Below are 221,068 nucleotides of genomic sequence, written 5' to 3' on the forward strand. Positions count from 1 at the left end.
GCTGGCTGTTGCCCCAGCCTCTCCACAGGGGTCGGAAAACTCCGCTGCGGGCCCGGCGGGTGCCTGCGGGCCCCCCCGGAGCCCCCCCCGGAGCCCTCCCGGGTTGCACGGGCGTCGCTGGCCGTGCTAGTCATCCCAGTGAAACACCGAGTTCCGTAGCTCGGAAAAGGTGAAAACCGGAAGGAGGGCAGAATGGCTGGAAAAGAGGTTGTCGCCCACTCGGCAGCCCTGCGCGGCTCCCCCGGTGGAATCTCCAGAGCTCTGTCACTTGCAGCCAGACAAAAGCTGGAGGTGAAGCGGCTTCTGTTGGTGGCGAGACGTGCCCGGTCAGCGCCGGGCCCCGCGCTGCAGGTGGCACCATCCCCTCGCGCTCCGGGGCTCCCCCAGCTCCGCGCGGCCTAACTTCTCCCTTCGGCTGTTGCGCTCTCTGTTGAGGAGCAGCGAGGGTAGGTCACAGGTCTGATAGACAAGAAGGACCCGCTCCCCTGTCGTACAGATTCATACCTGGGGGGCTAATGATCCAAGTTAAATGGGGAGGACCCTGCTGCCACGTTTCGTTTGATGCAGCTGTCTTCTCTGACCGATTCCAGTCTCGAGTAGCTGCCTTGCAGGAACTTAATTGCCCAGGCTGGCAACGTTAGCATGGCATGCCTACCTAGCCTTAGTAATTAATAAGTTCAGCACCCCCCGAGTCTGTCTCCTGGTGCTGTCACTATTGTAGAGGAACTCGATTGCATTTCTGGTCATACCTTGTCTTTTCAGTGCTCCGTGTCATTGATGGCTCCAGGGACTTGAATGCTTGGCACATCTTTCCTAGCTATTGCTGGTTATTGAAGGCATTTTCCCCCATGTGACAGCAGTTTGTTGCCTCGAGAGATGAACTTGCCAACTATCTGTTCAACTTGTCTGTCAACTTTAATTTCTTCTACTTGCAATGAGATCTCTGTTTTAACCTAAGAAATGTCTTGTTCCTGACTGTATGTTTTCTGATTAAAAATCTCAGATGCTATTTACACAGCAGCTGTAAAGAGTGGCATAATCTGCATCACCCAAAGTGAAAACATTGGCCAGAAGCTTTACTGGTATTGGCAAGGGTGTGTCTCAATATAAAGCTATTGCATGGCTTAACAGGTGTGCAGGTAGGGTGCCTCCCTTCCTCTGTCTAGACCTTGTGATAACAAGAACCTGATTCTCCAGTTGTACCCTGATCCCAAACCTTATGGATCTTGAATTAGACCCAAGGGACTACTAGATATAACAGTGCCTCATCAACACTTCTGTGGGATGCTGCAGTTGTGAGATTCATTGGCTGCTTTGATTTCAAAAAGGTGTTGCTGTCAAAGGGAGATTGTATTTGCAGTGATTCTCAGGCAAAGGACAGGGCCTGAATGTCCACTGAAGGTCACTGCAGTGAAAGGAATTCCTTGCAGCAGGACACAGCTTGGGCCTGAGGGATCTGGATCAGTTCTGTTATGTTGCTAACAGTTTTGTTGCCAGAGATCTGTACCAGAGACTATCACTGACACACTGGCAGGTCACTTATGGAAATAAACAATCTAGGGGTGTTTTCCTGTGAGCTACAAGTCTCATAGGAAATAGGTGCAAGTGAGAAGAAAGAGAACTGTAACATTGGAGATACATTAAATAAAAAGGTGGTGGTACAAGACTTAAGGGACAGGTAGAGAAGAAGAAACAGTTGTTTACCATCTCTTTGATTCTTTAATACAAAAGGCTTCTGATATCTAGTTTGGCACGCATTGCAGGGAAACAAGAGCTAGCAAAGTTCACACAGGCTGGAAGCCAGTCACAAATTCTCAGCCTTAGGGCTGCCCACGTAAAATCTTCTTTTGCACAAGTGTGTGTACACACACACACACACATATATATTTACGGGGGCTACAAAAGCTGGAAAAAATATGGACGGATTTGTGTAGATATTTGAGAGATTTGTATGAGAGAAATACTGTTTCTGCAGAGTAACTTGGGAAATGTCTGTGTTCACAGAATCACAGAATCACAGAATCGTAGGGGTTGGAAGGGACCTCAAAAGATCATCTAGTCCAACCCCCCCGCCAGAGCAGGGTTCAGTCTGCTCATTTCTCACATGCTATATGAACAAGTAAATGTACCCACCTTGCAGGTGTGGTTTGTTTTTTCTCCTGTGATTAATGGTGTTCTGTGAGTGCAGAATAAAGCAAAGAGGTTTGATGGTTAGGAGAGAAGGTGACAAGCTATACTTTGTTTCTGCCAAAGCAGTTGAAATAGAATGTCCTTTGTGCCGTTTCTAAATAAAGGGAAAATCTTTCCATCATTAAGATAAGCATTTTTTAAATAAAATTACTTTTACATTTTATAAAATGCAGTTGGATATCACAGCCAACCCTGCTTCTGTTTAGTCTCTCAGTATGAGGCATCAAGTACACTAACTTAGTTACTCTATTAAAAACAGCATGTGACTTCTCTGGGACACCCCAGAAAAGATTTACCATCAGCTTTAGCACACAGGTAATGTTTTACTTCAACTACATTTGTTATCACTGCATCCTGCATGATGTTACAATCATTATTTAAATGTCTTTGTTACTCCTATATCTGATTTAGCAGAGCCTACGTGGAGAGATAATTGGGAAAGCATCAGACTTCATTGTATGATTTCATAGTGTAAGTAATTTTATAGTGAAAAATTAATTTCTTATAAAAGATAATAAGAGCAAAGAATCAAAGGTAGCGTGGTGTTAATTTGATACTACAAATCCTGTTGAAGATAACATTGTTGCCTAGAATCAAATGAATGTATCATACATTCATTCACTAGGGAAGAAAACTCTGGGTTTGGATCATCTCCATTTAGCTGAGCTTTTGCTTAAGTTCGTATTGTGGTAATGATTCACAGTTCCGAAAATGCTTTTTTCTTCCTTTATAAGACTTTTTTCTGACAACACCAACAAGCATTACAGTGGTAGCATTTGTGTATGCTTGTTGATTGAAGTGTTCCAAGGGTAACAGTGTTTTAATAGGAACAATGTCATTGTTAAAGAAGCAAATTAAAAAGTTAATTGAGTCTGATTCTATTTACATGTATATCTCCTTACAAACTAGAGACTCACTTTTGAAGGTGCTTTGAAGAACAACTTCAAAGAAGTTGGTCTGTACTTTGTATTGAGATATGCATGCAAATAAAATCAGATTCTTCTTTCTGAAAACACTATTCAGTTAACATGAGATGGCAGGTTGGTTCTAAAGGCTTCCAAGACAGTGATGAAAAGCAGCTTGTTCTTTAGCTTCTATAATTAAGCTCAGATGTCTTTCACAGGGTGGCACCTTGTACTCATGGAAGCATGACATTGCTGTAGCATCACCTCCCGAAGTAGAGTGTACTATAAGAGATACCTGTCCATATGAAGTGAAGTTCTTATTTCTGGTTTATGGCTAGCAGCAAAACAAGGTGTGTGGATTTATCATCCAGCTAAATGTGCAGAACAATGCAGTGAAGTTGCAATGATACATAAAGAAAATAAATTAACACTGGATTAATACAGATGTAGAATCATGTAGGTTAGGCACATGTGAGTTCTGCTTCACAGAATGATGACAGATTTGCCCTCAAGAAATGTCACTGAAAACGTGTCAACATGTACACTTGCATTGTGTGTATATACACACACACACACTGGGACTTGGCTATCTAAGTGAATAAATATATGCATATATAAATATTTAGACTTCCATACTATTACTAATCAGTTTCTGCATCTGTAACACGAACAGTCCATTCAGGTCAGCAGTATTACACATGAGAGCAAGTGGTTTAAAGCCTCCACAGTATTATATGTGTATCCAGTGTAAACTTACTGCAAAAAAATAAATTCTTAGTTAGCTACCAAAACATTAAATACACTACCTGCTTAAAAACTAAACAAATCTTTTGCCAGAATGCAGATGTTGAATAAGCCACCTCCTCAGGCCAGGAGTATGATGATCTGGGCACCCACAACATGGTAATGAGAGAAGGAAGGAGGGAGAACTGAAGGGACTTGCTGAATCACTTGGAAAGCAAAATCTTTTTGGTTCCACACAAACCTGCCTCTGAAGAAGAATGGCTGCTCAAAGCTTTTCCCTTCAGTTTGCCTCTGTTTTCTACCATGTGCCAACCTCTCTAGCTCCTTGCTACTGTTCTCCTGGGACTTTCTTGGTCAGATTTGTTCCAGCCTTCCTCACTTCTGGAAGTGTCTACACTTGTCCTGCCCCAGTTCCTTCTCTTTGTCTATTTTTATTTTCAGTTCTCTCCATCCCTTCCTTGGCCCCTTGCTCTTGCAGTCCCCCAAAGACTGAGATGATCTTCCCAGATCTAGGAGATCCCTAAGAATGAAAGCTGATGCCTCCTATCATGGGAGCTTGATGAATTCCAGCCACTACAAAGACAGCTCTACCGGTCAGAGAAAAGGCCTGCATAGCCCAGTGTCCTAACTCTGAAGCAGTCAATTGCAAATGCCTGCAGAAGAGCGGTAGGGAGCTGGCAAATGTGTGTTGTTGCCTCTGAGCATTTTCAGCCTGCAACAGGTTTGTGGTTCAGATGCAGTTTCCATGCACACAGCAATGTTATGAGGCAGTCACCCCAAGAGCTAAGCCTCTAGGGCCTGGACGGCCCCAACCAGTCCCACCTGGGACCTTCTACCCCACTGTCCGTAGGCCCAGGAGCCCCGTTTCAGCTAAATCCAGGGTCTTCAATCCCTACCTGAGCTAGACTGAAGGAGTCTCCGTCTCTCTCTCCTGCTTCTGGATGGACCCCTGGAGCCCACACTGTGGTCTTGTCTCCAGGAAAAAAAACACAGACTGGTTTCTTTATATGCCTGTAAAGTTAGGTTGAAGGAATATTATTAACATGTCTACTAATTAGTCTGGATTTCATATTCACAGAATCATGGAAACAGTAGTGGTTTGAAGCACCTCTTGAGGTCATACCATTGTAGAATATACTTCAGGTTGGAAGGGACATCATGAGGTCTCCAAGTCCAAGCAGGGTAAACTGTGTGCTCAGACCAGGTGTACAGGGCTTTATCCAGTCTGTCTTGAAAACCTTCAAGGATGAAGACTGCACAAATGTCCTGTCGTACAATCTCCTACTCAGAGCAGGGCTCTTGGCACATCAGGTCATCTGTGGCTTTGTCTGGCCAGGCTATGAAACCTTCAAGAATGGAGATTCTACTACCCCTGCAGATAACTTGTTCAAGTACTGCATTACAGTCATAGTGAAGGAATTGTTCCTTTAACAATTTTTAGTTATATAGAAACACGCTACTATTCTGTATGTGTTCAATAGATATAGAAGTTATTGCACAGTTACACTTGCCTTTCCCTAAATAGCTGGTTTAAATATTTGTAACATGCATTAAGATCCTTCAAGGAAGAAGCGCTTTGCAGCTGTACATTAGTTGTTTTAAATAGTCGGATACTCCAGCTGGAAAACACACTAGTCTATCATTGGCTCTGCCAGCACACCCAGGTTTTCAGGCACAGTCCCAAACCTAATACAATTTTTCAGACTCTGTCAGGGATGTAAAAAAAATGTAAAAATGCATTGATGGTTCAAAATTATTTCCATGGGTTTAGGTGCTAGGATGTTGTAAAAAGAGAAGGGTTTTCTGAAGGATAAGGCTGCAAGTCACTTATCGGGCATGTTGTGGAGGGAAAAGACTTTTTGCACAGGATGACTGCTAATCTCCATCTCTCACCATTGTCTTGCTTGGATAGTGCTTGTTCACATGTTAAAATATATGATAATCAAATTATTCCATCTGCCAAATGGTTTCACTAATGTTATCATAAGTAACCTTTCTTCCAGGACTCAAGTGACCCATTGAAAGACTAGAGAAAAGGCTTGGATAATAAAGCACCTCTCCTTCAAATGATTGCAATCATGGTCAGTAGTAGACAGGGATGAATTTCTTACGTGCTTTAAAAACAAAAATCAAAGTAAAACTTGGGCAAATCCTTCATCCTTGGGCAGCCTGCTGAATTATTTTTGCAGGTACTCACTAAGCTACACACTGCAAATATAATGATGTTGACAATCACTCTGAGATCAGCAACACAATATTTAGAGAATCCCATCAATTTCAGCAAAACTGAACCCTGTGAATCAAAGTGGGAAGTAAATTCTAGAAACAAGACCAGATCAGAAAACACATGACAAAAGGCTTTTCTTCCGCACAACTGGGGACATACTAGTGCAGAGTATGATTTCTGATGTATATTATGGAAATAACACATGGATAGGATTGTTGCATTTTATTTAACCTTCAATTGGTAACACCTGTTCTTGGCAGGCACCTGCTCTTTTCCTCTTTTAAATATTTAAATATTGAATCATGTTTATGATTAATTTAGTACAAGGTAGAACATGCAGCTCCTATCACAAAGAATCAAGGTGCATCTTTTGCTTTCTGTAGCCTGCTTTTTAAACTGTTCAGTCATTTATCACAAGAGGACCATACTGGAATAAGACCTTGCAGAAAAACAAAACCTCAACAGTCTTAAGGTAGCAATTGAAAGAAAATACTTCCTCAGTTCTTTTAATTGTTTGGCTAAGTGCCTACAAAAATTGTTTTATTTTCTTTGCCAGTGTTGACACTGGATGTCAGTCAGTAAAAAACCCTACTATTCACATTGACAGAGTAACCCAGGCACGCCAGGGAATGTCCAGTAAACAAGTTTTAACTTTTCAAAGCCATTTCAGCCTCACCTCTAGTGTGCACAAACACGGACTTGTGGACATAATCACCAGCACATACCTATGAATCTTCAGTCACAGTCAAGAACCCACTGGTGTGAAACTCTGTACAAACTCAGGGAGCAAATAAAGGCAATTTTTACCACAAAGATCATACAAGAGGTGGACACAAGACAAAAGAAGAAAAAGGAAACAATTAGACAATCTGGATCCACATGATCAACCAAGGTTTAAGCACAGCACCAACTTAATTTTTCTCAAAGGTTCTGTTGGCATCATGAGCAAGGATGAATTTTTATCTTACAGGAAAGGATTTGTAGATTAATTTTGTAAATGGATCCTTTGGCTTAAAAAAAAAACAGGCAAGCTTGTAAGTTTCTTCTTGAGCCACACAATACAAAACATACTTGAATATAATAATTTTAATGGTAAACTCCATATGAAAAATTGTAGACCTTATTTGGAAAATTGGATTTGACCCAAGAAAATCCAGTAGTTTTTCTAGGTGAGAAGATTTGTGAAGATAATGTCTGCAAAGAGCTGTGAAGGCAAGGAGGTAGACTTCCTTTACCGAGTGTGCTGAGAGCATGAAATAGCTCTCATAGTTACAGTTATAGAAAAAGAGTTTTATTATAGAAATATATTACAGAAATACCTATATTCTAGAAACATAACTCAAATTATTATCTCAATATTGAAACAAGCTGGTAACTTATTTGCAGTCTGCAGTATCTCTTGGTCAGATTTGTAGTTGGCTTCAAGTCACTTGGCATTGCTTGGGAAATTTAAACCCCTTCCCCCTCTATAGCTTGGTGGCTCAGCATAAATACAACCACACTATTTTTTTTCCAGTCTAGGAGATACATTGCTGAGCAGTTCCACTGACTACCTGAAGTCTTCTCCCAGATAGACAAAGGAAAGCATGTTTGTAATTTCAGACTCTTGTTTTGTTACACATACACAAATGCAGAATTAAAACCAAACAAAAAATCCATTCCCTAAAGAAAATAAATGTATACAGAAATATTTATACAGAAAACTGTTTCTAAGCAATGCGTACACTAAACAGTGTACTAGGGTATTCTTTTGAATATGATTTTGCTTCAGTAACTCCAATTAGCTAAGGAGAAGTTGAACATTCGAAGCATTTTCTTATGCACTGGAAATACTCAAAAGAATTAGCAGCGAGAAGACTCAGGTGCAAGCAGGACACGTGTGACTGTGTAATCCTGTATAATAAAGATCTCTGTGGCAAAACATTTAAGGCTTAAACACATGATGGAATATGGTGGGCATGCGAGTAACACCGCTTTGCTGAGGGCAACTGTATGTAGCTTAATAGTTAATGACAGTATGGAACAGTAGACATTCATGAGAAGACTTCTATTTTAAGTTTTTCTTGAATTAATCTCAATAGGATAAGAGGTTTAAATGAGCCCTCCTTATCAAAGTATATTAAAAAAAATACAGGGAAAGCATAGTCAAAAATTCTAGACTTCAGTGGAAAATAACTGACTACACGCATTTACAAGTCTTGGCTGCGGATCACAATATTAGTATTCAAGACTGCAGTTAGAACTGTAATTAAATATAAAGCTTAGAAAAATCAACACGTTAAAGAACCAAAGTGGCATCATTGTGAAAGTGAGGGAATTTTGTTTGTTTGTTTGTTTTAGTATGTCCCATCAGGTATTAAATTTGCAGACTTTTCTGAAAGAGACTGTGAGGGAGGATCCAGGAAGGAGGCTCAAATGCAGTCATATTTTTTTTTCTTCTAAAAAAGCTACTCCTTGGGCTGAAATTCTTTACACTTTCTTTCACCCCACTTTTAAGGCAAAATAAACAATTTTTTAAGCTGTATTTCACTTTTTAAAAAGTTGATTCCTATGCTATTAGGCAAAGCGTTTACATGTTTTTTCTCTTTAACTAACTAAAAAATGATTTTGTTACAAATGCTTAAAACTCAGCATATTCATAGTTCTCCGAGGAGCACATCCTCTGCCAAGTCTGAAAACACTTGGAACAGAAAGAAGGTCTGAGTAAATCTTGCATACTGTGCTACATTTTTTAAAACTGATTTATGAACAACACACTGAAGCTTAGATTGTACAGTTTGGTCTATGCAATGAAATAAACACAGCTGCATTTATTACAGTGACTACATCATCACATACTCACTACCCACAAACTTTTGGGAATATTCAGGGAGCAATAGGTGCTAAAAAACCTTGTTTCCTTTACTTTCTCTACTAATACTCTCAATTTAATTTAAATCTAATACAAGGTTTTATTTGTACAAGTTAGAAATTTTATTTGCAACTGTGCTGCAACACTAGTAATTCAGATCATTATTGTAAAGCAATGGCACTACCACTGCCCAGGCTGTAGAACATACAAATGTTCCAGCCACCACGGGTATCACTGAGCTTGCTTTACTGGGAGGTGTATAAATCCTCAACTGTTACTGCAATTAGTGTACACTTTGTTAATCAGTGTAAACTCACACAGGCATCAAATAGCTTTTACCTTACTGTCAGTCTTCAAATTTATTATTTTTTTTAATTTTAAAATACTTTATTACAATTCATTTATCAGCAATGTGCCAGTCTCTGAGACTGATTGGATATTTAAACAGAAACACTGAGCTTTGCAACATAAACATATTGAATTTCATCACAACCAATTACCAGGTAGATGAAATAATGCAGAGAAACAAGGCAGCCAGAGACCTTTAATGATCTACCAGAGTGATAAGATTCTTCCCAAATGAGTATTTTAAAATGTCAGCTTAAAGACAAAATACCTTTTTCTGGTATCCTGAATATATCCAAAAACATGGATAGTATGGTAAATATATATGTATAATTTAAAATTTTCAAGAGGTTTCCAAAAACCTTTAAAAAATGGAGAGGTGAGTTTAGACAGTGGTGGAAGGTGTTGCAGGTCACTGCACACAGCCCCTCTATAATTTCACCAGCAACTGGTTCATCCACGGGGTGGATCACAGTGACACGCCCGTCCTCACTCGCAAGGAGGAGAATGGGGAAATCTGCCTTGGTTGATAGATGGTTTATCACACCCTGCATTTTTTTCAGTGACCAAAACCTGTGTTTTCCTTACAAGGCAGGAGCTGCTGCAGTATATCAAAATTCATTGGTGACTGACTGGCATACCGTCCATCTGTGTTCATCACATGAAACAAAACAGGGTGGTGTATTTTTTCAAAAGTGTTACATATGTAGCTTAAGCAAGTACTTCCCTGTAGCTGTAGTGCCTAATGGTGGGAAGCTAATTCCTGAGGAGAAGCTGAGTTCTGCTCTAGTGACCAGCACAGTCTGCATGTTCAGGGAGCAATTTAAGAGGCTCCTGTCTGTTGGATGCATTGTTCGCCCTGAGTCCTGAGGCATTCATTTGAGAAGATAATCAGCCTTGTTAAAAGAACACAATTTCAAGTTCTGTTTGACTGAATTGTTTTTCTGACCATTTTAAGTTTTTTTTACAATATTTAGTTAATGAATCAAAATATAAACTGTGTAATTACTTCAAAGGAGAGCCCATATAACACAATTAGAGAAGACACAAATGTGGTCATAGTCTTAGATAAATAAAAATTTCATATGGAGTTTAGCAAAGCTTTCAACGCACACTGTTCTTATTAAAGCTGAGGACAGCAACATAAGACTTTGCTCAGCATTATGAAACTTCCATATGTTGAGTCTGATGTTTCAGCTGATAGTTCCTCCAGCCTTTGTTTTTCCAGATGAAATTTTTCTTTCACAAATAATTACACCCATATTCCTGTCCAATCACTTGCTGTAAGTGTACCTGCAGCTATGTAACTCAGTAATAATTAATAATTATATATGATTTCACAAAATCACAGAATTTTTTTAGTTGGAAGGGACCTTAAAGACCATCAAGTTCCAACTCCCCTGCATGTGCAGGGACACCTCCCACTAGAACAGGCTGTTCAGAGCCCCATCCAACCTGCCCTTGAACACCTCCAGGGATGGAGCCCCCACATCCCTGGGCAGCCTGTTCCAATGTCTCACCACCCTTACACTGAAGAATTTATGCCTGATCTCTGACCTAAATCTCTCTCCTTTCAGCTTAAAACCATTAACCCTTGTCCTCTCACTGCAAGCCCCTGTAAAAAGACCCTCCCCAGCTTTCCTGTAGCCCCTTCAGGTACTGGAAGGCCAATATGAGGTCCCCCCAGAGCCTTCTAATTTAGATTTAGATTAGATTTAAATTAGACTTGGATTAGATATAAGGAAGAAATTATTTACAATGAAGGTGGTGAGACACTGGTACAGGTTTTCCAGGGAAGCTGTGGTTGCCCCATCCCTGGAAGTGTTCAAGGCCAGGGTGGATGGGGCTTGGAGCACCCTGGCCTAGTGACAGATGTCCCTGCCCATGGCAGGGGCATTGGGCTACATGATGATTAAAGGTGCCCTTCCAACCCAAATCTTTCTGTTAAATTATGATTCTATGATTCCATGCTATTTAGATGACTGAAGTCCTTGTGAAGCAGAAACCTAAACACTTCATCAATTAAAAAAAACCAAACATGATTGGATTTTTTTTCTGCCAGAGAGGAAATGGAAGCTGTATTAAAAGACAGAGAAATGCCATAGTGGCTGGCAGTCTTCTCTCTGATCTGTAGTCCAGTGAACACAAGGACCAGAAGCCTCAGATGAGCACAATGTGCTTTGAGATCTGAGGGGGCTGCAATGCTATAGTCATAGCATTGCATATAGGCTCTTGCATGTTTTTCTATTCTCAACCTAGATTTCCCCTCACCGTTCTGCTCCCCTGAGAACAGAACAACAAAATGCTGTGTGTTGAGGTGCAGTTAATGAGAGTACATTTTCCTGCAATTTCTTCACAGAACCACAGCTGCCTCATTTTATACAGCAGAGCTGTAGTTGTTCTACACTGAGGTCTTCAGATGCTTGCAGAGCAAGATACAGACCATGCATCCGGGAGCAGGAATGGAAGGAAGGAAGCAGGGGTGGAAGAGCTCCTCCTTTAGGGGCAAAGGGCTGTTATGCCTGGTTGGTGTGTTGAATCATATCCTAAGGCCATCACAACTACCGCTTCCTCCACGGTGTCATTCCTACTGCAGTTGGCTTTGATGGCTTTTATCAAAAGGTAACTGTGTAAAGATAGAAAAATGAGAAAGGGTTTGAGACATTTTAAGATGGCACACCATACTTCTCATCAGAGAAGTTCTGCTATTAGTTTTAAAAGAATATCCACAGGATTCCATTTCTGGACAAGGCAGGAATCTTTTGAGCCATGCTGGGTCCTAATTCCAGTACACAAAAATTCCAGTTCCTGGCATTAATAAGATGGAAAAAAAGTGATGAGTGGAAGTTCTGCTGCATCATCAGGCAAAGGGGATCTTCAGACTAACACAGTCATGTGCAAATTTAAAAAAACCCAGCAAAGCAGCTATCATTTATTTCTGTGGTAATGAATTTGATAACTTGTTAATTCTTATATAAAGCACAAAAAGCATGCAATCATGAGGGACAGGCCACAAAAGAAATGGGTAAAATTCTGATACCATTTAACTTTGTCAGGAATCAGATCTGCCCCCATTCTCTGCCTATATTATTTATTTGAAAAAGGTTTTCTATTGGAAGCAGAAATGAAATATATGATTATTAAAAGAGCTGAGTACCCCAACAAGAATGGGAGCATCCACATACTTTTGGTTAATCAAGAAAGAATAAACTGTCAGAAAACATCCTTCTCTTGCTGAATTGCCTCTATTTTAAGCCTCCACTAAACATCTACAGCTCAACAGCTGAAGTAATTAAAAAATACAGAAGCTGACTATGTGCCCAGAACACTGAGCTGAGCTTTCTAAATTAACCAAGAAATGTCCTCCTCCACCCCTCAAGGTGTACTGTTATTTAATCCTATAAATCAAGTTGGATGGGTTTTCCTAGCCTAGACAGGTGTGTAGCTTGAATCTGTGGGCTAAGCTACAATGGATGAGCCTGGTGATCCCAGCTGACCACATCTAAACTATCCTATGTGCCAAGGCACATAACTACAATCTCAGGAAGAGCTGTCTGGTGTTTCACAGTTGGCCATGTGGCTCTTGTACTAGTGCTTGCTTGTTGCTTCTGAGAGCCCAACTGGATTGCGGAAACAAGCTGGGGGAAAAGCATCATTCATTCCTCAACAGGTGATGAGTAACTCCCACAATACTTGCCTTCTGGTTCTTGAAATAGAACTTGAAAGTTATTAGGTCCTTTATTTGGTAATCTAACTTGAGGCTTAAAATGCTGAGGGAAGCAAGCTACAATTCAGTTGTAATGAACTTCCCAGTCAACTTTGAACTTTCATTAAAAATGAAATCAATATTGACTTGAAATATTTCGTAAAGTCTCCATTGTCCTTTTGTCTCCCTTCCTCCTTTGCATCTTGTTTTTCTAGGCTCTGTAATTCTTCTCAGAGGATCTCCCACCCCTGACTGAAGGTATTTGCAGGTGTAAGACCCAGGACTCCAATTCACAGCTCTGACAGGCTTAGCTGCAACTGTGGCCCACTGAGCTCACAGACCTCCTAGAACAGAGCTCGATGGAAAGCAGCCCCGTAATCCCACCACTCCCACACCCAGATTGCCACAAACTGGGTTGATGTGAAGAGGCAAAGCTGTGAGCTGCAGGGATGGTTCGCCCAAGGGCAGCGGCCGGACAGAGAGCAAGGAGCAGCAGCGGGACAGCCCCTGCCCTGCCAGGCACTGCCCCCCGGCCCACAGTGCCCGCCTGAGCATAAACACCGGGCAGGAGCAACTTCGCAGTGCTGCCAGAAAAGGAAACATTTCCCAGCCAGAACATATGCACGGGTAGCTGGGGAGGGGGGAGTGTCCCTGAGAAAGTCTGTATTTCTGTTGAACTTAGAAATTTGAAATACTTCCTTTCCAGCATGAAGAATACCTTACATCTCCAACTATCTAAGTATTTAAGCTCCATTTCCCTTCTTATGTCACTTCCTTTTCCATGGGAATAAACAAGCTGTGAGACCATCCTTTACTGGTTTCAGTTAACCAATGCTCAAATTTCAGTCACTAAATGTTTACTTTTTTCCACACCTGTCTTTTTCTGAGTATTCCATATGGGAACATCCCATCCCAGAAAAACAGATGCAAGCAAATTAATGAGAAAAGTGTTGTTCTGGATTAAACATGCAGACTTTGAATTTTTCAAGAACATCAGTGCATTTAAAAGTCAGATTTATTTCTCAGCTTGGTTTAACTGACAGTCCTATGAAGACCTCCTTTTTTATGAGACATTATTCCCTCCAGAAATATTCAGGCTGTCACAGGAGTTCATTTTACAGTCTGCAAACACAGGAGGCAGTGAAATAAGTAAAGTAGGTTTAACTGGCAGTGAAATTCTGCTCATTCACAGCAGCTGAGGGTCTTCACTGCATTTAGGTGTTGCCTAAAGTTTTGATTTTGTTATTAATCTCCCTGTGCTTAAATCTGTTTTAAATAATTTTCCTTCTTACAAAGAAGAACATGCAAAAATACTTGCAATATCACGATTTGATCTGAATTTTCAAAAAGGACATTAGACTGGTCAATGTACCTTTCTTAAACTACCCACTACTAAAACTTCAAAATAAAAATGAGTAATTTCCAATCTGATAACTGCCCTGGCAGATATGTTGCTGTGGGTTCTTTTCAGCTGACACCAGAATTGTTCACTCTGCTTGTTTTCTTCCTATTGTGTTTTATATTTAAGTCCCCCTCATACTTGGTTTCCCCATGATGGTCCTATAGTTTAAACAAAGCTCCTCTCAATTCAAACATGCCAGTGTACAAGCCATAGTTTTTATCAAGTGACTATCACAAACAAACATGTCTAAGAACTAATGAAGACATTATGTCCCAAAATAAAACCAGAAGCATTCAGTATGAGAGAATGACTGCTTTCCATCCTCTGTTAATCGGTCCTGACAGTTTCCCCATCACAAGACTATTGCTTGGGATTCCTTATGTGCTTAAACAACATTTAGCCTGTTTGCACCATGCTCTTCTCATCAGTTTCTACAAATACTGCACATATGCCCTCAGTAGTACTGTCTGTAACATAAAATCAGTGGAAGCATTTCAAGTTGCAAAACTATCCATTATTAGTAACCTGTTTGGACTGAGGTCTCAAGAAAGTTGGGTTTTTTAGTTTTTTTTCTTTTTCTTTTTCTCTTTTTTTTTTTTATTAACACTAGATTGCACTGATTTCTTTTTTTTTTTTTTTTCCTAAGGAAAACTTGAAGATGAAAGCCTTTTCTAGCTTAATGTATGTGAGGAGTTAGTGACTTGAAATTTTTCTGTATGAGTAACACCCTTAAATGCGTTTCCTGTAGATATTAACTCGTGTGTGTGCCATTGAATCTTTGGTTTGTATCCACTGTCTGTGGCCTTGTCCCCAGACTCCTCCATGCACCAAGGAGTTTCTGAAGTGATACTAGTAGAATCGTTTTCTTCAGATTTCTCTTAAGTTACCAAGGCTAAAATTATACGTGAGAATTACTCGGAGGCAGAATATTTTGTTATAGATTATGTGTTCCAAAGATGCTAATGGAAGGGCATGGTGGATCTGTCCCTGGATCCTGCCTTCTCCAGCTGGCTCTCTTTCTTTCATCGCATAGATCCATCAGCTGCAGCGGGAGCTGGAGCAGGCTGTGGGGCAGGAAGGGACCACAGAAACACTTTTCCCTAGGGCCCTTTTTCCACAAGAAGAGCAGGATTAGGTTCCTCTCTTTATCATATAGCAGAATCCCAAAGCCAGTAGGCCATTTCCCAATTAAAATTAAACACCAGCTGTTGACAGTTGCTGGTAGACTAAATTGGTTCTGTGGGGAATAGCCCATTAGAGCAGTCATCTTGGTGAACAACTGATTGTGTCTTACATGGGCAAAATGTGGGGGCTTCTGAGGCTTGAACCTGCCTTCAGTCTGTACCAGGTCTGTGCTGGGACAATGCTTGGTGCTACGACACTTGATGTCATTCTGCCTGGTTCAGACTTCGCTTTTTCTACCTTAGTGTCAACCTTACTAAAAATTACCCGCGAACAACAGTTACAGCTCTGCTCCCTCCACAGCTTGTGTTTCCCAGGCAGGCTGCTCTTCTTCCCCTGCCTTCGAGCAGCAGCTCCGGCCTGACCTGCGGCGAGGCAGGGGAAGAGGCCAAGGCAAGGCGCTGGTGCTGACCTGCCCCAGGAGGCAGTGGCAGCGGGGCCGGAGAGGCGGGTGTCCCCGGGGAGCCCAGCTGGCCCGGGCCCGCAGCCTCCACCTCGGCAGTAGCTGGCAGGGAAGGGTGAGGCTCTGGCAGAGGCTCCAGTTCGGGGAGCCACAGGTAGGCGGCGGCCTCCTTTTCTTTTCCCAGGTTTGTGGAGCCTTCCCCCCCCCCCCGCCGCTCTCCTCCTCTCTTTCCAGCTCTCGCTTTCCGGGTTGGGAGTTTGGTGCGTGCAGAAAAGTGCCTGCAACAGCGCGGGGTTCCCCAGGTGGGGCTGCTCCGGGCTTTTCTTCTCCCTTACTCCGCTTCCTTTCCCCTTCTCTCTCCCTCTGGCTGCCTCTCCTTCTTTGTGGCCGCATCCAGGGCGCTTCAGCTCCGTTTCCGCGCTTCCTTCCCCCCAGTCTCTACTTCGGGGACAGAAAGCCGGGCTCTTTCCTGTCTCCCTGCCGCGGGGCACGGCCGCGGGCTCTCCCCGTTCCCGCCGTGCGGCGGTGGCCACCCCGCTCCCCTTCCAACCTTCTCTCCCCTCCCTCCTCCCGGGGCCGCTCCCGCCCCCGGGGGCTGCTCCCGCACATGGGCGCCGAGCGGGGCTTCCCACCCGCCGAGGCAGCAGCGGTTCCCCCCCGGAGCCCGTAGCTCGCCCGCCCCCATTCATTTGTTGTTGTTCTCCCTCCCTCTCTCCCTCCCTCTCTCCCTCTCTCTCTCCTTCCTGAACTTTTGTCACCGCGGCCGCTGCGCGGATGAAGACTTTCCGCGGCGGGGACGCTTAGCTTCTCCCCCCACACCGTCCCCCCATCCCGCCCCCGTGCCCTGCGCTGCCCTCCTGCCCCCGGCCGCGATGCCGTTCCCCCTGCGGACCCTGGAGCCGCTGAAGCTGTGCAGGTTGGAGGAGGCCGGCGGGGACGGCGCGGAGCGGGGCGGCTCGGCGCCGGGGGAACATGCCGAGCCGGCCGAGGGGGGCGGCGGGCGGCGGCGCGGCGCGGTGCCGCTCTTCGGGACCCTGGAGCAGGTCAGCTCGTACGCGCTGGTGTCCCTGCTGATGCAGCTCTCCGACCTCTCCCGCTGCGCCGGCGACATCTTCGGCGGGATCCTCAGCGAGGCGGACTCCCTCTGCCACCGCAACGCCCGGCTCCAGCGCCGCCTCGGCGCCCTGGAAGCGCTGCTCGCCCGCCTCGACCACCGCAAAGTCAAGATCCGTGAGTGCCACCCCTTTCCTCCGCTGCGAGATCGGGGCGGGCGGCTCGGCTTGGTGAGGGGGTCCCCCCCTTTCCCGCGACCCCGCTGGCGGGGCGGTTTGCGTGGCAGGGTGTGCTTTATTTATTTGTTTGTTTGTTGAAACGAGAAAAGAAAGAGGGAAAGTTAAGCATCCTCTCCCCCACCTCGCCCTTCCCGCCTTCAGGTGGCGGCGGCGGCGGCTGCCCCCGGCTCCTCCCGGCCCCGGCTCCTCCCGGGGCCCCGCCAGTGCCCCCCGGCTCCGGCGCTGCTCCCCTCCCTCCCGCTGACCCTCGTCCCGGCGGCTCCGGCTCTGGCTGCCGCCCGGGCGGGGAGATGTCGGCGTGCAGGGCCGGTGGCTGCCGGTGCTTTCCCTGTGCCTCCCCAGTGTCTCTGTCTGGCAGAGGCTGTCCGCCGGGCGGGCGGTGGGGAGCCCTGTCTGTCAGCGCTTCCAGCGCGGGGAGGTTTTAGCTTGGAAGATAGTGCGGTGATCCCGAGGGAGGGCTGGGTGGGCTTGTTTGTGTGTGTATGCCGAGTTTGCTCTAGACTTAGGATCAGCCGGGCTTCTGACAGGTCAGCCCACATGCCTGATTAATTCTTTTGTGTGTGCTTGGGAAGACCTCAGTAAATAGAAACCTGGGTATACTTTGCAGCTGGGTTTGTATCTCTCTGTTCTCCTGAGCTTCTGTTCTGTGTGCAGAACTGATCCCAAGATTGTATTTTCGACTTGATTCAGAGCACAAGCAGCAGGATGCAGGTTCAGCCTCAGATTCCCAAGTAGTGGCAGTATGGGGCGGTTCTTGGTAAGTTTTTGAGTTGTAAAGTGGCCCTCAGAAGCAACTCATTGTACAGCTGCACAGAGCTATAGGAGAAGTTTTTTCTGACCTTGGTCCAGCTCCGGAGAAACAATTTTTACACGATCCTCTCTGCTCTGTGGAGTTTCATTTGTGTGTGTCCTAGCTCCCCACAGAGTTAGTGAAAGATGGCTTGCAACATCAGCTTAACTTTCTGAATGTGTTTGGAACGTTCAGGAATCCCAAGAACTGTGTTGCAACTTCTGTGGCAGCTGTTTAAGGTGTAAGCCTAACCTAAATAGGATTGCTGCTCCGAGACTGCCAGTAGTTTTCTTTTAAATGGAAGCAGAAAGCTTGCTTTGCATATGGCACACTTAGGAAACAAAATTGAGAAGGAAGACCCTTCACAACAGATTGGATTCCAGGAGTATGAACCCCGGATGGGTAACTTCCCTATTTCATTGTAGAATGAAAAGCTGTATTTCAGTATGTGGCTCCTACAAAGGAGGACACAGTCACCACTGTCACCAAAGACTATTTCTGTGGTTTGTAAGGGTAAGGTTCTGTGATAGCAGCCTTGCCTCTTTGTGCTTCGTAGCTGCTTGACAAACTCAGGAAGCTTTTCTTCCTTGCCAGGAGAAGTGTATCCTTTTCTGCCAATATAGTAATGTTAGTTTGGCATGGCATGGTACAGTCAGACTAGAAACGAGAATACCTGCAGTATGGTAGTATGTTATCTTGAAGCTCTGATGGGAAGCATTATTTATTTATCTCTGTTTTAAATAGGAAGCTGATGATGATGATACACTGATGCAGCGCACATAAAAGGAAGGTGAATTAAGGCTAGTGCTGCACTGTGCAAACCCTGAAATTTTACGTGTGTCAGACATTTAGTTATTGTGTTCTCTCTTGGTCATTGTTTTGCACAAGTTATGTATTTACTACTCTTTTAAATTACAACTCAGTTCTTTGAGCTAAGCCTGTTATTGCTTTTAATTTGATGATCTTTGCTCTTGTCATTGCAATTCCAAAAGCTGGACATGGTTCTTATGTCTTATTTTCTCCATTTGTTTTTAAATTATTTCATAAGTGGCATCTCTGCTGTCAAATTTAATTTTGCTACGTAACAGCTGTATTGCTGCTGCTAATATTTACTTTTCAAAGCTATTATTCATTAAAGTAAATTATAATTACTGATTTATTTATTTATTTATGTCTGAATTATAGCCTTTTTTAAAGGAAGATTATTTGCCTATCAGTTGCAAGGAACTGATGTGTAGGAAAGCATATTTAACATGAAGTTTCACATACATTCATGTAAATTATCATCTTATATGCTTTCTGGATACTGTAATTTGGCTGAGGAGATTGATTGGGGTGATCAGCTGTAGTTAGCATGGTGAACATTTCTATAGGCTTGTCTGCAAGTTTAACCCTGTCTCTGGCATTAATGGGAGATACCAGCAAATTAAAGAGAATGGTTTAATAATGGAGGGTTTGTTTGTGAAAAATGACAAGGGGAATTTTTTCCTTCCCATTTTTGAAGATACAGAAGCTCAATGGAGAAAGCTGTTTGATGGTGTGGGACTGTAAGAACAACAAGGATTGTAAACAAATTGTAATTGCTTTCCCATTGACTAGATTGTTATTGCTCATAAACCTTTTCTTGTAAGCTCCTGTATCTCGTGGTGCACAGGCATCATGTTGTATGAGATGACTTAAGTATTTTGCTCTAGCTTTCAGGCTGAGGACACAGGACATTGTACACCTACTTTTCAAATAATGGATAATTTCTACTTGAATAAATGGCTTTTTTTTTTTTTCTTCTTTGTGGGGCCCAAACAGTAATTTCCTCTTGGAACCAAAGGTCCTAGGATGACTTCTGTGATCCTGGCATGATATTACGTGGGAAGGACCAGAAGAGGACTAGCAAACTTCAAATCTGGGTTACAGCCACTCTTGGGAAGTAGCTGCAGACTGGCAGCTGCTGTAAACTGTGTTACGTATGTCCCCTGGTCCTTGGGAAAGTATATACTTTGAAATTTTGAGGGATTATTATTTGTGTATTTTTATAATTGTGTTTCAAAATGAAATTTCCACGTAGTATCCTTCAGATAGCAAGGGTTGGTTACTGTGTGTTCCTTGCTGAGCATGCGTGGGGGTGTGAGGGAGGGAGAGCAGGCAGAACAAAGCTCTCTGTCTTCAGTTGGTCACTCTTTATAGTTATGGACTATGCTTGCTCGTCCAGCTGCACGTACATCCTTCAGTGTGTGCCTGTAGGATCCACATGCTCCTAGATATCCATATTGGAGTGTCGATAGGTAAATGTCTCTGGAATGACCTTTGCTGTTTCTCTCTGGTGTCCTGTAGTGAATGCATCAGTTACAGCACATCCATTCACTGCACCACAGATGGAAGAACTTTCGGATGTGGCAAACTGGTTACTGATGTGCTGTGTTGCAGTCAGTGCTACATCTTTGCAACTCCTACTTCGAAAAAATTTCCTAATCTGTCAAGAGTGTCTGGATTTCTGCCTCATCCTTCAACTGGAAGACCCGCTTTCTCAGGGTTGTGTATCTGTGTGCCGCATGTAGTCAGAGTTTAATTTCATGTCTGCTTCAGGATATTGAAGGCAGCGATGCCATCTGGGGTGGGGTTCACTGGTTTAGCTTGGCTGTCCTAAACTTCCCAGTTAAGGTGGTAGAGCAGCTTCTCTTTATACCCCCAACTGATAAACTTGTGTCTAACTGTTTTAATACAAGGATATTTTTAAGGCCGTTTAGTAAAATCCTTTCCTGACCTGTATTTGAGCTTTGCATAATGAGCAGGGTGTTGTGCCACAAAAAGGGGCATCAAAGTGTATGATGAGACATGTCCCCATGGGGCTGATGACTTGTTTATAACTCATGGTGGTGGGGAGGTACTAATGGCTCTAGGTGGTTTATAAAAATCAAGTGTAGTATGCAGCACTCATGACCTCAGTTTAACTGCACTAGCCACTTCTAGAGAATTAATTAAATTCAGTACTTTTTCTAAGTCTTTCATCAGGTTTTCATTAAGCTTACGTGTGTTGCTGTTTTGCGTGGTGTTTTGTTATATGTTTCCAGCATCCATCTGCTGTAATATGTTTCATACCATGGAACTTACCCAGCAGCTTTTCATCTTCTAGCAGTGTGCTATGACCTAGCATTAGGTGATGTAGTTTTCATCACTTCCAGTTCTTAAACGTCAGGGTGGATGAGGACAAGTGCTTCTTTGAAGTGATCAGAGCTTATCAAAAGGGTTATGGTGGTAGCAGAAATCTTGTGTGGATTAAAAGGCCAGCTCTTGGGAAACACTGAGGCCTTAAATGGTCATTGTTTTTATAGAGCGTGAAGAAGGACTTTTTTTTCCATTAATATTGTCTTCTACCATCTGCAGATCCTTAACAAAAAATTGATATTGTTATTCTTTGCTGTGAATCCTAATGGTTCGACACACTGGAAGGCTGTCCCTTCAATCTTCTGTGCTCTTTATTTTTAGTCTTTCTGAAAGGATGATTTAACAAAAATATCGGGAGGTTAACCTAATGACAACTTCTGGTTTGGTTTCTCCAGTAGTAGGATGGGGTGGGCCAGTTGTACCTCCTATTTGAACAAGAAGAAACTGATCCTGTGGGAGGGAGGAAATGCTACCTCCTAATTAGCGTTGTTGTTTAAAATCCTTCAGTGTTTGGTTTTAAAGGCGCAGCATAATCATTTGATGTTCGTGCAGATCATGTATACAAATGTATGTATTATTTTTTTCAAGTTTAAGCAGATCAATGCAAAAGAGCTGGGGGATGTGGAGTATTACTTTCCATTTGCGCGATGGAAGGACAATCCAGTTTACACTTCATCTCCTGCTATTTTGTTTAGTAAGTATTTTCCACTCTGTGTGGAAGGCAGCACTGGAGCACATTTCCTGCTTTAGCCGAACAGGAAGCTTTATTCAGCTTATTCCTAGGGAAACCCCTCCTCCAACCCTAGCCACCAAAAGTGAGCATTATTTGAGAGAGTATCAGCAGAAGGCAGGGGATTAATGGGCTGGCTGACTTTCTGGGCTTCTTGTTGCTTGTGGTGTAAGGAAAGAGTGTACAAGATATCTCACATCTTGTTATATCAGAAGAAACCTTTAGAAAAATAGTTCAGGAAAGAAAAAAAACAAAGCACTCCCTCCCTGCCCCACTCTGTGACAAAACAAAACCCACCACCAAAACCATGGTGTGGTATTAAGGAAGCTTTGGTAAGAAAGGACTGACTTTCAGGGTAAAAATTTGGTTCTATCAGTGTTTGGTAGCTACAGCTCCGCTATGAGATTCTACAGGTGCTTCAGGTGTCTCTGCGCAGTGGTACTTTTTTCCTCTCTGTTACTGTGTAATATGAAGATTCAGCATCAAAGTTCAAACCATGTTAATTAGTTAGTTGCTAAGTTCCCCTAGGAAAAAAAAATAAATTAAAAAATTCTCTTTTACCCTTTTGTAATTATTCAGACTGCAGCTCAGGAGCAGTATAACTCTTGTTTTATTTAGCTAGTGCAAGACTAATTATCTGTGGAAATTCAACCTGATCCAAAGGAGATTTCATTTGAAATAAGCAGGAAGAAAGTCTGAGTTAGAAAAAAAATTCCCATGGGGACTGTGGGCCAAGTCGTTGTCCTGCTGAGTGGCAAGGCTCCAGCTGAATTCAGTTTGATGAGGGTTTGGCTTGCTGTTTTGAAAACAGTTGACACTCTTTGGCTGAAATTTAGAGCTGCTTTGTACATTGGTCAGGACCCATTATACGCCACCTATGAATGTTTATTTCTGTAGATCTTATGATTGGCTTGATCATTCAGGAAAATGGTGTTTAGGAGAGGTAGTTAATGAATTAAACATACTTGTATTTAGTTGTTTTTAATTAGCTTCTATTTTGAAGTTCCTGGATATTTTAGGATACAATAAAATGTCCTCAGTAGTTTCTCTTCCTATTAGTATTGGCACAGTCTCAGCTTGGTTGAGTGTGAGCTAGTAATCTTGGTCTTGTGGGCTTCTCCTAAGCTGCTAATACGAAGTTCCTGCAAAAGAGGCATTTTTTTGGGTGAACCTATTAACAGACATAAAACAACACAGTGGAAAGCCACTGAAATTCCTCAGAACCTCTGTCCTGGATTTTAAACCAGCCTGTAACCGATGGAGAATCAGATGAGGCTTTCAAGGGGGATTGTGAGCAGATTATCCCACATGTGTTTAGTGATTCCTGCACCTTCCTCTGCAGTGTTTGTTGCTGGCTGCCATCAGCTGTTGGATACTGTGCTTAGTATTGTCAAAGCCAGATTCACTACGGTGATTCCTGGCCTTTTTCCATATTTCTGAGTGAAGGAGGGAGAATTTCCCTTTCCTCCTCATGTTTTTTTTTTTGTTTGGTGTAGTTTTTGTTTTGTTTTTGTTCTGTTTTGTTTTTTTTCCCCCTCATGCCTGTTCAAGTAAATGATGCTATAAATGAGGATGTGTGCTTTGGTTCCTGTTATCAGTGCAGCACAAACAGAAAGGCAGATTGAGAAACATAAGGCATTAAAAAAATACACATTGAAGGCTTGGCAGTTATGCCAAGTCCCAGTTTCTTTTGTAGTCCTAAACTAGGTATCAGCAGGCAAGATCAAAGCTGTCCATCTTAAATGTTAACAAGATCAATTAAACATGGTAATTAAATGTTGTTCCCAGCTGTAGGTTGGATAGGAAACCTGCTGGTTGGATGGCAGTCTCCAGAGAGCCTGGATGATATGCCACTTAAGAGGCTAGAAAAAATATCTTTCTGCCTGTGGGTTAAGCACAGATCACTGTGGGTGGACTCTGCAAATTGTTTGTATCTATATTACAAGGTGTTTTAGTTGGGCAGGGCTTCTTCTGGCTTCAGGCTGTTGTGTTTGTTGTTTTTTTATTTTTTTATTTTGTCATTTGTGAGTGATTGTGGTTTAAGTTAGGTTTTATTTATTTATTTATTGTCCTCTTGTCCTTTAATCAGTTCTGTACAAATGAGATTTCATTGCCCTTTGAGAATTATGAGTAGCTAAAATATGAATATTTCAGGTCCTGCTCATTTTGGTTGAGCTTACGTCAGGGTGCAGTCTGGAGACAGGGCAGTAACGCCTGCGGAGTAATTGCTTTGCCATAACTCCTCTGGGTAATTTCCCCATTGGAGCCCCTGGTCTGCATGCTTTTTATGTTAAGGCATAAAGGCTTCTCTTCCTCCTTTTCTTTAGTAGTTTGGGCTCCTCACCCTAGGTATGCTCTGAGCTGCCTCTCCATCTGCAGTCCTGCCTCCTCTGAGGGGTGACAGTTTCCGTGTCTGCTCTGCACCTCACCACTCGTGTTGTGCCTGACGGAACTGGCCTTGGGCATCTCCCCTTGTGCAAACACAAAGCTCTACATGCCTGATAGTTGGTAGGATTTGGGAGAAAGGAGGTGAGGGGATAGGAGGCAGAGACAGGAAAGGGTGAAATTTGATGGAGCTTCTGGCTTTTTCATGACAGCCCCTTCTCACTCCTTCATTTCAAGGCCTTTGGTGTTAATGCCAGCATAAGGCCTTTCCAGCTGCAGTTGTGGCACAGTGGATAGCACCACAGTAATAATAGTCTTAATCCTCCCTGGTATGTCCCATTGTTAATCTTTAATGTTTCCCTTCCAAACACAGAGTTGTCTATCGCTCTGCTGTAGGAGTATGAATGAAGAGCAAAACCATTTACGCCATTAGAGTGGTGGAAGCGAGAGCATCCAGGCATTACTTGAAATGAATAAGCTTCACAGGAATTCACTGTAATGTAGATTTGTGGCTGAGATCTTATAACTTTTGAATTTAAAGAACACCTTAGTGTTTCAGTAGGTTTAACTTCCCTGATCTACATGTGAGCAGCAGCTCTGTTTTAATCTGAAACTGAACATCTTGACAAGTAAATCTGTTTACTTGATTAGATATTACTTTTACTGTATTCAGGCTGTAGTCTAGCTAAGCAAATTTTAATTAATCTAAGATTGCTGGTTTTTGTAGCTCTACTTCTCAGAGATTAGGACTGTAACAGATGCCCTCCGAAGTAAATTTGAACTATGGATGCTACCTGAAGAACTGAACCACTTAAATTTTCTACTGGTAATAGATATTAATGGAAATAAAAATGGAAAAAAAGTAATATTAAGCATATTATTTTATCTTTCATTATTTATTTATTTATTTATTCTGGTTGAATGGCCAAGTGGGAAATGAAAATGAGATACTTTCTCAGAATATTGGTAATGTGTTTTACTTGAACACTCTTCTATCTTCTTGCTTCTCCCAGATTTTTTTCCTGTTAGTATCAAAATGCTGGCTACTGAAGATCTCTCATCAGTTTGAAGTGGTGGGATAAATATTGCTGCTCACTTATCTTACATACAGTCTCCTGTGTCTAGTTGTTGCATTGGTAAACCTTCTCAACAGCGTGGGTTTGAGTAAAGAGAGCAAGCTTAGCCTTTCTCCTGACAAACAGACATCTGTCTTCTGTTTTCTACATTGGGGTGTTTTGGCTTTTGGCAACAGATGGAGTTTACTTATGAGAAGCTCAGCAGGACCTGAGAGGGGAGCTTTGTGGGTTATCTCTAGTAGCACCTTTTGTTCTTGCTGCATGGGCGGAAAGAGCTCCCAAGTGAGCGGGGTTGGCTTTCCCTTCCTATTCAGTATCTAGCTGATGCTAAACAACTGAACCTGCTTGAGTGGCTGGAAAAACCAAGGGATGTTTGGCTAACGCAGTATCTTGAACACTTAAAAGAAACCCTCAAAATGTTGTTAGCCGCACTGTCCACCCAGCCACACTGGGTGCTTAAAATATTTTTAATTAGAAAAAACAAGCCAAATACCAGAAAATAGGAACAAGCTCTTATAAAACTTATCTAAAATGTTCCCCTTTTTGTTAGCCGAAGTACTGAATTTTCAATTTAGAGGAAGGCATGAACAAAGTTTGATTGATTACACAGCAAGATCCATCCACCCCACTTATTATGGATGTGATGCCAGTAAAATCCTTTTTCCTAAATTTTGAATGATGCAAGAAATTCTGGAGACAATCACTCTGTAAGATTGAGATATATGGTAATGTATATATGAACAATCATTCAATTAGTATAAAGGAAACTAACTATATACTTATTTTCATTTGTGTTAGAAAGACAGACGTCCTGTATTGTGAACTGTAACATTTTTTAAATAACAGAGAGAACTTAATAAGTGTGTTCTACGTGTGTTATGAAGGAGAGAGAGAATGAAAAGAGTGTAATGTTAATAATATGCCTTGGTGTGTTAGTTTAGGTGCAGTTTTCTAAAACTTGTTCATCTGACTGTTCTATGGGAGGTAATTACTATGTGGTTTCTCCTGCTAGGTTTATTTATTTATTCAATAGCAAGTGTATGTGATAGATCATCAAGAGTACTATAAAATAGAAGCATATTTGTCACAGAAAGTCACTTTTTACAGTGGAATGCATGCTGTTGGGGATGGGTAAGGTGGGAAAGAGAAGGGCAGTGATGGGGAAATTGCAGTGTTTTTTACCAGTTGTGTTCAGGAGCTCGATGGAAGCCCAGATACAGGAAACTGGTATAGCAACTGATCTTGGCAAGGCCAACACCCTTCCCCGTATCTCTGGCGGCTACCCTGGCAGTAGGGAGCATGTGCCATCCTGTTGGGCAGGCTGGGACAGCCCGAACCCTGCGGGGAGCAGTCCTGCAGAGGCTGGGGGGGCCTGACCCCACTGGTCTGCACCTGGGCTTGGCCCTGGTTGTGCAACATGTGCCAAAGTGGCTCTGCCTCTGTGTGTCCCAAAACCCTGGGTAGCACCATGTAGGGTTTACCTCATCCCAGGGAGGCAAGCATAATCTTAACAAGGGTGGTTTAAATGTAAATAGGTTATTATAGTTGATTTTGAAATTACAGTTGCAGATATAATCACATAATAACTCTATTATAAAATAGACAGAATTGTAATCTATAATTGTGATCTTTGCGTTCAGGAAGGCTGGTGAAAACAAGGTGAAGGTGAACCAGTCCTCTTGCCCTGCCTTGTCTTGGTCAGTGGTGGGACTGGGCTGCCCTTCAGCAAGGAATCTCCTGAACAGAGAAGAGGAAGACTGCTTGCTTGTCCTGGAGGAAGGTGAAACTGCAGCGTTGGCCTACTTGCAATCACAAATTTCCTTGAAACATTAAAAAGCACTTACTTAGCACAGCCACAATACAGATTTAACTGTGAGCACCAGGCTTTTTGCCCCAAGAGAGTCTAGTCTTGACACATGCAAGTCAAGTTAGAAGATGGCAATTTAGTTAACTGTGGTTTGAAAAGGTCTGTGTTGAGGAACCCAAAGTTTCACAATAGTTATGAGCCTTCTTGAGGTCTAGAGAAAAAGTAGGTAATTAGAAATCCACAGAGTGTTTGCCCAAGGCAAAGAATACCACAAAAACATAGAGCTCTTGGTGTTTTTTAGTTTGTCATGTTATAAAAGCCTCTGTTTGTTCTATATCTTTTACAGAGACATTGTGTCTGCTTGATGGTCACAAAGACCAAAACCATCTGCAGTATTTATTATCTTGCCTGCTCCCACTCATTGCTGAGTTTGGCTTCAGTTCTGTAATTGATGTCCCCTCTGCGAAGTGTGGTATGTGCCATGGGAGGGAGTACCCTTGGAGGCCTGTTGGCCTTGACTCTGTTGCTCTAACAGAGCATGTTTTCATCTCCCACCCCTTTTCCCAACACACAAAATACAGTAGCTTTTCTCTCACAAACCACTTTGTTACTGTTACTAACTTTGCTGACAAATGGTGAAACTGGCTGTTCTCTGGAAATAGCTACAGCTTGTAAACATTACAGGTAACTTGGCATTGTACATACGGATAATTTGTTGCAGGTTAACACATCAAATATTAAAATTATTTAAATGCATTGTGTAGTACAACTGGTAGGAAAATGAATTGGGTCATGACAGACAAAAGCTTGTCTTCATTTGAGCTTCTGTCAGCTTGGCATGTTTGTGCTCCGTTGGTTTTATCACTGGTGATGTCTATACACACATGGCATACCTAATTTAGATTATTGTTAGTGCCTTTCAAAAGTAAATTATGGATAAACCAAATCATGAATGCAAGTGAAAGTATGGCTATATTTCTGGTAAAATTTTGAGCTTATCAGGGAGAATCCCAGAATATCTGAGCATTTAAAAGAAATAGCAAATCGGAAAAATGACTGACAGACAAAAGGCAGACCCCACCAAATAGCAGGTGTTGCTATGAATGCTGTAGCTAGACCATGGAGTGACCAGGCAGAAAGTCCTTCATGATCTCGGTTAACACTGGAGCACAGTTTTCTGCTTTCAGGATGTTGTAAAAGATACTTGAACAGAATGCTGTTTGCTGTAGTACCTTTTTAAAAATTTCTTCCCTGCATCAGTGGCTGTTGTTGAAGCTGTGACTGCGTGAATTTGAATGGAATGAAACTTTCCAAGGAGAAGTTCTTGAGGATCACATATTGAGAGCTTTGCAACTGAAAGGGTAAATGCTCTTTCTGTCGTCATTGAAATCACAGAATCCCAGAAACAACACCTCTGGAGATCACCTAATCCAACCCTCTACTCAGAGTAGGCTCATCTTGAGCAGGGTGCTGAGGGCTGTGTCCAGCTGGGTTTTGGCTTCCTCTGAGAGTGGAGCATCCACAACCTGCCTGGGCAACCCATGCCAGTGTTTGACCACCCGCACAATAAAAAAGCTTTTCCTTATGTTTAAATGGAGTTTCTTTTGCTTCAGTTTGTGTTCATTGCCTCTTGTCAAAGAATTGTAAGTGGAAACACTGATGCATTCTTCTTACTGGAAGGCTGTCCAAGAGGGATGCTAATTTGTGCCCCAGATAGACAAACTGTTCAAGAAGGCTGGGGTACATGCCCAGCTTGCAAAGTAAAACCTTAGGTAAATGGCTTAGCATGTTTATCTGAAAAAGGGGTGGGTAAGGGACAGTGTTAGTCAATCTCAAGTAATAATGCTGTAACAAAGCTGGCAGCCAAAACCCACACAATTATTCACTCGAGGACGTCTGACCTTGCAGTGAGTATTCAGAAGAGCTTTTAATACTCTCAACAAAAATACCTGTTGCTCCTATTGAAGGGCAAGGTAACAACCTTCGTATCAGAAAGATTGAAACTAGCTCCAGTGGAGATAGTGGAAACTGTTTCTAGTGTCTCACCCTACAGATACTGCCAGCAATGTCTCTTCAAGGGGGCAAAACGTTCGGTGTTTGCAGAAGTCCTGCACAACCCTTCCCTGCGCTTAAGAATTTCAGCAGTGGCTTCATTAGAAATTCTAACAAAGGGTCTTGGCTAGTTTTTTTGGCAACTCTCTAGGATCTAGGCTACATTAATACAATACTTTTTTATTATTATTATTTTTTTGGCTTGTTGATATGAGCTTTATTAAGCAGGTTAGAAAAGATACGTTATAGTTATGTTCTTCATCTTGCTTCGGACAAGCAAGTGAACTCCAATTATGGGAGACACCTTTTTCATCATCCACAGCAGCAGTTTGCCAAATAAAGTAGTCCCTCGGTATCCTGAGTTGCTGCTAATTAACACATTTTCCTGTCCTTCTCCTAAGTAAGCATTTTTTTAGGCTGAGTAAATTGGCAGGACTTTGTACACGTGATGGTGCTTTAAATGAAACTTGTGATTTAAGGGCTAAATAAAAGCTATTGGAGAGAAATTACTTCTTTTAAAATTGTTTTGTTGGACTCCAGGATTATCTGCTGTTTTACACTAACCTATTACTTACACACATGGATGGCAAGCTATTATTATACATTCCCTTTTGTTTTCCAATGAAAGTTCATAAACTCTTGTTAAAGTGTCCAAATTCACAGGGGGGAAGCCAAACTGGCATTTGATAAAGCTGTATTTAAAGCTCTTGGCAGGACTTTTCACATATGAAAGATGTTATATATAAGCTCTTGGAATAAAACTGTAAAAAGTTTTGAGATGACAATTCTAAAGACTACCAGATCATCCTAAAATTAAGAGATTTAAAGACTAGATCACAGTTTTTTTGTCAGCGTTCTCTTGTCTTACACCATCTTTGTACATGTAAATTGATTTTTTTTGTTACAGCACCTCTGGGAAATATCCACTGGATAAGTTTGTAATCTCAGGTATTTGGCTCCTCTGTTGCTTTGTGCTGTGGAGCATCACAAAAATGGCATTCACTGACAAGTCTGGCCTTAAGAATTTCAGCATAAGGAATGATTTATTTATTTTTTAATTTTTTTTTCCTCCCCTGTCCTGTTTCTAAGGAGAATAGTTATAGCTTGTGGAATACATCCTGTTTTCCCTGTTGAAGTGAAACGCTTGCTTTTTATGAATAATACCTAGAATTCTTCTTTGTTAAGGCTGCCTATATCTGACCCAGGACTCCTTGAAGCCAAAGGCTAATAGAGGTGTGTTCCTTTGTTTTTTACCAGAGAGGAAAAGGTTGTTTGGGTGGGTTTTCTTGGTGTTTTGTTTTGTTTTAACCAGTTTTCCCTCTGCTGTTTTCAGTCAAACCTTGTGTGTGTTTGTGTGTCTCAAAAAAAAACAAAACAAATTCAACCCGCAACAAAACCAAACCAAAAACCAAATAAACAAAAAAGCCTGGACAGGTTGAAAACAGCCAATTGACTTTGCCAAAATGTAAGAAGACCAAAGAAGAAAAGGCATTGTATCCTAAATGTGTATATTCAGATTTTGTTTGTCTGATCTGTAGCATGAGTAGTGTAGATCAAGAACCTAATCCACAAACAATTTTTAAATTGTTTGTGTTCCTTGTAATACATTTTTCGTATAAGTAGATCATGTAACTAAAATATTTTTGCCTGATTGCTGTTTGCATTTAAGGTCAAGAAGGCACAGAGAGGGGTGAAGGCCTGGGTTGACTTAGGATTTGCATTTTCCAACATCAGTTTTGACCTTGAGTTGTCAAATATGAACTTGGAACATAAGAGCTTTATAGAATTGCTTGATGGATGGGTTGTAATATTGAAGTCTCCCTTGCCCAGGATCACATGCTTGGAGTTCAGTCCCTAGACTGAAGTGCTGTCTTTGTAGAGAAGATCCTGCTTGCTTCAGGAGTTAAAAAATGCCGAGGCTGGTGCTTTGGGAGTGTGTTTATAATAGTGAAGATATAAGAGAAAAAAGTGAAAAGTGTGTAGGTAAGTTTTTTGGGTTTTTGGGGTGGCTTGGGATGTGTCCCAGTGTTTACTAATTAGGTAGTTGTAGAGCAACATTTTACTGATCAATTGCATAAGAAATGCTATTATATTCCTTTTGCCTTCTCTCTGCAGACAGCTTTCTTTGTGTGTGGATTGTGGCAATTTTTAAAAATTACTCTTTCATAGAAAATCTTTTTGAACCTTCTCCCCTTCCAGCCTTTCCTCATTTATTTCAGTAGCTCTAGCTATTGCAGGTTTGTGTTTCAGTAAAATTGCTGAGATTACCCCTCCTTCTTCTTCTTCACTGAAATGTTGTAAAAACAGAGAGGGGCTTGTTTTGAGAGGAAAATAAATTGCCAGCAGTGGAAGAAGCAGTTTGAATTCTGGTATATTCAGGATGCTCTGGAATCAGTATTTTGCAATATTGAAATTTGGAAACAGAGGTCATCCTAACTAAGGATTGCCCTTGGGTTTTTAATCAAGCTTTATTAGTACATGGTAATGAGTATGAGCAGGACTGCTGTAGAGCAACAGTGGGGCAAGCAGTGCCATGTTGGGCAGGCATTGTGGTTCTGCCAGTGGTCTAAGGTGTCCTGAGATCAGAAAGTGGGGTAACATGGCTACCCTTGTTGTCATATGCAGTTGATGTCTTCTTTGTGATTAATTAATCTGTTTTGCCATGGATGGAAAAGGTAAAGTGGTTATGAAGACAGTTGGCATGAATGGAAAGGGATGGACTGAAAAGAAACAAAATTAGCATGAGGCAGGCATCAGTCCCACTGAAGTGATGGAGTTCTGTCCGTTGCAGCCATCTTGCAGTCAAGTTAGATTCTCATGTGTGTTGTCTTACAGTGGCCAGTGGGAGTTTTGTTTGTATGTTAAAAAAACACAACAACAATCAAGGGCATGGGGGGGTTGAAAGGGAGGGGTAAAATTGTCGCTTGATTTGCTGTACTGCATTTTAGGGAAAAAAACGAATGTGAAAAATCAAAGTTAAAATGCTATAGATTAAATCCTATGAGTACTACCAATGCTTAGAGTTCTTGTGGCTGCCAGCACCCATATGAGACCTCTAATAATGACCTGTGGCCTTGTAATGTAAGCTTGCAAGATCTTGAATATGATTTAAGGCTTGCCTGAAGGTTAGAGATCTTCCTCTGCAAGTCTTGAGGAGACAGATCTTGATTTTGGAAACTGGAAGTACTTTTACAGAAAAATGGACTAATGGTCAAAGAACTGAGAAACCTGTTTGACCACCACAAAAATATGTTTAAATGGAAGAGCAACTTCCCTTCTTTGAAGGCTGACATTTCAAATTGAGGCACAACGTAGATGTGTCCATCATGATGTGGCCATAGCTAAAAGACCTCCTCACTCATATCAAAAGGGCTTTAAGGATGACAGAACTTGCATTTTACAGTTAAGACAAAGAAAATTCAGAGAGATTGAGAGGCACATCCAAGTAATCAAGTATCAGAGCCTGCATCTTGTCATGGTCCAAAGGTGTTTTGGATTTCCTGTTTGTCTGCTTGGCTACCTGCATGCACAGGGATCCTCTCCGCAACATCATGGTTCATGCTTGCTCCTTCAAATCCAGCTTGTGCTGGCAGAATTCTCACAGGTCTGCTGGTTGATGTCTGGGCTGAAATCCTTTCTTCTGCTTCAACAGTCCTGAAAAAACTTCCTCAAAAATCCCCAATTTGATTAATTCTAATTGGTAAAGAACTATAATGTACATACTAAAATTTCTTCATGAGGTGTGTCTGAGGATTTCTTGTGGACAGGGTCAGATGCTTTTTGACTTTGTTGAAGTAAATTTGACTGAAGATGTGTATGTGATCACCCAAATGATTAATTGTTCTCAAATACTTATGCCGGCTGACTTATGTAATATGAATCTCTGATGGATTCCCATAAAAAGTTTGTGAATGGAAGATGTAAATGTCTGCAGTGGCTTTTGAAATGTTAGACATGGAAAGTGCTGTGGGGAGAAATGTTTTACGTTACTCCTAAGATAAAGATAGGGTGTACGGTTTTTTAGGCCCTTGGGTTTAACTCCCACTGATTTAAAAATTCGAGGCTTTGCTATAAATTGTTCCTCATGCTTCTGGCAGAGCAAAATTTGAATGTATTCAAAGAAATTAGGTTAAAGCTGAGAAGTGAAAAATGCCAAACTGAAAGGTGTGTGCCTAATTCCAACAGCCAGATGTGAAAATCTGCTATAATACACTTCAGACTGTATGATAGGGTTCTATTTCTGAGTACCCAATATGATTGGTTTTTTTGGCAGCAGGATGATTTTTTCTTGGTTATACTTGGAATCCTAAATTTTTTAGTGCTTTTGCTGGCAACCCAGAAACTGGAAATGGACAAACACTGAGAAGTTTTCAGTATGTATAAAGATTTGAAATTAATTTTCAAGGTTCACAATACCTGTAGGAATACCCGAAGATCAAATAAAAAGTTAGGAGTTTTCTTTAGTTGGTGCAAGATGTAGCACTTCTGAGGCAGCTGGAGGCAGGAGAGGGTAGGTAACTCTTGTGCTGGAGTTCTGAGATCAGCATTGACTTGGGAGCCCTGTGCCTGCTGTGTGCAGGGCATGGCTGAAATGAACAGTTTCTCTGCTTAGGCATAAAGGAAAACACAGTGAAACATTTGTTGTGGTAAAGGAAAGCATACCTGAACCACATGCAAGTGTGAGATCTCTAATCCAGATAGGCAGACAGCCTGTGCTTATCTTGCCTGTGTTGCTCACACTTGCTGCTACCTCAAAAAAAGCTTTTAATGATGAGGCTGCTCACTTTGCTCTGTGTGACATGTGGTGCTGTGGTCATGTTGCCTTGTTTTGGGCTTTTTTTGTCCATCACTTGTTGGTCAGCTTCTTGAATAGTACCACAGCAATCGTGTTTTCAGCCTTGTTTACATGGCAGTGTTGGCTTTTGGGTCTTAATTCCCTGTGCCCAGCTGCAGCAGGAGAAGTTTGGTCCTTCGTCATAGTTTGACTCAGGAATGGCAATTAAACCAATTACAACAATGCTCTCGATCCTGGCTCAAACCAGGACACCCTTTCACGCTGTGTTGGTGGCAGCTTGCAGGAGTCCCCCTTGGTCTCTCCCTCCAGAGGGACTTGTCCATTAGGCTACTGGTGGAACCACTGCTGCTTCAGTTATGGGCTGGTTTCTTCCAGAAGGCTAGGAAGTTTTTAGTATTGGTACTAATAAAAACAAAAACAGACCTCATATTTTTGTGCTTAGCTGACTAACATGACTAGTATTAAGCACAGCTGATTGATTTGCTGGTATTCTGTTTTCCCTAGAAACAGAATACCAGCAAACTTTACTGGGGTAGGAATTTTTACTGGGGTAGGTATTCTCTTTCCAGTGAGGGCCACAGCCTGAGATACTGTGATGCTGTAGTGTTGAGGCTTGAATAATTATTAAAAAGAAAAAGAAGATATTTTTTGCTAATGTAGGAATGTAATACAGCATTTTTGTGTGTCCTGTATTGTTTTTTTCTTAAGGATGTCCACATCTGTCCCTTGCATCATGCAGGGTACTCCTGCCCTTTCTGTTGTAGGGGAAGATGGATCTTTTGAAATACTTCAGCTGATGGCAAGTAGCTTCTTGCTTTAGTGTTTTACTTGGTCTATATCAGAACCTGGTGTTGTTGAAGCTGTCCCTGCTCGTTGTGGGGGGTGGACTAGATGAACTTTGGAGGTCTATTCCAATCTAAAGTGTTCCATGATTCTGTGGTTAGATATGCAGGAAAGTACCGAGAAGTGAAGAGGAAAACACACCATTGTTGAAATCCATAAGTAGTAGTGGTTCCACAAGCCTTGAGCTGTACGTCAGGATGTTAAAACAAGTTTGGATTTCAGGGAAGTGGATGTTGTACAGAACTGGCATTCATAAACCTCTGAAAAATCCTGTGGGGTGTTTTTGTTTGTGTGTTTTTTGTGTGTGTGTTTTTTTTTTCTCTGATGGAGACGTTATTCCACACTTGCATTAATTTAAAAAGTAATTTACTTTTCACTCTTCTGTTGTGGTGTGTTTATACACAAAAAAAGCAGCGATAACTGAAGGGAGGTGTGACTATGGCTCCATGGAAGGATAAGCAAAATCACTGGCTGGCATGGAGGTGTCACAGGACACGTGTGGAGCACCTTGCAGCTCATGGTGAGCAAATGTGAGGAATGATTTGAGCAACCATGGCCAAATGCTGCCGCTTGGTATTGCTGCCAGTTGACATGAGTTAGAGCAGCCCCTGGTTTTGTTGGCAGTTGAGAGAAAAACATCAAATGGCAGTCAGCTCTGGTACTCTGCTGACCAGCTCTCCATCATTTTATGACCACTCGGTGTTGGCAGAACCTCTTTCCACCTCTTCAGCACCAGTGGCAACATTTTGAAAAAGTATCCAATTCCAAAATAAATGTGCTCATACAGATTTACTGAGAATTAACACAAAGTGGGAAATGAAAACAGATTTAGTTATTTTGGTGTAAGTTGGTATGTAGTTCATCTCTCCATAACCATTCCCAAAGGATATAATAAATACTGAAGTGTTTAAATATAAGGCTTCATATTTTCTTTAATACATGGGTTTGAGTAAAGTGGACTGAACTGTTGTTAACTCTGTGGAGTGGTTAATGGTATATTTCCAGGATTTTTGTTCTGCTTGTGGGTTGAGAGTCCACTGTTGGGACAAAAAAAGAAAAAAAAAATCACTGTCTGTTTATAAAGACAGTAATCTAAAATAGATTTTAAAAAATTAAATACTATGAGATGTTTATTGCCTTAAGATCAGATACACAGTGGTGATGTTTTTAGGGTTCCTTTTTAAAAAACAAACCACCAAAAGTTTTCCTGCTCCCTTCACAGGTCTTAAAATAAAACATGCTGTGCTCTCTCCCAATCCCTGGCTCCTCCAGAAGGAAATATTTAAAACATTATTTTTAGCTCAAAAGTAATTTAGAAATTATAGATTGAGTTTTATTAACCTCCTTCCCATCCTCTTGCTACCTATAAACATGTGTGGCCTGTTCTTCTATATGGAATCATTCATATTCTTGCCAGCTGAAATCTCTTCTGGATAATATAATTCCCCAAAGTAATGCTATTTTATTTTGCAGCCATGAATGTCTCAGCACCATGTGTTTATGATGATAGTGGTATTTTCAACCATGTCAATGTTACTTTAATTTACATGCATGGAATGACATCCTTCACTTGTCATCTTTTGAGGCACTCAGTCTTTTTCTTACAATAATTAAAGTTCAGCTGAACAATTACAAAGACTAGCCAAGCTTGTCTTTGCTTTATATATTGCTTGCTTTTTTTTTTTATGTTGCAACTTACGTTTTTGGCAACCAAATTCTGAAGCAGAAGTGGCAAGCAAGCCCAAATTGGCATATTTCTAAGGTTAGTTAAGCAGCAACAAAAACTATGGCAGCTATCAAGTAATGGGAGTAGCAACTAAAGTGGGTTAGTGTTATTTGAAGCCATACTTCGTGTTCATTCATACGTGGCAGTTCCTTCATATCCTGCCTGTAGTTCTGTTAATTGATTTACGCTGTACGAAATAAAATACATTTTGAAGATCAGTAGAGCTTCAGAAGTCACAAACTATTTAGTCACAAGCTTTATTTACAAAAGAAAGGTTACAAGTTTTTTTCAGAAACAAACCATAATGTATAATGTATTTATCTCACTGGTCAGTATCTCATGTCTAGTACTTATATTTTTAATCAGCTTTACTAATTGTAGTCAATATTCTTAATTCTTTTGCAAAGTTAGTTCTGTAAATATTCACAGTTCTTAAGTCCTGGAGAAGACACCTAAAAAACCTGAGAGGTCCTGATCTGTTTTATCTCAGCACCTCCAAGTCCCACTCGAGACATACCAAGCACTGTGTACCACTTCACAGTGGGGAACGGGGGTGGAGGTTGGCTTGCCCATCCCTTCCCTTGCTCACAGGATGAGGACTGTACAGCTCATTTGACAGTAACTGGAAACAAATGCTAAACTTTCATCTGTTAATTACCCATTCGGTTGAGAATTGCACTGGCTGCAGCATCTGTTAGTCATTATAGCTTGTTTAAAAAGAAGCCAGTCAGAAAATATAGGAGGGAGAAAAACAATGAGGTACTGGTTTAGAGCACAGAATTGATAACAAATGTTCTATTTCTGGTTTCTTTGCTGCCATGGAAGCCTTGTGCCTTCATACAAATAATATTAATGTCTTTCATCACCTGTTAAATGAAGGCTGTGCCTGCTGCTTGCAGGTGCTTTGATTATTTTTAGTTTATGCGTGTAGCAGTAGAAACCTTTGAAAATTCTTGGTGCTTTTCCTTTCCTCTGCCTATGATGTTGTTGTTGTTTTTGTGTTGTTTTTTTTCCAGCCACAGTTGTCATCAAGCTTTTCTATATAACTTTTCACTTTACTTTCTAAAGTGCAGGAGCACAGAGAGGCTGCAGCGATGCAGAAGTTGGAGGCTGCATTGCAAGGCTGTGGGGGGGTGTGGCACCAACTTGTCTCAGATACAAGCTTGAGACTTGTCACTACACTGCTGTCACCAGCTTCTCTTGAGCTTCCTGCTAGGATCATAGGATAGAGTTGGGATTGTTTGAACAGTAACAAAGAGAATCTGTGCAGCGATGGTGAGAGGGTTCTGTATTTTAACTCACGTTTTTTTGGCCTAAAATATAACTGATATGGTTGCTGCTTGTTCCCAAACAGGTTGATTATTTAACACACTCATTTATGAACAGGTCTTCCCTGTGCGACATGATGTGACAGAGCCAGCTGTTGGAATAGTGCTCTGCAAAAAACCACAATGCACTTCAGTCTGTGCTGGCATTTGCTTCAGACTGGCTTCTGTCTTTTCAGTAAGTTTTATCTGTTGGAGCATCTAAGCTATGCTCTGGCATAACCTGTCCAGCCATACCTAATACACTAGAAGAGCCTGGTGTGGTGTGGGGGCGGGAAGTAGGAGGAATAAGGCATCACTGAAATGTTCCAGACCTCTTTCAGATGCATTTTGACTCCCAAGAGAAAGTAGAAGAACTTGAATGTCCCCTTTGGGACATCCCCAGTGGCAGCAAGCTGGTGGATTGGCTCAGCCGAACCGCACTGGCTGACACCTGAGCTGTGTAACTGCAGCTTGCTAGCACCCCTTGTCCTCTCCTCTTGCTGCTAGCTTTATGAGCCAGATCTAGTGAAGATGTAGTGCTAGTTCAGCCTACTTATCCAAGGGGGGATTTCCTGGCAGAAGGGACAACACATAGTTTTACTAGATTAGGGGTAATATCCATGCTGGAAGTATAATGGGGCATTCACTTCAGCATTGACCACCTGAATAGCTTCTGCCCTCTCTCCAGTGTGCTAGCTCAGCACCAAAGTGATGACAGAAATCAGCCAAGTTGAAATAACTGTGGAGAAGTAAAAGAACCTGGTAGAAGCTCTGTATGTGGCATTTGTTTTCTATAAAATGAGTAACTGTGTCTTTGGGAGGTTGCTGGGCCTGGAAGTCTGGACTTGCTGTCCAGTACTTTACCTTGCAAGCTGACCCTGAATGCCTAAACTTAGTTGATACCTCTCTCCTTGGTTTGAATTTTTTTATTAATTCTCCAAGGACAATGATAGGTACTTTTCATTAAGTGGTCTCTTCAGACTGAAGGCAGTCAGAATTAATGAGCTTAAGTCACTAGGCTGGTGTGAAATACCAGCACTTTCTGTTCCTTCTCCTGAGGGTCTTTCTGGTCATGGGACCAGAAAGAAATAATTTGGGAAAGAAGCCTCCAAGGTTTTGTAGCCTGAGAGTTATAGCTTTTGACTGCTTTGTGGGTCTTTTGGTCTGCATGCTGGGATTTTTTTTCTGGTTTAGCCAGTGATTTTTTTCATGTGTTCTATTAACAACTCCAACTATTATTAATAAAACATTCTATGTATCCAATTCTGGGTTCTCAATTCCACAACATTTATAAATCTAATCCCTTTACTTAGGTCGCCAAGTATTTTTGGAATGTCAAAATGGAAAACTTTGCTTCCTATATTTCTCTATAGTACACCTCCCCCTCTCTTGCCATCTCTTGTCTTTGTCTGTAGGGACTGGAATTTTCACTTAGCTGAAATTCCTGTTTCTCTCACACACCTCGAGTATTCATTAGTTTTACCTATTGAAATTGATGCCAGACTTGTGTGGCTTGATCTACTGCTGTAATTAGATGCAAATTAAACCAGTTTTGCTCAACATTAGTCTGCATTACAACTTGCTAATTAAAAATGCCTAATGTCTTGAAAAACCTGAGTCACTGAACTTCTTAGCCTGGTACAACAGCCTGTGACTTCTGTTGTAGTGGCAGAAAGCAGCTGGTTTGGAGTTCAGGCACTCTCAGATACTAAAGAAGTAGAAGACAGGATATTACCTCTTCCTGTTTGCAGCTGCTTTAATAGGAATTGAAAAAGGTTTTTTTAGATGGTTATTCACAAATGATGGGTTTAATTCAAGAAGAAACTAGTGCTAATGTCCAAACAGGCATGTCTATGCTTGCAATTTTTTTTGATCTGTTCTGTTCTGCTGGAAACTCAGGGCTTTTGGGCTGTCCTGTAATCCCACTTCCCCAGGAGCCAGGGTGGGAATTGCTGCTCCTCCGTGTTCAGCCCTGCCAGGCTCTTCATACATTCATTGGTGTCTCATCTCCTTTTGCATTAAGATCAAGTTTCCTCTTCCTGCTTGATTTCTCCCTCGCCTTCCTCATCTCTTTGTTTGTTTGTTCTTTACATTTGCCTTTAGTATTGATGCTTCCCGAAAAGCTCTCATTTTCAGAACGTGTTAGGGTTATAACAAGCTTGCCCCTTAATATTAGTTCTCTTCTGTGCAAGACATGCGTGGGACCTGATTTTGAAATTCCCCTCGGGGTGGGGAGATGGTTGTTGCTCATCATACTTTCCCTTTACTGTGTTTGGAAGCACAGCAATACATATAGTTTAGCTCGAAACACTGTACATAATAACTAATAGACATGCTGGTAGGAGTAGGCATATTGGTGAGTAGCTATTTACTGCCCAGTGTACAATTATTTCTTAATTGCTTTTCATTAGAGTTGTTTTTAAACTTGTTCCACCTCCATACATGTGCTCATTTCTCAGGCTAGTCTTGTATATCTGGGATGTTTTGTGTTGTTATCGCTGTTTAGAACTTTGTCTCCCCACAAGATGACCTTTCTCAAAATCAGCCCCCAACCACAATCTAAACACTGTACCAATTTTTTCTTTTAGTGTTACTAGTAGAAAACTGTTTCTTCAAAGGAAATGTTTAAAATCAATGGTGGTTCTTTTCCTTGTCCCTAATGCGTGGTCATTCCTAGTGTTGATCCTGAGCGCTCAGATTGCAGTTTCTCAGTAATGTAGTTTGAGTCAGGATTTATTGGATTTTGGCATGGCATCAGCTTTTTTTTGGTAACAACTTCATCAAAGACCAGCCTGTCTTTTTGCATCTGTTGAGCAAGTGTGCATTTACTATACCTATCCAATCTGTAATTATGATCATTATACTAGTGAGCAAGCTGATCAAATACTGCCTCCGCAAAGGCCGAGGTGACTGCCTAGCTAGCATGGCCCTGGCTTTGACCGTTAGTGATTTGTACTGGGTGTGAGCCAGTGCTCTAATCCTTACACGTTGGTCAGGTTGCTCATGTCCCTTGGCTTCTGTGAAATGCATTTGTTGGTTGCCTGTGAGCTCTGCTATAGGAGAAAGGCTGCAATAGGTTTCACTGTAATAGTAATATTTTAACGTCTGAGTAGAGTCTTCTGTATGCAAGTGCAGAGCCAAGAATGCAAAAAGTTCTGGTTTGGGGCTTCAGGCTTTTCTTTTGACCTTGCCTTCTGTTGTGCTTTAAACCCTCTCTGCAGCTTTATCTGAGTATAACAGAAGTAAAAATGATGGACATTTTGTGAGCAGCAGAGAAGCATGCTATCAAAAGCCATTTTAAGCTTGCCTATACAGCATTGTCCAGTTGGTTGAGCACTGGAGTAGACTCTCAAGGCTTGGACTCCTAATTCCAGCTCTACCATTAATCTTCCACAAAACCAGGGATAAACTCTTCCCTTGTCTCTATATTTACTATGAGGTCTAATTCAAGTGAGCTTACAGGAAGCACCGAACAATCCAGTGAAGAGTGCATTTTTTCAGTTCTTCCTGTTGAAATCAAGTCCTCTCTCCAGTTCCTGTTTTAGTCTTGTTACCATTAATAATCCTGCCTAAGCTGGTGCACTGACTTGCATTTCTCTGCTCCAGCTGAAGGCGACGCTGGGAGGAGGAGGAGGTTGGTGCAGTTTCCTATGCTTCAATTTGCCTGAGAGTAGGAGGTAAATCAAAGCAAGCAGGGCAATGGGGAGGACAGGGCCACCCTTTTAATCAGGAATGCTGAATTCAGCTGAACTTGGGGCCTCACGTGTTTCTTTTGCTGCTACATACCTCATGCCCCAAATCAGAGTTTTAAGTATGGTACTGCAGAAGATGTGGCTTCTGCTTTAATACTTCTTGCTTTGGCACATGCAGGCAGCACTCCCCAGTGACCTTAAGCCATGCAGGTAGGGAGTGTTGGCAGGGGTCTGGGGAGAGATGTGCACAGAGGTGTCCAATGGAATAGCAGGAAGTCTGAAGGGGAGGAGGTGTTGGGTGGGAAGAAGTGGTTAATGAAAGAGAGGCCAGGTGAATTAGAGGCTGCAAGGGTTAATAGAAGGTGAGATGATAAAAGATGGGATCAGATACAAGCAGCAAAAGCAGAAGGAAGAGGAGAGCATTCTTGTTTGTTTTTAAACAAACAAGTGCAAAATGCATAGTGAGGTGGCCTTTGTGGAGAGACGGAAACTGAACCTTGGATTCTCGTGGGTGTGTGGGTGCATTGGCTACTGTGCTTGTGAGCATGAGAATTATTGCCTGTGTTCCTCTGTACAAAACCTGGTAATGACAGGGAGTACTTCAGAGATTTAGGCTTGGAATGTGGCATTTCAGAAAAAGCAAATATTCTGCTGTACACGGACGCATCTCTGCTGCTTCCAGAGGGTTTCTCTGCTGTTCTCTCAGTTCCTTGTCATGCCTGAGGTTGGAGGAGAGCTTGCAGAAGAAAGTAAAACCAGAGTATAACCCATTCATAATGAAATGTTTGCTTCCTGAGCCTTCTGAAGGACTGTTTTAACTTCCAAAGATTGAAATATAATTATGACTATTATAGCATTCCCAACTGTGCTCATTGCACTTTCCCAGTAATGGCTGCTGTATGTTTTGAGAGCAATAGCCACGCATTTTTTACAAGATTTGCATATTCATACTGAAATATAGGTTGAATCTCTTTCACAAAAATGATTAATGTGATTAGGACAAAAATAAGAAAAGGAAAAAAAAGACAGTCCTTGCCTTCTCCAGTACAGTGTCTGTGGAAGTATCATCCAACTTGTCTCTGCTCTGGAGTGTTTTGTTTTCTCTACTTTCAGGTGCTATATGAAATGCATTAACTCCATAAAATCATAATAGGCAATCTCAGGGGAGGTCAAATATAGAAATAATACTTAACTGTATAACATGAGTCCACTTGAAAGCCAACAGAAATAGAACTCAGCCACAAATAACACAATGCTACATGAATAATAATACACTGTACTCTGGGTTTTTTTCTTTTATGTTCTTCCCTGTGTGCAGTCCCTGGTAGTTTGGTTTGGGGCATCAATGCTGTATAGCTCCAGATGAAGCATGTTTGGAAGGAGAACAGAGGTTTTTACCATGAGATTTCAACAGGATATGCTTAAAAGAACACAAGGATTTCTCTTCTCTCAGGTCAAAAGCTCTGATTGGACAAAACTCATTTGAGATCAGTTCTTGTCAAGACAATCCAAAAAGAGGCAGTTTTAATTTCTAGAATTCATTTTTGTTAACTGCAATCAATGGAAACTTTTTCCACAAAAAACACAAGCTAGTTACTGGATATTTTTGCAATCATTGGACTAATATTAGATGTATTAAAAAATAAAGCAAACTCATGGATAAAGATGTAACAATTAAACTAAGGTACTGTCATAATGTCTTCAAACATCTCAAGTATGTGATCAGTGTGAATGGTGTTTGTATGGTACGGGTGAGTGTGTCTGACCACAGTGTTTTTGTGGGCAGGAGATTCAGATTTGGACAACATAAAAAGTGAATGGCCGAGGAAAACACAAAATCCAGTGCCACGAGTCCTGTTTTTCTATTTTTTTTGTAGGTCTGCTGCCATTCTACCATGGATCTGTAGTCTTGCTGTATACTGTGAAAAGGAACTTTGCATAATGTATTATTCCTTTTGAAATGGACTTGAATACTTCTGAAGGGCCCTGTCTTGGAGGATGGAATTGCAAAGAATTACAAGTTGAAGACCTGCAGACTATCTGGTTTCAGAGTCTTTCCTCCTACACTGAAAATAATGTTCCTGTGTAGTAACTGTGTAAGCAGAGAGTGGTGGAGGAGACCTGTTGTGTCTACAGTGGTGAGGCAGGTTGAAAGCTGAGAAGCTGCTCTGTGACAGCGAGGGCTTCCCTGGTTACTGTCAGATTGTCTGTATTTATTTACTCGCCTTCGTGCTTGTAACCTGACAGTCACAAATTTCAGTTATTCACAGTGGGGAAATTTGTGCATGATGGGATTTTGAACCCTGTCCATGACATTGTATTTAACGAGAGTTTGCTCGTTGCAAATGTGCTTGTTTGTTCGTTCTGTTGGGAGCTGAAAGTGCTCTTGCAGCTCTGCCAAGGAGGGAAGAAGGAGGGAGAGGCAGAAGCCCAGAAAATGGTAAGTTCTTGCCTGAATGTAGATGCTGTTTTCTGCTGTGAACTTTTGTACCTGCAGCACTCTTGGATTCAGCTTTACCAGTGGGAGCAATCCGCAGCTGGTCAAGAAGAGTGTTCATGAGACCCAGGAGTAGATTTCTGGGGAAAGAGCTACAAAAGCAAGAGGAACAAATGCACATTAGAAACAGATTAGCTTCTCGAATCTTAGTAAATTGAAAAATGACAGGATAACTTTAGCTTCAAAAAGCCTTCTGGAGATGAGCTAGTATTTTTTGCAAACTGGAATGACTGTAGCCATTCTCAAACTGCTGCTCGGTTTGTGAACAGAGTTAAATCAGGAAATTAATAATTAGCAGAGTTCATATTCTGACCAGTAAATCAGATAAAACCTTATACTTTCCACTCTTGGTGGTGAAGCAGTCAGTATGAGAGCAGTGTTGGGAAGACCCCAGAACAAATCAAGCGCATATCAGCAAAATAATACTGAATTTAGAATTGTGGCATTAAGCAGCATGAGCATGGCATGGGAAGAAGTACTTGGGGTTCTTTTCAAGTTCATTTTAAGCTTTAATTTGTGGTGAGATGGTTTTTGAAATGGCAACATTATCAAGGATTGGCACTACAAGCCAGGCAGATGTATAATGTGGATTGGAAAATGTTGAACAAAGCAGACAATAACTGTATTTTTTGAAAAGTGTCTCTAAATTAATCCCCTTGGTGAATTCTGTATCTCTTTCAAATGGCGTTTCAGGTTTACCGACTGAAAATCTCTGTGGCTTGACTGGTTACGAATGTTTTCATGCAAGCACATTAGCTTTTAAGTTGGTACATAAGCTGCCTTTTTTTAAAAGAAAGTGAATAAGCTTGTAAAATAGCATGTTGGAAACAAAAAAAGTCTTTTTTTCATATAGACAGATCTGATTCATCAGAAAGCATCAAGATAATTGTCACGATTTTCATTTTAAAAGGAAACCAAGAAATCTTGGCACAAGTGTAAAACTTTCTGTTGCTATACTGGCCTGTTGCCTGGAGCTAAATATTTGCCTCATGAATTTTCCTTTCCCTATCAGGAACAGGAAGCAATGTTGCAAATGAAATGCATTAAGGTTTATAAGTGATGCCTGTTATTCAAAAAAGGAAAGATGCTGTACGTGTTACGTGATTATATAAAAATGAGATACAGTTATTTCTATTCTGGCTGAAATTGGAATGGTCACTTATTTTTAGTTATTCAAGTACTTCCTAATGTGGAGATTTGTATCTGCTTGTTGCAAGCCTCTTTCATTTAGATAACTAAAACATGTAGTAGAGTCATGTTTAGTTATACAGTTTCGAACATTGTTAGGATGAGATTTTTTTTTTCCTTTATTTTTCTCTTCATTCTACCTTTATTTTAATGAGGTCAGTCATCCACTAATTGAACTCTTGCTATTGCTTCTTTGCCTTCAGTGCCTCACACTCTTCTTGTGCATCTTTCCTTTGGTCCCTGTCCCCAGCGGGACGCAGCAGCGAGTGGCCCCATCTCCTCTCCTGCGTCTCTCCAGGCAGGCACCATCTGTCACAGCAAAGGGAAATCAATCCTGTTGAGAGACCAGAAAACCACAGAGGCCGCAGAAATATGGCAAAGGCATTTTTAGGCTGTTGTTCCTTTCAGGAGATTCTGGCAGCTCTGTTAGAGGAAGCCTTCTCTCTGCTGTGTCAGGCAGCAGGAAACGTGGTGTCTCAGGCTGCATACCATGGTCCTCGAGACATTGTGTTGTCAAACACAACAACCTGAAAAGTAGCTCACCTTTTCCTGCTGCTTGGAACCAAGTAGAGGAGGAGCAACTGACTCCTGTAATTCTCTTAGTCATAAAGGAATTCAAAGCCACCATGCTACACGTATGCAGTTGATAATACGGCAAATGATTCTCTAAACCTACAGTATCATGTTTTTTCTCCAACTTGGCTGTTTTTTTTGAGACAAGTAAGGTTGTAGTGCTAACTCTTGTCATCACTGAGACTGATGAAAGCCTTTTTACTTTTAACTACGTATCCTACAAAGTCTACTCCATGTGAAGAAGATATTGATACTTAACAATAATAAACCTTGTCTTCCTTGAATCTCCCTCACTTTTTTCTGCGTTTTTCTGCTTTGTAAGTAACAGTTGACATGTTTATGGTATTAAAAGATAAAATTTAATGGTGAAATACATTAGCTAAAATGCAGAGCTTTAATTTTTGTTACTTCCTGATTCTGTGTTTCTGAAGTTAGGCAAGTTGTTTTTTTTCCCCAGTCTGTTTCTGGGGATATGATGTTGTTTCATGTTTAATAATTTCCCTTTAACTACATATTGTAAAGTAAGATTTCTGATCTCTAGCACAGACTTACATATTTTATTCTCTTTATAGGTAATTCTCCAAAGTTTTCCTTTCATTTTGCCTTATTTTATGCAGCTGAGAAAGGGCTTCTTTCTTAGTTAAACATACCTGGCATTAACTGTTCCCTGTGTATGTCATTGCTACATATTTATAGTCCTTGAGTTAAACGAGTTTGAATTAGAGTTGGGCACACAATGGACTTTTTCCGTCTATTCTGGAGAAGCTTTTCATGATAATAAGTGCCACAGTTAACTGAAGCACTCTCATATCCTAATGAAATCTGCTTTCTCTGGACTCTTGAGAAATGGTGGTGTCAACCTGTGCATGATTGTATGCCCTGTGGGAATCAGCCAGCAGAGTTTTAGAAAACTGCTGTGCTGTCTTTTATGTTTACATTTTAAATCTGTATAGCCTTCTGAAAATCTCAGGCAGTAATAAAAACTGCAGTCCTGCAAGGGACCTACCTGTTGGCTTTGCAATCTATTGACTTTACTGGGCAAGCATTTGTTTTCATAAAATGTAGTGAGTTCCTGATTCATATCAGAAACAAATTATTATGCTGAGGGTTTTCTATTTAACTTCTAATTGAGTTTTGTATTGCATGAAAGGGTCAAGAGTGAGAATTGCCCTTCATTTAGATTACATCTAAAAAAACAATACAGAGAAAGAAGTTAGAATGAAACTGATACAGTTTAAGCCCAACAAATAGCTGTGTCCATGCAAGCATTTGAATTACCTGAATTAGGGGCTTTGAATGGGGAGCTGGAGGAGATCAGGGGAGAGAGATGGTGTGTTTAGGCAAGAGAAAAAAGATAAGTAAAACACCCAAGGAAATATCAGGAACTTTTGGGCTCAGCTGGGACAAGGCTTAAAGTGTGTGGCATTGGGATTGTGCCCTGTGTGACAGTGGTTTTGGGCAGCAAGGAAAATCAGCATTTCCTTTTTAATCTCTCATGCACACAGGGACACTGCGTTGCTATGAAAACTTTCAGGCTCTCATTGCAAATTCTCTCTAGCTACAGCAAATTAGCACACACAGAGATTTTTGTCTGGCTGTTCTAATGCAAATAGACAACATTGATTCTTCTGTCACAGAAAAAGTGACATTGAGCAAACCATCTGCATGGGTTTTTTGCCTGGTACAAATGCTGGGGATATAGTGGTTTCGGTCTACTAAGCTTTTATTTCTGGTTGATGTAAAACCTTTTTTGTCTTTTTGTGTCTTAAACTGTGAAAACTGACTTCTGTTTTGTTTCTAAAAATATTTACTTATGGGGAGCTGATGTAATTTATATTGGAGGCCAGGCTTATACACAGAGTGCTGTCATATGAATTGAGATAACTCTGATAAACGTGGACTAAGTGAGCGATTCTGAACAAGTCACTAGAATATTTATTGTTTGTAGGTTGTTTTAACTTGTAACGACAAACCAGGGAAATGGCCTGTTGTGACTTTCAGCAGTGTCACAGAAAGCGCTTACTAGGGCTTTCCAGCTGCTATTCAGCTTGCTGTTCCCTGCTTGTTTTCTGTTTTAAAAAGTATTTTCATTGTCAAACTGCATCCAAACTATTCAGTTGGAGCAGCCCAATTGCTGGTGCTCCGAGACGCTTCGTTTTGTCCTGGCTGACACCTGATGATGGACGCAGAATATTCTGAACCGAATGGTAAATATGAGTCTTGTCCTTATGTTGCTGTTTTTAGATATATTGATTTCATTTAGGTCCAGTGCATGTTTTATGACTGGGATTGAATGTGAATGAGGTCACGGCAAAGTTCAGAGCTCTGAATACCATCAAAAATCCCATGGACATAAATATGTAGAAAAGAGACAAACCATGCAGAAAAAAACCCTGTTTGTAGAACATTGCTGTGATAACAAAGGGAGATTTTTGTCTTCTGTTATTTCTGAAATCATAAAAATCCTACATAAATACAGAGGATCGTGCAATATATGGTAGTGAAAAAGGGTCTTTCATGAAATCTGTCTTTACAGTTCCTTCAAAACTAAATAGCAATGACTGAGAAGGAACTAGCTAGAAAAAGGCATTTGGAATGTCTGCCTTGGTGAAATAGGGGAAAAAATGTAGAAAAGCCTGAAACTATGGGTGAATCTACAGACACAGATGAAATAGATATAAAATAGTCCATGCACTGCATCTTGCATTCTTTGCACTTTTAATTTATTAAAGTTTTTTCTGCTCAGTTAGTATCATACCAAAAACTGAAAATTGAGATGGATAAGTGTTCCACAGAGACCTTTCTGCTGTGTTTCTAGAATTCTTCTTTGTATCTTAGGAATTAGTGCAAGTATTAGGACATGATTCTGAATATGTGCAATGTATCTTTTCTTGTACAACTATCTGCTCACACAGACAATTAAATGTGTAAGCCTTTAAAGAATTAAATCTTAAATTGTCTGAAAAATCAAGATCTCAAAAGTATTTTGTATTTTGAAATGTTTTTAAGGCATGTATGTAGTTGGTATTTTATCTCAGATGTGTGTGTTTGCGTAATTTCTGCAGTAGGAAACCCCCACTTGTTTCTTTTTGTTTCTCTCCTTTGCATGCTCACTCTCTTGGTATTTTTTAACTCAACAAACCAAAGGATACTTTTTAAGAGTTTCCTTGCTTCTAAAAATCTGCAAGACCCCAATTATGTAATACTTTAAAAAAATATATATTTTATTTAAAAAAAAAAAAATGATGCTGGAGAGCTTTTGTTCTTCTTCCTACTGTGCAAACGTTTATATTTTACATTTTTAAGGACATTAATTTTGAATGGCTTCTGATTGGAGGCTTGGCCTTGCTTCATTGTCATGCTGACTTTCATATGATTCTCTTAAAAATAAAATATCAGAGAGGCAGACGTGGTAATGGGGGGGAGAGCCAGCAGCCCTAGATGTTTCTGGCTGCCGTAACATGGAGAAAGTCTTCGAGGGAAGAGCAGAAGCTGGGGAGCCAGGTCCTGAGCTGGGTGTCCCAGGGAGGGAGTGAGACAGGGCTGGGAGGGAGGCAGCTGTCAGATTAGCACAGGGAGGGATAGCTGGAGACCATGCAATACAAATGTGGTGTCTTTTTCTCCCAGATCAGGGAAATTAAACATCTGATTTGTAGGATTGTATAGTGAGCTGGAACAAAGCGAACTTAACAGGGAGCAAAGGTGCAAAATACCAGAAAAATGAGTGGCTGAGGGGAAAATGTTGTGTTCTGGCCCCAGATGCAGGCTCTCAGTCACTGGTGCTGAGTGTGAAGACCATGCCAGCTGAGCACCCTGGCAGGCCAGTGCTGCTGAGAAATGGAGAATTGGGGTGGAATGGCAGTGCCCAGGTGGGATATTCTGTGCTGGCTGGGCTGTGCTGACTATGATGGGACACAGGGCTGGGTCATGACCTTTCATAGGGAAGGGGCACTCAGTTTCCATGCAGTGTCTCTAAGCTGGCTTATTCACTTTCAGAGCTGGAATCTCCTTATTTGCAGGACTGAGTTATGTTACTGCTGCAGTTCCAGCACTCGTTGCTTTCATTCATTCAACTCAAAATATGCAAGTGCCAGGCACACAGAAGTACTCTGTAATATGGCTGGAGATGTGTGAAGGATTGGAGGGGAAAGCACAAATAAAACGTAATTTCCACAACACATGTAATTTTGTGTTTGCTTGGATGTGGAAGACCAAACTGAATTAAAAAACCTTCCTTATTTACTAAAAAGGGAGTTTCTTCTTTACTCTGCAGTCAGTAGCTCTACATTTATTCTCCTGCTGTCAGGTGAATTTAAATCTCAGTCAAGCAGGTGAAGTCGGGCTGCCTCTGTGACATGGTGAAGCAAGCAAAACCCTGTAGTGCTTCCTTAAGCCTCCTGGGAAACTGCAAACTAGAGAGGTATCTGAGGGTGACAGTTTGCAGGTATTCCCCTCCCATCTTTTGCTCCTTAACCCTTGCCACTGCTGGGTTGTCAGCTGCCCTGCATGTGCCTACCACAGCAGCATGCTGCTTAAGCTCGTCACCCCATCAGTTTTCCTCCTCTTCTTAGGTTTTATATAAACTGGCACTTTGTTACTACTTAGTAAAGAGTTGCATGTGCTATGTCCCATCTTGTACATTTGTTAAAATTGTTTCATTTCACTGTCAGTTTTTAAATCTTGTCAGAATAAATTGGAAACCACAACAAAGAGTTTAGTCTAAGGGAAGGCTTAAATCTGAAGTTGTCTTCATTTATGTCCTGTAATGTATTACGTGAAATCCACTCTGATTTTCTTTGTCATATTTTAAGTAATAGGTGTTGCTGTGGCTGCAGTGTAGTCTCTAATGTTAAGCTAACAAAGTGAAGAGCAGTATTGCAGCTCTTGGCTACTCCAGTAGCTGCTGTGGTCCTGGTGGCAGCCTGTGCACCTGCTTTGGGCTCTGGGACAGCCCTGGCACTGGGGCTGGAGCTGGTCGCTTGAAGGTGCTCTTGGGCATGTGCAACAGTCACTGGGCTGGGGATGTGCCCACAGATTTAGCACCCAGGAGACAACCAGCACAGAAATCGAGTTTGCTCTTAGATTTCGCATTTGTCCTCCACCTAATTCTTTTCCTGACAAAGTCACTGTACCTGGTTTTTAGCCGGCAGAAGCCTGTTGGTTTGGCACTTTGATCCTGAATTTAGGAATAAGTTGTGATTGAACTGCAATGCTGGTCTTTCCATTTGCTGAAGCTTGCAGTAGCTGCTCAAGAGGAATACAATGCCCTGCTAACTGCTGTGTCAGTGTTGGCTTCATCATGACACCAGAAACATCTTTTTTTCACTGCTTATTTATAAAGCTTTTCCTGATTGTTTTTAAATTGGCGTTACCCACTGGGAGAAGTTCTAGGTGGTTATTGTTTTTGGAAGCGCGTGAATGCATAAATGTGCCTTCATTTACTGTGTGTAGGCTTCATTGAAGTCTGAAAAAATTTCAAGGAGAACATCATTATTTGATGTTAATAGATTTGAGGGTAAGCCACGTTATAGTTGTAGAGCTCAAGTAAACTGCAGTCAGGTTGTTCATGTGTTTGTCTTTAGACTTTCTAATTAAATTGTTAATAGTCTTATATTTGACAATAAAGCAATACAGACTTTTGTGTAGAATTTGAATTATTTTTACATGTTTTTTCCCTTAGCTTCACGAAGTATAGATAAAGGGAAAACATTAGCAAGCTAAGACAATACAAAGTTAAACCGAACTACAGAACTACTGGGAGTTTTAATAAATTCTGTTCTTTCCATCTATTTGTTTGGGGTAGGACAGGCCACAGCTGAAATTTAAGACTTTTTCGACTATTTCAGGTCTTGCTAATTTGCCTGTGGGTAATACAGAAGCAGTATCTCTTAAGGGCCTCATGCCTTCTGTGTGCCATGCAGAGATGTTCCTGACACTGTGATTTATGTGAAACAACCTTGCTTACCCGTTGATGCCCTTTTTTTCTTTTTTTCCCTTCTTATACAAGAACTAGTTCTTTTAAAGTGTAAATTATTTGAAACTAAAGGTTATTGCAGTTTGATGTTTCTGGTAGATCTTTGATCTCAGTTATATTCCAAATGGCCACATCATTCATATTGCTAAGGTGGCATCACTATGGTTGGCATAATTTTACTGATGTTTCATACTCTTATGGGAGAGACATAAGTAAAAACTTATAAAAATAAGTGTTATGCTTACATTTTAAACAAGTTTAATTGTAGACTTAACTGGCTTGATGGGTTTCCCCACCTCCCCAGAAGTAAGGTAAGAAGGTTATATATAAATGTCTGGTGCAACCACTCTAGACTCTGCTGTATTATAGGGCAGTACCATGTGGACAGTGGCATTGCCTGTACCTACTGCAGTGCCATATAGATATGGCTGATGTGTCTACTCTGTTAGCTGTGAAAGGATGCCAATTTTTAATTTACTTACAACTTTTCATTCCACAGCATAAGATTATTAAAAAAAAAAAAAAAAGAGTAGGATTTGAAAGACACTATTGTTTTCTTTCTCTTTCTCAGCACCACTTAATACCAAAAATGTCAGTTCTGATATTTTCCTTTTTTATGAAGGCGATGTAAGACTTGAGGGTTTTAACGGTGAAAGCAGCACAGTGTTTCCTTACCCACTGTATTTAGGTTTTGGGAAACTCAGAAGTTTTTACAAGAACTTTCTGGCGTCAGTTGTATTGGTGTCTGCACTCTTGATTTTTTCTATTCTTGCAGTGTCACCATTTTGCAAACTCTTGATCTTGCAGGCTAGACGGGATCTGCATTTCTAATACAAAAATTCAGACATTTTTACAGATCAAAATGGATCCAAAGTAGACAACTTTCTTCAGAGCTATTAACCAGGCGCCTTCACATGAACACTAATTAATTTACTCAAACCTACCAATGACACTTCAATGCAGTGATTTTTCTTGAAAGGAGAAATACTGCAGTATCCACAAATTTTCAGCATTAAAAAAAAAAAAAAATCTACAACAATGCCTGAGGATGAAATTTGGGTAGCTTTAATATAAAATATGCATTTTGCAGAGTAGATATTAGCCAAATAGAAAACACAAAGGTTGTCCAGAAGCTTGCACAGGGTCATAAGGTGAAGCATGAAGAGTAACGAAATAGGAGATTTTATTAGATTAGGGAGAATATGGTGGATTAAAAATATTTTAAGAGTTGTATTTGCTGGAATGTTTTTCTGATACTTCACTGTATGAAAAAAAACATCCAAGCATGCTAATACATTGTCAGTGTTTGCTACTCCACTGTCTCCAACTAAATTGAAGCCCAGCTCCATCATTATTTTCTCTTCCCAACCTATCCTCTTTATTCCTAGTCTGTGAGAATATAATTTGAAAAACACACCTATCCCTTGGGCAAGAACCAACAAAGTTTGACTTGTTCTACTAGATGAGCTCTTCAACCAAAATAAAATGCTCCCAAATTAGAGCTGGGGTTGGGTTGATGAAAACAATAAAGCAAAGATTGAGAGCTTGCTGATATTCACATTTCCCATACCAAACTCAGTATTTGTCAGTAATGCCATCATACGTCAAACTAAATGCTGCTGGAGTCACTGTAAGTCTGGCATAAATCTTCAGAACAAATCTTGTTTACAAGAAACAACGAACACAGGAAAATTGAAGTGAAGTTTTTGGTAAACGCTAAATTTTGGTGTGATAAAAGTTCTGCCAAGCTGTGATGGAGATGGACATCTTTTTGTGCTGGTAGTCTGTACAAACAGGTTGGCTTTGGAAGAACCCTGGAAGCTGTTTTGTCAGTAACAAATATTTTGGAAGTTGGTTTTCGCAATTAATAGTCATGTTTATAACTGACATTTAATTGTGTTCACAGCTCTCATCTAGTTAGAGGCTTCCTTCTTATTTCTTCTACTCTTGGGGACATTTCACTGAGTGGTTAAAGCTGAAGCAAACATGAATGTTAATGCATAACATGATCTGATAGTTACATAACCAGATATTGAATAAGTATTTGAGCAGATACAAAGTGAGTATTGCTGAAATAGAAACAGTTTTAGCAGGAGGCATTTTGTCAAAAGCAGTGGTACAGAAAGTTGGCGCTATAATAGAATATCCCTTCAAATAAAAGGTTAAAATTTTAGTATGCTGCTCTTCAAGTCTAAAGATGGTCCTTTAGTTGGAGACTTTGTTAAGCTGAATTGTGGGATATAGCAACAAGGAGTGTTACTCTTTTGCTGGGGCTGCCAAAGCCTGGCTTGATGAGTGCATTCATACACAGTTCAATCTTGGGTCTGTTGAAGTGATTTCCTACTGCTGTTGGCTGGCTCTTATGATGGGAAACGATAGGGAAGTTGAAAACAGCGTTTCAAGGAGAGCCTGCAATTGGCAAGCTCTTCCATCTTCTGGCATGCAGAAATCTCTGCATTTTAACTGGGCACATACCAAGGTAAACAGACTCTGGTTTCTGGGAGGAAAACTCTGTTCCCGAGCTGATTCATGTGCAAATTAGTTACCTTTGCCTTGGGACAGGGCGGGTGGTTAGAGATAGGAGCAATTTCACTTGTCTGGCTTTTACCAGCTGCTACAAATCTGTCAGAAACCTGATGTGAGTTTTGGTGTCTGAGGAAAGAGCTACCACAGAGTTTAAGGAGTTCCTCCCTCGAGCTCTCTGCTGCTCCTTAGTGCCCGAACAGCAAGCTTTTCCAAAACTTACCTATCAAGTGTTTATCATGAAGTTTCTTTAAAACAATTTATCCTGAGTCTACTTTGAGGTTTCAATATAATGGAGATGTAAATAAGGCAGGATATTTTCATGCTCATTTTATAAATACAGCAATAGCTCCCTTCTCTGTAACCTGCTCCCATTTTTACACAAATTCTTCTTAACCACAATTTATTGTAATAAACTGCAAGACAGTGAAAATTCAAACCAGATACCATTGTGACTCTTGGAAATTTGCCCTCTCCAGAAGGCATCTGATTTCCTCAAAAGCATTAAATCTGTCCATATTTGCTATTTGCCTATTTTGCAATTAGCATGTCCCTAAACTTTTACATCTTTGCCTGCTTTACTACATTGTGTGTGTACTTCATATACTGCACACTTGGATTTATAGGTGAATGCCCAAGAAGCTTTGGGGTAATATTAGAGAGTCAAGTGTTTTGAAAAAAGTGAGCTTTGGCTGGGTAACCACATATTTCTAGTTTTCTGTATTCTGTGCCTTTACCTTCTTCTCTTTTGTCTGGATTGTGCAGTCCCTGCTGTTGTGCTGGCAGGCCAGGGGAGAAGGTAGCAGCAAGCTGGAGCTCCTTGCACAGCAGTGCTCTCAACACTGTTTGCTCTTCAGCAGAAATCAGTAAGCACATCAGTCTTCCCAAATATTTGCTATTATCCTGTTCTTCCAGGCTTTGCTGCCTTCTCTTAATGCTCAAGTAGTTTGGCCCATGTCCTCAGTATTGTATTAACTTTATCTGCCAGTGAAGTGATTTCTTCATTGTTGTTGTCTTTGCCAAATTTAATGTTCAGTCATTGAATGTCTTTTCCTGACTTGCTCGCTGTTTTATTTTTCTTTCATGTCATACATTATGCATGAGTTTTTGCCGAGTGATATATGCAGAATTATTCATAATTGTAATATATAAAGGCTTAATACATACCTGAATCTGATGAGTAAGAAAATAGTTGTTTAAGATGCAGTATTTTATTTATGTATTGTAAATAAAAATAAACAGTACAGCTCCATAGGCTACATTTAAAATAACCATGCTTGTAATAGAACTGTGAAGCTGCCTATCTCCTTTATTTCCATTCCTCTGTCCATCAACCCCACCATTTATTTGTTATCTCCCTTTATTTTATTTTCTTTAGACTGTAAATGACTTGGACAAAACTTCTATATTCTGTGTTTCTATGGCTCAGGTTGGAGGCTTCTACTGCAGGCAATGAGAGTTTTCCATGGGAGTGATGCAGGTGAAAGACAGCAGCTCTGACATCAACATATGAAAGTAAGGAGGTGGGACCAGTTTCAGCATGAACATAAGCTCCAAATTATGATCTGGTGCAAAACTGGGATAGCCTTTTTTCTCTTCTGCTTGAATCTGTAGTTTTAAACTGAGCTCGTACAGAGCAAAGTCTCTGTGAACCCTTGGTTAGACCTGCACAGCCCATGGATCTTCATCCTATAGTGTCTCCACCAGGCTCAGTAATGTGGCTCTGAGCTGATCATGTCTCTTAGAAATATGTTTGACTGCTAAAAGTTCTAAAAGACAAAATGTTTTCCATCCTTAAAAAGGAACATTCTGAAAATATCCTTTAAATCCTGTTCCTCTTCCCTCAGAATTTGTACTCTGCAAAATACATGAGAAATACAAATTTTAACTATTTTCAGACAAGAATAAATAACTACAAAGTATTTGAGCTTGAGTGGTACTTTTTCTAGTAAGTCTGGGTTCCCTTGGCATTACTAATGTAATCCCATGTCTGTGGACATTTGCTGTTAATTTGCAGCATTTCATGATACAGCTTGGACCGAAAAAGGCCATATACTCAGCAAAAACTTAGTACAGAAAGAAACTCAAATGCTAGGAGCTCTGAAGCTGGAAATCGTGTCTTTATTGACATTTATCTGTCGTACAGCTTTTGATCAAACCTATGAAATTTGCATCCTCACAATATGGAATTTTGTAATGCAAACAGTTCTTAAGAAATAGACTGGGCTTCCAGTTAGCTTGGCACTGCAGTAGTCCACAATGTCTTCCTGAGAAGCTAGAAAATAAATAAATAAATCGGTGTCATGCTTCTTTTGTTTTCTAGCTGCTCCAGTCAGTTAGTTTTGTTAGATTTCCATAAACTGCATCCTTCTACAAAAGTACAGCAACTGTGCTGAACACAGCATGTGTGTACTCTGTGTGTACTCTGAAAAGGTTTCATAAGCAACCTAAGTTTCTTGCAGCATCTGCGATGTCTTTATGTGTTGGTGTAATGCCAGGGAGTCAGAGCTCCTCTTGTTGTTGTTGGAACCCAAGGAAACACACCATCTTAGACATATACAGTTTTACTGTTTTAGGGCTTTTTATAAAATACCTAGATGAGAAGATATAGCTGTTCAATATAAATAAATGTGGGCTGGCAGAAGGCAGCTGGGAGAGCTGATCAAACACATTTTGTGCAAATTTGACTACTTGCACCAGCTGTCACATCAGCAAGCAATGTGCTTCACATCTTGATGACTTCTTGATCTGTGCACCACTGTGCAGTGCTAGGAACTGGCTTTGAGAGACTCAAAGAGCTAAAGACCAAGCTATGCAACTGTCTCAAGCTGATGCCAGGGGAGCTACACAGCAACTCAACTTTTAAGTGAGCTGAAAGCTTCTATGTGTTAGTACTAGATTTGGTTAAGACATTTCTTGGAGTTGCTGTTTGGTTAAACTTTCAGGTGTGTATATACTGATTTTCCAAACGACTAACTTTAAAAATAAGTGGAATATGGATTAAAAAGATGCATAGAATCATTTGGGAATTATATCCTTTGTTTCCCTGCCAATAAAGGGCATAATTTACCTTTCCTCGTCCAAGTAATTGTGAGGGTTGCTGGGATGGGGGGCACAAAACAAGGCCTACTTGCCTATTTCACACTATTTTTTCAGTGCATGAGTTTTATATAAGGTTACGTTATTCTCCAAAATTTCTCTTTGGCAGAATTTCTCAAACCAATGACTCTTGCTACTTTGCTCCACTGAGGAGTTGTGCATGTGATATGCACTGCATGTGAGGCTTCTTTTACATTCTGCAGAAGCCTGCCAGTTGGTTTTTTTTTCTTCTGATTCAAAGCAAGAGTTCACATCTGAATGTTTTTTCACTCTAGTGAGTGAAAAGGTCTGTTTGAGTGTGCTGTAATAACTCTGCAGAAGGGTTAAAACCCAGGGGAACAGGAATAAAGAATTTGAAAAATGGAAAGGCATTTGTATTCTAATAAAAGTGATGTATGGGTTTTTTTCTTCAGGCATGAATACTGTTTGCCTTGCAAATGAGAATTCAGTAAATGGTTTTCTCAAATCCATGCTCATTTAAACCATTGAGAATGGATGAATGAAACAAAATGTGAAAATAATGCAAATAAATGAGAAAATTTCTTTATTTTTTACAGTTGAAGTAAATTAAGTTTGGGGTATTTGGAACTGATGTGGAATAAAAGAAACAGGCATTTAGCTGCACTCACTCAGCACCCTGTTTATAACACAAGTGGTTTAGCAATTACATTTTTTCCCTTGAATTCAAAGCTTCATTTAAATGCAGGTGTTACAGGCACTAGAACACCAGGGCATTGCCTTTTGTAAGTGAAGCTTTCTTATGTGCATTCTCCTGCACGTGGATGTTCAGTGGGTACAAGTGACAGGCCTTGGCCAGTTTCCTCTCTTGGGATGCAACATCATGATTTGTCCTTTTGTGACCCAAAAATCTGGCTTGCAGCCTGGGTGTGCCAGCCACAGGCAGTTCCTTCAGCAGGTAGCTCATGTCTTATGCTCTATAGGGGACTCTCTTCTACAGTCTAGTGACACAGATGCTGTCAGTGACAGGGAATCACCATATTTGGAACACGGTGTTATTTATTCATCCCTCAAAAATGCCTGTTGGATACATGATATAGTAATGCATGAGATGCAGCTTTGTCTCTGTACAGGCTTATGTGGATAGGTTTTACTTGCTCATTTATAAATTCCTGTAAGCCTAGATAAATCTGTCTCTGGCAGGGAGAACTGGCTTAAACTGTGTTTTTACAAGATGAATTCATATCCCGTGTTTCCACCCCACACTCGCATCCACACCCCTCTCAGCTGTTCCAGCGCAGCCCTACAGCTCTCCTGTGACCCCGAGCAGGGACTGGGTCTGGCTTAAAAATGCACAGGGAGGGGGGAAATTATAGAATGGTTTGGATGGAAAAAAAAGCCCAAACCAAGATGTTTTGCTCAGCCCCCGTTTACACAGCCATGCAGCAGTGTTTCCAACGGGCGCTGCCGGGGGAGGCTCTGGCGGATGGAATCACGCCATGAGCTTACAGCGCATCTGTGCAGGGTCAGCCTGTCCTCCTGTCATGGCACAGTCATGCTGGGTTTTTTTATTTTATTTTTTTACTTCATTCAGATCTCTTCCCTTTCCTTGAGGTATGAAATAGCCTTTGATTCACTGGCAAGCTTTGGGAAAATTAACACATTCAAATATGGATGGATTTATGCAGGCAGTCTCTCCAGTTAATGGTATTGGCATTGTCTGTTCCTTTTGAAGCTCCGTCTTTGAGACATTTACCTGCTTGCTTCTTTTCCTTTTTTTCTGCTCAGAAGCTTAGCAGCCCCTTTATAGTTTACTTTCCTCTTCACCAGGGAAGCAGAGGTACAAGCTGAAGAGCACATCTGACAACAGTTATAAAAAATAAGCATTTTTCTACTTCTTTTTCACCTCTACCCTTCCCCCCCGCCCCTCACCGCCCTCCACCACCAAGTTAGTCTTTAATATTTGCGGTAGCTGACCAAAATAGTTATATTTAAATACTTTGGAAAAAGCCTCCATCCCCTCTCTTCTTGACTTCCATTTTTCTGTGCACTGATTATACTGATTATATCTCACTTTGCTGTTGGGGTCAGTGGCAAATACATCTCTAATGTGAGAAGGCAGCAGAAGCTACTGCTGTTATTACGGCATTTTGAATATGTTGTAGTCTGGTATTTTCCTCCTGCTAGAGTTCTTTGAAGAGCCTGAGAACCAATTGTATGTGCTTTTTGAAGTCCTTCCTCTTGAGCGAGGCAGGAATCCCAACTAGCTGTCCTTGCTGATGCAGGAACCCAAGAGCTTTTTCCTTACTGCACCCTGAAAAATTGATGCAGTAACATAATGGCCACCCTGCTTTGTATATCCTTTTCCTTCATTCCTTCTGCTCCTCTTAAGTCAATGAGGAGCAGCCTGTCAATCCATGCTTGAAACCATGTAGAGGTATCTGCAGCATTGCTTGGATTGGCATGCAAAGGAAGTTGCAGGTGTCTGTGTGTGTTGGGGTGGTCTTGGCTGAGAGAACTGGTGGTGGTCTGATCTTACTGCATTCATGATTCTATACTTGAAACAGCTAAATTGTACAAAGTCATACAGAGTAATCTGAATGAAGTGAGATAAAATCAAGAGGAAAAGAAACAAGAGCCCAGGGCCTTTAGCATGCCCTTGTTAAGAGCGTAACCAAAATACATGTAGAAATTAAAATTCAAGATCAACTGAAGTCTGCTTTTACTCCTCTGATCTGAATATTACAGTTTCAAAGGGGAAGGATTAGTTTGACTTCTCAGTTAACAGAGGGAAGAGAGGAGAGGTGGAAAAATGTCTGATTCCCCAGTTAGTACATAACAGAAGTTGTCTTGTCATGTTAGGCTTCGGCTCACTTCATATGTGCATGATTAGAATTTCCTCTTTGCTTAATGCAAGGAACAAAACAGCATTTCGGGAGAACTGGCACAAAAAGATGGAATGCTGCCAGCCCTTGCCGTGGCTGGTGCCTGCACCAGCTTCTCGTCATCCTCCTCTTCCTCCTGGCCATCATAGCCAGGCAGTGGACTGTGGGGCAGCTTCAGTGTGGGAGGACCACCATGTGCATGGCCCGCTGATTCCTCTGGGCTTTCATAAGTGACGTGAAAGGCATTTCAAAAGCCAGTGTGGCTTTGGGATAGATCAAATAAGTATTGTTAATGTAATTTGTTTGAATTTTTGACCAGACAGATATAAATTGTTATCTGTCAGTGGAGGTATGTGCTGTGCTCTACTCTCACCTCCCCCCAGCCCAAAGGGTTTTTTTATTTTATTTTTGTAAAACACAGATATATGACCCCCTGGATATTTTGAGACTCTGCTAGTGCTGTGATACATCAGGAACAACTGCTGTAGATATTCTCTCTGTCCCGACTGTCGTTCAACTGTTGCAACAAATTATACATGGCTTGTTATGAACACAACACAGACTTTCTCCTATAAATTGCCGGCCCTCAAGTGCAGTTGGGTTCAACTCCACCCCTGAGCCCGCACAGCTTAAGAAAGTCTGGCTGTGTCTGACGGGCTCTGGAGACGTTGCACGTGAAATAACCAGACGCTGAACTCTTATGCCTGTGTAACTGAGATTGTATTAATTGTGCTTACATTAGCTCTCTGCTGAATGGAGTCAGCCTGCCACAAAGTGAGGCAATGTTGGCGATGGGACTCTGGCCGGCTCCCATCCCTTCCAGTTGGAACGAAAAGCATTCCCAGCCAGGAGGAGCAGGGTTTGGAAGCAGAGGAAGGGAGGTTGTGTTTCAAAGCTGCACACAGAGCTGACTGGAGCTCAGGTGGAACTGGGAGGAAACTTAAGAGAGAGGAATATAAATGGTATGTGAGATGCAAGTACACTGGCTCAGTCATAATATTACAAATCCACATACAAATATTTAAAATCTTTTGTTTAATGTCATTGTGTAACCAAATCCATGTGCAGTCAGAACATGACTGTACTTTCATATAAATAACAAAAAAGTTACTTGGAAAACAATCGACATTTGGTCAGTCTGGCACAGTTTCCCCAAGATGTGTCACTCTTCCAGTCCCTGTATTACTAGTAACATCACTTTTCAATATGCCTTCCATAGGACAGTCCTGTAATCATCCGTGGTCCCAGCTGTGACACCCTGTAAACAGAGGCCCCTCACAGCCATTTAGTTGTCTGGCCTGATTTAATTAAGATGCTTTGAACATATTCTATGGTCAGGAGTACTCTGCAGGCAATGTGGAGTGTATTTTGAAGAGTGGAGCAGAGATCCCTACTCAAAACCAAGGACTGATATTGCTATTGAGGTTGATATTGCTGGCATTGAATATTCAGTGTTTTGAAGGAGAGATATCACTTGGATGGCTATGTTTTGTGTGTGTTGTTGTATGCCAAGCAGATATGCAAAACTGATTTACCACTTAATGTTTGGCTCATGATGGGAGGTGGAGCTTGAAAACAGCAGCTGTTTAGTCCTGAGTTTCTTCCCCAGTTACTTTTCTTTTGTTGCCTTTTTGCATTTTATTACAGCTGCAAAAATGTACGTTCCTCCAATAGAAAATGGTGATCTACATGTAACTCAAGTCCCTGTGCAAATTACCAGTGTAATACAAACAGATGATCCAGAAGCTTTACATCAAAGCTGTAAATAAACAACAAAATTAAAGATGCACTGAAGGTGATCATTTTCCACATAGAGATCCAATGGCCTTGTGCACATACACGGAAGCTGCAAGTTCCTAACTCCTGCTTCTGGCATTGGTGGTGGCTGCCGTGGTTGCATCACTTCTCCCCTGGCTTCTGTGTTGAATAGTTTCCTCTATTAACTGGCCAAATAGTTTGTTTCCTCTGGAGTACTTCATGAGGAAGCTGCCAAACCTGACGTACGGTGGAGCCTGTCTTATTCTTTGACTAGTCTCATTGAAGTTAGTGGGTGTGCTTGTTAGGCTGTAATTAGACTTTGTTATGAGTAAGCAGCATCAAGCTATAAACATAATATCCTTTTGAGATGAGTGCTGCTTAAGTAAGTAACTTTCTGTTTTGTTTATGCAGTCTAGTTTGAGTCCAGTGAGTTTTCAAAATGAAACACTATATTGTTTCGCTCTACTAATTTCCTGTAAATAGCAGTTATTTCATACTGCATTTAGACCTGCCTTCTACTTGATAAAAACGCATGTGCATTTCGCACAGATGTTGCCTTTACTTACTAACATACACTTTTTAATTCCATTTGTTTTATTCAAATACCTTTCTTTCACAGATCAGCTCTTCCTGTTTGCTTTTGGCCTCCAGTACTTATTCTCATCTTGCATATTACTCTTCCTTCCAAAGCAATTATTGCTTGCATTCTATGCTGTGCTTGCTGTACAAACATCTTCATATGCGATACAAAATAGAGCTAGATATTTCAAGCTTTGCATCAGCTAGACCTGCTCAGGGAATCCTAATTTGTTTCTTCTTCAGTTCTGTCTTCCTTTGGCTTCCCATGTTCTATCTATGAAAGCTGCTGTGTTTGAATGCCCTTTGCTAACCTTGTGCCTATTCCTAGTACTTGGTGAAATAAGCCAGGGTTAGGAGGTGGGTGATGGCCACCGAGAAGACTTGGGAGTAGGTGAACTCCCAAAGTATGTGATCCTTTTTGTAGAAATGCAGTCTGAATTATTATAAATTAGAAAGTCAGATACAGAAATTCCAGTTGTCAAAACACGTCCCTTGAGCTGTGCTGTCTAGAGCCATGGCAGCATGCAGAGAGGGCACATGTGAAGCTGCCTATACTGCCAAAAAGTCATATTTATGGTGGTTTCAAATGTGTTGGCTGTCCTTCCCCTGCCAGCTCCTGTCCCCTCACCTGCCACATCATTTTTTCCTGTGGGTGTGTGGTGTTGCACTGTGGGCTGGTTGTGCTACGAGCCAGTGCTGGGAACTGAGCCAGAGTGGAAAAGGAGGAAAGGGGGCGGGCTTTTTGATCAGTGTCGGGTCCTTGCTGGGTATGACCCGTGGGAAAAGGGAGGGCAGGGATGAAGTGGTGAGGAATAGAAACTGTTCAAGCCAGTGCACTGCTCTCTGAGCAGTAAGATGATGGTCTGAGAGCATATCAGCCTGTTATAAATTATTGAATTACTGCCAGCCTGACCTTTCTGTGTGTAGCTTCAACCCTTCCATTGCTTATATATGCTTTTACTAGTGATTATGGTTACCATGAACTATTTTTATGATGTAGTTGGGATTGCTCAGGAAAACGTGCAGAGGGTTACTAGTTCTATGCTAGTAAGGTGTAACTTTTGAAGAGGCACAAGACAGAAACTATTTTCATTTCTGTGTCGGCTCCCCAAAGAGCTGCTGCACCATCTCCCCGTGGGGTAAGCAGGTGGGTTTCTTTAGGGATGCAAATGGGAAGAAGTGTGCAAGGGGTCTTGGTGCAATGGCTTGCAAGGAGGAGGCATAAGGTGTGTGGAGGTTAGCAGCTTTCCCTACAGTGTTTAGGCTGTGCTCCTGGGTTGGATCCATCACGCTTCTCCTGTGTGCTGGGGAAGGCTCACAGCATGCCCCAAGAGTCTCTGTGAGATGGATTTTTAAACACAAAATTCAGTTGTTTGAAGTCAGATTTCATCGAAGTTGTACGTGTGCCTCTGAAATTTCCAGGTGTTTAGATATTTCTTTAAGAAAAAAGCATGTTTTGCTTGCGCTACCCTAAATAGCTTAGATTTGAACAAATTCTTAGGAGAAAGAGTCATCTTCTAGTTCTGACGACTAACTACTGGAGTTCAGAGCACATTTCCTGGCTTAGGATTTCGCTTGTTGGGATTAGCTATTGTAGTGCTGTCACCTACTCTGTGGGGTTGCTCCTGCTTGGCTGGTCAGGGAAGAAAAGGGAGAAATTACTGCAGCTTGCAGAGATGCTTTGCCCTAATTACTATTCTTCATTGAGGAGCAATGGTCCATCTTAGTGCTGACTGCTGGAAAGCATGCTTTTGCCAAGCATCCACTCCTGGAGATCCAGGTCGAGAAATGGCTTGTATTCAGATATAAGCTAAATTTCTGATGCAGCTACTGCAGGTCTAAGTTTGCTGTTTTTTGTTCTTGCAAGGCTTTTTTTTTTTTTCCCTTTTTTCCCCCCCCTCCTTTTTTTTTTTTCTTTTTTTGAAAGGGCAGAGCAAAAGTATTGAAGTTTTTTTTAATTAGGTTTAGTAAAAACAGGATATCAGTACATGAGCAATCTACATTTGGGGCAATCAGTATGGCACCTGTTACGTGGCCTTGACTACACAGTGAAGGGAACAAAAGCACTCTGCTTTTTATTTTCTGCAACTTAAGCACAGTAAAACACTGTCAGATGAGGTCTAGCAGGATGCTGTAAGTTTGATGAGGTCCTTTTCTTGTTTTTTTTTCTTCCCTGCTAAACTGCTCGGTATTCCAGCATTCTCCAAACTTCTGCATGCTGTGAAGTAATGAAGCAGAACATTAAATCTTTTAAATCCTAAGAGTGTCGGCAATCTACTGAGCATTTCAGTGCTGTTGTCATTGAAGAATGCATGTATGTATTCTCTACATTGTAATCCTCCGAGTGTGAAATTAGATCTGATTCAATTTTCTTTTCCTTTTTTTCCCTTTTCTTCCCTTTTCCCTTTCCCTTTTCCTTTAGTTAATTCTTTTTCATATTCAATATAATATGTAGTTTAATCACCCTATCTGCTTCTGGATATATAAAGCAAGGGATTACCCTTTTGGTAAGTAGATTTCCACTCTTTTTTTTTTTTTTTTTTAGTAGTACAGCTTAATAGTACAATTTAAATAGAATGGTAAATAGAATGGTAGTGTGAAGAATTATAGGGTTTTTTCCCCTTTACTTTTACAGTGGTAAATATTCAGAAGGAACCTCAATGTCAATGCTGTACATAGCTATTTATATTTCAAAATTCTACTTCAGTAGCATATGGCCTTTTAATGATGAAAGTTGGACTTAATACATGCTTTCAAAAGATTAGTAAACACAACTTTGTATCAGCTTCAAATGTCAGTAGCACAGGATTACCGGAGTGTCTTAAATTTTTTTTTTTTTTTTCCTTTACTGAGTTTTTGCTGATTACAAGTGTTAATTCACATGTCTGTGTTCTTTTCCCTCGGTTTAGTCTGGTCAGTAAGCTTTTTTATATCTGTGTCTTCAGCATTAGAACAAGACTGATGCTTACCTGGCACATCATGGAGTAACAGGTAACTGGTTAGTGCATGAGGTTTAGAAAGGGGCTGGGGGAGAATGGGAAGTCAGTGACTGATGTTAGTAGCTGGCACAGAGGTACAGTTCTCTGCAAGGATAAAATATGCAGACGACTGGAAAGACACGAATGAGATCAAATTGGATTCGTTTGAATAAAAGAATCCAGTGGTGCAGATGGCTTAAACAGCTGAAATTGTCTGCTCTGTGCTTTGTGCTTGCCAGCATGATGAAATCCTTACAGGGATATGGGAAGCCCCTGTGTAATGAAGGATGGAGAAGGTTCATGTTCCTTTACAAAAAGTTGAGCTACTTGGAGATGTTCATCTGAGGAAGAAGCACATAGTGCTTGTTGTAAATATGTTTTGAGTTAGCAAATCTGTTGTGAGTTTATCTGGGGAGGGAGTTAGTAGATGGGCAGGAGGAGGTGAGTATGTGTGGTGTGTAGTGCCACACATACTGTAGGGAGTAAGATTGCTTATGTCAGATCTGAGATTCCTGTTTTCTACAGCTGGGATGGACATGAGTACAAGGTGCCAGTTTCTCTCTCTTTTAGCACAGGTGTGAGTAGGGCCATTTCTGGATTCAGTCTTTTGTTGGGGAAAGAACTAATTTTGATTCTGTGTAAACTAGGTTCACGACTGGAAATAACAAGGGCATATGTGTAGTCTCTGCTTATTGCAGGTAGATTTAAAATAGGGGGTTGTATTTTTGGCAGTTAGCTGACTAAACAGAACAAAGAGCATGCTTTCATGCTTCTGAAAGAGTGACTTGTCCTGGCTATTGAAAATAATCTAGCTTTTTAATCTGCAAACAAAATTATTTTTAAAATATTGTCGAAGTGTACACAGTGCAAAAGGTCTGCTGCTGTAGAGAAACACGAGTGTTCTTTGCTTTAAGTGAATGTATTTATTCACTCATTTATCTTCTTTAAAAATGTAGGGATTATAATGTGATGAAGCTGTGAGGGACTTCAATGTAATGAATGCTAGAATCTCAGGTGAGACTATGGAAAGCTTCCTTATACTGATAAGCTCACAGGAGCTGCAGACTAAGACTGGCAAAGAACAATGATTGTTTTTTCCTTAAAGCTGATTTGCAAATATATTTTCCTTATTTTTAAAATAATAATTAGAAGCTTTGAGCGTTCTCATATATTCTTGTTTCAGAGCAATCTGAGCTTCTGTTATACTTGAAGTCTTCTCTGATCCTGTAATATGAATTCTGTTGTTATGGGTATGATAGAAGCAGCATTTGTTGAAGTTGTGTACTTTGCCTTTCTCTGGCCTTGCATGTTTTTGAAAAGTTGGAATTTCTTTTGAGCAGCAGCACTCTGGGCTTTTGCATCTAAACAGCTATGCTGACATGACAGTCATCACCCAAATGTTTACATTCTGCTGCAAAATAGAGGAAAGCTCATGAAAAAAATCCCTTATTTGAGATTTATTTGACATACAGGTGCGTGTGGATTAGAATGCTGTTGCATCCCTTGTCTCCTGGAGAGTCCTCTGATATTTTAATTGTGTCATTTTTCTCATATGTGAAACTTGTTGCTGTTAGCTATGCTTTTATGGTTTCCAGAGACATTTCATGAAGCCTTCCCTCTAAAATCTTATGACAGATAGAGCAAGATCAGAATGGAACAGAGCTGCCTGTTTATCACTTTAGGGAGAGTCGTAGATGTCACACTGACTTCTTCCTTGCTGCCTGGTGATTTCCCTGTGACCTTTCCTGTGAAAGGTGTTGTAGTCATGTTCATTAGTGTAGTTCTTGCTCGTGCTTAATAAAAGTAGGTCCTTTGATGCTGTTGGCATAAATCTGTACTTGAGGACTGTCAGCTGCACTGATTTGGTCGTAGTTAAAGCATAATTAAGTCATGCTTGTTTGCTTACCTGCTTCCTAAAAGTCTTGGTGTAGACTTGTGTATGCCTTTGTGTTAGACATATCTCATGCTCAGCATAGAACAAGGAGATATGGCGGAACTCATTATTCATGATCTTTAGGATATATTTGTTTCTGTGTGGGACCCCATCTACATAAGGAAAAATTCATAATTCAAAAAAGAAGCACGTCAGCCAGATGCAAGAAAGTTTGTGTCTGCTGTGCTTTATCATGTAAATGATTTCATGTTAAGAACTTGATCTAAAACTTTGAAAAGCTTTCCTTCCTCCATTTTGAGGTACTTCATGATTTTTCCAGTGAATACAGCAATAAACTTGTTGGTAGGATGAATCTTCCAAATCTCATTACATTCCCTTTTAATTGAAAAAGGAATGAAAAGCTGTTATAACCAGGGGCAAGAGCAAATTTGAAAGAAGGGAGAGAATTCTTAAGGGACTCTGTCCCTTGCTGGAGTGGCCTTTGGTATGCGCTTTAGCAACACATCTAAATTATTCATATAAAAAAATTCATCATGAGTAATAACCATTCAGTGCTCCTTCAATGACGTTCTTCTGAAAAAACAGAACTTTTAAAAACCTGGTAGGTTTTGAGACCAGGTTTTGAATGCTTCAAAACAAAAGTTGCTCTTGGATAGATGCAGTTTCATAGCTAATGCTATTGAAGACTCAGGGTACCTTCCAGTGATCACAACTGCTTTATGAGAACTTAGTCCGGTCTTGCTTCTGTTAAAAATAATGAGTTTTGCCAGTGGCTTTAGTGGAAGCAGTCTACATGTCTGTAATTATTTGAGCTTTGCTTCGCTGAAGTTTGGTATTAATTGTAAAGTTAAAGCACAGGCGCAGAGTCAGGAAAACAGACATGAAATCCTGGCCCCATGGAAATTAGCTGACTTCTATTGTGGGTTTCCTCATGGAGCTTTTTAATAACCTACTCAACTGAGATAACTGCTGTTCTGTAGTTTTCTCCATTTGTAAAGTGGAGGAAATTATATTATAAATCACGAGGTGGTCATGGGGCTTCATTTGTTGAATTGTTTTGGTTGAAGCATGATGTGGATGTGTACATGGATTATAGAGTCTCTTGTAAGTAATAAAGTTGTCTCTTCCCTATATACTGATTCACAGTAGAAAGAATTATCCTTTATTATGAGAATGTAAATTTAAGCAGGTACCAATTAATTCTTTTAAGGTATCTGTAGTTGGATGTCTGTTTCAGACAAGGGCGTCTCCTCGATGCTCCTCATGGTGATTTTCTTTGTATTTTTTTCCACTGACTGCAGGAAATTAATGAATCATGGCCCTGCCTTCATAGCATGTGCACATAGTGTATATGCTGTGTTTCTTTGTAGAAAATACCCTGCTGTCACATGCTAATGATGACAGGTTGTGCTGGCTGTGTTGCATTGGGTGTCTCCTGTCAGAGAAGACAAAACAGAGATGAGACAGGCAGTGGTGCACTGCTGGAGATCTGAGGCTTCTGGGCAGGTGTCTAACCAGCCTCTTGCTCGGTGTGTGGCCTGGGAGATCTGCAGGGCTTAAAGCTCAGTCTTGGGAATTTGAGTGATCCTTCAGAGACCAGGCTTTCATCAGGGCTTCCCCCAGCCTGTGGTGAGACGCCATCCACCTTGTATCTCAGCATAGCCTTTCTCTGTGGCTTTGAAGAAGGAAAGTTGCGGGAAGTCCTGACTGACTTGGCTGTGCAGGTCTGGAAATTAAGTGTAAAAGTTATGAGACCCATAGAAATCATCGGCCAGCCCTGGCATCTCTTTGATGACTTGCTGTGGCAGCATCGAGAAGCACTGCTGCGGTGAAACCTGTATATTCTGCAGTCCTGAAAGACACAAGGAATCTTTCCAACATCTGTTAATTTCACTTTAATGTATGTTTTACGAGGAAATTCAAATTAGAGTGTGTCTGTTGCAAAGTTTTGTGGCAACGTTGAGTTATAGCTAAAAGAAGACAGTAGGAATTGCTGCAAAGTTATTATTTAACATAGGCTGTAAGTTGGCAGCAGTCTAAGAAAGCCTATCTGTGAACTCAGTGGTGTGTCCTCTGTTGCTGTGATCCCATCCTCCCCTTTTTGTAAGACACTTCAGTAAGCTGCAAGGAAAAAACCCCTTGAGATAACAACAGAAGAAAAAAGATGATGATTTTCTGTTGGTTAAGCGGCTCAGGAGTGGAGGGCAGAAAGCAATTATATTGGCTAAAGCTACATGAAACTGGGGCCTCAGGGCTTCCCCCTGCTTCATTTCTTAGCCCTATCCAGCTGGTCTCCGCTCCCGCTCCAGGGGTCTTGTGGCAGGAGCTGCTGGGTGGGCGGTGACTGCCCACGCAGCGGGGCGAGCTACATCTCAGCAGTGCCTGGTACCCACCCTTCCTCTGGTTGGTCTTCCTCTGCTCTTGACTGGCTTAGCTGGAAAGTGAAGAAAATGTAGGGCATGTTTTGAGCAAAATCGTGACACTGCTGCCTGTTGGGGGCACACCTCTGTGTGTGATTGCAGGAGCAACCAGACACGGGTGGAGGGGATGAAAAACAGCCCTCCGAGGTTTGAGTTGATGTACTGGCCTTTGTGGGGTGATTTTTCCACAGGATCAGCTCAGTGGGGTGGCACCGGTCCCTGCCAGGTGCAGGGCAGGCTATGAGCAGGAGCTGGAGCAGGGCTGCTGCCAGACAATGGATTGTGGCCGAAATACAGCTCCTGCTGCTCTAATGCTTTGGTTTAATTTGTTTTGGCTTCCCTACAGAAAGTAATTTGTTATGAATAGTTACATGTAATAACATTTCTTGACTAATTCCTCCCTCATCAAGCAGATGATGTGCCATAGGGATCTGGGTGATTCCATCTTTCCTCAAGAATGCTGGATTTCAGTAACCTGTGAGGCTGTGCTAGTTGCTGCATCTTTGTTTTGGTAGCCCACACTGAAACGTGTATTGAAGTTGTAAAGAAATGTTCATTTCTAGTTAAATTTTCACATTTGTATTTTAATAGGAATACTTAAGTATTTTAAAGTACTTTGAACAGATCTTTCTAAAACACAGCTTTATTATTTCATTAAAGCTCAGTGCCATCATGTCTTACAAAATATAAGTTGCTTTAGAAAAGTGGACATCTCCCATGTTTTTTAAAGCAAATGTCTTCATTTAGTTGTAGATCATTGGTACATTATTTTTTAAAAATATAGAATCACAGAATGGTTAAGGTTGGAAGGGACCTTAAAGACCATCAGGTTCCAACCTCCTTGCTGTGAGCAGGGACACCTCACATTAGACCAGGCTGCACAAAGCCTCATCCAACCCGGTGCAGAAAATAGGGAGAAAATAAGGAAGTATGTGGAGTTGTGCTGTTTTTTAAGAAGTTCACTACAAACACATTTATGCCCTAGGCATCAGTAATAGAAATGCCCTCCCTTTATGAATGTACTGGTTGTTATCTGTTCACTTTGGCACAGATGAGGCAAATTAGAGCTCAGTGGTAACTATATTAATTGAAAAAATGGAACAGTATTGGTCTTAATGTTTCCCCTTATAATTATGGGAAATACATGATCTTATTTGTGGTGGTGGTTGGCTACCCATATATCTAGTAATTATAACTGTTACAAAGAAGTAAAACAGAAACAGATTTTTTCAATGCCACATGAATTTCATTGGAAATTGATAACGATTGCAATGAACATGCATTTTTAAAGAAGATTAAGTAAACAAACAAAAAGATAAAAAGGTTGTTTGGCAGGCTGACAACTTGCTAGTTTCTGCTGACTCTTCCGAGTTTCCACTGTGATCTCCTTCCTTTGAAAACAGGACAGACAGGTTCAAAATTATCTGGCTGTGCTGTCTAAATCGGCCGCTTTTCACTATCACAGTAAATGAATTTTGATTAAACAGATGCTTTGAGCATAGGTGGTGACTGATTTATGCTCTGCAAAGCTTTACCTGGTGACCTGAGTCTTTAGGCCTGGAATTACTCTATATTTAGAAGGTAACAATTAAATATAGCAGGAGCTACTGAGGTTTTTTATTATGAATGTGTAGCATTTATGATTATGCAGATAAAGGCTGCAATTTGGTTTACAGATGAAAGCTTTACACTTATTTTTTTTGGTGTGTATGAAAGTCAGGTCAGAGTCCAAGTGCACAAATTCCAACCCAAGTATGTGTCCTTTTAATTTCCTAATGTTTTAAATAACACGTAAATAACAACAGAGAATGCTGCTGAGTAAACTTAGTTCACTAAATGCTTAGAAGAACTCCTTTAACAAAGTGAATAGAAGAACAAGGCAAAGACTCTCAACTCCTTGCTTTTAAAGCAATACTAGTGAAGTGAACCTTTATATGGAAGTTTTCAAAATTGTGATTTTCAATACAATCAGATTAGTGTCAGTGTTCTCACACTTGGTCACCCCAGATGGAGATGTATCAACTGAAGCATATATAAGAACATTTTTTTAAATGGCATTGAGTATTTTATGCATTCCAGGGGTAGTATCTCCTTTTGGAGGACCTTTTTGTTATCTGCTGTGTATGTAGGGCTTTACCCACTGGATAGAATGAAACAGTGTGCAATATATAAAAGGAATGGAAAATGTATCTGTATATGTATAAGCAGATATAAGCAGATACCTGATGGGAGTAATTTCCTGCAGGGATAAGTTGCTGACTGAATGCACTCCTGTCTTGCACACAGATCATTTTTTTTTCCCATGTGTGTATATGTGTTTTACAGAACAGCAAAAGCAGATCAAAGTTCCTTATGTCTTGCAAGTAACTCCTGATATTTTGGTTTGGACTAAACGTGAATTTTGGCCTTCAATTTAGGGTCTCAAAAGGAAACGCTTCTCACCCTTCCCTCAATTCTTCAAGAACGAGATTTTGAGGTATTTGTGAATTTTAGCTGGCTCAGATGACCTTATATGCAAAGGCAGCTCTAAAGAAGGAAATTACTACGTTTGGGTATTCTTAAAATGTGTATTAATTTCAGAACTAGAAAAACACTTGTGGAAGTTCTGATGGATGTCTGGTTAACATGCTGCATGCATGGATAAGGATGATGCTGCATGGCTGTGTAGTTTGTCCAGGTACTGTATGCATCTGCTACCATGGTAGTGCCCGTATCAGATCAGTTACGGGTAGGAGAGAGGAGATGGCAAGCAAGCAGCACGGCTGCAATGGCCCTGCTAGGGAACAGGACTTTCCCTGTGCTGCCCAGGGCTCTGCTCTGGCTGGCAGGATGGCGAGGTTGGCCCTTACACTGCAAGGTTGGTTTCTGTGGTGTTAGGAGAGGCACTTGCTTCCCGCTTGGAAGACCTTACACAGATCCCGTGTTTCTACTAGACTCTGTTCAAATTTAAAAACTGTGAGGTTCCTTGAGACTATTGTTTGGTCAGAGGACAGACTATTTTTACATGCAGTGTGTAAAGCCAATGTTACACGGTCCAAGAGTATTACAAGAAGTGTTGGTATGTGTAGAAAAAATACACATATGACCAAGTTTATATTAATGCATTTATGTGAAAAGTTGTTTTAAAAAAGAGTTCATATTGCATCAAATCCAGGTTTAAATAATGAAGTCCAAGATTCTCCAGTTACTGATGAGTTTCTTACATGGTGCTGTTGTAATTTTTGGAAGAGAAGCAGGAGTGACTTCATTCAAATCAAGGAGTATGGCTTTTTTCCATCGTCTCTTGGAACTGGTTTGAGAGAGAGAAACACATGTACTCTGTATGCCTCTACAAAGCTACCAAGGGTCCGCATTTACAAAGCCCTCATTGAAATGTGCTCGTCCTTCTCAAATAATTAAAAATGAAAAATGAATTGCCAAGTTCATAAAATTGTAGGCTCTGCCTGACAACACCTTCTTTCTCTTTAGCATGGTAAATCAAAAACAAAAAAAAAAATTAGAAGCCAGTCGGGTTGACAATTTCTAGGAATATTCTAGGCCTTAGTACCAGAAATCTGTTCATTTTATTTACATTAGTTTCCCTCAAGGGGGGAGAAATAAGCAGTGCAGTGCTTTGTTAGCACATCCATGCTTTCTAGTGCTTCTGCACCGTTGCAACAGCAATTCTGCTTTCTCTCTAGCAAATGAGTTGGTAACATGAGTGATCATCTCTGAGAGAAATAACAGGTGAGGGGAACGGTGAAGGGAGGGTGGAGGAAATATTAAGGAGGGTGCTAGTTCAAAGAAAACACTGACAGATGGTAAAATGGAGACTTGTTTGAGAGAATTTTTAAACCAGTGGTGAGGAGGTTGGTGCAAATGAAGCTTCTGAGGGGTGGGAGGATGAAGCATGCAGGCTGATGAGCACAGTGCGATTGGCCTAGAGAAGCTATGACATGTATGGCCTCAGATATTTTGTCTCCAGCACACAGTTCCTTCCTTGCCACATCAAGCGGGTTTAGGGCACTAAGCCCTCAGGGGCAGAAGGTGTCTGAGAACTTCAGCTTTGGTTGCTTTGGCTCTCTGTTGGAGGGCAGATTTTATCTCCACAAGAAACTATTTTCGTGTTGCATTCCTTTGCGTGGACTTGCACGCTTTTGCTGGAGACCGGCTGTGTTCAGGGAGCGGGCTGCTGGCTACGCTGGTGGCACAAGGGGGAAGCTGACAAAATCGGTGTCACTTCAGGTCCATTTCTAGGCAAGGTCTTGTTTGCAGCTGTGGTGGGTAAATGAAACCACGCGGCGTCTCCCGTAGGCCCTGACAGGGAATGTTCACACCACGGGGCATTGCAAGTGGCTTCCCCTGTAAATTGGCCCCAAATGAAGGCGAGGCAATGTTGGGCTGTTCCTTAGAGGCAGAAGTAGAGCTGTGCTGCTAAAAATGTAGAAAACGGAATATAATAAAAACCAGGCTGATATGACATCATTCTTTGCTGTTTCATAAGCACGCGCTGCGTGTGTGGACAGTGCGCAGATGTTTTGCTTTGATGACTGGCTGTGCAGCTTTATGGCCTCGGAATGTCGATAATTAAAGAGGTTGGTTTTATTTAGAACTGCATGAAATTGTGTGGAAGCGTGTATCAAACTTTAAGTTACATCTCTGCAGTTTAGAGTGTTCTAGTCATAAAAATTCACTACTTTAGTACTTTGGGTTTTAAGTATTTTTTTATTACTCTTCCCACTTTTTTTTAGTTGCTAATTTTTTCCAGACTTTTTTTTCTTTATTATTAAGACATCTGTTGCCATTTTCCTTTATTTAATTTTTTATTTATTTTCTTTTTTCTTTTTTTTAAGTGCAATGTGTAGGGAGGTGTTTCAATTTCATCCTCTTGCTAGAAAGTCAGAGCAGTAAACTTTGAACACGTGATGTTTCTTGCCATCAGGATTTCCTGCCAACAGTGTCTGATAGCACAAAAAAAAAAGAAAAAAGAAGAAGAAAACAAGTTGAAATCTCTGGAGACCTTTCTAATGGTTTGTCTTAGTTTGCTCTGGTATTGCAGACTAGACTCTATTGTGTCTAAGAGCAGGACTGATATATGCTGCCTGAATCTGCTGATTGCTAGGGAACAGCTTTGCTAGATGAACATAACACATTCCATAGGTTTCTCCCTTTTATGGGCTCAGTTACAAATAGTTTTTTAGTTCAGTATGGCTTAGTGAATGTATTCTGCTTTTAAATAGACATTCAACATGTGTGTCTGCTTTAACAAAGGGCCAACAAGCCAGAGATCAGATCAAAAAATCATTTTTTAGTTTGACTATAAAATCCTATTAGATGGAGTTTATTTTTCCTTGTATGTCTTTTCTCTTGTTTGCCAAATTTCCCGTTATTTAATATTATCCCCAAGTTTCCTGAGAACACAATCAAATGACCAGGCCACTATTTTGGTCTTTTGTGTTGATGATTGAGAAATGCCATACATCGAGGAGAAGAAGAGGGAATTAAGCAATAACATAAATATGGTGGAAATGGTAGCTGTAGCAAACTGGTTCAGCTGTGGGCAGTAATGCTTAGCTGGTGTTTCCTTACAGATTTGTGTTTCTGAGCAGTGAAAGGAATCAATAAAGTGGGAAAAAAATATATCATTTTATATCATATGAAGAAAACTGTTTGGAGTTCTCAGAAAAAGACCCAACACCAAAGCAGCAACAAAACCAAAACAAACCTGTGGCCAGATGCCCTATGCTTGCTGTAAAATCTTGTCCCGTCAAAGAAGCTGGCACATCTCCTGTGGGCAAAGGGCCATATTTATGCTTGTGATGGACATGTCAGCTCTCATCTGCTGATTATCTTTTTTTTCATTCAAATCTCCACTAGTAAGCTCCTGTGTTGTCCAGCACTCTCATCGTTGTCTTCCTCTGCACGGCAGAAGCATTTGACATTTGTTGTAAATGTTCTAGACTGTTATTTAGTGCTAGCTGTAAACATTATTCAGCTTGGAGGTATTGTGATTCCTTTTGAGTAACTGACACTTCTGCAGTACATGCCTCTTCCCAACTGTCAGTTTATTTAATAAGAACAGAAAAAGCAATCTGGGTTGACCACTCTTGTTTTCAAGGCAAATCTATCAAATAATGGCTTAGTTTATTCAATTTCAGTATACTCAGTATATTTATCAAGCTAGTCATTAATGCAGCTTCTTTCTCACCTCTCTTAATGTATTTAGCTTAGTTTGCTCTAAGACAGGACAAAAGAAGAAACTGTCAATCTATAGCAGATATATTTAAACTTGGCTAAATTGGTAGGCATGTTTCATCTTTAGATAAGAAGAGTTAGGTGTTGTTTTCCTAGAATCATCATAGAATTATAAAATGGTTTGGGTTGGAAGGGACCTTAAAGATCATGTAGTTCCAACCTCCCTGCATGGGCTGGGACACTTCCCACTAGATTTGGTCCCTTCTTGCTTTTTCTGAGGATAAAAGCAGCTTTTTATGGAAGCTGATCTGCAAACTCAGTAGGAACAGGAGGAGACCTAAGAAATTTTTCAATAGGAACCTGTTTAATCTTTCACACCATGCAATATAAAAACTGGTAAGCTCATTTATTGGTCAACTGGCTTTAGTTCATGGCAGTGACTGAATTTTTAGTCTCAAGTTTTTGTCCTAAATTCATTACTGATCCAGCAAAAATGAAACAGGGGTGGAGGAGAATAGATGAAGTATAAATCTTGTGACAGTAATTGATAGCTAGGTGAAGGCATCCATCCAGAGCTGCCTGCTCACCTTATACACACCCAGTTTTGGGTGATTCAGAAAGAGACTTCTTTTACACAGAGCTCCTGAGGAAAGGGAAGGGAGGTGGACAGTCTAGTGGTGATCCCATTCAGGTCATCTCAGATATTGCTTACTTCTCTCTTAAAGAAATAAAAGAAGTTATCCTTTTCAGAATGAGATCTTTTAAAGATGAAGTTGGTTTTTTGGTTGTTTTAAAGTTTGATTAAAATCTGAATGTAATCAGTGAGAAGAGTTTTTAAGAGTCAAGATCAAATTTTCAGCAATTTTTAAATAAATATTGTAGAACAAGAATTTTAAGTTTCATTTATTAGCTTTTGAGCAAAATAATTTTAGTCACTTGTGCTAATGTTTGGCTGTGCGTTTTCTGGGAGGAGAGGGCATTACTGATTCATACTGGGTAAAGTTTATACCATATCGAAAGCTTTTTTTTTTTTTCACACAGTTGCTTTTCCAGTTCTTGCTTCTTTTCTAAAACTTGGGATCTTGCAATATTTTTGTTAGTTTTCTTGTTCTAGCTACTTGTTGGTGAGCAATTACTTAGTAAACTGCTTTCACTGCTAAGGGTGTGCACACAATTATACAATAATGAAAAGCCTTTATTTTTCCCGCTTCCACCCTGATGGGGCATCAATTTGACAGGAGTGACATTAAAATTATTGTATGCAAGAATTCAGCACCCTCCCCAGGAAAGCATCTCATTATCTTGTGTTAACTGCATTCCTGCAGTGTAACTGCTTCCACTACAGAGAATTTGGCAAAGATGTTCCCACCTGTAGAAGTGAGTTTAACCCAAGTGCTCAGGATCTTGAGTTTGCTTGAAAAAGTACAAAAGTATGAAAATAAAAAGTTGTTGTGTTGTTTGTGGGTTTTTTTAGTAGCTCTTGAGGTTTGAACTTTATGATGTTTGGAGTTGTGTGAATTTCCCTCTCCCTCAAATTAATTTTAGAAATCTTGTCTTTTCTTTGAAGATAAAAGATTGGACTCTCACCCAGATATGTGACTTCCAAGAACTGGGATGTGGGAAGAATCAGCACAAATATGATTCACCTGGAATTTTACAGAAGTTGCCAGTGCTATGGAAGGTGGGGTGAATGGGAGCACATGCATGGTGTTTCCCCTCATTCCATGCAGAGCAGCAGTGTGGTTGCTCTGCACTACCTAACCTTCTTTGCTTAGTTTCCCACTTGCACTATCCTGGGAAGCAATGTATGGAGATGGAACGATACTGGAGAAATGTTTGATGAGGTTAAAGATATTTTCTCATGTGTCAGTGTGTGGCTCTGACTAACAGTGTCCATCACTGGAGAAGAAAGCAGTCATTATGGAGAGGCTGTGGGATGAGAAGGTAGGAAGGAGGCCAGCCACCCTGCAAGGAGACAGCAGGCCCAGTTTGACAGGCAGAACCTGTAGGACAACTGCAAATGATTCTCTGCTGAAGACATGCCCTCTCTAAGCTTAAAACTAGCTGGTAGTGCCTAAAGGATGCGTGTCTGCCTAGTGGACCTGCTGCTGAGGGCTGCATCTTGAGCTGTTTTAACAACAAGGGGTGTGTGCATGTATGTATTCTGGTTAAGAAGTGAGCTTGTGTCCTCACCTCAGCTGCAAGGCAGTGATGTCTCTTTTCCATCAGGACTGGAGGGCCAGGGATGCCTTACCTACCTTTGGCTCACATGAATGACTTGTTCTTTCTTGTCCTTTTTCCTCTCTGTGCTTGCTGCTCTAGCACAGAAATTTATTTTCTGCCCTGTCTTGCAGTGGATTTCTGCAATAAGGTCTGAAGGGGAAGGTTTCCAACAAAAAAAAACAGTGTTGAAAGCCAAGCTGCCAGGAAGAGCTTTGGGAAGGGGACCTGGGGTTAAAAACTTGTAAAGGAAATAAGGTTCCCTGGAACGAAGGTGGAAATAGATTTCCACTTAGATTCAACAGGCTGCCCTAACACATTGTAATGTCTATAGTTGGCTGACAATGTAGAAATAACCCATGAACTAAAAGAAAAGTTTACTTCAGAAGGCAGTTCTCTTGAATTATTTACCTTGGCTTCATCCTCTTCTGAACTGGGGAAAACATAACAGTGTTTCCCTGTCTTGGCTGATTTCTGAGATGCTTTTGGATATAGTGAAACCTTCTTAGCACAGTACAGAATTTCCAACATAGCAAAACTGATTGCCAAACCTAAAAAAAAAAAATAAAATAAAATAAAAAATCTGCATCCAGTAATGAACTTCCTGTGATCTTGGATGCCATATCCCTTTCATGCTGTGGCAATGAATTTTCCACATGTTTTTATAACGTGTTTTGAATTTATTTTTTTTTTGTGACATAATTCATATAAATGTTCTGAGTGCTCTCTTTGCCCAACCCTGACCTCACCCTGGAGCTTCTTTAGTATTTTCTGCTGTGTTGAAAACTGTCAAGGACTTCAGGCATCATTTTCCCACATGCAGTGAAAATAAAGCACTATTTAAAAACAACAACAACCAAACCAAACAAAAAGCCACCCCCCCAGCTACCCCCTTGTGCAAACAGATAAAAGTTCTTCTATCTGAAAATCAAAGGGAATTTTTTTGCAAGTACAAGTTTTTTAGGGAACTAGGACAACACTCTGCTCTAACCTTTTATAATTGTCAATACCCTGAATTTTCCAGGAGAGAACTGGAGGCTTTGTAGAACCTCCTGGAGAAATGTTGTCTTGGGAGTATGGCCAGTTAACCTGACATGGTGTCTTTCTGAAGAAGTTCCTGTCCTTTCAATGCTCATGTCCACCTTTCTCCTTCAGCTTGTCATCCCTCCAGTTGTGGTGGCACAGCTGTGTTGGGCCCATCAGCTGGCTCATGCAGTGATTTAGATTGAATCCCATTAAACCTGAAAGGTGGCGGTTGCAGTGGTGCCATGTCCCGGGCAGTCCCCAGAGCGGCTGTGCTTGCACGGTGGGAGCCCTGCTGTGCTGCAGCGCAGGAACAAGGGATGGAGGGCAGGGAAAGGCAGGAACTTTATTATCCAGCTTTGCCTGAGAGCAAAGGAAAAGGCATTTTGCAACAACCTCACCTGAGGGGACAGCCCATTGACTGCCCGGGAGGGTGGGCTGCCAGCACTCACTTGAGGGCTGTCATAAGTTTTTTTTGAGATACTCACAGTGACCCCTAGAGCAAAATGGAATTTGGGAACCATAAAGGAGCTGCTTTGTCTGCTTGTTTAGTTGTTCCATAAATGTCTATAAAGTGGCGTTCTCCCCCCCCCCCCCCTCCCCCCCCCTTTTTTTTTTTTAAAGAGAAACCATGCACCATACTACCTTGACAACTAAAATGCATTCCTTAGGATGGCCCAATCATTGCTGAAGAATGCTGGTGCTGGCAGATACCATATATTTTAGGCAAAATATAACTTTTTTTTTTTTTTTTTTGGTCATCTTTAGAACTGTCAGTCTGTTGCCTTTTGCTGGCCCTAAACTAAACAGAGCAACTCAGGATCCTGTAACCAGAGCAGCCCTTCATAAATGAAGGTCAGTTGGGTGCAAGTGCTGTAACAACAGCCTGTAGAAACAGCCTTAGACTGAGACATCTTTTGTTAAGCAGAGGAATATTAACTACACTGAGAGTTCCTGAAAGTGGGTGGTTTCTACCGCCAAGCTCAGTAATGCTTTGTCGTAATGAAAAAACAATATTGTCTGCAAGCAACAGTTGAAAGCGTCTCCTCACATCTGTTTGTCTAAGCTTGGGAGAAGGTGCCATTGGATGATAGGAGCAAATCCTGCTGTGGCCATGCTTGCACTTGAAGGAAAAGCTTTAAATGCCAGAAAACGCCAAGGCGTCTTTCATTAAGTTAGTTTTAATTTATTTTTAGACTTGATTAATAGTTACTGCAATATTTGCCTTGCACATTTTTTAATGGAATGCTCTAAAAAAATTGTTTAATATGTGATCTTTTCTGTGCAATTGTGCTCTCATACAGTGTCTTTGGTGAGAATGAACTAGCACAGTTTTACCCAGAATTGTTTGGAAGACACCAGTGTGGAAAGCAGAGATGACTCACAGTGCCTTGGAGGAAGAAGAGCTAGCAATTAACCACAGAGCATGGCATTATCTCTATGCCAAAGTTGGCTGAGAAAGCAAGTGTGTTTTCCACTTTGCTCTATCAGGAAAAAAAGTACCGTGGAGAAATACTGGCTCTTCAATCTTGATAATCTTGTCAACTGGATAAGTTTAGAACAGGTAGCATGGGAGGCATGTGAATCAGAAGAAGGTGGTAGTTCCCATCTAGAAACCATTGTTATTTTTATTTTATGAATAAATGAATATTAAACATTCTCCTTATTAGCCAGGAGATTCCTCTGGGTGAATAAACTTGGTTGCATAACAAGAATGTGGTATGTGATAAAGCACGTGGTTAGATAATGCCTATTTCTGCATAAATCTATATTCTATGTAATCCCATATGTCTGTACCTGTATTTCTTTAGGAATATATGTATGACATCTGTTTCTACTGCTGGCAGTTTGCCAGATGCCTGTAAATAAGAAATGTTTATTGCAAGTGAAATAATAAGCATCTATTACTTCTCAGTGTAATTTGTGTTCCATTTGTGTTTAGTGCAACAGGGTTCAGGTTGATGAAGGTGGCCTGACTTTACAGGTAGCACTAGGTGAAAAACACAGCAATTAAATCTTCATTTTGACTTCTTTACAATAAACATCTATCTTTTAAAACATGTTGAGTATTATCTTTTGGGGATGTGTTTTATTTAAATTGGTTTCACAGTTCTTTTTATTTATACTTTACTTTTGCTTACACAGTGAACGGAGTAAGAAAGGGGTTGCCTTTCATTTTGAGGCCTTACCCCTCACCTCCTGAAAGATGTAAAGACATATTACTGTTGTGTTGTGCTGCCCTGGGGCCTGGGCCTGTTCTCATGGAAGTCTCCAGCTGCTCAGCTTCTTCCTACTGCAGTGTGCAAGCTCCGTTTTGGAGCTTGAGCCATGTTCCTTGTTGCTGCCAAAGAGAAGGTGAAAGACTGTGAAATACTGGATTAGGCACATGGGTTGCCAGTTGTGCAAATTGCTTTACTTAATTTAGCAAAAAAGAAATAAAATAGGTATAGCTAGGAGCAGTATTTTGGCATTGGCCATAGAAGAAGTTGCACTGAAGAAGGTGTTAATAATGCATGTTGGGAGTTAATGATGCATCGGGATTGATACTCAGTTTCCTGGCATCTGAAGAGGAAGGCTTTAAAGAACCTGCATGATTGTGGAGTGTTGCTTTCAGGCTAGCAGCGTATTGTAAGCAGATTATCTTGTGGTCAGGAAAAAGCCCTAGGTGAAGACTAAGCCTGTAATTTAGCCCACTGGTGAATAGTGAAATGTCAGGATGACTTCATTTAAAAACTACTATCAAGGTGTTAATCTTCTTTGCCCTGATGAAACTGCCTGAAATAGTGATTGGTGGTTGGCACTGGCTGTGAGAAGTCAGTAAGTATGCTTTCTAAACTCTTTCCTCCCTTGGGAGAAAATTATTTGGGGTGTTAGTTTTGTGGGAGATATTCACTGGGCTCCTCAATAGATTACCATCTGATGACCAAACATTTTTTACACCTGTAATTATGATAGTACCTGATTTCTCTTTCACTTTCTACCCCTCCCACCTTGTATTTCACTAAGTGGTATGCCAGAATATGAGTTTTGTTTAGATATGTTAACAAGAAGCTGTGGTACAAATGACATAAGATTGCAAAGCCTCACTTTGGTTTTCTCTGTGCTGTGAGCAAAAAGCAGTGATTTAAGAACTGACTCTCGTTTTTTAATTGTGCCTAACCAGCTGTTCTGTTGAGGCTGGTTATTACACATGCTAGTGGTTGAGAGGCAGCATCAGATTATTCCTGCTTCTGGTATGAATGTCCTTATTTATTCTGTTTTCTCTTCGATTGAGAATAATTTGGTCCTTCATTTTCCCTCCTGTCTTCACCTTGTTTTGGCAGTTGATGACTAGGAAACCTTCCTGCATGTCAAATGTTTTATATAGGGTCTGCTAGGGCAACCATAGACCCTATGAGAATGACCCTGTGTATTATTCTTTTGTATTCTCAGATATTTTTCCATCTCAAAACTGCTATTGATAGGGGAAAATGTTAACATGTTTCAGAGTCACCAAAAAAAAAAAAAAATCAAAGTTGATTTCAGGTCTGTATATGGCAGAAGGGGAGATTGCGGGGGGGGGTGTGTGGAAATTTTGTCATTGCCCACAGTTGGTGCTCCTGCTGAATACATGGATGTGTACATATGGTGTGAGCACATTCACAGGCGCTCCATATAGACAGAATACATACACATAATTAGGCCATATGTTTGTTATTTTGGAGTTTTAGTTTTCTCTTGCATTTTTATCAGGCTTTTCATAGGCCTATTTTAATTGCAATTAAATATAGCTATGTAGGACAGTAACTAAGACACAAATTCTTGTTTTCTTCCTTACTGTCTGTGTGTCAGCAACATTCCTTGTGCTCATCCTCTGCCTAGAAATAAGTTTCTTTTAACCTAGAGCCTGTTGTGAGGAAGGGAGGAGATTGCAGCATTCCTCCAGGCGTGGCAGGGCTGGGTTTAATTTACAAATTTTGTCCAGAGTTGCAACACGCTTCTCTGCACTCACCATGTTTAAGGCTAAGCAGGCATGCAAACTTAAAAATGAACTGAAAAAGTATGACAGCAATCCTATAGCTGTGCACACACAGTCAAAAGTGAGCCTTCTGCCTCTCTGAAGTTCAGGATTTATGCATTGTTCACAGAAACAGTACATTCTTAGTTTGGTTCCTAGGAGAGAGATATGTACAATGTCAGTAAGGTCAAACGATTTTGCTGTTTTGGCTGTGAGTAACTTTGAAATATGTTTTGAAGATATAGGACTCAAGACAAGATGATGTGTGCAAACAGCATTCCTAATCTATGGGAAGAAATAGCTTCCTGTGTTTTGCGTGTCAGTGAGAGCAGGTTACAACACATGTATGAACTATGTTGTCTCAGGATGTCCACGCCCAAGTGTCTCACTGGGTTCTAAAGTTCCTTTTTAGCATTTGATTACTGCAAATACCTAGGAAGATTTATTAAACTGCATATTTTATAAGTCAAAGAATGTGTTAATACAAGCAGGAAAAAAGAAAACAAAGCAAACACCTTTTGCATTTAAGTGCCTAGTAAATAAGATGAAGAATGAGGATTTTTGAGATTACTGATGGTTCTTCTCTGCTGCTTCTTTAGCCTCTCTCTCCTTTCTTCTTTGTGGTTCTGTTATCTACAAAAAAACATTCAGATTAGTGCATAATTAGTTTATGTTAACCAGCAGAGGGCTTCCACCTCAAAGCAAACACTGTATCCCCTCTGCAGTTTCCCTGGTATCCTCTTAATCAGAGAAGTGGGAAATAGACATTTATTCAGTTGTCTAGGGCACTTTCCTGCTGGCAGAATGACCCTCAATTACATGTTAATAAAGGGATTTAATACAGCTTGGTTTTAACTGCCTTCCAATTGTTTTTAGTACAGCAGTCTGCATTTCCACAGGAAACTTGGATGATCCAGTAGAAGTTTCTTGTGCTTCATCAAAATCTCCTATTTCTAAATTTCTAATGTAGCTGGCATATTGCAAGGTTTCAGGTGCATGTTGCGGTATTAAAAGTGATTTGAGCCCGTTTTTTATATGAACATAGCATATGCTGAGTACAGCAGAGAATAAGCTGATCTTACAGTTCAGATTGAAGGAATGCAAGTTGCATTTATAAAGTCAGAATTTGTTCAAAACTATTTGTTCATTGCAGACTGTTCAAGAGCAGAGAAGAGTATATGTGAAGTAGAGACACGGTATTACAAACGCACACTGCTTTCCTGGGAGATAGGGAGGTGAGACACGAGGGGTGGTTTGATTTGGAGCATCCTTTGTGTCAGCTGGGACAGCAGGTTGGAGCTGGTGGGTGCCAGGTGGAGAAAGGGTCAGTGAGGTGCAGCGTGACAAGATGCTGAGTCCTGCCTCACTTCTGTAGTACCTCTCCAGTTTCTCTCCTGGCCCCTGGAAGTGACTTCTTGTGTTGCTCAGAACTGTTATTGACCACTTCTGGTGATTCAATGAACAGACAAGTGGCTGGAGAAAAAGTATATTAAAATAAATCTGTTCCTCAATCAGAAAACTTATTCCCTCCTTAAAAATTCAATAGTTAAACCTCACAGGCTATCAACACTAGGTTTGTGTTGGCTAACAGCTGTGAGCGGAGTACACTTTCTTGGCCAAGCCTCAGCTTTGGAGGGGAGGTGACCCTATAGTTAAGAGATTCTTTAAAGGATTTTGTGTTAGGAAAGCAGAACCCCACAACTCGGGAGGACTTGTGTAGGAATCAAGTTTGTAGCTTTCAGCGGAGCTGCCTTAATCAGTGAGTTGTCATGCCGAAGTCAAGACAGACTAAAAATGTTAATGACACTTTAAGTGGAGATAGCAACAGCTTTCTGTAAGCAAGCACATTGCTAAAAGCCCAACCACAGGTGTGTGTCGCTGTACCCGTGTGGCTGTTGACATCCTTGGCCTGCTCTGGCAGCCCCGGCAGGCAGCAGCGCCCCTCGCCGCCCGGCTCCCTGCTGCCGCCTGCTGGTGCGCCCTGCCTGCCTGCCTGCTGCCCTGCCTGCCTGCTGCCCTGCCTGCCTGCTGCCCTCCTTGCTGCCCTGCTTGCTGTCCTGCCTGCTGCCCTGCCTGCTGCCCTGCCTGCCTGCTGCCCTGCCTGCCAGCTGCCCTGCCTGCTGCCCTGCCTGCCTGCCGCCCTCCTTGCTGCCCTGCCTGCTGCCCTGCCTGCCTGCTGCCCTGCCTGCTACCCTGCCTGTCTGCTGCCCTCCTTGCTGCCCTCCTTGCTGCCCTGCTTGCTGCCTTGCCTGCTACCCTGCCTGCTGCCTTCCTTGCTGCCCTGCCTGCCGCTGCCCTGCCTGCCGCTGCCCTGCCTGCCGCCCTGCCTGCTGCCCTGCCTGCCTGCTGCCCTCCCTACTGCCCTGCCTGCTGACCTGCCTGCTGCCCTGCCTGCCTGCTGCCCTCCCTGCTGCCCTGCCTGCCCTGCCTGCCGCCCTGCCTGCTGCCCTCCCTGCTGCCCTCCCTGCTGCCCTGCCCACACACCTGCCCCCCACACCCCCTGCCTGCCCCCTGCCCTTGCCCTTCACCTACTCAGGGCAGCAATTCCTGCAGGTCCTGGCAAGGTACCTGAGAGCTCCTGTTGCAGGGAGTTGTGGTGCCTTCTGCTGTGGAGCTGGTGAGGAGGATTACCTGTGAAGCATCCAAAATTCCAACGCAGCATCAAACACAGCATGACCAGCTGGTCAAAGGAGGTGATAATCCTGCTATATTCAGACTTGGTGCAGCCTCACCTTGAGTGCTGTGTTCAGTGCTGGGCCCCACCATTTAAGAAGTATGTACTTGAATATGTTCAGAAGAGGACAACACAGCTAATGAAAAGACTGGAAGGAATGTCCTATGAGGGGTGATTAAGAACTCTGAATTTGTCTAGTTTGAAGAAGAGGAGGCTGAGGGGCAACCTCATGGCTCCTACAGCTTCCTGAGGAAGGGAAATGGAGAGAGCGGTGCTGAGCTCTTCTCTCTGGGGTCCAGTGATAGGACATGTGGGATTGGCTCAAAGCTGTGCTAGGGGTGGTTTAGACTGGATATGAGAAAAGAATTTTGGTACTGAGAGGGTGATCAAATGCTGGAACAGGCTTCCTAGAGAGGTGGTTTGTGTCTCAGGCCTGTCAGTGTTGAAGAGGCATTTGGACAAAACCCTTAATAACATGCTTTAACTTTTGGTCAGCCCTGAAGCAGTCAGGCTGTTGGACTAGAGGATCATCATAGGTAACTTTCAACTGAAATTGTCTATTCCATTTGCTTATTGTTGGACTTAATTAAAGTCCTCTTACTCATCCGCTTACATTGTATGATGATGTAAAACCTCATATTGACACCTGTGTGCTGAAAGAAGTTACTTTACCAATAAATATAATTTGCTTTATTTGGAAAATAGTTACTAGCTGCTGTGAGGTAAAATCCATCTGTGTATAGACAAGGCTGAAATCTAATGTGGTTCAAGCTCTTTCCTCTTGTATCTCTTAGAATATCCATCATACTCTTCCCTAGCAAAGCTCAGTATTGTAAACTGCTCCTGCAGTCAGTGGTTGCCTAACTTCTTATATACTTGCAAGTGGATTTCCTCTGAAATTTTGGTTTCCCATCAGTTCTGGAATTGTTTTGATTAATAAAACCAAAAGCTTGTGAATGTATTTGTAGCTGCTTGAAGCAGGTACGTGTCTTACAGTCAACTTGCCAGCTCTTTAGATATCAAACTATTTTAAAGAAAAGCAGCATCTGCTTCTAGGTGATTCTGGTGGTGGATCTGCCCCTCTTACGAATACCTTTTTTACTAATTACCAAACTGTCTGAGCACCTTTTTTGTATTCCTTGCTTGGTTCCTCTCTCACCATTTGGTTGGCTGGGTGGGAGTTACCCCCCAGAGCAGCTGGTGTAGAGGGAAGAACCAGGCCCAAGTTAGTCTACTGCTTTGTAGAAACTGTCCCCTTGGTTTTAGGAAATTTCCTTTCTGAGGTTAAGTACAGCTACTAAATCAGAGAAAATATTGCCTGCCTTGATGCACTGAATCCATCCAGGGTACAGAAGTTGAAGGGAGAGAGGCCGGTGTCAGGTACATCATACAGACTGTCCAAAAACTGTTTCATTCTCTATGGTTGTCTGCAGTATGACTTATTCATTTCCATGAACCTAATAAAGTTGGAAACATGGATGGGATGTTTGAAGTAGTCCTACAGTGCAGAACTCCCTTCTCTCTTAGGTTGTCATTTATGGTATATTTTTATGTTGGAAAAAACAACCCAATGGGATAAAGCGGGTAATAAAACAAAAAGGAAACTTTCATTGGTAGTTATAGCATTCAAAGGCTCTATAATGGGTGTAACAGAAGCAAATAATAGGTGCTGCTTTTTGTGCAAGACAGGGCCTACTTAGATAGGTAGTGAGGCTGGTAGCCAGGAGACCTACTTTCTTTTCCTAGCTTTGCTGCTTATCTTTTCTGTGATCCTGGGCAAGAAACTTCATTTTTTATCCTCTTCCTCCTTCACAATTTTTCTTCCCCCTCAGGTCCACTCACATTGGAAAGGAAAGAGCTGCTTGCTGCGTGTGCTTTGAGCAAAAAGGAACACAATCTTATCTTGAAGTTTCATGCTCCCCCATAATGCCGAAGCAGTTTGCGAAGTGAGCATTGTATAGGATACCTGTGAGAAGAGGTGTGCTGTACATCAAGTCCTCTTGTGGAGGTCAGGTTCACAAGCTTTGGATAGCTACTGAAATTCCCACACCTCTGCCCAGAGATTATGAGCGATGCTGGGGAAGTGACCATACGTAGCTGATCCAGTGGTATTGAGGCAGTTTCTGGGATGGAGGGTCTTCTGGGGCTGCTGGGCACCCCACACCTTTCTCTGGCTGCAGCAAGAGCTGCATACCAAAGGACTGAGTCTGCAGGCAAGGTGTTTTTCAATGGGCTTTTGAATGTGCTTAATCCAAATGGCTTTATGACTGGCTAGTGATGAGTTGTTACTATCTGAAGGAAAACACCCAGGAAGCCTGAGAGAGGTGTCCTCTGGGCTGTTGGAGCAGCAGCTGCCCCAGGAAGCTGTGCTTGTGAATCACCCTCATTACTGTCTGGTTGAGTCATCAGAAATTATAGACTCGGAAATGTAGGAATTAAACTAACATGTGAATTGTGCCAAAAAACATAGCCCAACCAAAACCAGAGCACATCTGTGGGGTTTGGGGGTTGTTTTTTCTCTTTCTGTTTTGTTGGTCTTTTACACTGAACCGAAACCTTTTCTGTGCAACATTTCTTTGTGTTTGCTAGCCTTAGGGGAATGCAGTGGCTGTGAGCCATGTCTGTGTGTTTGCTTAACAACTTTTAGAGAATTCTTTGACAATCAGGTTATGATATATTGTAAAAAACCTGATGGCTTGTGAGGCTACACATATTTCCTCTTGTTCACCTCTAAAAATAAAAAGGCTGGGGGAAAGGAGCCAATTTAGCTTTCTCCTTCAAACCCTGGGTTTCTTCTTCTGTGATTCTTTCATGTTCTTTTACTGAGACAAACCAAAAATAATACCATAGTCTTTACATGTGTAACCAGGAAAGTATGGAGCCTACTTACTTGTATGATGACTTCATAAGGGCAAAAATAGGTTAGAAAATTATCTAAGCTTATTAGAAGCGTTTTTCTTAAATGGCTTTGTAGTGTTTTACAAAGTTAAATTTAATCCTTTAAAGTGTGTCAGATGCAAAAATTTCCAACTCCTTGACCTTGTGCTTGGCTACTGATTTAAAGCATGGATTAACCTGCATCTCCATTGGTGTTAATGCCTCAACGTGTATTGTTTTCCAAATGGCATTGCTGTTTTCTCTTCATCTTGGGAAATTTACTGTCAATCCACATGTGCAACAATGTATACTGATGTTAAGCTTTCTGCCCCCTGCAAATAAAAAGGATGGTAATGCTGTGGCAAAGCATTGCATCACTTCCTATTTACAGTACAGGTGGAAATGTTGCAGTCAATCACCCATGGCAGTATTTTCACCATGGAATCATCAAGCTGTGAGTCTGCACCATGATATAAAGAAAGAGTTCCAGACAGGTCAGGAAAATTCCTAAGATCAGATTGCTGCCAAGACTCTGGGCACGTCTGTGGGATATACCCTGGTATTTTGGGTTAACCTGAAAGGTTTTCCTTCCTGTTGCTTTCTCTAATCTTCTGTTTCGAAGTAGCACAATGTAGAGGAGATGACGGTGATTCTGCAGTTCCTACCAGGGTTTTTATACATCTGGCTCTGTTTAATTTAGCTGGTAATAGCTGTGGTAGTTTACAGTTCTCTGTACTTTGCAGTACTGGTAATTCCAAATGTTTGCTCTTTCTCAAAAGAAACAGTAAGTTGACTTAGAGCATGGTCCTTGATTTTTACCTAAATCCTGCCTGTTTTAACATTGACTGTCTCAAAGTGGATATACCACTTGTTGGATCTCTAGGGGTATGTCACCCCACATCCCTGAAGTCTTCTTCTAAGTGAGAGGTCTAAAGAATAAAAACAAAACCAACCCTCAAACTGTACCCAAGCATCTTGTCTTGTCAGAGGAAATTTAAAAAAAAAAAAAAAGGTGTATTTTTAAGATTAAAAACTCCAAAATAGACTTGATACGTAGCTGAAACAGCAAATGTTAGCAGTGTGTGCTCCCATTCACTTAAACCCCCCAATCCCTCCTCCCCAAACCCACTACATCACGACTGACTTTGGGAAGTAGTGGAAGACCTGTGTATGTACAGAAGCATTACCTCACTGGGCCAGCTCAGTTTAAATGCAGCCTATTAAATAATTTACAGGAGACAGTTGGCCAACCCATTGTGCTGTGCTGTAGGAGCCAAAGGTCACTTTGGTGTGCCTGGTTGATTCATAGGGTAATCTGATACAGTACTTAGCTTTTTGCCTCCCAGTCAGTGGGTTAAACCTTATCCTCTTATTATGAGTCAGAGAACCATAAGTTTCAGAAAAAGCTGGAGCCTTTGTTTTTAATGGTTTTGAAGAGGCTATGCAGCAGAATCCAGAGGGCTGTGGGAGCATCTGCCAGGGGGTTGCCATGTTCTGCAATAGCATAAAACTGACATCTTGAGAGCTGAAACACTGTACCTTTGTTTTCTTAAGCTGCTTATCCTTTGGCTAAATCATCTGCAGCCATCAGGATGTTCAGGCACTAATGTTTGTTCTTCAGATAGGTAGCATGTTTTTGGGTGGTGTTTTTTTGTTTGTTTGTTTGTTTGTTTGTTTGTTTTCCTGGGCTCCTTACTACCAGCATTTTCTTGGGGATTCACTGAGTTGATTTAATTGGGCATCTTGTACATTCAATCCTATTCTTTCGCTGCAAGACACAAACGTGTTTTTTGTCAACTTGCATCTTGGTGACAAATCCTGTCAAAAAGTATTGGGGTGCCTTGGTATTGCCAGCTTTTGTCTGCTTTAAAATGCTGTGTTTGCCTCTCCACTTTTCAGGCTTACTCCCTCTTGGAAGCAATTGGTGTTGGCATGCAGGACAAGCAATTGACATTGCAGCAGCTTTCAGTAGTGCCTGATTTTTTAAAAGCCTCACACCATGGAGTGTTTTTTTTCCAGCTGCTAGTTTAAAGAGAAGGTGGCAGAACATGGCATAGCCCGGAGTGAAACCTGTTTTGTGAGTTGTAGTCGCACCAGCAGGAGTCTGGTCACTGAAAATGTCTGCTCATGCACAGGTTGTTTGTGTCTCTGCATTTGTTTTTGTTTTGTGTCATTTAAACGTACCACAAGGTAAACAGGGACTAAAGTTTTCAGCAGAAGATGTGCTGAAGTTCAGTTCAGGATGTTTGTGGTGTTTACAAGCTCCAGAATTTTATTTTTCCTCTCTCCAAGTCCACAGAAGTGCACAAGTGCATTTCTATTTCTGCACACAGGGTTCAGAAGTTTGAGCTGCCACCAAACTGGCTGAGGAAAGGAGGAGTTTTGCTTCTGCGGTCGTGCTTTTAGGAGAGCGAGCCTATCGTATTTCACTCTAATCCTAAGCGATAGCCACGCAGTCTGTTTTATTGTTAGGAGAGCCTTCCTGGAGCTCCTTCGCCAGGCTTTTCGCTAGGGGAGAGCAGGGCAGCCAGGATGAGAAGGCAGAAGCATGGTCAGTCCATCGTCCCTCTTGAGCTGTGCCATGCTGGAGCGTGATCTCTGCCCTCTCTTCTGCTCTCCTGGGGTGTTTCTGACGAGCCAGAAGAGAGGACTGAATTGCCTGCACACTCCTGGGAAGTGATGCCAGGGAAAGGAGTGGAGCTACAGTTTTTGCTGTTGAGTGGAGAATGGGGAAAATACGTGCTTTAGTGCTATATTCTGCTCAGCCGTTACATGCTTCCCTGAGCTGCTGCAAGGTGCCACTTTCTGCTGCTTTTCTCCCTTTTGTTTTCTTTGGCAGCTCCCTACACGCTGTATCAAAACGGCTTCAGGGGAGCTACGCTGGCACGGTGACCTACCTCCATACTGGTGCTGGCATAAATGCAGTGAGAAGAAACCTGGACGGAAGTCGTATTGAAATTGTGTAGCCTCCCATGAAAACCACTGTGAAAGGGGACAGGGGCAGCTTCAGAAAGGTCTGCTTGGAACTGTGGCCAGTAGCTGGCTTAAAGAAAAATGAAAAAGGAGTGTGTTTCAAGATCTTTCAAACTCAAACAAAACCCAGGCTCCCTCTCGCGTGCTGTAAGCTGGATAAATTTCTCCTCCTTGTCAAGGCAGACAAAGAGATTGTTTCGCAGCGATGGTGAACTCTCCTCCATGTGTGTGCAGCAGGTAGACGAGGATGATGAGAACTGGACCTACAGGAGCCAGCAGAGAAAAGGTGACTCCCTTTCTCTTTAACCCTTGTGATTGCTGCTACTGTGTCAGCCCCTGATCCGTGCTGTTGTCCAGCTGCTGGGTCCCACTGGGAGCCGGGAGCTGCAGGTGGGGTAGGAGGAGGGGAGCAGCACAAGAGCCTAAGTGCAGCTCTTGCCTTGCCAGGTTTTTCTTGGGTTAAAACTGTGAAAGCTTGTAGTAATCAACTGGGAAAACCTTTAATTTCCCACCTGGACAACATAAAGGTACTGCCTGTGTGGTGTGTAGGTAAGTCTTGTTTACGCTTCTTGTAGCCAATAGTCACTCGTGGTAGGTCCTTTGGGCAGGTGCTGCAGGAATCTCTCCTCTCTCAGTGGTACCAAAAGCCATGTAAGATCCCACTTGTAACAGACTGGATGATTTTTGGATAATTGCCTCGTGGTTCTGCTGGAAAATTTTAAGTGTATTTTGTTTTATGAGGGCAGATTGGAAAGAGGTCCCAAATGCAAAATAAAGGAGATGGTTGTATGGTGATGGGAAATGCTCCCCAGAGAGCAGGAAGGAGATGTAGGATGCAAGATAGGCAGCTCTGAAGGAATCCCTGAAATACTCAAACCTGGAGTATATTTTGTATGAAACTTTTAAAAAGGACTTTTAATTTTGTGTTGATTTTTTAAAAACTGAGTTTGTCAAGTACTTATTCAGGCATACCTCATATTTACCATAAATCAAAATAACTTTCAGAATTTTGCTTAAATTTTAAGGAAGTGTTTAAAAGCCGTGTAGATGTGGTGCCTGGGGACATGGTTTAGTAGTGGACTTGGAAGTGCTGGGTTAATGGTTGGACTGGATAATCTTAAAGGTCTTTTCCAACCAAAACAATTCTGTGATTCTCAGAGATGGTGAGCTGCTACTACCAGTGCATTTATTGGCTGGTAGGCAGTAGTGTGTGTGGTTAAAAATACTTGATGAAGTGATTTGGTTGTAATTTCTCTAGGGCTGCCAGAGCCCTGGTTTGTTAATGGAAGGTGTAAGGTTGGACTCAATTCTGCTGTAAGGTCACTTCTCTAAGAGCAGAAAGGCTCTTCAAGGGCATTTGAACTTCAAAGGGATTTTTATTTCTTTTCATTTCTGGGAGGATTTAACAGCTATTTGACCAGAATTTCAGTTCCAAGTCAGGATAAATTGTGACTTCAGTAAATGGTTTGGATGCAGAAACATTAACACAGGATGTATAAAGTTGTGCTTTGCTCCCAGCACGCTAGAAGATGACTTTAATCTTTGCTTTGAAGATTGTTGTTTAACCCCTTTTGCTGCTGAAAAAGTCTACAAAGGGAGTTTGCATTTGCAACCGGTAGCTAATTTTTCCTTGTGATTGTTGGCATGTTGATATTACACAGCAATGTCTGGTAGACTTGTGATGTCTGTGGGTTCTCAGGTGCTGTGGATCAGAAGAACCACACAGCCCTGCTGCTGCTCACTACATGGCTTCCATAAAGTTTCTCATGCTGCCTTCCTCAGCTCTCACTCCCACCACAAGGCAAAGATGGGAAAGGAAGCTTTACTGATGGCTTAGTAGTGTATTAATTTTTCTGAGTGATGTATATAAAGAGCCCATTGTACAGGCTGAAGGGGGAGGGCAGAATTCCTCCCGTAATTGGGCAGCAAGCTATGAAAGCCTCCCTGCCTGCCTCTAGCGGAGATGACAATACGTCATTTTTGAAAGGAAGGTGGAGGGAGGCAAGGATTATGCAGGACTTACTTCCCCTTCACAGGGTACGATTTGACTGGACTTGTAAAATCTGCCTGGATGATAAGTCTAACTCTACAGTTCTGTCTGACTGGGATACTCAGCTTGGAAGGAGCTGACAAGCTGCCAGGGGATGCCAGGGCTGAAGGGAGTTTGGATTATATACTCAGGCAGGAGAAATGTGTCTGGCTGCAATTCAGGCATGCATGGTACCAGAGCAGTTTGGGTATTGGAACCTGGCTGAGTCATCATCTTGGGTTTGCATTCAAAGGCAAAATGTGTGATAAATGAATACTTGTGTTCTCAAATAGCTTGCTCCACTGGACTGTTGCATTACTGCTGCCAGCCTTTGTAAAACTGAGGGCTCAGAACAATATTGTCCTTGGTGCTCAAGTTAACCACATCTCTTAAAATTAACACAGACTAGAAAGACGGGATGCACAACCGGCTAGAAGGATGGCTGATTTTATATAGGAAAAAAACGCAAAATGTTTATTTTAAATTAGCTCAAAACCTATTAACATTTAATTAATCAAAAATAGTTTTGTCTCCAGTTCTTCCTCAAGGAAACTGGTAAAAAGGTAAGCCTGACAAATCACAGGCACTCCTCCCTTTTCCTTTGCTTAACTGTATTTGTAAAGGCAGGAGTGTTAACAGAAATTCAAAATGAGGGAATTGTTGTTTTTCTTTCTGAGCTGTTTCTCTTCCTGTCTTTTTAAACCCCTTATTCTTTTGCCGCTTCATTGGTCTTCCCGGCTCATATTGCATTCCCACGGGGCTGCTAGGTGACTGGCACAAGGCAGCATGTGTTGCCTGGTGTTTTACCAGCAAAGTGGCTAATCTGCATTGGCTGCGAACGCGAACTTGCAAACAGCAGCAAGCAGAGGGATTGGTTGGATTCGTCAGTTTAAAATGAGCAAGAAAAACAAGAAGTAAATGCTAACGATGAACGTGGGGCACACCCTGATGTCCTGCACAGCTGAGCTGTGTTTGTGTGGAAGTCAAGTCAGGGGCTGCTGCTTCAGTCTCCGTTTTTAAAAGCTACACAGTAGTGCACAGCGTTTTTTGGAACCAATTAGGCTTCACATCTGATAAAGCATTTGCTAAAAAAGGCAGTTAAGAGTTGATACTAAAGGTTTGCTGTTTGAAACATATCTCACTCAGCCCCGTTCCTCCCATTCAGCTGAAGGACTTTTGAAATGAGAACCTTATTCCTGTTTCTGTTCTTCAATCTGAATTTTTTTGTTCCAGTTTCTTACCTTTTGCGGTAACAGAAGTTTCTGTTATTCTGTAATGGGGGACAGTGGGGCATGGGGAGGGGTTAATACAATATTTTTTATTCTCTATGTGTGCTCCAACTGTATTATGTCTCTTGTGTAACCACTCCCGTTTCTGTTCCCAGCATTCCTGATGGTTGCTCCAAGGCAGAGGGCAGGCCAGCATGGCCACAGTTGATTAATTCATCCAGCCTGTTACAGACTGAGCTGATGGAGCTGAGCATGCTTGGAGTAGGTGCTTGTGGGGTGTTGGAGCAGTGGTACCTTGGTACCTTTGTTGAGGGGTGCTGCTGACTGGGGGCGTCCCTCTTGTGGAAGGTGCTGGAGTGGCAGATGCTGGTCTTCTGGGTCATGGAGCTGCTCTGCTGCCACCTTGGTCAACAAAGCTGTCTTGTTCTGCTGAGCAGGATCCTGGGGACCCATGAAGCAGTTTTGTGAGCACTCCCTAACTTCTTCGCATGAGGGATAACAGCCTGGTTAACAGCACAAGAAAAACACTTGTGCAATGACACCTGCTGCTAGGACAGCTGCTTTGAAGAGACAGATGTAGCAACAATCAGATTTTTGTTTCAGCTCTTTAGTGGTAGGTGTTCTAGTTTTCATCTGCTTTTCTTCTCATAGCACGGCTTACTTCCGGTATGCTCAGTGAGAACTCAGGGGGCAGCTTCATTTTTTTGCAGTGGCTGAGCCTAAGACTCACTGTTCCTCGAAGACCAAGCAGGTCCTGGTTTGGGGCCTGCTCAACATGTTTTGATATGCTTCTGTGTGCTGAAGGTGCAGCAGACAGCCTGTAAAACAGGCAATGTGCTGCTCCTGACCCAGGTGTTTTCAGAGTGTTTTTTCCTTTAAAAAAGACATTCTCAAAAAAGTTTTTCTTTCAAACTGAAGCGAAGGAGCTTGTGTGTGTTGCAAAGGGTTGCCACCATATGGACATCTATAGCAGTCATTCATGTGGGCCTGCACTGTTCAGAGTGAGTATGCCATAGCAAGTTCATTTTGAATTAAGATAGCACCAGTCAGTTTATGGTATGGATCTCAGCATATTTACCTTACCTTTGCAGAAAAGGAGATTAGTCACATTTCAGCATCAGAACATCTTACCAAGTTTTGCTAACGTTTTTGTTTCTTTCTTTCTTCCCATTAATTTTGAGGGTTGGAAAAGAAGAGCTTGTGACAGCAGCTCTGAGAAGTGCTGCCTTCACAGCTGGCCTTGCCAATCTCCCTGCCATGCTGGCAGGGATTCAGAGAAAGGGAAGATGTTTCTCCAGGCCAGTTAAATATGCCCAAGATAGTGACTTTATTTCTCCTGTTACTTCCTTCCAACAACGATCTTCTGGCCGGTGCTGGAGAAGCACAATTAGCAGCCAGATGGGGCTGCTGGTGGCAATACATGAAAAGGAGCTTCTGTTAACCAATGTGGAGGTTTCCCTCTCTTCCCCCAGCTCCTCTTCCTTCTTATTGCTCTGATTTTTCACCCACTGCCCCTGTTTCACTTACTTGCTTTCCAACCTTTCCGCATTGCAAGAAAGTCAAAAAGCCCTGGCTGCTTTTTACTGCAGGCTGTTCTACCTGAAAAACTTTGAACTTCAGACTCCTTTGTCAGAGAAACCTAATTTCTCCAATAACCGTGGTCTTTTAAAGACTGGTTAAACCCTGTTCAAAAGGTGGCAGCCATCGCCTTGTCTTATATGCTGGCCATGTCATGTGTGGCATACCCACGTATCCTAGCAAAACCAGGCTAAATGGGCAACTTTCTTTTAATGCTAGAAGTCCTTTAAATTCATAAGTAACTATTTGTGAGCATAGCCTTTGATGTCCTTGTGGAGTGTCTGGTGGACGTCATCCTGGTGTCCTGATGACAGCTCTTACCTTAGAGATACTAAAGTTGTCAGCTAATTTCCTAACCACCCACTTTCTGTCACAGTCTGAGAAGCCACAGTTACCAAGGCCTTAAATTTCTGTAAACTGAACAATTAATTTCTTCTGTCACAGTAGCAATATTGGTGCTGCCTTATTACGTCAGCAAAAATGATGTTCTTTAGCTAGGCCTATGCTACCTGTGGTCAGTTTAAACATTTGATATATTGTGTAAGTTTGATACTATCAGATGAATTTTTCTTCATGTTCCAGAGACAGTCAGGACTTCAGACCTTGGGTTTCTGTAATACTGAGGAGTTTATGTTTTCAGTGCTTCCAGCAGAAACTCATTGTAGGGATTTGCAACTCTGACATTGTCTAACTGCAGCACAAAGGTTGGTTTTCAGAGCATCAGCTCAGTCTTTTTCAATAGTCCAAATGAACAGTTAAATTCTATTTTTTAAAGTTAGGAATACTGTTCATGAGGGGATTTTGGGTACCAAGCAGTAGCCACATTTTGCTTAAGAACAAGATGTAAGAGTACCAAGAACTGGCAGGGATAAGCAAGATTACTGAATCCAGACTTGCTGTTACTATTCTAATGTATATAATGGGGCTTTTCCCTGTATGTTTTTTGCACACAATCTTGTGTTCAAGAGGGCGAAAGTCATGTCAGTTACTAAGCAGATAAGGGCCCATAAACCTAAGGGGAGCTGTTAGCATTTGCAGAAGCAATAATATGTGATGGATTGTAGTGTTGGGGTGCATATGTCTGTGAAAAGGCTCCTTGAAGCTTTGGGCAAGTCTATAAATAATAGTTTATGGAAACCTTAAGAAGTATTTGCATAAGAGAGTGGACTCCAAAACAAATACTATGTGTTTTATATACCTTTTTCTAGAAGACTTTTTAAAAAAGAAATGAATGTTTTATAGACATACACTTTTGTACTTATGAGCACGCACATACAAATCTAAACATTTAAGGGGAAAAAATTAGAGATTTGATACAAAGACCAATTTTGTCTTGCCACATCTTTTCCTTTTACGTTATGGGTTCTATAAGCAAAGATGAAATTTAATGTGGTTATACACATTTGTAATCATTTGTCTACATGGTCAAGTTTGCATTTTGCTGTTTAAGGCTGATGAATGATGTGTGGTTGAAACTGTTAAATGTTGTGCATTTATGGAAGCTGTTCTCAGCTGAAGCAGACACTAAATAAATTACCAAGCCATATACTATTTGTCTTAGCATGTTTGTATCGTGGCACGATAGAGGATTCCATAAAATTTTAATGATATACAGTGGCAATTGAAACTGTTCATGCTGGTAAAACAGCTGGAGACAGTTGAAAGTCCTGCATCTAACTATAACTTCAAGTAGCAACTTTTGCATGTTTGTATATAAATGCAAATTTAATAAAAACTTCTCCTTCTTTCCCATGTCTTCCGGTAAACATTGCCATAGATGGGACTCTGAAAGTGGGTTTGCTAAGCAAAAATTTGTAAACTACCAGAGCAAATTAAGTAAGAAATGTTAATACATATCACAGAATCATTTGCTTAAACCCACATATCTACTTTTCCTTTATCAAAAAAACATGGATCCAGCCACCATTGCTATTCATTCTATAAAATCCATGCCAAATTTCTCTCCTTAGCTATTTTTATAGTACAAATAAATTTTATTAAAAAATAAAATATAGAATTGTTTTTGCCATCTGATCAAAACCTTCCAGGTGAAAATAAAAACAAGACAAAATAATTTCCTATGACTTCAGACTTTTGCTAAATTACTTCCTGGCCAGTATCCCAGTGAGTCTGTTCCTCTCCAGGCAGCAGTGGCTGGAGAACTGCAGTCTGGACATTTCTGAGTAGATTTTTAGAAACATTTGTGGCTGGTTTCACTGCCTATGCGTTCTATTCCAAAAGACATGACCTCTCCCAAATGTGTGTTTACTCTTTAAGGGTCTTAAAACTCTCAGGGGATCATGGAATTTTTTTATTATAATGAAGTTGAAGGGAAGAACACACTTGTACAGCATTACTGTGGGGAATGAACATTTGAGAGTTGCTGTCTCAGACGTGTGTTTTTTTCAGATGAAGGGGAAGTTAACCATTGCTACCTGAGAACCGTGAAGCTCCCCAGGTCACTGCTCCCAGGGCAAATGCTATGTCCTTCTGGGTAGCTCTGTGCTTCTGCAAAGTGACACCCTGACTGCTTTTGACTGTTTTTACCTTCTGTAGTACCCCAGGAATTTCACCTGTGGAGTAGCTCCAGTAAAAGTTTTCTTGGCTGGTCCCTGCAGAAGACCACAGTCTTGGGAAGTGCAAACAAATTGAGTAGCACCTGACTTAACCATGTTTTTCCAAAGTTACAAGGGCATCTCAGCCCACTTTGTCTTTCAGTTTAGCTTTAGTTGATGTTTGGGTTAGCACTGTAGCTAGACCAGTGCTCCCCACAGAATAGCGTGTCCTCTGCTTGCTGCTTTGCAGCAATAACGAAATGCACAGGGTGCTGTGATTTTCCTTCTGAGAGTGTATAATTTTGACCTTTATGAATGGTTTCATGTTTTATTTCATGATGTCTACACTTCTTTATACTTTTATACACTTTATATACTTGTTCCCAGGATAGTTTTAGCTCCCTCCAAAGTCCAGCTAATCCTTAAGCTGAAAACTTGGGGCAAACGTTTCCCTTCTCAGTAGAGGGTCAAAACTGAGTCTTCTGACCTTCACATGTTACTCTTAGCTAGCTGTATTTTATAAAGTAGACTGGATATTTTCCAGCAAGACATTGTATGCACTGCTTGAGCTGAAACAATGTGCTGTATGTGCTTTCCTGTGCACTGCTCATCAAGCAAGAGAATACATGAAAATTTCTGTTTCCATGTAGCTGTTAGCCAACTGCTTGTGAATTGTCCCCTAAAACTGAGGGGAGCTTTGTCTCTGGCCTGGTCATAGCTCACCATTCTGGCAGGACTTTGCAAATGTTACAGCTACTTGTTTTCTCCAATCTCCATTACAAATGAAAAGAAAGTGAAGTTAAAGGTTAAGAATGTGGTTCAATGACTAAAGTTAATGAATTTTGCAAGAGTGTATTTAGCTTCTATTACAATATTTGCAACAATTTAAAAGGGTGGATTTGACAGTTTGTAATTTAATCTGCAAAATACATATTTTCCTTGTCTTTTAGCTGCAGAATCTGAATAAAGAAATTAAATTCTAGTTTTTACTGACATTTACCTATTTATCTACTAGTGTCTCTTTCCCGCTTGAAGGTAGAAATCCTTTTGTTGTCTTATTCTGGGGAACTGAAATGGAAACTTCACTGTAACTTTGGCTAGCTTGTTGTTCCAAAGCCTGAGCTTAAGTGGTCTGTTAAAAGGCTTAGGTGCTTATGTTATCTATTCAGGGTGTATTTTCAGTGTGAGCGTGTATGTTCAACACACAAACGCATGGCATATTTTCCATCCTAAGGAAAGGTAATTAGTATGTACAGCCTCTGCTCCTTCTAGTTTCCCTTATATATGGCATGGCAGCTTCTGCTTGGCACTTCATCTCCCTGAAGCAGATGGATTCCCTGGATGTTGTGTCCCAGTGAACTTGCACCGTACCTAAGGGAATTATGAACTGTGAATTAAATGCATTGCAACTGGTGCATCATTCACCCATCCACTCAAAGTGAAAGATGTGAGAAATGTGTAGAAGGTTTTCAGTAAAGTTGCTCAGAAGTTGCCAAAGCAAACACCCCACTAACTGCTGCCTCTCTTCCCTTTTGCTTGCATAGGTGAATTTTCTTACTTCCCTGTGGCTTTGTTTCATTTTGCACATGCAGGTGTTTGCTCCCTAATGCAGCGGGGGTGCTCACAGTTTACATATTTGGCTTAATACTCTGAATCACACTCTTGTAGACACTTCACTAGTGACTATTTTAATTAAAAAAGGGACCTATGGAAAAAACAGACTCTTAATTCCAGTTCTGTCTTCATGCCTAATTTCAATGCCTGAAGTAGGTATAGAGACTAATGAATAGTGGAGGCTGTTGCCTTTTAGAAACTGAAATTTGTCTGTACTTGCTTGTAATTTCCATGGAGTCTTTTGTATCTGTTTTTCTCCCTTATAGTCAAGACTGCTGAAGAGCTGATGAGTAAGGGTGACTGATTACAGCATACTGTATGCTTACATGGAAACTTTCATCCAGGAGTTATTAACCCAATTTTATTAACCTTGAGTAATGCATGTCATGTCACATACGATAAGTATGGCATTTTCATTTCAGAATGAAAATGAAGTCACGGTGACCTGCAGTGGGGGAATCAGATCTGAAATTATAAGTTTGACTTGTGACTAACTTGACTTGCTTATGCAAAGGGAGAAGGTCCCCTGCACTCAGCAGCACAACCCCTGCCACCAGGGTACTGATTGGCTGTGATGGAGAGCTGGCCCTACCACCAAGGGACCTGCAGCTCTTCCACGACCTCCAGCAGATTGTTATTCCCCCCACAGCTGGGACTGTGAGGAAGGCAACAAATCTATTAAATTAATCAGGCCAAATGAGAAATAACTCATTTTGGTCTCCCTGCTCTGTGCTGATGCTTCACACGCACACGCTGGAGCCTCACTGAAGAAGCAGTCGTGTTTCTATCCCAGGGATGATGGCAGAAAAAGCTTCAGGACTGGCTCAGGTTTGTAGTGAGGAAGGAGCTGGAACAGGTGAGGATTTAGGAATATTTCCCATTGCAATGCACAGGTGAAGCTGTAATAACCCATGAGCTGCTGTTTCACCCTGCTCTGTGAATGGTTACTGATGAGAGTGCTGGTTCAGTTTGCAGCCCAAGGACATTGAATGACAAATTGCAAATACTTATACGTTAGTTTTTAAAGGACTTGGGTGTATTTTGGCCTGTAACTGTAAATCAGAAGACAACTGCTTAAAGTACCGTGGATTTTAGCTGAGTATTGAAGTGAACTATTTCTGGTCCCTTAGGAAAGCATTTTGACAATGTGCATGAAGTCAGCTCCCTGCTAGTAGTGATAGTGTGTCTGCTTGGTTATACCCCTTCAGTCACAAGAGCCACTGATTTTTCTGTTTGTTTCCTTGTGTTTGCCTGGTGTGTGTTGGCCTTGGGGAGTTTTTCAAAAGAAGACCATTGACTGCTCTGTATCTGGTGACATCGTACTGTAATTGTGCATATTTGGTGAAAACCTGTTATTTTCTTCTCCATGTGGGACAATTTATAACGGTGCAGTTGTCTTTGTTCCTCTTAGCCTTTAGAGTGTAATTTGCCTTTTAGCCTAAAACCAGGATGGTAACGGGGTAGTTCCCTCTGTCCTTCCTGCTGCCTGTGATTTTGATATTCCTGGTTACCCAAAGGCAGCCTCAGAGCATTCCTGAGTAGCTGGTTGTTACTGGAGCTAGTGAAATACTGATAGTGTCAGTCTGAAGGAGCAAGCCCACGTCAACTTGTGGTGCACCTGCAGTGACTTTCTGGAGTGATTCACAGGTGACCAGAAGGGCTTTTTTGTTTTGTTTTAATAGTAAACATTATTGATAATGCCCTGTTGCATCCATTAATCATAGATAATTTAGCACATAACCCATGCAAAACAATTACTTAATTTTTTAGGATCAGGTCTCTTTGCAGCAGATTGAAATTACTGTATTGCCTGTTGCTTTTTTTGAGGCTTTTTTTTTCAGATTTTCTACTCTAGCCTCTCTTTAAATATGGGACCCCCAGTCACTGTTTGGGTATAATTAGTTTTCTCCTTGTCCTGTGGTAAGCCTCTATACACTTTGGTCCTTCCTGCACAACCAGGAATGCCCTCTTTGTTTGACATCTGTGGCAAAGAAATTCCTGAATGAATCTGGAGAAGTTGGTTACAGATTCCTTTCTTGACCTACAGCAGCTCTTAAAAAGGTTTTGCCCTTTCTGTGCCCTATATCTGAAGAGTAAGGCAAACAAAAGATAAGACCACCTAATTAATTACTTCATTGTATTTGTTTTCTTCCTCACTTAAGGCAGGAGACAGCCCATTCCTAAAACAATTTATTTTATTAATTTTACTGCAAGCACATTGCACCTGCAGACACTGCTGGGTTTATTACAGAATAACGTGGGGTTTTTTTGTAATAATGAGAAACGATAACTCAATTTCACAAATGATTCCTGTAGTATCTAATTGAAAACTCCACCAGTATAGCTATAGCTAAGGCAGGAATAGAAATAAAGCTGTTTCTTTGAAAATCATCTCTCAATGAAAAACACATACACATAGATAAAGGATTTTACTTTGGCTCCTGAGTTTTACGTATGACTGAAGTAGAACTATATCCCTGCTTCAAGTAAGAGGTCAGTGCTTTAGGTTTAATTCCCTAGAAAAACAAATTCAAATGGTTTCAGAGGCTTTATTGGAAGAGGGTTGTTTTACGGTATTAAGTTGTTCTAGGAAGAGGGTTGTTCAAATGTTCGTATTGGTTCTGTTCATCCCTGTTGCTTAAAAGTGCTTCAAGTTAATTTTTCTTCTATGTTTGAATACTTGGAAAATTCTGTTTCTTGTGCCAGCCTTGAAAGGTACAAGATGACCCTGTAGCTGTGAATCTGAGAGTGCATGAGCTGCTCTATACTAGTTGTTTCACTGATAATTTGAGAAGGTCCGTTTACCATAGAGTCATCTGCCTGCCTTACTTTTTGCAGGACAGGACACGTCCTTCTGCTATGGTGAATATTTATCAAGTTGAGGTTTTAGAATCAATGACAGGGTTATTCTAATTATTCACAGCAGGTTCTGCCTTAAAGGACATACTTCCAGCCTGGTCATTGAAGCAAGTTGCTTGCTTCATTATGTTTGCTGTGACTTCCCCCAAATTAATTTAATCTTCTGCAATCATTTAAAAAATATTTCTTCACTTCCTCACTGTATGAGGAAACCCCACCCTAATCAGTGAAAAATTCCTGAAGTGGAATGGGTAATGTAATACATGCTATCAACTGCAAGAAGATAATAGCAAAATGTTTTCCCTTGCTTTGGAGCTCAAGAATATTTGGTTTTACTTATCAAAATAATGGTTAATATCTTTTCAGCCAGTGCTGGGTTTCCGAGTTGATGCTGCCCCTTTAAAGATAGGCTGGGGCTGACCTGACCTCTGTTTATCTCCCTTCCTTATCACCAGTGGGACCACAGGGCCTGGCAGGCTCTGGGTCTGCTTTCCTTAGTGCTTGAGCTGACTGCAGAGTAAGCAGTGTTGGGCTGTGACAACCTTCAAGTTGAACATTTTATTTTTACTCCAGCTCCTTTCTTTGGATAGCTTTTCAGGGTGGGGTTTGGGTTTTGTTGGTTGGTTTGTTTGTTTGTGTGTTTTATGTGCAGTTTGAAAGAGAAACGTGTCAATGATTCAGGCTTTAGGGAAAAAAATATGTATCTTGATAGTTGGCACCCATCCAGGGTATCAGAAACTTCTACATCTCTGCAGATCACTTTGGTTCTAAAAGGAAAAAGGATATAATTAGATGTCCAACAGCCCTGCTAGCTGGCAGTCAAACTGGGATGTGCTTTTCTGTGCAGCTACATGTGAAGCAATAGAGAAACAGCCTAAACCCTCATCTTTTTTCTGTGAGTTGGGCAGGTCTGAGCTGCGTTTTCTTCCATGCTCATTTTAATGATACAATCTTTAGTATAAAGAAATGGTGCAAGTATATACATATTTTTCCTCAATTTATTTCCCTCCATCCTGTTACATTTTGAGGTTAGGGCAGCTAAGAGAATTTGTGCTAGTGGTTGTTATGTTTTCAACAAAGGAAAAATTACACTGATGTATTTCTTCTAGTTTTTCTCAGAGAGCTGATAGGAATTTCAATGACTGGAGAGTAAGGGAGAGAATGAAACACACAATTTGGTGTGTCAACATTCCTGACTTCGTAAGTTTAAAGTATTTCTATTTGAAACAACAAGGCCAGTCTTATTAATGCACAATTCTCAATGTCAGTTGGCATCTCCTCTGTGGAACCAGTCTGTCTAGTATGCAGGCAATAGGAGCAGTGTCTCTGTGACAGGTGACATTATCTCCTCGGCTTCTCCCTTCATGGCATAGATGTGGTAGGATATGTTCCTGGTGGCAGTGCTTCACACTTGTAGCTGTCTCCTCATATGCAGCTTGACATGTAATGCTTTACATAGTTGGTATACTTTGTAATTTGCCTGATGGAAGATATTTCCATGTAATTTCCATAGAGTTCACTGTGTTACAATGGGGAGATCTGGTTCCCTGGTGTCACAAGTAACAGTGAGACATAGACAGTTGGAGAATGGGTTTTCTGATGGTACTCTGAGTCAGGACCAGGTGTGATGTCCTCAAAGTGCCACAGCTGCCAGAGAGGGTCCAGGCACCTGTCTGGTTGCTGCAAACACCTAGACAAGAGAAGAGTATTACTTGGACCTCCCACCTTCCCAGACATTGAGGTCCACCACTTTTGAGGCACTCAGTGGGATTCTATACCTCCTTAGTTTTGCTGCTTACAAAGCTGCATGCTTGTCTTTGGAGCACTTGCTGAGTCCTAACACACTAAAAAAGGGAGTGGAAATAGATGCTGGACTGCTTTATGCCTGTCTGTGATCTGGCAATTCTGTTTCCCTTAGTGAACTTTTATTTCATTTATTTATTATTATTTTTTTTAGCATTTGCACTTTCCCAGTGGGCATCAGGATGCTGGGGCTCCTTGACTTTCCTCCTGGTGAGGGTGGGAGAAGGAGCTGGTGAACAGGTCAGAGGGTATCCCCTGAGGAAGGAATGCTGGCCGAAACCCCTCCCAGGGAAGCACATGCTGCTGGTGTTATGGCCCAGAGCAACTTGTGACTTTTCAGCACTTTAACACCACGTTACCTCTAAGCAGTGTTTGATTTCTCAGACAATATTATTGTTTCATAGTTGGCTTCCTCTTCCTTGTTTTATTGACGGTCTTTCCCACTGCCCATGTGCCGAATCAGCTGCTGGATTTGTCTTTTTGTATTCTTCTACTTGGGTTTGTGATTCCCCTAGAATCTGTCATGTTGAATCTCAGTCCCCAGCGGTGTGTTTGCAGCTGCTCTCGGTCCCCAGTGACTATCACTGATGCACTGCTTACTTCCCCTTCTAGGTAATTAATGAGTAGATTTAACAAGATTGGACCATAAAATCTCTCTGGTATCTAAGTAACCTTTCCCAAGCCACGATGTGGTTTTGTTTATTTTGCCTCCATGAAGTGTTTATTCCTGGAGCCCTCTGAAGAGCACATGCATGTACATTAGTCTGTACCCTTTTTAGCAGGATTTAAGAGAAAAGGAAAGCTAAGCTATATAAATGCTGTTTCTGAATTTTGACCTATTCCACTGTAATGTCTCCGCTTTTCTGCCACAGAAGTGTTCACTCTAAAATGAAGTAACTTTTCTTGCAGTGTTCACTCTAAAATGAAGTAACTTTTCTTACATGATGACAGGTACTTGAAATGTGATTCTTTAAGATCTAATCACAGCAAATGGTATTCAGCATCTTATTAGTGCTGCTTCATCTGGGTTCTAAACTGCCATTTTCAAGGTGTCCGGACAAGGGGTTTTCTGGAGCTCCACACAAAGATAATGTGTTTGCATGTGGTTTTAATTTTCTTTTGGCTTTATATGGAGGATTTTAGGACTTGTGCATTTGGAGACAGTTGCAATTCTTGGTAATTCAGCACAGTATGTTACCCTGACCCTTACCTTGCTCCCTTTTTCATGTATTTCTTTCCTGTGCAAGGCTAGGCTCTATAAGAGTTAGTCCACAAAACTGCATTTAGACCCAAATATCACTGGTACAGTGCTATCTGTGACACTTCTAAAAATAAAATGCTTACAAGGTTGTAAGCAAGGTTGTGTGCTCCTACTTTTTAATGTCTCCTCTGCAGAAATAGGATATAAGAAATCTTTTTAGCCACATCATCTCTGGTGTTGAGCTGGCAAAGAAGTATTTAGGTGCACAGTAAGGAATGTTTATATATTGTTATTGGTGAACGAAAAGCTGGACGTGAGCTGCCAGTGTGCGCTTGCAGCTCAGAAAGCCAACTGTATCCTGAGCTACATCAGAAGAAACGTGGCCACCAGGTTGATGGAGGTGACTCTCCTCTGCTCCACTCTCCTGTACTCCAGTACCTGAAGTACTCTGTCCAGTTCAGGGGCAACCAACATAAGAAGGACATGAAGCTGTTGGAAAGGGTCCAGAGAAGATCATCAGAGGGCTGGAGCACCTCTGCTATGAAGACAGGCTGAGAGGGTTGGGGCTCTCCCTGAAGAAGAGAAGGCTCTGGGGAGACCTTATAGTGGCCTTCCAGTACCCCAGGAAAGCTGGGGAGGGACTGATTTTTTATAAGGTCCTTTAACAATAAGACAAGGGTTAATGGTGTTAAACTGAAAGAGCCTAGATGCAAGCAAGATCCAAGGGCAATGAGACAATGAAACAGGTTGCCTAGAAAGGTTGTAGGTGCCCTATTCCTGGAAACATTCCAGGCCAGGTTGGACAGTGCTCTTGAGCAACCTGATCTAGTTGAAGTTATCCCTGCTCACTGCAGGGGGGTTGGGCTAGATGACACTTAAAGGTCCCTTCCAACCCAAATGGCTCTATGATTCTATTAAAAAAAAGGCATTTTCCCACTTGAACTGCTGAAAATGACTAGTGCATTGGGGAAATATAGTACCCCCAGAACTGAGATGTTAGTGAGAGGGAATACATGCTGGCCCTGACTTGGCAAACCATAGTATTTGTCTTAAATTGTAAGTCAGTTAAGATGCAGCATGGTACGACACCGTGTTTGCGTTTTTCCAACAATCTCAGTCTTTCTACAGAAAGCTGGGCCGCGTGGGGCCCTGTCTCTAGCCAGCAGTCGGGTAAAGAGTTGTTTCAGACACACTTGCAAGATTATTGTTTAGTAGTTAAACCTCTATGAATAGATGAAATAGAAAAAGAAGGGGGGGGGATCACAAAGAGCAGCGTTAGAAATACATAATGAACAGTAGAGCGGGATAAAGAGATGTATTTCTCTAAGTGACCAATGGACGCCCCACGACCTGAATCCACAGCAGTGACAAATCCCGAGGGATGAGCCAAAGCACTTGCCCTTCGGCCGGGGGCTGCAGGGTCGGGCCGCAGATCCGCGGCAGCCCCTTCCGTCCGCTCGGCTCCCATCGCAGCCGCGTTGCCGGGGCCGGGGGGGTGAGGGCCGGGGGGAGGTGTCAGCGCCCGGACCCCGCGGATTGGGCGGCCGGGCCGTGGGGAGCCGGCCCGGGCCCCGCTCTCCTCGCTCCGCCAGCCGCGCCGGGCGGGATGGGCCGGGCCGGGGGCAGCCGGGGCGGGCAGGAGGGGCTGCCGCTCGGCGGGGGTTCGGCCCCAGCGCCTCGCCGGGACCGGCCGCAGGATGTTCTGCCTGAAAGGTGAGGGTGCCGGGCGGCGAGGGAGCTGGTGCCGGCGCTGGACCTTTTCGTCTGGGGGAGGGATTTTTGGAAACAAAACAAGCCGACAAACAGTAGTCTGTTCAGCGCGTTGCTGGGAGAGCGTATGGATTTGTTGTGCCTTTTGTTCCGGCGTGATCCCTGTGGGAAGGTGCCCGAGAGCTCGGCAGACAAAAGGCCGGGCTGGCCGGGGGTGCCGGGGGGTGTGGAAGGGGCTGCTGGCATCGCCCCGGCTCTGGTGCTGGTGTCTTGTGTGTGGAGCATCTTTACTGATGACATGGTGATGCTGCCACAGAAGTTTATTTGCCTTTATTCAGTTTTGCCCCCGTTTGGGTGAAACGTCGTGATGCGCCCGGAGAGGAGCGGAGGGGTTGGTCGTGCCTCGTGTTGCAGATGCTCAGGAGAAGCTCCTGCTTGTGCTGCCCAGGGATGCTTCCTCGCGTGTAGAGACAGTGTGGAGCTGTAGGGAAAACTATCTATGTCCAAAATGATTTTTATTTCGTCTTTTTAATTTGACTTCCTAAGCATGTGGGTCTGAAAACCACAGTTAGGGAAAGCTGTTATTTTTGTTCTGACGTCCATATTTCTGTTTTTATTAAAAATGGATGTTATTGCTACTCTTCTTATTGAAGTACACCCGTTCAAAGATGACACCAAAGAGCTGTTGTTGGGAAAGGCTTATGAGTAGTAGAAAGATACTTTGACTAGGAAGTTATAGTGATTAAGTTAAATACTTGAGTGCTTACCAATACTTGCTGAGAATATTCTGTTCTTCTCTCTATGCGGCTTCAAAATGTACAGATTTTACTCTATGAGTGACTTCTATTTGTGCAAAGTCCCCACTAAGGGTGTTGGTACAGTTACCAGCAATAACTTTAAAAGGCAGGAAGAAGATCCTTTCCTGCACAGTTCTTAGTAGTGAATCAGTTTCTAGGGAAAACCTTAGTGAATTGCACAACACAGCTGCTATGTAGTGAGTGAAATGAAGTTGTTGCAGTGTACAAAATGAAAAAACCTGCACTATTTATATTTTTTAACTGTACAAGACATTTTCAACTTATCATAGTCCAACAGATCACTGACGTTTAGAAACAATGAAGGATGAAACTTATTTTTTAAGCATTAACTTAGAGATACAGGATACAAGTTGTTGTTTAAGTAAAGATTGTAATAGGTAAAAGGTTTTTGGGTGAGGTGGGTGACCAGGCAGCTAAGAAGACTGAGGCTTCTGTAGTCTAGAGCACCTGATTGAAAACTTTACTCCTTGCTTCATTTTCATAGATGTCATATGTGCAGCAAATGAGTTTGTACCAAAGCAAAATATTGTTGTCTTGCTTAATAAAGCTGAGCTACACTTGCTTTTTAATGAATCTTTAGTTGAATGTATGGGAAAAAGTGTTTTCAATTTTTTCAGGTTTTAATTCTGAATAAGAAGAGTTGCTAGTTATGATACATAAACCCCCATCTTAAGGCAGTGCTTCAAAGCAGTGGATAGATTTGTTGCGTAGCAATGTATTTTGATTGTAATCTTTTTTTTTTTTCCTGTTTGTATGCACTTGCATACTGTTGTCTGTAAGTCAGTGTGCTTTGCACTGTTTTATTAGTTTATAGAAGACTTCTCCCTAGATTGAGAAGCAGAAGTTAGTGTGTATTGCATTATTATGCATTGAAAATCACCATCCTGAGCTAATCACCTAAGGTGTTATCATTGATTTATTTTTCTTTAACCTCAACATGTGAACGGGAGAAGTTGTTAAACAACGGTCCTTTTAGTGACTTGGTGGTAACCTGTATAGGCAAGAGGCTTTGTTTGTCTTTGAAACTGCCCAGGACATTTGCCTGTCACATACTGGTTTGTTTGGACTCTGAGGGCTCAGGAAGAAGTGGTGCAGTTGTTGAGGATGTCTTGGCTGCCAGCTCCCAGGGTGGTTTTTGTCATTCTGATCTGGTGAGCAGTCTTGTCCAGAGGAATTAGTCCCTGGTTTGCATAAGGACTGAGTCGGTGTGTTCAGTAGGTGTGGATGTGCCAGGTGCACATCATATTGGTGATGAAACCCCACCTCTCAAATTCAGTCCCCACAAGCTCTAGGGGCCTGCTGCCTCTGACTTTTTTCTTTCTTCAGGTTGCTATTTCTGTTTACTGCATGTTAGTCCATGCTGTCAGCTCTTCCAGGCTGCCCCTTGAGACACCTGGAGAACTGAGGTGGTCAGAGCAGCTCCTGCATGGTGGCCAACGTGACGTGTCCTTCTCATGGGGTGACCAAACTCCCCAGTGCTGGGATTCCGGGTGGCCCCTGCACCTCACTGGCCCACGGGCAGCGCTCAGTGCTTTGGCACAGCCTTTGAGGTGTCCCTCATCATGTGAAACATGAGTTTTGTTGGTGTTTGACTGAAATTGGGTATCTGCAGCAGAGGCAATGCTGTGTGCTTGATGCTGGGTGCTTGTTATTGATCTTTTGGACTGAAGAGGTACAAATGGAATCACAAAATCCTAGAATAGTTTGAGTTGAAAGGGACCTTAAAGATCATCTAGTTCCAACCTCTCTGCCATGGGCAGGACCACTTCCCACTAGACCAGGTCGCTCAAAGTCCCATCCAACCTGGCCTTGAACACTTCAGGGATGGAGCAGCCGCAGCTTCTCTGAGCAACCCGTTCCAGTGTCTCACCACCCTCACAGTAAAGAATTTCTTCCTAATGTCTTAATCTATCTACCCTCTTTCAGTTTGAAACTGTTACCCCTTGTCCTGTCACTGGTTAGATAGGTATTAGAGGCTTTCAGCACTAGAAGATGTAAATAAATTTTCTTATAAAATAATTAATTTCTAGAAGGGTCATGAGCCAGTTCATTGCCATGTGCTGAAAGATGAGCTCATGTTTCTGTAGTATTGCCTGGAGTTTGCCTTTCCTTCATAGCTTTTGTAGAAGGAGTATAGTGCCAAGAAACACTGTAAAGCATGTGTGCTTACAGCTTGCCTGCACTGGGGAAGTATTTTCCGTCCTTGCTTGTCTTACAGCTGTGGATTTGAAGAGGGAAGTCTTTTATACTAATAATAGCAAGAAGTTATGATAGAAGCTATCCATGAAAAATCCCAGGCATGTGCTGCTTGCTCCCTGGAGAATGGTTCCATGCTAGAAATGCAGATTATTATTTTTTTTTATTTACTTTTTTGTAAAAGATCACAGGGCTGCTCACCAGTTGTCTCGTGTGTTCTGTGCATGTAAGGACATTCCTTGGATTCCTTTCTTGGCAATGTTCTCATAAAATATCCAGTGTTTGAAATCAGAAACAGATTTTCTCTGATGTCTTTAAACAAATGCATTTTTCCAAGTCAAACTAGGCAAGCAAAAATTTGTGCAAGTTGTTTTTTCCTTTTTTTTTTTTTTCTGTTTAAAGTTTTGCTTTTTTGTGTGGCCAAAATGAGGGAGGTGATGTGTAGTAATCTAAATGAAGGAATCCAACAGCAAAGATTTGTGGCAGAATTTAATGAGTTTAGTTTAAGCCTAGGATTGATTGTGGGGCATTTGTTCCTCTCACTTCTTTGTCTTAGGAGTTTTGTGTAATCACAATGGGACTTGTGAGTCAGACTTATTCTTTTTGTCTTTTTTTTTTATATCGTGCAGTATTTTAATAGGGAGAATAAAATTGAGGGCATTTATTATCTACAATTCTTGGAAATATAGAGGCAGTTTGAACAAACAAGTGAGAATTAAGTATCAAGCATATGATTCTGAGTTAAAAAAAATCTACATCTGAAAGAAGAGCTCTGTTATTTTTCTTCGTTTCTTCTGTATCTTATGGAGTTACTCTTTCTGTTGTGCTTTTTCCAGTCTCCTTTTCTTTGCTACCAGTTTTCCTATCCCCACTCCAGTGAATGGCTGCCCAGTTCATCTTGGATGCAGCTGGCATCTACTAATTGTTCCCTGTCGGCAGAATGGAAGTGTTCCCAGTTACACCTGTGTGAATTCCTAACGTGCCAGAAAAGCCACAGAGAGCTCTGTCAAACATGGTGTACTCACATGCTATGAAAAAATCTCCAGTTTTTACTTAGTCATTACGGGGATTTTAGTGTTGAATACTGCTTAAAGTTTGAAGGTTTTGCTAGTTACATGACAACTGTATTATCTTGTGCTGAAGGAAGGAGAGGTCCAGAGGTGGGGAGGGAGATGTCTGTGGTAGAGCATGGCTAACAGAATTTGGCACCAACCGGCCTCTCTCCATCAGGCAGCAGTGAATGGGAATCACTTCAGACTATGCATGGAAGTCCAGAAGGAAATTGAACATGACTAGAGGAAGACCTTTGGTCTGGAAAATAACATTCTTGCTGAAGTTAGCCAGGTGCTCAGAAATATCGAAGGTTCCCATGTACTTCTACTTTTTTTTTCTTCTCAAGTATATAATTCAGCTGTTCCACCTACAGCTATGGCCCTGTTAGATGATGTTGTACTTCAGCACCTGGTAAAACACTTTCTGCTTGGATGATTTTACAATCTAAATAGATTGGAAGAGGCAGTATGTAGAAAAGCAAAGTGAGTTTCCAAAGGCAGCCAAGTGCCAGGGTGCCTGAGCTGTATGTGTGCTGCCTACCCTGCTTGTTTCTTGGCTCTGTTTGCAGCAGTGGGGCGCATGGAAGCCTTAGAGAGTCTGCCACACTGACCCATCGGGGGAGAGTGTTGTACCCCAGCTCTTGTTTCTGCAAGACAGAGATTGCCCATAAATACATTTGCTCACCATGTTGTGTAAGCATGTTGTTCCCATCCTTGGATCTGTTTCATTTGACCGCCTCCGAGACCACCAAATGGCACAGGCACAGAACCTGCAAAATGAATGCCTATTGTTTGCTGTGGTTTTGCTTTGCTTTTTTTGGTCATAGAACAGGGTGTGGGTGCCTGTTTTTTCCATTGAATTTTAAAGAAGGCCAGTGGCAGTGAGTGAAGCTGGGTGAGCATAACCAGGCATTAGATAAAAATCTCCTCCCGCAGGTACACTAGCCTTTCCCAGGACACATGAGGCTTTCACCCTTCAGTGGCATGGTGACAAGGCAAGTAATATAGATTCATCTGTGAATTCAGTTCATATTGAACCTCTTATTCAGTAAATCTCTAGCTGTTTATTGGAAATGTGGAAGTCAGGATAGACTTCTGTACATGCCTAGCTTTCAGTACTTGAGTTCATCTTGTGCTTTTCGAACACAGTGAAACATAAATACACACAGACAGATACTTGATGCTTGTAGTCCACTAGTTTACTCAGGTGGTATTCAGTCTTTAAGGCTCCTAAGAAAGTGGACTCATCTGCTGTCACAACTGTGACAGTTTTACACACAGCTTTTTCTTACATTCTGTTTTTGCTTTCATGTGAGAGTTTAACATACACTGCCGTTCTGCTCCACATTTAGTTCTTTACTGCAGGCTGCAGCAGGAGCTGTTTGCACAATTCACACAGTGCTGCAATCCCAAAGAGGGCCTGTTGGTAAATGAATCATAGGTAGAAAGATCATCTGCTGTTTTCCTTGACCTGCTGATGTTTGCTTTTAAAGAATATCTGTTGACCACCTCCATCATCTGGAGGGCTGTGAGTACAATGCAGATGGTGATTGCTGTGCAAAGCAGTAGTAGAGGGCAATGAATTTCTGTCCAGTTGCAGCAAGAAGCTGATGCTTAATTTTAAACAGTAAAAGCATGCAGGGTAGACAGTATTAAAAGAGATGTGAAAAGTAGCATGCACAGCAGATTGGATTCATAAGCACTGAAAGAATTTAATGTTGAAGTGGTCTTTGTAACAGCATGCACATATTTGGAACCTATAAATACCTTCATACATTTTTCAGTGGTTTAAGCATAGTAAAGATTGTGTTACCAGATTTGTACTGTCTATGCTTGTCACCCTTCTACACTGGCTTCTCCCACTACCCCCTCCCTCCCTCACCCCTCCCAGCATTTGTGCAAAAGGCCACTGTTACTTCTGGGGAAATGCCATAAACCTTTGTCAAATGGGAGATGCATTCGCTGCGAAAGCACATTGCCTGGTATGAAGAGATGGAAATTTTATTAATTCTTTTATTCAGAGTCCTGTCACAGCTGTGATCTTGCCTGTGGTTAATTGCTGGCAAACAGTCTATAATTACCCCAGGCATCTTTCTTTGATACTATCCCAGCGTTCCAGTCCTCTAGAGCATCCAATTTTTGTTTTCTAGCTGTAGTTAAAAAAAAATTCAGAAAATGTTTTCGGCATTTGAAGCTCGTGTGTAACTAATCTGGACCTTTAGACTTTTAAATATTTTAAACTTAATTATTGGTCATATGCAGAGGAATTACAAAGCATGGCTTATTTAGACTAGTTGGTAGCTTGGGAGGCGATTACCACAAGGAGGGAGGAAACCTGTTGTGGTCCAAGGAGAGTATTGGCACAAGATGAATGGTTGTGAGTGTGTTCTGAAATAATTGAAGTCAGACATGAAAAGATCCCAAACCATCTGAGGCGGGAAGTTGTGGAACAGATGTCCAAACAGGATAATGTGGACAAAGAAGTGTTTTTAAGATGGTTCTTGATAAGTTTGGGGAGAGTTAAGCCAGAATTTCTGGAACTGGTAAGGAAGGCTTGTGCAGAGGGCCATTGGGCTGTGTGGACGCTTGGGGATAGGGTTGCATTTTTCCTGTGTTTATGTTGTAGACATCCATGTCTAAGTGCTCCTGTTGGCCCTCCTTTGAAGACCATCCCTTTAAATATGTAATTTCAGTTTATGAAGTTTCTCTTTACTCTGTTCTGCTTCAGTGGAGGCTGTGGCTACAGGGAAAGGCAAGATGATGAGCAGGGTGTCCTGCAGGTCTTCATAGTACCACACTGGCTTGCAGGTCTGCTCTGCTCACCCCATCCTTCCCTTCAGACTGAGCTGCAGGTACCGCTGAGGTGGGAATCTCCCCACAAGCTCAGCCTGCTCAGAACCACTAGGCTTTTCCTGACCATTTCTAGTGCTGGGTGTGCCTGCGCTCTCCTTAGAAGTTTGGTCTTACAGATTTCTTGCTCTCACAGGGGCTTGCTGACACCCTTCAGTTTACTCTTGCTCTTTTCTTATGACACGCTGTAGTTACGTACATACAGCCATGTCTCACTGTAGGCTACTTATTGTAAGGTCTTTCTTGACCTGTGAACCCTCCTAATCCAGAGACCTGCTGGAAATCTGCACTTTGCAGCACAGCGCCTTTAGCCCCTTTCGATTTCTGATTTTTAATTCATCCCCATTGTAATTTAAACCCATCAATAGCTGCTAAAACGGAAAGATAAACCAGAAATTTTAGCCACATCCCATAGTGAAGACAAGGACTTGTGGTGCTGAAACAAAAGCATCTTCAGCAATAGCAGATCCTGCCTTTTAGGAGGGGAATGTACTTTCCATCTGCACCTCAGTCACAAATTCTTGGATTACTTTGTTTGTCTTTTAGCCTTGAGAGAATTACTGTATCTTTAATATGCTTATGTGGGATAAAGAAGGATGATGCTTCAGTAATGAGGAAAACCGAGGTTCCTTCCTTCCTTCCTTCCTTCCTTCCTTCCTTCCTTCCTTCCTTCCTTCCTTCCTTCCTTCCTTCCTTCCTTCCTTCCTTCCTTCCTTCCTTCCTTCCTTCCTTCCTTCCTTCCTTCCTTCCTTCCTTCCTTCCTTCCTTCCTTCCTTCCTTCCTTCCTTCCTTCCTTCCTTCCTTCCTTCCTTCCTTCCTTCCTTCCTTCCTTCCTTCCTTCCTTCCTTCCTTCCTTCCTTCCTTCCTTCCTTCCTTCCTTCCTTCCTTCCTTCCTTCCTTCCTTCCTTCCTTCCTTCCTTCCTTCCTTCCTTCCTTCCTTCCTTCCTTCCTTCCTTCCTTCCTTCCTTCCTTCCTTCCTTCCTTCCTTCCTTCCTTCCTTCCTTCCTTCCTTCCTTCGTTATTAAGGTTGGCTAGTTGAATGCTCTTGCCTGGAGGCTTCATTTGCAGGGAGGTTTGTGCTAAATGAGTAGGAGGAAAGCTTTCCACCATCTAAATACACAAATACACCCTTCTTTGGTCGGTCACGTTTGCTTTTTGCTGCCCCAATTTTGTACCTCAGAGGAATTCAAGATCACAGCAAGGTTTTTGTAGTTCCTGGCATCCAGGAGCCCTCATTTATGTAGCACCCAGTGGATAGGTGCCCTTCCCCATGCAAACCCTGCCAGAAAAGAGCAGATAGTGGGAACTTTATTCTGTCGACATAATTTTGTTCTGGATTGAAATACTGTTACTTTATACTGCTCCTCATTAGCTTAATCTTTTCCATGGCAATGGGTGCATATTTTTGTCATTACTCTTTCTAATGGAATTTGATACATTCCTCTGTAGGGATCTGTAAACTCAAGAGTTTACTTACTCTTTTTAAAAAAACTTTATGTGATCTGTTGGAAAGTAGGTGGGCTGTGTTTAGCCATGATTCCTAAGAAGGTAGTGCTTACTGGCTTATATTGCGTAAGTATGATTTTCAAGTAAATGTGACACTTCAGACTAAAAATTTTGTATTGAACCATTCCAAGTTAATGTGATATTTGATATAAAGTATGTTTTAGTTCTTTTAATGTACTTCCTTTTGCTGAGGTAGAACCTTTCCTTAAGCTGCTGACACAGAAGTGTATTACAAGGTTACTTTTTTCATTGGTTGTGCTTTTGAAAATAATAAAACTTTTATTGTAAGTGCACAGCAGTGGTTGTGGGAAGCTGTGTCTACACTGGCAAGTATGACAGAAGAGAGGGGGATCTGGAGTAGTTGTGAGGTCCCTGTACCTGCAGTGCATACTGGTGGGATGGGATGTGGAGGTGGCCAGAGTCATGCCAAAAGGGGCATCCCTGAGTTGAGCTAACCCATGGCTGAAATGTGTGCCAATAAGCAGAAAGAGCCTTTCAGGCTGAAAAATTAAAAACATGACAACTGAATTTCTTATTTTTGTGACAGTTAAGTTTGTTGTTCTTTCTCCTTCATCGATGTTTTAATATTGTTGCATTATATAGTAATGCATTTGTATCTAATGTAATAGCTGCTGCTCTGTGGTCTGAAGAAGAGTGAATGGATGGATGCCTGTGCCCAGCAGCACTTCACTGATTCTCTTCCGTGTTGAATGTTGTGCCCTACAGAGTGGGAAGTCCTGACCTTGCAGGGGTGGGTGTTACCTAGCTGTTTCTGTCTAAAATGAGTGAACAACAGATCAGCTCATCTTTTAACATCTCAGATTAACTGAATCAGTGATCTGTTAGTAAAATTTAATTGCTTTTTTTTTTCTATGTGGAGCTCAAAGGCAGTTCTTGACAGGGCACTCATCAGAGTGCTCTGGCCACGTAAAAACAAAACGTTTTCAGAAATACCCACTAAAAATAATGAACACTATTTGAATTAATCTGACAATTTTTGTTGTTTTAATCTTGAAAGCCCTACTGGCTTTCCATGACACACCTGTCCGAAGCAGGCCTGCCCGGGGATGTGGGTGTCCAGGAGGTGGCACTGCGTTTTTTGGCACCAGCGATGGTGTACGTGAGCAGAAGGCAGCCTCAGCAGAGAGCATCCTCTCCAGAAGGTGGAGGGCTTGGATGCTGTAGCCATCTGACTGAAGGCTGCTTTTTGATGGGGGCTTTTGTCAAGTAGTGTGCATTGCTTTGGTTTTAATTCTGAAAATCCCACTGCCTGTGTACCCTTCTATGAGCTGCTTGGGTCGTGCAGAGGTCACTGCTGCTCTGTGTGGGAAGGTGCTTCTCTCTTCAGGCTTTTAAATCTGTTAAAGGAATTGTAAGAGAGAATAGGAGTGGGGAGATGACTTATTTCTCTTCCTGTTACCATGGTAATGAGTTTAATGAGCAGACCTGAAACAACGAAACCTGCCTAACTCTCTGAATTGCCATTTAATGAGTTGTAAAATAAGCTGGTAGATATGTGACTCCTTTGCTTCCAGAGTGCGTGGGTGTACCAGCGTTAACCAGCGCTGACATCCGTTGTGGCTCCAGACTGGAAGCCGCCTTCTACCCCTGCTTTTGGCAGCATCGTCTTTTGCTCCGTGGTTTCAGAAGGGTCACCAGATGTGTGGGACCCAAACCCTTGAGTAAGGCAGCAAGAATAGCTTCTGATTCAACTTCCAGCAGTAATATCTGATTGCTTCTGTGTCGCTGACGCTCATGGCTTCTGACCCAAATGTGTGTTACCCCCTTCCCAAAGGTGATCGGGTTCACAGAATGCACCAACTAAAATAAAATTATTTCCGTATAACAGAACTAAACCAGAAAGGCATAGAAAAGCTTTTCTGAGTTACCTGCTGCTTATACAGCTGGCTTTATTTACTTTCTTGCTTTAAATATTGTGGAGCAGTGATCAAGAGTTAATATCAAACACAGGACACTGCTTATTGCTGTTAAGAAGGCTTCCTAATTGAAAGTAAAGATGAATAATCAGAACACAAAAGTGTATTTTTTGAAGTGCCCAGGGACTGCCAATAATGCAATGCAAAGTGTGTTTTCTCCTCTAGTGCCTTGTATATGTGCTACATATCAAAAGACTTACTGGATTAAAAATAATTACAGAGGGCTATTACATAACAGCAAAGGAAAAATTAAATTAAGATATAGCAGTCAGGGTAATGGATATGTTCAAGGTTGATGCAGTGGCAAGATACAAGGAGGCTGTTCCAGATAGTAAGAAAAGACTCTCCCCCACTGTCAGCACAAGAGGTTTGTACAGCAAGAGACAGAAAAAGGCTGTTGATGGAAACAAAGATACCAAAAGTATGTGCAGCAATCTTTGCGTGCTTTTAAGGGGAAGGTGTTAATCTGAGCTTACAGGGAACATGAAACCAGAGGAGCTGTTCTGCTAGTATGGCTGTAGCTGCTGGAGTGCCAGCAAGCAAGAAGCTAGTCAGGAGGGTTTATAAAGAATTTCTGCTTTTCACCAAGGCATTGATTCCTCACAGTCATTTTAGTTTGTTGTCATTTTTGGTTTTTTTTCTATTGTGTTTTATGGATGCCTGCTGTATCAAATGGTTGGCAAATTCATTGTCCCTGAAGTGGGCTGAGGTTTGCCTAAGAATGATGCTTGGAACCTAGGACTGGCCATTCAGGTACCAGGAGTTAAATTAGCCAAATGCCCCAGTCTTCAGGGGTTTGCATCCAGTTTGTTAGGCACCCCATTGCCAGCAACACTTCCTGTAGCTTTTTAAAAAGCGTATTTGCTAGGACTGCATTTAACTGTCAAGCTAGGTGAGCTCTTTAAGCTGCACATGCTATATTACTTGTGTCCTTTAAAAAAAAGTTGAAAGCTTGATAGATATCATGTGATCACAAGCATATGGTAAAAACAAATCCATTAAAGTAGTAGAGGATATACCTAATGCTGGAGAATGTGAAGATGGCCAAATGAAGAGATCTTTTTGCAGCATGGTGAGACTTGGTGTGATTCCTGGCATTGGTGTCTGCTGCCCTGCCCAGAGCCCTTTCATCTCCTCTCTGTCCTGGCGTTGGTCAATATTGTACCATCTCATCAAATGTTGGGCTTACTTTAAAGCTGATACCTGCTGTTCGCTTCCTGTTTGAGATTCATACTCAATTAAAAAGCCAATTACAATAGGTGGGTTTTTTTCCCTTAGTTTTGAAATTCTTTAGCTTTTGTCTGCTGTATGTGTGTTTAAAGCACATGAGTTAAGACTTCAGAGACACTAAATCAGTGACAGGGAGGAGGGAAAGTACACGCATGGGCCAGGAGAGCGGGACATCACCTGTCCCATCTGGCCACTGCCAGCTCCCAAGAATGCTGGGGTGTTCCCCCGTGACAGCCATGCCCTCCTTTCTGTGTTGCAAGTTGTCCATCTGTGAAGTGAGGATACTTTCTGGGAGTACTATTTTGAGGCTTAGTTAATGCTGTATGGCTCCTATTAAATACATTTAACATATAAATTATTTGTTTTGTTTGTTTTAAAAATAACTGTTCAAGTACAATGTAAAGCCTCCAGCTGATCAGCCAAAAATCCCGGAGTACATGAGCCCATCTAAATATAGAATTGCTGTCTAATTAGGGCAAAGACTGTCTCTGTGGATTTTTGCAAGTTCTCTTTAATATACAATGTGGCTGTTGGGCTTGCATCAGAAATTACTTTGTTTGATCATTTTGTTTTGCATGGTGTTCATAAAAGTGCCATTGCTTCACTACATTATGAATATTACCATTTTCCTTCTATCCAGAGGATCTACAAATTGTACATAAAAGCTGATACAATTTCCTATGTAGCACATTTATAAAGATTATCTTAATACCAGAGTAGGACTGACATGACCATACTTTGCCATGCCAAATCCCCTGAATTCCCATTAGGTATATCCTATATGCTTTTTAAACTCCTGTGTGTAATAAGTCATCAGTATCATTGCTGTTCTCAGAGCTCAGGAGCGTAAGTGCTTAGCTAGTAAAAGGGCTAACATTTTCTTTGGTTGTTTGGGGTTTTTATATTTTGTTTCTTGTAATCACCAAGTTAGTTTTGAGAGTCAGTCAAATTCCTGGTGATCTTTTTTCTTTAAACCAAATATTGTTTCCAGTATGATGTAATCAATTTTGTGCCTAATTATTTAAGCATAGCCCCTGACTGTAAAGGGGTGGTTTAGCAAAAATGAAGGATGTTGATAAAGATTAATATGCCTGTTTAACAGTCTGCTCAGAACATTAATACTTGCATGACTAATAGTTAAATTTTTAAAAGGCATGAAACCACAATAATAAAGGAAATAAAATGCTATTTGGCAAAATCTTTATATAAATGATAGCCCAAGGCTGAGAAAAATGAACAGTCTCACTTCTATGTCTTTGAAAAAATAAAACAGTGCTGTAGCTGCAGTAGAGTAAGTGAAGTTTAATCAGAAGTTTTGTGGTAGAATGTTGGTTGAAATTTTGACTTTATCAAAATTTGAGAGATTATTGCTCTGCATAGACACAGTATAAAATAATAGTTTCTTTTTATAGGTTTTTTGAGAGAATCTGGGAGAGGAAGAGGCAATGTACACAATGTCTTTCCTTGCATGAGATGGTACAGGCTCTTCCAAACTCTTCACAGTTTTGTGTTTCCTAATAGCTGAGACTATAACCATCACCAAATCTTTTCTTGTGTATCTTACTGAGGTCTTCCAGGCTTCAGAGAAGAAAAGATTTACTCTTCAAGGGGACATGAATGCTTACCATATGGTAAATGTACTTGTTAAACTGGATTTCAGCCATGATCCCATTATTGTGCATCAGCCTTACTTCGTGAGCGTGCATTGGAAACATGGCTAATTGAGTATGTCTGTAGTCTAGAGAAGTGCATGGTAAATGTCATGGGGACTCTAGGCCAATATGTTACACTGAGTCTGCTGAACACTGAATTTTGTCTGTGTCCCCTCTCTTCTTGCTCCTGCATTTGTGCTGCATGTTGCCTAGTAATACTGGTTTGATGTGCAGATCTACACTGAGCTGCTATGTCAAGTAAGGTGATTGCAGAGAGATACAAAGATGCATGCAAACATTAGCTGATATACTTTTGAAATATAATTTGACAACGTGATTTTGAGTTAAGATAAAAAACATGTAAGATATCCAACTCTATTCTTGTCTAATAAAAGATACTGTTCCTGTCTGCAGGAGAAAGAAATACAAGCGCCAGTGTACTCTTTTTTCAGAAACCTGTTGATTCTTGGAAGTTCTGTGCATCACATCTGTAAGGGTGACTTCCCGAGATCCTGATAATCACAGGGAATTGAAAGGGTGAGACAGCAGGCACAGTGGCTAGACGAGTGGGTTACAGAGATACTGTCCCATTAGGGAGGCATTAATGGAGTCTCTTCATGAACTGGTTCACAAACAGCACTCTCAGAGCTTCATCCCACCCAGGAGGACTGTCTAGACATTAATTTATTCGGGCGGATGCAAGAATATCAGTGTGGTTGATGAGTGAGTGGAGCTCAGCTGGTGTTAGTCACAGTTTGTCTCTCTCATAGTCTGATGAATAAATGTACTTGACTTTGTAAGTCTGGGTTTGCCTCAAACGCCTGGCTGCCAGCATTCAGTTAATGCTGGTGAGTTTCTGCTATACCTACCAATGAGCTAGCGATGCTGACAGCTATTGCCCATGCTGTTGGCACATTTTCCCCATTCCATCCATATTTTTGCAGATACTTGAAATCGTTGTCAAATGTATTAAATTGTGTGCAGGGCATGTTTCCTTCCTGGTTATTAGTTACCTGACAAATTTAATTGTAAGACCTTTTTTCACCCATTTGCAAGTTTGCTGAGATTCAGCCGTGCAAAGTGTGTATAAAACATCATCTAGTGAAAATTAGTTCCCCAGGTTGTTGTGCAAAGTAACAGGATATTAAACAAAAGAACCAAATACTAAACAGGCTAGTTTCTTGCTAACTTTCTACACTTTGCCAGCACTTTGAGTCAGCATTGCAGACAGTTTATGCAGGGTGGTGTTTTGCATGTTTGAATGCTGATGCCACACTGGTGCAGTGCCTGGGGGCAGCTGGTATGTACACCCAGTGCAGGCAGCAGGAGTGTGTGCCTCAAGGAGAAAGAGAAAATGTGTGTCTGATCTGATTGTGTTTTGTTAGACAGTGATTATTTTCTGTCCAAAAGTTTATTGTAGATATGAAGCAAACAGCAGATAAAGCCTTTTCTAAAATGCAGAATTACTTACCCGACAATTGTGTTTCTACATATGGAGCAGGGACTTTGATGAATGTTGTGGGATGCAACCAAAGCATTTGTAAAGAACAGTTAAGGAAACAGATGAAGAATTGGTCTTTGTTGTACTTTACTTAGGGTTTTCATATCTTCCCATTTTTAAAACCAGATATTATCCTGTGTAAGCTTTCAAACAATATAAAATAAAAAGCAAACTTTAAAAAGTTGCTGATGACAGCAGTTTTCGCAGGGTGCATGTGTCTCTTTATGTGCTGTTTTTCTTGCTGTCCCAATCTGTCTGTGCTGTTTCAGCCAATTCAATATCCCAGGAAGGGCACATTTCCTGGATTCTGGAGAAAAACAGTGTAGGGGATGCAAGACTAGGGTTGATATGATTACCAGCATGGAAACTTGGTTAGTAGTGCAGTGGTTGGGAGAAGTGCCATGAATAATGGCTTGCAGGGGAGGCTAAAGAACTGAGAATACCTCAATTCTAATCCTGGCTTTTCTACTCTGTGGGCAGGTTACTAAATCCCTTTGAGACTATGTCTTCATCTTTAAATAGGTATAATACCTACCCTCTAGAGGCATTGTGAGGATTTATGTATTTATGCAGTACAAACTGAGTGCAGACTGCTAACTCCTTGTGCATTGTATTCAGCATCAATCCACTAGTAGTCTAACCTGGAAGACACCTTCTTCTTTTGGTGATAATCATTATGATTCTGACTTTGAAAAAGAGAGTTTCCTTACTAAAATCTGAGTACTGAAACCATGCAACTTTGCTCTTTTTTCTTTAGTCTCTGTATTTTTCTTGTTTTTGCATTCTAGGAGAAGGCAGGTGTTCCTGGCAGATTCCTGCCAAGTTACGGTTCTCAAGCCGTAAGTGTCACAGCAATTACAGTAAGTTCGCTTTAAATAAGCTTCTCAGATATGGCCATCTGTGTATGGCCATAGTACCTGTTGTTCAGAGGGTGATGAATAATCAGGGATAAGGCTTAAGAGAAGCAGCAGACTGGAGTGGAAGCAGGAAGGGAGAAGTCTGGAATGTGTGGCAGGTGACTGGGTTTCCCGGCTCGGTGCAGCCCCTATTTCCCTGCCTGTGGCTGGGGGACCAGGCAGGGGCCGGGTGTCCTGCAGCCGGAGGGAGCTGCTTAGCCAGGTGGTTGATTTTTTTTGTTTTCCTTCTTTTTTTACGGGCTGACAGAACCTTATTCGAAGTGGTTCCTAGCATAACCGAATAGCTTAGCTTGCCTAAGCTAAGAGGAGGAGAAAATATTTTCCTTCGCAGCCTTTTGAATGCGTCCGTACAAGGGTTATGAGCAGGCCACTCCCTTCTGCTCCACACTAGCCACTGGGGACAGCGGGGACATCCTTGAGAGCAGCATCTCATCTCACAATGATCGCCTATGTGCACTGCCTGCCCGCCGACCCCATGGTCGGGTGCCTCGGCAGGAGCAAGTGGCAGCCCAGCTGCAACGATGAGGAGGAGGAGGAGGAGGAACTTCTCCCGCTCTATTCCAGCAAAATGGGAAACACTCACACCAAGCTGCCCGGGCACCTCAAGAAAAAGTTACTAAGCAAAGAAGACAATGCCTTCTGGCCAAGTAAGAAAGATCGGTTCCTTTTCATTAGTTGTTTCGGTCGTTCAGTATTGTGTTGTCATTATTGAGGAAATACATGTGTAAAACACATGTATAAGAGAGGAAAATACTCGTGTTTCTCCTGCTCTTCTGTAAGATAAAGGCATTGGGAACAGTTCTCTAATGAAAATAATGTATTTCCACGTCAGGAGAGTGTATGTAAATGTTGCATCCCTTGGCACTGCTAAGTTGATGCAGGATGACACTGTCTTTGTGCATGTGATATGTCTGTGTTTGAGAGGTCTTGAGCACTCACTTTCACTTCAATAACGCTCCTTTTCAGCAAAATGATTGTTTTAGATGAGTAGAGCTGTTGATGTGGCACTCTTAATTGAAAGCTATAGAAACAATAAGTGGATGAAAAGGCCAGAAAAAATAAGAAAAAGGTTTAACGGACTGAAAGTTGTTTAGTACAGTTGCTGAGTACTTTTTTTTTTTTTTAAATTTGCCTTTGAATAATCCCAGGTTTAAGGTTATTTTCCTTCTGAAGGTAAAAAGAAAGAATTCCTGAATTGTGCTGACTCTTTAATCTGTGTAGTTTCAAGTTTCACTGGCAAATACAGATGGGAAGTAGGAAGAGAATAGGACAGACAGTGATAATGTTCAGCTGTTTTGGTTTTAACCTTATTGCTTGCCTTCCCTTTTTTTCTGACCACCTAAGCAAAGGCACCCAGCTGTTTGTGGAATGGTTGCTCAGGAAAGTGTATTTAAGGTTGATCGGGGAGAAATTTCACAAGACAAAGAAAGCTTTTGCAGGAAAAGCCAGCTGGCTGGCTGTCTTGCACCAGGCCTTTAAAAAAACCCCACAACAGTACATGAACATTTTTGCAACTGTATTGATTTTTCTTTTCCTCATTAGTTTCATGCTGATCATCTGACAATGAGGTAGTTATTACCAGCAATGGGAAGATGACGGTCTAGCCACACGACGCTAACATTGATTAGTGAAATGACATGTATTTTTGTTGTCTGTATTGCAGTATTCTTCATCTAGAGCTAAGCAAGTTTAGTTTGATGTCCCCTCCTTTAGGAGGAGTGTGATGGCCCGCAGGGGTTTTTCAGGCCTTATTTAATGAGTAAGCAATTTCTTAAAACGTGGGGAAAGAAGAATCCAGCTCATCTGTTGAATTTCTTGTATTTTAGAGCCCAGGGTCAATGCTGGTTCGTTTAGAGGAGAAAATGAGAATGATTCCTTTGTGTAAAATGATACGGTCTCTGCACGGTAGGACCTGGGGAAAACTGAGGAGGCTGTGGCTGCCCAGAGGTGCAAGGGAGCAGCTCCAGGGATTCTCTCAGGGAGGAGAGCGTGGCCCTTCTCAGCCCCAGCGAGCCACGGGGGAGTGATTTTGTTTCTCTTGCTGGGTGATGTGTTAGTGCATCCCTGCCAAGTCGTGACGTTTAAGCTGTAAGTTCTCTTGGAGGTGTTGCTCTGGCAGCTGAGGTCAGGGCATCAGCAGCATCCATTCTGCTCCTCCGCAGTGTGGAAATGGGACTGGGAGGCACAGGTAGGGCACTCAAAAATCCCTTCTGCCTCCCTGCAGCCTGTCTCCTTTTTCTGTTTGTTCTGTCTGTGAGGGAAAGTGACCATCTCCTCTCTAAAATGCACTTGAATTGAAATGATAAAACTTTTCAGATGACAAGTAGAGACAAAGGAATGGGGGACAGAGCAGTACTTTAAGGAATGTTTTTATTAGTACAGTATTATAAAGGGATAGTAAATACATAATTATCTTAAATCTTCTTTGAATTTAAAAAGCTTAGAAATTAAACACAAGGATTTTTTGGTTTGTTTTTTTTTTTGCCTTTAAATAGCCAAGTCACTTTAAGGCACTGTCCAGTGTCTTCTTGGATGAGAACTTAATGACTTCTGAAGTTTTGTAAACAGGTGTGCAAAGAAGAACCTGGGAAACTTTTGCATATCTGAACGGTGTTAAATAGTTCTTATATATGCAGTGAGAGCATCTGTTCTCCCTGTCCAGGTACATTCATTTTTGCTTGTTGCTTCAACATATTCCTAATGGAGAATTCTATTGTAATTCTCTTAAATATTTTAAAAATTGTGTGCATTTGTTTGTGTTTATTTGCAAATATATATTGTTGATTACATATAAATAAGCAAATAGTTTGACTTGTGACCTATTAAAGCTTCTAAATGCAATTTCTGTTTCCTAACTATACACTTGTACTTGTTTCAGACTCTGTTTGTTGTCAGTTCCTTTATGTTGAATTTCATTGATGTCTGCTAGAACATTTTGTTTGTTCTTTTCAAATTACAAACCATTGAAGTTTCAGTATTTAATGTTAAATCCTTGAAATGGTGAATGGAAAAATAAGTTAATCTGCTTTCTGCCCTGACTTTTCCCAGGAAAACTGCTTGTGCTTCTGCATCAGTGTCCTAGTGTAGGACAGGCATGTGCATGGGGGACACCAGCTCTGCCTTGCTGGCTCCTTTTCCTTCTTACTCATTCCCAGTCTGTAGAAACAAACAAAAAATGGCACCGCAATTAAGCCATCAATTAAAAGCGTTATTTGTGGGACAGGTACTGTTTCTCTTTGTGATAGGGAGACTGTGTTGCTTTTAAACTCTGTTAATGTTTATTTTAAGGAACAAAAGTGTGTAAGAGTGGAAGTGCTTTCTGGGGCCAGGTCAAGTGATAACTGCAGAGCACAGCAGGGGATTATTGGCCCAGCTTTATCTCTGTTGATAAAGGTCTCCCTTTGGGGTCCTTATCGAGCGTCATGAGAACTATGCTTCCAGAGTTTTCACAGTGCTGATGTGCTCTGTAGAAAATGCCCCTGGTTGTGTTAGGGTTGTTAAAAAAAAAACTAAACAGTGAAATTATTGAACTTTATCGCAGACTGGGGGAGCATCCTTGACAAGGGGGTGTTGATGGTCTGCAGTTGCAGTCCTGAGAGCACCTGCTCACCTTACATTTCTGCTGCAAAATATTCAATAGTCAAAATATTTGTGGAGCAATTGTAGCAGCTGTTACAATCAAGTGACTGTGTTAGAGCTTGGGGCTTTTTAAGCTGTAGTAATCGGTCTGATTAAACTGTTAATTAGTGATAGCATGAAGTGGAAGTTTTGTGTTACTAGCTTAGCCTCATTTGATAATCTGTGATGTTGTTCCTCTGCTGTTCTTCACTGTCAGATTGGCTACAAATAGACAACATAGGATTGAAATCAACCAGAGTGCAGCAGTGCATCCTTTAACTGCCTGCAAGGGACATGGTATGTGACAGTGCTGGAGGGACTGTCACCATCACGTGCTCATTCACAATATCAGACCCAACTCCAGTGATGCTGAGTGATAGTCAGTTTTCCTGCAGCAAAGTTCAGCTGAGAACCTCCAGTGACCAGGTCTGGCAGAAATGGGGAGGACTTGGCTTGGTTTGGTTTGAATGCTTACTGAGTTGGCGTCAGGCTGTTGGGGGAAGTGACTGCTGCCGTGGGAAGCTGTCACCTCCTCTGGGACAGAGCATCATCTGCCTCTTGTGGTTCCCATTGATGCTTCATATTTTGTCACATTCACAGAGTTTAAAGAAATGGTATGCTGTTGCTCACCTGGCTAAACTGTGGTGTCTGCCAGTTTTTTGTGGCTATAAAGTTTAGGTGAGAATTTTGGAGGTTTTTTCTTTCTTTTACAGATGTGGGCAGGAGCCAGTGACAGTATCAGATTACTTTTAATGTTTGTTAAACAGTAGCTTCAGTTATTGGGATTTTTTTCTCCTCAGTGTTTTGTTGCCTGCGAGCTCATGAAAGAATGCTTTCTTCTTTTTCGTTCATTACTATTTCTAAGAACAATAGCTCTGTCTTATGTCTAAAGCTTAGACCTTTTTGTGTGATGTGTGTTTTGTGAAAAACATAAAAAAATTTGGAAGAGTAATAGTTTAGTCTATTTATAAATTAATAGGATGTTCTGAACCAAACTGGGTGTTTTATCATCCACTATTTGTTACAGATTTTTTTCCAGGTTTCTGTTCCCATAGCAGTGAAAAAATCCCAATTAAAGGATGTTATATTAAAAAAATGCCCAAATCCTTGCAACTCTGGAGAGGATTCATCCTTTGCCTTCTCATTTAGCGGTGTAAAACAAAGACTGAATCGCTTTCCATCTCTGCAGATCCTGGGCAGTGTGCAGCACTGAGGAAGCCTTTGTGGCCTTTGGTGCCCTTAGTGACAGAAGGGCTCAGTCTGTGGCAGTGAATGGCTGGGATGGCTGCTTACAGAGCCTCATGCAACTCAATTACCATCCTCCTTCTCAGCTTTATCTGCTGCATCCAGCTCGTACCATGACAGCTGACATATCGGATTGCATCAGATGAAGCTGGGAACTGGTTTGTTTTGAAAAGAAAAAGTAACTCGAATATAATTTTTTTTTGTGGAGGGATTTTTCCTCCGTTTCTCTCAGTATTCTTACTGAAGACTTGTCTTATGGCTGAATTTTCCTTGAAGTTTTGTTCATTTGGCCAAAACAAGCTACCCAAACCTTGCACCTCCTCTGTGTGCGTTTCTGCATGTGTCTTGCGTGTTTGGCTCTTTTTGGTGCACATTCCCTGCATGTGCTGTAGAGAATAGGCCTTCCTTGATGGTCCTTTATTGGATGGGCCCTGGAGGTCCAGCTCTTGGTCTCCTGTGCTGTTGCTGTGGGTCTCATAAACCGGTTTGAGAGTCCGGCACAAGAGCGTTGCGGATCAAGGGAGGGATAAAGAAGAACTTGGAATACGCTGGGTAAAAAGACATGAGTGTGTTGGGATGTTGTAAAACACATAAGTGAATCAATAAGATGAGTATGAAGGCCTTGCTGTGTTGCCTTGCCAAAAGAAAATGCTTTGCCAGTCTGGCTGCTCGCTGCTGGGTGTGAGCTTGCGCTCCCTGTAGCAAGGAGGTGCTGGTGGTGGATGTTTCCGGCTTTCCTCCCTGCTTGCAGGCAGATAAGAAGTCGTGTGTGGCACTCAGGAGCACAAGGAAGAGGCGGGGAGGTTTTGATACGGAGCTCATTAACTTTGCTCAAGTGCCTCTGGAAGAGTCTGAAAAAAACAGAAAGTTCAGAGACATCTTTTGTGTCGTGTTTTCAGCAATTGGAGCAGGGATCATCTGCAGTAATTAAGGAGGTGGAGCAACGTAAGTGCAAATCGACATGTCAAACAGGTGAGATTGGAAAGCCTGTAGCTGAGGATGGTGGTTAATGGTAGACTGAATAGGCTTTTCAGTGCTTAATTTGTCTAAAACTCCTGGGGTTTATGGATGGTGGGGTGTGTTTGCAGGTCTTACTGAAGTTGCTTTATGTAGTGTAGTGAAATCAGTCAACGGTTTTGAGAGCTATAAGAAAATCAGACTCAGATCAGATAAAAGAAACAAAAGGGTGAAACTCCAGAGAAAAGGAACAAGCGTTTTAAGGGGGATGCTTTTATCAGGCAGTGTGACTCCTGGCTAATGGAATCACACTAGCCATTAGGAATGGATTATGGCAGCATTTTCAAAATCCATTTCACTATGCTATGTTTCTTACTGCATCCCAGTAAGCCCCTCCCCTCAGCCAGCAGGTCGGGATAAGTGATAAAAGGTAACCAGGTTATATAGCTGCAGTGCATTTTCTTGTGCTGAAGGAGTAGAGGAGCAAATTATTCAAATAACAAGGCAGATATTCCCATCATCCTGTCTTTTCAGGACTTTCCGAGTGGGTGGCTTCCACCCATCTCCTGCATCAGTTTGTGTGCCTGCACCTACTGGGTTGTGGTGGTAGATAGCTTCTGTGGCGTTTGAGATGTTTGCGATGCTCCTGTAGCAGAAATCCTCCTGGTTACTTGGCTTGTCTTCTTAATTGCTACTATATGTGAAAATCTTCAAAGGCTTCCTTGCCACTCCCTTATTTTTCCTGTGCCAACTGCTCCTCACACAGTGTCCTTTTTTTGTTTCTCACAATGTTGGGAAGCCAGAAACTTTAATAGTGACCCCTTGGAAAGGTATAATGGTGTGTTGCCTTATGAATACTTGGATTTCTCAAATATCATGTTTGATGCTTTGGGTATGGCATGAATGTAGGTAACCTGCAGTGCCGCTTTTACAGAGCCTGTGGTAGGTGGTAATGCAGTTATTAAAACAGTATATTGCCATTTATGTGGTGGGTATGATGGCCTCTCTGTTGTGCTCAGAGGGAGTAATATGGGCTTTGCAGCATACCACTGGTGAACGACAACCAGAAAAAGGCACTCCAGCCCAGGACATGGGCTCCCACCGGGGGACTCTGCACTGGTGAAGGGGTCTGGCTCCTGTGGTGAGATCTGGTGGGGGGGGACCAGGCTGGCAGAGCATCACTGCCCCATCCTCAGCACCTCTGCCCGCTGGGGGATCTGGGCTTTGTAGGTTTGCTGGTGTGTGGAGCTGGTGCTCTGGTCACTGGCCCCCTGTCCTGCCAGGACACGAGGGTTTTGTTCCTGTTCTCATCTCCCAAAGAACTCATGACTGTGCCTGAAACCACTTCTCCTCTGTATGGCTCCTGCATAGGCCAAACTAATGCCTTTTAAAGGAAATGGTATTAAAGGCTGATAGATGACAATAGATTCTTAGCCCTCTCTTGTATCCCTACCCTAATCCAATGACAAATCATTGAAAACTAAGCATGCTGCTTGATCCTCAAGATTTTCAAACCTCTGCTTGGATGCAGTTACAGATCAGCTCTGCTTTTTCCTCCAGGCAGAGCCACTCAGTCAGTACTAAGGCTGTGAGATTTTTATGTAAAAGCTTGCTCATTCTCTGGAGGGCATCACTTCTCTCCTTAACTCTTGGTTGGCTTGTGCAAACGTCTTGGAGGTAAAGCAAACCTGTGCTTTGCTGGAATTGCAGCTGGCAATGTATAAACCTGGCTTATTGATACCTTGTAGTGTTAATTAAAATGAGAGATGTTTAAAGTAATCCCAAATGCCAATAGACTTAGTGACATTTAAGCATGAGTGATGCTGTCAGTTCATCCGCAAACAAAAGCGCTACATCTTAATTTGTCTAATTACACTCTAACATGCAGACCAGCTGCTGCTGTGAACAAAAGCAGTTGATCGCAGCATTTTATTAATCGCATATTAATTGCCACATTCATGTTAACCATATGGGAGACAGTGCAGACGTAGTGGTGGAAAAGAGAAAATGAACTGGCGGAGGTGTATCTTCAAATGACGAATCTCAGAATGATAGAGTGCATGGAGCTTGCTGATTCAATACAGTTTTTAGAAGGAGTCTGTTTTTTTTTTCCCCATGCTAAATTACTGCATTCAAAAGTGAGAGGGATTTGAGTAGAAAGGGCTGTGCCTTGCATATTGACTCTGTGTTTATGACATTACTACTGTTACCAGCAAGTTGATACTGAATTTGTTTGGTAATTTGCAGAAGGCAGCCTTACTGGCACGTGGCTGTCTGCCTTTGTCTGCCTGCTGTGCCGATGGATGCATCCGCGCTGCCTGGAATTGCTTGCTGTGGAAGCAAGACTGGACAAGCCAAGAGAATTACAAAGCTTGCTGATTTTTATATTTAATGGATTTTTGCTGCAAGTTTATAGTCTTTTTTACATAACAGTGGTGAGTCTTGAGCAGATCTGGGCTTCTTAGAGTGGAAAAAGAAAAAAAAAACCTTGACACTGGTGGGGTAAAATACCTACAGCAAAAAGCAAACAGTAGTGGACTGGCACCTGCGTGTATCTGACATCACATTACCGTGTAGGATGTTGAGTGATGCTCTTCCTGAAAGTGAGACTTTAGAAAGCTGCTCCCAACTTTTTTTTTTTTTTTTTTTTTTTCTGTGTGAAGGCAGCAGCCACTCTCAGCAGATGCATGGTGGTTCTGTGGGGCAGCAGGTGTAGGCTCGGAGTACACACAAGGTGTCTTCTCTCCTTTCACCCCAGAGCGTGACATTATCACCATCTATAGAGCATCTCCTTCAGCAGGGCTGTGGGGTGGCTGTCTCCTGCTGCCAGGAAGCTGCTGGTCTGCAGGTGGCCACCCCCAGAAGGGACACATCATATGATACATGCAAAGGAAGTTTACTGAAACAAGACCAAAAACACCCAAGGTCTACCATGAGTGTATTTTCTTTCTCCTCTTCCCTGTAGCTCTTAAGCAAGGTCAGCAAAGCCTTATGCTTGAAGTTTTAAATCAATGAAGAGGCAGCAGGTTTGATAGGAGGAAAACCCAAGGGCAGCTCATTGCTTTCTTAGAAAGGAAGCAATGAGTTTATGGCAGATCAAATTGAAAGATTTCTAGTTATGTAAAAGGAAGTACAGGACTGGACCTGGAATATGCAATGATCTAGAAAACTCAGTCTTGTCAGCTGAATAAATTTGCCTGCTTGGGTTTTCTAAAGTGAGTATTTGAACATTAAAAGCTTAGTCCCATCTCATTGCCAACAGATGGCATTTTGCTTGTGCTTCCTAAATGTCTCAGAAGAACTGAGATTGGAAGAACTGGATTATTTTACAAGAGGGGGAGGAGAGCAGCCTTTTTTTTAATTAACGTATCGTTTAAAAAAACCAACTATGTTCCAACTATTGGAGGGTACAAAAGGAGGCACAATAAATGCACAATTAAGAAACGAGTAAGAAGCTATTGAAAGGTAGATTGGATCTGATCTATTCTAAGAATGTGCAGTACAAAATTAACACTAATGGTGGCATTCTTATGCCTAAGCAGAAATTGGGGCAGAGGAGTTTTTTGTGTTGTTTTTTTTTGTCAGAAGAATGCTTTAAGTGGCTGATCACAATTACATCTGAATTGATGCTGTAATATACTGCGGTGGGATCTGGATTATAGGGATGATGCATGATTGGAAAGACACAGCTTGAATTTGGGATTGCAAGCAGCTCCTACCATTACCGCAGTTAGAGAAACCACGTGACTTGTGAACTAACCAATTCTGACCTGGAGTACCTGGAAGAGAATAAATGCGAACTGCCATGGTGCTGTTATGCCAGTCACAGCAGAAGGGTTCTTAATGAGCCTCCCCATGTCTTCTGAACACAAGCACGTGGGCTGTGGCCTGACTATTGCTAATTTAAAGGCTGATTTCCCCAGAGCACTGGGCATGGCTGTTAGGCGGGAGCTCCTGGATTTTATTTGGAAACTGTTTTTCAATATGCTGATGACTGTGCAGGTTACTGGCAAGGACTTGTCCTCATCATCTGAGCATAAACTGGTGTCACTGGACATGAGGCTTCTGAAGAAGAGATTAAAGCTTGTAAATATTGTGGTTGAAAGTCAAATTATCCAAATGTGATGCCTTTTCCCTGGGAGTGCTCAACTACCCTCTCTGCAAGGGTCTGTGGTCATGTGTTGCTCATGCTCAAGGTCTCATCCTGAAGGTCTCATCTAATTTTGTATCTGAGCCGGGATGACTATAGGACAACTTTTCCTCATTTAGTTGAGTGCTCTCGTTTGTCCACTGTCCTTTGGGCACTTGGACAAGGAGTTTAGGAACAGTGAAGTCTCACACAGGAGCTGTGGAGTATGGTTTTCATTGCCCAAAAGCATTGACAGAGGTTTAGAAAACAATGTCTCTGCAGTTCATGATGTGTTCCAGGGAGGGCTAATTAAACTTGTAGCAGGGTAGCATCTCCAAAGAAGGTTTGGCACCTGTCATAACTGAATAATCCCCCGTGGTTGTTCTCAACATCCACTTTTAATTGGCCTGGCTGTCCTTTTGTTTGTCAGACATTTGCCACAAACATGATGTCACGGCTAGGCCAGGGACAGAGGGCTGCTGTTTGGTGGGTGCAGGCAGGTCCCCAAGCAGATGGTGGTGGCAGTGTTAGATTAAATAATTAATAGCATCAGAGAAAAAGACACTTTTATGTCCAGTAGCTGAAGGTGAGCACGAGTTTTTTCCTGTGTGTGCTGCTAACTTTGTCCTGTTAGGTTTAATTCAACCAAAGAGGGCTAATTGCCCTGACACAAAAAAGAGTTATTTTCAAAGCTTACTTGAACACAATGTTTTAATTTCTTCATTCCTGGAGCAGGGAGCTTGCTCTGTACAGAATATTAGACATTGTGGGTGTGTCAGATACTTCTAATGGCTACATTTTCAACTGTGTTCTTCAAACATAAATGATTTTGTGAAAATGTAGCTGCAGTTTTATTGACTTTTTCTGAGGCTGTAAACTTTATTCACACTGAGCACATTATTGATCTCCCACCTCCTTCTTTATGTGTGAATTTGCTCTTGTGCTGCAAGTCTCAGACCTGTCCTGGAGCTGGTGTTAAGTTGTTCCACTTGATGCTTCCTGACTGTTTGTACACTGGGCTTCTCTATCCTCAATAGCTTGCAATGTAAAATGCTGTCCTGTTCCAATTCTGTAATAGCCCAAGCTGTCAGTAATTAACAGTCCTCTGGACAAATCTGTGACCCAAAGTTGAATTTGGATCATTGTGTATAGTTTAAAAATGCAGCTGCAGGGATACATGGTTGTTTGCATCTCTGACACTTTAAATCAAACAGGTAGTAATAAAATTCTAAAGTTGGCATCCACATTACAAATTTTGAAAGTTCAACCATTTAGCAGTATGAAAGACTATCCTTTCATTTTGATGACTTTATTGAGAGCCTTTATAAGAAGATGCTGCTGACACAAAGGTCGTCTTACAATTTGTTTTCAAAATCTATTGGTATTTTATCACACTTGAGATCCACACACCCATGGCCAGCCAAAGACGTGATCTGGAGATGCTGTGGTGCAGATGTTGGTTCAGTTGTTGCTGTAGCAGCTTAAAACAGATCGCTGAATCCTGCAGCAGTATAATTATTGGGTGACTGTTAATAGGCTGGATACCTTACTTTAGTTGGAGAATATTGTTTTTCAGAGCAGTTTGTGCCATTATTTAGCTGGAACATAATCGGGTTTTCGGATCTTAGGGCTTTAAGGACAATACCAAATGTCACAACTGCTGAAATCCATTTTTTAAAGTTTCTAACCTAAGAAACAAACCTTTTTTTTCCATCTTGCTTTGTGAGACAGTAAGTGATCACTTGGTGTTTGATTTTGGCATGAACAGTTATGTGATCACATGAAGGTTGGTATTTTCCAAGGCCCTTATTTTTTTCTTTTCATTTGTAGTTTGAAAAGCTCTTTAAAAACTAGGGGACATACCGGCCTAATTTTAAGAGAAGATGTGTCCGAGCTTAAATGAGACTTACCTAAAGTTTATGAAGGGAGTCAGTAGAAAGAATAAAAGAGCTGCCAACTCCTTATACCAGGATAATCCATATATAAATAACAGTATCCTGAAGAACAATGTTGGGTGGGGAGATGGAGATATGCTACAAGAATTCTTTTTCTGACCTTTAAATAAGTGAAATGAGGGAGGAGGAGTGTGTCCCCTTCAGGGCACCTGTAAGGAGAATGCAGGCTTAGATTAGCTGAAGATGTCTGCTGGGTATTAGTGTGGATCCACAAGTGCACAGCTGCCAAAGATGGAATTACAGGCTGAATGGGGAGACAGTTCAGGACAGAAGTTCAGAAATGGCATTTCTGCAGTCTGGTTTTGTAGATTTTGCTCTAAGTCTTACAGGATGAATCAATTAGAAGACTTAGGCAAACTTGTCTGCCTGGTATTTTTTTCATCACTAATCCAGAGGAGAAGCATCTGCTTGATGGTGCATTATCAGGACAAATAAGAGTAAAGATTTTGCAAAGACTAACTTTTTTGCTGTAGCCGTTTTTGATAGGTTCTTCAGGATAAGCTGTAGCATTGGAAGAGCATTGAGGTGTATTTAGAATTTGAAATGAGCATTTCCTGGTGGAATTTTAAAAGGTTCTTCCTAGAAAGAGAGAGAAGTACCCATCTGGGAGTATATGTTTTCTTAGCTTGGGGGGATTCAAGAATAGCCAAAGGAAAAAGAATGGTGCCCTGCAATTTAAAACCAAACCGTGAATCAAAATTGTGCACTCACTAGATGTTTTCTCTTCTCCTGCCTCAGGTTACAGTGTGTGAGGAGATGCTCTAACCCAAAGAAACTGCTGCTTTGTCTGCAGGCAGCCCTTTTCTCACTGGTGATGTGTTTGCATGATAGAGGATCCTGTGGAAAGATGTTTTGAATTGTCAAAGGAATGAATTAGCTTTATTGTGCTGTGACCTAAATAGGATCATCAGATCAATCAGTCTGCTGCTTTTCTGTCCTCTCTGGCTTAGGTTGTGCTTCTTCTCCTTCTTGTCTTCCTCTCCCCCTGCCCTCCCCAGGCAGCCCTTTTCCCAGAGCCTCCAGCCATAATCTCTATGAGACAGGCGGGCACTGCTGAGGGACCCTCTTAAAAGCAGTACCTGTGCCCAGACAGGCTCTGTGCCTTCTCCCCTGCCAGTTTGCTGAGGCACAGGCCCTTGTTGGCTTTTTGTTGTGGTGACTTTGGGATAAAATACTTTTCCTCCTTTTGTTATCTCTCCCCTGTGCATTCTCCTCTTCTTCCTCCTGGTCCCAGGTTCAATGAATTGTAATTTCCCAGTAGCAGGGGAAGTATTGGGCTTCACCAGGGCCGAGGTTGCCTTGAAAGGGGCCATTGTGAGTGAGCTGGGCTGGAGACAGGAGGCAGCTGAGAGCGGTGCCGCCTGGGACGGCCTTTGTGGAGGGAGCACTTTTGTTCTCTAGGAAGATGCCGGGAGAGGGCCAGCCGGGACTGGCTCTGGTGGGAGGGAGAAACCCCTTCCGATCACAAACTGACTCCTGTGGTTTGTCGGAGTGGCTTCACCTCAGTGTAAACAGCAGCAAGTGGTTGATGGCATGGGTGAAGATGGCCAGAATAGGCATAAGGCTTGGGTGTGAGTTTTAAAAACACTTGAGACAGGGTGGTGAAACCCTGGCACAGGTTGCTCATGGAAGTTGCGAGTTCCTCCCACTTCGAAGTGTTCAAGGCCAGGTTGGATGGGTCTTTGAGCAACCTGGTCTAGGGGAATGTGTCCCTGCCCATGCAGGGGGGTTGGAACTAGATGATGTTTAAGGTCTTTTCCAACCCAAACTGTTCTGTGATTCAGCGTCTCTTGTCTCAGGTGCTTGATGTTTCTTAGTGATGGAAGTCGTGCCTAGAAGTAAAGGTGCAACTTTAAAGGACAGGTGGTGTTGGTCTAAGCCAGGCAGGAGCCTTGTGACCTGCCTGGTCACTCCTGGAAGGGGTTCATAACCCTCCTCAGGTTTAGACTTGCCCTGCGGACACTTGAGTGCCTCTGCACGGCCTGGGGGGCTGTCCTGGGGTTCCGCCCCATAGCTGCTCCTCTCAGGGCATCGCAGCTGCTCAGAGGGGGCGGAGGGGGGTGTCAGGGAGCAATCCCAAGCATGTCCTACACAAACCCATCCCTGCAGACATACTGGAAACAACTGCCCTCCAACAGCTTCTTCCCTGTGCGTCCTCATGCAAGCTGCTGGAGGGTGGCACAGTGGAAACTTATTTTGAGCAAGCAACTGACATGTCTGTGAAAAGCAAAGGCATAGATTTAATTGTTTTGAGTAGATCTCCTTGCCAACCTTCTACTTTCCCTTTTGCTATTGAGCAGAGACTCACTGGAAGAGCGCTTGCAATGCAGTTCCCAACACGGTTGTATGGTTTTATTTTTTGTTTCCACTTAAAATGCCATCAATGCTACACAGTTGTTTAATGAAGGATTTTTTCACTGCCTGAATGAAGTCCCTAAGGCTTGTATCTTCAAGTTTAGGTTTTAAGATGACGACACGTGTTTGTAGTTTGATGCATTATTCTTTTGATGAACTTTCTATATCTTGATTTATGTGAGGGAGCAAGAATGGGTTGCTTTAACTATTCTTGTGCTTTGGTCCATTGTTTGGGGTTTGACTTTGTTTTTTGTTTTTTTTTAATTTGGTTTTCTTTTTTAGTTAGTATTTCCTAAATTTTGTGCAGCAGGTGTCCGTAAGCTGATGAGCAGCAGCAGGAAGAAGAGCAGTTGATTCTTACCTATTTGTTAGCATCCCTGGCAAACATCTGCTGCTGGGCAGCCGCTCAGGCTGTGGTTATGAACAACCCAAGTACAATGTGCCTTTTCAACATTTGCCTTTTTATAAAGCCTCAGCTTCTTCCACTGATCTTGTGCACTGGTGCAAGGTTCAGGGCACTGGGTTCTGAATGGGGACTGAACAGGAGAATCCTCCTCCCCCATGGGCTGGGTTGTAATATTTCCGTGGAAGTATTTGCAGATTGTTTCACAGGCGCTGATTTTTTTTATGTTGCCATGAATGTGGATGGGTGGCTGTCCCAGATGGCTGTTGCAGAGCAGGTCAGCTGGAAAGCCCCCCTAAAGAGGGGAGAGCAGGGAGAGGAGTGAAGGAATGGCCGCAGAATTTCAGGCATACCGTGCACAGGCAGCCACTCCAGTTCAGTTCTCTTCTGGATGTACATGGCCTCTACTAGAAACTAAAATTAATTTAACCACTCAGGGATTAAAAACTATTTTTGTGTGAACTAAAAATATTTGCTGTATTCCTTGTGATGATATCCTTGTGTAGTGGCAAGTGACTGTGATCCCTGCTTGTTAAGGATGTGGGAGCTGAGGAGGTGCGTTAATACTAAGTTGTCCAAGGTGCAGTAGGAGGTGTGCCAGAGAGCAAGGTCTCCCCAGTTTGCTACCTGCCTCTGAGTAATTTGCTTTTAAAGAACTGATACCACGATATGTGCATACCTACTGTTCATGCTGGGTTTGTCCAGCTTCAACAAACTTCAAATTTTTTTCTATTTGAGGTAATTTTATGTGAGTTTTTTGTTTGGTGGGTTAGTGGGGATATTTTGCAATTTTGTCTGCTGAATTGGCAAGGTTGGAGGCTAAGGTCCTTTATCTGTTTGTCTAGTGACTACAATATAAATTTTCTCAAAGTACCCCATCTTTCCCTTCTCAATGTAGAGAGGCAGGCTGCAGAGGAGCACTCTTATTTCACACTTTTAACTCTAAGACAACTGCCATTAGAACCAATTGCAGGGACAATTTGTGACAGGAAAAGTGTTTTGAAAAACCTGGATTGAGAAAACATGCTGAATTTCATGGAAGCCAATGGGTTTGTCTCAAGTGGGAAAGAGTTTTTGGTGGTTGTTGACCTAGTGCAGATTCTGAGCTGCTGATACAAGCAGCCAACTGATGTTTCCTTTGGGGGTATCCCCTTTATGATAGCCTTTTTTCATGTCTGACCTCTTCATCAGCATGACCTGAGGGAAGGTGAAAGCGAAGTCCCGATAGGATGAAAGGGAGACATCGTTTTGTATACATTGTTATTCGGTTTGAATAGCTGCCTACATACTGGAGATCAAGGTTTGAAGACACAGTGATCAAGCCTCATTCTCAGGCAGGAGAAATGCTTCAGGGTGGGTTGAGGATCCGATAACAAAAAACAGCACTGGCCTTGGCACACAGTGCCCATAGTGAAACAGGGAAGGCTTTCCTGAGCCGTCCAAAGTACCCAAGATCATGTTGATACACAGGGACTTGACTATGAAAAGAGAACAAAGTCTTGCTTTGCAGGGCTTGCAAGCCTCTGAGCTGCTATAAAGAGCTCGGGGACAATCTGTCTCACTTCTAGTAGCCCAGTCTCTTTCACATGCTTGATTGAAATTGTCATCCACTTTCTACATCTTAAAAAAAAGATCACCACCACACTGAAAAGGGAGTTACCACTTTCTGGGTTTGCTCTCTGATGGCAGTGCTACTGCAGTTAGTCATTCTGCAGTTGCCTCCAGAGTGTGTCCAGCAAGTGCACTTTTAAAGTGTTTTTAGTGATGTATGGTGATGGTAAATTCCTAATGGAGGTAATATTATATGTGTGATTTTTAAGAAAAACAACACCAGATTGTTGCATTGTTGAGAGTTTCATGCTGGGGTCGTTTGTTGTTTTGGTTTGGTTTTTTGTGTGTGTAAGGTCTTTGATGGAAATCAGTGCTAAAGCAGAGTTGCCTTCCGCACCTTTGATGCCATGGCACCATGGTTTTCCCTGCCATGGGCATAGCTGAGCCAGTCAAAATGTCTTTTGGACTAGCAGCTGCTAGAGAGACCTGCTAACGACAGTTTCAGTGTCAAGCCCGTGTTGTAATTGTAAAATTTCTGGGTTTGGAAAATACTAATAAAATGCTGATTATAAAGTCTTCAGACAATGGTGGAGGCACTTAGTTAATGGTCTGTTCTGCACAGTGCTGAGTCTCAGCCATTTGGTGAAACTCGGAATGAAGCTCCTGTGGAGCATCTGCTTTTTACATACTGCACTCCTAAGGCCGGATCCTGCTGCAGCTTTAGGGTCAGCCTCAGCCCCCCGCTGCTGGCATTTTTCTTTTTCCTGAGGAAAAAATCCTTTTCATTGTTAACCCGAGGGGCTTTCCTAAGCTTGCTTTGTGAGAGAGGGCTTGCTTCTTGAGCCTGGACATTGTGCGAAGGGCATGCCCTGCTGAGCACATTGAATTGGTCCTTAGCATTTTGTCTTTAACTTCTGCAAAATTGCAGTTCGTTCCTAGGAAGGATGGCTGTGGAGCTCTGTACAGATAGATGTGTTTTATTTATTTATTTATTTTTAAAAAATTATTTATTTATTAAGACGTGAGAATATAATGTGCATCTCAAAAATCTGTGCTGTTTCGTTTCTGCACAAGTTTTGTTTGATGTATAACAGGTTCTCTGTTAGCCAGAAATAACTCGATTTTGTTTTCCATGTATCTGGTCTGAGTGACGCTAATAAGAAAAAATTAGGAGTGCTGCTGAATGAAATTCAATATATAATATTAGCGGGCTGATGTCCCGAGCAGGGGCAATGACTACGGGAGGAGCAGTGGATCTGGAAGGAAGGGCAGGCAATGAATGCAGAGCAGACTGCGTGTTGCAGCCAGCTGAAGGGAAGCTCTTGGGTCCTTAAAAAAGTGGGAGCGAGAGGGTAAAAAAAACAACGAGGCGGGGGAGGTGTGGGGAGAAAGGGGAGAAGGGGAGGAGGATGGGAGCGGTGGGAAAGCAGGGCATCCTGATTTGCACGAAAATGCAACCCTCATTTGCAACTGGAAGGAGGCTGCGAGTGGGGAGGGCTGCCGGGGGGCTGGGCGGGGGTGCCGCGGGGCAGCGGTTCCTCCTCCCGCAGCCGCCGGGCACCGGGGAGGTGCAAAGGGCGGGGGAAGGTGCCGGCATCGCCCTTCGCTCCGCTGGGAGAGCAGCCTGGAGCGGTGGGAGGAGGGAAAGCACCTGCTAACTCCGTCCTTCTGGAGTAGCCAAACTTGGAGAGCCGAGGAAAGGATGAGAAGAACCGAGCAGTAAAAGCACGGGCAGCAGGAAAGCCTGATTTTTGGTCCTCTGCAAACGTGAATAACAACTTTTTTTTTTTTTTTTCCTCCTATTTTGCATGTGGAAACTGGCTGTTTTCAGCTCACGAGGCTACATGTAAGGAGGAGAAATTCAAGCTAAGGAATTGTAAATAGTTTCGCGCATCAGGAAGGTCTAGGCAGATTTGAAGTTGTGATTTCAGGACAGAAGGGCAGAGGGGAGAAGCCTGGAGAAGAGAAATTTGGTTCACAGAGTTTGAACAGGCTCGGTCTGGATAACAGTCACCTTTCTGCGGCTCCTCCTTTTTATGGGATTTAAATTCCAGGATCGTAATTCAACACCTTGAAAATGGTGGTTTTCATCAACACAAAGCTTAAATCTCTCATGAAACTTTTCAAGAGAAAGAGTAAGTAGCTGTGCGCGCTGTGCTGGCTGTTCTTTCGGGTGGCAGCCGAGTCCTGCAGGGAAGTGCAGTTCCCTTGGGCTTTGCTCCTGCTTTTCCTACACCTCTTCTTTAAGTTTATCTCACGCTATTCTCTCTTGAGTATTTTGTAATGTGCGCAGGTAGCCTGATGAAGTACTTTAGGACCTCTGTTTTGGGATACGGTGTTGTTTTTGAAGTTCTTTGTGGCCGTGGTTTTGAAGGAGCCAGACTTCTTGGTGTGAAGCAGCTCGGTGACAAGGCTGAGTGTGCCGGTGTCACAGGCTGTCGGGCACAGGTGTCCTCCTGTGTGGTGGGGCCTCGTCCCCGCTTCTGTCCAACATCTCTGCTTGTGCAGCTGCTGAGCGCGTGTCTAGCTGTGGACATGTATCACCAAGGCTTGTTCTGAGCCAAGCTGCATTTTTTAAAGGTCCTCTCTTTTCAGCATGACTTTTCAGGTCACGATTCTCCATGTAGTTAATGAAAATTAACAAATCACGCTATGGACAGTAGTTGCCAAATGTGCGCAGCACTTCCGCTGACTACTCGTGATGACCATTTCTCTGATGAGCAGCAAACGTTAATGTCGGTATGATGGGGATGCCACCGCCTTGGAGGCTGGTGTATTCCTCCTCCTTTTCTTTCCCCAGCCTTCCTCCCCTCCGTACCTGCCTACCTAGCTAGGGGGTGGCGAAAGGTGCAGGTGCTTTTCCAGCATGTAATTGGCTATGTCTGTCACTTTTTCTCTAATACTGAAATGATTGATGCTGTAATCTTACCAGCTAGGTGGTGACTTGTCTGTTTGTGATGAGTTAGGTTTGACCTCTAGTTAGCAAGGATGGGAAAAGCAGGCACAGACTGAACATGTATCTGCCTTGTTGTAGCCATTATATCTGCGAGAGGGGCGGGGATGCAGGACCATGCCACCTCAGAGATGATGAGACCAATGAAAAGTCTTCAAAAGACATTTTTCAAGGTCAGATGCTAGTCTAAAAAAAATGAGGAAGGGCAGTTAAGAACCTCCTCTCTGCCCGAAGTCCTTCTAGGACAAGACAAGCATTGAGCATTAGGCTGTAGATAGGTTTTGAAGTGAAAGGCGTGGCTTATTTTCTTTAATGAGTGCTGATTATTTCCATCTGAAATGATGCTGGCAGATACATAGTGGTGTTAAGGAAAGAGTAATATTTTTTTCAGATGACAGGAGGCCGTTGCCTTCGTTTTGCTTCTTAGTTTACACAACTCCTCTGCTACCACGGAGGCATCGTTCAAACTTAAGGGAGCGCTGCTGCAGGCAGCGCAGGAAGGAGCTGGGCGGCGAGGGAAGGTGTGGAGCTGGTCGGGAGGCCAGCGTGGCTGGGCTGTGCCAGGAGGGCGGGTGCTTTGGGAGACAGCACGGCTGCAGTGGCTTTTTCTGTTTCGGAGAGCTAAAAGCAAGGATGTGCAGCACGCTGGCTGAAGGCCAAAGGGTGCCTGGGGGATCGTAAAATATGACCCTCAGCTGCCCTCTTCCTGTTATTACAAGGTGGAGGGATAAGGCCGTTCAACTGTAGAAGTTTTTATTGGTGATAAACTATAAACAAAAAGGTAATGGCTGTCTCTCGGGAAGCATAAGTGATAAACAAATCTCAGCAATATGTGCTTTGGCACATTCATTACTAGACTGCCTGTAGGCAACTTTGAACTTGAGTAATGTCAGTATTTTATTTTCGTGTGTGTACTGGCAGAGAAGTGGTGGCCAGAGCAGTCCCTCTTCAGTGCTGCTGTGTTGTGAACACAATAGTGTTTGCCCAGGGAGTTGCTGTTGTCCAAAGCAACATTGTGTCATGGCGGTGGAAAGTAGCTAGTATGTTGGCTTCATTGCAATTTTTGTTCCTGGTTTGAGGGAGCGTGAGGTCATAGAAGGTTGTTTCCTGATACAAATGAACCTGTCATGGCGACTGTCATATTCCCGGGGTCACCCGTGAGCAGGAGGAAGCTATTCTGCAGTGCCAGGTGGGACCAGGGGATTGGGAAACTGATCTTGTGTTTGAAGACTGGGATCTAGAGGGGGGCAAACAGAGTTGCAGCTTCACCGTAAATACAATAGCAAGAATAAACACAGGAAGAAGTAAAGATGTTTCTACATAATACATGAGACTAAATTTAGACTAAAAATGAGAGGAAGGTTTTTAACTGTCATGGAAGTAAGGTTCAAGTGAGCATTTTATTGGGGCTACAGTGGAAAACAAGTCTTTTTGTTTCAAGATGATGTGTGACAAACTTATGTATGGGGTTTCATGGTATAGCTATCTACAATAGCATTTCATTTTCTTCTCATTTTCTCTGCAGCTGTTTCCAACCTAGATGAAGAGAGTAGATGGACTGTGCACTACACTGCTCCATGGCACCAGCAGGAAAATGTTTTCCTGCCCTCCTCAAGACCACCTTGTGTGGAGGACCTGCACCGACAAGCCAAGCTGAACCTCAAGTCAGTACTGAGAGGTAAGATGCTGCTGCAGACACTGACATGTTCTAAAGGAACAGTAGTTTTTGCCACAGTCTTTGCCAACGTATCTGAATTGCAGGCTTTGGAATAATCTTACTTGGTTTTCTGCCTGCACCATATCAGTAACATTAGTGGGATTTACCCACTCATATGAAGGAACAAAGCAAAAATGCTTTTGCTGTTGCCAGGTAGAGCACTCTAGAACGGAAAAGGGGAAAGCCTGGTTTCTTTTGGCCATTTCAGTTTGGTCTTTGGAGCATTTCCAAAATGGTACCTCCTGTTTCAGTAAGTCTTGAGTTATTCCATTTGTACTTTAGTGTAAGAGCCACATAAGAGGTATTTCATTGGGCCGTTTCTTTTGCTGTTGTACAGTGTCATTTCCAGGGATGTGGCTACTCACGAGAAGCTGAAAAAGGCATTGAGGGCAGAGAAGGGAAACGAAGAACAGGGTACTCGCAAGGACTCTTTCAAGTAGTGAAAGTTCTTTCTTGTAGAAGGGTGCAGTGGATTTTTAAGGACCAGTTTTTACCCCTAATACCTTCATTTGGGGTATACCTGTACAGTCTGACATTGTGTTGTGTTAGTGCAGCCCTGAGGACAGAGGCAGGCAGCCAGCAGAGATGACTGCAGAACATCTGTCCCTGAGCCATAAGGAAAGTTTAAAATTACAGCTTAATAGCTGTGTTCTGGAAATGGTTAACCTACGTTATGTTTGCTATTTAACAAAGGGAGTTACCCTGCAAAGAGCTGACTCATTTACTGTGAGGGTGGTGAGACACTGGAGCAGGTTGCCCAGCAAAGTCATAGATGTCTTATCCCTGGAAGTGTTCAAGGATAGGCTGGATGGGGCTTTGAGCAGCCTGGTCTAGTTGGAGGTGTTCCTGTGCATGGTAGAGGGGTTGGAGGGCTTGGAACTAGATGATATTAAGGGTCCATTCCAACCCATTCTCTGATGTCAGGTCCCTTTTTTTTTTCAGTGGGAACTGCAGGTACTTGATACTTTGCAGAGATAACCTGTTTTAAAATAACATGGTAATTTTTGCTTCTTTAACATGACATTTCTACTCTATAAAAGTGAAGAAAATGTCATTTTTTGTGTCTGAATAGGTAAGTGCTTGGCAGCTGTATTTTATTTCTCTTGCTATTTCTCCAGTTAATTGATTTTCACCTTCACTTACTAGGTGCCTTTTGATATAGGGGAGTCTTGACAGCCAGTGTTATTAGCTCATGCATGGCTCAGCAGATAGCTTGTGTGTCCTCTATACTTATTAGATTAATGCATTTGTTCAGCCCTCAAGCCTTGAAATGTTTACTGTTCCCTTGCAGGCACACTTACCAGTTCTTTAGAAAAGAAAAATATTTGAGCGCTTTAGAGTAAAAAGAATGCTGCTTTTGTGGTTAGCTTTTTGTAAACTTTAACTGCTCATTCTTCTCTCCTTCTGTTCTCTGTTTGGGACCATTATCAAAGAAAACTGCACAGGCTAAAATAGTTGCTCTGATTTTCTTGTGTTTTACCAGAATGGTGTTTACTGCTGTTTCATCTTCTATTTCAAAAGCTTGGAATCTATTGTATTTGTGTGAAACCAAGTATTATATGCTGCTTCCCCCAGCTTACACACCTGAAGGTATTTCTGTCTGGGGGGATTTTTCTCTAGAGCTGCTGCTCTTTATAGAATAAAAGCTATTCAACACTACAACAACTTACCAGTTAGCTGTTTGTGTTAAATAAACCAGCTTGTGCACATGATTAAGGACTCCTTGGTGGTGAACTGGATTTAAGTTTAATGCTTTCAAGATAGTGACCGAGAGACAGAAGAGAGTGTGATACCTTCACCAGACCTCAGGCTGCTGGCATAGTCAAGAAAACTCTGCTTTTTCTTTTATTTGTCTATGTATGTATGTATGTTACCTCAGGCTCTTTTCCTGCGTAATTTTTATTCCCTATGAGTAGCTTTAAAATAACTCCTTGCTGTGGCCTGTAGCTGTCCTGAATAGCTGCAGCCTGAATTCTACACTATTTTCAGTAATTTCACTTTTGCCTGTAAGAGCTCAGAGTAGGAAGAGCTACTGGCTGAAGTTTTACCAGTTTTACTCTGCTGCTGCTTCAGCCAACACTGTGAAATGAGGGAGATGATAGTGCTGCTGATCACATTTGGAGGAGTGTTTTAAAAGTTACATAGCCAGAGGTGAGTTTTAATGGGAAGTAAATTCAGTGCCATGTGATTATAGCATAGAAGACTTTGAGAAAAAGTAGTCTCATGGGAAACACTGTTGGGCTATCATAGGAACTTTAATTCTGCATTTCTTGGTCTCGTGATGAAGCCTACATTTGGACATCATTTTGGTGTTTCAAATGCATTGGTTGAGGGGGAGCATGGGGCAGCAGAACAGCTGTATGTGACCTCAGTGGTGGGGAATGAGGGATGTTGGATGACAAGGTGTTTGCCCAATCTGGAAAGGAGTAGAACAAAACTGTTTTTTTCTTTTTGGTATGTTGGAGATGAAGTAGTGGATGAGCATGGCAGTGGAGAAGTACTTGGGTCTGATAATAAAGGTAGCTTCCTTGCAGTAAGGATATGGAAGCACTGAAATAAAATTTTGAAGCTATGAAATCATTGGAGATTTTAAGAACAGTGGAGAGACAAATGATTTCTGAATAGTGTTTGTGTATTTGCTCCTATCTTTAGAGGAAGTAGTGAAGGAAGAGATGACCTCTGGTGATCACTTCTAACCAGATAATGTGATCCTGAGGGGTAAACAAGTAGCTATAGTTCAGACCATTAAAACACACCTGTTTGAAAGTTCTCCTGTCCTGTTCCTCTTTGGATTATGAGATCTGACACTGCTGGTACATAATGAATTGGTTGCAGACTATTAATTTGTTCTTGCATTCAGTGTTGTCCTAGTGAATGGAGAAGTATAAAATTTAAGTAATAAATAGTAATACACATGTAGAGCACAACAGTAATTTAAACGACCAGTAAAGATATTGAATGTATGAAGTCTTTCAAAATATTTCAAGCAAGGTACTCCTTTCTGTCAAGGTCTTTTCACTCATCTAGTGTTAACCAGCCAAAATCCTAGGTAGCTTTTAAGATAATTCAAGGTCAAATTCTGGTACAATTTTAACAGCTCAGCAAATTTTTGCCAGCAGGAGTCTTGCTAAAAAAATAATCTAATGAACTAGAAAGGAGGCTGTTTGTTGTCTATAATAAATTTTTAAGGACTACTTAAGGAGCAGAGAAGCTATTATCACTGCATATTTTTAAATTGGTTTAAGAGTAAAAGGTTAGGGATAAAGATATTAAAATGTATGATACTTAACCTGTCTTGAGAGAAATCAAATACTCTGGTGATCTCTGCATATCTTTACAGGAAGTCGTGTTGTATTTGGAGGAAAAGGAGATTGTTTCTTATTTTTATGCATTAATTATTTTACTTTGTTTGTGCTGGAGCACGTCTTCTATGAAGACAGGCTGACAGTTGGTGTTCTTCAGCCTGAAGCAGAGAAGGCTCCGGGGAGACCTTAGGGTGCCTTCCAGTACCTGAAGGGGCTACAGGAAAGCTGGGGAGGGACTTTTTGCAAGGTCATGGAGTGATGGAATGGGAGGGAATGGCTTTAAACTGAAAAAGGGGAGATTTAGGTTAGACGTTAGGAAGAAATTCTTTACTGTGTGGCTGATAAGACACTGGAACCAGTTGCCCAGGGAGATCGTTGATGCCCCATCCCTGGAAGTGTTCAAGGCCAGATTGGACGGGGCTTGGAACAACCTGGTCTGGTGGGAGGTGTCCTTGCCCATGGCAGTGGCATTGGGACTGGGTGATCTTTAAGGTCTCTTTGAACCCAAACCATTCTGTGATTCTGTATATCACAGTCTCCACTGCCTATCACACTGTGGCAGTGAATGCAGCATATGACAGTAGATTTTGCATTGGGGAGATTGTTTAGATTTTTGTAGCTATGAACTAGATTTTGCCCTTTTGAAATGAAGGGCTTTTTCTTTACAAAGCTACTTTCAAATATAAATGGTGAGATCTTTCTTTCAAATTTGTTCGTAACTGAGGTAAAATTCTTTATCCTTCTTTAGAATTTAGGTTCTTAGGTGCCACCTGGACTTTTAGAAAGCAATATTCTCCTGTAATTTGGATTAGAAAATTAAGCGCCTGTGACGTTTGTTACGCACAGTAGAACTGTCCTTGAGAACTGAAGTGGCTTTATGTAACTTTTATTTAAAATCTAAAGTTGTTATTAACTAAAATCAGTGGCTTGAACATTTTTAACCCAGGATGAATTGCTACATTTTAGATTAAAGCTCTCAGTGGCTTAATCTGGTTGCTGTAGCAGAAGAGCAAATTGAGCTGCACTTCAGAATCATGGTACCATTGCAATATAACTTAAACATTTACAAAATTATGCAGTTCTTTGGCTGTGATGGAAGATCCCATAATTTTAATGTTTTGTTTCTGATGGATTAAACAGACTTTCCCTTTGGGGAAGCAGAAGGGACCTAGGGGATACCTGGTGAAACAGACAGGGTGACATGCTTTATGTCAAACATGTGCCATCCAGGGTACCTGTTTCCTTACCCTTGGTGCCAAAGTGCTCTAACTGGCCTGAGAGCCTCTCTGAAGTGGTGTCTTCCTCATGTTTTCCTGATCACCTTAGGAAAGGGTTTTCCTAGCATGCTGATGTTCAGGTAGAAACAGTATTGACCCTTGAGGAGACTTTTGTGACCCTGTGCTCCACATCACTGTTTTCTCCTGAGAGAGTCATGAAAATCGTTGATGAAGAAGATGGATGGGGAGGAAGAACTGAGACTGCATGTCATCAGGATACCCAAATCAATCCTGCTGCCTTGCACTGTGTGCTCTGATCCAAGGCTGAAGGACTCCTGGACTTGTTTAGTCTTATGTTGCCAATGTCTACTGAGTGACTGGACCAGCTCTGAGAGTCTGATCTGGACAGTAGCAGAGCTATGAGTTTAATGTTGTTCAGACTGGCAGTGGTTCATTTTTGTTAAGGCAGACCATTATCTGTGCTGAAGGGACAAGTGCCACATACTGCAGTGTTTCCTGCAGCTTTTTTGGTCCATGAAGCCAAGCAGTTGATGGGATGTTTCACCAGAGCCTAGAGGGTAGCACCATAACACAGCTCCTATCTGACATGGTGCACTGGCAGATCTGGCTTGTTGCTCTGCAGAATGGTTGTGTTTAAAGGACTGTTGTCTGAAGAAACCCGTAAAGTACAGTGGTCTTCAGCTGGGAGCACAGAATACAACAGCAGTTTTACATAGCAATGATGCAAATATTTGGATAAGAGGGGTAAGTTGAGACTAATACCAGTATTGTGAACTGTGCTGTAATCTCGAAATGCTAGACAATAAGGCATGAAGGTGGGGAGGAGACACAGCACTGCTATAGTGTTTCTTTGCTTAACTGCTGCGAGCATGTCATGCCTGTCTGTGTCTGGACAGGTTTGCAGCATTAGTGGTGCATCTACAGGTGTTGGCCCAGTGTCCTTAAAGGAAAGCCTAAAGTAATTTCAAATACACTGGCCTCAGATGATCTTGCAAACTGTGATGAAATGAAGGAACATGAAAAAATTTCCTGTCACACCTGAATTCTATTTTGCTTTTGAAGTTTTCAGACTATCCTATATTCTCCCTCTAATGTGGATGTAAGTTGTTTGGAGTGATGGGAGGTATAGAAGGGCATCTATAGCTCCTCTGTTGCATGATGTCACTTGCCCATGAGTTGTGAGTTGACAGGCATAAAGGGAAGGGTAAAACAACTCTGTTAAAAGGCAGACACAGCCAGGCTGAAATGATACCTGGCTGTCAGGAAATAGCCAGCTCCTGAAGGATCTTGTGGGTGCTCTCTCTGCGCAGTTCAGGTTTCAGATGAGGAATGGTGACTTGTCACACACTGCTGGTAACTGCCTGGGCTGGCTGTCCTTTCCAGCAGATAGCAAGGTGTCAAATATGTGCCAAGGAAGGTGTACCTGTAAATTGTGGGAACAGCCTGTATGACAACTTCCATGCTCCTTTTCAGACTAAAGCTGTGGAGACTTCTGGCACAACTGCCTGTACTTTTGGTCTCTTTTTCCCCAGGCTAATTGTGTTGATTCAAGCTATGTACATAATATAGGGCTCGTTGTTCCAATGTCTGCGATGATTCATTTATTATCTCATCTTCAGAAGAGCTAGATTTGGCTGACTATAGCTTCTGTTTAGCTTTGTTGGCCAAAATCAAGGAATGTATTTAAGCAGCAGTGATTGGAACACTTGATTTGTTTTCCAGAAGACATCTGGTTAGCATTGTCAAATAAAACCGGATTTAAGTAGTTACTCATAAAGCCTCTATTATGTCTTGCTGCAAGACCCTCCAGACAGGTATGTGTTTAGCCTTTGTTTTCTCAGTGCATCTGCCAGATCACTGTTCAGATGAGCAATATTAGGGTCAGCCCTACTAGTTGATAATCCTGCTGAGAAGATTATAGACTTAAAATAATCTTACGTTTCATTAAAGAGCTGCAGAATAGGGGGTTACCACTTCATATTAACAATAGGTCTGGTTCAGTTTCAGAGACATGTCAAGATGTGAGCTCCCTACCAACTAGAAACCTTAATGAAGTAAAAGACCATTAATGCTCGGGGTAGACCATATGTTCCGGAAAGGTCTTTAAGCTGCAAAATAAAAAAGAAAAAGAAAATTATTTCTCATTATTTTAGTTTCAATAGTCCAGTTAGTACCAGAAGTTCTGCCCATATATCCTGCTCATTTTACTGTTCCTTCATTAATTCACAGCACACATGTTGACGATATTGGCCAAGTTGCATACTCCCAACTGCCCTTTCTAATCAGGATTTTAAAAAAGTGAGTATTCAAGTGGAACTTAAGCAGAATTTGACTGGGAGCCTACACCGCATGTGTTTGAAAATGGCTCTTGTGCTGCTTGGAAACTTTTAGATTCCCTATTTGAAGGTTTAGTTATATAGTGCAGTGCTGAGTGCAGAAAACCTTCAGGGTGATTATATGAAGATTGAGTGCATGATACACATGATAAGTGAAAGAATTCTAGTGTAAGGGTTAAAATAAGACAAAAAATTGTTTCAAAATAATACTAATAATACTGGGTTTTTTTGTTAACTAGATTCATGTGTTTTCTTAATGTTTTATGATGCAAGTCGGTATCAGTAGGAGGATTTAGCTGAAAGATTACTGAACCTCACCCCATTTCAGATCTGCATTTAGTGGAGAGAAGAAATGTGAACTGTTACTGTCTGGTTCAGCTGTTTCAGTGCTGAGTAAAACAACTTCCAACACAAGGAATATCAGACCTTCAGTTCTTTGCCTTTTTGCTTTTCTTTCTCCTTCCTCTCTTGGATTGGAGTGTTGTACATGCTTGTTCACAGCTTTTTAGATAGCTTTAAGTTTAATAGTTAAGTGTCCTAGGAGAAAATTAAAAAAAATAAAAACTCCATTCATGTTTTTATATTAGGTGTCTCCAGTTGTCTAAGAAATAAAAAGTATCCATAAAAAAGCTCGAGAAAAACCAGGGAGAATTATTTTAATGCCAGCATTGAACATGCAAAAGGAAGCAAATAAATAGTTAAGTTTAAGACATCTTGTCACCACTAAATGGAGCTGTATAACACACTTGCAGAAATTTAAATTAACTCAGTGGTGATAATAATTTTGAGCACACCCCAGTGACAGCCTGTTAACAAATATAATCTGTAATGGCTGTTGCATTTTGGTGCCATTAGAAAGGTTTTCTATATGGCTAAATCATGCAGATTACCTGGGGAATTAAAGGATGGATTACATGTATTTGTTTTTTAAAAGCTTCAAGAAATGAAAGAAAGGAATTATCAACATGTTTGCATTGACTTAACCCTGTTAAAGGTATTTGCTCATGACAGAGTTCCTTTTAGCTGGATCTTTCTTAAAGACTTGCATCTGATTTGGAGCCTTGAAAATAAACCTAACTGCATCCTTATTTTAATGTTGCACTTTCATGTCCCATCCTTGCTCTGCTACAAGCATGTGTACAGATGACTCCAAAAGCAGCTTGGAGAAGCTGGTCTGAAAGGGAGAGCTTCCCAGCCTGGCTAGGCCTCCTGTTACTCTGTGAGGAAACCCTTCCCAATGAGAGAGTGAGCACTTGCGTGTTGGAAGGAATAGACCTAACATAGATACATTTGTCTGCTTTCATAAGAAATCTTAGAAGTGCCCATTTAATGAACTTTCCCATCAGAGAGTCCAACAGCCTTCTGTTAGGGTTGCCTTCATGGCATTTTATGAGAAAATCTGTAATTAAAAGCTAGCTTGTGTGGCTGGGTTTGGCTGCTTATTCAAGAGAGGGAACACACAAAATAGTCTTAAAAAAGTCTGATAGACCTTTCTTGTTACTTATGAGATAAGAAGGCTTTGCAGTAAACTATTTAAGTTTTGCCCATGGGTTAAAAACTTGCCACTTCATACAGCACTTGGTTGGGGAAGAAGTGTGTTGGGTGCCAGTGTTCACTGTCTTCAGGCTTGTGTTACACAGGCTTGTCTTATAGACGTACACGTCTATATGTACTGACCAAAGTAAAGGTCTGGAAATAGTGGTATAAAATTGCATTTTGGGGGAAGAGAGGGGAATCATAGGGAAGGTAGCTGGATTGGCAAAGGCTGGGGCTAGCCAAAGCATCTAGGTCGAGCTGTTGAGCAGAAGTTTTTTTTCAGCTGGGCTGCCACAGTGCTACATCTGTTGAAATTCCTGGTCCATTAAAATGGGAGTCTGAACAAAACAGTGCACTGGATATATCACAGCTGAAGTTCATGAACTTGCTTTAGAGTCAGCATTGGTTACAGTTCAGTTGTTACACAAGTGCATCATTGCTGTGGCTTTACAACATATTTTAAAGCTTTTTTATAGAAGCACTCCCTGTGATAGTCAAGTTCTCCAGATGATACGGGGATTTATACATTTAAAGGAAATGGGATTTGATCCAAGCTGAATGAATTTTTGGGAGGAATATAAATTGGTAGAGGCAAGCTGTCTGCCTCATATTTAGATCCAGGGATAAAAATAGATGCTGCATTGGAATTAAATTGAGCTGCTTTTTTTAAAAGTCGTACTTAGCATGAGATATTTATCAAAAACAAAATTGCCTTTGTATAGCTCTGCTTTTGTACAGCCTGTTTCATCCACACAGAGAAATCTGTGCATTCTTATCCTCAGTTTACAAATGAGGGACTCTTAAAGAGGCACAGTGAAAGGCAGGGATTTTGGTTAGCTTTACTAACCAAAGAGACCTTTGAACTAGGGCGTCTGTTTTAATTACAGTCCCGGGTGTAATCATACTCAACAAGCTTGTTATCTTGAAAAGTTACCTCCCTGAAATGTTGTGGTTAACTGCATAGTCCAGAGTTACCCTGGTCTTATCCATGTCTTACTACAGTGTGGCAAGCAGGCAAGCACCCTTGAAGAGGTCCCACTTAGATAGGTGTGCTCAGAGCATGTCTGGATACACACTGGTGTGACCAGTCCCACACGAAACCTACCTGTGGTTGTTACATTTCAGGTGGTGGCAACCTTTTTACCTAGTGTTCAGAGCATACTGTTAGGAAGCTGGAGATTTAGCATGTGCTCACCCCATCCTTAAAAACATTTAAATTTGTATCTACTTGAAAAATGCGTTCTTAACTTGCAGCACTTTATTTTAAGCAACTGTTGGATAAAAAGCACATAATTCTCAGGAGCGAGGATGTTACATACTGTCCTTCATGAGGGGGATGCCTCCAGCATTGGTCGTTACTTATGGTGAGGATGAGAATTAAGACTCTTCAGGTTCTTCCTTAATTGGTTTTATCCTGAGGTGTCTCACCATATACCCATGTGCTGCAGGCAGAGTTTAGATACCTGCTTGGACTCTGCATATAGAAGGCACATACATGAAGTTTAGATTGTGGCGTATCTGTCTGTAGATGTAAGTTCTTGACTGGATCTATCCTGAAGTGATTTTCTCAGAGGCAGCAGTGCCAGGTGGGGAATCCAGGTCTTCTGACACCCACGCCTGTCACCAACCCACAAGGTCTTAGTTGTCTCAGCTCAACTGGAAAAACAAATTCAAAGTATGCATTTAGTAAATTAAAATTATATGCAGTTATTTTTCAGCTTTGAAACAGAAAGTTCTTCTAAAACGAAGAGCAGTCATACAGTATATATTGTCATAAAGTACAATGTGGCCTCTCAAGTAATGAATGATTTTTTTTAAGTTTGCTTGTACGAGACAAATGTATATTGTATTGCAGTCTATCTGGCTATAGGTGAAATTTTGAAAAGCTACCTTGTAGTTACGACTTTGGAAAGAAAGTGGTTTGTGGGTATTTACAGAAAAAGGGCTTGTCTACAATGTTTAAAGATTAAAAAAAATAATAATAAAAAAATTCTGACCTCAGGGAGTAGAGCAGTTTTCCAGTGATATGTGCAGTGAATGGATAAATGTGTTTTAAGATACAGGTCAGCAGATTTCTTTCTCTAGTTGACAGTTTAGCTGACTCTTGCAGTTAATACCCTCTCTCTAGTACAAAAAAAAATAAAAAAAAAAAATCCTGCTCTACAAAATACAAGTTACAACATGAAAAACTCTGCCAAGAAGACACCCTGTTTTTATCTGGGATAATTTTTCAGGCAAGCAGATGCAGCTGTCAGCTTGTCACTTGTCCCTTCTTGCTGTCAAGAAGACAACAGGGTGTGGTGCAAAGGCAAGCGAAGCCTGTGCTGCTCTTTCCCTGCAGCTTTGCTGGGTTGGTAGCACCTCTGCTCCTCTGGAAAGCTGCTCTGGTCCAACTGGGGTTTTCTTCTTGGGTTTTAGCAGTTGATCTCAAGTTCTATATGCTGTTCTTAGTTATAAGCCAAATTACGGTGTTTCTGGGGCATTATCTTTCTGTCTTACATTGCTTGACCCATCCCGCAGGATGGCTAGTTATTCTGAGCAAGTCAAAGCTTTTAGATGTTTGAATAACCTTGACTCCAAGTTCCTAAGCTTCTACTTTTGAATATCAAGGTACTTTAATTCTTTAACCAGTGTCTTTACTGGTTACTAATAAATACTTACAAACACAGAAAAGTGGATTGTTTTTATATTAAACTCTTTAATACAGCATTGTGGGAGTGTGTCTTGAGTGTGTATGTGTGGATGTAAACAGCCACAGAGCTTAAGGCCTGATCCTGCAGTGGTCATGTGAGCTGTGTTTACTTATACAAGTAATCTGATTAGGTCTAATTTAGTGAGTGATGGCTGCATGTTCAGGCCTGAGGTGTGGAGGACTGGTCCAGGATAGTGGCAGAAAGCTGTGACTCTGCAGTGTTACTGGGGCAGGATCCTAGGGACAAATCCCAGGCTCTAATGGGGTCCAGCCCTGAAAATAAGCATCTGGAGCCTTTTTCCTCACATCAAGTCAATACCAGGCACCCCAATTGGCAGGGAAATAGCAGTTTTATGAAAAAAAAACATGAAAAATGGCATCTAGTCTTTCACAGTTCCTTTAGGATTAAAAAAAAATATAAAAATATATAGAAAACTTCTGAAAACTACTCCAAATCCATCTCACACTCTGCCCTAGCTTTTGGTCCTGCTTTGGCAGGGGGGTTGGACTGTATGATCTTTGGAGGTCCCTTCCAACCCCTAGCATTCTGTGATTTTACTTCATAGAAACTTTCAAGATACTGCAAATAGTCTTATTGGTTAGGAAGCTTGGCATGCACAAAATGTTATCAAAGTCAGTTAAAGGAGAGGAAAGGAGCAGTGCATCCAGTCCCTTCCCAGCAAACCTGGCCGTCCTTCCGTCACCGAGCAGTGCAGTTTGTAGGGTCTGGATAAGCAGACAAGGTGAACGTTAATCCTGGTGTTCCACTGTAATACCATGTCAGCTGAATTACTGAGGTATCAGTGTTGTGCCTTCTGTTCACTCTGGTGATTTGTGGCTCGAATTATCACATAAGAGCATAGTTTTGAGCTGATGGGAAAGCAGTAAATCACATCTGCGTACTAGACTTGCTCCTGGGTGTTACCAGCTTGGGGTCAAATGCAATTTCTTATGACTTTCTTGTATAAACTGGAGAGGCGATCTGGGCTGAGAGGCCTTGGAGGTATTTGTGTACATTTGGCCTGACTACCTTTTGCAGGGGTCATGAGGTTTTTACATGTAGAGGTCAAGTTATTCACAGCAGTGCTGTATTAGGTGCTTGTGGCTTGGAATTCTGGTGCAGAATTGCACTTGGCTCAGTTGAGCCCTTGCTGTCACTGGTGCTTGCTGGTACCTGCGTGTTCCCCCGCTTATTTAGTTTGAGGGAAGAGAGCAGAGAAGGGTGATATACTCACCTGCTGTTCATGAGAAGCACATCCTCAGCACCCTTCTGCCTGGTGTCAGGATTTACCAAACCCTCCAGTAACGAAATGGTGAGCAAATGTACAAGTGGTTGGTTATATGGCAGAGACTCAGACATAATGGTATTGCGCACTGACAGCTTTAATGTATTTTCTTCTGTCATGCATCTTCTGAGCATTGTATCTACCCTGTTCTAGTAACTGTGAAAATTAGGGGAAAGAGGTCCTTTAAAAGGTTTTTGACCATGTTTCCCACACACTTCTTTCATGCTTCATGAAAACCACCCTGTGAACGGCAAAACTCAACCTTGGGCAAAGTTTCCTTCTCTAGGAAAGGTTTGTCTTGTACCACAGAAGTAGGGATAAATTATAATAATCTGACTACAGTAATTTTTAAGCAACATTTCCAATACAGAGGACATTTTGACATTTAACATATCACTAGTATAGAAGGAGAAGGACAAGAACTAATCTAGGGTTTTACGTAGCAAGAAAAGCACTTGCAGGAGTGCAGAAAATGGTGAGCAGCACCCCTGTGTGCTCAGCCCTAGAAAGTCAAGGGATGAAGGAGAGGTAGTTCCAGCATTCATGCCATGGCACCACCCAGTGCAGGCACCAATCACAATTGCCAAGGCAGTGGCTCTTTGCTGGTCCTCCTGGGCAAAGGCAAATGGTCAGTGTTTGTGTAAACAAAACTGGTTAATCTGGGGCACAGTAATATTATTGCACAGTTCAGATCAGATACATGCGAGATTATGACTTGGAGCTCACTCTGCTCAACTCACATTAGCAGCAGGCGTGTTCTCAGGAATGGGGCTTTATGTCCTGCCTGATGCAGTCTCCTGGGGTTTGCCCTGGCAGTTTTTAGGCAGAACTATGGAAAGGCTGTGCACTTTTTTGTGTATTGAATAATGTGGGTAGTGGTATCTCAGCTCTTGGGTCCAACCAAGAGTATGTATGTCTCTGACTCAGCTAGAACTAACATATTGTCACATTCTTCAAACCAAAGATTATTAATACCTGAAACTGGCTGTATCTATCTGCTACCTACCCAGCTTTCAGCTGCTGAAATAACCTAACTGGAATAATGTTTTCACTATCTTTTTGTATAGTGTTCCTGTCTGTTAGGGATTGTGGGAATAGAACAAGTTATCTATTGCTCCTCTGGGAAAAAAGGAAACATGTCTGGAGTCTTTCCTAGAGCAAGTATTTCTAGCTTCTTCCTGGGTATATTATACATACATTAAAAAAAAATCTGAAAAATACAAACCTGATTGCTTATAGAAGACTATGTGCGCTTTTAATAGGAGTGATGAGATGGGGGAGTGCCCCCAGCTGGAACAGATTTTAAACAACAGTTGCCACAATCAGTCTAACAGTGACAGTAGCTTCAGTTAGATGCTATGATTGACCTTGTGCTGCCCTTGCAGCCTGTTGCAATATGAATTCAAAGAGACCTGTCTAAAACCTTGGCTGAGATTTGTTGGTCTCAGGTGCTGTCCATAGTGTGCGTTTCCTGCTGTGCTATGAAATATACTTTGACAGTGAATAAATAGAGTACCTGTTTTTGGGGACAGATCACCTTTTTGTTGGTGTGGTTCAGCTGGTGGTTTGTAGCAGTTCTTTTGGCTTCTTGTGGACAAGTGGAGGTTGTGAGCTTGACAAACTACCAGTCTTTTATTGTCTGTCTTCTTGAACTTACAGTGGACTTGAGACCTTCAGTGTTGGTTTCCTTGGACTTTTGGAGTCCTTCTGTGCTTCATGAAGTACGTTATTCATCATCTTCACCACCTTGGTTAGGATAATAAATTAGGTGAAGCAGTTAATATCAGAGGGTGCATCTATCATGCTCCATCAGAGCCTGTCACCCTTGGGGCATGCCATGACGCCTGGTGTTGCAGAGTAATAGCAGTGGCCAGCCAGGATGCTGGGCCTTATCCCAAGAACAGGAGGAAAAATAAACCTCATTAGGTTGTCTTCATGTTTATTGTGATTAGCGACTGATCTGATGGTAAAACTTGCAATGTCTAAGGAGACAGCTTAGTGTGTTAACCCACACTACAAGCTGACACAAGTCTTTGGGCTGCCTTGTTCTGCTGCAGCCTGCTTGTCCCTGTTGATCTGTAGCTTAAACCAGCAAGCAACCCATCAGGGTGCTCACGTTTGTCAGTGTTATGTGCTGGATCCAGTGCCAGGTTTGGAAGGGTGGGGTGGGAATTTCTTTGACTGTGGTTGCTGGCAGTAATTTTTCACCCCCCTCGTGAAGCGCAGCTGTTTGCCAGATGCGTGCGGTGTCGGCATGCTTATCTGTGGAAAACTGGTAAACAGGATTACCCACCTTCTGGTTCTGAGATGTGGCAATTGTTTGTGATCTCAGAACCCACCACCACTGCCCTAGGTCCTTGAACTGAGACACAAGTGGCAGGTTCATGCCATGTTGCCCATTTTGATCCCATAGAGAAGCACAGGATAGGCCAGGAGGTACATCTGGCTCTGGTGGTGGTGGTTGGTGTCAAACTGTGAGCTTGCCTTCTCGATGTGCATGTGCACATACGGGGGAGTCTGCACTGATTAATCGTCATAGCACTGTGGATGCACTGGGTCAGTTGACCCATCAGCACAGAGTCCTCCAGACCTCAATCTCAGAAGCATCTGAGTATAACAGAGCAAATGTATGCTAGGCAAATATCATTTGCTAGGCAAAAGCCTCTCTAAAACCTTGCCCTCAATATAAACATAGCATGTTTTCTATTTTAAGGAGTATTAAAAAGATCAAGATAGGGGAGACATGATATAATCGCAGAAAGTCTTTCTCCAGCAAGTGGTAAAAAAAGCACTTTGTGTCATGATAAAGCCTGTGTATTGTGCAGAAATTTCAGTTCCTTAGAAATGCACCAAATACTTAATTTTCTTTTTGCTTTCCTCTTTTTCAACAGATTCAGGTATCTGTCTCTGGAAACATAAAGCTAACAGTTTGACTGAGCTGATGGGTTTCATTACCGTATCTTGAACATTTAATTCTTCCTTATGCTCTGTCGTCTGTTATTCTTTAGCACAATCACACTGAATATCAATTAGGAGGCGGGAAGATTGTAGAAAACATGGGTGAGGGGTTTGAGATGCTGACTGTGATTTTGGTCGTTTTGAGTGAGGGGTGCACGTTTGCTCTGAATACTCCCTGAACTGTGAAAACTCTTCAATATTAAACTGCACGTGTTCTGCAGTGACGTGAAATTTTGAGATCCCTGTGATTTGCATTCCTTTCTTCAAAATCACAGTAAATGCTCTCTTCCATGGGCAGGAGGACAAGACAAGTGGTCAGTGCCAAAGTTGTTTAGCAGATGGTGCTTGAGTAGTGAGCAACATCATCATTTCAAGTGTAAGGCACATAATGGATGTCTACCGGTCTGGCAAATGAGACCCCCAGTGTTACGTTCTTCCATCTCCCATCCTGCAAGATGCTGCCATCTGTCAAGACACAGAGCCAGACCTCAAATAAATACATAAATCCATTTCTCCTTTCCTTCCAAAACTCTTGCCATCTCTGGGTTAAATAGGAGCCATGTGTATATACTCTTATGTGTGGGCATATGTATATACTACATGTGAGGAAGGTGAAAATATAGATACAACTGTAAGAAAGATATCAGACAATGCTAATGCATGGTAAAGAGTTTCAGGAAAATACTGTGTACTTCTGTAAGTGCAGTATACACCAAGTATAAACTGTCCTGGCTGTTTGTCCTTCAATAATGTCCTCTTTCTCTGTTTTTGGGCAGAGTGTGACAAGCTGCGGCGGGATGGCTACCGAAGCTCCCAGTACTACTCTCAGGGCCCCACTTTCTCCTCGTCCTCCGGTGCAATCTGTGGAAGTTACCAGGATGATTATGAAGAAATTGAACAAAAGGTAATGGTGGGGGACAAAGTGTTGGAAAGAATACATGCTTGATGTGGTTTAATTGTCTGCTATAATATTGTTCCAATAAGGTAGGATTTTTAAAGGATCATAAAGATGCTAATTCCTTTGAATTACGGCAAACTAGATCGTCTGAGTTCTGTAGCATTCTACCCATGCATTTATATAAAGTTCCCTGGCAAAATAAAGGTATGAAAGCCAGAAGGAGTTTGATAATGTTCTAGAGGGAAGAACCCAGCAACTGTAGCTGTTTTGAATCTGTTGAGTGTTTACATTCAAGTAGCAGGAAGAGCTATTAACCAGCCATCATTGTACTGCGCTGTAACAGCAACATGTGCACGCTTTGAATTGCTAATTCAGGTAGTGAGGCAGTTTCATTAGGTAGAGGCTTTGTCCTGATGTATCACAGCTGCTTGCTAAAGGCATCCAGAAGAATGTAAGATTCCCCACCAAGTTGTGTTTATCAGCTCTCTTTCAGGTTGCTTCATGGTTTTCATGTTTATCTGCCCACATCTCAAATCCATGTATGCTTAGTTTACAATCTAGAAATTAAAGAAAGAGAGGAAGAGAAGGGCAGTTGAGCAAAAATCCTGTTAGTTGTCAAGACATATTGTTATATATACATCAATTTATATAGGCTTCAATTACAGAACTAGTATGTTGCATTAGTGTTCTAAAGAAGAAATTTTGCTGCTCTGTCATTACCTTACCCAGTTATGCCTGTGGGCTCTGAAAGAGAAGCTGGCTTTGGTGCTCCAGGAAAGGACAGTACTGCTGGGGTTGACAGCAAGATGCAGTGGAGCCTTGCTGTCCAAACCTGAAGTGCTGGAGCTCCCAGGATTTTCAGGATAGATAATTCTACAATTCTTTTCCACAAACTATTGCTCAGAGAGTGGGACGATATCTGTTATTGTAATGCAGTTTAAGTTCTTTGGATTGTTATTAAACCATATATGCCTCTGTAGCATGGACCAGATGACTCTGTTTCTGTACAAAGTGTGCAAGTTCTGACAACTCACTTTAAAAGGTACAGTTTTTTCAGTTCTATCCTCCATGGTTTTTAATCACATAATTAAAGGTGGTGTGGAATATGAGCAGTCTCTGATCCAGGTGGTGATTGCATTATATCTTTGTACTGGCAGGGAATGTTAGAGCATCTTGTTTAGCTATGTGTGGTATGTACTGGCAGTGAGCAGAGAATATAAAGCCCATTCATACTGTGGAATGTGTCATAGTGATAATTTGCAAAACCTTGCTGAAATCCGTGGAATTATGATTTCCACCAGGGAAAGTATTAACACATTGTTTTGCTGCTTGTAATGTACTGCATATATATGCATGTGTTATCATCTGGTCCTAGCCAATGCTGTGCAGTCTATGACCATCTGCCCATGTAAAACTAATGCAAAATTTAAAAAATACAAATACACTTCTTTTAACAATTTGAATGACAGCATATAAGAATAGAGTGAGGCCTCCTAGGGACTAAGACCTGTCATCCTAATCTTGGCTAATGTTTTTTTTGTGTGTTAACCTAATGTGTCACTAATGATTTCTAAGCAGTCTAAAAAAAAAATAATGCAACTAAATTATGTTTCAAGGATAGCATAGCACTTCCATTTCAAATTGGAAGACTTTCCTTTAAATATTTCTAGCTGAAGGGATGATTCAGAGCTGTGGAGAAAGATAGTTGCCAAGTTCACAGTCTCAGATGTTACTGATTGTCTCAGAACTTTAACCCCACCACTCTTAAGGCAGAAAGGCATTAATGCCTTGTAAAAAGGTAGCATGAGATTCTCCCTTCATATTGTACAATGGAGTGTTCAGTGGTGTCCTCTGGCCAATACCTTTTTTAATTGGCTTTTTTTTTAATGGCTTACTCTTTCTAAAAATGAATGCTTACCACAACAGATCTCTGAACTTAAATTATAATCTTACTGGTAAAGTGCCAAATAATTCTAATCAGTCTTATGCCTTGGGCAAGTTGTATTTCAGCTGTCAGAAGAGTTCTTCAGTGACAGCGTGGAACTGGGGTCACCAAAATCCCATGATTCAAAATGTGAGCTCCTCAACATTAGATGAAAGTTTTGTAGCTTTGTTGACTGTTTAAAGCAGAAAAGCCAGCATTTAAATTCTGTACATGCAGTACTTCAATAGTTGAAAGGTGAGAACAGCAGAATAATGATGAATGGATTAATAGCTTTTTACTGTTTGAAAATTTGCTTATAAGTTGACATAATTACCGACTTGCAGAAAAGGTATGTTTTGCTACATGGTGATTTCACAAAGAAAAACGTTTTTCCCTACTCTTTTTTATCTGCTTTTAAAAAAAAAATGTACTCTGCTTGTCTGTATTTGGTGGAGATGTAATATGGAACCATAGCTAGCTGATATGAGAGAAGACCTCGATCCACAAACATTCTCAGGAGGTGGGTGTTTGTCACCAGAGTGTAATACTCATGCCATAAAGCATGTGGTTCAGTGTGAGTCTTAGTCTAAGATAAGCAGAACTTTTGCTGTTCCAAAGGCAAACTGCTAGAGATAAGCAGGCAAGATAGCCCAACTCAAAAACAAGCAAACAAAATTAAAAAACAGAGAGCTGAAGTAATCTTAGGGGTAGTTGATATAAAATGAAGTTCTTGGAACTACCCTTTTACTCCTAATGTTGATTCTTACAAATTACATTATTGAAGCACAGGCTTCGCTGCAGTACTGACCCTAATTGAGTTTGTTGGAGATTAAATTGCTTCATCTGGATTTTACATCTCAGTACAAGTGTCCTTCTTTCTCATCTCTTACTTGGCCATTGTTGGTGATGAGACTTGGGAGCCATTCCTGTTCTTCAGTATTGCTTTATTTACCCAGTGTACAGATAGATATTGTTATATAGATGTATTTACCACTTTCAGGTTCTGGTTCCCTTTATGTTCTGAAATGTGTACATTTTGTATTTTAAATATGTTTGTCTTTTATATGTGTTTTTTTCTTATTCTTTTTTCTTTCCCTTTTTATCACTCATTCTCTTTGTTTCTTTTTGTCCCACTCAACAGTCTAGTCTGTTAGACTGCATCTCTCAGTCTTGCATTAGCGCCTGCTGTAACTTGGTTCCCTGGAGCAAAAAGGTACCTTTCCCACAAGTGGGACCATCCAGCTGCCATACCTGCAGCTTGATGTTACTTGTAGCACGTAGCATATATGTAGTCTTACACTGCTCTTAGCCTTCAGCTGTTACCTGCTTTTTTTTGCTGTTTAAAAGTAAAAAAGCAACCCAGCTGCTCAACAGAAGAATGTCATTCCAGGTTTGTTTCCTTTATTGTCTCCTCATTACTCCTTTTTTGTCTGCAGTCCAGTATCCTCTATTCACTTGTGTCAGTGATTTTTTCATTCCTTTTTGTCTCCTTTAACATTAACATTTGCCTCCTTTGAAACCCCTCGTCCAGTGAGCATTGTGTTTTATTTAATTGGCTGCTTCATTGGTTTTCAGTTAGCCAAGGAATAACCTTGTTAATTTGGAGTAAGGTATTTTTAAAAAATTATTAGTATGAGCTGTAGAGAGTAATTGCTCCCAGGTATGCAGTGTATCATGTCTTTATTCCATCTATGAAAATATGTGTATGCCAAAAGCTCATGGTATTTTTCTCCAGGTCCTGTCATTTGACTTATGAACTTTGCCTTGATACAGTCAATTAAGTTTTGGGTGAAAACACATTTCTTTTGCTTATATATATGGGGGGGAAAGTGTATGTTTGCCACTGTACTAAGCCAAACTGTTAGTTGTCTTTTCAGTACCTCCAAGAGACTGTTAAGTAGCTTAAGTGAAAACAAATGCATTAACTATGTTGGGTTGAGGGACTTGAGGAGGTCTAATCCAAAATTTTATTTAGCGTTAAGAAGGACTGAAGAGGTTGGACAGTCCAGTTTGGAGATGGGAACTCCTGAGAGCCCTCAGGCATGGGCTCCGGCAGAACTGGAGGTGGTTCTAGGTTGTGGTGCCCTCAGCTGGCCTCCCTGACCCTCTGCACTTGCATGGAGTTGCTCTTGTAATCAGCAGATGTATTTTATAGTTTCACTTCTTTTTCTTTTTTTTTTTTTTTTTTTTTTATATAATGCTAAATTTACTCAGTTGAAACAGCAAGGCAAAGCATAAAATGCCAAACCATAAGGAAGTGAGTACAGAAACTCTTTGAACAAACAAAAGAGGGTAATTCTTCACTCACCACATACACTTTGCAGCTGCTGCAGGAACTGTGGTTGCTTAAAATTTACATGGGTTCAAAAAGGAACTGGGTAAATTCTCAGGGAGGGGGAGGGCACCATCCAATGCTGAGAGAATATTCAAGGGAAGGCATCCACTGCATTCATCCTCTGATCTAACTACATATGTATGTCATTGACTGGCTATTATCATAAGGCAGATACTAAATAGGTTTTTAGAGCTCTGATCTGCTGCAGTATGACTGTCCTTCTGTTTTTAATCCCAGTGCAACACAGTAGTGGAAGAAGAAAGGCACATTTCTGCAATGCTGGTTATGGTGATAACTTGCTTGATGGTCACTCATTTCTGCTGACCAAAAAAAAGTAAAAATAATCCCTTCCTTAATGAGACAGTGATGGTTATGAAGCAAAGGATTTAACAGGATAGCAGACTTGGCCAGTGCAACTGAAGATCTGTGTGTGGAAGTAATAAAGGAGAATATTTTGTCAGAATATGGGGACTAGATTGGGAGCCTTGGTCTGGAGGACACTAACTAGAGCAGGATGTGAGCAATTCAACTTAAGTGTAATTTCACATGTATTTATAACATGGTGGTGTTCCATAACACAGTATGAAACCCTGTGAGTTGAAGCAGGCACATAAAGTGACATTTTTGATTGGCCAAGATTAAGGGTTTGTTTTTTTTTCCTGTTACTGTTTGTCTTGATCCTTCTGCATTTGGTGAAGGGGCACTTGAGCTATCAAAGCTAGTAAAAGGCTAGAGAAGAAATTGGATGTTGGGAATCAGTAATAGACAGCTGAATTGGTATAGCTCTTGTCCACAAGGCTGTGTGGGTTTATTTATTTTTTTTTCCAATTTTGTTTTTCTGATAAATTATCATTTTAGGAATGCTTGCAGTAAACAGTGTTGTAAATGACTTAAGTGGAAGTTTGAAGTTCCTATGCTGAATGATAAAATTTGTATGGATTGAATTTTCCTTTTGAAAGTTCATGCTTTCTCCCCCTCTAATGCATGTTCGTGCAAACACTGCAAGGCCCAAGGCAGTTCCTTTCGCATCCCATCCCACCTTTTCCCATGTCCATTAAAAAGGATCAAGTCCCAACAATTTTTTCCTGAGGAAATGGGTCTTAACATCCCGTTGCACAGAAATGTGGCCATTTCAGTCTAGTAATAAAGTTATAATGAATCAGAGATGCTTTAAAATTGGGACAGGTGCTTTCTATTATGAACATAGTCATAGTAGAATATAATCATATCAACTTTCCTAAGCAGATACATAATCTGAAAGTACTGCCTCATCCAGTTCTATTTCTAATACAGCACACCTTACTTGAAGACTTTCCTGTTATACAGCAGCAGTTCACTGCATCTTTGGCAAGCTTCTGTGTTGTGAATCTGGGAATGTTTGCTAAAGATACATAAATCCCTGTTTTCATCCCAACTATGAAGGTAATAATTTCCTGTGTGAAGAAAGCTGAAAGATGAGCTTCTCTTTCTCTTGGGGTGTCAATTGCTTTTCATTCACTGTGTGCTCATGGGGCTGATTCCTTTCTGTATGTCTTCTTCCATCTGCCCCCAGTTAACTTTTAATTCTGCAAAATTTGTGATTGTTACTCAATCTTTTTTTTTTTTTTTTTTTTTAATAATTAGGATTCACTTCCATTCTTCAGTTTTTCTATCTATCTGTAATAGAAAAAAAAACAAATAACATTCTGCTTGGTTGGGGTAATTTACTGGAAGAGGAAGGGTGGCTTTGTAAGTAGTGTTTCTGTCACTTGACATGTTGGAGTAGCCCCTGGTGACTGCTATATGACAGCTGAGACCTGGCACTGCAGTACAGTCCAAATACGACAGATATTGATGCTGACAGTGTCAACCAAGCAGAGTATCTGAAGGTCAGTGGAGCTCATCCTCTCCCCACACAAACTGGTGCCCTGATCCAGATGGAGGAAAGCTCTTTGTGGAAGAGAAAAGCGTTTTTTCTCTGCCTTGATCCCTGATACCTCCTTTAAGTGCACAGACCTGCCTGCTATGGCACTGGACTAGCACTCCCCTGCCACGCTCTTTACAAACTCTTTCAGCTGTTTTTAAACCTAATTGTGGGGAAGCATGGTCTGGAGGCAGCTTTCCATTCTGCAATGGCATTTGTCTCCCATATTGCTTAAGTTAATGAAGATTTTTATAAATTTGAGTGATCTAAGGTGGGAAAGTGCATGTGTTTGTGTGTAAGTGCATATACATATGTGTGCCCACACGGTGTATATATATATGTATAAATAGTGTATGTACACACATTAAAAAAAAGCATTCATGTATTTTTATAGAAATGGGTTTAGAGCCTCTAAAAACAATGCAGATCTGAAAATACATTTATGTCCTCCAAGAAAGCTTGTATTGAAATAATTTCTGGGCATCTACAGCCTCTCTAGTAAAGAAATGCAATACTGGCAGAAATAGATTATTTCCTGGAAAAAAAGATGCCATATTTCAAAATGTGGTTCCAAATTGTAGAATAGCATCAGTAATAATTTAGTTGCCTGAATTGTTTTTTTATTACCTGTAGATATTTTACTTTTCTGTGGTTTAACTGTTGGCCTGGAAATTACTTTAATTTTTATTTTTTATTCAATAAAATCCTGGACCCTGTCCTAAAGGATGTAGAGTGAAACCATAATAGAATGAATAAATAAATGATTATTTATTTATAAATAGCAGGAACTCCTCATGGTAACAGGAAGAAAATTAAGATCAGAAATTATAAACATTGGTTGCAGTACAGTGTCTGGGTGTGTCTTTTGTATAGTGGGCAGCTTCAAGAGAAAACAGATAGCTTAGACTGAAAACATATATTAAAAAAATCCATCTGTTATAAATAGCTATGGTGTTTCTTTTCATGCCTGGGTATAACAGTGAGGGAGTAAGTACCAGGAGAGGCAGTGATCCAGTACTGACAACCTTATTTCGGGTTGTATTCTGCTCTCCAAAGGGGGAGGAATAAAGGAAAGAGGGGGTGAAAACTGTAGCTTTGCTCTGATGGTAGGGAGGGGGGTCCCCAAGCAAACAACCCTGAAGCAGAGAAGTCAGGAGGCTGCAGACATCTCTGCTAGCAGTTCCTCTTCCATGGTTCTCTTTTTTGTTTTGCCTGGGGGCAGGAGGAGGTGGAGGTTGGGTTTCCTCCAGGATTTCCTTCCTCTCCTGCTTCTGGGATTCCCTGGGGTGTCTTGCTGACAAGACCAGGGAGGAGAGAAGGCTGCTTTTCCCAGGTTTGCTTGGAGCTTGTAACCAGCCTCCTGCTAGAAGCCACAGTGTTGTCTTGGTTGTCTTCTGCATGCTTTGAACCTGCTTGTCTTTTTTTTTCTTTTTTTCTTTTTTTTTTTTTTAAGGGTTTTTTTGGTTCATTGGTTGTTTGGTTTTTTGTTTAAGCGAAACACCCATCATGGAGGTGAAATCTGCCTAAAGAGGATGAGGAATAACTTTTTAAATGACCATTCTGTAGCTTCTAATATTGTTAATTGCTTCATCCTTGAAAAATGGGCAAAATGAACCAATTGGCTATGGCATGAGTTTCTCCAAGGCCAAAAGCAAAGTCATTCTTGCTGCCATACCAGTCCATGGCTGATGTTTTTGTAGAGTGGTTCTTTTACTCAGCTCTCCCAAAACCTCTCTCTTCATAACAGGCTTTTTTGCTGAGATCTTACATGTCCTTACAACCTAGCCCAGCTAGAGGAAAGCAGTGCACAGATCTCATTTTCCTAGTAGGGCACTGGGAGGGGTTTATCACACCAGGGACAAGGTCAGTGTGTAACATAGTTACTGTGCTTTGCTCAAGACCACTCTTCTTTCTCATTGCTATATATTCTTTAGATCGATCGGCAGTCTTGGATAAATACAATCCAGGTGTTTTGTTGCTTGTTGGTTTGTTGTTTTTTTTTTTAATTTCTCTTTGTGTAGGTCAAAGTATGATATTGTGCTTGACAAATAGTTGTGCTGACTACAGCACCAATACCATAGTAATACCATAGTCCCACTTTTTTTTTTTCTTTTTCTTTTTTAATTAAACTTACATTGTTGCGTGTATTTCTGTTTGTAGCGTCCTGTCTCTTCCCCAGAAGAAGAAAAGATTGTTACTGTCAAAAGGCCTAAAACTCCAGTTCCAAACGAGTTACCAGATATCAACACCCAAACCAACTGGACTAAGTCACTGCCACTGCCAACGCCAGAAGAGAAAATGCGACAACAAGCACAGGCAGTCCAAACAGATGTCGTCCCTATTAATGTGACTGGTAGGCTTTTAATTTCAGTCAATACATTACACTGATGAGGGAGGGAAGGGATAAAAGGGGATCCATGCAGTTCTCTTGGACACTCTATATTTGATGCATGAATTCTGCATTCCTTGTTGCACCTTTCTGTGAAAAGTGTTCTGTGTTTAATAGTCCACCTTCAAACTTAATGAGAAAACCTGAAAATCCCCTAAAGTGATCACTATGAAGATAGTCTACGCAACGTCACCTTGAAATGGCATTAGATACTCATGAAATACAAGAGGGTTCATGAGTAGCAGGGCTTTGCTGTGGACTGCCTTGAAGATATGTAATGGAAAATCATATTTTATGCAATGCTAATGATATTTAAGGATTTTTTCTAGGAATTTTATGTAAGGCAGGTTATCAGGGACTTCTGTATTACAAAGACTGAATGTTACAAAATTCAAGGAGAAGAACTCGGGGGTCTTATTTTTATCAGCAACAAGAGGTTTAGGTGTCAAGGAGAGTAGGGTAAGAACCTCAAAAGTTAATAAGACTACGTTTTCGAGCAAGACCCTTGCTAAAACACTTCACTTATTTGACAGTTGTCTGCACTTCAATGTTATGAACTGTGTATTCGCTCCTCATTTTGAAAATGCTCTTTGGTTTTACAGTTGCAGAACTGCTGCTCTGTGGCAGTTAAATAATGTTAAAGGCTAATGCTGAATAGATACTTTGTTATGTGTAATCAGAGTTTCTGTGAAAAAATGAATTATCACTTCAATTTAATAATCCTTCTTTTTCTGCACAATATCAAGATTGTCTGTTATTAGTTAATTCAAATAACTGACCGTTTGCCTGCCAAAACCGGGATGGTATTCAATATCCAATTTTTTTCAAATACCATATGGTGCTCTCTGGCTCCATGCTCCCTCTTACAATCAATAGCTTGCAACATTTGGTGTTGTTTTGAGAGTAAATTATGCGTTCACTTTCCTCATGTGACTACCAGTAGTTTTTTCACATGTATTTTTATAAACTGCTATTTCAAATAATACTATTTAACAGTATTTAAATATATAAGTATTATAGGAGCAGTATTCCTATCACAAACATCAGAGGGCTCTGAGAAATGAAAAAGAACAGATTCCTCAAATAAACAGCAGAAAATAGTTTAAATAAATAGCATGAAGACTGTAAAAAATTTTGAACCCTCCAAGTTTGGAAAGATGAACAGAAGGAAAACAAGTGCAATGCTGAAATGTTGGTAGGCCAGTTGGCATTATCTAAGGACTGTAGGATACTGGTGCAGAAGGCCGAGTTATGGGAACAACAGATAATCTGACATAATCGATGAGCTTGAGCAGGGCTTAGATACTGCAACAGCAGGAACAGGGTATACTTACAGAAAGAGTAATCTGCTGTTCCGTTTAATGACCTTGTGTACTGAAAATACGTGGAAGTAAACAGATGGAAAGAAAAATGAGATCAAATAACTCATAGATTTAATTCAGTGTTGCTGGGAACGTTACCGTGTTTGTATAAATAACACTTGTGACTTCAGGCAGCTTAATTCGACCCTGGTGTAGCAAACCTTGTGTCCCCTGAACTGTTTGTTTTGCATTCAGCAAACTCAGTGGTTCTCAACTTTTCTGATACAAATAGTGCACGTGCATACTATATCTCACCTTTCTGTAGTGTGCTGTTGAGCGTTTATTCCTTTACAAACATGGTAATCGAGGGAATGGAAGGGAGGGCAGGGAAGGAAGACTGCTGTTGCAGTATGTGGACTAGTCTCTGGGATCCACTGTTTTCCTTTCCCTTGGAATAGTTACGTTGCTACTGTGAAACAAGGCAAGCGGCAGTAACAGACTATAGGCCACACACAACACACAAAAAAGCTACTGTCCTTGTTCCTCTTTAAAAAGTCACAATCTGCTCCCCTCCTCTGCCCTCCAACGCACCGAGTAATTTATTCTGTGAAGTTCCTTATGTTACTGCACAAGACAGGGAAAAAACCAACCAAAATTTCTGTGCCATTTATCCAACGTGCTGTGGAACGAACCATGGCTTTGGTTTGGCTTTTTCCTTCGCTTGCTCTTTTTCTCACTCTCCTAGAAGAGAGGTCAAAAAACTTCCCATTTTATTACTCTCGGCATGAAATAAAAGGTTAACTCTGAAGAGGCTGCTGGCAATTGACAGCATTTTCAGCAGTGCATTAGTAATGATTCTGCTAAAAAGGCCTCTCATGTGGCTGTGCAATAACGCTCCGCGAGCTCAGCTTTCGGGGCTCACTGGTGAACAAATTGCAACTAATACAGCAGCAGTAGTAGTAAAAATCTTTTGGATAGCCTGAAGGTGCAGGGGCATTGCATTAGGCTGCCAAGCTGCAGACTAGACCTGTGGGTTTGGAAGCAATTTCAGTCTTTGGGAGTGCCTGGGCTGAGCTTATTCTGTCCTGGAAGGGGTTGGGCTGAATTTTCAGTGGTGGTCAGTCTTTGCTTTTAAGTATCTTGGGGGTTAAAAGATGTATGAAGGTGTCTGCTCTCCTGGGTTTTCCGGAACTAACTTTCTTTCCAGATGAAGGAGTCTGGTGATGGTGGAGGTGATCAGCACCAGGCTGGATCCTGCAAAACATTTAAGCATTTGCTTGAGTCTAGTTTGACTGACTTCAGTGAGATTTAAGCACATACTTAAATATTTTCGGTGAATCCAAGGAAACTGAGTAAACTGCATGAGGGAAAACTGAGTAAGACCATATTAGGAATGCCTAGATGATTTGTTACAAACCTGTAACAGAAGGAGAAAAGTATCCTTACATCTGCAAAATATATTTAATGTTAACATTGTTATAGTCCTTAAAAAAATTACGATGAAGAAGGGAAAAGAAGACTGGAGACATTCTGATTTTGCTTGTTGGAATTTACTGAAGCTGATACTTACAAATTCTGTAAAATTGCACAGTGGCTTTGAAAAAGCCTTTGTTTATCAAAAGCCATGGAAGATGGATTGGTTCAGTTAGCTCTTGGGTAGCTCAGAGGAAGAAGTTGCTGTGGATTGGCTGACACAGTAACATTTCCCCATGGATATCCTGTTTGTGCTGTCTGAACCTTCATGTAAAAGACTCTCTCCTTGTTTGCACCCTTTACTTACCAAATACATTTTATTCCAGGGCATTCAAAGCTGTATTTTCATTTCCTTGCAACTCACCATCTCAGGCATAATTGCTGGCCTTTGAATGGATAAAGATATTTTCAGAGATTAAAAATTTCTTCTTCATATTGTATGGATTTGTTATAGTCTGCCTAGAATTATTACTGTCATGCAGGACAGGATTATCTAATTGTCCTGACCCTGACCTTTTAAGGGTCCTAACGTCCTAATAGTGGCAATGGCCCAGACAGTGGGTAGTCTGTCTCAGTATTTCAGGACTTCTACTAAGCCAGTGGGATCCATAGCTCAAAATTTTATAGATCTCATGGGCTTCCTCCTCCTTTAATATGCCCTGACCTCAATCAGTCTGAAACTTGGATCAAACTGGCACTTTATAGCTGCAAGGAAAGTGTGGCTCATGGGAGCACATGGCTCCGGTCAAACAAAGTCAGAGTCTTTATATTTACAATATGGTGAATGAAGCCGCTACATTTTTTTTCTTGCATTTTCACAAGTCCATATGCTATACTTTAATATATGTCTGTATCTTTACCTGTTACAGAGGTAATAAGGTTTTCTATGCTGTTTGCATGACACACATCATACTGATGTGCAGTCAGCCAGGGTTAATATTTATGACATATTAGTTACTGTGCATTAATCACTTTTTTTAGAGGTAAATAATTTGGTCATTGATTTTCCAAAAAGTTGTACAAGGCAAAAAACATATATACTTATATGAAGATTTTTTATGCATTTAAGCTTTAAATGAGTCATCTGAACGACATTTAGCAGTGCTTTAAAATGCTGCAACTTCTAGAAAGGGAACTTACATGTGAGATACAGGGGATAGTCGTTAGATTTTTAGAAGTGATGGAAATTAATTCAGCTCACAGTTGATGGGGCAAGTTTTATCTTGCTACTAGTAAAATGGCCAAATTATAAACCTCTAAAGAAAAGTGAATTCCTAAAGAAAAGCTGCTTAATGATAGTGGTGCTTCTGGGTCCCATTATGATATGGCACATGGTCATCATAAGGCTTTGTCTGGCAACGTGCACTTATACACACATTTTTCTCCAGCTCTTGCAGTCGTATATTTTTATAATATTTTATAAAGTTTCACTCTGACTGAAATATTTATGAGACCACAAGATCAGCTTGATCTCTGCGTGCTCTGTGGTATTTATTTGTATTAATGTTAAAAGATCACCATCAGAAATGTGGTACACTTGACAGGTTCAGAGCAACTTGGAATAAAAAAGAAACATCTTGTGTGATTTAATGATGGAGCTGTGCAAAAACGTAATAGCTGTTGCCAATAGCAATGTCTGTTCCTGCATAAACCATTGTAATCTTTAATTTTCATGAGCAGATTTGCTTTTTCGGCAGCTCGTTGTTTTAAAATAAAACAACAAAACCCCCACAAAATACCACAGAGGGACAAATTAAAGCAAAGATTCGGTTCACTTGTGGAATGAGAGCTGCTGTGCTCAGGAAGTCAAAATTCCCTAAAAAACCTGCAGTACTGTGTAATGGATATGTGGGTCTAAAGCCTTACTGTAACCATATGCCGTATCTTCCTTCAGTGTACACCTTCATTGTAGGACCAAGCTAACATCGTTTATTAATGCCTTTTTTTCCATTTCTACAACAAAACTAGTGGAAGAAAGTGCATGATGTCAGCGTGCTTGAAAGTAATGTTGCTTTGCTTGTTCTACCATGTATTAGGGGAGAATTTCGACCGCCAGGCCAGCATTCGGCGGTCTCTAATTTACACAGACACGGTGGTAAGACGGCCGAAGAAAGTCAAAAGGAGAAAGACTATTACAGGAATCCCTGACAACATACAAAAGGAGCTAGGTATGGCTCATCAGAACTGTATTCCATCCACTGTTCATTGTCACTGCTTATCATTACTCGACTAAAAACATTGCCAGTGCTCATGAAACAAATACAGTCTGATAGCCTATTACAGTTCCAAACACATGTGCCTCCTTGCCACCTTGTGCATTGGGAAATTAGGACCCTTTATCTGTTGACTTCCACTTGTTGAAGGGAACAGGGCAATTGGAAAATGGTGTACTGGTACAGTGGAAATCTGCAGGGGTGTAAGGTTTCTCATCTTTAATGCTCTCCTGGAAATTCAGTCTGGGATACTCACTGAAGGAAACTGAAGTGGGCAGGCATTATGGCTTGTAAATAATTACTCAGTGGTATAAAACAATTCATAGATGCCTTCCTGAATCTGCAGAGAGTTGCATCAACAGTGAAGACCTCTATATGTTCCAGTTCAATTTAGATCTAACTGGCAACCCCTTAAGTATCAGTGTTGCTTGATTGGAAGTAGTTTACACAGGCTCATTAGCTATTGCCTACATTTCAGAGTAAAAATGCCTACTCGGTCCCATTTACACATGCTCAGGCTGTCCTCTTGCACAGTTAGTGGCATATGTGATTTTTAAAGCTCATGAAGCAGTCTGAGTTTTGGCAGAGCTTCTATCCACTTTTTGCAAAACTCTTTGATTTAAATCTGGTCATTCTTAGTTATTTTTTCAAAAGATGTTTCAGTTTTTCCAAAATGATAACTTCACAGAAGAGGAATGTATTTTACAATAATCTGGCAGAGCATAATTTTAAGTGTTTTACATGAGGAATTGTTTCATAGTGATTATTGCAGTAAGTTTTACTACCTTGCATCTTGCATCTCTTTTTTTTAAATTATATTTTCAGTTGGTGGTGTTTTCTCTAGATTTTTCAGAATCAGAAGCAAAAATATGTAGCGGAATGGGTTTGAAATGAGCTAACAGGCCAGGCATAGAGAAAGCCAAGGAGCGAGCAAGTACATGAAGAACAGTTTGTGAGTGGAACTGTGCTCCTTCAGCATCTATAATGAAACAGTATCCTGCCATGGGAATCCTCTCCCTCAAGAAAGAAAATTAAATTGTCCTAACCTATTAGGACAGCTAAAGTTAGGCAGCTTAAATTTCATTACCTTTGGATCTCACATAATGATTTTATTGCTAACTGCTGCTCTGAGATTCATCCAAAGCTATCTGATGTCTTTGTCCACCTTTTCTTGTGGGATGAGTGCTGTTTTGTGCCTGCCATAGGGAACAACTCCTCATAGTGTGAGTTCCCTTCCTTCCTCTTAACTGTCTATAGTGGGCTTTACCACCTGGCAGGAGACACTTTCCAAACTTGGAGTCCTCCTGAATGTCAAAACTTGAATTTGTCTTTTTTCCTGAGAGAGAATGACACATTTATTGTCTTACAATCAACTATAAGCAAGCTTGAGAGTTAAATGAAGTAAATTTGTTCTAACTAAAAATCAAAGCTGGAGACAAACCTACACAAAGCTTAATGTTGAATTATTCTTAAAGAAAGATTCCTTTCTGCTGTTTTGCATCTCTCAGGGACCAGTTTACAGCTGATTTGAGGAACAGTAGAGGCAACCCTTATCTTTTCTCATCTGTTCAGGATGGATACTTTTACAATCCCTTTTTCTGTTTTAAACTAAATTGCTTCTCTCTTTGTCTAGAGCTGAGGTGAAATCACTTGTGCTCCTTAAAAATGCTTGTGCTGCCTAAATGCAAAACTGATACAGGGCATTGTTTAAACTGTTCATTTTCAGGGTTGTTACAGTTGTCTTGAGTCTAGTGTGGTATTCTGAAAATGATTTCATTTTCAACAGAGGTGATCTTTGGTACATGTAGAAGAGAGCAGATAGTGGAGAAAAGCAGAGCGAAGAACACTGTTCCAAACTACTGTTTGTCACCCATTGGGATTCCTGGTGCTCTTTCAGACACATGGATTTTGAAATGGGTGACAGCTGTACTTGGGTAGATGGGTGGAGAATGCTTCCTGCTGGCAGCATTTCCAAAACTTTGAGGTTATGTTTGTGACCACTTCAGACAGCTGATTAGTGCTTGAAAACATCAACTCTAGTTTACCTGGTGGAGTAAATGGATAATGTAGTTGGCATCTATCTTAAAAATAAATATTGAATTAATATCTTATAAAATAAGTTTGCCAGTTAGACTGTTGCCAGTCTGTTTGCTAAGGGTGATAGGTTTTAGGGTCTTGATTTCAGTCTTTCATCTCTGTACTGAGCACATTTCAAGTTGTATTGTTTGAAGGTTTTCCTTGGCTCCTGTTTTCAGTTGTGGAAATTTCAGGGCTGGCAGTATATCACTGCAGGAGCTCTCGCTGGACAGTTCCCTGGCCCACAACTGGCAGACATGTTAGGCTTCAGTCATCTGCCCTATGGTGGAAGTTATCTGAGGAACTTAATGTTGCTTCCATGGTGGTTGTATGTCATCCAGACAGCAAAATGTATGCAAAGAAAACACTCTGATGACAGTGTCCATCCTGTTGGTGTATTGCTTTCCATCACTTGGAACAAAGTGCACTTGAGAAGACAACAGTTATCAGTGTCTTCATCTTACAGAATGGGAAACCAGGCATGCTGCAGTGAAGTGACTTAGCCAGAGTCACCCACCAGGCTGCTGGCAAGGCTGGGAATAAATTAAGTCTCCCCCATCCTTGTTCAGTGCTCTTTCTGCCTTTTCTCCCCTGTCACTCCCCAAATATTTCTGTAGCCTATTTCTCTTACGCTGTCCCAAAATAAACAATGAGTTGTTTTAAAACATTCCACAGTTCATTTGATCGGAACAAGGATCCGGACTGAACTCCAAATCAAGCAATTGCATTTTGCCTATTGACATTCTCCCTGTGGTTTCAGCTGAATAAATCTCTTTGTTTCTCCCCTAAAGCATTTCTGTGAATGGCTATAATATTTACACAAATGTTAAAATCCCTTGGTACACCAAAGTTGCTGTGCGCAGGCTAAATAACCAACACCTACAGCAGATTTTTGTTACCTCTTGTGTATCCTTCAGAAAGAAGCAGAAACTTGAGAGAACCTCAAAGCTTCAACCAAGCTAAGAAGTATTTTCATTTCTTGTGAGAGAGCCTGGAAGAGCTTCTGTCAGGCCAAACTGCTGGGGTTCTCCCTTGGCTGCTTTTACTCCTTTGGAACAAGAAAGACCAGACAGAAGAGAGAGCCTGCGTTGCTTAGCGTCCTGAGCTCAGCAGCTGTGGTACCCTGGTAGAATTTAGCCAAATGTACTGAAAGGAATCAGTAATTGCACCCATGAGGCACGTGCTTGTAGTGTCTTTAAACATTCCTACTTTTGAGCATTGTAATGTTTCTGTGTTTTCACAGGTGTCTTCCAGCAGCGTCTCTGCCTAGCCTGGAAACTTCCGCATAAAAAATGGTGCATAAGTAAAATGTGTTGTGATAGATGGGATTCTGAGACAGCATAAGACTGTGAGATGCCTACCAGTTTAGAAGTGCTAGTTATTTTCTGAACAGTTTCTTTTTAACAACAGGACCCTTGCAGTACTATTTAGCAGAGCAACACCAAAGTAAGAGGCAGTGGCAGAGCATTCCTCTCTCTGCCAAACATGGCCATAAAAAAATTAGTTTTGCATATCTCTGCATTACCTTCATTGTTTTACAAGACATAAATATTATATATGTTTTTAATGGAGTCAGTGTTGTATCAGAACTGCAGAAAGAGCAAGAAACTTTGAGATTGTGTTTTACTTGAAGTTTTTGTGCTCTCAGTTTCTCTGCTCTCTGTTGCCGTTATCCATCATCTCTAGCTGTCTTCTTCAGATAACACCTTATATGCAAACTGGTATTCTGCCCTCAGACAAGGAGATTATTCCCAAACAGAAGTTTGGTAGAGATGAGCACCTGTCTGAGAGAACCTGTCATAGGCCTTACTCATTTCTTGGCTCTTACCTTCAGCTTCCTTCACATGTTCCAATTCTCCAGATGAAATAAAGGCAGCAAAGTGCCTTCATGTTTCCATGGTCCCTTCTCTATGTCAGTGCTCTAGGATCTGGGTCAGACTAAATTTCTTGTTGTGAAGGTTCCAGTTATCAGAGTGTTTCTCCAGAAGTCTGCACTAGTGCAGGCCCAGGCACACTGATAGACAGCTTCTGGTGTCCCAGACCCCCTCCCTGTCTTGCAAGAGAAGCAGGTCCCAGACCTAGGTATTGTTTCCACAATGGTTCTTCTTCCAAGTAAACATACCTCACCGAAGCAGGGAAGAGAGAAGGGAACATCTTCAAGTTTTCCACCTTTTTATTTCTTTACCTTTTGCCAGGCATTTTGCTTTTCTTTAATCAAACAATGTTTTAATTTTCAAAAAATGTCTTTTAATTTTATGTTTTGTGTTTTCTTTCCTTGAATGATTTCAAGACCTTTTTTTTCCTCCTTAAGGTGCAATTCAGTAGCTTTACAGCTTTGTGATTTCCATCCAGTCTATTTTTTTTTTCCTTCCTAACCAAGTGGTTCAGAGGGTCAGAATGACCTCATGTACTTTTCTTCAGCTTATTTCTCTGCCTCTCATTTGAGTAACTCACAATGATTTGTTACTTGTAAGACCTTCTGTCATTCATCAGTATGGATATGACTGACACCTGAACAGTCATTTGCTTTCTGGTGGTACAGCTCAGATCCCCTGTTGTTTGGGACTGTTGAAGCTTCTCCTTTGACATGCCTTGGAGGAAACCATTCCATCTCAGCAAACTGGGTGCACAGTAAGACCTTCTGATCTTTAGGAGCCCAAATGTTTTGTTGAAGTCTCCTCTCAACTGATACTCTTTTACAATTAGTCACTTCGACACTACCAGTCATTCCATTTGTAGGTCCCACAGGTAAGAAGAGTTCCCAGACATCCAGTGGTCCTATAGAAATACCACGCAAATACCCAGCTATTCAAGTCAAGTAGTTCTGCATCCTGCTTCAAGTTGCAACTTCAACAGTCTTTGGAGAGAGTATTTCCCTTTCAGAGTTAAAGTGCCTTTTAACTAACAGTGGTTTTATAGCTGTAATTTTCTCATCATTTTACATTTCCAGCACTATTCATCCAGAGATCATCTGCTCTTTGATAATGGGGGGTGAAAGACACCTATACCAGGAATATAATCCTTACCAGAGGCTGTTCCCTATATTTTCATTAGAATTCACTCTTTCAGGGTGGCAGAGGATTCAGGATATTTTCTAGCTGGCAGTACTGAAAAGATTATGAATGCTGGAGCACAGTGAAAATTCCATAAAATTGTAACAAGCCCGATGTACTTGTCTGTTTCTTGTTGAGTGTCTATTAAAAATTACTTAGTTTGGAAGTACTAGGGAGAAATAGGTGAAGAATCTGGGGAGGGTTTATGTAATGCTGGAAGTTGTGGTGCTTGCACAGTGACTTGGCCAGGTCACCAGCTTTGGAGGACTGCCAGCTGGGGCATGAGGAGAAGATGAAAGCAACAAATCTTAGGAATGTGTCTGTGGCACAAGAGACAAGTGCTTATAGGAGAAATAATTGGTGAGAAGAAGTCTGGGAAGAGAGACCACGTGTTCTTTGTGATACCAGCAGTCTTTAGTCTCTCAAACCTGCTGTTTTCTACACTAATTTCGATGAAGAGGACCTTACTGCTGATTCTCTGCAGCAAGTTGCTGGTGCCACCAGAGTCACAGGGAGGCAGGGAGTCTTGTAGTAGCTGGTATCTGGCTCTAGGGATTACCTGCAAACATTTTCTTTTTTCCATCAAGTTCTAAGTCACTCTAAGTCCCTGTCACCTCTAATGAGCAACACCAGTAACTACCAGAGTCAGGGAAAACTGGTGTAACCTGTATGTGCTTATCTTTAATCAAGCGCTTGGAACTAGGATATGCATTTGAACATCTTCTCTGTGCTTCCAGCCAAGAGGTGTTAATGCATGTTCTGCTGGTTCCAGGTAGTGGATGTTCTTTACTTGCTGCTGGCACCTACACTGAGTGTGTGCATTTGCCCTAAGACATATTTTCAAATTAGCAAGAAGTAAGGTAATAAAAATAAATTAGTGTAGCTGCAGGGCTCCTGTGGTGGACATAGCACTGGCTGCAGGGCTGCTGGACACAGGGTAATATAAAATGCAGACAAGATTATTATTATTTACTTTCAGCTGCATGTATCATACTACCAGATTGCAGCCACTTCTGACTTAATGACATTCAGCATCTGCAGCCTGATGTCCAGTTCTGCAATACATTTTGCTGATGTCTGTTCAGACATCACCCCTACAATTAGATGGACTTGTTGATGGTATTCTGTAAACACTGATTCAGTTCTGGTGTTCTGGTGTTGCAGAAACATCCTATAACTTCTGACTGTTATTAAAATACAGGATTTTCTGAGAAACATGGCATTTTCAGTGTAGTAGTCAATTATAGGTTTGAGCTATCACTTAGTATTGTATTGTTCATCTTCTAGCTGCAGTACCAACAAAGGCAGTTTGATTTTAAGGATTTTTGAAAACCTTTGCTTTTCAGTGTTACTCTGGAAGTGAGTGAGGGTTTTACAGTGCATTTGGAAACAAATTGCAAACAAAATGCTTCTAGCTACTCTCCTCTGAATTCCACCAAAATCTTAATCCCTTAAAATTTCAAGAGATTGCCTGTATCCTAAATGTTCCCTTGGTTGGTTTTTTTTGAACCATTTCCCCTGCTACACGGCATAACACTGAGGCTCAGCTTTGTGCTCCAGTCGTTCTCTTGTTAGCCTGCTCCTCTGCTCTGGGCATGGGTGCCAGGGCATGAGCCTCTCCCCCAGGCATCTCAGTACAGCTATCCTTGCTGGAAAAGAGCTTAGCTTGGATTGAGGTAAGAAGGATCCTTGGCCTCTTTAATTTAGTAGCTTAGACATAGTGCCTAGGTTTCATCTTGTATTTCAGACATTTTAAAGCATCGCTGTTTATTTGCAGTAAACAGGATGTCTCAATAATCTGTTCTGACACTCCTGGTTTTGGAAGGAACAAAAGGGGAGATTTAACAAGTCTAGCATTTTCCTGCTTTGCCACCTACCTTCTCTAGCAGTAACGTCTTAAACAAGCATAAGCTATGTGTGTTATGCTGCTTTTGGAGTGCATTTAGCTTCCTTTGTGCCTACAAATGTACTGCATACTGAAATGAGGTGCTCTCAGCCACAGGTCAGTATGTGATGGCATTAAGATACCTGCTGCAGTGCTGACAGCTTCATTCTCCTCAAGCCCCATCCTCCATTGTGTGTGTGAACATTTCATAGTGGTAGAAAGAAGAAAAATGCCCTCTTTGATTATTTATATAACTTAGCACAGAGATTTTTATTACTAGCTATTTTTAACTGGCTAATAGTTGTTATCAGTGATCAGTTCCAGAAACATTTGTAATGTCAGCTTGGATGTTTTTCTCTCTCTTATAACCTTATTTCATAGAAAAAATATACATGGAAAACAAAATTAAATTATTTTTCTTACTGTACAGTTCTTAATAACAGTGTACAGAATATGCAAATATTTCTCTTGATTGGCTGCAGTATCTGACAATATCTCAGATTATCTGAGATGTTTGACAGGGTCCAAGTATCTAGCTTTGCTGCAAACCTCTACAAGAAGCAGAAAAAGGCCACATTTTCCTGAGAGCAAGAGAATCTACACAAAGCAAACTAAATAGGCTTCAAGCCGCTGAAAGACTAGTTATGCGCCTGGGGAAAAGAAGTTAACAGCCTTTTTGTTTGTGTTGCTTTCACTGTAGCCTTTTTAGAGCACTCTTTTTCCTTATCCTAAATGCCTCTTTTGCCTGCCAAGAATAAGGATAATTAAATGGCCTTTAAATGGTGTTTAAAGCTGCATGATAAGAATACCTATCCTCCTGATCCAGTTCCATGTAGTAAATATGGAAGGCATATCCAATCAAGCATGCTGCTTCATCACTCCTGAGACTCGCTTTAAGGCGGAGACTTTAAATAACCACGTTTCCCCCGCAGTGACATACACAGCACCCTTACAGACATCTCCAGCAGCACACCCTCTGCCTGCTGTTTATACAGTAACGCAACCGAATTGAACAGCAACAGCCTTACACACTAATTTTAAAGCAGTGCTCTGGTATTTGATTTTAGAAGGCAGCTAACCAACACAAATGTAGATGTAAAAGAACCCTAGAGTCCTTTTGACTGACCCGGTGATAACTGTATTTTATGCCGATATATGATTACTACTGCATTACAAAAAAGTACAGTTATTTTTTATTTCCTGATGGTGCTGAGGATGAGACAATTGTCAGTACTAGCTGTTTCTTTTTCTCACTTTTTGGAGTTTCTCCTTTATGATAAATAGGTCGTAATTGTATGGAGAAATGTTGTTTAATGGTTTTCTTTGCAGTGTTGGATAGTGTCTTTGTATAAACACTGTTATAGCATATGTATTGTTTGTGGTAAAACAGTGCATGCTTCAATGTGTTAGCCTCCTTCCGGATGAATCACAGAATCTTAGGGGTTGGAAGGGACCTCGAAAGATCATCCAGTCCAACCCCTCTGCCAGAGCAGGATCACACAGGAACGTGTCCAGGCGGGTTTTGAATGTCTCCAGTGAAGGAGACTCCACAACCTCTCTGGGCAGCCTGTTCCAGGGCTCTGTCACTCTCACAATAAAGAATGAAAGTAATGAATTGCAAGACTTGGAGACCTATCTATGTCTCCTGAAATATTTTTTTTCTGAAGTATAATGCTTTTTAAAAACCAGATCTGATTATTCACGTTAGTCTCCACATTTCCTTCCCCTTTTCTTTATTGCATGAGGCATTAGCCTGGGAACACAATGTTTCTCAGGCTTTTGTCTGTTCCTGCTGCTTTGCCTACTGGAGGGCAAACAGTGCTACTTGGTTTCTGGCATAACTGATTGCTATGGAAATTATTACTGTGTCATAAACAGAGGATTTCATGTGTCAAATATGCAATAGGAACGCAGACGATTCTGTAAGCAGAAGGTTCCTGGTAATAAGGAAACGGGGAAGAGAAATGCAGAAAATACAGGATTCTTGTGCAAAATCCATTGTTGCAGATTCTTTTTCAGAAGGCATAACCTTCAAGGGCATGGGGATGAAGCAGTTTGCTGGGTTTTTTTGTTTTTAAATGGGTAAGAAGATAAATGTGCATTTCTGCTTCAGGGAATAATTCTTTTATTTTGACTCCAGCAGTTGGCACTGGCCAGAGTGATTTCCGAGGACATTCAATGTATGTCCCAGATCACTGCTCCACACTAGGGAGACTAGACAGCTACCGCTCTGCTGTGCAGCGCTCTGAAACCAAGGACACCAGCTGCCAGACGGAGGAAGTTAAAGTTGTGCCCCCTTCGATGAGAAGAATACGAGCTCAGAAAGGACAAGGCATTGCAGCCCAGATGTCTCAGTTCTCCAGCTCATCTGGAAACATGTCAGTGATGAGTGATTCTGCTGCAGTTATATTTGCTTCTCGCCAAAATAGTGACATTGGTTTTCACAGCTTGCCTCGGGCAGGCGCGAGAGTGTCTCTGCAGTCCCTAGAGCAAACACAGAGTGTCTGTAGGCAGACAGAAGACATTGCTGGCACTTTACCTCACCAGGTCAGTAAATTGCAAGTGAATGATAGTGTTGTGCATCTGAGGAATAATGCCACAACAGGGACCCTATTGAGGCCAAAGTCTCAAGAGGTGAGAAGTTACGATAGTGAAAAGTCCGCAAGCCCAGCATGTGTGGTCTCTCCACATGCCACGTACTCAACGAGCATCATACCCAATGCAACACTATCATCCTCCTCAGAAGTTATCATTATTCACACTGCCCAGAGTGCTGGATCATCAGATAGTAAAATTACCAGCTCCGCTGCCTACCCAAAGCCAAGAGACAATCCTGTTGCCAGCAGTGCAGTAGGTGGGAAAGAAGATCACCATTCATCAAGTGGTAACTGGAGCGAGAGCAGCTCCACGCGTCACTCACAGACTTCAGATACCATCCCATCAAATACTGTCATCATGCTTTCTCTTGGTGACTCTGCTGTCTCTCTTAGCACTCCTGGGAATGCAGAGGCTGGGTCTCAGAGCATGAGCTACAGCTGTAGGAACAATCTTGCTTTACCAAACCCTTCCCAGGACAGTGATGGTAGGAGTGAATCTAGCTGTTCAGGGGAGCGAGCACAGGCAGCAGTGAACAGCACAGAGCATTGGGTGTACAAGGCTGCAGAAAACAGTGAGACTCCTTCACGCAAGGTGGTTTGTACCCTACCTGGCTGTGCCACTCCAGGTAGCAACCTGAGCAGCAGCAGTCTGGAGAGGACTTCGGTCAAGGATGATTCTACTTCTCTGTGTTCTGTAGACCACGATGGCTATTACAGTTCCATGCATATGGACTCTGGACTGAAGTCAGACATGCCATGTGATAGTACTAATGGTTTTGGGAACACCAGAGACAGCGTGATAAATGTCTTCGAAGGAAAGGAGAAGAAACATCAGGATGACCAGTCAGGCCAAGGTGACAAATCCCTTGCAAGAAACATCTCTCTGAAAAAGGCAAAGAAGCCACCTTTGCCACCATCCAGAACAGACTCACTCAGAAGGATGCCCAAGAAAAAAGCCCAGTCCAATGGACAGGTACTTGATGAAACCCTCATTGCCACCCTCCAGCAATCTCTGCAGTTGAATCTCAAGTGCAAAAATGGCAGCTCCCCTTCCCAGAGCCCCTGCAGTGATTATGAGGATCCCTGGGTGTTGCGCTCCCGCAGCCAAAGCTCAGTCAGTGCAAGCAGCAGCATGATGTCCACCACTGCTCCAAATCTGTACTCCATCTGCACAGTCACTCCCTCCCAGAGTGAAACAAGTAGCATCAAGTCGGAGTATGCTGACCAGTGGGGTTACTACAGCGACTACGCCACCGTGGCAGATGACCAGGTGAAATCCCCAGTGACCCATTCAGCCAGTACATCATCTGCTCTCAGTGATTACAGTATCAGCCACCTCAGTGATGGCTCAAGGGCTTCTTTGCCACAAGTGCCCAGTGGACTGGCCAAACCAAAGAGCACTTCTCCAGAGAAATCCCACCGAGTCACATCACCATCGAGTGGGTACTCCAGCCAGTCCAACACACCCACTGCGCTTACTCCAGTGCCTGTATTTTTAAAATCTGCATCATCAGGGAATGGAAAGTCCAAGCTGAAGCCTAAAGTGCCTGAAAGAAAATCTTCTCTTCTGTCTTCGGTATCCATGTCTTCATCCTCCACTTCTCTATCTTCAAATACATCTACTGAAGGGAGTGTGAGTGTAAAGAAGTTGGACCCCACCCTGAGCTCTCCTCCAGATCCTCGTGTACCTCCTCCACCATCTTCTCTTCCAGCACCGCCTCCCCATTGTCCTGAACTTTCTCCTCCCCCTCCTCCTCCCCCAGATGTCATGGATCTGTCACCATTGCCAGCATCTCCCATATTCCCCCCTCCTCCACCAGAAGCTGATGTAAATTCTTCCTTTACCCAGACTGTCCCATGGTTTCCACAAGAAGGTTCCATCAGTTCATTCTCTTCCCATGCTTCTCCTCCTACTTTCTCTGTCCCACCACCAGCACCGCCTCTTGATCCCAAACTAACAAAAGGTGCGACTATAATGTACCCACAGTATTCTTTTAAGAGACGAAACCAGGAAGATTCTTCCTACAGTCCAGTGAAACAGCCACTCAACAAGCAAGACACATCAAGGCCTGTGATGCCCTTAGTAACTACCAAAGCATTGCAAATGGTGCAGCTGAGGTCTGTGAAAAAAGCAGCAGAAGGTGAACCCTCACCTGAATCTGCTTCTGAAACCATCTCTCAGGAAAAGGGTACTGTAGATTCATTATCCCAGTCTTCCCTAAAGGCATCTCTCTGCCTAAGACTCAGTAACAGCTTAGGTGAAGAGGAAATGAAAATTCAAGGCACTTCATTTAAAAACTCTGTTCAGACGCTGGCTCGGGGTTCTCCTCTCATTGTCTCCGATAACGCAGCTGCGCTTGACAGCGATCAAGTGCCTGCAAGTGCAGTAGGGCTAAACAAGTCTTTAGAAGCTAATTCCCTGGGGACAGCTACTGAAGACAAGCCTGAGTCTCTGGTGCAGAGTGAAGACCTCCATTCTGGAGTGTCACCTCAGGGGTCACCAGCACCTCCCAGCAAGACTCAGGTTGTTCTGCCAAGCAAAAAGCCACCTCCTATTTCAAAAAAACCCAAACTGTTCCTTGTTGTACCACCTCCACAGTTGGATCTTCCAGTGGAGAAAATAGCTGAAGTGAGTGATACCGTCAGAAGCACATCAAGCCCTACTAAGAGAGACACTGGGCTTGCACACTGCGAGGAGGCGAGAAATTGTCTTACAGATGGACTCAGTTCTAGCGAGATGGACTCTGGCAGCCTGGTTCCTGAGGGAGGAGCTGCCGGATTCACCTTCTCTGAGGCAGTGGGAGCTAATGCCTTTGTGGTACAGCCTGCTGCATCACCAATTCAAGAAGAACCCAGGCAGGAGGAGCAGTCCGCTTTTGATGAAGGAAGCAGTTCAGGCAGCAGCCAAGACAGCAACAGTAACGCTGACGGGCACCTGTCTCAAGAGAACGAAAGTGGTGAGTCTCTCTTCTCTGACTCTTCTTCAGATGCAGCAGTAGCTCTGATAAAGAAGCTGGGGGGTGAGAATAGCAATCCTAGCATTCAGATGGGCTTCTGTAGGGGAAACAATTTCTTGTGATAGTTAAAACTAAGAACCTAAAGGAAGTTCCAGGGATCAGACAGATACTTGATGAGATTTCTTGTAATTCCTTTCTGACTTTTTGTTCTTACAGACATGGAAATAAGAATTATCCTTTATTTAGCTATGCTAGGATTAAAGCATGCTATGAAAATGTGGCTAACTTTGTTGATTTTGATTTTGCATTTTAGTGGAAACAGTACAAATTCTCTTTCAGTATTGTTCTCCACCTGTGTGTGTAAGCAAGCGTAGGCATTGTGTGCACTGCAGTTCCCTAAGCAAGCGTTGTTCTGAAATCACCATAATGACAACGGTGCTATCACTCAATCTCTGCTTTGCCTTAGAGGCAGTGAGGGCTGTTTTTAGGCTTATGTGCCTGTTGGGTTCCCAGAGCAGTCTGACAGTCTTCTTCGTTCTCTCTGCGTAGTGGAGGTGTTTGAATCAGATACAGTGAATAGTTCATTCCTGCCAAGCAGTAGTTATGGGGAAGAGACGGACGGAGTGGCAACACCAGCGAGACCAAGGACTACTGAGGATCTTTTTGCAGCCATTCACAGGTACTGCAGATATTGCCCTTCCCATACTGTCAGGTCTTCTAGTTCTCTTACAAATTAACGTTGTTTTACTAAAACACCCAATTACAACACTCACTGCTTTAACAGAAAGCACGCATTTATCAACTTTCTACTAAAGCTATATATGAAAAAGATAAGCAAAAGAATTTGTGTTTTATTGTTTTATAAATATATTTAATCTATTCTAAACTAAAAGCTACCAGATTAAATCAATGTAGATTATAAGTATCCTACCTCTTAAAATACCAAGTTACGTCTAGTATTTATTGTACTGTTCTCAATCTGCCATATTAACTCTACTGTTGCTTTTTCTGTGTATCTTTTTGTTTTCATTCTCGTTCTTCTCCATCTCTTTTTTACTCTCTTTGCTGCTTATATGGTGCAGTTTGGGACAGAGGCTCAACGCTAATGCTTCATGGCAAGCGTGGCTGAAACTGGCAAGTAACACAACATGTCAGTCATATGGCGAAACATATGGCAAACGCTGGATTATAGTTTGCCATAATCCAGCCTGAGGTCGGGTGTTTTGTGTCAAACCAGTTCATGAATGAAATGTGCAGTACTGGCTCTTATTATTAATGACATTATTCATTTCCCTTAAAAACTAATTCATCCTGAATAGGCAACTAGACTTTTGTGCTGTTCATCTTAGGCTGTCAAATAAAGAAAGGAAAAAAAAAAAGCTTAAATCTGCAAAATGAAACGTGTGCACCATTTAAACAGCACACACAGAAGACCATTACCACTCTCTGAACTACTGAGCTTGCTTTTAGAGTAGAATTGATGTAGTGCTAGTGCCATCTTGTGGCTTTGTCTTTTACGTCAAAATGTAGCGGGGCCACCTCTTTGAACTCCGCAAGTCCGGTCACAGAAGGTGCTTGACAGCATCCGTGTAGGTTGACCGAGGTGTGTTCAGTGAGTTTGCACTTCTGTGTGCGAGTTCTGCATCAGGAGCACTGAGGGATGGGAAAAGCCTGTTGTGAGAACGTGGCTGGGAGCCAGGAGACTGCAGCACTTGGAATGCAAATGCTTTTTTTTTGTTGTTTTTGAAATTATTCTGGTTTAGATGTTACAAAAATTACAAATATATACTGACTTTTTATAACTTACAGTTAACCCCGTAGGACTTGGCCTGTAGGAGCTGTTCTAAAAATGGTCTGTTGCATTCATGTTGCATGGTGCTCACTAGGACTGCGACAAATCTGTTTTTAGAATGAAGTGTTCTGGCCAGTAGCCTTTCTCCATTATGTAGGCAGGTAGAGAGTGGATCTCTGTGTGTATGCACATAGATGGAATTCATGAGTTTATGGGGAAATGGACAATGGAACTGGATGTGACATAGTTAAAACTGCTTGACACATTTGTTATTAAGACCTTGCTTTTGCTGGCTTTAGACTTGAACCACTATCTTCCTTGGTTGTTAATTAATAAAAACATTTTGGTTTTCCCTCCTACTAACTCTTAAAAGTATTATTTCAGTAATTGGCACTCTTGAATATGTGCTTTGGAGTAAGACAAGAATTTTAGTGATATGTGCATTAAGGGCAGGAATAACAATGTAAGTTCAAGTCACAGTTCTGTTTGAATACGTACCCTATCACTGTCTGAAAAGCCATCAAAACCAAATTTGGTTCTTAATTTTAAGCTTCTGCCATAATCCGTACATGCTAAAAAAAGTTGGTTAGATGCTGACAGCAAACTTACAGCTCTGTATTTCATTCAGTCTTACCAAATTACTTCAAGCCAGGATAACCATGTCTTTCCCTGCAGATCTTTGAATTTTACTTTCTGTTTATTTGGAATTTAATCTTGTTTTTGGCAGTAATACAACCACAGCATTGGCAGCCAAAACCCTAACGAAGGGAAATCTTTTTCCCGTAGCTAAGGCACACACAGGTTCACATAGAGACTCGCAGATCATCCAAGCACCAAATTCACTTTCTGTCTATAGGACTGAAAAACAGTTAAATCTAGTCAAGGTTCTTATTTTACCACTGCAGAAGTTGTAATTTTATCCCTTTATTATCTTCTGGTGTCCACTCATCCTCAGACTGGATGGATGTTGGCATTACACTCTTCTTCCAGAAAGTCAGGTGCTGTTACAGCTGCCTGGGGGAAGTATTGTAAGTGATCTGTGCATAAACTTCACCACCTCAGAGAGACAGGATCGCTCCAAAGTCTTGGCAGAGTTTATGGCAATGTCTGTTGCTGCCACCTACGCAGCTGATGGATCCCACTAGTTTGTTTTCTGGGTTTGGTTTGGTTTGGTTTTTTTATCAGTAGGCTGCAGTGCATTAAAGACAGTTGAGCCTGCCTTGGCACAATTTCAAGGCCTTTAAGTAACTACAGCTAAATATCACATTAAGTAGAAACTTGTTTTGCAAAGGGAACGGTCTGTATTGAACACATGCGTGATAGAAATGAATGTGGAATGATAGCATGATAATAATGTATTTGTAACAAGTCTGTTAACTTGTTTTAAAATCTTGCCAAAATAGCATATGTAAATTAGCCTTTATACAATCTTTTAAAATTAATTCTTGCTTAGCCTGCAAAGAAGCTAAGCAGCTTTGCTACAGATACTAGGCATATAATACATGCACATTTCCTTAAGATTTCTAATAATGTGAAAATGGAGGAAATGAAGTACAGGTTCCACTTATTCCCAGTTCCATGATTTTTTTTTTCTTGCTCTTTTTTTGTTATTCCTGAACTTTACGTTTAAATTAAAAAACACCCTGCCCTTTCATTTTGAAAGATAACTTTTCTGTCAGGAAGTTGTTCTCTCCTTCATCTAGCCAGAGTTGCAATGTCAGAGCACCAACAGAACTGTGCATCTTAATAGAAGCTGGAAAACTCACTTTTCACTATTCATTTAATGTTTGGATTAGGAAGGAGATTTTTTATGACTCATTTAATCTGGAGTGGTTACATGTGGCTCATTTTACTCCATCTTCAGCAGCAGTGCACTGCAATGCCCTTTTCTAAAGGCAAGTGCACTAAACTACACTTCCGATTCTCCAGAGAGCATGAAATGAAACAGAAAAAACAAAAAAACCCAGCGTGCTCTAGCTGACGTATTTTTAATCAAATCCCCAAGCTAACAGAAATGGCATAATCTTTACAATGCGTTAGTCTCAGCACTGGAATACTGACTCCAGAAAACCTGGTTCACTAAATTTGCTAAAGTGGACATCAGTATTGCCAGTTTTAGTAGTTTCATTGTTCCAGATTTGAAGAAAAAGAGCAATAAATTTAGTTTATATTTTCAGTACCTCCATTAATGCCTATACAGTTTTGGTGGTGTTCTTACTCATGCTTTGGATTTAGATTAATTCTCCCTTATCCCTCTTTCTTCCTTAGCTTAATTCATTGTCATTCCTCTAAGCTGAGCTTAATGAGGGAGGCAAAAAGTCTCATTTTTTGTTTGGTGCTCTTTTTTTGCTGTTTCTCAAACTTAGATCCAAAAGGAAAGTCCTTGGCCGGAAAGATTCTGAAGACGACCGTACCCGCAACCATTCTCCGTCACCCCCCGTGACACCCACTGGTGCTTCCCCAACCTTAACTACCCTCAGACAAGCTGGATCGATTCAGAGAAGTGTACGCAAGAGCAGCACCAGCAACGACAACTTCAAAGCCCTGCTGCTGAAGAAAGGGAGCCGCTGTGACACCAGTTCCCGCATGTCCGCGGCAGAGATGTTGAAGAACACGGACCCACGGTTCCACCGGTCAAAGACAGATGCCTCCTCTGACCTTTCTGACAGCCCTGCCAGCTGTTCACCCAGCAAGAGCAAACGGGCCCAGGAGGAGTGGGCCAAGAGTGAGGGCCTGATGCCAAGGAGCATGTCCTTCTCTGGCACTAGGTACGGCCGGTCACGAACACCTCCCTCTGCTGCCAGCAGCAAGTACAATGTCCGCAACCGCATCCAGAGCAGCCCTATGACCGTCATTAGTGAAGGAGATGGGGAAGTGGTGGAACAGTCAGAGGGCAGGGTTCGAAGGACTTTAGAAGAGCAGCAGGAGAGGCAGCTTGATATGTTTAACAGTGATGAAATGGACATGAATGACTTTCCATATGCTGAGGAGGCAGGCTGCAAGGAGGCCCTGGATCCAGCCCATCTAGACTTAGTGACTCAACCAGGTGGTACTTCCAGGAAATATCTAAGCCCTTCAGCTGAAGAAAGTTAGAACGCAGTGACAAAAGGCTTTGGATATTAGTCTAGAAAATGTCAGAGGACTAGATTCCAGAAGAAAGCCCAGACCAGGACAAGTTTACTTTGCTGAGCATTTACTCCATGAACTGCATGTGTGTGTTTAAATGCTAAAGCAATGATAGTTCTGCATGGTTGAACTGGGGAAGACTTGCTTTGAATGAGTGGTCTGTGGCTTAAAGAACATTAACAGTTGCATTTTTTGTGTAAAGCCTTAGAAGTCCTCTTGTGGGGGGGGAGGGGGGAGTTTTCTCAGAGCCTGTAGGGGTGTGAAGTTTTTCTTTTTCTTGAGACTGCAATTGTGCAAGCAAAATCTAGGGATGAGCCTGAAAAAGAGAAATGGGAAGGCTTCTGTGGTACAAGGTGAATCTTTGGTTCAAAAGCATTGTATTGGTGCAGCGTTGTGTGTGTGTTAGGCAGAGAGAGGCAGGATGAAGCACATTTACCTGTGAGAAGGTAGCAGGGTTGGTGCTGTGGTTGCATGGCTTATTATCGGGGTATGTCCCAGTCTAAGATGAAGCGTGTCCTGCTAAAGCAACCAGGTTAAGAATTGGTCCAGGGTACTTTTTGGTTTTTTCCTTTTTTTTCCCGTGGGGAAAATGGAACACGTAGTTAACGTGGAAAAGGGAGCAGAGTTTTATACCACACGACTAGCTGCTGTGCAGCCACCCACGTACACTTGGTGAAACACTTCCAAGTTAATTGCTTCCTTGACTGGAGTATTCCCTTAGAGAACTGGAACAACTGGATGTGTGCAGAGGATGTGAGCAGACAACAGAAAAGTGGGAGAGGAACGGAGCAGTGTACTGCCAGAGTTTGGAAGGTTCATGTTTCTGAATTAGAAAGCAGAGTTTGACTTTGAGAACTTGCACTACAGAGCTGTAGGTGGAGCCTGCCTTTCAAAATTGAAACCTGGGAGTTGTGTTTTGCCAGAAGTCTTTCTTCCATTTGGCAAAATGGGGAGATTATGACTTTTCATCACTTGAAATACAGATAATTGCTAACTTTTGGTTACCAAAGAATAAGTTACAGTTACTTTCCTTTTTGATTTGCCTGCAGTATTTCTCTTCTTTTTTAACCTTAATTTAGCGAGGTTCATTTTTATTGTATATTTTACAGAAAATAAAAACATTTAACGGTTTTTCAATTGTAAAGAAGACCATTAATTAAAACTGAAATACTGGCTGGAGTTTTTGGTTCTTAGTAGGAGTGAGTCTTTTAAGTTTTAAGAATAATTTTGCATCATTTGATGGCGTGCGCAGTTTTTGTATTGTTTGTAAATACTGGAAGTTGTTAAAATATCTTTTGATCTCCTTACCGTAGAATTTATACATTTTTAGATTGCTTTTAAGAAGAAAAAGCACTCTTTGTAGATTATTTATTTTAGAGAAATATGCTTGTAATCTCTTTCTTCAATCTTTTACTTGTTAGCAATGTAAATTTCAGGGGCCTTCGTTTAACTCTTCCCTTGACAAGAGGGAAATAGTGATGAAAATGCTGTGACTGCTTCAATAAAGAAAAAGGCTGCCAGTTGCCATATTGTCTCTTGAGTTGATTAAAATCTCCTTCAAAAGATGTCCCACAGTGTATGGCAACCCACTGAATCCCATAAACCATGCATTCAGCTACTCATCTCCAGTTCTCATTGCAAAATTTACTAGTTCACTCTACAGACAACTAAAGCAGACTTCACATCCATCCCATTTTGGTATCTCAGTGCTGAGACTAAAAAATTTGAAATAATACCGAGCTTTTTTCCAGTATCCTGCGGGAGTGTTTCTGCTACTTCTCTCTTGCTTTTGCCACCTGTCCCAGAAAACTAAAATTCTTGGAGAACCAGATTATAAGCAGCGTGACTGAGAAGTGAAATGAAGTGGAGGTGAATCCAGCTGCACTCACTGGAACAAGGGTGGGACTAGCTGGTGTACAGCAAACTTTCTACCATTTTTGCATGCTAAATATATTTAAAGAACCACTGGATTTTTAAAAAGGAAGTTAAAACCTAATTGGATAAAGTAGATCGTTTCAGATTTTATTAGTATTGATTTAAACTACATACTGTCAAAAAACATTCTGCAGCTGCTAAATGTCTCATGAGTGTTGCTTTGGTGTTTCTCCCAGAGCTGATCAGATGAAACATAGTGTTGTGTCCTTTTCACAGCAGCAACTGTCCCTTTCAAAGCTGTGTGTAAGTGCTAACTAGTCCTCACGCCACTGTCCTGACAGGAGAATACTCAGGCTTTGTTTTATTGTTTACAAATGGGGAAAACATCAAAGTGAAAAATTGCAGCATTGAAGAAAATGGCAGTTCTGGTGTCTGCACCTTCTGCATTGTTTGCAGCATTTTGTATGAAGTGGCTGTAGAAGGGAGCCTAGCCCCTGCCTTTTCCCTGATGCCAGCCGGCCAGTGCTGCCAGCTTTTTTTATAGACTATATGGGGAACTCTTTGGAAATTCTCTGTTTATATGCACACCATCTTGTCAGTGCAGGTGGGTGAGATGAAACTTACAGGCACCATGGGCTGAATTTCTTTACTGGACACAGGTAGCCTTGGTGCTCATCTAAAACACTCATCTGGGTGGGGAGAAACTTGATGAAATTCAACATGGGCAAGTGTAGAGTCTTGCATCTGGGGAAGAACAACCCCATGTACCAGTACAGGTTGGGGACTGATGTGCTGGAGAGCAGTTTAGGAGAAAGGGACCTGAGGGTCCTGGTGAACAGGAGGATGACCATGAGCCAGCAATGTGCCCTTGTAGCCAAGAAGGCCAATGGCATCCTGGGGTGTATTAGAAAGGGTGTGGTTAGTAGGTCAAGAGAGGTTCTCCTCCCTCTCTATTCTGCCTTGGTGAGGCCACATCTGGAATATTGTGTCCAGTTCTGGGCCCCTCAGTTCAAGAAGGACAGGAAACTACTTGAGAGAGTCCAGCACAGAGCCACGAAGATGATGATGGAGTGGAACATCTCCCTGATGAGGAAAGGCTGAGGGAAGCTGGGTCTCTTTAGCTTGGAGGAGACTGAGGGGTGACCTCATCAATGTTCACAAATATGTTAAGGGCAAGTGTCAGGAGGATGGAGCCAGGCTTTTTTCAGTGATGTCCAGTGATAGGACAAGGGGCAATGGGTGCAAACTGGAACATAGGAGGTTCTACGTAAACATCAGAAAAAACTTCTTTACTGTGAGAGTGACAGAGCATTGGGACAGGCTGCCCAGAGAGGTTGTGGAGTCTCCTTCGCTGGAGACATTCAAAACCCACCTGGACACCTTCCAGGGTGCTCTGGGTGATCCTGCTCTGGCAGGGCGTTGGACTAAATGATCTTTCGAGGTCCCTTCCAACCCCTAAGATTCTGATTCTGTGTAAGGTGAGTTTGGGCTGAGGCTCAGGTTTTGGCTGATGTGCAGATGGCAGTGTTATGTAGCCCTGCTGATGTTGCTACATAACTGGATTTTACACAGGGTAGGTTGTAGCAAAGAACATTAAATGTGCTGAAATATGTTTAATAGTGCCTATAATGATATTTATTTAGGCAACTGATGTAACTTTCTTATACCACCATGTCATCTCTTCACTGCCATCACCCTCTGCAGCTGCACACAGAATTGGTTAGTAGCTCAGTTTTCTCACCAGTCCAGTCCTTGGCCCAATTTTCTGCTACAGAACCTTGAGAGCATAATAGTTCTAGGCTGCATGTTCTGTACTGGCAACAACATCCAGCTTCAAAGTTACTTTATTTGGTTATAATCTTCTGTCATAGGGAGGTTTTGCAGTTGTAGCTTTATTGGTCAACAAGTATAGATTAAGTGTAGCAAACCTCTGCTGAAGATGTACAGAACAGTAGGAGAGGAGGAAAAACACAAACTTCATCCATGCTAAAGAGAAAAAGGAGACTTGTCATCCTGATGCTAATGAGTCATGCTGTTACAGAGCTCGTTCAAGAGTTTACAGTTGGTTTACAGTTTGCCTCTGAAAAAACAAATCATTGTTGAAGCTAGATGTGAGATTAATTTCTGTTTTTCCTTTTGTTGGGAATGATTTTCCACTTCAGTCTTTTCCTAAACTTTGCTCTGTATTAACTCAATCTGTGCTTCCTTTGTTTAGGTTCGATTTATTCTTCCTGTTGTCAGATAGAGGCAACCCCAATCCACCTTAGAGTTAGAGCCCTTCAGTTACTACGTTAATGCATTCATACAAGCCTTTCCTTTTGATATACTGGAGAGAGGAGAATTTATTATCTTAATTTAAATGAAGGATGGTTATGCAAGGAGCAACAGCTTGGTAAGAGAAGGTTTGGAAGGATAATGGTAATCAGTTTAGAATTTGGGAAAGAAGTGGGCTTGATAAGACATGGTTTTGAGGAACCAGGGCTGGATGCTGGTTCATGCATAAGGCTTGGGCTGAAAGAAGGCACAGAATAATGGCAGGAAAAGGAAGCAGAAAGACTACTGAGAAGTGCAGTGAATGCACAGGATGACAATAGGGTATGAGGCAGGCAGGCTAATGCAGATTCTTGAAGAAGCTTCAGCAAGTACAGAGGAGAGACAAAGGCCGAGGAATGATGGGATAGTCACAGCAAGGGGAAAAAAATGTAGTCTGTGTTTCTTCACAGTTCAAAGGGCAGCCAAACTCAGTCAAACATGGAAAAAAAAAAAAAAAAGTTTTAGAAGAGGAAAAAGAGCACAATTCTGTGAGGTTAAAAAAGTAGTAATAGGTTGAAGTAAGGAATGCTCTAGGAGACCTCGGGCAACACTGGGCAGGTAGCTGCAGGCTTGAGCACAACTCTTTGAAGGGTCCTGTACAGAAAAGCTGTGCCTGAAGTCTGAAAAAAATATGGAATGAGAAAGATTAAAGCTCAGATTCACCATGCCTAATTGCTGCCAAATACCCTGAGTCCTATGGACTGGCTTGTGTTCTCCAGAGATTTGTGTCCTGGTAACCTGCTAAACCTTCAGTCATTCCTGGAGTGAAGCTAGGCCACATTACGTAGATGATGTACAAAGTACATTATGCTCACTTTCTGAGTTTCCCTTTTATACTTACTTTCTGAAGAACTTTCAGAAGTTATTCAATGGTTAAGATTAGGAGAGTCTTTTGACATAAAATTGATGATTTTATTGATTCTGAAGAGGTGTTACCAACTTTAAATCAGAGCACAGCATTAAAATCTTGTGGGTATTCAGGACTGGATCATGACTGTGGCTATACTGGTGTGAATTAATAGATACTCAACAGAGTAAAATATAGAGCTGTTTGATAAAGGAAGTCCTTTGTCATATATTGTTCTGAAAGACTGGGTAAAAGCCTTGGTAGTGCTTCCCCAGGAGAATTAATATATTTTATGTTGCAAATTTAGCTCTTTGCAGTTAGGTTATTCCACATTATGCACAACCAACCTTTTAAGGGCAAATCAGTTCTTCTCCCAACAATGCTAGTGCAACATGTCATTGATTTTTAGAAGGAAATTGTCTTAATACTGAATCCAAATGCGTGTGCATTTGCATGTGTGGGGGTGCATACAGAAGAGAGAAAGGCCACTCCTGGTGTACAGGAGTTGCTTCTGTCTAGTATACTACTCTATTTGTACACCAACCTTCAGTAATAAAAAGCAAATTCTAGCTACTGAAGGAACAAAAAAAAGTAAAAATGTGTCAGTATATGTAGGTTGCAGAAGGCTGCATGTTCACTGCCTCTTGAAAAAAATAGTTAAAATGTAAGTTCTGTGTTTAGATGGTAAAAACTAACTTTGTGGGGGGAGTAAAAGAGACACACTAAAACAATTAGATAAAATCTGGCAACAAACAAGAAATACAAGAAAAAAAACCTGTCCTGTCTGCCAGCTGAAGAAGAATGCTTCCACAGTGACAGTATTCAAGAACTAAGCTTAACTCCCATGTTCTTCCTGTACTTCTTGGTAAGAAACTGTTTTATTTAAAAGTCAGTCAAATACACACTGTTAGCTCCTGAAGGCACAAGTTTCTGTTTCCACTTTTCTGCAACCCAGTGTGAAAAGAGCATTAGAAATGTAGCTGGTGATTTCTTCTGGGACAAGGAAACTGATTTCTAGGCCAGCTTAAAACCAGTGAAAGAGCATTATAGTGACCAGAGCAGTTGGTGCCCAGCACGGCATCGCCAGTTGAGAAGCTGCCCTAGTGGAGTCTAAAAGACAACTCCCATCATTCTCTCCTAAATCAGGATGTTGTAATGTGCTGCCTGAAAAATTAGGACTGTTATAAATGACTGTGCCAACCAGGAGCTGCAGTGTAGTCAAAAGGATTAAGAAAAAGCAAATCCCAGATTTAGATAGTCAGTACATCAGTCACAAATGGGAGTAATAATGTTTTTAATATATTTACCTTTTTATAGAGTCCTAATACAAAGCAAAAGTACATTTCAGAAAGGAGATCTTTAGATGAGAAAGATGTGTGTGCCAGGGAGCATGTGGCTGGGAGCAGAGGCCCTGCAGTTGCACAGAAGTCGGAGTGGCTCTGGGGTAGCTGAAAGTCACGTGCAAGCCATGGATATGACATGCAGTACCAAACCACTGATCACCCCAGGTGGGTCTGGCATATTCCCATACACAACATACTTGGTCTTTTAGGGCCAAAGTCCAAACTTCAAATTCAACAGAATGGTCTCTGTGAAGAGAAGGTATCCCTGAGTGTTGTATTCAAGAGGGTTGTCCTTTATTCCAACATGGAACACTGATAAGACTTTTTCTCCATTTAGTGATGCAGCTCTTTCTAAAACTTGTCAGAAGTAAAGATTGAAAAGCAGTTGATGGATTATCTTTCCAAGATTAAAAAATCACCAGCACTACTTTGTTTCTATACTGTTAAGCACAACCCTAGTCAAGGAAGCTTGTGTAAAATAAAAGCTTTTTCTGAAGTGCAGCTCTGAAACCTGGGACTGACTACACAACAAATTGGTAATCTAATTCATGGGGGTGAGTTTCTTGCATGTTGTGTGACAGCATCTGTAGAGCCAGCCTGAATTTTGGGAAGAAAGAAACTAAAAAATTACTTTCTGTGCCACAAACATGGTCTGTCTCAAGTGATCACCAGTGTCTGGGAAATTGCAGCATGGTCCTAGAAACAAAACTGTTATTCCATGTTAGAAGTTATCAAAAATGCTTGCTGAGAGGAGTGCACACCTCACTAAAACCCCTGATTATACCAGCAGAGGGAAGAAAGTACCTTGACAATAAACTGAAATTGTCTTTCTCAAAAATCATTCTGGTTATTACTCTCATTGGTCAGACTTTTCCTTCTCTGGATGAGCCACATCTCACGTCATCTATTAATTTATGTAGACTGCCTTAGTCAGCAGTATTCTTTCAACAGGCATTTGCTCATCCTGCTTCAAATATCTTGCTAGCATCAAGACTTCTTTGTGATACTGGTATATCTTCTGAAAGCCTGCCAGGAATATTAAATATGTAGGGAGTCTAAGCTTGATTGTCCTTTATGCCCTAGTCTCTAGAGCATAGACTCCCAAAGTTAATCTGTCTGGAAAAATGCTGTCAGTGGCAGCAAATTCTGCTCCTGTGCTGGCCCACGTGTGTACATGACAGCATGGGGGCTTCTAACCCCCAATAACTGAAGCCTTTTTGTTTGTTAGTTTGTAGATTCAAAGGAGAGTGTTTCCTGCAGTTCCATTTCTCTCACTTCTTCTAACATGATTTGCCAACCTTTTGATTCTCCTGCCTTTCCCCTCTCTTAGCAAGTCTACTTCTCTTAATCACAATCCCACACGTCACCTTGTCATAGTCCTCTACCAGAACTCCAGAGGCTGACCATGACCTCCAAGTTCTTGCTCACCATCCTATTTCACACCCAGCTCCCACAAACTAGAAGCTTGGCTCTGTGTCCTTAGCCACCCCACCTTGTACTCGCACCCATGGAAGGATTACAAACCACTACAGACAGCAGTGACACCACATTAGCAGTAACAGTATGGACAGGTACATGGAATGTGCATCTCCAAGTACTTTGGGAGGTGTCTCTGCTGCCAGCACCCAGCATCAAGTTGTCATTTGTGCCTACAATGGGAGCCTCTTCTACAGCCTGTTAGCCTACACCTCACAAGATTGTTGCATACAGTCTATTTTACTGCTCTCTTGACCTGCAAGCACCTGGGTTTCCTAAATATACGTGAAGAGAGGTGGCCCTGAGACAAGAGATTGTGTGTATTAAATAACTTTTCTCAGTGAACAAACTGTTAAGATAAATAGCCACACATCTTGATTTGCATTTGTCAAGAAACTTATGTTCTGAGAGATGATACCTGGAAAAAAAAGAATTCCATCAAATAGTGCCTAACTGGGAAAACTGAAAACAACAGAAAATATATAAACTTTTTCTGGCAGTCTTTGATTGCCTTTTTCAGCAGTCTGTACCTCTGAGAAGATCCTGGAATCTGGAACTCAGTTTGTTTCCTTTGTGTTTGCAAGGCACTCAATTTTTTTCCTCTCCTCCCTGCCTCCTGTTGGCACAATGTTCTTATTGTGATATACAAACAACCAATGAGGGATAATAAAGGCAGGTTGGTGAGGAGGGTTATAAACATGCTCAAGTGACCTGCAGCTGGAGTGTAGAAAAATACATATATCATACTGATTGTTGTTTATCTTTGCGTGCTTGACAAGCAGAACATCTGTGTTTAGATAACACAGGCCTGTGATAAACTTAGAGGCACCCTGTCAAACATGCTTGAAATTCCAGCCCTGCTACGAAGATCAAAGCACAGTGGTAAACTTCTCGTGTGTGAATCCCTGAAAAACAGGCAAAACCAGCAGGTTTGGTGATCTTCCAGCAAGGACCGAGCTCCACGGTGCCTGCGTCCCCCCTGCTCATGTGCCTCTGCCCAGGGGCTGCTTTGGGGATGCTCCAATTAGAGAGGTAACAAAAATAGATTTACTCTTTGCATCTCATCTGTGGTTTTGTGGTTGTTCCTGTGTCCTGCATGTGTCAGCTCATTTTGGCACTGTCGGCAGGATCCAGGAACAGACTGGCCGGCAAAAAAAAAGTCAGGGACTGGGGAGGCCATGACAGTGACTCCCCATATTCCAGGATGGCCAAGTTCAGAGTGCTGAAACCCCATAGCCACTGTCCAGGCTACACTGGCTCTGCCAGAACATGGCCTGAAGTAGATGATGGAACAGTGGTTACCCCCTCCCCCCCAGCAACTGAAACAACTATGTGCAGGTTGCCATGGAAAGTGGCATTCAAGCCTTCTCAACTTAGTTGGGAGATGGGGATGATTATTACTTACCAGTCTTAGAGCTCTTGATTATGAAGTTGTTGCATTACGGAGTAAAATGAGAGAGATGGAAAAGGAAGTTGGGACTTTACAAGATGCAAAGGCAATCATGCAAGAAGTCATTACTGCTCAAGCAGAGAGGTGCCATTGGCCACAAGGTACTGTAGAGCAGTTGGTAGCATGTATTGCTAATAAACAAAGGGACAGATATGGAAAAAGTACAGTTTTGACTTCCTAAGTTCATGCCCTTGCCACAAAACCTTCATGGGATCCTGAGGAATGGGATGTAAATACCTGGAGTGAATCCTCAGACTCTGAAGTGGAGTGTGAGTCAGATTTAGAAGGCAGGGAGGTGGTAAAAGCACAACCCCTATAAAAACGAAGGGACAGCAGGAACAACCTGGCAGGAGCATGCAGATCAGGCATATTTATACCCTGAAAGAGTTAAAGGAATTTTTTCAGATCAGTCAGTAAAGGAGTGCAGAAGGCATACTGGCATGGATTTTGCAAGCTTGGGATGGCAGAGCTGCATCTTTCCACTTATTAATGGGTGAAAAATATTTATCAAGCTCAGCAGCCCATTGATGGTCAGAGAGAAGGAGGCCTTTCTCAGCTGGAAAATACTAGAGGTTCTGATGGGCAAGATGCACCTAGGCTGTATTAAAGGTTGCATGCAGCAGTTGTACCAGCATATGCCGAACCCATTAGATTAGGAAATCTGTGTACAATGGAGGAGGGTATTAATTTAGTGTGGCAGATGGGGATGGCTTATGTGTTATGGTCATGAGATCCAGTCCAGACAGTGCAGCAGTAGCGGGAAATATCAAAACACAGCTTTTGAGAGGAGTGGCTGCCTCACTAAAACCCTTGATTATACCAGCAGTCACAAGTGCTACTGGTAATGTAGCCACCCCAGAGATACCTTGAGGGAAACCAGGGCTGGGACCGTCTGTGCAGGTGGTGGATAAAGGAAAGCCGGCAAGACGGAAAGGAGTTACAGCACAAGTGACAAGGCAACAAACATGGAATGATCTTTGTAATCTGGTGTTCTACTATCAGAAATAAATGGGGTCACAACATCAGAAATGTTTCACTGATGGCAGAAGCTAGCACCTATGCAAAAAAGCCAACTGCCCCCGGCCCCACTGCCAACTCTGCACCCACCTTCCTCCCCTGCCTGCCACCTCCAGGCAAGGCACTGCCTGGCAAATGGCAAACGTGCAGAAATGAAGGTTTGGCAGGTCCTCCCAAAACTGTCACCACTTTAGCCTCTTACCTTGAGAGCAACCTAAGCCACTATGTTCCTTTAGCCGTAAAGGGGCGGTCTGAGGGGGATTTTACATGTGTTAGCTCTAGTAGATACTGGAGCTGAGGCTACTGAATTACATAGTAATATTAATCATAAAGAAGCCACATCACAGATCTGTGGACTGGGGGGAAACAGGACCATGCCCTCTGAGCTCAGATTACCTTAACAACAGAAAATACCCCTCCATTTACCATGGCTGTGTTAAGTGCTGCAATTAAAGAATACATTTTGGGGATTGATGTGTTGGCAGAATGAACAGTTGAAACTTTAAATAGTTGCTTCTGCTTTGGGACTTTGCAAGCAGAATTCATTATTCCATCTATAATCCCTAAGTGGGATCCTGTTTTGCTGCCCATGCCTGCAAAGGTGTAATATATTCCAGACAGGGGGGATGAAATTACTCAAACTGTTCCAGCACTTCCACAAATGGGAATCGTTAAGGAAACTGTGACTGTTTTCAATAATCCTATTTGGTCTGTTCAAAAACCAGACAGCACTTGGAGAAAAACTGTAGATTACTGAGAACTGAACTCAGTCTCCCTCCCACACACACCTGCAGTTATGGTACCAGACATGGTTACTCTTACAGAAAACAATTAGCAAAAATGTACAACTCTGGAAGATGCTGGTAGATCTTGCTAATGCTTTCCTTTCAACATCCATCGCTTCTGAAAGCCAAAACCTGTTTGCTTTACCTTGCAATAAAAGCAATATATTTCCAAGTATTGCCTCAGGGATACAGGGATTGCCTCCACGTGGCTGCCAAGTGACAGCAGCTGATGTAGCCCCATGGCTAGGTAGCCTGACTGTTTACCATTGTATTGATGATCTATGGATTCTGGCAGAGTCACAAGAAATTGAAGTAGCTGACAAACTGACTAAAGCACATTTACAGAATCAAGTCTGCCCAATTAATCTGAAGAAAATACAGGGCCCTGATCCTGCTCTACAATTTTTGGGAATAGTTTGGCATTCAAAAAAGCATCTGCCCTGTTGACTTGTTCAAAGACTGCATTTACTCCCCTAATTCTGCACAGAGGGCAATAATACTGCAAGTAAATCTAATATAATGTCTTTGTTCTGCCATAGTTCTGTTCTTTTTCCTGTACCTTCACATTTTGTTGGACTCTCTGCTGCATTGCACAGTGCACGCTGCAAGAACCTGCTCACTGTATGAGTGGAGTCTTTCTGCTACATGGATTATCTTAGTATCTTACAAGAGATGAGCACTACAGTCTTTCCTTTAGTGAGGTCACTATTATGGTCACTTCCCTTGAAACTTGAGTTTCCATGAAACTTACAGAAACTTAGTATTTTTGAAATTGCCTATTTCATACAGACTTCACAGAGAAGCCATAACAGGATGGAAAAGCCAGTAGGAGGGGAAGGAAGGACATTATGGTATTACATTAGACTAGAAGAAATCTTGCTACCCAGCACACCCTTTCTTCTGCACTGTGTAGCAGACTCCTAGCACTGTGACCAAAGTGAGGGTGTCTGAAGGATCACTTCTGGTTCTGAACATTGTGTGTTCTGTAGCAAGCCCATTAGGAATGGGGCAGTCCTCCATGGGCCAAGCACTTTACATACCTGACAAAAGGAGTGCTCCTGTCCTTAGATGGTATTTGTCTCAGTTGCTTTCTCATCTCTGAGGACTGGAAAGGATTAAATTTACTCACAAATGGGCACAAGAAAAGACCACAGCTGCCTGTGGGATTCGAAAAGCTAGGCCAGGTGGCAGCAGCTAAGTCATTCTCAAGGAAGTCAAGAGAAGCACTAGCAGCTAATTGCAATTAGCCAGACTAGCCAAGAAAATTAAATTTTGGCTGCATAATGACTGCTTAAGGGTTGCTTTAAATCCTGGAAACACCTTGATTGCTCTGCAAAAACCAGGCCACAGGTGAAATGATATTAGGAACTGGTTAGTTTTGATACGAGCTTGAAAATCTCAATGAAGATAGCTGTTGCATCTGGAGATGTTTGTAGTGCTGAACCAGAGCTGAACTTAGCTGTCCTGTGGCCTGTCAGGCACTGTTTGTTACAGGAGTTCGGGTAAGTGTAGGGTCTTTAGTTATATTACAATATTTGTTGTGGTTTTATTGACTGTGACCAGGAATAGAAGTCATTGCTTCTGTTGGGAGGATCCTTGCCTTCATAGTACTGTGTCAGGGGAAAATTGTTGTTCAGGGAGATACATCAAAGCTGAAGAAAGAACTTGTTGCTCTGGACATGATACCTGGGTTTGATCCCTATGGCTGTGGGTCGGTCTGTAGAGTTTGTTTCTCTTTGTGTGTTGTCTTTTATATAGCTGGAATAAAAGTGAATTAAACTAAAGTGAAGTAAGGGAGGGGAAAGTAAGTTTGTAAGAGGCTTATTTCTGGATGGGCACATTCTCTCTTACTATTTTTCATCATGATTTGTGTTGTGTTGTATATACCTCTGCCTTTAGGGTGCTTAATGGACTAGGGTAGGAAGAGTATAGCTCTGCTTCCTATGCTCTATGCGTTTAAGTCCACTTAGTTCATTTGCATTCAAGGAACTAAAAAACATGCATTCAGTTCTCTTAGTTTGAACCTGGAAAAACAAACAAACAAAACAAAAATAAAAACTGTACAAACTAAAACACTCTACAAAATAAAAACTAGACCTTGACTGTTACGAATGGGCTTGACGTGATTGGAAAGGATTGCCTGTACATGCTCTTCTGCTTTGATGTATTTATTTTGCCACAAGTGGAAATGTCTGAAAGGTATTAAGATAGCCATTCAAGAGAGAAATTACCTCCTGACTTTGTAGGAACAAATGAATATGGGAGGGGCTGGAGAAGATAACAGGATGCTAATGACATGACTTGTTTGAAATTCTGAGTGCCAGTTTTGATTGCTGCTTCTGCCTTATACTTATTTTCTGACAATAAACTCTCCTAGATATTTTTGTGAGGAGTCAGAAGTAAAACTGCTGATGGAGCCAAAGTCATAAATGAAGTCTGATCCATTAACACCCTCAAAAAATGTGGAAGACACAGACTTTTGGTTTTTATTTAACTTTTTAATGGAAAGCTTGTAAAAGGGCAAATATACATTCACACTGCTGTCAGCCTTCTCAAATATCCACAAGTTTCCAATTAGTTTTTGCTGTCTTCATTGGTATCTCAGCTCCTGTGGCATTGATCTATTAGCAGTCCCCATCCCAGCTCTGCCACTGATAATGGCATTTTGTGTCTATTACAGAGGATACTGCTTCACACTCACATGCCTTTCCTGTTCTGCAGAAGACCAAAACAACTGGCAAAGATTAAAATAACCACTGTATAACAAAAGTAATGACATAACATGATGTTTACTAACAATTAGACTGAAATTAATAAACTCCATGATTAAAAATTCCTAATTGTTTTGAGAGAAGAGTCAGTGAATAATCTATTTGCCATAGGGCATCACACTCTTATGTGATGTTTTTGTGCAACCTTCATCCCTGGAAGTCTGAAGAAAAAAAAAAAGTTACACTCCTATGCAGAATAAGCCTGCTGACTCAGCTTCCCACATAGATAAAAGTTACTTTCATAAGAGTTCTTACAAGAGCAGCACATATCATCATAGAATTATTTGGGTTGGAAGGGACCTTAAAGATCATCTAGTTCCAACCCCAACTGCCATGGGTAGGGACAACTTTCACTAGACCAGGTTGCTCCATGCCCCATCCAACCTGGCTTTCACCACTTCCAGGGATGGGGCAGCCACAGCTGCTCTGGGCAACCTGTGTCTCACCATCCTCACAGTAAAGAATGTCTTCCTAATGTCTAACCTAAATCTCTCCTCTTCCAGTTTAAAGCAATCCCCCCTTGTCCTATCACTATATGCCCCTGAAAAACGTCCCTCCCCAGCTTTCCTGTAGCCTCTTCTGGTACTGGAATGCTGTTATAAGGTCTCTCTGGAGCCTTCTCTTCTCCAGACTGGACAATCCCAAGATTCTCAGTCTGTCCTCATAGGAGAAATGCTCCAGTCCTCTGATCATCCTCATGGCTGTCCTCTCAACTTGCTCTAACAGCTCCCTGTCCTTCTTATGTTGGGAGCTCCAGAACTAGACACAGTACTCCAGATGGGGTCCCACAAGAGCTGACTAGAGGGGTAGCATCACCTCCCCTGACCTGCTGGCCATGCTTCTTTTGATGTAGCCCAGGTCACAGTTGGCTTTCTGGGCTGTAAGCACACACTACCAGCTCACATTGAGCTTCTCATCAACCAATACTCCCAAGTCCTTCTCCTCAGGACTGCTCTCAATTCATTCTCCACCCAACCTGTATTTGTGCTTGGGATTGCCTCATCCCAGGTGCAGGACCTTGCACTTGGCCTTGTTTAACTTCAAACAGTTTGCACAAGCCCATCCCTCAAGCCTGTCAGTGTCCCTCTCATGGCATCCCTTCCCTCCAGTGTATCAACCTCACCACACAGCTGAGTGTCATCAGCAAACTTGCTGAGGGTGTTGTATGCCTTCCTGTGAAGGAAGTTTATTTTACTTTATCTGCAGTTACTTTTTCTATGTTTGAAATCTTAATGTCTCTCCTCAGTTGTCTATAGCCTCAGCTCCAACATCTTATAGATGGTGTGCTCTAAACTTTTGCCTTTCAGTTTAGTGGAGCTGAGAAAATGAAAGATGTTTTTTATTCTAAACTTACAGTTGTTGTATTGCCAGACACAAGTTCCTTTCACATCATGAGCTCTCCACTTGGATACAAGAAGAGTTTGCCCCAAGGACCTGAGAACTGGTCTGCAACCAGTAGCACTGATACCAATAACATTGTGGTCACAGGTTGATATGATCAGAGGTAGCTTCTAGGCAATGGAGATTAATTTCAGTATGTTTGTGTGAGAAACATTTTCTTTTTTGTTTTACTGGACCTTCTTTTTAAGGTGGAGTTTTTAAAGTGAGATGCTGGTTAGGTTAAAACCCACCAGGGATCATTAACATGCAAGACTAGACAAATCTGTGTTGGAATTACACCAATTCTAGGTGGAATCGAAAGCAGTCTATTAGAAAGAAGAACTTAAGTCATGGAGGTGTATCTGTTCATTCAGATTTGAGCAAGTGTCTGGTTTTAATATTCTGGAAATACAAAAGAACAGAAACTCTGTCTCAGGCAGGATTTGAGAGTTATCCAATAAATACAACATCAGAGGCAGTCACTTTTTTGGAGAAAACAGTAGTTCTTGACTAGTTCTAGAAATATGTTGGCCTTGGTCACAAGAAATACCACTCAAGAAGTTAACTTAATTATAGCTAAGGTAACTGGGAAGCAGTTTAGAACAATGAGCCCAGAGGCTGGGTTTCAGTTGCTAAGGATAAACAAGAAATTGTGCTGAAGAACAGTATAAATAATTCCAGAACATAGCAGATCTTTTAAGGCAAAATATGCTCAATTAGATACAATGGCTGAATTTTCAAGCACACCTGTACAGTTCTGCTGAAATTAGTGGTATATACAGACACAAGAGGCAGAAATTATTTATCTTTGAAAATCAAACCTTTGTATCTTGCTGATTAGGTACCATATGTTGTTTGGCCCTTTTTTATTTTTCCAGCTTTTCTTGTAGCTGGCAACAACTGCATGTACCAAATACTAAGGAGGTAAACAAAACACCAGGAGGCAGTCAAATACATTACTTTTAAAAGCAGCAGAATTCATCCTAGACATGATCTGAAAAGGAAAATGCTTGTTTTCATGTGGATTTGTCCAAAACGTGCTGCTGCTGTCCTTGCAGTCTGATGAACAAAGGGGGAGCATTAGAAAAGGTAACTATCTCAAAAGTGTAGTTCAACAAAATAATCCCATTTCCAAATTCCAAAAGGCAGAGGTTTTTATAATTTAAGGGAACTGGATGAGTGGGATCATTGGTTTTGACCTGAACTACCTGGTTACTGTGGTGTGTGATTTATGCCACTGTTGACATCCTAACACAAAATTTAACTACCTGCAGCTCCAAAGTGGCCTTTGTTTTGCTGTACAGTGATAATCTAGTCCTACTTTTTAAAAAAATATTTTTTTTTTCTTTTTTAAGTTTTTTTATTAGTTTGGGGTTTTTTTAAGGATTTATTACATTCACAAAGCAGGGCTGGCTGATACTGACACTTCATGACAGTGTCTGGAATCACAAGGTGCAAGTGAGGACAGCCTTTGGGTTTAGGAGTTACACCAAGACTGCATATGATAATATGTAGTAGTTACATTGGCAAGCCACAGACAAATGTAATGTCATGGAACAGCTCACACCTGCAAGGAAGAAGCTGTCATAAATTGATGTTGTCAGGATCTGCAATAGCCACATTCCATATCAAGAGCATCAGTCAACATAGCGAAAATGCTATCCTGTGAGAAAGAATGAAAGATAACATCATTGTTTAAATATCCATATGCAAACCCTCCTGTGAAACTGAACCACTGCCACCAATGTACTTGAATGGCATGTGCTTTGCTCTAGAGATGAAGGGGAAGGCAGTATGATCCAGTTTTGAAATACAGACCAAGGTTGATTTTTTTTTTTTGTGCTTTTGATTTTATTAATTTTCCCCCAATTCTTTTGCACGCTGCAACAAATAGAGGGGTTTATTATTGTAGATTGGTAAACTGGCAAACAAGTCAAGCCAGCAGTCTCAGATGTCAAGATCTTGTGGACTTTGGCAAGTAGCCTGGCCCAACGATCTGAGTGTGCTCGTGTGGTGCTGTTGGGGGTCTTCCTCACTCAGGTCTTCTCTGCCTGTCCTCATTGTTCAATGGGGATAAAAGACAACCTTTATCCACAGGGCACATTTGAGCCTTTGGGACAGTCATTGGAAGTTTTGTAGAGGTTATATATTGATTTGCTTTCCTGAGAGCTGCTGCAATCCAGAGCACTGCAGAATGATGTGATGTTAACACACACAGGCTGAGTAAACCAGCTTGTCACAAACTCAGTAAAAATAAACACATAAAAAAGAAGCCAAGCAGTAATAGGTATGTGCTAAAAGCCCTTTTGTGACTGGTGAATGTGTAGCATAATTAATGTCTCCTTGTGGCTGAGGGATTGCAGAGGGTCAGATTCCCACCTGTCCTTAAGTTTGATCCTTGCATGACACACTTTGTTAACTGGAATACCTGTGTTACTGATCTGAGACCAACTTGGTGCTAGGCTGTGTGTGTGCTTGCCACAAATGGAAGGCAGAGGATCCCAGAATGATGTGAAGAGACTCATTCCCTGTTACTCCAAGTTTCTTTCTTCTTTAATTCATTGGTTTGGCGCCTCATTTGGAATCTTTTGCTCATTTTTAAAGGCCGTAGCAGTTCCACGTTTGTGCCTTGAGGGGCTGCACGCTTCAGCTAAGGTGCTTCCCTAGGAAGTTTATTTGGTGCTGCTGGACTGCAGCGTGCTCTCTTCGTAAGGAGGCACTGGGTCTGGAGAGAGCTCAACATGAGCCCCGTCCATGGGAGTCTTCATGGTGGCCTCCTCATAAGATGGAGGCAAACACACAGTGAGGAACGTAGCATCAGGGAGCAGAGTGGAGTAGTGGAAACTCTGTTCACTGTTCCAGGGCAGCATGGAAAGGAAACTGGACACGTCGTGCTCGGGTGTGTCCTCTGGGAGGTCGATGCTGAAGATCTGCCCCTGCGGGGTGGGGCGCTGGCAACGGCGGTACAGGAAGAGCAGCAGGAATGCCAGGAAGAGCATCATGGTGGCAGGCAATATGATGCACAGAAATGGTTCTATGTCATCTTTGGTTGAACTTTTCTGTTGTCTGCTCTGTAATTAAACCAAATAGGTCACGTGTTGGATTCCTGAAGACCTCTTAATACACATTCTCCCCCTGCTATCACCCAGCCACTGCTTTTCTAAGTTGCCTTCTCTTTGCACTAGTGGCACTTGAGCAACACTGTCAAATTCTATTTGCTGGTCCGTTTAAACAAAATACTTTGACAACCCGAGACAAAAGAAATACAGAAGTTGCAATAAGTGGTGGGTTTCTAGGAAACCCTGTCTCCATGGGTGGAAAAAAAACTAGCAACCTGGAACTCTATGTATTTTAGTACAAGGTTTTATTATTCTTGGATTATGCTGGGATTATGCTGGGACCAGACCCCTTTGTGAGAGACTGGTTAAGCTTTTAAAACCTGGGAGAACACTGAAGTGCAGAGGAGTGGGGCTGGGGATCCACCATCTAGTGTTGTTTCTTTCTGTTTGGGAAACTGTACTGGTTACTTTCAAGAACAAATATTACGATCACTGTCCGTTTCATCTGGACCCACTGCCTACAATACCTATTCTTTGGGCTGTTCTAACCTTACAGAACAGGCCCAAGCAAAACATGGTGTGTCAGGACAGCCTGGACTGGGGACTTCTCTTGAGCTTGTTCTGACAGTTATCCAAGAATCATTTTCCCTGTTTAAAATTGTGGAAAAGAACTTCTGGTGTAAGAGTAATACCAGTTGTGACTATTTGGTCAGCCCAATCTCCTGCAAAATCTAACATAGAAAGCCTTTGTCCCACAGCTTTTGAACTGTTCAGTAGTGTTTACAGGAGTTCTAAGCCTTTTAAAATTTTTAAATAATACTTGTGCTTCCCTGTTGTAGTAGCTTCAGTTTATAAAATTTAAGATATCTTATTTCCAGTCTGACCCTATTTAGCTCTAACTTCTAATAAATTGATCTCATTTAGAGTCTAGTCTAGAGAGGGGGAAAACCCCAAACCCTAAAATGACATTTATTTTCAACTCATTCCCTTTGTAAGTACTCAAAGGCTGTAATCAGATGTCTTTTTCACATTTCTGTGGTGAGACTAAACAGATTGAAGTATCAGATTTTCTTTATTTTGAATGAAAGCAGCTTTTCAAGCTAGGAGAACTCAGGAGGTTTTTTCCTCCAAAGTATTTGGAAGCAGGGATGCAAACAGGCTGTTTGCTCTAAAGGCTTTATGAAAAGAGCCAGTAACTCCAGTGTCCCCTTATTCAGTGACAACTTTTTATGCTTATTCTTCCTAAAATCACAGTCCTTCCTTTAGCCACAAAATCACAATGTAACCTGTGATAACCAGACATTATTTAGCCCTCCAATTCTTTGTCATATTACTAAATTCTTAATATGTGGTCATTCTAAGAAGAATCACAGAATCTTAGGATGGTTAATGTTGGAAGAGACATTAAAGATCATCAGATTCCAACCTCTCTGCTATGAGCAGGGACACCCCACACTAGACCAGGCTGCACAAGCCTCATCCAGCCTGGCCTAGAGCACCTCTAGGGAGGAGGCTTCCACCACTTCCCTAGGCAACCTATTCCAGCACCTTCCTACCCTCACGGTGAAGAATTTCTTCCTGATGTCTAACCCAAATCTCCCTGCTTTCAGTTTAAAATTGTTAGCCCTTGTCCTATCCGCACATGCCCTTGTCAAAAGTCCCTCCACAGCTTTCCTGTAGCCCCTTCAGGTCCTGGAAGGTGCTGTAAAGTCTCCCCGGAGCTTTCTCTTCTCCAGGCTGAACAACCCCAACTCTCTCAGCCTGTCTTCATAGCAGAGCTGCTCCAGCCCTCTGATCATCTTCATGGCCCTTCAGTGGACCCTCTCCAAATATCTTTCCTTTGCTGAGGGCTCCAGAGCTGTATACAGTATTCCCAGTATTCCATGGGTGGGGTTTCACAAGAGCAGAGTAAAAGAAGAAAGGAAAGTAAATAGGTTTTGACTTCTAACAAATAGCATAGACTTCTGCTTTGTTGGTTTTTTTGCTTTTTTTTTCCTGACATCATGTGGGTCTGAGACCACAGCCATTAAAGTAAATGTACAAATAAAAAAAAATACATGGCAACTATTGTGGATTAGCTATTAAGCTTTTTTCTCCCAGGTGTCTTTTACCACAAAATTGCATACTCAAGAACAATCTCATATTTACTGATCATTTCTTATTAAAGGGTTTCTGGCAGTACAAGCTGTTGTCTTATCTGACCATTAAATGAGCTACAAGATACTGTAGAGTTAGAAGAAGCTGTTCGGCTATTATTCTAATGTAAGTGTTGAATCATCTTTAAGAAATGAGGACATTTTCTTTAAAATGTTTGTTAATGCTTTATTATCGTGTCTTATGAGGTGCATAAAACACTTCCTAGGAAAATGAGAAAAAGCATTCTGTCTTATGTTTGTGCACAGACTCACTGATACTGCTATGCTAATTATATTTTTATAATACATATTTAGAAAAGATGAGGTTATACGGGGCAGCATTATCCATGATCAGTGAAGATCATGGATGACTTTTGAGATGCAAATGTAAGTTTGGGCTTTAATACATAGGGTTTCAGCCAGGTTAAGTGTTCTTTGCATCTGTGAGTTGTGCACTAATTTGATTTGTCAGGATAGAGGGTGAGATAGCCAGTGTTTCTGACATGGGACTAGTAAGATGTATATAAAGCCTCATTCTCTTACCTTTAAACTCAGGGAAATTTCCCTTTGAGTTTTACTGAGAGGAAGTTTTTGTTTTAAGTAAGAGCCAAAGACAGCACAAGCTTTGTGTGCTGGTGGAAGCATGGACTAGTGTTATGGTTGTCCGACATGGCCTCACACAAAGACTGGATTTTTGAGAATGCAGAGGATGGCAAAGGGACAGAGAAGGGACTAGTGGGTTAGATAAGGATTTGAAGCACAAGGTAAACATTCATGTTTCTGGAGTGAGGAGCTTTGGACTCATCAGGGGAGTGGAGAGTGGAAAAGGGAGTGGATCAGAATTGTGCACCAGAGTGGGTGGAGAGACTCGGCTTGTGAGGAGGATGCACAAGAGCAAAGCTGTGGGGAGAAAAGCCAAAAGGAAACGGAGAATGAGGGACAGTAGGATTGGACAGGACTACTGTGTATCTAAAACGTCCTGTTTTCCCAGAATTGATTTTTAGTAGGATGGTTTGGCTGTTGTACAGTAATGTTTATTATCTTCCTTTCACTTATACCTTTGTAGGACCTGAAGCAGAGGGTCACTTTTCCAAAACACTGGTCACAGGTTAGGAGCAGTAAAGCCTTTCATTAAGTAATCTGCTGACTTTTTTTTTTTTTTTTTTTTTTTAACATGCTGGAGCATGTCCAGTTGCCAGTTTACAGATTACATGACCTGTATCAGTTCAGAGAAGCTTTGACTCGTCCATGTTGAGAAAGGAATGAAATACAGAGTGCAGCCCAGTTCCATGACTGAGTAATGGAATGGGTTTAGAATCGAACTCTGCATAGACAAAAGAAGCCTAGTACCTGGCTTTGAAGGGAATGATCTAATAAGGCCAAATATGGGTTTAAATAAAGCCTTTGGTTAAGGCTTTTTTTTCTTTTAAAACAGGTGTGGAAACGTTGCCATTCTAACTATCACATTGCTACTGATGAGGTAAACTTTTAAAATTACAGAGGCATTTTAAAAATACTTTTTCTCCTGTTTTGACTCCCTTTCATATTACAACTGTACATTTTGTCTCTGAGCTAAGTAACACAGCCAGTTAATTTGCTAATGCTGTGTGACTCAGATGTTTTCTGGAGTTATATGTGCACCTTAAATTATTATTTCAGATCAGGGAAATCCTTTTGCTGTATCCCAGGCAGAGGCAGAAAGGCAGGCTGTGTTTTCATCTCTGAGGGCTCTTTCCCTCCCCCCACTTGCCTGCATGTGACCCTCTCTCACAGAAGTAATCAGCGCGCAGCCCGGGGAACCAGAGTTCATTGCTGACTGCTACTGACTGTCAACATCTGCAGAAAGGCTTCACGGGACCAGATCCAAAGTGTAAACGTGTATTTAAAAGAAAGGAATAGCAGAATGCCTTATGCTTAGAAGAAATAATTCAACTTCTTTAACTGCCACTCCAGCAAGATTTTTCCATCTAATCTTTTTCTTTCCCCACAAATGTGTTTCAAACAACTTAACAGTAATAAATAAATGCTCTGACTCTATGTAGTGGAACATTACTGCTTTGATACATCACAATACCCAGGTATTTACTCTGTGCTAGACAGTGAGGCATCACACAGACATACACGTGCATGCAAAGTCAAAGGACGTGCCACAGAGACGAGCAGGGGGTACCGACCTGAAGCTCTGTTTCCAGAAGCGGCCCACCCGGTTCGCTGTCTAGCCAGTCGTAGTTTCCCCTGTCAGCGTGTCCAAATTTTCTCCAGCTGCTGCCTAACAGCCACCTCATGCTTTCATTAACCTGATCTCTTCTGTCTTCGTGCCTCCACCTTGCTTTGCTGCCGGCCACAGTGTCCCCGCCTCCCAGCCTTGCCCCAGCTGGGCTGCTCGCAGATAATGATCCCTCGGAAATGATATCCTGTGTGTAGTGGGGGAAAAAAAAAAAAGAAGTTAGACACCCTCCCTATCATCAGGAAGCCAAGCAAATAGATCTCAGAGCCTCTCCCCACTTCCAACTCAATCTCTCTGGATTTGCCTCGGTGGCCTACATTACCAGCAAAGCTGGCATCAGGTATCCTGGAGCCAGGATTGGAGCTCTCCCTGCATTAGGATTATTAAAAGGGGAATTTGCATGTGAATCTGAGCCTATGTGGCCATGACCCTGTGTGGGTAAATAACTCTCTGTATTTAGGTATCTAATAAACACTTTTTTTCCCAACAAAATAAAATAAACAAAACCCCTACTTCTGTTTTCAGAGCTGATCTTCCTCCTCAGTCGCACATCGCAAGGAGGGACCACAATCCAGGCAGGATTCTTCTCCCTGGTGCTGGAACATAGGCTAAATATTGGGGGCGGTTTCTGGGTAGAGAGGCAAGGACACTAGGCTAAATGCTGTGCTGAATTATTTAGCAATGTTAGGATGTAGATGCTAATGATAAATCCAGAGAGAGAGCTCTGCCAGGAAAGCTTTGGTCACTGAGAGCATACAATTGTTTTGGTAATGATGAGCTGTCAATTCAGTTAAATCAGGACTCATTTACGGCTTTCTAGGGTGCAAGTTGTTGAATGGCAGTGGTTTTCAGCAAGAAGCCCTTGTGCTGTTTATCCAGCAAAAAAAAATAAATAAAAATGTCAGTGATGTATGTTAACCTCTGAAGGGAGGAAGGTTTAATCTAGGTTGAAATTTGAATCAAGGTTTAACTCTTACTATAAACTTGGAGGTGTATTTTTCTGCCTTGCTGTGAGCAGAGGGAGTGGCTGTTCATAACATCCTGTTCGACTGTCGTGTACTTTGCAGGGTCTCTCCAGGCTGACCTGCTCAAGTGAAAGTTGTGTTCAGGACTAATGATACAAAATTGGGGTCAGAATTGTAACCTCTTATTTTTTGCTTGGACTTGTTTTGTCAAGTCTTCTTTTGAGTTCATGGCTCCCAGAAAATGACAGGCCTAACTGACTGAAATCCTGCAGTTCTAACAAGTGCCAGCACTTGACATTTCTAACAAGGGGACTCTGGAAGAGCCTCTACCAAGACTGGCTCTGATCCCTGTAACTGCAGCCTTCAGGAGGGATACATCCAGCAGGTTAACCTGGGCTGGAGGAAAGAAATGAGATTATTTGATGAATCTGTCCCATTTTGTTACCAAAGTTGCCACGTGAGCAGTGGATGGGGAGCAATGATACTGAATTAAGGGTTTGACTCAGTGCTGAAGCAGATGCATCATTCAAGGGAAACCAGACCCCTCTCTTGCTTCTGCTGAGGAAGTCCTGTGTGAAGCTAGAAAGGTCACCTCAGCAAAGTCTTTGCACGCTTGTGAGAAGACTCCACCTTTACTCCATGCTTCACTTGTCATCTTTGAAAGCACTTTCAGAGATGCTGAGTCCTTGCAGCTGCAACCAGAGTTCAGGGGAGTCACACTGAATTGCAATGTCCTCTAAGTAGCTAGATCCTAAATGGGGCTTAACAGGTCACACCAAGACAGTAAAATACTTCTGACTTGATGCCTCAGCACCTCATATGGAAGCAAGAATTATAACCATCTTTTCCAAACTGGAGTTAAGAAAACAAATTCCTTAGGGTGTTTTGTCACTCTGTAGCTTAAATCTGTCATCTTGCATGCAAGCAGGAAACATTCATATACTATCTTAATTAAGGTCTTACTACAGCCCCTAAGATTATTAATGCTATTTTTAAAAGCTTGCTGTAAATTTGCTTTGGGACTGTCAAGAATAATGAGGATAAGTAAAAAAAATTATGTCTACTTAGAGTATAAACACTCTGTTAGGCATCCTTGGATTCTAGTTAGATTAATCTTAGCCAAAAAATCAGGTGTGTGTTTATAAGGCCAACTGACCTGATTTACCAAGTGTTGCTTTGAATGCTTGACCTCTGGAAAATGCTTAAGAATTACATAATTTCATAGAGCTGAGGCCAAAGGAATTTTGGGGGAAATGCAGTGGCCTTTTTCATCCAGGTAACTAGAATATAAAATAATTATTGTCTCTCTGGCTTTTTATATAATCAGTAGACCCCATAGGAAGATCAGTGAGAGTAATGGGGATACCATCTTTCTACTGCCAGGGGCTGGACTCCCATTTGACATGTTGCCTTCATAGTGAAGTTCTGCTCTTGTGCAGAACTAAAATAGTACCACTGGGGACTGGATTTGTGATGGCAAATCTGTTGCAAATTTCTATGAACCCTGTGGGGCACACATGACACTTTTATTTCTCCTTCTCACATAGTTTATAAATACCACCATAGCTTGGGTGTGCTGTTGAGTGAGGGCTGGGAGGAGGAGGAACACCCTTGATTCCAAGGTCTGTGGCAAGATGTCAGGCTTGCTGCTTTGAAGCTCAGAGCAGGCTGACCCTCAGAGGTCTTCAGACCTTGACATGGACAAAACTCCCCCCCCTTCCCCTTCCTTTCACTGGCTTTGTTCTTTAAGATAGTTTAACAGTTACCCTGTAAAATAATCTGGAGAAAACAGCCAGCATGGGATGGTACCACCAAATTTATTACAGTTTTGTAAAGGTTTGTAAAACAATGACATGATGTTTTTAATTGAGGCAGTGTTGCTAATTTCCAGTGTTCTAGCAGGGGAGCAGGAAGAGACTTTCTGAGGCAGACACTGCAGAAAATGGGCACCTCTGCTGTCCTCAGTATGAAGCTCAAACCGTCTGTCATAAATAATTCATCTTCCTGATTTGCTGGGGTGTTTGAGGCTGGCAGTGTAAGTCTAGGCTGGATTGCCACTAATATTGGTAGGCAACAGGATATCCACAGTGCCCTAGATGCCTTTCAAATGTATTGCAACTTTCTTCCCTCAGTTTCTTTTGCTGCTTTCCACAGGTGCTGGTGAAACTTCCTTGCTGGAACAACTGCACTGCTGTGAGGGAGTGTGTGAGGGTGAGCATGACTAGTGCCAAACCAGGAACTACAGTGGCTGACATGTCGCCACTGTAAAGAGTACTGTGTTGTCAGGTGTAGGTTCATCAGATGAAGTGGAAGGAGATGCTGACTTTTGCCTATAAGCAGCTGGTAGGTGCTTTTGTGTCCTTCAGTCAGGAGCAGTGTTGGATCCTGTTCATTCCCTTTCACTTGGATACTAAAGCAATTCATAATGGTTTACTCTTTTTTGGGTAATTTTTCATTACTGAGAATTTGGTTTTTTTGTTTTTTTTTTGTTAAACATCAATACATTGTTTTTTCAAAAACAAATCACCTTCATAAGAGCAATCTCAGTTTCCCATCAACTAAAATCACTGTTATTTCAAAGGGTAGATGCAAATGTGGTATCATAGCCTTGCTGAAAACCAGTGCTCTGGAGAGCAGCATTTGTGGGCAACCTGCACATGCTCATCATGCCCTGTAGAAATGCAGATGGGGAGACCCAGTTACAAAATGTGTGTGTGCTGATGCTGCATACCCTGGTGCAGGAGCAGCCATGGGAGCACAAGGAGGAGCTCCTGAGGTACTGATCCAGTGCTGCAGGTGGGAAGCTGAAAGCAAAACCTTTAGAGTGCCCAGGCCTGAGCTCAGGTCACTGCCAGAGCAGGATTGCCTCCTGGAGAATATCCCTAAAGTTTTGTGAGTGCAACAATGCTTTAAAACTCTGTGGCCATGGCAGAGTGCTGGTGACTGACCAGCATCCATCTGACAATACTCTCTAGAGCTTTAGGGTTTGGTTGGTTTGTTTGGGGTTTGGATTTGGATTTTTTTTTCTTGTAATTTCTGTCAATCTAAGTTTAATCCCCTTCATTTACAGTTGGTCATCCTTACCCCAAATTCTTGTTTTCTCTTCTTTAAGCCTGTCAGCGTGCACTGTGTGATACTTGTTCATGCCTAGCCTTGCTCCAGGGATTCTCTTTTGTTTGTTGGTTTGTGGTGGGGTTTGTGGTTGGGTTTTTGGATGGTGGTGGTATTTTTTTTGCTTCAAACTGTGGTGTCTTGTGTAACCACTTAGCCATCTTGTCCATTATTGCAAACCTTTCAGGGCACTGGGACCCTGAACAAGCTGCTGTGTAAGGTGACATGGAGAGCAGTCAGTGCCTGGCAGGGAGGCTCCAGTGCTCCGTGGGATCGCAGCCTTCCCTGAGCTGTGCTGCAAGGGCTGAGGTGCCCGGCTCCATGGCTTGGTGTCATAGAATGGTTTGGTTTGGAAGGGCCCTTTAAGGGTCACCTAGTCTGACTCCCCTGCCATAGGCAGGGACATCTTCAACCATGTTGTGGCATCCCTTGCGCAGCTGGTGCCGTTGGGGAGCCCAGAACATCCTGCAGCCACTGCCTGGCTGATGATGCCTGTCCCAGCAGCAAAATCCAGCCAAACCCCCTTGGGCTGGGCATGTAGGGACCTCTGCCAGTGTGCCTCTGGAGAACATGTGTCTCTCCAGGAGACCTGAGGGAGGGCAAAGCCTGGGAAACACAGACTTTTTTTAGGGGAAGCTAACCTTGAAAAGCATGATGTTTTTCCTCACTGCCCTAAACTCTGTGTGTTTGTGATTAAAGTGTTTGGGAATAGATTTCAGTGCTAGTTCATGTTTTGGGGGAAGGGAGGCTGAGTTGTGAGAGGGTTTTTTTGTGGTTTGTTTTGGTGGCTTTTTATTTTTTTATTTGTTTTTGTCTGTTTGTTTGTTTGTTTGGGGTTGTTTTGTTGTGTGGTTTTTTTTTTATGGAAGTGGAAGTTAAATGTTGCACATATTTTCTATTTTCAGGCTGAGATATGCCTGTTTTATTTATTCTGTCTTCCTGATGCTGTCAGACACTTGTCTTCTTGGTGCTAATGCTGGTGGAAGTTGTGCTGCCATCCTGGACTCTGTCCCTCTGCTGTCACAGTCTGGAACTTTCACCATTGGTTCCGTACTAAGTGGCAGATGTGAAGCTCTGTGGATCGTCTTACCTGTCAGAGCTGAGAAGGCTGTGGGTCAGTTTCCCACTGCATTACATTGCACATATTCAATTTAATTGAAATCAAATAAGGGGACTTTTTATTTGTTTTAGAAATACTTTGAATCCTGGTAAAGTTGCCCTTTTGTTTTTTTCCTTTTTTTTTTTTTTCATTAATTAAGTGAATTAGAATTTTGCATGTCAGTTCAACAGGGATGACTGGGGGATTGGAGCATCTCTCTTATGAGGAAAGGCTGAGAGAGCTGGGACTGTTTAGCCTGCAGAAGAGAAGGCTGAGGGGAGACCTTATTAATGCCTAGAAGTATCTAAGGGTGGGTGCAAAGAGGATGGAGACAGACTCTGCTCAGTAGTTCCCAGTGACAGAATGAGGGGAAATGGCACAAGCTGGAACAGAGGAAGTTCCACTTAAATATGAGGAAAAACTTATTTATGGTGAGGGTGACAGAGCACTGGAACAGGGTGCCCAGGGAGGTTGTGAAGTCCCCTTCTCTGAAGATATTCAAGACCTACCTGGATGCAGTCCTGTGACATATGCTCCAGGGGATCCTGCTTTAGCAGGGGAGTTGGACTAGATGATCTCTAGAGGTCCCTTCCAACTCTGACAATTCCGTGATTTTCGTGATTCAGTAATTTCGTAAAGCTTAACTCACTGTACTCACCTGGTGCACAGAATAAACTGTAAAGATACCCAAGGCAGTTCAATTGCCCTGGTATCTGAACTCCAGTTGCTTGAACATTTATGCAGGCTAATCCATCCTGGTGCTGTGGCCATCTGGTGACTGTGTGTCTTCCTGCCCTGTGCTTTGCCTTTGGTCTTGAAGAAAAAAACAGTCTTGACTGATTCTGTTTCTCTGAGGGTTTTTTCCTTTCAGGCTGTCACCCACAAATGCTCATCCTCTGCTTTTTCAAGGTACATAAAGGATTGTTTTTGCAATTTATGCCGACTCAAG

At 41.7% G+C, this 221,068-nt stretch overlaps 2 protein-coding genes across 7 annotated transcripts; one reads left to right on the plus strand and one right to left on the minus strand.

The window, feature by feature from the left end:
- The first annotated feature begins 16,827 nt into the window (after positions 1 to 16,827).
- Positions 16,828 to 193,791, plus strand: NHSL1 (NHS like 1). Of its 6 annotated transcripts, XM_051615870.1 has the most exons (9): positions 16,828 to 17,185; positions 144,802 to 144,954; positions 161,121 to 161,248; positions 169,565 to 169,757; positions 174,604 to 174,735; positions 183,935 to 187,348; positions 187,898 to 188,027; positions 188,431 to 188,482; positions 191,507 to 191,935. In XM_051615870.1, exons 1-9 carry the CDS (start codon positions 16,828 to 16,830, stop codon positions 191,540 to 191,542), a joined length of 4,596 nt encoding a protein of 1,531 aa, XP_051471830.1. In that variant the 3' UTR covers positions 191,543 to 191,935. The 6 variants fall into 6 exon arrangements, with proteins under 6 accessions (XP_051471830.1, XP_051471825.1, XP_051471826.1 ...); XM_051615865.1 differs by lacking the exon at positions 188,431 to 188,482 and having other exon boundaries at positions 191,507 to 193,791; XM_051615866.1 differs by lacking the exon at positions 188,431 to 188,482 and having other exon boundaries at positions 183,938 to 187,348; positions 191,507 to 193,791.
- A 16,000-nt stretch (positions 193,792 to 209,791) lies between these two features.
- On the minus strand, positions 209,792 to 215,057 carry SMIM28 (small integral membrane protein 28). Its single transcript, XM_051614763.1, has 2 exons — positions 214,892 to 215,057; positions 209,792 to 210,594 (listed from the first exon to the last, which is right to left on the minus strand). Exons 1-2 carry the CDS (start codon positions 215,000 to 215,002, stop codon positions 210,196 to 210,198), a joined length of 510 nt encoding a protein of 169 aa, XP_051470723.1. The 5' UTR covers positions 215,003 to 215,057; the 3' UTR covers positions 209,792 to 210,195.
- Between the last annotated feature and the right edge of the window lie 6,011 nt (positions 215,058 to 221,068).

This window comes from Apus apus, chromosome 3 (genome assembly GCF_020740795.1).
Source record: "Apus apus isolate bApuApu2 chromosome 3, bApuApu2.pri.cur, whole genome shotgun sequence".
NCBI classification, from domain to species: domain Eukaryota; kingdom Metazoa; phylum Chordata; class Aves; order Apodiformes; family Apodidae; genus Apus; species Apus apus.

Excerpts from the sequence above, each read along its gene's own strand:
- SMIM28 (XM_051614763.1), bottom strand. The coding sequence starts at position 215,002 with ATGAGGTGGCTGTTAGGCAGCAGCTGGAGAAAATTTGGACACGCTGAC. Across the intron at positions 210,595-214,891 it reads TTCTGGAAACAGAGCTTCAG|AGCAGACAACAGAAAAGTTC; the intron begins GTCGGTACCCCC and ends GTTTAATTACAG.
- NHSL1 (XM_051615865.1), top strand. The coding sequence starts at position 16,828 with ATGCCGTTCCCCCTGCGGACCCTGGAGCCGCTGAAGCTGTGCAGGTTG. Across the intron at positions 144,955-161,120 it reads CCTCAAGTCAGTACTGAGAG|AGTGTGACAAGCTGCGGCGG; the intron begins GTAAGATGCTGC and ends GTTTTTGGGCAG. Across the intron at positions 187,349-187,897 it reads GTCTCAAGAGAACGAAAGTG|TGGAGGTGTTTGAATCAGAT; the intron begins GTGAGTCTCTCT and ends CTCTCTGCGTAG.